Genomic DNA, 286,860 nt, shown 5'->3' with positions numbered 1-286,860 from the left:
AATCTGACAGAATTATTAACATATAATTGTCGTCATCAATAATTGTTACAATCATAATTCTTTTGTCATCTTTCAACGCTAAATATTTGTCATAATCAACTAAATATTTATCAAAACTATAACTAACATTTATTTATTTAAAAATGCATATAATTGAATTTATTTTTACAAAATGTTACGATATTAATTTCACATCATCTGTTTCTAATATTAGTAATATTTATTGTTTACAGATTCTGCATTGAACCTCAAGTCTTTTTAGTTTGGTGAAAGTGGGCAGATGAAGTAGGCGGTAGGATGGCTGGAAACTGATGAGGAACACATGTTGACTCGGGGCCCAAGAAAAGGAAAACAAACTAAATATAATTAAGCTCTTTATTCATGGAAAGTTTGAAAGAATAATACACAAGGGCATCAACGACTTTCCAGTCTGAAAAGTGCAGCGTTTGCACTGAGAGCTTGTTACGGAATACACCTGAACTTCCCGAGGATTTAGTATAGACATTTTGCAAAATGGTGAACATAATCACACATCCTGTCATTTCAACTTATTTCCTATAAGTGTGACGGTGAATGTCGGTATGTTTTCACCCGAGGGTGATGATGACGGGCTTGTACACTTCTCTGTAGGCGTTCCGGAGCAGAACATACGGGAAACAGCTCTCCAGCATGTCTTGGCTCAAGAACGCAGACTCCTCCACAATCTAAATAATACAGTTGAAGGATCACATGTTAAGATGTCGGCGAGGATCAGCCCAATTTCCAATTTGCTGTATTGTTTGCATCAGGTCGGTTAGCCTTTTTTTTTTTTTTTTGTCATGTGTTGCAAATAGCAAGTTTGTTGAGGAAGTCACGAAGAATTGTACCTAACCGAGAGTCAGTTACACTTGCTAGAATTTAATGGTGATGGCATTTATTATTATTATTTTTTAAAAGCATTTCAAAGCTATTCTTGAACAAAATTACTCTAGTACCCTGCAGAATACAATTTGGAAATTAAATGTACAGTACTTAAAGGGAAGGTATTAATTCAGAAGAGGATATGTTCCCCCCAAAAAATCTGTAAATCCACTAATGCCGAAACTGTGAATGTATTAGGGTTCACTCACTTTACATTTATTTTTGTACGAAATGTCTGAAATTTAATTGAACACTGATGTATTTTATTTCTTCATAAAAATATGCTTTATTAGATTTTGATGTTTTTATATTTTCTTTGTAGTGTAATCAGTATAATTTGCCATAATAATGCAATTGACTTATGCCCAATTTCAAAGCACATACAGCACATATATTTCACATAAAACATTCTATACATGTTAGTTAACTGCTAGTTATCTTACATTTATAGCATTATAAAAATATTTCCCCATTGTGGTCACTAATAAAGGACATCTTTATCTTTATAAAATGAATAATTATTAAAGTTCTTCCCAAATATCAAAAACAAGGCAATTGATTTGAATTTAATCCTCCCAGCTCATTTTATAGAATTTTTTTAAACAGAACATAAGCCTAGCGCTTATTGAAATCTACTTTTTAAGTTTACAAACGGTCAAATTCTGGTCATTTTATTTGTGCTCGTTGGTTTGTGTTTGAGAATTGAAGCCCGATCAGCTAGGGGATTCAAACTTTCATTTCTCCACGTAATGAGCGTTCCAAACCGTACCGCAAAGCATTTAGAGGAAACGGTGTGAGTTTACCATGTGCAGAAGCAGGTAGATGGACTCTCTGTTTTTGCTCTCCACGTTTTGTCCCAGCTGAAGCAGGGCAGAGGACGCCAGCTGGGGATGGAAACAAACACATTCAAGCACGAGAACTTGTTCATTTGCCTCCTGATTTTGAGCAAGGTTTTACAGGTTTTGTTATTTCCCAGCTCTGTGTCAAACACAATTTTTTACAAATTATTTCCACACAAAATCCCCATTGATCTTGATCCAAAGCAGGAACTCGATTAATTTTCGAACAAATAAAAAGCGGTGTGATCAAATGGTTGGCATACTAGTTCGGACCTTTTGGACTGACCAAAATTCTGGTACGTTTAAACTGATCTTTTTAAAAGTACTTGAGTTTATTTTAAACGGTAGGGTGCCAGAGGTCAAAACAGTTTAAAGTCAAATTGGAGCAGCATTTTACTAAAACAAACTTTCCTATTTGTAATGTTGTCGAGGCAAGAATGCTAAATACCGTTTTTGAGTGATCATGCAAAAAAATGACCGGTTTCCAAATGCAGGCATGCCATTGCATTAATTCGAAGCCAATATTCAGAAAAATCTCGGGATTATCTGTGGCCCTAGAATCCCATTTTATTGGAAGTCAAAGTAAGAAGCTCTGTTGATTTTGAATGATCAATTAGTCACAAAACAAGCATGCGTCATAATACTCATGGCGTCGTCAAAGCAAGATTACTCTTGATCTTAAATCAAACTGAGAACTCTTGATTTTGAAAGATCAAGCACAAAATGTCTGACGTTTTTTCCAACTGCCCAGTCTCCTGAAAAGTGCCAGGGATTATTTGTGACTTCATCAAAGTCACACTACTTGTTGATTCACCAACCATCATTATACCGGCTGCAATTTCACAGATTTTCCACCCGGATAATTTGTGATTGGTTCCAAAAGCTAACTTGATTACAGATGGAAATTAAAAGCCCTTGGACAGGTTTTGTGCAGCACTGACCAGGAGAAACTCTTTGAGATGCTGCTCTATGTTCTTGTTCTGCACCGTCAACACGGCGGCAGCCACGTGGTTGATGGCCAGCGCCAAGCAGTGGATGTTGTTGTTGTGACCTGATGGAAACACGAATACAACACACACTAAAGTGACTGTGTGACAGTGTATGTGTGCGAGAGTGAGAGCAAACTTAATACGCACGTGACGTACAGTAAGCGAAACCCAAAAGAGGATGTTTTTGTGGGCCGTCAATTAGCGCTGCTCTGTTAACGATCCGTTAAGTTTAAGAGGAAGCATGCTTGCTCATTTCCTACCAGCTCTATCGCCTTCAGAGCTCGCCAATGGAAAGTGGAGGCAAAGTAGATAACGCGGCGCGCTTTGATAGTGCCATTAGCGCGGGCTCAATGGCAAATAGTTTGGGGTCAAGACGCGCCGGCATAGGCGACTGTATTGTTGCACGCCAGAAAACAAAAAGTCTCAACACTAAACACGTGTTTCGCATTAGGCTCAGACATACTTGAGAGTGGAAAGTATGACATGCTTGCTGTTCTCAGGGTGGGATGTCTTGTTTACGCACACACTCCAGGAACCAATATTATGTACACTCGAGTATTCAAGGCAGTGAGCCAGTAGGGGAAGTCTCAAAATTGCATTAAAAAAAAAAAAAATCAAGTGGTTCAGAAAACAAATGAATGAATAAACAAGTCGAAATATGGAGAGAATGAAGGAATTAAGTCACATTAAGAAGGATAAAAACTATAGTGCTCTCTGAAATTTTGTTGTAATTTATGAAAAAAAAAAAGAAGGCTACTTGTTTAAAGCAAGATTTCTTAAAGCAACACGGGAGCACTGAAAAGTGTTCATGTGACTGGATAGGAGTCTTGGTATTAGAAGGAAAAAAAGACACCACATTAAAAATGTGTTTTCTTATAAAATGTCTTCATCTTGTATTACCACAAAAAGAGATAAAGTATGATTAAAAGGGGAAAACTGTAATGTGAAAAAACAGTAATTTGACAAGATTTGTTTTGCATGTTAATGTATTTTTAAGAAAATAGTCATAAAAAAAACAGTTCATTGAAAAATTACAGTCAAAATATTGTTCTTAAGGTTACATCTTTTCAATAAGTTGAATAAAAATATCAAAAGTATTACAATTACCATATCAAAGTTGTACTTTGAAGAAAATGAAGTGATAATATAATGGGAACAAAAAAATATTGAAGTAAAATTTCAATAAAAATAAAACTTTTTGACATGTTACAATGTTAAGAGCAGTCCTAATTTGCCAAAAACATTTTGTAAGAACAAAATTGTAACGTGATCACTGTATATGTCAAAATATCAGATTAAAATCAAGACAATAAAGTAGCAATATTATAAGTTGGATTCTTTGTAGAATAATGTTGTTTTTATAGGAGAATAATTTTGTATTGATACAAGAATGTAGAAAAATGTAAAAAAACAATTATTACAGAAATATATTTTTAATCTATTTTGACAAAATGTTCATTTTTTCAATGGAGCTAAAAAAATATCTATGACATTTTTTTAAAAAGACAAAATGTACAAATGTATCATTTTTTTTATGTGGGAAAATGTCACAATATGTCCCTTTTTACATATAAAGTAACAAGATTTTTTTTTCGTTTTTATGAAATGTTCTTTTTTTTTATTTTAAAGTGGGAAAAAGTCATAATCTTTCCTTTAATATGAAGCTAAATAATATATCCCTACCCATAAGCCTCATGCTTGGAAATCACTCTCCGACCATGGTGGTTTCTGATATTTTATTGGGACATTAGCGATCAAGCATTTGATTCCTGGCTGACCTCAGATTGCTCATTATGACTGATGAATGTCATGTTGAGGGTTGTGTGAACACTTGATCTTGTCTGGGTGTCGCCATAAAATGTAACAAATGCCCACCTCCGTGCACTCGGCTGTAGCAAGAGTTGGGGTCCAGGGCCAAGCTCGGCAGGGACACGGCAATGAAGACCAGCAGCAAGCACGACAGCTTGTACTCCTCTTCTATGGACGTGTTGTCTACATATAAATATCATTTTGCTTTGTTTTTAGAAAACATTCATCAATTGAACAAAGTTGTGGTATCTTTCTATCAAGTATATTTCTACGGTCACCTGTCTGCATGCTTCTGATCGCGGAGACCAGCGCCGGGTCCACGTCACAGCATATTCCCGCGGCAGAGGCCAACTCGAACACGCTAAGTGTCACCTGGAAACACGTTTCTGCAGTGATTCTCAAAGTGCAGTATGGATGCCACTCGTGGTCAAATAATCAGTCTATGTACAGTTCAGTTGTATTTGACTTTGAAGGTAAATATATTTGCATTTAATCTTTAAGAACTGTTTATTTGCTTGTTTAATGTCTGTAATGATGATGGTAACCAAGAGCTAAATATGTTCTCTATAGGTCATAGGTCGCAGAAGTGAAAACAGGAAGAATACTTAACATAGGGAGTCTTTTCACGATTTGCAAAGTCACCTGTTTTTGTTTTTTTTTTTTATTTCTTTTTTGTCTGTGGAACCGTGACTACACGCTGAAAAAATCACAATCGAGACATTTGTAAATATTAAGTCATAATATTACAAGACAAAAGGTCTAATATAGCATGGTTAAAGTGAGAGGTTTGTTCCAAATAAAAAATAAATAAATCTGAGAAAATGTGGCAATTTTCAAAACAAGTTCCAATGTTACCAATTAGTTGGAATATATAACACACCGCTATGACATTTTAATTGGAAAAGAAAAAAACCTCATGCACCTGATTTATTGCATTATTATTTAGAATTTGTGGGGTTTGTGCACATTTCTCATATTGTTCATCTTGTAATTGGAACCGTACTGAGTCCACTGGATTTCTCTCAATAACCTAAACAAGTCGATCCAAACGAGTTTGACTGAAGCGAACTTAAGGGTGAACGCTGATGTTGCCCTACTTGCACTGACTTGGTGTTTCCACTGATGTGGTCTCTCACGGCGGGAGGAGGGTGGTGGGACGTGGCGGGATGTGGCGGGGTGGGGGGCTGCTGACGTCCTTGGGGTTATCCTGGTCTGAGCTGTGGCACGGCTGTCATGCCGCACTCAGGGGCCAGACGTAAGCAAAAGAGTGGGGGCTGTGGGCCTCGGCGTGTCATGTTCACATAAGAGTGCTCCGCCGGGAGATAAAGAATTTAATTTGGTCGGTAACGGCGGGCACACATTTTGTTGTTCCACTTCCATTAACGTCCTCACTGTCCTTTCTTTTAAAGAAACACAGCCCTTGCTTTATCATACTTTTTTCACGAAATTCACAGCGATAAATGTCATTACATGGTACACATGTTCCACTCTGGACTGTTTCCGTGACTAATGTGAGATCCCATATTGGTGGTACCTTGATGTCCGTGTCAGGTGAGACGCAGTCCTTCAGGCATTCGATGGGCCCCATTAGGAAAGGGCAATGCTTCTGCATCACCTGTAGTGCACATTCAGAGCCAAGTTAACAAATTATAATAAACAAAATACTTTCCTCCATTAACTCATTCACTACAAGACGTAAAAAAAAAATGTATCATTGACGTCTAAAGCCGTCAATGGTAGTAAGTGAGTTAAAGTAAGATCATGTAAAAAAAAAAATAATAATAATACACATTAGTTTCTGCATTTTGCTCAATATAGACATTATTTAACGCTTCTGCTGACTGGTGATGATCTTAACGTCTTTTTAAGAGTCACCTCTTTGAGGCTGTCCTGCGCCATGGATCTGAAGGACAGGATCACCCCAATGATGGTCATCCTCTTCAGCAGGTTTTCTCCACCTGGTGGTATTGAAACACACCTTGGCAAATGTGCTTTGTTTTTGAATGTAGCATGTGTTCAGATAAAAAGGTCTTTAGACTATGTGAAGCAGCATGTGACTCATTTCTCAAGGTTATCCTTGTGCACTCGGTTCCAAGTAAACAATCGTATATTTGTGGCCACGAGGCAGCTCCGTGTTTCAGTGCACTTCGGTGCTTGTAACTTTGTCCTTGTTTGAACCTCACAAACAAAGGGAGTGTGAGCCCACTTTGAGTCGGTGTCATGGCGATGTGTCCATATTCTTTTGTCCCACCAAATTGCTCACCTGTCAGCCTCTTTTTGAGATTGGCCATCTCCTCTGCCTTATCGAAGTTGTTCCTCATCTGCACCAGGACGTCCATGTTCTCCACCACCAGTTTCTAATGACAGGAGTAACAACGTGGATTGACATTGTTATTAATATGTGGCGCTCGGGCTTCTGTGTTTCCTCATATGCATTATGCTGCCCCCCAGTGGCCAAGGCCCACACTACACAAGGAGCAGCTCAGTGGCCATCGAATTATAACTGTTATCATAGTTGGTGTAAGCGCTTTGGAACACGTGTGGCAATTATTTATTTTTTTATTTTTACAAATCTAAAATGTTGGTCTCTTTGATGACGCGGTGTTGGTGGTTTGCCATTTTTGGGATATCCCTTAACAGTGATGATTTTGGAGATATGAGGATTCCGCTCGATGCCAGCTTTGCCAGTGTTACCGTGATTCCAATTGGGTACCTTGAGCTCGCTGACTTGCGAGGTGATGTGCCACATGAGGTTCTCGCTCAGGAACTTGATGCCGTAAGTGCCGAGCAACTCGGCCAGCGCTCGCAGCTCTGTTAACAACATCATCTTGTGTCACATTCACATCACGACACACCAATATAGATATTTGACAAAAGCACTTGTGTGTTTAACATTGGAGGAGGTGGTTCATGGACTGAGTGCCAATGAATCACTTAAGGTAGGCGCATACAGTACTGTAAGCACTGAAATATACACACAGTGAGGAGGAGTCTTGTGCTCGTGCGTGCGTGTGTATGTGGGTGTGTGTGTGTGTGGCTCAGGATGTAGGTGTGTTTGATGGTGGTTAATAGAGAGGTCATCCACTCCTGCAAGGCGGCTTGGAGGCGTTCTACAATAGTTGAGTGGATGGTGGCATATAATCATTGTGGAGTTAGTAGGTGGTCACTTAGTGGGTGAAAGGTTCTCCGTCTTCAAAACGGACTTTTGAATAATCCCCAATGTATCGCTATCCAGCTCAACATTTTCTTCTCTTTCTCACTGTGTTTAAATGAGCTTCAATGGAATTACAATGGAGTTTAAACTATAGCATGTGTTTTTATTTATATATGTATCCTCTATGAGCGGCACGGTGGTTGACTGGTTAGCACGATGGCCTCACAGTGCAAAGGTCGTGGGGTCAATTCGGGATCCGGTCTTCCTGTGTGGAGTTTGCATCTTCTTACCTGTCCCTATGTGGGTTTTCTCCGGGTGCTCCGGTTTCCTCCCACATTCCAAAAACATGCATGGTATATTGATTGGGCACTCTAAATTGGTCGAGACCTTGGACTACTGTGGAGGGAGTCTCAGAGTCTCCCTTGTCTTTACTTGAACCACTGAAAGTTGCAAAATTTGTTGCAAGTCGCTCATTGTTTTAAGTAGATGCCGGCAAAGTTGGAAAAGTTGCTATTTGACGGTCACTAAATTGGCAACACAGAGTGGCCTCTTAATTTGTTGCAACACCCTAGCTGCATCCTCTGTCGCCATGGTCACATAATCTGGACTTTCGGGATTTTCATGCTATAATTTGTTCACCTTTGCATATTTTGGCCGAAGAATGTACTTTGTATGAGACCTTTTATTTCGTTAGATAATTGTGAAAAAAGGCGCAACATGGCTCCTTAAACTTCAAAAATAGGATTGTGACAATTGGTGGTTTTTAACTACCGTTTCCGCTTTCATCGTAACCATGACAACTAAACCACAGTCTTGCCTAAAACATAAAAAGGTGTTGCAAATGTGGTCCACTTCCTATTTCTTCAAGTAATACGCATTCATCGCTCTGCATAATGATCGAGCTGAACATTGTGATTAAATTGCAAGGCTTACCTGATATGTCCGAGAACTCTTCAGCTCGGAAGGCGGGATCGTTGTCAGAAATTTGATTGACAAAACACTGCATGGCCGGACAGTGTACGACGAGGGAGTTGCTGGCCAGGCGTAGCAGACTCTCCAGGTACCTGCGGTGTGTAGTCCAAAATGAAGAACACTTAATTATCAGGGAGAATTATACAATTTCCTTTTTGAAGTCTTTTGTGTGGTAACAAACTTCAGAATTACGGTACCAAAAAAGGCCAAACTACACATACTGCAGTGTATTGACGGGTGATGTTCAACAATGTTAGTCAAATAAATATACAGTCAACTTGAAATGTATGGGAATAAATGTATACTCTTCAATAATTTACAAAATTTGGGGGGGGGGTGGCTTACTTTTACCAGAGTGAGGTCGTAACTCAAAAAAAGAAAGTGAAAATATCATGAGAAAAATTCTTTAGCTGTCAGAAAAAAAGCATAAAGATAGCAAAAGTAAAACTGCATTACTAAAAAAAGTAATAATTTCCCCCCAAAAATAATGAGAATAAAGAATAAAATTCCACTATGTGGGAAAAATAATTTTCAGACAATTAAGCAAAAAAGAATAACAATCCTGATGAAATAGTACAAGAAGGAAATTTAATGTATTAATTTTCATTGAATAAAGTATGACAAGATTAAAAGTAAAGAAAAAAAAATATGATTAAATTGCTAAAGTATAAATATGGCAATTTTATTAAGATTAAATAGTAAAAATACTTTTTTGTTGCTGTCTGTGATTGAGCGACCACGTTTGGACGTACCAGTTGGTGTAGAGGTTGGTGAGCGTGGGCGCCCCTCGGGCGTCGAGAGGCTGCGTCTGCTGCAGCAGCACGTTCTTCAGCAGCCGCGCCACGTCCACGTTGAGGTAGTTGGGAAGGTTCTGCAGGCTGGTGCCGTACGCCATTACCCCCGCTAGTAGCTCCGTGGGCCGGGCGATCTCCTGGGTGCTCTGGTTGTAATTAGCCATTCTCACGATGATCCTGGACAAATACGTTCAACCCACGTTACTGAGCACCTGGTGAGGGTGCGCGCACGGGGGCAGAAAATGTTTTAAATCATCGACCGCGGTGGCATTAGCAGGATGTGATTTGGTTTGACTCTTTGACCTAAGAAAAATCTTTATCTAAAATAATGGTTAGACTGTTCAAGCTCTATTTTTGATTCTCATCTTTTGAGGAAAGAAGTTTATAATCTTACTCGACTCAACTTGTTTTAATGACAAAAAAACTGAAACTATTTGGAGAAAATAAATGGGTATATTTTTTTCCAAGAGGAAAAATGATATTTTTCCTTCCTAAAAAAATATAGAAATAAAAGTTGTAGGTTATCAGAATTTTGTTTTCACCAATAGAAATATCTGCATGTTTTTCTGGTAGAATTCGCCCACAACTAGTTAAGAAACGTCTATATTTTCCTCACTCTGACTTTCTTTCCTTAACTGGCCCAGATTGATCTGTTTATTTTTAGCAAGAGGTGCAAATCACACTGAGCGTTCTGTTACGCGAGGGTGCTAATTTTAGGGTGACGGGGGAGATAATCATCAGCTCAATGGCGGGAGATTAAGCAGAGCGCGCGCACACGCAAAACATTAGGTTGCCCCGGTGCCAGGCGCTAATCTAAATAACATTTAGCACTGGAATGACGCAGAGCAAAGCAGTGTCTTGACTGATTGCCTCCAAGTGGCAACACGGAGATAGTAACAGGACACATAGAATCCCATTCAAATTCACTTAGGGGCACTTCAGCAAACCTTCAGGGCTCACATCCCCACCCCCACTTTCCCACTCGCCCTACTCGGAGAGGCGTGCCTCCAGATGAGCAGAGAGGAACTCGGTGGGAACGACGATGTGCTCGTAGACCAGCATGTTGCTGCACAGGCTGTATGCGGAGCAGATCTCAGTCAGCATCAGATGCATCTTGTCCATGCTGGGGGGGGGGGCAGAAAGAGAGCATGCAAGTGTTTAGGACAAATACTTGGGTGGGTGAACACATGAAGGTGACAAATATACTCGAGCAATATTAAAAGGAGGCAGGCAGGCACGGTCGTGTCTGTATGATGAAAAGAACATGAGTAAAAAAGTGCAAAATAATGTTGAAATGTTCCAAGAAAAATGCCGTGATATCAGATGGAAAGTCATCAATCCATCCATTATTTGAACCACTTTTAATTATTATATATCTATATATATAGTTATATATATCATTATGTTATTATATATGTGCAGAATTATCACTCCTCACGAGGGTCGCGGGGCGTGCTGGAGCCTATCCCAGCTATCTTCGAGCAGTAGGCGGGGGACACCCTGAACTGGTTGCCAGCCAATCGCAGGACACACAGAGACGAACAACCATCCGCGCTCACACTCATACCGAGGGGCAATTTAGAGTGTTCAGTCAATCTGCCATGCATGTTTTTGGAATGTGTGAGGAAACCGGAGTACCCGCAGAAAAACCCACACAGGCACGGGGAGAAAATGATGCAAACGCCACACGGGAAGGCCGGAGCCAGAATCGAACCCATGACCTTTGCACTGTGTGCTAACATGTTGCCGGCCATGGAAAGTCTTGTGAAAATTAAGTAAAGCATTACAATAATATGAATAATAAAATATTGTGAGGGAAAACTCAAGAGAATCAATTTATGATATTGCAAAAAACGGTTCCGTATATAATTGGAAAGTCAAAATATTTTAAGAATGGATCGTCAAAAAATCCAAATAAAATAAGTATGTCGTAGTATGAGAATACGTTGCTTCGAACAACACTCAAGTCAGAGTCCATATATTTGCAAACAGTGAGGGAGGAAAACGTCACAATAAGTCGACATTCAAAGTACTTTGTGCCGTAAAATGAAAATAGCGAAGAGAAAATCTGACTTGGTTGTTATGGTGCGGTCCTTTCTCAGACTTTCGGCTCCTGGTTTTTCCTTCTGGACTTCTCCTTTCTTGGGCATGGCTTTCTTTTGCTTCCTGTAGCGAGCTGCGCTGATCGCTTCAGAACACTGTTTGGGAAGCAACTAGAGGGGATCCGGGAGGAATTATATTTATTATATGTAGAATGTGATATACTACTTTATGTGTATTGGACTTGAACCTGGTCATTGAGTTTGCACTGCTCAGCACATATCTCCAACATGATAGTGCTGGCCTGCTTGGCGATTAGCTCGAGGAAGGTCACACACAAGTGTAGACTCCTTTTCTCTATCACCTTCTCCTGGGCAAAAAAAAAAAAAACAGTACTGGGTCAATATGATGTAGTCAATTATTTTTTACAGTGCGTACCATCTCAACAAATTTGAGCAAGTCAAGTGCGACTTGATGCAGGTGACGAAGTGAACACTGACCTCTTCAGGGCACAGAGGGTGTCCACACCAGTGAAAATTGGAGCAGACAGAAGGGAAGGCCATGAGGTATCTTTTCATGGTCATGTCATCGCTGCTCTGGCTAAACATCTTCTCAAACAGTCGCGGGTAGAAACTATTTAACGGATCAATGCTCACAGTCAGAGTAGAAAAGCAAACGACTGATTAATAAACAAGAAAACTGACCAGAGAATTGACACGTCCGACGTTTCCCGCAGGAGTTCTTCTGTCACGTCCACCATCTTGGTGTGGAACTGGATCATGTTCATCACTTTGGCCAAATCCGGGTAGTCCTTGATGAGCAGAGGGGCCTTGTTCACGCTCGTATAAGCCTACGACACGGAGAACGCAAAGATGTTGTTGTGATTACATTACAAGGTATGCGGTACTCACAAGAAGTTGAGGTTGTTTTGATTTTGCGTGACCATAAAATGCTCTACTATGACAAGCAGCCGAATAGCAAAATTCACATAATTGAGCCTTTTTCTAAGGCTGTCCATTTCTACGCCTTTCCAAGGCTTTCTGTAGCTCTTGCAACCCGCCGTAGCATCGTTACACGTACTCTGATTACATATTATTTTATTTTTTTTATTTGAGCAGAGAAGAAGACAATGCCTGTTTTGCAAGTTGGGCAAAAATATTATTATATTATTATTATTAGTTAGATTGCATTTTAGGTAGTTCTGAAATTTCACTCAAAAGCAGAATACAATGAACATTATGTGTGTAGTGTACAGTACGTGCCCGTGCATACCTGCAGTCGCATCCAATCCAATCTCACAGCCCTGAAATCGAACTCCTCTTTGTTCTCCACTGCAAACACGCAAATGAAAAGCATCAGAGCCATCCCAAGTGCAGCCCGACAACCTCTGCCCAGTGCGATGACTAGAGGAATTGCGTTATTTTTTTTAAAAATACGGTCAAATAAAATGTTCCTATTCTGTTGGCAGATAATCTTGCTACTTTTTTTTTTCTTAAATCTTCCAGTGGGCTCTTTGCAGTGTGTATTAAATACATGCAATTGAATAATTTCCTGCAGCAGACCTAATCTCTCGTAACACAGTTATCGGGGATGACTGACTAAGCGGTCAATACGCCTCAATGTAATAATATAACAAAAATAGATAACCGCTTGCCATTTTTTCCCCATTGCATAAATCATTGTCATGTCAATCATTCGCGTTTGTATGGCGAATTTGCGCCCCCTAGTGGAGTCCACCAGAAATATTTGATGGCCATTCAAACTAAGACTATTAGTGACTAATTACCTTGCTTCACTGACAGCACAGAAAGGCTTGAAACGAAAGAACTCAGCAGAACAGATTCCTCTTCTGGACACACATGCATGTTCTGCGGAGGAAAGTGACGATGAGGACGGTAACAAAAGAAGCAGTGAGTAGATGTGTAATGATGTGCACATTCACGGACCTGTATTGTGTCATTGAGAACTAAAGCATCAAACTGAGCCAGGTACTGGATATGGTAACGTTGCACAACGTAGCGGTATTTTCTTATAAGTCCTTTCAGTTTCTCCATGTGGAAGAGCAGCTCAGCCATTTGACTTGAAACACACCACATGACCTTTCATTTTAAACACCTCACGACAAATCTAGATCTCCGGAAACAATTATTATAATATTATATTAATATATTATTATTATAATATATTATATTAATATTTTTGGTTGAGATTTGTAACTACCTACCTGTCTATATAGTCCTCGGGTGTTTTTATTTTGGGCATGTTCTCGGAGTGTCGTACGAGCCACTGGATCTCGTCACGGGAGAAGGAGAGGGCCATGAAGACAAACAGCGCCTAGGGGGATTTTATTCAACACAAAAGACAATAAAATATTAAGGGATACTGTAGATTTCTGAAATCTCCATCGAAAATAAATACTTTGGACAATTCATGCTTCTAACTTAGTGGTAACAATTAGGCAAAAGCCCTTTTCTGTGCCAGCTTGAATGTTTCCCAACATAATTTCAGTCTCAGAATTTTAACCTCATCAGCCACTTTAAGGTTGAACTACACCTTACAGTAAGTCGTGGGCTAAATACAAATATTGCGTCTTACCTTTGGCCCCAGCAGTCCTGGTTCATCCTCCAGAACTGTTACCAACTCCTTCAAGGCTCCTCTGAGAAAGTGTCTTCTCTCCCGATGCAGAGCCCCACTGTTCATAACACAGTTCGAAGGTAACCATCCATATTTTTGGACATGACTGAATAAATTCAAAGGTCCTACCTGTTGGCTATGGCGTGATCACGGCACTCCTTGATGTCTGCAACTCGCTTGCTATATCTGATCAAGATGGAATTACTCTACTTGAAACAATCATGTAATTGAGGAGTCACGCGTGCTTTGACGTGTTAGTTTCATTTCTCCGTGACCACATGCATAAATCACAACACATGAGCTCAAATTTCACTGTTGAAATGTATGGAAATGAAATCCTTTATAGCCTCCCGACAAAACAAAAATAAAATCTTTTCTAATAAGAAAAATATCACTCTGTAATAACATGTTATAATAATACACAGTCATTATCCACACTGCTTATCCTCTACAGTGTCGCGGGAGGGTTCTGGAGCCTATCCCAGCTGACTACGGGCGAAAGCCGCACCACACCCTGAACAGGTCGCTAGCCAGTCACAGGGCGGACATAGACATTGCTACAGAGTGGAAACCGATCCCACGCTGCCCGCACACAAGTCAGGCGGGTGTACCACTACAACATCAGTGACATAATACACGATAATGAACATATTCAAATAGAATGCTGAGAATGAAATACTTTTTGACCTTTTTTTTTTAACTTAAATTCAATGAGCATTGTGCTGCTCCTTCTGATGTGCATGACTTGGCCACTTCACTGTACTTTCATCGGTGCCCTGCGTGTAAGAAGCCCTTCACATTTAACGATTATATCCATTAAAGCTACCGATTAAAATCACATAAAAGTTTACCAATCAATGTTAGTTTCATATTCTATCAGCGAGTATAAGGGAAGCACGTTTGTATATATTTGCCCAAGGGGAGCTTCCATACCCTTTGATGCTGTCAAAGAGGTCCTCCGAGACTTTGTGTATGCTGAGCAGCTCATCCCTGGTGACGGTGACGTAGAGGCCGCTCCGCAGAGCCATTTTCCACAGCTCCTGGGAGGACGGGTTGCTATTCAGGCTGCTGTGGCACAAGAGGAAGCCGACTGGGGAACAAAGAGTGGCGTGTTTGAACCAATTTCCCTCAAAACTCTTTTATATTTACCAAGAAAATGACACGAGGGATGAGCACTTACTGACGATCCAGCGCTCCATTACCTCCAAAGACAGATATTCACATGCCATCTGTAGGAGGGGAGAGCATCAGGCTTGTTAAATGCCAACTGTGATTGATTGCAATAGGCTTCCCTGCAATGTAATATGCACATGTGTTGTGCCATTTACTTCAATTTGGGGTAGTTCAACCCCAAAAACTTTTGCACACATTCTCTTTGCCAGATATTTTCAGAAGTGTCTTGTTTTTCTTTTTTTTTTTTTAATTAATTTATTTATTTTTTACTCTAAAGATAAAGAGTTGGTTGGAGGTCCATGTCGACAAGTAGTTCCCAACTTTCCAGGAGTGAAACATCACATATCTGATGGTAACAGCAAAACAAGATTTAATGACGTGTAAAGGACGAGCAATGCCCACAGCCACAGCTGGAAGTGGGGTGAACAATTTAGGCAGGATTGACATGAGTGGCGAAAATATGACAGGTTTATCTACCCAAATGAATACACAAAACTTTATAGAGAAATGGTGCATGAAGAAACAAGCTATTACCTCTGATTATATTTCAGTGCATTCTTTTTGGTAATGATTTGAATAGAGTGCATTATTACTATTATTATTATTATTTTACTATCGGATCCCATTGAAACCACCCAATCCCCAGGATTATCCCGGCTCATCTCGTTTGTTTTCCCTCCTTCAATAACTAGGAAGTAGCCTGCTAAATAACAGACAAACAAACAAACCCAAACGCAGGGATGTATTGTTTTGACATTTAGTTAAATTTCATTCATGATGCTTTACGGTATTCTTTTCTCTGCATGCATCAGTTTTTTGTGGCTACAGTGTTGACTTGCCGAATAGCTCCAGTTTTGTTTTCCCATGTGTCCAAAAGACATTCTCCAATGTTGCTGAGTTGTTAGTAGGAACGTTGGCAAATGTTAAATCGAAATAGGTGATAGATTTACAGTGTCACAGCAGGCCGGGTCCAACATGGTGGCTGAAGAATTGAGCAGGCTGAGCAACTGGGCACTCCGCCACTGCTCCACTGGCAGGTTCCTCCGCGGGTAGATCATCCTCAGAGACAGTAGGGCTGCCGTCACTGACTAGAGCCACAGACGAGACAATTATGAGCATCTCAAAAAATATTATACAGTGCACCCGCAGTATTTAATATTTGGTTCAAAAGTGCATTGGCGACTGTGGCTCTCCTTTCCACATGCATTGGCATTACAGTAAGTATACAGTGTCCAAGGACCGAGCAATGTTTATTTTAGTACGTAGACGTAAACGAAAGAAATATATAAAACTAAAATTGAAAAATCTGTTTCATTTACAACATAACATGAAAATACTTTTTCTGTTTTTGTCTTTTTCAATTAATTTAATACATGAGACTTTGGGATTTATTTCAAGTGTGTTTATTATTATAAAGGCATTATTATTCCGGTATCAAAGCATGGCCATAGTTGTGGTCCTTTTACTGTGTGTCTAGAAGCGACGTCATCTAGCGACAGACAATAAAAAAGCGCCACTTTTGGTGACGAGCTTGCATGTGTGTGTTTTTTTTTCTTTGTGGATCGGTATCTTTAAAATCTTTTAAAATAATACATTGCACTATATACTTATCGTGATATTGTTTTAAATCTTGCACTCAACAAATACTTAATAATTTTTAAAATAAAAATTAATACTAAAACTAATAAAAACTCAACTAAAACAAAGAATCTTATAAAAAAAACTAATAAAAATTTAATTATATGTTTGTGCGTAATTGACACCTCATCTTTAAAAGGTTTATAATTGACCTGAGATGTCAAAAGATGACTAAATGAACCTATTTAACTCGCCTTAACATTGTTCCTTAGGAATCGCAATGCCACAAGATGGTGCCAAATCAATACTATCATATCATCCACGACTTTGGCAGGAGCACACAAAGACAGTGACTGAAACCTTGGTATGAGGACCAAACTCCTCAGTGAGCTTCTTCCAGGGGTGCTCGTACTCCACAAACATTTGGCTGAGCCGCGGGTATGCGGGGTCACTGCGGGATGCAATGAGGCGTGTGAGTAGAAGATGAGGTCGGTGATGCTCTGTGATGATGTCTCATTGTAGATATTAAGTTGTCCTACCTGCTGCCTTTGGTCATCTCATGAGCGCAGTTGAACATACCAACAAGAGCCTTTTTCTCATCGATGCGCGCAAGCATGACGATAACCGAGGTGTATGTGATGATCAGGTCCAAGTAGCTCTTGGTCAAGTCAAAGTTTATGGCCTAGAATCCAAAATTGCAACCCATGTCAGTCTAAAGCAGGGGTGTCAAACTCTTTTTTGTGGACGGGCCACATCATAGTTACGGTTTCCACCCAGAGGGCCGTTATGACTGTGCACCTTACGTTATCACATACACACAACAAATTGATGGATAGCCACTTTTGAAATCAGAAGTAAGTCATTAATTGTTTGTTCAAACTATTCTTTAATATATTTTAAAAGGGGAGGATTGGTAACAAATAAATGGCAATATCTCATATCTCGATATTGTTAAAAGTCAAGAATATGTGCTAGAAACAGGAAATTGACACACATTATTTGCCCTCCGCGGGCCACATAAAATGAGGTCGCGGGCCAGATCTGGCCCCCGGGCCTTGAGTTTGACACCTGTGGTCTAAGGTGTAATGAAAAACGGGCCATATTAGATTATTTTCTCTCCCTTCCTTTCAAAATTACCCGAGGGCTGATTACCAGATTTTTGTAGATATTCTGAGTAGTACCCGATAGGCAAGAAGATTGGAATTTATTTGTGAATGATAATGAAACGAAATATTAATCACGAAATAAAAGTCTGTCTGTTTTTGGTTGTCACAATATTTTTTGCTGTAAAGTTTGTGTGTTCTTTTTAAACATTGCCATGAAAATATGTCAGCAAGGCTAAATTTAAAGTGCAGAATTGCCTTTCACAATTCAAATGTTGTGTAATAATAAAGATCATTTAATTTTGTCGTTAATGATGTTTACAATACGTGTGACTGAAACTGTGGGCAGTTAAGAGTGAATTTTCTTCCATGATCTGCTCAGACAAAAGTTGCGGCCACCAATTTTACTTACAATATCGAAGAAGCACTGGCTTGCATCAATGGTGTTCAGTAACTCGTAGACGTGGTCCTGAATCAGACAAATATTGGGGAAGAATTTGATTAAAACCAAACACGGATGCCCACAAAGCAATAACACCCACATCACTTGTCATTGACTTCCTTGCCACGCAGATGATTTCATCACCCAAAAAGAAATTGCAGGAATTCATCACCAGGAGTGAGTTATCATCATAAATGCAGACGATGCCTCGACCTCCATCATGTAAATGCTCGCCCAAGTATGCCGAAGTACACCTAACTAAACCCCAAGCAAATTTGAAAATCAACTATTTTCTATGTCAAACTAAACCACTCTATATGCAAATTTAGTCACCCATAAAGATTAGATGTGAGGAAACCCAGAGTAGGTCATAAAAATATAGTTGTCAAATCATAAATGTAATTTAATGAATTTAATTTGCAATTACCCTGAACTCGATGACATCCAGAAAGGAGTCATAGTAGCTTGTTGTGGCTTCCATCACTTCAGACTTCTGTCGCTGGATGCTGGTCAGACTTTGCTACGATGAGAAAATGATCATTTCTTATGAGCATAGTAATAACAGTGTCATAATGAGAAACGACAACAGCAGAATACTTACAACGGTTCCACGAAAGTCAATGTTCGGGAATTTCTTGTTAATATACTTAATGGCAGGTTCCATGGTCTTGTCTGTAAGGATGGGTGGCCGCTGCTTGACATCTGCACAGATCTGCATCACGTTGAAAAAAGAATATTTTACTTCATTATTAATTATCTAGGAAAATATACCTCATTAGCACAAATCTTTATCGTATGGCATCATGTCGGGATATAACCATCGAACAAATAATTGAACTTATTGTGACGGGCTGCATTATTTACACTAATGAATTTTACCAAACACATGCTGACATAAAGAGCTAAATGTATCGCGACTAATGAATAGCATGAATTTCATCAGTGTGGACTTCATCAGTTTATGCAGAACGTCGTTAGTTTTACGATACAATTTATGCGTAATGCCTGTTTGGCAGTTGCCTGAAAGTATTGTGTCCCCAGGGTTTTATACTTGCGATACCTTAAGCATGGAGCTAACTTTGCATTACTTCTGATTGAGAAACTTGTTTTGCAATGAGAATAATGATATTGACCATCTCGGGCAATGTTGGAAATAAATAAATAATAATAAATAATGATTCCGCCTCTCCCTTCTGGTAGCAACCCACAAGTGACCTTGAGCAAGATAGCGCAGCATCAGCATGTAAAATGACTGACATTCGAACTGACTGACGGAAAATAATCATTTAGCCACCTGCTTTTCAGCTAACAACCTTTCACTGAGCATTCTCTGTCAGGCCAGAACAAGACGACCTTGACTGAAGAGTTTGTTCAACAGAGAAGTACCTCTGTTTCATTCTGTAGTCGCCTCCTATCCTCATCTGCTAAAGAATCTTCCCATATCTATTTTTCTTTACTCTTCTCTCACAGAGCTCTTTCTTGCAGCCCACGAGACTGCTCTGTTACGCTTGTGTCTTGTTTGAATCTTCAATTATGAAAGAAATCCAAAAGCCAATTGTCCCAATTTTCCAGACTGCCTTGCCTAACTGCTAAAAAAAATCCCACAACAGAAGTCAGGCTAAAAATCAATCAAGTGGCAACATTCAGCGAGAAGGTTAATGTAATCTAAACATACATATATTTTTAAAAATGTAAAATTAGAAGCATGAATATGATTAATTTGAATCATTTCCTCAAAATACATACTGTTTCTCTATCGTGGTTAGAACCTCTGCCTCACAATTTTATCTGGTCTCAACTCCAGCACTGCCTGTGTGGAATTTACATGTTCCGACGATTGATTGGGGACCAGTCAAGGGTATACCCCACCTTTCACGCCAAAAGTCAGCTGGCATTAAAGAAGTCCATTGACGTGAATGTGCGTGTAATTTGTTGTTTGTGTACACCACAATTAACAGGCGACCATTCCAGGGTGTATCCCACATCTCTCGCCTAAAGTCAGCTGGGGTAGACTCCAGCTCACCTGCGACCCTAATGAGCGCAAGTCCTCTACAAAATGGACGAATGGATCTCATTTATTGGCTATGTTCGCCTTCTTTGACGGTTTCAGACGAACTGAAACTGGTGATGACTGACAGCTCGAGACCACTTCCTGCTTGCGCTTCCTCTTTGAGTGCAGTGAGGAAAGACAGCAAGTATACTAAAGACAACAAGTGGCAAATACTTTTTTATAGGTTCACTTGCAATGACCTCAAAAGTGTAGGATTCCATAAGTCATAAAATGATCTATTAGGAGGTATGCCCCCAGAAGTAAGAAGAAAAAAAATTAAATTTGACTTCATGTACCTAAGCGTTATTCCTGCATAATCTGTTTTGCATGTTGATTGTGAATGTGATTCAAGTTCCTTATTTCTAGTCTTTGGTTCAGACCCTTTTTAGTTCTGCGCTCACCTTTTTGATGTAATTCATGCGTATCAGTACCCCGTTCCCTCTCTCATTCAGGATGGTGAGCTTTTCCGCCAGTTTCTGATGGTTCTCCATGGTCCTCCTCAGCTTCACCAAGCCTCAGCCTTCGGTACGCAGGCCCTCGGAAACAAGCCAGTGCACCCGAGGTGTCAGCCCTGCCGATGGGTCACATGGGGCATGTGGTTATGGGTGGAGTTTGGACTCGTTGACTTGTTGGGGTGAGTTTTTTGCAATAATTCGTATCATGAAAGGATGTGTCAACAAGCAGATATAAGTAGATATTAATAGAGGAAATACACAAATATGCCTTGTCATGACTTGTACTTGAGCTTTTATCGTCCATACGGTTATATTAATACAATTTGAGTAAAATTGAAAATGTACGTAATCCATTTTATTTGAGTGTCCTTTAATTAGATGATATGTCATAATATTTTAACATAGTTTTCCACTTTATCAGAAATCCCTTGAATCAATAACTATGTTTCTGATCATTTTCTCTGCATCTGAAAAAAAAGACTGGACACATTTTTATTTCCATTTAACCACATTTTAGTCCTCGTCTTTTTTTTATTATTATTATCTCTATGTAATTAATAATACAATGAAAGAGTAAAATAAAATATTGTAGTTTAGATAATAAATAGAAATAAATTACACATAATATAAATAGTAATAAAAATATTATTATTATTTGCATTATTACTTTTTTGGAATGTCATTTACATTATTTCAACACATCCATACAAACAAAACATTTAAAGTCCTTGATCTACCACAAGGTGGCGCAATGTACCAACGTATGATGACTAAATAAATAAAAGAGTACAATTATGGTAGGTCTCAAGTGATTGAGACAACTTAGCTGAGAACGTAAAAGCCACACAAAAGGTTTTAATAAACCAATTTTACAAAATTACATGCAATTAATACAAAATTTGGATGACTAAATATATCCATCTATCTATCTCATTGTCAAGAAACTCTACTAAAGAACATTACTATGATTAAGCAAATTGTCACTATCCTGCGAAAAACACGGGTCTCCATTTTCTATTTTTTTTTATTTTTAATTTTCACGTTAGCGGCACGGTGGGCCGACTGGTTAGCACGATGGCCTCACAGTGAGTGACAGCACCGGTCGTGGGTTCGATGCCGGCTCCGGCCTTCCTGTGTGGAGTTTGCATGTTCTCCCCGTTCCTGCGTGGGTTTCCTCCGGGTACTCCGGTTTCCTCCCACATTCCAAAAACATGCATGGCAGATCGATTGAACACTCTAAATTGCCCCTAGGTATGAGTGTGAGCGTGCATGGCAACCAGCTCAGGGTGTCCCCCACCTACTGCCTGAAGATAGCTGGGATAGGCTCCAGCGCCCCCCGTTACCCTAGTGAGGAGAAGCGGTATAGATAATGGATGGATTTTCAGGTTAATGGTCTGTAATGCAAAAACCCCATTCACGTAAAACGAATTAAATAGCCCAGTATTGTAATTTTATTATTTAAAAATTACATTTTCCAGGTACTTTATATATTAACAATCATGTCATTTTCACATTTTGTGTCAGTGCAGAGTTATAAGCAATCAAATTGAGAGTGTGACATGTGACATGTTGCCACACCATTGGGTAAGTTGTCTCACTATAGGCAGCTAGATCAAGATATTACACTGTTAATTTTCAGCTAGTAAAATAAGGACAAAAGAATTTTTCCTCATTGAAAAAAAAAATCGACAGAGCCACTGAACAAACTTTAACATAGAATATTAAGCAACATGCACTGCATTAAAGTCCTGAGCGTCTGCTGGCATGTAAGGCAAAAGGCTGATTGACGGATGACAAGACTTTACATCTCGAAGACGCTTATTGTAACATTTTTTTTACTTTGGGATAATCGTCACTCATCTTAGCTCACAATCTGCTATTTTCTTCTCAGCCAGCACATGACCCCTTACATCTGAAAAATAATATTCCAGCTTTTAGATGTGCCCTCTGGTGGTGAATATAAGTGCAGTGTGAAGCCCCTGACTCCCTGCTGTGCATAAAGTAATAATATACACTATTGTGCATTGTCATGCCATAACTTCACATACGACGCAAGCCAATCAGTTGTTGGACAATATTGAGTTAGTTAACAGTTACCCAACATGCTTCTATTTCTTCTTCTATTTCCAGGACTCCGGTGGAGCCCTGTGGCACCATGTTGCCACTCACTGGTTCGTCTTGGTACAATTACAGACAGTTGGCAGTTGCTCGTGAGTGACGGTGGGAATATCATTGTATTCATGATTTGCTGTGTTAGTCATCCCAAATACACCACACACTTGTTAAATATGGGTGAGTGTGTCAGCTGCACAATGTAAGAGCTCAATTAAATGTATTGTTGCCCTCCCTACTGCCGGAAATGTAATGCCGTCTGGCACAGATTTCCTTTGAGAACAGGGGTACCATGATCCATTCCTGGTCTGCAACTATTTTTACCACATCGGGTTAATTACTGTGACTTCCGTCTCTTGTCACATAAACAAGAAAATGTCCAAAGCTAACTTGACATCCAAGTGTCACTTTCCACTTTGCACGCCAGCACCTCCGTGAGCTTTGTAACAGATTCAGGGAAGTGCAAATGGAAGAATGGAAAATGTGTTGTCCTTATGACAGTGATACACAAAGAAGGAGAAAAAAAAAGACAAATAATCATGTTTATTATTTCCCGATTGGCAGAAGCTCAGATATGTTGGGAAAACACGGTGGAATGGGCAGAAACAGGTAAATGAATGCCTGGTAAGAAAATTCTCATCATTGTGGAGTCAGTGGGGAAAAGCCTTGCTCACCTAAAAACAATAATAATAATAATGCAGTGTATGTTTCACTGGTCAACGAATGTTTCATAAAAATGTTCATCTCAGATGCAAGTTAACTTTTGTTGATTACTTTGTCCCACTGGTTCCAATACTGCCCTATTTATTTTCTCTAGAACATCAGGTTTACTTAATATTAAAAATGGCACAAAATAAATAATAATAATAATAATAATAATAATAATAATAATAATAATAATAATAATAATAATAATAATAATAATAATAATAATAATAATAATAATAATAATAATAATAATAATAGGCTGCATTGTGGATGACTGGTTAGCATATCTGCCTCAGAGTACAGAGGCATAGGGTTGGATTCCAGGCTCGGGCCTTCCTGTGTGGAGTTTGCATGTTCTCCCCATGCCTGCATGGGTTTTCTCCGGGTACTATGGTGTCCTCCCACATTCCAAAAACATGCATGGTCGGTTGATTGGACGCCTACTGCTCGAAGCCGGCTGGGATAAGCTCCAGCACGGCCACGACCCTCGTGAGGAGAAGCGGCTCAGATAATGGATGGATTTATAGATTTAAAAATAAATTTAAAAAAAATAAAATAAAATAATAATAATAATAATAATAATAATATTAAGGGGTCACTGATGGTGTGGTGGTACACTCGCCTGAGTTGTGTGCGGGCAGCGTGGGTTCAGTTCCCACTCAGTGACGGTGTCTATGTCTGCCCTGTGATTGGCTGGCAACCAGTTCAGGGTGTAGTGCGCCTTTCGCCCGTAGTCAGCTGGGAAAGGCTCCAGCACCCTCCCGCAACCTTGTACAGGATAAGCTGTGTGGATAATGACAATGACATAATATTAAGTAGAAGAAGAAAAAGACAGTGGTACCTCCAACTTACGAACTGAATAGGTTCCGTGACCCCATTTGTAACTGGAAACATTAGTAAATGTGAAAGATGAAATAAAAATGATAAAAAGGCCTCAATTATGTAAAAGAATACAAATAAATTATTTTAAAGAAAAGACAGGGTGTTACATAAAGTCGACGGCAGGGCTGCAGTTGGAGCAGGCGGCGGCCTAATGCTAATAACAGGGGAAGCGTTTGGCAAACGCTTCCAGTCTCGGCTGCCGTCCAGATGTCGGAAGCGTGACGGCAAAGCACAAGGGCAGGCCCAATAAATGCAATATAAGATGCAATATGACCGTAGACCTGTGCAGAGATTTCAGACGTATCTGCATATCCGAGTTGCTCATATGCAGCATGTTTATTTGACCAATTTTGGTTACACGTCATAGTTATCGTTCTATTTTACAAATGTGAAGCGAAGGAAATACTGTGATTACGAGGATAAAAAGTCAAATCACATGTACTTCATTATTTCATTCTTCAAAATGTACGAGCTAAAAGTGAATAACAGACATAAAAGGTATGCATAATCTGCCAGAATTGTTCACCCAGGTAGCATATGTATGAGAAAATATATATATAAAAAAAAAAATAATAATAATTTTGAGTTTAATGATTTCCGGCACTTCTGACAGTTTGTCGGATCCAATGTGTTTTCGAAAGTGTCCGAAAATGTGGCCGACGGGCCATGACTGTCTACACAGTAAACCCATGCCATGATACATTTAAATGGTTAAATAATGGAGCGACTTGAAAGAAATGCCATTCCCCCACGGCAAGTTTGGACACGGTTGACAGAAAGACGACACGATGGAGGGGAAAATTCACAAACAGCGCGAAGAAGAGGCGGAGTTACACGCCATTTGACAGGTCGAAACAACGTATTTAATTCTGAACACTTTTACCAGTGAGTGGAATTTATTTGATGTATTAGGAAAGAGAAGATCAGATGCTTACAAGACAGATGCTTATCATATCACAAGGAGACTGCCAAGTACATGAATTATTGCTTAAGTATGAGTATGCTCGTCAAAAGTGAATTTAACTTTAGCTTTCATTTTTTTTAGTTTATTTATTTTTTTCAATTTTAACCAACCCAATTAGATTATACTCTTTATGAAAATTTGTTAATGATGAATCTTTTACCAAGGTTCTTTTCACTGTTGTATTGTCCCAAACTGACAGCCAGCAGCAGTATTCAAGCTGTCTTTCGCAACGTGTTTACAGTAATTAACATAATTCCACTGTGGTGGTTTTAATGATTTAATGGCGTTAATCCAAAGAGTTTCAAGCTATTTGAAAGCAGAAAATTGAATCAAAACCTTGACACTATAACGTATCTGCAGTACAGCTATTTAGTCACGTCATTACAAGTCATTGCACATACTGTAAATGAAAAACAAACAAAAAAATGCAGGTGCTTTTGCGGTTGCTCCAACTATGTATAATACATTGGGCGCCATCCAAAACGGCGGAATGTCGTATATCTCCGTGTTCGCAGTTCTTTATGGCCAATACATGCATTTGCAAGTACACACGGGTTCCCGCGTAAATGCAGCGACCGCATGTCGTGTGGCGTTCACAGCCTTGTAAATCTCATTACCTGGCATGGCCTCACTCAGCAGACAGACAGAGATCTAAAGGTTAAAATGGAGGTCAGGGGGGCGGGAAGAGTGCGGAGCCATGGTGGGGCCTTTTTGAAGGATTCAGTCAGACAGTAATCCTCCGGCCTGGCGGCAACTTCGGCCGAGCCAACTGCGTGTTACAAACTTTGTCTAGAGGGATAGGTGACCTGTAAAGTCTGGTCAACGGAGGAAGTTCAGGCAGCGATATAATACCAGGTGTCAAGTGAAGCTGATGGCTGGAACATATTGATGAAATAAGCTGTGAAATGTGCGGGTTTGCTCAGTGACTGCTTCCTCACAGATGGCCAAGCCATCAACCCACTCACTCTCTGATTTTTTTTTTCCAAAATACGGAAGAGAAAAAAAAACAGTTATTCGATATAGCGACGTTTGATGATCACGTTGGCATGACGACAGCCTGTTCCTGTCTTATCTAGGAAATCAACAATGGGAAGAACCCACAAACATCCAAATATTCCCTCCGTTTTCCCTCTTTAATGTTTTCCCCCATTCTGAGAGCCTGTCAGGGCTCATTTAAGTGTCGTGTATCATTGCATAGTGCTTTGTTCACTTTAAGCCTCTGCTTTGTCAAAGTCACAAAAAGAACACTTACTTGGTTATTATAGGAGACATTTCATGCATTTTCTTCTAACAATTTGAAACATTTTAGTAAGCGCTCTCTGACATATTAAATAAAAATTGACAGCCCAGCTGAGAATCTATTCTCAATTGCCTCACTTGTATAAATATTGTTTAAATCAATTAAATGCAAAAAACAAAAAAATAGATCACATAACATCCATGTGTGACACTCAAGTTCATCAAATCACTCGGGTATAGTCGTGTTTAGTACAAGTACTGAGTTCGGCCTTCGTTACCATGGTGACCAGGGGTGGAGTCTCAGCATCTACTCGGAATTGACAACTTTTCGCTTTTCCGACACCTTCAAGGTATCAGAAAAGTTCCAGCACGTCTATAAAGAGATCCCGTACTGTTTGCTTCATTCAGTGTGCGAGAAGAGACAACAATTGTGACTGGACAACATGTAGCGGCTACATCGCAAAAGGATCACAGAAGAATCCTTTGAGGAGTGTATAAAGTCATGGTAGACAGGATGGGACAGTGTATATGCAATACATACTTCATGGGGATTATTAATTCAAAGGAGAAAATTTGTAGTTTGAATTTGAATCATATCGTTTGCGACATCAGCACCGAAATCTTTTCATTTTGTATTAAAAAGAAAAAAAAAAAACTTTGACTCCAGACCGCAAATGAATGACGCTTGTGTGAAACATCGTTAGCTAATATGATGAATACTAATCTGGATTAACTCTGCAGCTCTGCTTACCTTTTGAAGTCGGTATAAAAGTGCTTAATTTGACTAGTCCAGCAGTGGATGTAGGCCCTAGCTGCTCATTCATGAGTGGAGAAACTCTATGTGGGTGGCAGTTATTTTGTAAATTTTCTCTCCTGTATCATAACAGTCAGATGGAAGTACAGAGTGGCTTGCTCGCAGAATAATTGCAATCATGTCATACTTGATGAGTGTGCAGATATTCCAAAGATGAAGCTATTTCTGTGCAAACAGTCAGAAAATGTTTTTTTTTCCATAATATGTTCACTTTAAAGCTAAAAACAAGCCAATAGCATTTTAGACCTGCTGGTTGACGTTCCCCTTCACGCTATTCGTCTCTCTTGTTGCGTAGAAATCATCATAGCTTCTGTCAAAAGAATGCAAATTGCTCACAGACGTCCTGGCCCAGAATAATAAACAGCTCAGCTGGCACGACAGATTGATTCATGTATTTCCGTTTGAAGTCTTTTCATTTGTTTGCTTTGACCCCCTTTAAGTTAAAAGTGCACTTTACCTTCCCACAACATTTATCAGTGACCCTTTGATTTACACTGAAAACAACACTGATCCACTATTGCACAATGCTGCCAAGTCTCATCTCCTGGAACGAGCCGTTTCAGTCAATCAGCTGACATCTGGCGGGAGAATCGAGGCATGAGGAGCTCAGGATTGCAGGAATGTCATGATGGCGAGGACGGTGGGAAACGGAGGGAAAACTAGGTGAGGAGGCAGCAGTTAATGTGTGGAGATGTGGGGAGTGGGAAAGACATTCTTTCACCGATGTGAGGTTTCCGTCCTGGTGAAACGTTTTGAAAGCGTGGAATGTCGCAAGTGACTGACACAACACTTTGCCGACAATGCTTTGTCGATATTTATGTTCGCTTGTGTGCTTTTGACTCATATTTAGCAACTCCTGGCATGTGTCCATGTCATTAAAAAAAAAGCTTCCATTTATTCTTAGTGTTCGTTCTCCTGCCTGCCAAGTGCGTCTCGTCACGAGAGGAGAATTATGGAATGCCAGAGGGAAAGAGCTCTCTAGCAGGCATGCGTCCAGCAGCTGCTGCAGTGAGGCTTCCTGCAGGTTTAACGGACGGTAGCTGACAGCTACTGTTCAGGTGATTCAAAAAGATGGCACTTTGATTGTTTCTTCAGATCATTCACAGTCTAGCTAAATGCATTTTATAATTCCTTCAATTTGATTGGCTGTTGGGTGACTGGTTGGCATGTCTGCCTCACAGTCCTGATGTTCAGGGTTTAAATTGGCCCTGCTCTGGGCCAAAAGTTCAAGACAAAGACGTTTTGGATAGCTTTTTATGTGACCTGCAACTGCCGGATGACCAGTCCAGAGTATATCCCGCATCATAGGCTCCTGCTCACCAGAGTAATGTTGTTTGTCTTCCTTTTTAAGGGCATTCTGGGAAATTGACTTCTTGTTATTATCTTGTATTATCCTTCGGGATGCTGGTGTCTCTGCATCCTTTGTATTTCAAAACAGCATTTCCCGTGAAAAAAAATGGAACTTGACCACGATGAATTTTTTTAACTCATTTACTACCAGCCGAGTAAAAAAAAAATGGATCTTTGACGTCTTTAGCCGTCAATGGCAGTAAATGAGTTGACTGCACAATTATTTTTTAGCAGCAACAAACATTTTAGCAATTCAGTGTGTGTGAAAGAATTAAAACATTTTAAGAAAATTAATGAGTTTGAGCTCGTTATTCTGGATCGAAGATAACGTCGTGTGTATCCCCACTACAAGAAAATGTCTGATTCTCTATAATATCATCTTTCAAGGTACCTCATGGCTATAATTGACCCTTTGACTCAAGCAGCAGTGACCAAGACAAGACGCTGTTAGCTTCGACCATATTCCTCATGACTTCCTGAGGCGCCCTGTCGAGTGCCTGCAGGTGGCACACTTTTCCTGGAATTAGCCACAGCTGAGGCTTGCTGGGCCCTTGCCCAAAATCAGCTGTCTATGAGGCATTGTATCGCTGAGGTAAAGATAGCATCACCTCAGCAGGCCACAGAGTGCCTAGTGTTCAAGTCCAACTGAACCTGAAAAGGAGCTGCTCGCCCCCCGCCGCTCTCTTTTTACCCCATTCCACCTCCTCCACCCCTCACATGCAGTTTCAAGCCTAATTACACGAAACTATTCACCTCCACATGCTTTGCCTTACATAAAGCCTTTACAGGACTCTAAAATGATTTCAAACTTACTGATGGCTGCGTCATATTATGTAGGCAATGTGCTTCAGTGGCAATACGCTACAGTTGACAAGCTGGGGAATGAGCTCAAGGTCAGGAAAGTTGTGCATTTGGCTGTCATCGCACAAGTCGAGCGACTGAGGAGGCTGCCGAGGGAGGAAGGTGATGACCGACAAGATAATTTGGTCTGTCAAACCGGCAGAGCTCCTCGTCAGCCTTCGACGGCTTAGTAAATGGCGCACACGAGTCAATTGCGTCTGTTCAGTCATAATGACAAGAGAGTAAATGGTATTTCAAATAAAGTTCCGTGTCAGGCTTCAGTCTGAAGCTTGTTAACGAAACAGATCAGGAATTTGATGGACTACACCAGCAGTCTCGAACTTGGAGCCACGAGCCATTTGGTATCGGGCCATCCAGAGAGATTAAAAAAATAAATATTTTGTCAAACATCAGAATCTGAAATGAGATCTATTGGGAAATACGTATGCTGTAAAAAAAAAAATAAAAAATAAAATAACGGTGACTCACAATGTAGCTGGAGCTCACTGTTCCAGACCTGCTACTGTGAGGCGGTGTGGCTTTGTGGTAGAGTCGTCGTTTCTCAAGGTTGTGGGTTCAATCCTCGGCCATTGTGACTGTATCGAAGCATCCTTGAGCGTGATAATGAACCCTCAGTTCCTCCTGATGTTATGTCATCAGTTGGTAGATGCAACAACGATGTGAAACGCTTTAAATGCGTTAAAGAGTGGAAAGACCAAGTAGCTGCAAAATTCAGTATCTTGAAATTTGTATCATTATTTGTCTTAATAATTCATCTTTGCCTCCATTATTGTCTATAATTATTTTTTTGTTGTGGTCGCTAGGTATATAAGGACAAAATGACTCTCTCTTTTCATGGCTCTTTATTCTCATATCCAATCACAACTTTTAAGTACAAATATCAACACTCAAAGCCTTCAAGTTCCTCCAGCGCTGTCGGTAGCGCCCCAGGACCGACAGACAAGAATATCCTCCCCTCACGGAACAGGATGTCCTGTCTATGACAAGTGCCCTCAGCTGACTCGGAGCCTCAAACAAAATAAAGTGTTTCCAAAACGCGGTGTGAGGCAATCAGCAGCTCACTCACTGGCCACCCAAAATAGTTTACCCATTTTAATCCTCGCTACATCCTGATATCATCTGAGAGGCACAGTCGACTCCAAGCCAAACACATTTTCCCTAAACATATAAAGATGAGGAGGGATAGTGCGCTGATCAAAAGCAGGCAGATGCTAAACAAAGTCCATTTAGCCTGCTTCTCAGGCTTATCAGCCTGATTCTTGCACGTCTTTGTTGCTTTTTTTTTTTTTTTATCATGACGTACCACATCCAGTAAATATGTAAGTATTCAAAGTTTCAAATATTCAAACGTGAGTTTCAGAAAATCAGCAGACCATTCATACCATGGCATCATGAGGTGAAGTCTGGGCAAACACAGGATCCAGAACTGGTCCCCCAGGCCTCCAAGGCCACATGATCTCCCCCACCCATGTAGCAACCTTCTCTGCAGTCCACAGTGCAGATGTTTGGGTTTCTTTCACATCCATGCAGATCTAAATGTGGCTCACAGCAAGCAGATCCTAATACACAGTCGAGGAAACCTCTCCCTGTGTGTTTTGCTTACACATTTGCCCCTCACTTTGTTTTAACGCTGGGGGAAAGACGTTTTCCATTACTGGAGAAGGATTATGAATGGTAGCTTTGTTGCTTGGTCTCCATGTTATTTGCCAGGACCTCAAGTGCCCCCCTAGACCACCAACCACAGTATACCCCTAAAACCATCCTTTTTGCTCTTCTTACTAAAAAAAATAAATAAATAAAAAATAATAATAATAATTTTTCTTCAGAGAATTTCTACGGTATATCCTTTGTTATTTTATTTATTGTCATGAAAGGAAATAGGACTAGTGAGATCTCTGATCAGAAGAAGATCATCTGGGAACACAAATAGGGCGCACGGTCTGAACAAAGGTTGCTCAGTCTTCCAGGCCTGACCATGCTTATTTAGTGAGGAGAAGGAAAGCATCTGTTTTTTCATCTGCCACATACCGGCACATTCTTTTGGCGAGATTCAACACAATTCCTTTACACATACAGAGTAGCGCAAATCATACCAGACTTCAAAAGTCAAAGTAAAATTAATGATACATATTCTATCGTACGATCTCATAACCTTTTCGGTTATCTTTATTGAGATCAATCATGTGTGGGTAAGTCTTTGAAGGACTGAAGAAGAAGTAGATTGTATTTGTATCGATCTCACTTTTCACTGAGAACTGTCTGAAGTTGTGGAACAAGGTCTCTAGGGGTTCATGATGACGAGGTTAGCATCTCCCAAAACAATTAGCAACATGTTTCATCCACCAACCTCCTTTAAAAACGTCCGCTCAACGTCAAACAAATCATTCATTCAACACACCTAAGTCGCCGTGTAACGACATCAATGGCCGGAAAGGTCACTGGGACCTCCCCCTCGTTTGTGGGAAGGTCGCAGTATCCAGGGATATTTCTTGGAGAGGCACGACCGATTTGCTGAGAGGTTCGAGGGAGACAAACAGAGCCCGGGGTCAGTTTGTTTGGGATTCTTGAGAGGCGATAGCGATTCACAAAGCCCTTCTAATGGGAACCAGCTGACCACTAATAAAGCAATAGCCCGGCTGGAGCTATTTGCTTTTGTTGTGCACGTTCAGAGTGCGGGCTACTGTTTATTGTGCTTGATTCTCGCAAGTCCCTCAAAGGGAGGCAAGAGAAATGTGCACTGGGTCGAGTTTTCACAAGACGGAGATATTTGCTGATACTTCATGAAGGGAAATCCTCCTGGTCAGTTATTGTTGCTCAGATATTACCCAACTATACTTCTACTGACTGTTTGACTGATGGAACCCTCGATGAAAACAAATACGACAAGATTTTGTGGACTGACTGATATTTCAGTTCCGTGAGCAGCAATTATGGCAAAATCACAAGTTTGTGATACCCCCGTCTTTCTGAGTTATAGGTCATGTCTGGTGTCCAACTCCTGGATCACAACTCTTCTGTTGCTCGTCCAGAGTCAACACAGAGATCAAGATCAAGTTCAGTTATGATTGAGAAGCAGCTGATCCAGGGGAATTTGTTTCCTCTTTAAAGATTTAAGTCTTTTATTTTGCCTCAAAGAGAAACAACGGTGTTTTGTTTTGTCTGAGCTTCTGATGCCTTTGTCGAAAATGCCAACATTCCTTTTAGAAGCGGCTTGATTAATGATTGGAAATGGTCCAGTAAGCTCAAAGAGTTGACTGAATGACACGTGCTGTAATGTTTACAAGCCTCTTTTGAAGATCATGTGCTAATTTAGAAGAAATAATCAACTTGAAGTATTTGTAAATGTATTTCGACCAATTGGAAGTGACCACTTAGGTGACTTGAAAGCAGTTGGCATGGGCTCAATCCCTGCATGTTGTGCCAATCACAATTGCTCTGCTAGTCCATGCTTGTCCAACTTTTTCTCTTCCTCTCTTGGATTAAAAACAGTGAAGGATGAGCATTACATCAGTAAATACATCTAGTTATTATTATTTTTTTTTTTTTTAATTAATTAATTATCTGGTGGAGGACCATTTCACTGCAAAAGTAGAAGCAAGTGAGCTGTGATGCTTTTATATGCTCTCTGTATTCCTTTACCAAAGGAAATTTTCACATGTACGGCACCTGGTTTCACCGCACTGTACCGGTAATTTATTTGAGGAAAAAGTCAGCGTTTCATACTGACTTGGAAACTGGTAATACAGCTAATTCTAGCGCTTAACACAGTTGGATGAATCAGGACCTTGTCCCAGCCAGCTCGCCAGTATTGACACAGGTCTGTTCGCTGCTGCTTAAAAAGCTCGAACTGTTTGGAGTCGCAGGCAACACCTTTAGCTACCAGGGCGCAACATCAATTCTGCTCCGTGACCAAAGGATTTCTCAAGCGGCATGTATAGAAGGCTCTTTGTGGAGAAAAAATGTACAAGGTTGAACGTCTTTTTCATAGCGAATGATACATCCTATACTGAATGAATAAGCAAACATTAGACGTTCCAGTAGAGACTTCAATTCCTTTTTGGAAATTCTCTCAACAAAACTTTTCTGATGTTCGCAGAAATACAATCGCTTGATCTCAAGGGTAAGGGATTCACACTTACTGCCTGTTCCATAAATCTTTTTTTTTTGTTTCTGACACTCATCAGATTTGAAAAGTTTCTTTTGTAATTGTCTTGAAGGCCACAATTTGATACCAAGTACAAGCTCTACAATCCTAGGATGAAATGCATACCAAGCGTTGTGATCATTTACTGTTCAAATCGTTCATTTTTTCTTTCAAAATGGCAGACAAAATTCAAATCTAATTTCTGCACTGAGCTGATGTTGCTACAAGTGTGAGGTGGTTTCATCATCTATTATCTACTTTCTTCACTCAGATCCAAAGCAAAACACCTGCAGGAAATCTATGTCATCCATCCACTTCGTCCGCTCAAATGCCGGCATGTGAGGACACGCAAGAAAGACCAACAGACACAAAACAAACAGTCATTTCAACTTTAACGCCACTCTTTCAAAGGGAGATTATTGCACATTGAATGAAATGTTTGGAAAATGAAGATTGATAAACCCATTTTCAGCCAACAGCATTCGGATTAATCTACAAAAAAAGTGGTAAAGCCATTCTGATGATGATGGCTGGTCATAGATGTCTAAATTATGAGGGATTAAATCTTCTGCAGCAGTCATTTACACAACAACTGTGTCCAAGAGCCTGAAAACATTTAAAAGGGGTGTCAGAGTGCAAGTTTTTTCCAAACTGCATGATCATCACTCTAAAACAAGACAAAAATATCTAAACTCATACATACCCAACTGTTCAAAATCTATTTCTGATAAGAGTCTGTGAGCTGAGCAGTTTGTGTACAAGCATGCTTTTCGACACAAAAGGAAAAAAGTGACATTGACCACTACTGGCCTGGTGTGTATATTACAGTGTTACAGATTTTTCAGTTATTTTTGCTGGTTGGTGTTTTTTTTTTTTTTTTTTTTTTTTTAACTCTTGACAAAAACCTAAAGTAAAATTCAACAATTTCGATGAGCTGCATTTACAATGCATGGCTCAAGTGACATAATTGCGAGTTTCCGCACTCAATATTTGGAAATGCATCAGAGCAGCATAAAGAAAATATATGGAATAGGCAATCTGAAGATTGAATCAGACCGCTTCTAAGTGTGGATAAAAATCAGATTTGATTCAGAAGCCTGCCATTACGAGGCAAGCATCAATATAGAGATCAGATATAACTCCATCAATGTAAATACATTGGTTCTCCGGATTCCTCCCACATTCCAAAATCATGCATGGCAGGTTGATTGGACACTCTAATTTGCCCCTCGGTATGAGTGTGAGCATGAATGGTTGTTTGTCTATGTGTGCCCTGCGATTGACTGGCAAAAAGTTCAGGATGTACACCGCCTATTCCCTAAAACAGCTGGGATCGGCTCCAGCACCCTCGTGAGGAGAAGCGGTATGGATTATGGGTGGATGCATTTTTTAATGACAGTTCATGGCAAACGTATGTGTAGATCTAGACATTAAATCATTATTACCTGAAAGTCCAGTGTATAAATGTAATACAGTACCTTATCTGGCCAACACAGATGGCAGAGTAAGGTGCTAAATGACATGGCATCTCGCATTTAAGGTTAGCAAACAGACTTGAAAATATTTTCCTAATTAAAAGGCAACTGTACTGGCTGAAAATAAATGACATTTCCTGTTGTGCTCAAATTAGTGCCCACTAATCACTGAGTGCGTTCTGCCTTTTAGGACACTTAGAAAACCGTTTGTTTGAGTCCATTATTCCACAATAAGCCCATTATAAAGAGATGATAATACCAGCTCCGCCGTTCTACACCCTCAGATTTGGTTGGCAAGATTGTTTCATTCCTGATTCATTTTGTTTAATGGTGCACCATAATCAGCTTTGAGGATTGCTGCTCTTTTGCTGACAAAGCCAGTGTGCATTTCTACCACTAGGGGGCTTTTGGATTGCTCGCTTCCAGTGTACTGTACAAGTGAATAGCGGCTCTGTTTACAAATGCACTTTCCCAAGCATCATTCACCAACATGCACATACAGTCGAGTCTCTTTAGGTGACTATGAATTGAGCTCTCTCACTTGCGCACACACAGGGGAAGTCATTCCCTACAGTGAACCAAAATATAATTTTCACTATTTCCAGCCTTCACATACACACAACTCTATCAAAGGTTCATATTGAGAAACACCTACGAACAAATCCAACCACAAGATAAATATATACTATTTGGTTTTCTTTTTATCTATTCAAGAGCAATCTCCGCCATACTGTACAGTATGCGAACTGAACACTGCCCTTTTGTCCAGACATGCAGGTAGTGTTCTAAATTGGCCCAATGACCCGTTTTCTGCTGTTCAAAATCCCCCCAGTGTTGGATTGGATTACTAATCTGGACAAGTATGGTAAAATAACAAATGATGTTTTCTGATGGAAGTGAGTGAATTTATGGATGAACACACACAATTTTTGAACTTCACTGGAATTCTGACAGCTAAAAGCTAAAAAAAAAAAAAAAAAAACACACACCCATACAATAAAGCCACAGTGAACTGGTTAATAAGCAACAGCAAACAAAAAAAATATCAATATGCTCCTATTTACGTATTTTTCCAGACTGTAAATCCGGAGTACAAGTCACAAAAAAAATGCATCATGAAGAAGGAAAAGCACGTAAGTTGCCATGGAGTATGTTGTAAATTGCTGTTTTGGGGGAAATTCAATTTACAAAAACAGAGATCAAGAACAGAAGAGCTCAGGTTCTCCACCAAAATCCTCGTTGCCAAATCGTGTTGACGACAGTGAGTGAGTTCCAGTTGGATTTGAAAAGCTTTTATTTTTAGGTTTACAATGTGTTATTTTAAAGGGGAAGTCAACCCAGAAATGTTCCTTACAATAATATGTTCTCTGCAGGCCAATTAGTTTAAACATGGCATTCTGGTTAAGATTACGTTTAAGGAATATGAGTTAAGCAGTAAAATCCACCTGTTTTTAGTCATGTCATGGGGCGGCCATTTTATGGCTGTTCTTCAGTAAACAGTGAGCCGGCCGAGATTGGTCTTTTCCTGAGTCCAACTATGATGCCATTTTCAGTCGACAGAAATGACGAAATGCCCGTCCCCCTGAGAAGGCTAAAAACGGGGGGAATTTTATAGCTTCACCTAAATTCTAAAAATGCATTATTAATCAGAAATCAATGTTTAGACTAGTGAAGGCGCACAGAACATTTCCTTGGAAATGCTTTTTTGGGGTCGACTTCCCCTTTAACTTGAATCCTGAGTCGCACTGTTGCCAAAGCTGTCGTCAACACGATTAGTAAGCAGGGATTTTTGGTACCTGTCTGAGGTCTATATTTTAATATATACAAGTTGCACCACAGTATAAGTTGCAGCACCAGCCAAACTATGAAAAAAGTTACAATTCGCTGTCAAATGGGCTTCACAGTGCACTAGTGGTCATCAAAGTTTGGCGGTCATGGTCAATTTGTTGTCATTTCACTGTTGAATAATACCCAATGGAAACTGGACAAAATTAAAAAAAAAAAATTCTAAGGCGGTCACAATGTAGAAACTGGAGCTGAGTTTGCAGTCAGTCCGAGTCTCCTTTAAGACCCCAGGAGCCTGCTCATTGTAGGGGAGTCTGTAAACAAATCTGTCATCATCTCTCCCTCCTCCCCGTCTTTACAATCACTGACTTTACTGTCCTCTTTTTTCCTTCCGTCCCCCTTTTTTGCCTCTCAGTCACCTTTTTGGCACCAACTTTTTTAATCTCAGCTGTGATTGCCAAATCTGGCAAAGTGGGAGGGAAAAAATGTGAACAAAGAGTATATGGAGGCCAAAGCGTCAATGAGCATCTCAACAATTAACGTTTGTTTTTCTTTTTTTTTTTTTTGGTGTGTGATGCCACCACTGAAATGTGCCAATGACTAATGACTATTACTTGATAAAATGTCCGTGATACGCATTCATCAAAATAATAATCATGAATAAAAAAAATAAAATAATAGCTGTATTTAGCCATGGAAATTAATTTTAACTTGAGCTGCAATAATGTGACGCTCACGAGGCAGTCAAGGACATTTGCACTTTTATTATCGTAAGCAACAGAATAGGCTTATATTTAGTTATTTTCATTCAATGACGATACGAATGGTAGGCATTTGTCAACACGCCATTGTGGATGACAGTGTCACATCAAAACTAAAATTCTTACACAACAGCAAATTTAAAAGCATACTCACAAATAATGACACAATAAAATAAATATTGAAGAAATATAATTGACGCAAAATATGCATTTTAACTGCTATTTACACTCCTTGCCACAAAGGATGCTGGGAGTGCATTGGACCTTCCTAGAGTCATGATGAGCTCGGAACGGGGTTGCACTGCAGACTGTATTTCTTGAGCTTTATCCCATTGCTCAAATGAAACGCAACTTAATATGCTCATTTTTGGCATTCAATTGCTTCTTCACACGGCCCATCTCCCGCTCGCTCGCTCGCTGGAGCCCACACATGCGAGAAAGAAAGAGAGCGAGAGAGAAAAAAAGAGAGAGAGGGCGAGAGAGAGAAAGAAAGACAGTACTTACATGCATATTTGAATTTTATGCACACGGCACTACTGGAAAAGCCACTTCCGGTCTTGCTTAATCCATCCTTTTTACATCTCTGCTTTATTTCCGTGCTCCCCCCCCCCCTCGCTCTGCTTGAATTACGGTTCATATTCAATTCTGTGTACGTGTCATGGTCTGTGTTTGTTGTTTGTAATTTAATATTCAGTTTCATGTTTTTCCTTGTTTAGTGTGTGTCATGTGCTACCTGATTGTGTTCAGTATGGCCTGGTGAGACGCTCAGCGGACTAAATTCATTCTACTGGGTGTCATTCGTCAGATGCTGGACAAACAATATGCCTATTCTACAAAATGAGATAAGAAAAGCCAAGTGTCATTGAAGAAATTTGATTGCATGGAAGTGTTCGTGTGGAAGGCTGTACTCCGCCTCTGGCCCAAAGTCACCCCGTGATGATAGATGGTACAGAAAATGGATGTATTCTGTGATGGACCATAATATGAATTGCCTTATGCTTAATCGTGTATCATGGATAAAATTAATTTTATGTCATTTATATTTTAAATGTAAATCTATCTTCATAATTATTTGACTTGAAAGGAACTTCGGTTGCAGGTTGTTGACAATGCTGTGTGAGAATCCAGGGGTTGAATATACAGCATATGCAAAGGGTATGAGCAATTAAGAGCCTGTATTGTCCCAGAAGAAAGAAACATCTTGGTGTGCCCATGGGGAAGGCAAAAAGATGTGGGCAACAAAAAGATATTTGTTGATTGGTCTATGTGGTGCATGCAGCAGACATATCACTAAACGCAAATACACTCACTGCCCCACCAATTAAGTATGTCCCGCTTGTTGGAAGCTAACACTGACAGCAAATGTTTGTCTGTGTATCCAACAAAGTCAACGCAGCTCTGCACACCTTTTGGCATTCATGTGATGTTTCAGATAGCGAAGGCAGCATTTCATGTTCTGCACGCCATAGACTTGCCAATCACCGTGCAGATATGTGCATGTGGGGCATGCAGCAGACACATCAGCAAACACAAATAACACAACAGATATTTTTAAACTTAAAGCTATTACAGATATTGGTGTCCAATTCCATCATTCATCATCACAGCGCCAGCTAATTTCTCTCAACTCCGTCATTTTATTTTTGTATTAGACTTAAATTATCCCCCGGGCATTCTTCATGCCAACTTCATGCCTCCATCACTCGGCTGGTCTGAACCCCCTCTTCCCTTCTCCTCCGTGGCCAGCCATCTCTCAGCATTCCTCAGGTTTACCACACAGAGCTTCATTGTATCGTCGGGATGGGGAGGGAGTTCCACCATAGGATACCACACACTCACACTCACACTCACACACACATACACACACTAGATCAACTTACACCATTTCCTGAAGACACAACTCTCACCAAACCTTACCATGGGCCATGAGTGCGATTTTGTACCCCCCTAAAATCACCCACCTGATCCTGACCCGAGACATTTCTACCCACTTTTTTTGTACCTTTGTGTCACTCCATCCTTGTCCACCTCCATCTCTTTTCTCCCACTCTCACTTCCCCTGTTTCTGGACATAAGCCATCATCAACAATCTCCACCCCTTTACTTATTTCTTTTTTTGAAACTGTTTATAACCAAACAGCTCAAATCAAAAAACCCATTTATGAGCTTCTATTTTTTTTTTCAAAGAGGACTAGGTGGTGAATGGAAGGAAGGGAGGGGGCAAGGGCGTGTGGGATAATTCCAGGGGGCCACGTTCTACCCGATAACATACCTGAGATGCCAGAGTGAGAGCACCTCCACCCTGGTGCGGCCACACTGGTGGTTCGTCATCATAGTGCTCCGATTCATGGCATACTTGGCCTGGCTGTTCCAATACTTTTGGAAGAGACTTTATAAGGTGTGCCTTTATGGCATATTTTAGTTTTATCATAATAAAATATAGCGATTTATGAATCATATTTATATAAGGCGCTCTACCTACATATCAAATGCTGCACATGGTTCTGTGCGATTGCTGACCCATTTTATCACCCGCCGGGCTAATGAGTTCAATTGGAACCATTTGAGAGATTACCACTTGTGACTGAGAAACGTAATTCTGTAAGTCTCCGAGATTCCACAAATGGCCTCGAACAGCAAAGTTGTTTTCTTACTGAGAGAAGGCCGGATGCCACCGACTGAAAGGCAAAAGCCGAGAGCGTTCCAGCTGACATCCGCAGGACATTTATGTTATCATTCTGGTGTACATCACGGACTAAAAGCATCCGACACACACACACACACCTGCGAGCAGAAACACAACGCCCGACTGCGCACATAATGCACGCTTCGCACACTCCGGCATTCCTGAGAGGCTTAGGTTGGAGCTGAGAAGAATGAGCAACCACACTGAGGGGATCTCCTCAGCAGATAAAGCAGCATGTGGATGGCTTTGAGGCCCGTCAACGTAACCGCAATGATGGGAGGGCAGCAAGTATCACTTTCCCAAATAGGCTGTTATGGAGTTCTTGTCACATTGAATTCTTCTCTCGAGGCTTGTGTTCTGTTCGAAATTCAGAAGACATCACAGGCCATTGAGACCACTGCTGAGTAATGCTCCGCGCTTTGCAAAAAAAAAAAAGTATTTCAAATATTACATTACCCTATGAAATAAATGGCTGCCAACTAGGGTTTGAACAGTTAATTGTCAAATCGGCATCGCAATGTACAATGCAAATTTCAAATTGAAAAGGCGGCAATTTTGAAAAAAAAAAAAAAACTCTTCATTTGTTTTTCTATTCATTTGTTTGTAGTCAACTTCAGTGCTTAAAAAAATGCAGTCCACGTGTTTACATTTTGTTACACGAAACATGAAAATTATTGTTGCAGTCAGATTTACGTCTTTCTGACTTGAGTTTGGTAGACTTTTTGTTGTCGTGGTGGACGTTTAAAAGATTGCAAGTCAAAGTGGTTAGTAAATTAACAACTCAAGTAGATCAATTAGTTGTCTTTCACATTAATTTCATGCACCTTTATTTTAGAAAAAAAAAAGAATAACCAACATGGTAAAAATATTTAGGTATAATAAATCTGATATTGTTAATTGTAATACAGATTAATTTATTATTTGTATTTGTTAAAAAAAAGGCAATGGTGGCCGTGAAATAAAACAATCTAAATCTTTCAGCCCTTCTTGCTGTTACTTCTTTAATTTTTGATCCAGTGACAGAGTCAGAAATATTTAATCCTTTATATACCAGCTCAACTACCCATTTGACACTTTGGCCCAACAACTATTTTTTGTAAAACCTTGTAGTCAAACGAGACACAGCTGAAAGATTTGAATTTGATTGCCGACAAAGCTAAACAATTCACAAGTCAGTCAAGCTTGCCGCTTTCTAGGACTGAACATCCATCAGCGGCCGTAGACATGATGATGTCATCCCTCCTGTGTGGAAACACGAAGTTTGCACGCTGCTCGACTTAACTCGTCCAAAAGGGCACAGAGCCGAGGAAGAAGCTAGAAATCTCATTTGGGTGTGAGGAATTCTCTATTTGGGGAAGTCTGGTGTCTTGTATGTGTGAGTGTGTCCGCCCGCATGACTAAGCATATGTTGCCTGTTTGCGTGCGTGTGTGTCATGGAGTGAGTGAGTGAGTGAGTGCACATCAGTGAGAGGACAGGATTATATTGATTCAGCTGGGAATGGAGCAATTTGTCATCAGGCTTGAAGATGTAGAGGCACAAATGTCAAATTTTACCAGCATCATTTTTGTTCAGCACAAGTTTTTACACAACAAATTAATTCATCCAGTTAAGTTTTTATGGACCTTGCATTGTTCACAAGCAAAGGGCCATCCTCAAGCTTTTCCCACAAAGTTGAAAGCATATAATTGTTAAAGGGACATTAATTGATGAAGAAATGTGTCCGGATACTACTACCGGTCTTCGTTCAATTGTGTTTTGTGATGATGAACTGCATGCGATCAAGTCGTGCTGCTAAGAATTCTTTGTTGCTCTCAGTTACGTCCATACTAACTTGTTTTTTATTTGATTGTTTTATGTGAAGTGTTTTTCATCCGAATTTTTACTCTAGGTATTTAACTTATGACCAATACTGTAATGCAAAATTTGTCTTATGCACCTTTGCTCTGACATAGTGTGCATTTTTCTCATTTTAAAACAGTTCCTAGGTTGTCTTAATAATGCAGACCTCATCAAAATACCCCAAGTATCAAGAACAACACTGATCAACAGCAAATTTTAATTAGAGATGGCTTCTTATGTCCATACATATATTTCTGATGCATATTTAAAAAAATGTCTTCACTTTTTTTTTATAGCACATTAGGTTTTTGAGATTTTAAATTATTTTTTTCAGTTTAACCTATAAAACTTTGAACAATAAGGGATTTAGCTTGCGCTGTAATTTGTCACTATGATGTTTCAGAAAAACATTCTCTTATTGTTGAACCTAACCCTTCATTCATAAATATTACCAAATGAATATTAGTATAATTTATTATTATTATTATTATTATTATTATTATTATTATTATTATTATTATTATTATTATTATTATTATTATCATTCTGAAAGTCAGATGTGCTAAAGTAAAAACAAATTTGCAAAAAAAAAAAAAAAAAAGAAATTATCGACCAGTGTTGTAATTTCAGGTGTGGTGTTAAGTGTGCCTTAACCTGTATATTCCCGGATCAATTGCAAGTCCATCTTCCATTTCTATAACGACCAAGAACAGACACCTGGCATTATCACTCAAGAGCATTCTAACTTACAGAATCAAAAAGTATAGTCCAGAAATGAGGCGAGCACCCATAAAGACTATAAAGGCATTTACACTCGTGGTTGCAGCACTTTATACCACTGTGTATTTAGAACCACTTCGTATGAGCACTTCAAGAACCAACCTTTGTTTCGAACCAATGAAAAAGTAAATTTTCCACTTTAAGTCTAAACACAAACTCTCTGCCTCACTCTCCTTTTCCCTTTGTTCTTTTTGAAGAGAGTGATTCCAGATGGTTCAGTGAAGAGGAGGTGGATGTGAGGAAGTCCTTCACGGTGGACGGCCGTGACAGCTCACAGCGATGGCGCTATGGTGCCTTTCTGGTCGAGAAACGTAGTGACCAAAATCACGAAATGCTGTCTGTTTTTCATCAGCACTTAAGGTAGCCTCACTTTGTTTGCCAGCTCAATGTCGCTTAAAGCACTGAATCCGATTCCACGCTGTCTAATTTCCTCTCTCTCTTTCCTCATATCTGTTCATATTTTTGTTCACACTTCTCTGCTACACTGCACTGTATCTACATCCTGAGATTGACGCAAAGTTGCATGTTGAACATTCCACTGACAGCAATCTGTTCATCTACTTTCTATCAACTCCTTCCAAATATAAATTGTCACCCGGATAAACATATAGGACGAGTCGTAACAGTGTGTTTGTATCAGTTATGTGACCCAAGTATAATAACAATCAAGCAACAAAGCAATTTCAAAAGGGTCCTTATAACAGTTGAAACTATAAAAGTGTACAGATTTCATCTCCCTGCTTCTGTCTGCTTCTCTGAATGTGTCTGCTTTGTCTATTAGCACGTCCATCGGCCATCCCACCTCTGCAGCAGGTCCAGCTTTTGGACGTGCAAAGTTTCACTCAGGCTGCCTGGCTTCCTGCTTTCAATGGTAATGCATCACCCCTGAATATTGGCTGCTTACAAAGCACCATGATGTCAAATTCTGTCATTACTGGCAAGTTTTGATTTGAATATATGCTAAAGTCTGATTAAAAAAATAATGCATCATTTGTCTATCATAGAATGAATAGAATTTTTTTTTGATTGAATCTGCTATCTTCAGATTGCAATCAGGCCTCTTCTGCAAATGCAAGTTCTGCATAAATGCTCAGATCAGATGTACCGCATCAACGGCCACATCGGAATACACAGAATACACCTCCTGATCAAAGTCAGCAATGGCCGATCATCCCAAGTGCAATAATTAAAAAAATGCTCATTAATTTGCCCAAATGAACCTGCATTACATCTCTGTGGAAATATTTCGGCGCACTCTTCCTTGCAGAATTGCTTTAATTCAGTAACACTGGAGGGATTTGGAGCATCAACGGCTTATGTCACAGCATTTCAATCAGATTGCAGTCTGGACTTCGACCATGCCTCTCCAAAAACTTTTTTAAGCCTTACTGAAGTTTATTTACTGATGTGTTTTCCATTGTTGTTGTTATGCAGAACGCCACATGCGCTTCGCTTTGAGGGCCCCAAACTGATGGCCAAACATGTAAAGAGCAGAATTCATATTTCAATCAATCACAGCAAGTCATCGAGGTCCTGAAGTAGCAAAGCAGCCCCAGACCATCATATGTGACTTTTGGTATGACGTTCTTCTTCTGAAATGCTAGGTTTCGTACATTTATGCCTGATATAATGAGACACATTTCTTTCAAAAAGGTCAACTTTTGTTTCGTCAGTCAGTAGAATATATTCCAAAAAGTCCTGGGAATCATTCAGATGTGCTTCGCAAAAGTAAGACGAGCCTTGATTTACTTTCTGGTCAGCAGTGATTTTCACCTTAGAACTCGTGTCATTTTTTGCTCCGTCTCTTCCACATTGCCAAGGCGCGAACGCTAACCTTAACTGAGACAAGGGAGGCCAGGAGTTCTTTAGATGTTTTTGTCGGTTCCATTTTGACTGGGATGAATTATCGTTGCGCTCTTGGGGTAAATTTTGTTGGCGGGCCGCACTTGGGAAGTTTCACCACTGTTCCATACTGTCTCAATTTGTGGATAATGCCTCTCGCCGTGGTTTGTTGCTGTTTGATGAATTTCAATTACTTTAATTCTCATCTGTTTTGGAATTTCTTGACATTTGGTTGCAGCCTTTTGCGATCTTTTGGCTGATTTCATTTTGTCAGTATGGTTCTATTTCTGTGATTTTCTTGATGGAACGGGTTTGGAGGTATTCAGGCTTGGGAGTGGTTGGTGAAAATGAACTAAAAAATCTGATTAGCCAATAGCCACAAATTCTATGTTTAGTTAGGTTATTTTTGTCAGTTATTTACATTTGATTGATTATCTTAAACATTCAAGTGGGGAAATTGTGCCAAAAAATATTTGAAGGCTACAAATACTTTTTCATGTCACTGTATGTACAAAAATGTCATTTGGAAAAAATAGGCCGCATTACTTGTTCAAAATCTTACAAAATATTCAATTAGTTCAGAAGTCTATTTGATAAAATTAATAAAAATGTAAGTAGGACCGTCCCCAATAATTGGCCTGTCTTCTATCAAAACCTACAAAAGTCTCTCATCATGGATGTGCTCACTGAAAGATGATCTTGGTAGAAGCTGGACTGACACTTTGGCGTCGGTCGCTGCTCGCCAGAATAGTGCGAGCTTTGTTCGAGAATGCCGCTGACTTCTGCAAACACGAGGGGGCTGCCCTATTGACTCTGCATGCTGCGAGCCAGACAGAGGCGTGTGTCTTGACTCTGCAGCAGGTACACAAAGATGGCCTCTCTAACACATCCCCAAATACAAACATGTCGCCACTCAGGCTTGTATCGCGGCTGTTGTAGGAGCTCGTGTTGGAAGCATTTCCATCTGTGACGCGTAAGCCACACGGACAGTACCGCATTCTCCTCACACAAATGCTGTGTCTTCACATCCTGTGTAAAAATAGGAATAACACAAGCAGCAGAATCAATGCAAATGCTGCTATGTAGGTTTAGAAAGCCTCACTCCCATGGAGGTCCTCCACACCAATAAAGTCGCATTTGTTTTGGGGCGATTTTCTGGTTTATTTAGCCAGTCTGGAGGCACATTAGTGTGGCGGTTCCCAGCACCTCATTCTGTACTCTCCGTCAATAAACATTGCAGTTCATAAGACAAGAATGGTGCTATTTGCGGGCGGATGTGATTTTAGGGTTAGTTGAGGTGTAAAAATGTCTTAGATTCCCGAGGGATGGGAGGCTAACAGTGAGGAACTTTTTATTTGATTAGGTTGACCAACAAAAGTGACTTAACACATAATGTATATAATGTGAAATCAGTGATATGGTTACCAATCGTCAATGCTGGTTGGGAGTAGCAGGTGAGACAAGAAGTGTCAGTCGGAAGACAGTTGTCGACGGTGTGGGCGCTGAACGTTTCTGTCCGGAATCTCGTGGCTGGTAATGAACAGAAATGAAACGTAATGAATGTAAATGGCATATATGTAAAATATGTGCTTTGTCTAAAGGGGAAGTCAGCTAAGAAAATGTTCCATTCAATAATGTTCTGAGTGACTCCACTAGTCTAAACATGATATTCGGACTAATATTGTGTTTGTGCAATATGAATTAAGCCACAAAATCAATTTTAATCGATCTACGGGGGAAGCAGTTTTGCCACTTGCCGTCGAAAATGACATCACAGTAGCCTAGAGCTCAAGTAAAAATCATTGTGGATTTTGCTGCTCAATTCATATTCCATAAATGCAAAATTAATCAGCATATCGTGTTTAGACAACTGGGGCTGCATAGAACATCATTGTCAAGATTTGAATTCCCTTTTAAAAATTGCAGCTATGTCTTTACTACTAGCCAATTTACTCAGTAGAAGCACAAATACAGGTGAGACTTTCAGTGAATTATGTTTTACAGAAAAAAAATGGTGGTGTTTATCCTTCTTTTAAATATTCTGAGGTTTTGAAAAAAAAAATAACAAAAGGAGCAAAATACTAGTAAATACGCACCAAAATTGTTATTACATCATTAGTGTATTGGCTATCACTGGATTTTACTTCCTCGTAGTGAGGTTTGTGGTGTACATTTCCACTCCACTTACCAAATATGAATTCTTAGCCTGGTTTGGCTGACAGTAGCAAAACTATAGAAAAAGTGATATGCTTTTGGTCGTAGTTTCTATCCCCATTTGGCCCCCAGATGAAAGCACTGGAAATAAGCAATGTTATTGCTACTATAGGCAGCCTGGCAGGGATCGGCCAGTGATGTCATAGCTTTTTTGTTATCCCGGCCGCAATGTCACATGGCCTCAGTTAGAACGCTAACTCTGCTTTGTGCGCCGGCGGCATCCCACCCACTCTCTTCTCCACTTTCTCCTCCCAATCCTTCCCTCTTGCCATCTATCTCTCCTGCATTCCATCCTTCCCACCTACCTTACCTCTCTCTCTTTTTTAAATTCCTGCAACTTGCACCAAGCCCTTTCGTCTTCTTTTCTCCCATCATCCCTGATTATTTTTCCAGACCTCATTCCCAAACAGCTTCAGACTGAGACGTTTCCCATCATTGCCTCCTTTAAAGTGTGCTTGAATTTTTAGCGCACTCACTTGACCCTATGAAGTTCCTGGAATTACATTGCTAAGTAAATTGAACAGTGCTTAGCAGGCTTCGCTGTAACAATTAACTATGAATTGTGGTAACTCTTAGCTCAACAACAAAAGTGGTGCATACCTGCGAATACTTCGTCTGCATTATTTTTTCCGAACCGTCAATAATGAAATAAAAGTAAAGGCCATCAAGAAAAAAATTGCTGGGAAATGTGAACGTAACCTGTGTAAATCACAATTCATGATACTGAGATAATATTCACTGAGCGGTCGATGAATAAAATTAAGTTCTTTCTTTGAGAGTCTCCTGTTACTCCATTGAAGGGACTCAGCGAAAACTGAACAGAAATCGTCATCACCAAAGCAACATAAGATGGCTGCCCTCTGCCCTCTGAATTCTCAATAGTTCCAAACAACCGACTACACGGGACTATGATGTGACCAGGGATTAGAGTGCAAAAAAATCGCGTTGATCTAATTAGACTTTTTGTTTGTGCTAGAGAAATGTTAACACAGTTCAAGGAACATCATCCAACAAGATCAACTCATTTTCCTGGTATGTAGTCCACATGCTGTACGTGGTTGATGCCCCACCAGTTTAAACACATCAGTAAACCTAAAACGCATTCATGGCGTTTGAACATGCAAAATCCACAGCAAAAGCCCCCCAACCTTAAACCAGATTGTAGAGTAAGACCGCCTCCAAAGCTGATATGAGGTCCGCAGTCTTTGGATGCCTAATTGGTAGTCTAGTGATCCTGTGACTTTGATCGTGAAGCTGCAGGCTTTACGGGATACCACAGTTGAAAAAAATGAAACAATTAGAAGATTGCGTTACATCGTCAAACAGACGGCAGCATGATGTGCTAGTGGTTAGCATGCCTGCCTCACAGATCCCAGGTTGTGGGTTCGAATGTCAGCTCAGGCCTTCTTGTGTGGAGTTTGCATCTCTAGCTGGAAAGCATGCGAGGCATTTTCATTGAAGACTCTGAAGAATTTTTCGGTTTGTGATCTGAGATTGGATACGCACCCAAATGAGGAAAAGCGCTATAGAATACAAATGGCAAAATATGCACAAAATGTGAGTGTGCAAATGAACATGTAGAAATTGCCGCTCTTAATGTAGGATTCAGTCAAAGGTCTCTCTCTTTGGGCCAAGTAATGGTGTAATAGGAAGTAATTTGTTTTGGCATTCGTCATCTCCTCCTGTCCAAGCGTGGAGCCTGTGAGGCTTGCAGGTGTTTATGACAGGATATCCCCATAATCAAGTAGAAACTTAATTAATGACCCTCACAAACAAAAACACACATTCTCTTTTTCCCTTCCAGACAGCCAAGCGGGAAGAGAATAGACTCTGCGGTGCACCAGCTGCCGCCCTGGCCAATAAAGTGGTGGAAGTGTTCAAAGGTCAACGCCCACAGGTCACAACCTGCTTCGAGGTGAGGACCTTACAAAAGATGACGCTAAAACTGTCTTCCTCGTGAGTTATATTTAGCAACAAGTTGAAGCCGCCAACATTTGTTCCTTGACTCCGGAAAATAAATACCATGTAGTTAAATTTAAGTCCTCTTTCAACATTTACAACAATTTAAATAGTGTTGAAGTAGTGCTTGGCATGTTTGCCTCACAATTCTGAGGTTCTGGGTTTGAATCTCAGATCAAGGCTTCCGAGTCCAAAACTTGTATGGAAGGTTCATCGAGGACTCTAAATTGTTTTGAATATGATTGTGAACGTGTGTTTGTCCATATTTGCCCCTTGTATTCCTAATAATGGCAATGGGTGTTTTAAAAAAGAAAAGTACCGACCAAAATCATTTCATTTCAAGAAGACATGCAATACGAGCAGTTTAAAATGTTACCCAGGTGTTTCACTTTTGATCCTATTTTTGCAATATCGCTAAAATTAGCCTCTTTTGAAGGCATGGGCCTGTTTCATGTAAATAAAGCACTGCTCACACCGCTAATGCCAAGTAGGACTTTTCATCACCACGGCAACCGTGGTGGGCCTAGCTTGTAGTTCTCAAAGGCATTTGAAGGGGAAAAGGAGCGCCAAAATGATGGAGTTAAAGCTTAATTGGCGTTTTTTCCCCTGTGGAGGCATCACTTCATCACCAAACACAAACATCCTTGTTCCCTAATGCTGTTAGCTACCATGTGCAAACCCTGCAGCTCTGCTTACCCAAAATGACGGATCTTTGCTGAGCCTAGCTGCCAGCTGTAAACTTGCGAACCAACTCATGTGCGTATAAAATCTGTGTGGTGGTGGTATCGTGTAAATTAGCCCCCTCTGTTGCATCACAATCTCCCTGAATTCATAATGACTCTCTCAATGGTACATTTTTAGAAATGGGCACCTAAAAAAAAAAAAAAAGGACTTTTTTGTGTATTTTTTTTTAACTTATTGCGTGGATAGACACTCCAGAAACCCAAATCATTCTATACGAGTATTCAATTTCCATGATCAAATAAATGTCCCCGTTAATCCAAATTCAATTTCAGTTGGTTCAGTTAGTTTGTGTAACTGAGCCTAATTCTCTAAACATGTCACGTTTTGCAATGACACAAGCCATTTGGTACCACTTGCTCAAGAGAGATATCCATGAATTATTGTGGTCCAACACAAACCACTCCAAAATATGCGCGCTTTTGAACAAACCTGTCGAGGCAAACGCGTCGGTATTTTCAGGTCTGCCTCGGGGTGCGATCTGATTGCTTTTTATGTCATTTTCCACTAGGAGGCATATTTTGTGATATATGAGCTTGCTATGATATACCGTTATGTGTGAAGCGACATTCTGGTAACTTTTGAGTGGAGATTCTTTTGTGCTCCGTTTATTTTTTTGATTTGTATGTTTTTTTTCACATGACACCTGTTGGGAGGGCATTGAGGTCACAACAAAGCAGGGGAAGAAAAATGCATGAAAAGCTTTCTATGAACCTTGCAGGAAGGAAAGGGGGAGGGCAGCAAAGTTGGGAAGAAAGTTTTTTTTGGAAAGGGGGCTTCAGTGGCAGCACGTGGGGAAGGGAGTGTTCAAGGACTGATGGAGGGAGGTGTGTGTGTGTGTGTGTGTGTGAGGGGGGGGGGACCTGGTAGACAGAATGGGAGGGAAAGTGGGCTCAGATTTCAGCCTCACTGGGGGTAAGGGGCCGTGCTGATACTTGGGAATATACGAAGATTCATTGAAGGCAACGGGGACATAAAACTACCACTTGTGGCCCTCAAAGCGGTCGGTGCTGAGCTTGTTCCTGCAGGTCTGAGTCCTGCCTGCCGGATTCTCCCCCCCCCTCCTCCTCCCCTCGTCGGTGCTCGGCAAGGGTGACTGTTGAATGGTGTGGCTTTGAAATCACTGGAGGACACAGGCACTTGAGAGACTCCATTTGCGCAAGAACTTCTTTCTCCCTCCAGGGCCACTGCGTGTCTAATATTTAGACATGGTCAGCTTCCTGGATTCGAGGACTCTACTGCTACTTGCAGCCGCACAAGTGTGCCTATTAGCTGTTGTCAAATGTCAGGACGACAATCGTAAGTATCCTTTACTTTGCTGACTGCTTCTTCCATCCTTTGAGGCCGAGTGACCGTTTTTGCCCTTGGTGCGGCGCTTTTACGCATGAGTTGGGAACAATTTGCAAGATGTGGAGCGCAGGTGTGTGTGCGACAAATAGTTGTGTGGACCTTTTGCTAACTAAGTGGGATAGTTGTCAGTGTCAACTGCTTGGTGTAAAATTAAGTGAGTAAAAGTGAGGAATGATAACTCGCACAAAAGCTGGAGCCAAATCTCAAAAGTTAGTTTTGACTCTTCATGGGTGCCTTCCTTACTCTGCCTCCTCCTCCTCCTGCTGCTGTCTTAAGATGAACACCTGTGGGTGCTTTATGACCACTGGCAGGCTTGCATTTTAACAGTTTAGTCACTTCATCTAGAGCTATGGTTCTTTAATTTTGTACACCCCAAAAATATACCTGAAAAAAGTCCTTTGAAAGTTTGAACATGTGCATCGGTTGCACTTGATATTTATTTATTTATTATTTTTTTTTTAGGAGACAGGGAAATTACGTCAGTTTAACTCACTTAAATCATGTGCATGAGCCTGTATGATAAAAAAGCATGTTTGTCAAAAATACCTTTTTATTCCTGAAAAACAATGTAATATTATTATTAATTATTATTATTATTATTAAGTCATTGCAACATTATTCAGCCTCGTTAATATGAAGCATGAATATTGGGAAGTTTAAAAAATGCTGTAATTTAAAATGTCTCATTTTAAAGTTAAATACAACTGAACTGTACTGAACAAATGTACTGCGCAATCTATCTTGCTATCTGTTATTTCAATGATTCTTTCACATACCACTAGTGAGCTCACATACCATACTTTGAGAATATTGAGGGTGAGGAGGAGGAGGGTCGGCCAAAAAAAAAAAAAAAAATGAAAGGTGGTCAGGCTTAAGGGCCTTTGGTGAAAATTGATCACATTCCATTGCCGTCAGAGGGCATCTAGGCGAATCTGAGCTTGCCTCTCCTTTTCAAGTTCACCACTGTGTAATATTTGAATGAAAATTTGAAATAAACATCACTCCATCAGTCATCACATAAATTGGCCCTTGAGTCCCTCTAAAGTCAAATTGAGTATCGATGAGAGATTTAAGAGTGAAGGAACAGCTCCAGGAATAATGTTCCATAAGCAAGTTTTCCATCTGCTTTAAAGATTGGCCATAAAATGCAACCGTTGGCCTGCATGCAAGCGAGAAATGATTGAGAAAAAAATAGAGGGGCTTTTGTTATTGTCTAGAGAAGGAGCAAATTCAAGGTGTATTTACACCTAGAATGGGCCAAAGTAAAAGCCAGTCAGGTCTCAGGTTACCCTCATCAAAAAGTAGGCCTCTGTGTTATAATGCACCCCTTTTTGTCCCTCACTGTTAACTAGAGTAAGAAATCTCTGGCTGGAGAGTGGTACTAAAGTCATCTGAGGAGGCCTGGGTCACTTTCTGACCCTTTTTAGTCAAGAAAAAAAAAAAAAAACGGGGGCCTGGAGTGCAAAAAACTAACCAGACAGTTTAAGATGGAAAACAGCTCCTCAAGATGCACCTGGGAACACTTTATGCTTTTCATTCCCCCCCCCCCTACACTTCTGGATATCAAAGCTGCCAACATGACAGAGAGTCTTTTTTTGCATCATCACAATGTCTTTCGCGTGAGGCGAACGTGTGCCTTTGACAGCACGTCAAAATGTGTGCGTATAAAAGCTGACTAAACCCTCAAAACCTCCAACCACTGGCACCAAGTTGGGCTCCCAAAAACTCATGCTGTGTTTACACAAGGCAAAAAGTGAATTGGCCGCTCTGTCCACCCCTCCAGAAAGGCCACATTCATTCCTGGTGTACGCAGGGGACCTTTAGGTCACCTCCACCTGAGCACTTTTCCAAAAGGTAAACACGGCTACTGTATTTGAATGTGGGGGGGGGGGTGCTTTTCTTCATCCCCTCCTCTGAGTTGCACATGCAATCAAAGCGTTTGTGAGTGGAAAAATTAACTCCGGTGCTACAAAGGACCAACAAGCTCATTGTTGGGGAGGGAGGCGGACGCTTTAATGTACAGTAGCAACATTGAGAGGCATGCCAAGTTGATTTTCATGAATGCGCCTCTCGTGTCAAATAAATGCAAACCAGCCTTATATTTGACTCTGATTTTTTTTCACATGGGCTCCAGTTTTTGTGAAGGTAATGCCCGCAAGGCATAATCCTACAACGCCACCCAGTGGTTATGTGATGGGTTGACTGTAAAGGGGATTAAAACATCCCAGTTGGGATTTGTTAAAAGCAACGTGATTTGTAACTCAGCCAATTTGTGGTGGATGTGAGTTTGTGTGTGTTTTTTAAAGAAAACAACTGTAAGAAGTTAAGTCAGGAATGTTTTTTTTTTTTTACATTTTTGCTGAAGTTCCTTAATTGTTTAAATCTACTTATACTGATTCTTGAACAAATAGGTACTCCATTTGTTGGTTAAATGCGTTTGGGATTTTTTTCTTCATTCAGCAGTGTTAACCAGGGAATGGTAATTAGTATGGTCCTTTTGTTTGTGTTGAGCAGCCGTTTACGAGAAAACTGCCTCTGATAATGCTTAATTTTGCTGTTAATTAGAACGGATGCTGAGGTGTCTCACTCCACTTCATCATATTCGAGTTGCATGTAATATTTTGCTTCTCTTCTGGAGCAAAAGCAGGCCAGTGTCCTATCTCAGATCAGCTTTATTGAATGAAGTGCTCATATGTGTCTGCGTGTGTTTGTGTGTGTGTGAGAGGAAGACCAATCGGTGAATGTCCTTCTGTTTCCAACATATACGGGTGCGTCTCAATAAATTGTCACAGTTCTGCTCAAACTGCGGTCGGAGGACAGCCGGAGGTCCATGAGCCGTAGCTTGGGGGTCCACAAAATAATGTGCAAAAAATGATCAAGATTGTGTGATTTTAAAAAAGTGCATACCTACATCTAGGCACAATGGAACAAACTTGACAAAATGTCTTTGTTCTTTGTACAAAGTAATTTATTCCCATATCGTTACAACCTTTTTCTCCCTCCCTCAAAAATGTTAATATCGTTTTATTACAAATTTTCTTTAAGACCAATGGGAGTACACATGTTTGTATAATTGCCGTTGATTTTAAGAATGGGGAAAAAAATATCCCCTGACTTTTGAATATATTGCAATACCTTGTTGTTTATTTCAGTGTTTCAATTGAAAAAGTCAAACTATACAGTACATTCACTACACATAGTGAAATATTTATTGATACTCAGTCTTTTGATGAGTACTGAAAACATCAAATCAAGAAATTAGTGTATTGCATAAAAAATAATTATCAACATTATTTTCAGTAGATAAATTATGAATTGGCCTGATGAAAAGCATTATATAATGGATGAATGAACATTTTGAATTCAAAACTAGCTTTTTTTAATTTATTTTTTATTGGGATGCACCTGTACCTGTGAACTCTATCTAATGTTTCCATGTTGTTACTTAATCTCACCGACGGCGCAGAGGACGCTCTTAGCTGCTTGCAGGATGGTCAACGCTATAGCGACAAGGACGTGTGGAAGCCCGAGCCGTGTCGCATCTGCGTGTGCGACACCGGGACTGTCCTGTGCGACGAAATTGTCTGCGAGGAGCTCAGAGACTGCCCCAAGCCCGAAATCCCATTCGGAGAGTGTTGCCCCATCTGCGCCGCTGACCCTTCGCCACCCATCGGTTGTAATTTATTTATCTCAGTCCTCTCATAAATAAATTACCGACCCACTGCAGGATCGTGTTGTTTACTTTGGGGGAATCGGAGAAAATGCTTTATTTTCTGTTTGCCCCCTCAAAGTAAAGACATGACTCAAAAGAAAAAAAAAATAGTTGATTTCACTGAAATGCTTCCTTAAAGGTTTTTTTTTCCAAAAGCTCACCTTGGCTGCACCTTGCTGGAATAGTCTTCTTGGTGCAAAAAAACAAAACATGTGGGAGCCATTAAAGGAAATACCTCAAGTCAAGGAGACGCAGCTTCACATTTCTCCTTCACATCCCTCACTCTTCTCTGTGCTTTTGTGTGTGAGATGTGAGGAGAAAAGTGTGGCAGCTTGCCTGTTAGGGCTTTATGAATGAGATTTATATTTTGGAAAAAAAAAAGTAAAAACCTCCCTGGGGAAGCATGAGTGAAATCAAGTGCCTGTCTGTTGATGGGCTAAGATGCTTTTATAGTTTCAGTTCATATTGCTGTCGTCGGGCAGATTCCTCACACCTCCCAAATCATCACTTTTCAGGAGACAATAAAAATGTCACGTTTATTCAACTACAAACATACAATTGCACCTATTTTCAACACTTAAGTTTGGTCAATAATTAAAAAAAGAAATTGCTCAATAGTACAGATTTTTGAAAAATGTGACATTGGAGGTTTGGGCCTGATGCCAGCAATTTATGCTTGTTAGCTATGCAACAAATAATGGCAGAAATACTTCAAGTGTAGTCATAGTTATCAGCAAAGTTCAATTGCATCGCTTCCTACTAGAATTACAATTTTTTTTTAATGTTTGGCTTCCATATTCGCTGTTTTTTTTTTTTGTTGACTGGCAGTAGAATTTCTTCGGTCACTATGAGGAAATATCATTTTTAGATTGTCACTGTCCAATGAAAAGTACATTTTGTTTTTATTCAGAGTAAAATCATTGAACACATTTTCTATATACCACTTATTAGATGGAGCCTATCCAATTAGCACACACAACCCTTCCCATACACACTTATGGACAATTTAGAGTTTTCAATGAAGGTAACATGAAGGTTTTTGGACTGCGGGCGAAACCCCCCCCCCCCCGTGAGCAGAGGTCAAATAAGTCAACTCCACATAGGAAAGCCAAAGCCCAGATACGAACCCTGAACTGTGAGCTGGAGACGTTAACCACTAAGTCACAGTGCGGAAGCATCTAATTCTTCACAAAACGGAATGTCCATAACTTTAATTACATTTTGTGATTAATTTTTAATGTCCATATACTCCCAAAAAATATTATGATTTTCATTGGACAGTGCAAATATATTTTCTTCAGTTTGAGAAATAGTGTTTCAATGTTGCTTTCAAACAAGCGCAACAAAATTTATATTATTTGCAGAGGTGGGCATTCTGCAGCGCCCTGGTCCATCTGTGAGTTTTTGGCAGTATTTCAGCCCCGTCCTGTCGGTACCATCTCACACAAGACACGCAAACAAGAAAAAAATTAAATAAAAAAATTTTTTTTTTTTTTTTCATTAACACACTTGGGGTGTGTGTCTGTTTTATTTTATTTTTTTCGTGTCTCATTGTGCGGCGTCTGCGTGTGACGTGAAAATTATGTTCCTGACCCTGATTGGCTGTCGCTGACGGGGATGGATTGGCCCCACATGGGTTGGCCTGAAATACTGACGGGAACTTAGTGACGGACTGACGATGCCTACCTCCGATTATTTACAAATATACAAGGTGCCCTAATATTGTGCTCACTCTTTGACTGACCGATATTTTTTTTCCTCAAAAAATAACTTGGCTCACCAAAGTGGCCAAAGTTCAAATATGTCCCAGTGATCATCTGATATCAATTCAACATCAATATGACATCAAATGAAATATTTTGATGTCATATTGATGCTGAATTGACACCAGTTGATAAATGTTAATCAGAAAACGAGGCAGTGGTTTTATTTCTAAAAAGTCCATTTAATATTTCTGTTAGCCACTGTAACAGAAACAGTTTCCTCATCAACACTGGGCCTACATTTCGAAAAATAAAAAAAAATTGTACTGCACATAAGATGAATACAAAAGACATATACAGTACATGCAGTTTGAACATTTAATTCGGTGATTCTTTCACATAACACTAGAGGGAGTCTAGGACCACTTGTTCTCCACTAGTTGCTTTATAGACCGTTTTCTTTAATGCTGCTTAAATATTATATGATTGTTTTCTTTAATAAACCTCGTCAGACTTGTTTATATATCAATAAACACATATGGAATAAAAATATATAGATCATCGCTTGTCAGAGTGAGTAACTTTTTGGGGGTAACCCTGTATTTATTATGCTTTCTACCATCGCCTGCTGCCCGGCGAATGGTATGAAAACATCCGCTTTCTGCTTTAATGCTATTACGTTTAAGATGGAAAGTCAGCAACATCCAAATGGGCAATTAGGGTACCCAAATATCACTTTTTTTTTGGGGGGGGGGGTGAAGGAACTTAAAGTGTGAGAAAAAACAAGTTATCAGCGTGCAGACTACAGAGAGAAGTTTAAGATGTGCTGTTTTTGCAATGCTTGTGAACCCTTGTGCTAACTCTTTTTCTCATTTCTACTGCCACGTCACAGGAACACCTGGAGCTAAGGTGAGCTTTGCGCGTGTGCATGCATGTGTGTGTAATGAAGGTCCTGTGTTCATTTTTTAGCCCTGCGCTTTAAGGCTTTTCATTTTGTCCATGTTCTGCATTTGTGGGTCCAGTGAGACTGTAGGAGACTTTAATTTCAATAATTTACTAGGCTAAGAATGCAAAGGCGAATTTATTGTATGATGACTTCAAGTTAGTAATGTCTCATGTTCTCTGGTTAGAAAAATGTCCTATTATGGTAATTGAAGGATCTTGGCTTTATTTTCATTGTGCCTCATGTCAAAAATGCAAAATCAATATTTCCTCATGCGGTATCTCAACTGCAGAATACCACTTATCTTGGAGAATTGAGAAAGCTTTTTTTTTTTTTTTTAATCACATAAATTTTCATCACTGTCCATGCAGTGTAGTTCAACTTTACAGGTACCACCTGTGCTTGTGGTCGAGTTATATTAGAATTATATATCTATCCATATCTGTCATCAATTACGTCACAGCCGTCAATGTAAAGTTCAGCTTTACAGTTAAGTAGCCGGTATGTATTTGAGGAGCAGAATTTAGTGATTAAATTCGAAGATGCGGTTAAGTGGCTACGATGAGAACTGCCAATCGCAGGGCACATAGACAAACAACAATTCACACTCACATTCACACCTGAGGACAATTTAGAGTCTTCAATGAACCTAATGTGCATGTTTTTGGAATGTGGAAGGGAAAAAAAAATCAACAAATGCTGTAAAACTATAATACCCAATGTAATTTGTGTACATTTGTTATCAATCCTATTGTTGTAATTGATGTTTTTTTTCTCTCCTTGTTTTGGTTTTCCTCACAGGGCCAGAAAGGCGAACCCGGAGATATTACCGATGTCAGTAAACACTCCACAAAATATGAGATAAGAATGTATCTTGATGTGTGTGTAGTTGGAAAGAAAGGCCCAATTGTTATCGCAGCTCGACAAGGTCTTCGTAGGCTGAGGCCACCTGGAAATGCTTTGCCCCTCTGAGCGTGCGCTACTTTGTGGTGCCAAATAAAAAGGGAATTGTTTATCCTATCTTTCGTTGAAATGCTTTTCTCCTTTCGAGGTTAGCCATTAACGAGTCTGCTCTGATGACTGGTGGTGGGGGAGAGATAATGCCTTGTTCTCCCTCTTTGTGCAGTGGAAAGACATCCAAAATGTGGAAAGCTTTTTAAACTCTGCAAAGGATTTTTGATGGGGGTTCATTGTTATCGGAACAATAAGCATACTAACAATGTTATTCTGCACCCAAATTAAATGAGTTAATATTATTCTTGACAGTTTTTCAACACCCTTCTCAATTTCACATTTCTTAGTTTATTTTAACATCCCATCTTCAAGAGAATTCACAAAATTCAAGACATGTTGAGCGTCATTTTTAATAGTTTTCCAAATTCCAACTTTACCCACATTGTGTCGTCTTTCCACATTTTCTTTTGCCGTATTCAAACCCTTCTTCACTTCAAAAATATGAAAAGATTTTGGGAACCATTCCCCAAAAATCATGCATTTTTCAATTTTTCAACATTCCCTAACCATTGTAGTTATTTTACACATTCAGCTCTTCTGTCCACATTTCTCATGGATTCAAACCATTCCAACTTCAACCTGATCAGTTCATGAGAAATATTTTTCCCAGTCCAAAATTTGCCATATTTCTCATTTCCTATGACAAAAACATCCTAACCAATGTTCCCCCTCCAGCAAAATGTCAACCAATTCCACCACAACTGTTAATATCAGAGTATGTTTTTTTTTAGTATTCTACATTTTCCATCACGTAAATTTTAATTTAAAAAATGTACCTCTTATCGTTTAAATGAAGCATTTTTTTTTTTCGCTTTGTCTCACATTCAACATTTTTACATTTCAGTGAATTACACTTCATTAGTTACTGCAGCACACACAACTTTCAGAAACTTCATTGTCTATTTACTAAATGATGTCTTCATTTTTCTTTTACAACACAGGTCGTAGGACCAAGAGGACCCCCTGGCCCAATGGTCTGTTCTCATTCAAACTTTTTTTTTTCTTCATTCATTGACTGCACATAAAACAGAAATCATTAGACCTAACATGACTTGCTCTCTCAGGGCCCACCAGGAGAGCAAGGACATCGCGGACCAAGAGGCGAAAAGGGAGAGAAGGTCAGTCGACTTTATTTATTTATTTATTTATTTTCTAATGGACTCAAAGAGGTACAGTATGTCGCTTTTAAGGTGGTATGGGGCGATGGAGGTGTGCAGAAAGGCAGCCTTTCATTCAGTCGTGTCATTTGCATTAAGTAGTGTCGTCTGCCAAGCTTGTTGAACACAAGCAGGCCTGTCGTAAGCTCTTAATGTAAACCCGAGTCGTCTCTGTGTGGGAACGCGGCAAACGATGCTGCCTTCGATCATCGTGTTGGCAACACTTCTTGTTGATATGCATATCTAACATATGGCCAACCGTCTCTCAGCACATTCTTGTGATTTGTCAGCACATGCATTGGAGCCAAGTCTGGTCCGACCTCGTTAATCATCATCTGCCTCATTGAACACGTCTTTAAAGAGAATATTTACACCTTTCTTCTCACTTGTTGTCAAAGTTGAGGTATGATGGAGAATTTCTCATTAAGTCCAGGGAAGTAACATAGAATGGACTTGATCACCAATAAGATTCATTTAAAAAAAAAAAATTCTACATTAATGAAATTATATACAACAAAAATGTAGATGCACGGTGCATAGTGTAAATAATAAGAGCAGGAACATGCTCTAAACCACGGATGGGCAACTTCAATGATAAAGGGGGCCACGTTTTTTTTTCATCAGTGCATGAAAAATGACATTTTAAATATGGAAACACGGCATAATTGCAACAACTCATTTTGTGCATGTTTTCACAAAAATTTACTCATTCAAAACTGTAACATTGGGATATGCTCTAGCTCGCGAGCAACCCGCGTGAGGAGAAGCAGATCAGATCATGGCTAATTTCCTATTCGCGTCCACTTACTGTATTTTCTACTCCTGAACACATCTGATTAAAAGCAACAATAGCTAAATTTACCTTTAAATACAGACATGTACATACATTTGCCACTTTGAACTAAACACGGGTCTCCGCGTTCTTAAAGTGCGTATTATCTGTAGTAGAAATACCGGGAGTCATTTTTTAACCGCTAAACAACGACAAACGCAACAATAGTTACAGAGCGTACCAGAACCTTCGTCAGACTCTTGTTGTCACGAGGCAAATTTGCAGATGAGCTCGGACCGCTGTGTCTATTGCACTTTTCCCCTTTGCTCAAATTAAACGCAACATAAGATGCTTATTTTGGCTCTCAATTGCTTCTTCAGATAGCTGCACGTATCACGTCAGTTTTTTGCCTACTCTTTAGACTATACTTTTTTTTGTGAAGCCAAGCAATTCTGCAATAAATGAAAAAAAAAAAAAAATCTGTCAATAAGTGAATTTGCAGATGCCCAGCCACGAGGCATGTCCGCGAGGTCAATGTTGGACAAGAAAAGTGCTGCTAATCAGGCCTCCCCACCCAACCTTTCATGCTTCAACACATTGTTTCGCAAACTACAATGTGTACTATGTGGCTCACTTGTGCTAAATCAAAATTTTTACTTGTTTTTACTGTTCTGAATAAGTCATTTGATGAAATGAGTCATTGTGTTTATGTGGACTCTATTATCATTATGGCGTATTTGCCGCTTTTAGATAAACCCTGTGGGGCTTTCAGTGACATTACAAGTATTTTTTTGGTCACATTCAATGTTTTTTATCAATACTGTTACATATGTATTCATTTCATGATTAATATTGACCCTCGATGTTGCTAAAAAAAAGCAAACTAAAACTTTACGTGGTTTATTTGTGCAACAAACAATCAATGAAAAGGAATAAAATAACTTGTTGTACCATGAAATTATTATTAACAATGATATGAGCAATGTTTATTCTTTGAATGCACAATATCGTGAATTTGTTTTCCTATTAATTCCAGGGAACACCTGGTCCCCGTGGCAGAGATGGCGAACCTGGCACCCCCGGAAACCCTGGCCCCCCTGGACCACCAGGACCTAACGGACCCCCTGGCCTTGGCGGAGTAAGTGTTCTGAGATTGCTCCGGGAAAGAAGACAGAAAGAAAGGTCAACATTTTCATTCTTTGGACGAGAAAAGGGTGGTCTTGAGAGGGGATGAGCGGGGACTTTATAAATGTCATTGGAATTGTGCAAAGGAAATAAAATATAAAACATTGTTTTGAATATTGGTATAAAGCAGTGGTGAATGTGTCATTGCACCCACTTTTTAATGGTGGATTCTTGAAATGATCAGCATTTTTGGTTAAGACATACAAACAAATTAGCGTAGGCAAAATATGTTGCAATTTTGCGTCATCAAGGATTTTTGCTTCCGATTGGGGCTCATTTGTGTCAATTCCTGAGTATAAGTTAGTCAAAGTACTTCTTTTTCTCTAGTTGGGATTTTGCATCAGCCTTGTCTAAATATTTAGTTTTTGTTTAAGTCTCGTTTCAAAATAAGTTTTGGCTTAATTTTTATGTGAATTATTATTTTTATTATTTATGAATTACAATTATATGGCCATTTCTGACTCCAACCCTCCCCTGCTATCCAGACTAGGGATTGCCACTAAATTGGGCTAGCTTGCCCCTCACAGAGGCCTCACCAAATGTTTTTCATTGGATTGTTGAGTAGTCGATGTTGAAAATCAGGTTACATCGCCACCATAGGAACAGAACTCCGCTGTAAACCAAGCACCACACGTACACACAATCAGCCATCACCAGGAACAATAAGTCGCATATTGCGTCATGCTTTGAATGGGGGGAAAAGCAGTGCAGTGCCATCTAGTGGACAAAAACAAATACTAACCGATCAAAGCCTAAATTGAAACGTCAACGTAAAGGAATCAAATGAATGAAGGATCACAAATGCCCTCCAGTTGATTAACCTCATGTCATCATTTTGTGCAAGTACACTTAAAGAAATCTGAAATGCCCCAGTTGATGCACTTTTTAGTTATTTATTGGACCCCGTGCAAAAAGTGCATGCAGACATAACACAACATCTCATGCACCTCACGCACTACAATGATTACAGCATTTTCTAATATGGACTTTTTGCTCCCGATTCCGATAGCCAATTAATCCTCCAAACATTCTCCAAATATATAAATGGATAAAATAACTTGTTTTTTTGTCCCTTCGTGCTTACTACAATAACAATATTAATTACAGGCAGAACATTTGACTGTTTTACAGTACTTTGCTCTTTCCTATTTCTTTAATTTCACAACAGAGAGACACGTCTATAATCAGATGATTTTTTTCTCCTGCTGATTTCTTTTTAGGGTATTGTTTGAATGTCATTATGTTTGCCATGTTGTGATGTTTGTAAAAAAAATAACTAAAAAAAGATTTTAAAATAACAAATATTGGTTGGCCAATCAATTGTTGGGGCCCCGTTCACTGTAATGTTCTGAAGTCTAAAAATGCATTTTGTTTTTCTTTTTAGAACTTTGCTGCTCAGATGGCAGGCGGCTTCGATGAGAAGGCTGGCGGCGGTGCTCAGATGGGCGTAATGCAAGGACCCATGGTGAGCCAGCAATTTCGACTTCTTCTTTTTCCTCATCATCTTGCGCTTGTCAAAATATCACAAAGCTGAAAAGAGAAAACAAAAAAACGCGGATGCTAGTTGACCTGCTGGACCAGAAATGCTCCACGAGATGGACTTATCGTCATCCTGAGGGGGATTTAAAGTGATCAAGAAGGAGAAGAAAGATGAAAGTTTTCTACTAAAGAAGCTTATTCTACCTGGAAAAGTTCTGGAAGGTGGAATTAAAAGTTCAGGACTGGACCAGTGTCTTTTCCTTGGCTCCCAGTCACTCTGCAAGAGTAACATTTAATCAAAAAACACACCTGCTGGACCCCGACTTGCACCAGTGTGGAACAACTCTGCTACTGAGATCCTCTTAAACACACACATACTGTAAGTGCAGAAGTTCTGACCCGACAGAGCGCCATTGATGATCCTCAAGCCACATTGGTGAAGGCTTCCCGCTCCCACTCAAAGGTGACTTTCATTCACTTCAGAAGACCACTGTGCCACATTTATTTGATTTTTGAGGATTATTTCATCGCTGAGCCAAGATGCTGAAAGGCGCTTTTATAAGGCAACGTGTTTGACTCTCAAAATATTTGAAGAACGCTTGTCTTTGACATTCCAATGACAACCTTTTTAGAGCATTTAGACTTTTTCAAACCCTCAGGATATTTTGTCCGATGACAACAAATAGACTCCTTCCACCAGGAAAAATAAAAGTTAGATTTGGTCTTTTCCCCCGTTCTTTTATAACCAGCAGTAATATAATTATAATCAGTTTCTCCCAGTGGACTTCCGAACTGGTGATAATGGTGCATCGCTGCCATCTACTGGTGATTGTGCATCGGTGAAGTTGTTACCGAGCTTGAAGTGGAGCAGCATCACAACCATCCGCCCCGTCCCATTTGGAAAACGTCGTTGACTCATCAATGGTGCTGAATGAGTCATAAGGGGTTGCAAGCGAGCTGGAGCCAAATCCACGCAAGCATGGCATGAACATGGAAACTCCACACAAGGAATGCTGGAACCAAGATTCAAACCCAGAACGTCAGGAATTATGAGACAGACATACTTACCTCTTGTCCACAGTACGTCCCATTAAAATAACTTGTTTTCTATGCACCTTTTCCCCAAAGTGAGTGTTTGGCTCATCACCTTCACAGAATGTGATTTCTCTTGTTAAGCGGTCAGGTGCGGGGGGTTGCGTTTGAGGCTGAGCGGAAGAGAAATGAGTAGCTGGAATCTCACCTGCTGCTGAGGGAAACGGATAGACCCGCGTTTGTCTTCTTTTTCCTTCCGTGTCGCCGCCTCAAAGAAGTCATGCAGAGTTCAAACATGCTGCTCAACCATCAACCTTGAGAGCTATGCGACCTCTGTGGGTGACACTGTGGAATTTCAAATTTTTTTTTTTTCCTGTGGAGGTTGTGTCGCTTGAGGCGTGAAAAGAAAAGGTGTTTTATCGCCATAAGGTAGCTTCAAATACTGTCACTACCAGATGGGAGAAATTACGCACACTCTGTTCTGAAGTAGAAGTACAGAAACTTGTGCTAAACTGATTGGTTAAAGAAGAATTACTAATGTATTTAAAGACCCTATAAAGCGAATTCAGATGTTTGAAGATAATTGCTGAAAGACGCCGAACTATGTCATGATGTTATTGTGGCGATTTAGGGCTTTATTTTCCCTGACTGGTGTAAATCCTGCACAGAATAACTCGGTGCGGAATGTTGGTCGTTTCGCAGACTTGTGCAAGCTGGTGGATCTGAGATAGGGAGGTTTGCGTCGCTGTGGGAGTGGAAGGGCTGTAGGGTAGGGGTCATTGTAGGGCTGCAAGAAAAAAAAAAGAGTTTTCATTTCTAAGGTGCAAGTGCACAGAAGCAAACTGAATCGACTCGTTCCACTTTTAAATATATCGGAATATGTATCAAATTGTCTTTTTTGGGAGAGAGATATATTTAAACGAAATGCCGCATTTACAGTTCATTCAGAAATTCATTTTAATATAAAACGACAACAATAAAATGTTGGCTTCTTACGCTATTGAATCGAGTTGTAATCCCCTTGAGTTGTTCTACTTTAAAACTTCGAAACAAAATCACCAAGAAAAGACAGATGAGTGATGAGAAAAAAAAGTTTACTGTGTATTGGTATTTGACAGACAGGTTATAGCTGAGCATTTGGCAGACATGCTGTACCAATTGAGAGCGGAGACAAAGGCTTGATTTTTTTTAACATTCCGAATCCTCATTTTATATACTCGGCAAATTTTTATTCATCGCGGTGCATGAGGAACTTTATGAAGAAAAAAAAAACACGGAAATCTACCAAAGGAAAGTGTTTCTGTTTTTGTTTTTCTTCTTACTGTCAAGTTTAGACTCTAACTCATTTTGATAACTTGGTTAAAGGGGTGGGGGGACTATGCACGCAATAGTTAGCCTTTTTTTACTGACCTATATAGTTCCTTTAACTGAGAAGAAGAAGAAAAAAATGTGATATGGTGTTTTTAAGTGCAAGCTTTTCCCATCGCATTACAAAGGTAGGAAACAGTTGAAAATGAGTTGATGATAAGTAAACAATGACACGCTCCTTTTGTGTTTTTTTTTCAGATTAAATGGACAGTTTTGGAATTGTTTTATGTTTTTTAACCTTGCGTGAGAAACAACACATTCACCTTAAATCGATATTTGAGCTGACAACATGATCCAATTTTTTTAAGCCATGGACGAGAATAGCTTGCTTCTCCAAATCTGTTGCCGTCATGCTCTCTGCTTCTTCCGTTCCCCCTCCTAAGATCTGAATGTAGCCTCACTTCACTCAAGACAAAACTGTTCAATTATGGCATTGCTTTATACAATTTGTGCATTTTTTCCCCAATATGTTTTTCATATTTTTTTGGTTTGTTTTTTGGGGAGCAACAGAATTCAGAAGTTTATTCCTGATTGCATAATTCTCCTCTTTCCAGGGCCCAATGGGTCCCCGAGGACCACCTGGACCCACTGGATCCCCTGTAAGTACCCACTTTCAGTACACGTGCTGCAGCCATTTCCAGTCACATCCACACATAATAATTATACGACTGAAACACAGCCAGGACAAACTATGCGCTTACAAACTGGCAGAGACTTCCAGCAACCAGTTTGTTTTTTGTTTTTTTCTTCACCTGACACTGGCACCCCCCGCCCTCATATTCGTCACCTCCTCCTTCTCCCCTGTAGACCTCACAGGTTCCTCCTAGCATGCAGAAGTAAGAACTCAGTAAGATGCTGTAATATTTGTCGTTTTTTTTCCTACTATAGAGGATAAAGAATAAATGTCGTGTCGCTCCACTGATTGTGATCAAATATCCGTTATTTCTAAAATCGCGACTATTGATGACAGCCATTAGCATGTTAATAGCATTTTCATTTTGTGTTAGCATTAAGCTAGTGGGCTTCTTAAAGTAACATTGTTTGGTGTTTTCATCGTTTGTTGTTCTCATACCCGACCACATTTTTGTAAACTTCAGTTGACGTGTTTCGTGCAGAATAATACTAAATATCGAACAAACAACCTGTTGGTCTATCGAGTCATATTTTACACCATCTTTATTTTCGTTCATTTTTTAAATTTTTGTTTTATTTCGTTACAATGGTAGATGACACATTAGGATTAGTGACATTTACTTCTAACATCTCCATTCCTTTCATTATATTTAATTACAGTATATGGGACACAAAAAGATTTGTCGCTATTAGTGTCTTAATAGTTTTGTTTTGCTTTTTATTAGAATTTTAATTTAGTATTTTTATTTTTTACATTCATTTTGGCATTATTGTACATTTTTATTACTTTTATTTTTTATATTTTTGTTTTGCTCTTTGATCAGTAATATTTAGCTTCTTAATTTAATTTCTTTACTTTTATTTTTACTTTCATTCTTGTTACAATATTATAAAAGACATCACATCACATGGATTGTTGCTTTTTTCATTTTTATTTGTGTATGTATTTGACTTGATTACATGGTTTTATTATTATTTTTAGTTTTTTTACCATTTTTAATTTGTATTTATTTTATTAGCGAATCCTTGTACTTTTTAGCTCATTTGTTTTATTAGTACTTTGACAGTGTTAGAGATTTAAAACATTAGCCCATTAAGGTTTTGCCTCTTAGTTTATATTTTTACTTTATTTACTACTTTTTTAATTGTATTTTATTGGTTGTATTGAATTATTAGAGAACACCTTAATTATTTATTATTATTTTTGCATTTTTATCACATCTTTGTGTGTTTCTGCAGGGCCCTCAAGGATTCCAAGGCAGCCCAGGAGAGGCTGGAGAGCCTGGACAATCTGTGAGTGTCATTTCCGCCTGTGCACACATTCTACTCGATCTCTCAATACATCATCTCTCTGTATATTACAGTTATGAGCATAAAACTGTCTTTTATCTTGTTCAGCCACGTATTTGCTCTTTTCCCGATGGCAACTACTTAAAACAAATTCAACATTTTGCTGGACTTGTGAGCGAAAGCTGAGCTCCACAATTGGCCATGTCCAGATTGCAATAACATCTGTGTTTCTCTTCTATTGATTCATGCTAGTAGACAAAGTCTCCCTGTCGTTTTGCTCCCGCACTTCTTGCTTCCTCCTCGCATTTACTTACCCCAAATGAAGCTTCTAGAAATCACACGACCCCAGCCGCACTTTCCCCAAACCCTCAGCAGGTAGACTGAACCCGGAGGCCGCGCTAATCTGCCCCCGTGGAGTTTGGGATTATCTTGCGTTTCCCCTTTGACGCTCCATCATTATATGTGATTAAAATCACTGCTCGCCAGCTGTGAAAATCTGGACGGCTGCACAATGCCAAAGGTATCCCCCGTCTAATACTTGTGCTTGTTTCCTCGCTGTTTACAGGGTGCCATGGGACCCCGTGGACCCCCGGGACCTTCTGGAAAACCTGGAGATGATGTGAGTGTGTAAAAGTTGCAAATGAACGGCAAAAAAATGTGATTGGCATGGAGATGCTTAAGATACATTTACACTCAATGTTGCTGGAACTTTGAGCTCTTGTGAGCTCTCGGGGGCAGCATGGCTCAGTGGTAGAGTGGTCGTCTACCAACCCAGAGGTTGGAAATGTGACCCCCGGCCATTGTGACCAATGTTGAGGTCGAAAAGCGCGACACAAGTAAAAGCCTGTTTGCCATTTGTCCTCCCTGGAACTCAAATGCAGAGCCAACCCCAAACTACAACGATATCAAGATCATTTTTAGAACCTGATGAAACTAAATTGAGACCCCAGTTCCAGTGGGCCAAAGAAACAACCGTCCTACAAAAGTTCACATTTCCAGGATAGTCCCTCCAATCAAAATGCAATTTTACAGAATTAAAATTTTTAAAATGACAGAACGTCATAGGAAATAAGATAAGTAAAGGTTCAGTTATTTAAGGAACTATTTTACATTATTTTCCTTAACTATTTGCATTTTGTATCTGCTTGTTTGTTTTATTTTCAGTAATGTTTTGTAAAGTTTTTTTTGTCATATTTTCATACATGACTCAATATGCGGCCCATATTGCAAATAATAGTGCATTTAAATGTACAAGCAGACTTAAAGAGATTTAAAAACAAAGTAAAAAAATAACAAGCATGTGGAAATTGCTTAAATTATGAACAGTGCAAGAATAAGATTTTGGAAAACATAATTTTAAAAATACTCTAAAAGACCTTAATCAGATGTATGGTAAAAGCGCATAGTTTATAACCTGGATCTTTCTTCATTCATATTATTCACTCTGATAGTATCTGAAGTATACCAACAAAATTGGGGGACCTTATCATACACACGTGCTTGTTACTCACTGCATTTGTTGGTATATTTTATTTGATAATTTTATTAAATATGAAATATTTTATAATCAATTTGTTGTTATCATTAATGCATATTAAAATTGCCCAACATGTAATGGCAAATTAAAGAAGCCCCTTTTTGTTTGAGTACTTTTCCAATAATTTTAATTTTGTCATTAGTTTTATGTGTTTTTACTCATATTTTATTGATTTAGGAACGAAAGAAGCAGTCATTTATTTTAATCTTATATCCTATTGAACATATATAATTTTGGATGCATTTTTTGGTGACAATTTTCTGAATTTTTAAATTTAAACAAGAGTTCCCATGATCTGAACAGAAAATGTTTTTGTTGAAAGAAGTTTTGAAATGGCCTAGAATTGGGGAAATAAGAACAAAAAAAACCTGATAATAAATTAAGCAGGCTTATTTTAAGTGAGTTGTTATTTATGTTGGGTAATTTTATTTTCTTGAATATTTTTGTAATTGATTTATTTATTTATTTATTTATTACTACACATTTTAAAACATTTTATGCATTTAAAAAAAATATTTATTCATGGTATTTTTTCCCTCTGTAAATCTTGATTTGGGAATTTGATTGACTATCTTATCCAGTAATCACATTCGATTGTGTGAGCATGATGATGAACCGTCTCAAGCCTCCCTATTGTACATGGGGTTTTTTTTGTTTCTTTTATGATGTTCCTGACACCAAGATGAAATTCTCTTTTGGGCCATTGGATGGCAGCAGATATTAGATGTCACTATGTATCCACTTGAAGCACGAATTCCCCAATAATTCAAATAATGTTCAGAAGCAGCACTGTACACAGGATCACAAAATATATAGTGTTGCTAATATATATTTGTTTTATGCTTTTGTTTGTGATTTAGGGTGAGGGTGGCAAACCTGGAAAATCAGGCGAACGCGGACCTTCTGGACCTCAAGTGAGTGTGACATGTTTCCTAACTGGGGTGCCTGTAATATATTATATTTCTAATATTTATTATTCATTAATACATTTTTAAAACTTCTTTGTTCATGTCTCTATGCCAGATGTTTATTGTGACAGCAAGAACAATTAAATTAAATTAAATTAAATTCATTAGATGACAGAAAATACAAATGATGTGTCCACCTGTTGCCTTTCATGAAACAAAATAATAGTGTGCAGCTTTGTGTTACACTAAACTGGCTGTAATTTCACTGTGAGTTAGTCATTGTCTGCGTGTGAGCATCTTGCATTCAATTTGTTTTCTTTTGTAGGGAGCTCGCGGCTTCCCCGGAACGCCCGGCCTGCCTGGCATCAAGGGACATCGAGTCAGTCAAAGCTCTTCCTGGTCTTCTTCATGCATTGCAACATTTTATTTTTTGTATTCTTTATTAATTATGTTTCTTCTGTTTGTTTGTGTAGGGATACTCTGGTCTTGATGGTACTAAGGGAGAGACTGGCGCGCTTGGGTCAAAGGTACAATATGATCTATTATGTTTATTGATCCCATGTGGCAGCATGACTGAGGTGTTGGAGTGGTCATTCCCCGACCTTAAGGTTGTGGGTTTGATCCTCAAACCCTTATGATCATTTTGGAGTGTCCTTGAGCAAGATATTGAATCCCAGTTGCTCCTGCTGCTGCACCATTAATAGGTGAATGAGGAGACACTGCTAAAAGCTCAGAACAAGCGAAAGGCCTATAACTTCATGACTATATATTACAAAAGAGTATTAGTGCCTTTGGGGGGTGACAAGGGGTTGGTTTTATTTCTTTGAATAAAGTTGTATTTTTCAAGAATCTCTAGAAAAAAATGCAAGCCATATGGTAAGACAGATAGTTAGTTTTGTGGTATTGTTAGGGGGAAAAAAGAAAAGCTTTTTACAACCAAAAATCATAATTTTTAGCTTGCAAAAAATATGCATAGCTTTATTCTTGCTGTTAAATTTCTTACTTTACTGAACTTGATATATTGAAGAAATAATGTTTTGTTTGTAGTATTATGACTTTACCATCTGGAAAAAAAATAACTTTATCTGCCCTTATATTGAACATCTGACTTTATCTGAAAAAAAGAAATCTGATTTTATCTTTAAAAAGTACAGTTTTCTTCTAATACTATAACTATGTTTTTTTTGTTTTTTTTTTACCTGTCTAGCTATAGTATACTTATAGAATGAGCTCATTTGAAAACTAATGATGACGATGATGTTAACTTCCTGTGTGCAGGGAGAAGCTGGTGCTCCTGGAGAGAGCGGAGCTCCTGGACCAATGGTATGTACTGTATATTGCGAATATTTTCGCGACAAATTTACCTTATGTGTGCTAGCTATGTTCTGCTATTGCTTGCTGGCAGTGACAAGCAGCAGTTTAGCAGATAAATACTACAGTCTTCTGTTACAAACGTGTATGAGTCCAGTGCAGGGGTATAATAGTTTGAGATCATTATAGTTAGTTCTTATTTTATTTTGAATTTTAAATGTAGGCTTGCATTTTAAATGTAGTTTTTTTTTTGGAGCAAGTCAGTTTTTAGTCATTTTTATCTTATTTTAAAATGTTTCATTTTAATTTATTTTGTATTTGTTTTCGTATTAGTTTTAGTTTATTTTTAATATATGTTGTATTTGTCCAATACATGGTAGGTCACGAAGTATTGATTAATAAAGTAAAGTATACTCCAACAACTGTTTGACCTTCCTTCTTCTGTATGGATGGACAGCCATACTGAAATAAAGACATTTAAAATGAGCTTCAAAAGCTCATCTATGATATGAATTGATAAAGATGAATCTATAACTGTACTTGGTTTTACTTTCTAAACATAAGATTAAGTTTTGTTTGTTTTTTAAACCATTTTCATTTTTTTTAATCTTTAGTTTGATTTATTTTGTTAGTTTTCGTCAGCTATAATAACCTTGGTGCAGTGTTGATGACATTATTGTGCCCTCCATAGGGACCCCGAGGCCTGCCTGGTGAGAGAGGTCGTCCTGGACCCAGTGGTGTTGCTGTGAGTGCCTCAAATAATTCAACTTGAATAAGCAATCAATATTTCATGTGCTAATTTGTTGTTTATTTTGTTTTTTCCAGGGTGCCCGTGGTAATGATGGTTTGCCCGGCCCTGCTGGCCCCCCGGTAGGTATCCAGTAATAAAGATGACCTTGTTCGTCCTAAATTTGCATTGTGGGAGTTTTCAATTTGGACATTTTGCACAGAATTAACAGAGATACTGTCTAATGGAAAACATGCATGAAAGCAAGTTTGAAAGGAATATTGCTTTTTAGTCCAATCTAGAGTCATCATTTTTGTTGTTGGATAAATAGACAAGCACAAAATTAAAGGCATAACAAATATGATCTATTATCAGATTTAAAAATCAAAAGTGATTGGTCAAAATGTGAGACCTGATTTTATGAGAGAGAAATTAACGTCATTATTTCCTTGAACTAAAATATGTTAATTTGTGTATCTTCCACAAAAATACTTTATTGTGGGATAAAGTGAATTAAAAAACTAACAAAATGTCGTGATGCATGGTTGTCATTGGAAAGCGACCTCAGTCAGATGAGAAGAATTCAGGCTATGCAAGTGACTTCTCACCTGAGTTATGTACAATGAACATCTAATAATTTTTGTTCCTTGTATAGGGCCCAGTCGGTCCTTCTGGAGCTCCGGGCTTCCCTGGCTCACCTGGCTCAAAGGTCAGTCTCAAAGTTGCCTGAACAACTTCCTGTTTGTTGGTTTGTCACTTTGGTTATTTGTGGACGGACGTAAAAACATAATTGAACATTAGAATGTCATGTTGAAACAGTGTTGTCCTTTTTTTTTTTTTTTTTTTTTTTAATGCAATGAATATTATTAAGTCAAATGGTTCCTGCTAGTAAAATATCTTAAATACATTTTAATAAATAAATATATTCAATTAATTTGCATGAAATAAAATCACCTCCAAAAATCAGATTAAATTAATATTGAATCAAGCAAGTGTATTAAATAAAGTGTGATTAAAATAACATTAAATAAAATTGGATTAATTACAACCAAAGAATTTTACAATTGTTTTATGTTGATCTAAATTTGATCAAATAAAGTACAAATTAAATAAAACCAGAAAGAATTAAATAAGATTAAACAAAATTAAATCAAACGGAATATAAAGCGATTGGGATAATGCATAGATGCATTAAATAAAATGACATTAAAGCAAGCCATATTAAATAGAATAAAACCATTTAATAATCAAATGAAACTAGATTAAGCCAGTTAAATTCGTTAAATAAAATAAAGCAATATGAAATGAAATACATTGATAATCTCATAAAATAATATTAATAACTAAAAATGAGCACAATTAAAATATGTAAGTAACTAATGTAAGCAAATTAAATAAAATTACAAAAGGTATTAAATACAGAAAAATCATTCAAATAAATTAAACCAATTGAATTTCTTTATAGTAAACCAAACAATTTGGGCTAGAATACAAGCGGCACGGGGGACAACTGATTAGCACGTCCGCCTCACAGTGCAGAGGTTGTGGCTTCAAATCCGGCTCCGGCCTTCCTGTGTGGAGTCTGCATGTTCTCCCAGTGCCTGCATGGGTTTTCTCCGGATACTCCGGTTTCCTCCCACATTCCAAAAACATGCATGGTTGGTTAATGGGGTTAATGCTAAATTGGCCGAGGTGTGATTGTGAGCACGAGTGGTTGTTTGTCTTTGTGTGCCCTGTGAATGGCTGGCGACCAGTCCATGGTGTACCCCGCTACTGCCCGACGACGACTGGGGTTAGGCTTCAGCACGCCTGCGACTCTTGTGAGCAGCAGCGGCTCAGATAATGACGCTAGATGACTCTAATACATGAAATACAATTAAAACAAAGAAAATTAGGGTTTAATTCAATCATATTCATGCAAATCAAATGGAGAAAATAAAATAAAATTACTTAACATTGTATTAAATAGAATTCAATCAAGTTAATTCATTTTATATTAAATCTACTCAAACCCGATTAAATCACAGGCAATAAAAACTAATTAAATTCAATTACATTTGATCTATTTGGATTAAACAATTAAAAGTTGTCTGCAACATTAGTAGCAATTGTGAGATGGAAAGGATCCTGAAGCAGATGACAAACACCTGTCGGAAAACATCAAACTAGCCTCCAGTTTATGGCGAATGGAACCTTCTGTTGCAGCATTAGCGGCACTCAACCTGCTATCTTTGTATATATCAAATACGTTAACACATAAAAACATTTGTAGTCTGTCCTCAGTTTCCTTTGTTTTTGACTTTTCATACGTAGACTAATGGAAACAATTGGTGCCTTTGTGACAAGAAATATCTTTCATGAGTCTAGACGAAAACTTCTAATCGGTGAGAGATTATGTTAAGGACAAGTGGTCAAGCTTTGAAATGAGAGAAAGCTGCAGTGTATTGAAAAGCGCTTTAAAGGCGGCCGTCGGTGTGGAAACTTGGAGGGTTTTATCCTCCCCCCACACTGCTCCCCACTCTGATTTATTCATCCGGAATGTGCAGACAGTCTCAGCGAACCCGAAGCTGCTTCAGGGGCCGCGACATTGATGCTCTGGCATCTTCTCAATCTTTTGGGAATTCACAAATGGAAGATCTCTTAGAAAAATCTGGCAGTCACGTTGGCAGACGTTTTATATCAGCGATATTTTGCGTAGTTTTATTTTGCAATCTGCGTTGAAATCCTTTCACAGGGTGTCTAAAAAAAGGTGTAATTTGAGTTTCCAAAATAAAGACAGCCTTCATTTTTCTTAAATGTGATTTATTCTTGAATTTGCTGCCCAGATGTCTTAAAAATCCCTTTTCTTCAAGTTAATTTTGACATTGGTAGCAAAAAATGCCATTTTGAGTGCTTTTGCATACTCCAAAATTCACAAAATTTGCAGTAGGAATTGATTGGGGGCGTGACTCCCAAAATTTTGTTAAGTGGCCCCTCCTGGATTTTGTGAAAATTCAGCTACCAAAACCATTTTGACTTAAGAACACAAAATTTGGCATGTTGATCCTGAATATACGCACCCTAAAGTCTCAAGAACCCATTCTTGTAAAGTCCACAGTACAGCTGCCATTTTGGTTTCAAGTGCCCAGCTTTAAGGTTATTGGAAATTTCCAGGCGCCCCATCAAAAACTACTCCTAGATTTACTTGTCCATTTCTTACCAAATTTGAAATCCACATCATTAGGCATATATTATACTGTAGTCATTTTTAACTTACTCTTCCAATGTGCTTCGTGAAAATATTTCTTTTTTCTGCTTTACCAAAAGCATTCAAAAACGACTTGGGCAACTATGTTATTCTGTTCATTATTTGCTACACACATGGGCCGCGTTACGTTTGAGTTGTGTTTTTGTCCTTGCTTGTGGGTGGATAATGGCGGCAGATTTTCATGGCTCACCATGAAATATGAAACTCTTTTTAGTCGATCTTCCACATTAAATCCATTCATAGGCAGTCCCAACTGGAAAAAATGGATATTGGTGGATTATTGGAATTTTTTTTAATTAGTTCCCCAACACAATTTTTACCAATTGCCACAAAATTAGTTGTACGCATTTAGCAGAAGGGAACACACAAAATCCTGCAGAAGCACCAGTGAACTGAAAGTTGGCCATTTGATCCGACACAGCCATTTTGGCTGTGTTCCAGGGCTAGTAATTAAAAAATGCTGATGAGGAACAAAGTTAATATCAATGAGTACAGCGGGTCCTCGATTTACGACGGTCTTGACATTCGAGATTTCGAGGCTTCAAACAGCTCACGATAAACTAGCTTTGCTGGGTAGCATAGTAAAATCAACTAAATCTGAAGAAATTTAAAAACATTTCAGTTAAATGAATTATGCAGAACTCTGGTTGGGATTCAATTACAATTTCTAACTTATCTATTTAAATATTACTATTTTTTAACTTTTAACATAAGTTAGTTAGTTAGTTAATTAGATAGTTAGTTAGTTATAAATTTGCACTGTTCTTAATTTTGGCCCGATTTATGGCCTACAATTATTCACGGCAATTCGTCACCATAGTAACTGAGGACTTCCTGTATTTAAAAATGTCCCATTTTCTTAAAATAGAATGCTTTGATATTGAGTCTCTATCGCCAACTCCTTGTGGTAACATTTAATGAACGTGAGGTTTAGAATTTGCCTTCCTAAACCTCCAATCACTGTGCAGCTATATGAGCTCATTTGCTATTTGATGCACCACATTTAAGCACTAAAAGGACCCAAGAGAAACAAAAGTTTTACTTGAATCTTGGCTGAATAAACCAAGGCTAAAAATAAATATCCACCTCAAAGCTCTTCCTTACCTCAAAATGAGTCACAGATTTTGTCTGGAACTTTACGTCTTTGGCAATTATGCTCCCTAACTCATGGTCATGAAGTGAAATAACATCAATAGTCTGCCATGTGGTCAGAGGAATTCTTTCAATCTACTTCACAGACTTTTTTTCTACAGATACACTCTAGTTATGTCAGAATCCTGAGTCCTGAGGAGAGCAATTCCTTTGAATGCCAAGCTGTATATAATACCAGGAAATGCGCTTGGATATCTGGCAAGTGCCCAAACCAGCTAGAGAATGCATCGAAATGTTGCGTCTGGGACACTCAAAACTGGATTTAATGCATTATTCTTGCTCACGTGTGATTCTGTGGGCTTCATATTCCCGTTGGATGATCGTTGTTAAACTCTTAAACAGTACAAAGGCTTCTCTTTGATGTGCACCATCTTTTGTCACCTGAAGATGACAGAAATCTTGCAAAAATCGCCATCCTTGCATATTTTGACTGCAGTAAAGAGGTGTTAAGTGATCAACTGTAGATAAACATGTCAGCATGGAAATCAGAAGCGAGGCACATTACTGTATATAGCTTTTGTTTTTACTGTTGAATGTACAATAATAATCTATACAGTCCTAGTTCACCGAATTCACTTATTCATGTTTTTTTTAAACTAGTCACGGTTTTTCTCTGATAAACTCACATAATTCAAGGTTTTGTGCTCCTTATAAATTACCACAAGAGGGCACCAAAGCCCTGTCAAAATCTGGTGTTCGTTTCAAATGCAAATAACCTGTAACTGGCGATTTATTTTGAAGGGAAATGTAAGATTAGTTTGAAATGATCTTTAACTGTTTAGGTATCATAGTTTGTTCCATAGTTACGTTTTCAACTATGGATATAGGAATACATATATCACACTGGCAAACATGATGACATGACATGACAGTAAACATTATGTGAAACCAAAATTTACGAATATGCATTGTGGTGTGGTGTTGCTAGCTAGCATTAGCATATGCGCTAGTGGCAATATGAGACAAATAAACATTTCTTTAACAAATACAAAAATCACGAATACAAATACACAAATACTACTATAATAATAATTATTATTATAATTATTAATGATAATAATATTATTATTGTTCTTAAATACTGTATTGAGCTAAATGAACATGGCTCAAAATGATGTGCTTTCATGATTTGCAAATCAAAATGAAGATGCCAAATTTACAGTAAGCTTCTTGTTGGTGACTGTGGCATATACTGCTGATAAGCAACATAAAGTGATGTAGATAAGTAGATGGGATGTGGATTAAGTATATGTGTATAATTTAATGTCCATTTCATTAGCTGTTGCTTTGCAATTAAATCAGAACAACCTGATGAACAATAATACCTGATTTCAACAATAATAATATGATTTCAAAGACAGCTGTATGTGGTGTGTGGTTTGTGGTTGATGAAAATTAAGCATATATTTACATAATTTCTAAAATAATTTCATTTTTTATGTGTAGCCACTCTGTGTTTTAATAATCAAACTTCAAATAATTTAAATCAAACAAATCCAAAACAAACTAACCATCTTTAAGGATACTACATGGAGCGGCAAGCTTGAAAAATTGAACATCTAATTTTTGAAGTCTGGTCCCAATTAATTAAATTTTATGTTAATGAGTTCATAGCCTTTTTAATCTCATTTTGTTCATTTAATTGACGGAACTATATTACAGACTGTGTACTTCAGGGGTTCTCAAATGCTTAATACCCAGTTCCACTTAAAAAAAACACCATCGTAACCAACAATAAAATAAAAAATAGTAGGCCTTAGTTGATATTTTATTATTATAAAGTACGTTTAATATTATTGTAAACCGCTGTAACAAGATGCACATTTGAACATATACCGTAAAGGAAAATAATAATTTTAAAAAAGGGTTAAATAATTATTTGATTATCTGTACTTGGGCAGTGATTCTTTTGTATACCACTAGAGGGAGTGCACACTCAACAACAACATTTGCTTGTGTTGTCCATTAGGGTGAAGCTGGTCCCACTGGTGCTCGTGGACCTGAAGGTGCCCAGGGACCCCGTGGAGAGTCCGGCACGCCTGGCTCATCTGGACCATCCGGCGCTTCCGTGAGTGATTTGACATGATCAGGAATTATTATTCATGCAGCGTGCCTTACTCGAGTGTTATATTCTTTCAAGGGAAACCCAGGTACTGATGGTATCCCCGGAGCTAAAGGATCATCTGTAAGTCGAAAAACACTGAATTGGTCTTCCTAAATGAGTATTTTGAGTCACATTCTCATAAAACTGGAAATAAAGGACTAAGACTGAGTATTCTGCTTGGAAGGGTGCTCCCGGTATCGCAGGCGCTCCTGGTTTCCCCGGTCCTCGCGGACCTCCGGGGCCTCAGGGAGCCACCGGACCTCTTGGGCCAAAAGGAACATCTGTGCGTGATCACGACATATTACAGCCAGCCACCAGAGATAGAGGCTTTCATCTGGAAAATACATGAATTTCCACTTGGGAAGTATTTGAGGACGACGATCTGTTTTCTTGCGTTATGTCCTTCAGGGTGATCCAGGTATCACAGGCTTCAAGGGAGAGGCCGGACCGAAAGGAGAGCTTGTAAGTTTGATTTCATTTTTATTGATTGACGTTTACTCTGGAAGACACATTTTCCCCAAGTCCTGAAGACACGACACACATCAATATCAGTCAGAGAAAGCACATTTCCATCCATCTATTTTCTAGTTTATGCCAACAGACTTTTGGCAGACTCGTCGCTGGTCAATTGTAGTGCACATACTCGAAGACATTCACGCCATCCATCCAATTTGTATTGGATGCGCGTACTGTTTTGGATGTCTCAAGATTGACAATTTGTTAAACAAACTGCTGCAAAAAATATCGCAAGTCGTATTGCATAATAAGCATCTGCTCTTATGTCTAAATATGGTCACTTCTGATTTCGAGGAAAATTATTTATTTAAATGTTTCTATTAGAATTGCAAATATTTCATTATTTTTATGGACTAACATTCGTGGTAATAATGGCTGTTCTGTGCAGGGACCAGCTGGTCTTCAGGGAGCCCCCGGCCCACAAGGAGAAGAGGGCAAGAGAGGACCCAGAGGCGAACCTGGTGCTGCTGGACCAATTGGACCACACGGAGAGAGAGTGAGTACTGTGAAATGTTTACGGATACTACAGTACAGCAGTCTGAAGGTTCTCGATTTGTTTGATGCATAACCCCCAAAAAAATAGAAATCCATTCCCGAATCCAGTTTTACTGAGCAAGATTAAATTTGGGGGGCATGTTTACTACAAGCAGAGCCACAAAGAAAGTCTCAAGATGCCATGGTGAAAAAGACTCAGGAAGTCTACCATTTTGGGTTGAAGCATAATTTTACACATTCGTTTTCGGCCATTTCAAGAATTCCTTTGGAGAGGAACTCTTGCTACCACATTTAAACTGCAACATACTAGACAAATGAGTGAAAACATACTTTTCAGGAGATTTTGATGACTTGTTGTTAAGTTCCACATTGATTTATGTGAACCTTTTAACACACATATGTACAAAAAATACAAAATATGTTAATACTTATTTTTATTCTTATTTCCTGAAAATTGTGCCTATTCATTGTGATTGTTTTGATGCCATGTCTCAAAAACTATTGCTTTGGCACCATCTGGTGGCATCTGGGTGCTGAGTATCTTTGTTGAAGTGAAGGAAGCAGCTTCATTTGTTGGGGCCATAACTTTGTCTAATGAACTGTGGTGTAGTTATATAAATATAGTTATAAAAAGTTATTTAAAAGCAATTACAAACCTTTTTGTTAGGAGCCAATTACTCACAGAGTCTTCACTGTGAATCCATGTGTAAATCTACATTCTAATTAGTCCTAATGGCACATAATTATTATTTTGTGAAGAGGCCAAATAAGTACCTGTACATTGTTTTCAAAAGTCTTCTATTCTCGGTTGAAACTTGGAAAATGATTAAGTTAAGTACTGTCTTCACAATATTGACTCTGGTTTGTTTCCAGGGCTCTCCTGGTAACCGCGGTTTCCCAGGTCAAGACGGTCTGGCTGGTCCCAAGGTGAGTCATGTCCTCATTTCCAAAAAGAGAACTTCAATGATTGCGATTGCTGCCGAAAATGGAAATATGCCCTTATTAAAATGCATTTGCGTGAGATAAGAAAATATGAGCGGTGGCTCCCAAAGAGTCTAACCTTGTCAACTTGCAATTTGCAATTGCAATTTTTTTTTTTTTGCGATCATGCTCACCAAACGTCATTTACGAGTCAATGTCATCTCCTCCGTCATGGTTGTAATTCAATTTTAATCCTCTGCATTAACCTTCAAATATCAACCTCCTAAAAAGAACACGTTCCATTTTTGCTGACACATTTACAGTACTGTAGCATTAAGGAAAAAACACTTTAAGCCATGCAGCTTTATTACAGCAAACTCAGAATAGCGCATTGTCACGCAATCTACTGCTGAGGTGATTTCACAAGCATATTTTGCACATCATTAACTCCTTTTGAAAATTTTAAAATAAAATAAAATGAGGAATGTACCGATGTATTTGTTATGATAATAACAATAAGAATAATAATAATAGTAATAATAATAATAGCATAGAGGAAATAACATTGTAAGCCATCCTGTGCAAAGTACGGCCTGGGGGCCACTTTTGGCCTACCCACAGTCTCTGACCGGCCCTCACAATGACCATGAGACCATAAAATAGGTGATGTTTTTTTTTGTTTAGTTTTTTTTTCAGTTGTGCTTTTCACTTTTCTATTTGAGTCACCACTGATTTGTGTACAGAGCTTGTAAATATTAATAGAGGCTATAACCAAGACTTCCACCAAAGCATCTAATTCCTTCCTTTGGCCACGAGATTCACAAATTATTGTTCCCCGGTGGTGCAGGGAAAAAAACAGGGGCAGGTTTCTGGCCTTTACTTTTTTTTTTTTATTTTTTTTTTACGTAGACATGAAATTAAATTTGGGGTTGCATGATTAGACATCATGTCTGGCTTTAAGATCAACGATTGCACCAACTTTATCTGGATGTTGAAAGTGGTTCATAGCTTAAAAAAAAAAAAAAAAAATATATATATATATATATATATATATATATATATATATATATATATATATATATATATATATATATATGTATGTGTGTGTGTCGCAAAGGCTGTTTTATGCTTTTCTGTGCATATGATAACTCGCCTCAGACTTTGCAGTCATTTATTCCCTTCCATCTAGTGGCCACCTGATGGTGGCATAGCTCCGAATCCATCTCTGCACCAGTGACCCAAATGTCTCACATGGCAGCACCAGAATCTCATTAAACGTGATCTCTCCACACACAAATCTCATTTACGCTCAAATGAAGATGACAGAATTTAATCTTCTCATCTCCAGCAGGTCAATGAAAGGCATCACGCCATTAAAAGGAGAGCCCATCTACTCCTGTGGGCTTTTTGGGGTAAAAAAAAAAGATCTGTTTTTAATGCTCACTCACTCTCTCTGTTTGTCTGTATTAGGGTGCCCCCGGTGAGCGTGGACCCTCAGGTGCCAGTGGTCCCAAGGGTGCTAGTGGTGACCCAGGCCGTCCCGGAGAGTCCGGTCTGCCCGGTGCCAGAGTAAGTTCTATTGCAAGAAATTGATAGATGAGTTACTTTTGGCTCCTGCTCATGATCAATAATCCTTTATTATCAGTCAGTGATGATGGTATGAAAGTTTCATTCCACGATGACTGTGAGCAAAGCCATGAATATTGTCTGTGTTTTCGCAATATTGCTAAAAGATATAAGCCAGTCATTGGTTAATGCAAGTCAAAACATTAGGTTCCCTTGCACAGTTCAAAGACTTAAAGTGAAGTGTAAAAAAAAAGTAAATACAAAAGTACAAAAATATTGTAACAAAAATAGAAATATAATCAATGGAAAAGAATTAATAGTGTAACAAAAGAATACGAATATATAACACACTAATAATTATAATATATCATTCTAAGCATTAATATAATCCTTGTAAACACATAAACTTACAGAAATGACATCTTAATGGACTTATGAGAGAAATCACCGAGAAAAATGTTCTGTTAGCCATGGATGCAATAAAGTTGCTGATAGTAAAATGGCCACAAGAGGGCGCCTTGGTATCTGTGACTGGTATCGGCCACCATCGCGACTAATACACTGAAATATGGCCCGTACCGCAATTGCCGCAGTGGATCCATGCATCTCATCTCTATGCAGATGATCTTTGTGTATGTTGATTGTGTGTCCGTGTACTTCTGGCAGGGTCTTACTGGACGTCCCGGTGACGCTGGTCCCCAAGGCAAAGTTGGACCTTCTGTGAGTACATTCCATCCAATTTTGTGATTGCTGTCAATCAAAACTAAAAAAAGACACCATCTCCAGCTTCAGGCGTCGTGATGTGATTCAGCATCTTCCCAAGATACCGAGAGGCTTTTTAGTAATTGAGCAATCCAAGCTTACTGATGAATCCAATCATTACCTAGCAGACCAGCTGTTCCAATGTGTCACTTCGACATTTTCATGTTCCTCACTTCATGGCATGCACATTATTTTTGGGAAATGACTTCCTCTGATCAATAACAACAACTTTACCTTCTTATTATTATTAAGTGCTGCATAGCCACAATTGACTTTTTTGATCGTGCAGGGAGCTCCTGGTGAAGATGGCCGACCTGGACCCCCTGGTCCACAGGGCGCCCGTGGACAGCCTGGTGTCATGGGATTTCCCGGACCCAAAGGAGCATCTGTGAGCGAGCTTGACACACATATACACACGCACACACACAGCATTCATTCATTTAAAATATGGCACTACTCACATAGGCTACGTCCCAGGAAAACTGTGGGAAGATTTGGGGCACAGGATTTTACGGCCCTACACAGCAGAGAAGGGATAGAGAGATATGGTCGGGGCATAGAACACTTTATTCATATAAAAGATCACAACTGAAATCAAATAATAGCTAGGTAGCAGGATCAGCTAAATTGACAGAATTAGGTGTTTGCCATTATTTGCTAGGCAGAATTTCTGAGGCATTAGCAATTTGTGCGCCTAAGCCCAATTTGAGAAATACAATTGTGTGAGTCAGGCACACAGTGATATTTTTCTTTGGCAAATTGGGACAGTGTAGTCCTCATTTCTGTGTCGAACTGGAGTGTTCCAGAGGGTGGACAACAGTATCGTTTTGCTCGTTTGAATCACCAGATCGACTAGTGGTAGATTTGGTCGATAAAACATTTTGTGTAAGCTATGATGAGTCCCGCTCTGTCCCACTCTTGTATGGTGTTCCGCAGGGTTCAATTGTGGTTCCTCTGCTGGTTTCATTGTACCTGCTGCCCTTGGCTTCCTAAACCAGATAAAATAGTGCTCTAATTTGCTCTTCATACTGTACTATTTTCTCAGAAACCTGGTTCAGTGGTTTCTAATGCCCCATATAACAATGAAAATGTATAAATAGACTTGCACCATTGGCACATTTGCTTGTTGCTTGGTGCCACATAGACAAAGAAAAAAGGATGAATCTATTTGTATACATTATCTTTGCAATCAAGGTCAACTAAACTGTGCCCACTCAACTTACTCGCCCTCCTAATTCATATCACACATTTGGTTATTGATTGACGATTACTTTTGTATGACGTGCCTGTGGTTTGTTTTTTAGGGCGAGCCTGGCAAATCTGGTGAGAAGGGATTGGTTGGAGCTCATGGTCTAAGAGTAAGTGTGAAGCAATCATCAAGAAAAGAAACCATGTTGCACACATGTTAACAAATCATTTTTTTCTTCTCCTCAGGGTCTACCTGGTAAAGATGGTGAAACTGGCGCTGCCGGACCCCCCGGCCCTGCTGTACGTATCAATGCCAGTGCATTTGAAATTTTGCAAGTGGCTGGTGAACTAAGGGACTTTTCCAAACTATATTTTATGGCAATAGTTTATTTTGGCTGTTTTGTTGATTTGATGTTGACTTTTATCTTTAGGGCCCCGCTGGCGAGAGAGGAGAGCAAGGGCAGCCCGGCCCCTCTGGTTTCCAGGTAAAAGTCTCACTTATGCAATCATTCAAATACCTAGCTAATGAAAATAATGTATTTCCAATTTGTGTTTTTCAAGATAAAAAAAACAACAGTTCCAAAGAAACAGTTTGCATTTTACAGAGAAACATTTTTTTCTTGTATTTCGGACCAAATCAAATGAAAAATCTCAAAAAATTGGATTGCCTTTTATAGGACACATCAATATTAATATACAAAGAGAACAAATACATAACTATTTGTATTTAATTAAGCCATGTTCAAAAACTGAAATATGAATACTTTCTAAAAAAATATTTTAGAAATTCTCTTATCTCTCTCTAATAGAAATCTATTTTTAAAAAATTTAAAAACTTCCACATTCACTACTAAAACAGTAAAAAAAAAAAAGAAATAAAAAAAAAAAGAACATTACACATAGATTCTAAATCCAATTCAATTCATGCGCGTACATATGGTGATGCCTATGTTGTGTCGACACAGGGTCTGCCCGGACCCCCCGGTCCTCCCGGTGAGGGTGGCAAGCCTGGAGATCAGGTACGTGCACACTGAACAGCCATTCAATCAAGTCAGGCATTCCGGAGCCGCTTGGAAGCTCGAGAACAATCACACTTAGTCCTCAAGGAGCCTGGCAAAGGTTTAGCAAGTGACTTCGCTTTTGCTGCAATCAGCCTTCCATTTGAGGTTTTATTCTGTATTACACTGTATGTGTGTTCTTGTCCTATGGCTAAAAATAAATTTGATTGATTTTGTTATCTGATACAAGATGGCTAAGGTAGCTCCAGACAAATGTCAGATCAATATTTTTATTATTTATATTTTCAATGTGTATTCTATCCATACATATTCTTTAAAGTAAAAACCTTAATGATATCACATTAATTCAATTGATTATTATTATTATTATTATTATTTTAAAATAATACTCTTTAAACTACTGACGTCATCTAAGAAGTTTCTGCCAGTCTGACTCTGACTGCAGTCTACACATGAAAGCTTGTTATAAAATGCATTGCGTCACCCAGGCCCACTTCCTGTTTCATCACGCGTCACTTCTTCTCTCCTGCACCAGGGCGTTCCAGGAGAAGGCGGAGCTGCCGGTGCCACTGGACCCAGAGTATGTTGACAGAACCCATGCATCTTCTCTCACATAACGTCAACTCAGTGATTATCATACTTTGTGAACCCAGTCTCACCTCAAAAAATACTGAGCTCTGAGCTAATAACACCATAATGACCAAAAAAACTCACCTCAACTAACGTAACAACAGACTCCCATTACTGCATCTTACTGAGTCGCTTACAGCATTAGTAGAAGAAGTAGTACTCTTCTTTTTTTCTGTCAGTATGAGTGTATTACACTGCCTCTCATTGGCCATGGCGGGTAACTAAAAGGAGCAGGACAATAAAGGATAACCGATTGATTGACTTGTGTTGATGTTCAGGGAGAGCGAGGTTTCCCCGGAGAGAGAGGAGCAGCCGGTTCTCAGGGTCTGCAGGGACCCCGAGGTCTGCCCGGAACCCCTGGAACAGACGGCCCCAAGGTGAGTCCTTATGAGTCATAAATGCAACACAGCTGACCACTCCATTTATTACATCCAAATTCAATAGCTGCCTGCTGTTTTTCTGTTTGGCTGCTTTTCCCATGAGGGGAAATGTTATTTCGGAATCCCTGTGATAAGGCTTCACAACACTCACCGGCATACAATGATTATTTAAGTACTAATCGACTTTACACAGGTGCAATCCGCTGTGTATTTCCAATTCAGCCAGTGGCACATTTAAGCCGTTTAATTGCAGCAGCATGATGGAAGCAGATGCTATTGTCACACGCTCAGTTATCTGAAACAATGTCATTATCTTCGTAAAATGTCAGCCTGCAGATACTGAAAGACAACCTGGAATTGGTCCCTGAGTGGGTAAATTGGGATTCATCCACTGGTCACAACTGTGACAATAGTACAGCTGCATAATCCATCCGAATCAATTTATACAAGAGCAGAGTGCCCTAGAGGTGTTTGCATGACTGATACTAATTCATTTATTTTATAAGATAAGATGAGATGATATAAGATGAATACAAGTGCAGTACCTCCACTGGTTCTTTAGACCAAACTATCAAAGTCCATACGGTGGTGGCCTGCTGTTCTGCCAGGAGTCTATAGGTGGTCTATATAAGTATATAAAGTTGTCATCGGTTTCTACGGAGTTGGGAGAGGAGAAGAACCGTATACTCCCTTCACATCCCAGTAGTATCGGCATAAAGGAGGTCCACAGTTTTATTCCTTATCATGCACAGTCGACAATTGTGTTAAGTTTATATACAGTATATTTAAATAAAACCATTATAAGAATAACAAAAAATTATTACATTTTTGAAATTAATTAAAATGATTTAAAATATAACAAATAAATGCAATTTAGTTTTAGCTTTTATTTGTATTCATTTTATTGTTGTTATACATTTATTTAATCAGTAATTAATATTTTTCTGTATTTATTAAAAAACTAACTACAGTATGCTTACATTTTGTGTCTTTATATATATATATATATATATACTGTATGTCTATTATGCTCTAACTGTTGCAGAACAGTTGCCTTTATTACTCTGAACATATGAACACAGGAGAACACCAAGAGTCCCAATTGTACTAAATCTTCTTGTGAACGCAAACGTAAAATTGGCAACACGTTTTTGCAAGTTTAACGTTAAATACATTATTAGCTGATGGTGATATCCACCCGTAGATACCCACATGGGTTTGAATAAAGATTGTCTGAGTTGTTTTCGTAATCCACTGCAGCTGCTCCTCTTTGATCGCTTCCGAATGTCTGCCATCTCGTCTCTCTGTTTAGGGAGCGATCGGACCCGCTGGAGGCGGCGGAGCTCAGGGACCGCCCGGTCTGCAGGGTATGCCCGGCGAGAGAGGAGGCTCTGGTATTCCTGGACCCAAAGGAGATAGAGTAAGAATTTGTCCTGACATGTTTGTCTGTTTCATTTAAAGTGATGTTGAAAATTGGTGATAATAAAATATGTCGTTTTTAATCTTCATAGGGTGACCTTGGAGAGAAGGGACCTGAAGGTGCTCCTGGAAAAGATGGCGGCAGGGTGAGATTTGAGTGCGGAGAAAAACCCCAAAACTTCACTAAGGGTTTACTTTTCATAGCTCACGTGTACTCTGGCGCGTGTAAAAACTGCCACTGCTGGTGCGAGACTCATTAAGCGTGTTTTGGAATTTGACAGGCCGTACTGTGCCATGCTGGCAACTCCGGCAGGCCGAGGTCGTTTTCTTTTAGAAACTGAACACCCGACAATTTCCAGGTCTATGACTGGTTGCTACAGATAAGACTGGTCAACAATCGAACAAAAAGGTCATGGCTGTTTCTTTATATTTTGTATGTATTAGGGTGATCAGCAACTCAACATTAGTATTTCTCTACGCGAAAATAGCTACTATGATAAAATAAAATGATAAAAACAAAGAGTTTATTTTTAAAAATACGTGCCTTAAATGAGGGGGCACAATGGTGATGGGTTCTGCTTAATTAAAAGGGAATGAGAGGAGCTACCTCGATTGGCCGGATAGCAAGTCGGCTGTGTTCGTGCCTACAGCAACGGAAATGTCCATTTCTAACTAAATGCTTCTACAAAAATATCAAAATAATGAAAACTCGACTCATGCACACAGTTACACTACGCTTTGAGTCAAACTTGCACTGAACACAAAAATCGTGCAATGTGGGGAAAAGTATCAAGACACAACTCTTAATTAGATAATGAATCACTCTAATAAAACAAGACCTTTGGTAAGCTTGTGGAGTTTTATGACTAGTCATTGAATTTAACTGGCATGCAATGAGACACGTTATTGAACTTCATCATCATGTAATGATGATAACTAAAATTTTGCAATTTCTCATCAGGTGTCTGCCTAATATTCATAGTTCAAATTTCAAAGAACTCAGAGATAATCTTTAGGAAATGCCCAAATTGACCCTAAAAAAAACACTTTAAATGAAAATGGCCAACTTTCTGTGTCTTTTTGGACAGAGCTTCTTGAACATTTTTGCAGGTCTCCCGCATCATAAACACGCCCACCAATCTGCTGCCTTGGTCCATTCACACAATGCCAAAAACTGCAAATGTTGACAATGTTTGCATTGCTCATCTGTCCGGTAAAATACATATGGTTGCAGTTGTAAGCAATCAGAGCAAATCTCAAATTATTCCAATGATGGTGGCTTCAAATAGAAATGTCAAACTTCCACTGGGGCTGAATTTTCAAACAGATTCTACGGGCCGGTACCAAGTTGACTTCAGAGCATACTTTTTGTGCATCTACTCACAATTGGGCATGCCTGCCAAATATTCATAATGCTTAAATTAAGTCATTTCAGGGGCTAAATTAAAAAGAAAAAATCTTGGGTATCCATTTGAGGCATTTTATAGGAGGGTACCAAATACCATTAGTAAAGTTCTACCAGGATAAGCAAATTGTCCATATGTTTATAATATTCAATGTACTTTTGTTCAATTGTTTATAGTATATGACTTCATCAGTAACAATAGAAATGGCCCTTGGTTGAAAATATCCTTGTTTTATTTTCAGGGTCTTACTGGTCCCATTGGCCCTCCTGGTCCTGGCGGTCCTAATGGTGAAAAAGTAAGGTTGATTTTTTTTTTTCTCATACACACAAAGCATTTTGAAATATATACTGGTTGACATAAACCTGTGGTTGTATTTTTCTTTCCAGGGTGAATCCGGTCCTGCTGGTCCTTCTGGAGCTCCCGGTACCCGTGGTGCTCCTGTATGTTTTCCCATGAAGCCTGTCAAATGAATGCAAAATGTTGCATTTGTACATACACACATTTACGGTTGTGTCCTCCGGTAGGGTGACAGAGGTGAGACCGGACCTCCAGGGCCTGCTGGATTTGCTGGACCCCCTGTAAGTAACACTGACACAGCCATGATGTTAGCACGGCTAATTATCAAGTATACGTCAGGATGACGCACGATGTCGTCCTCGCTTCTCAGCTGTTTATAGCCGTTGCGGCACACGTACTCAAAATAGATAGAGATGCAACAAAAACAAGTCTCCTACTGTCGCTTGTACTTGTAAAATGAGTCAGCTTTAATTGGAAGGGTGCACTTTGATAAATGTGTTCAATTCCACATGTAACCTTTGAGAAGTCCTTAAAAAAAATCCGTACTCATTTCTCTTTAATGATGATAAAAATAATAATAATGAATTGCCCAAATCCAATGTGTAACATGATGTACCTTTTTAATTTCAGTACAAAAATAGTCCAAATTGAAATGTTCTCTTTTAAGGATATCTCATATGAATCAAAAATTTTATTTTCAATGTTTTTCAATGGGACACATTTTGTCAAGCTTTATCATATAAAATTTTTCTATTTAATAAAAGGAAATACTGAATGCGAACATCACTAGTCCAGGAGTCATGTGATGTCATGCTATGATGACTCAAAAGCATTCCTGCCTCTCCACCAGGGTTCTGACGGACAACCTGGACTCAAGGGAGAGATGGGCGAGTCAGGCCAGAAGGGTGATGCCGGCGCCCCCGGACCACAAGGACCATCTGGTGCCCCTGGACCCGCCGTGAGTCACCTTACTACTTTAAATCTAACAGGGACATAATAATCGATTCATTGAGTGTTAAGAATGTGACCAATTGTGTGGAATTAATTGATATGAAGCAGCTGAAGACAAATAGAATGCGCATCACAATTTAACTCTAAGGTATTGAGTGTTTCTTTTCTAGGGCCCAACTGGTGTTTCTGGACCTAAAGGCGCCCGCGGTGCTCAGGGACCTCCTGTAAGCGACCGCTACGACACCCAGCACCGTCGCGATCAATTCTTCTTAATTTCTCTTGGATGGGTTTATTTATCCCTTCGCTCTCTTTCAGGGTGCCACTGGTTTCCCGGGAGCCGCTGGAAGAGTCGGACCACCCGGTCCCAATGTAAGTCGTCCAATGAATTTTGACACCAGACAGTATTTGACAGTACTGAACAAGCAAGTTGCGACAAACTATAAATTAGTCATATTAAATGCTACAGATCAGAACTGTTCAGAGGTTGTCAGTAATTTTGCCAGTCTGTTATTCTCCAGTGGTTGATCTGTCATCGTCAGTCTGTCATGCTGTCATCGTTATTTTAATATATATTCCTTTAAAAACAAAAAAGTAGAAAAATAAATTATGAGTCTTTACATCTGGAAAAACTATTCAGAAAAAGAGAAAACTTTTATTTAAATTTTTCAAATGAAAAGAGCACTTCCCTAATTGCTTTTTTTTGTTCAACAATGATACACTTCCTTTTAGACAAAATTTAATGAAAACCACATATAACCAAATAAATATTTTGTTATCATATTACACATGTTAGTAAGTGTTAATTATGTTTGATTCCTTTTTCAGAAGAAATATTTCTCTCCTTTCTCTGTTATATTCCTAGGGCAATCCTGGACCTGCTGGTCCCGCCGGCCCCTCTGGCAAAGACGGCCCCAAAGGTGTGAGGGGAGACGGCGGCCCCCCGGGCAGACAGGGCGACGCTGGACTTCGCGGCCCCGCTGGGGCACCTGGAGAGAAGGGAGACGCTGGAGAGGACGGCCCCCCTGTGAGTGTGCCATCATTTTTTTGGATTGGTGGGGTGCGGGACGATTTTTAGACAGCTCTACTCTACTTCTCTCCAAGTTTAAAGTGGCACTGTCAGCCCGCATAGAGACAATTCCATCCATTAATACAGCCAGCTGTCATTGAGTGTAATAGCAGGACAGTGCACAAGAGAGCGGCGCTGTCATACTGACAGATTGATGGCAGGCATCTTGGCTTTTACCACACACACACGCACATACACGCACGCCCAATCACAGATGACAGGGCCTGTTCAGAAAATACCATCTGACAAATGATTCCTTATCCTTATTCCTTATTCATGAATCCCTGCTATCTGCTACATATATATTACATACATGCCTGTGTTTGATCTGTGAAAACGTAAGGACTAATTCAACGTTTTGACAACTGAAAGATAAAGCAAATGAATGCAAATTATGACAATGGATGCTTGTGATTTCAGTTTTAATGGTAATGGCGTCTTTGTCTCGATTTCCTCCGTCGCAGGGTGCGCTCGGTCCCTCTGGTCCTCAGGGTTTGGCCGGCCAGCGTGGTATCGTGGGTCTGCCTGGACAGCGTGGCGAGAGAGGCTTCCCCGGCCTGCCCGGGCCATCTGTAAGTATGCGAACATTCACTTCCGTCAGGATTCATCTCACCGTGCAAAAAGTTGACATATGACAAATACTGTATAGAAAGAATTGTCCAATTTGTGATGCAAGCATGATGTTTATTACAATTACTCGTCAAATCCCACTTGTTTTCACGCAAAATTACAAGGTAGTGACCCCTGCCCCGAAAATATTTCTTTTCCCTTAATAACTCAGAATGCATTGATTTTTAAGACTCAGAAGTGTGTTCATGTTAAAGATAAAATTGTGCACTGCAGATATTTTGGTCCCAAGTGCATGCCTATATCTATTACGGTTCCTGAGCTATACCATGCATGTTCTATACATGTCAAGGTCTACATTCAATGATGAAAGATGACATTTAACATTTTTGGCTGGATCTCTTGCTTTTGGGGGCTACCATCTTAGAATCCAGCATTCTTTTTGAAAAGAGTTAGGTCTGTATGTACCAAATGTCATGCATTTGAATGGTTTTTTTTTTTCACTTATCGGTTCCCCATCTAATGAGCACTGTACATTGAATATTCACTCTTAACTAGATCAGTGCATCATCTTGACTGCTTCGGCCTTACTTTGATGTTTTGAAAGCAGCACTTCATAGGTTTCACGGGTGTGGACGAAAGCGGTTTATATACATCCGTGCGCATGCATGTACTGTAAATGTAGTTCCACAACCTATGTGGTGACCCTTTGAAAGTACAATTTATCTGACATAGATTGCTGTTTGTCTGACTTCTATTTGAACAACTTCTACTTATAATACAGGATGATGTCGGATTTTTCATGCAAATTAAAAACGACATTTCATCCTTAAATCTGACAATCAAGGGTCTAAAAAATGCTTTATTGTTGCCTGTTTAATATAATTCACAGCATACTAAACATTTTATTCTTATTATTAATCCTGACTAAAACAATTTAAGAAAAGTTATTTTATATATAAAGAAATATACATATTATTACAAAAAGTCTTGTGTGTAAATGTGATATTTATGGTGCACTCCTAGTGGGCACTTTTAGTGAAGTGTATGTCATGTGAAGTGTGTCAAATTGACTGATTTTTAAGTTAATAATATTTTTATAATCTCCTCTTCTGCTTGGTATACTCAACATCAGCAATCAAAATACTAATTGGCTTCAGTTTGTCTTGCTTAACCCTGGTAAAGATAAACTAATTCACGGGAGGAAATATCGGCAATAATGGATTTGTGTTCTTTTCAGGTGGTTATCTTAAAGTGCTTTATAAATATAAATATATAAAATATAAATACAGTTGAGTTGAGTTAGGCCATGTGTATTCTGATTGGTTTTTTTTTAGGACTCTTGAGGTCATGCCCCAAAACAGTTTTGTGTGTGTGAAGCATGTTTATTGAGATTTCTTTCACTTTCTGACACTTTGGGATAGTTTAATGTGTCACGGTCAAATTGATCGATGAGCATTATTGTTGTTCCTGAGACAACAGACATTAAAGGAGGATTCAATAGTTTTTAATTTGGCTTTTATTAAAACTGCAGGGAGCCTGTCATAACTTTCATAATAGAAAAAAGGTAGGACTTCAACGTACTTCAAATTATTTTGTAACATTTTAAATCCATTTCTGGTAGTAATTTCCGTGGCTGCTTTCAATATTTTTGGCAATCAATCAAATTCTTGAATATCTTCAATTCCGGGCTTCTTGTCATATAAAATGAAATACTATCTGCATGAGACTCACATAACTGTTCAATTTTGTCATCTAAATTATGCATGTGGGCTTCCCATTTTACAGCAGATCACATTTATCAAGCTGCAGTAAAAGAAGACATAGATGGATGTAGGTCTTTTGATATTTTCAAATTTAATTATAAATAAATATGTAAGAAGGATGACAAATCCCCACACTGCTGGCAGATGAAAACACTCCTGTAAATGTAGACAGTTTGTAATTAATTCTGTAAAGCACATCTAGCAAAGAACATTTTGAGCCCTTTATGAGCTCCTCATAAAAATAGTGTCAGCTCATTTGTTTCTTCAGTGGCTGAGCTCAAAATCCTAATTATATCCCTTTCCCATCGTGTTTTTACAATAAGTCACGACGGCGACATTTTACAAACGGTTGTGACGCAAAACACTCTCATCGCCATCCACCGTGGCCTTTCTCAACTTGACATACGTGTATGCTGATTGATGACTCACTTCCTTCTCGTTGTCCTTTCACAGGGCGAGCCTGGAAAGCAAGGAGCTTCCGGCGGCAGCGGAGACCGAGGACCCCCTGGACCTGTTGGACCACCCGGACTCACCGGACCTGCAGGAGAGCCAGGCAGAGAGGTCAGTAAAAGGCCAAGAGCACAGCGGGGTGGACAGTGGCCATTAAAAAGCTTCTCAGTACGTGTACACTACACACATTTCCTACTCAAGCAGTGAGTTGGACAAATGCTTGATACATTCATGATACAATCGGAATGTGTTCCTGGTTTACAATTAACAATTTCTATTCCTTTTTTTTATTTATTTTTTTGTTTTATTGCTTCCTATCTATAATGTAATTATTCTTGTCTTTTCGAACCGCTTCTCTAAAAAGCTTGACTTTTTTTTAATGAATAAGACAGTCACAAATTTAATACAAATACATTTTTAAATAAATTGATTAATTTAAAAAAATTATAATAATAATAAATGCTTAGTTTTTTTACTTTGAATTTATTGAAAAAAAATATATATTTTTTTTAAAAAGGGTAATTTGTCAAGCTAATTAATTACAATAAATACAAAACTACAGTCACTTTTTATGTGTAAAATGATTATAGTATAAAACCTTATTATTATTAAAATAAGAATTAATTGAAAATACATTTCACAAAAACATTTGAAATTTTCTGTCTCAAAAATAATATAGGTATTGAAGTCAATTTATTTTTTAGTTTTTTTTAAAAAAGACAGTTTGACTTCATTCAAAACAGTAATTCATTATTTATTCTTATTCTAATTATAAATACAAAACTATACTGACTCTTTTTTTATAAAAATAATTTGGACTTTATAGATGTTTTTTTTTTTATATTTTAAACAAAATAAAAATGAAGCCACATTTTTGTTTGTACTTTTAATATTTTAAAATTAAATCAGTAATTAGCAAAGGATAAAGTCAAAAGTGAACATGCCCTTTTTCTTTAGAAAAATAAGTAATTTATTTATTCTGAGTATAAATACAAGATTTACCTCATATATTTTTTCTTTCACAACAATGAACACAAATTGTATCATAAAAATAAAAAATAAAACATATATTCTTTTTTTTATATATTTTTAGAAGAAAAAAATGAATAAATAAAAAATAAATAAAAAGAGGTCACAATTTTAAGGATATACATGATAAAGTACATTGATCAATTGTTCACGTGACAGGGCAACCCTGGATCTGATGGACCTCCTGGTCGAGATGGTTCACCTGGAATCAAGGTGAAGTTTTCCGTCCTAATTGTGCTCACTGAGTTGTTATTAATATATATTCAAAAGTATCAACTTTTTTTTTTTTTTTTGCCTCAGGGTGACCGCGGTAACACCGGTCCTGCTGGTGCTCCCGGTGCTCCAGGCGCTCCCGGCTCCACAGGCCCGGTCGGGCCCACCGGAAAACAGGGAGACAGAGGAGAGGCTGTGAGTTCGACCGTTGGTGGTCATGCTTGTTCCTGGCTGACTGACGCAACTTACTGCAATTGTGCCTTCTGTCCCTCTTCCTTAGGGTGCACAAGGACCTGCCGGACCTCTAGGTGCTGCTGGAGCCCGAGGAATGCCCGTATGTAAAAATATGTACTTTCTCAAGTATCGCACAGTAGATCCTCAGAATTCAAACAGTTCCAGAAGCTGTTCAATTATATTTCCCAACATGAAATTATGCGGTGGAATTTCCACCAATACTGTTTTGCAATTTTTGCTTACTGAGTCGACAATGTTTTTAGTGCTGTAAGGTCAAGTGCCGTTTTCCCACATTTGGGAGATTTTGTTGTGGTCTGATGAAACCGAGATTGAACTTCAAAGCCCTAATTGTTTGGAGGAAACACAACACTGTTCATCAACAAAAGAACACCGTACCAACAATGAATTGTGGGGGTGTCGTCATTCTTTTGAGCTATTTTTCCTCAACTAGAACTTAGTCTTGAAGAAAAAAAAAATCATGAACCATTCTAAAGAGCAGTCAAGTGTTAATACATGACATTTAGGCTTCTGCAAGAATGCAAAGACAAATGTCAGAAAAAGCCTCCTAGACCTGCTAATACTTCCCAGGGACCCCAAGGACCTCGCGGTGATAAGGGTGACGGCGGAGAGTCTGGCGAAAGAGGACAGAAGGGACACCGAGGCTTCACCGGTCTGCAGGGTCTGCCCGGACCTCCAGTAAGCAGCCATGACGACCCCTTCCTTAAATTAGATTTGATACGATATTATTTGAGTAGGGCATTTCAAAATCACGCGTTCCTTTTTTCTAGGGTCAAGCTGGAGACCAGGGTGCTACTGGACCTATTGGACCTTCTGGACAAAGAGTGAGCAGACAAATATTTCGAAAGTGTCTGTACTTTGCTGCAGTGGTCTTGCATTATGATGGTTTGAAATGTGATTCCAGGGACCACCCGGACCAATTGGGCCAGGTGGAAAAGAGGGTTCAAACGGTATGCCCGGCCCCATCGGCCCTCCTGGACCACGTGGTCGTGGTGGAGATACCGGTCCTTCGGTGAGTGCGAGCTTGAGCCCGTGAACGAACATATAATTGAAGACAAATGACAAAATTGAAAACCCTCCTTCATTCGTCAGGGACCTCCCGGAAACCCCGGTCTCCCTGGTCTTCCCGGCCCCCCTGGCCCGGGCATCGACATGTCTGCCTTCGCTGGCTTGGGTCACACAGAAAAAGGTCCCGATCCTCTCAGGTACATGAGAGCCGACCAGGCTTCTGGAAACCTCCGTCAGCACGACGCTGAGGTGGACGCAACGCTCAAGTCCCTCAACAACCAGATCGAGAACATCCGCAGTCCAGAGGGCTCTAAGAAGAACCCAGCTCGCACTTGCAGGGACCTCAAGCTTTGTCATCCCGATTGGAAGAGCGGTGAGTCAGTATTTATTTTTGAAAGAAGAACAACAGCAACTGGAACTATTTTATCTTGTGCTAGTTTTTGCTAAAGCTTATTGAATATCGCATCCTTTTTAATCCTGCTTGTTACCCCGACAGACAACGACAGCTGATCGTTTTGTAATGTTGTCCTCAATGTGGGCCTGCAGGAGAGTACTGGATCGACCCCAACCAGGGCTGCACCGTGGACGCCATCAAGGTCTTCTGCAACATGGAGACGGGCGAGTCCTGCGTCCGCTCCAAACCATCCAGCATCCCGCGCAAGAACTGGTGGTCCAGCAAGAGCAAAGACCGCAAACACGTGTGGTTCGGAGAGACCATGAATGGAGGATTCCATGTAAGTGTTTCCTCGGTGGCTGTACGCTTTTAGACGCCACAGTCGCCACTTTGCTGCACCACTCTGAAATTTTAGAGCTAAAATTAAGAAAAATAAACACATGCTAACATTAGCTTCTTTTTCAGTGCTGCCGTATTGTTTTCCACAGTCTCCATACACACAGCTAGTAATAACAAAAAGAGCCACACATTTCCTAAGGCTGCGCCAATATCATACTGTATTCCGCAGTCTCTACTTTACTGCACCGCTCCATTTTTGTTTACTAATTGTCATAGTAACAATTATGGATTCACAGCTAAAAATAATGAAAATAGATGAGCTTGCTAACACTAGCGCAATCTGATTGCTACGCCTGAGCTCTTGATGCCGAATCATTGGATTCCACAGTCTCCACTTTGCTGCAGGAGCCTGTTTTCCTGCAGTCATGTCATTGTAACTTTTGAGGCCAACAATATTAATCTCTTGTGCTGTTACTAGCTTTCTTTGTTGCATTATAAAATTCAATGACGAATTATAAACAAACATGCTTAACCTCTTTGCTGCGCCATAAACTATTATACTCCACAATCTCCATTTTGCTGCAATGCTCTGTTTTTCTGCTGCCGCGTGATTGCAAAATCTAAAAACACACATTGAGAAAAGAGGAAACTAAACAGACATGTTTTTGTTAGCTTATCGCGTTGCTGCGCCTCAGTTCTGGGTGCTGCAGTCTTGCACTCCACAGTCTCTACTTTGCTCCAGCTGCCCTCAGTCTCTTCTCAAATACGAAATGTGCCTCCTTGCTGCTGTATTAAAGTAAACAGAGGACACCCCATTCTTTTTCTTGAATTTTATTGACTAATGCAATTTATTCTTCAGGTGAGGTCCAATTCTCACATTTGTTGCTTTCCTTCTTTGCAGTTCAGCTACGGCGACGACAACCTGGCACCCAACACTGCCGCCATCCAGATGACCTTCCTGCGCCTGCTTTCCACCGAGGCGTCGCAGAACGTCACGTACCACTGTAAGAATAGCGTGGCCTACATGGACGCTGCCGCCGGCAACCTGAAGAAGGCCGTGCTGCTGCAGGGCTCCAACGACGTGGAGATCCGCGCTGAGGGCAACAGCCGCTTCACCTACAGCGTCATGGAGGACGGCTGCACGGTAGGAAATTGGAATTAACATCTCCTGTTATTCACTTTCTGCAAGTCTTTCAAAAATATTTGCATGATAGCATCGCACATTTGTCCCTGATCACCCAAATTGCGACCTTCACATAAACTTTTGGAAAATTATGCCTTCGCTTCGGATGCTGCGTAATCAACCGTTCAAACAAGAGTTACGGTTTCAAATTAGGCCTTAAAACTGCAGTTAGGATCAAATTAGGGCTATGATTTCAAAGTATGGTTTCAAATTGGGTTCATCGTTTCTATAGGGTTTCAAAATGCGATTAGTTTTACAAACTCGGCTAGAGTTTCAAAGTTCGGGTTCCAGAGTAGGGTTGAAACTCGGGTTAGAGTGTCAATTTAGGGTTTCAAACTGGGGTTAAGGGGTCAAACCAGCTACAATGCAAGCTTGACGGCTTTGCCTTGTGTACGCCTGTGCAGAGACACACGGGCAAGTGGGGCAAGACAGTCCTGGAGTACCGGTCGCAGAAGACTTCCCGCCTTCCCATCGTGGACATCGCCCCCATGGACATCGGTGGTGCTGACCAGGAGTTCGGAGTGGAAGTGGGCTCTGTGTGCTTCTTGTAAAAGGACCAAAAAAAAAATACAAAATCCAAATAAATGAGAGTGGAGCACGAGGAGAAAAATCAAGACACTTTTTCTTTGTTTTTTCTTTTTAAATAAATGGGACTTCTTCTTTTTCTAAGTAAAAAAAAAAAAAGTGCTTCCCCCCCATTTCCCCCACTAAATTGAACTCACCACGTAGGATATACCTGCACTGAACGGCAGCAATCAACAGCAGCATCTCACCTTCAGAGCTTCATGTGTCCGTGTTATTTATTTATTGTTTGGGCTCTGTGTGTTGCTTTAAGTCAATAAAAAGCCCACTTACACATGTCGCTTGGAAAAAAAGAAGAAAACAAAAAAGTTTTTTCAGCTTGACCATTATTCTGTATGCTAACAATGGTGCTATACTTCTATACTAGTTTATTCCAAAGAAATCTAAATATATATGTGTGTGCATGCATATATATTAGTTTCTTTTGCTCCTAAACTAATTTTATTACACACCCAACTCAAACATTGTCTTATTTTTTTTCCAATTGTAAAGCTACCTCACACAACGTAGAAAAACATTACAAAAATTGACTGTTTGTTTCCAGACCCCCCCAAAAAAACTAAAATAAAAGGTGAGAAGCTCATTCCCCTCAGAAGGTGTGACTTGACGTTTTTTTAAAGCTCACGTGCATGCGTGAGGTTGTGTATATTTTTATTATTATTAAAAATAATAAAATTGATAGCATTCTTATATTAATATTATGATCATGACTTGTTTTTGTTAATGTAAATTGGAAAATAAAAGACAAAAACCAAAGTTGACGGCTAATTTTTTTTTCTGATTGCTCTCAGCCCCCCATGCTTGAAAAATGTCAAATATTTTTTTAGCCAATGAGGAGTGTTTATTTTACAAAACATGCAGATAGATGAAATTGATTCCGGGCTCTTATTCTGTCTTCTTGTACGCCTTTATTTAACATAACACAACAGAAGTATAACAATAATAAAAGCCACAAGCATTTCTATCAACTATGTATTTTCATTCTTTTTTATTCTTTATTTTTCAAGAAAAAAATCAAAACAAACAATTGATCTGAAAAGTCTACACACCCCTGTTCAAATGTCAAGTTTAGGAACGGAAAAAAAAATTGGACCCAGTTCAAAACCTCTTCCTCTGGCCACTTGGCCTGTAAAAAAAATCTGATTGTCATCTTGGTTTTAATGTTTGATGCAATACAAAAAAAGGTCGATCTTTCAAGAAAAAGCGTCAAAATTGTGAGAATAAAGTTCAGCTACAGCCCTCACGTAATGGCCAGGCGTCCCAATGCTTTTGTCATAGTGTGTTTGTGCCTCAAGCATGTTACGCCAACACAACATGAGAGTCCATGACGTACAGATTTATTGTGACGTTCACATGACAATAACAAACACATTTTCCGCATGTAATAATAAAAAGAATCATACAAATATTGTTGTCATCATACAACAGAGTGTGTCACAAAGAGCACGTTACGCGACATTTGGATTTGATTTTGACAATACAAAGTACACACATCATTATGTCACACAAAAAAACTCAAGGCGGAAAAATACATAGAGGCACACTGAAACATATTTATACACACACGCACACCCAAAAACACACAAACTTAAGTGAGTCGATAGAAAGTGTTTGGAAAAAAGGCAAGCAGGCACTTGAGAGAAGTTTGGAATAGGGAACAATGTTGCGTTTGTGTCGCCTCATCAAGAAATGAGACAGACCACTTTGAAACCCTTATTACACTTTTAGAAAAAAGTTGTAATCCTAAAAGAATATATTGGAACGTTATGTGGACAAAATACTTCTGAGAATTTGAAGTGAAGGTCAACATTTCCATGCAGGCCAGAACACATTCTATGACTTTCTAGTGTTTATTTATTTATTTATTTATTTTTTTTAAATCGAATTACAACTTTAACTTTGGATATATCGCATTTCTTGTTTAAATGACTAAATCATATGTATATAGGTACATTTATTACATTTTTATTACATTTGTTCCAAATTTTCTTTCCTTTTTTGTTTTAACAAATGACAACTATAGAGGCCCACTTTGACCCACATTTCCGAAATATTTGTGTATTCCTGAGGATAAATCAACAGTTCTCTTGGTCCAGTGCGTTTTAAGGGGAAAAAAAACATAAATAAGTAATAATAATATAAAGAATAATAAGATAAATGAAGAAAATGTGAAATCATGTTTTCCATCAATAAAGTTAAATATAACAAAAATAGAAGAAAATTAAGTAAACATCCTGCTCAATCAATAAATTAAAACTTGAAAACAGAAACAAATACAAAAAATTTACCTGTTTAATTGTTAAAATACAAAACAACCTGCTATATATATTAAAAAAAACAAAGAATAAAAGTAAATGCCATGCTTAATAAATCAAAATAAAATGGCAGTTAAACAAAAAAAACACTTAAAATTAATCACCTCAATAAAACAATTGTGTAAAAATAAAGCACTTGGTTGATCTATCAACTCCATTAAAAGAATCTTAGAACTTAAATTAGTATTAGCATCAATCAAGTGAGAAACACACTCCAGTTGATGACGACGACGACGATGATTGCAATGATGATGATGACGACGATCTCCTTTCAAAAGAGTCACTCGACCTTAATGAGACATTGAAGAGGACAGTAGAGTGCACAGTGGGATCAAAAACGGGAAAGAGGCCCGCAAAGAAATTCAGCAACGTACTTCCTGTCGGACCGATTCATCCATTTTTATCAGCAATGAACCTCCGCTACATCAAAGTTCATCTTTCACGCCTCAACCATGCTCGGATTACATTTAATTTTTTTTTTTAGGCCGCTGATGGATTTTACATGATTTTAAAATGTCATTTGACTAATTTGGTTGAACTGCTCACACACACATCTGCAATTTGAGCGGATCTCAAGGCAAAAAATTTGGTCAAGTGTACTGCTGTACTGAATAGTCAGTCGTTTATGTAACGTGTTCGGAAGGGTGTGCATGTTGCCACTGATGCTTTGCTGATTATTTTTACTACAGTTAATAAATAAATCCAAATTAAATTGTAGTCTGGGGTTTAAATGCTTTGCCGCCATTTTGCGGTATTTCTCTGGAATTTTATTTGGGGGGACGGGGGGTGGTCAGTTGCACATCTTTCCAATTCGCAGCAGGGCCTAATATTGGGGGTTCACTGGAGATCGAACTATTTGTGTGGCACAGAAAAACTGTTCTGGCTTAAAAAGGCAAACACATCCACCATTTTGCGTGACCAATCAGCCGTGCAGTTTTTTAGTAGCCAGAGGGGGTTAAACATTCTGGTTGATTCCATTCAGAAGCCGGTGCTCAGAGTGTCCGTCTCCGTGGGGGTCTTACGAGGACTCGGGAGGCTCTTCAGGTACTCCAGATGCCGGCGGGCTTCGGCCTGGTTCTGCCTGACGTAGTAGACCACGTACACGATGACCATGAAGAACCACACGAACATGGTGACCAGCATGGCAACATCGGTGGTCTTGCGCTGCAGGTTGCAGAAATTCACACCCGAGTCCAGGAGTCGAACCAGAGGCTGCCCGGCGTGCTCACCCAGCACGCCCGGGTCTTCCCAACGGCTGACCTCTCCGAGTCCTCGCACCGAGCTCTCGCAGACGATTCCGTTGACCGTCTCCGCTTCCAGATTGAGCGTCTCCATGAGTTCCTGGAGCGTACAGTCGCAGTGCCAGGGGTTGTGGTACAAGCGCGTCTTGGCCCGCGTGCCCCCGAACTCGTCCCGGCTGGCCTGCCTCAGCTGATTGTGCGACAGGTCCAGGAGACGCAGCTCGGGGCCCAGGCGGCGCAGGGCGCCCGAGGACAGCGAGTCGATGCGGTTGTGCGCCAGGTAGAGGTCCCGCAGGTGCGCCAGCTCCACGAAAGCGCTTTCGGGGAGGCTCCGGATGTTGTTGCGCTCCAGGTGCAGCGACACCGTGTCCGGCGGGATCCCCTCGGGGACCTCCTGGAGGCCGGCGTCCGAGCACAGCACGGTGGCCGTGTCCCAGGCGCAGTGGCACCCGTCGGGACATTGCGACTGGGCCGGGCTCCAGAGGAAGCAGAAAAAGAAGACGCCGCATAGCCATAGCACCACATCGCCTCCTGAGAGAGACACATAGAGATATTGAGAGATACGGAGACAGTGGATATAACTTTATTATAATATTTAAAAAAAAATATTCTAACCAAATCAAAACTTTTCTATACAGTACACAGTATGTTTGTATGAATACCAGTAGTGGGCCGTGCACTTCACACGTAAGCCTTAAGTGAAGTCCGACTTAGTCCAACTTGAAAAAAACACCCCGATAATATCATCATTTATGACACCACGGCTGGAGAAATAATATACAGACACACACTTATGCCCTGCTGAGTATTGGACCACCTCGGCTCACAAGAGAGCTTCTCTTGAAAAGTCCATCTTGAAAATGGCCTTGCAAGTATAACTGCAATCAAATCCACACTTTTCCCTCCTTCAACCATTGTGATTTAAAAAAGCCAGAATATATTTTAGACATTCGAACGGTCATCAGGTAAGATTGTCTGGTGTCTATTTTGGCAAAGCGCTGCCATCTCACAAGTGATTATCGAATCACAGGACACGTTTGCACCTTCGACGTGAGGCCTGTGAGAAGGCTTACTGGAACCAACTCGTGATCCGATTGGCTATCGCAACAGTCCATCAACTCGAAGAGCCTGTTCACTTACACAGCACAGATGCCCGAACGGTTCATTCTGAAAGCCTTGGACAAATATTACGTGCCACTGGTACTATGAAATCTGCCTGGCAACACAAGCTCTCTGCATTGTTATTGGATAATAACTCTCACCTAAAAATAGAACGCAATTTAATAATAATAATAATAATAATAATAATTTGCCCTTTATTAGTCCCACAATGGGGAAATTCGAGATTCGAACCTAGGCCTCCTGGGGAGACTGGGTCCTGAACGCGGCGCCTTAGACCACTCGGCCATCCTGGCAGCCAATTTAGCACAATATTACATGAATGTGAAGAATTTATTTAAAAATATATATACATACACAACCAATTCAGGGTGTAGCACCATCTACTGCCCGAAGATAGCTGGGATAGGCTCCAGCACCCCCCGCTACGTTAGCCCAGCAGAGAAGGCCTTGATGACCCACCACTGGTGAATACTAAAATATAAAAATACTTTTTTTTGGGGCTAGGGATGCATTTTTTTATTTTTGAGGAAGACAGGAGGGGCAGACATATTACCAGACAAATAAACAGATAGAGAAACAACCTCACCTGGGGGTCTTCTTGTTTTCGAGGTCTGCTCCATGGCCGCTGTGGCGGAACTGGGCACATGGCCTCGGCGTAGCCCCCCGACGCACACCTCCAGTCGGACGTCACCGCCGCCGTCTGACACGTTGAGGAGAAAAGATTTCACTTTGTGACATAAGGCTCAACACGTGCTTCAGAATGACCTTGAGGACACACTATTATTCAGGCGGGCGGCAATAAAAGGGCGCTCACTGTGTCACTGAAGGAGCAGGCCAGCTTCATATCCAGACCAGTACAATCTCATCACTCACATCTGCTGCGTTTTATTTGAACATTTGGGCTCTCTGCTGGCCATTTATGTTTCAACCATTTTAGCTGCAAATGGACTGAAACGTCAACTTTTTGTCATTTGCAACTTCACACTTCTGAACAGATCAATAATCAACGGTTTGTATCAAACTGTTCCTTGTTGCTCTCTCATGACCACTTCTGGACAAATGAAACCCTTGGAAATGTATTTTGTTATTCCTTGCTATTTACTCGACTGGCTCATACTATTTGTCACGCATCAGGCCAGGCACTGCCTTTTTAAAGCCACACACAATCAAAGTCAAAGATACTACAGCGCTGACTGACTATGCACAATGTGAGTATGGTGACACCAAGTGGACAAAAATAATACCTGCACCTCAAATATTTACTTTGTATTAGTATTGTTGTAAAAATAATACAAAATCAAGAGTTAAGAAATGCGCTGTAATGTAAACTAGCGAAACTCTCACATCACAATCTGGCAAGATTTTCAAAAATATTTATTTGGTTATGGATATTTTCCATTATGTGTCCTCGTTAAGAGTAAATAATTATGTTTGAAAAATAACATGATGAAAATGAAATCTTATATAACATCAATTAAAATATAAATCACTGGCAACATCTATAAAGTAAGAAATAAATGAATACAATATGAAATACATAATATCGGTTCAATCACTGACATAAAAAGAAAACATTTTATATAGTACAAATGTCAGTCCCACACTGAATGTTTGTCCTCTTAAAAACTCAAAAATAAATATATTTTAAAAACCTCAATCAAAAAATATATGAAAACAGTCATGGTTCTATTCAAGGTTTTTAAAATAAAAAAATAAGCGTAAATTAAAAAAGTGTTGTGGTCAAGGTCCCTTCTTCCCTACCAGCTTTTATTGGCTCTCTTCAATTTCTTGATGAAATCACTATTTTTGTAAACTGAACCAGACAGATTGGGTAACTGTCGTGCAAACTGCAAATGTTACATTTGTGCATGTAAATCTGCAAACAGGATTAATCCCGTCTCCTCTAGCCGACTAGTTTTTCACGCAGAACAAAAGAAGAATCATATTACACTCTTTCATCGCTCTATTTATCTTGCCATGATGCCCCAGCGCCTTCATCATATTTCATGGCGGTGCCGCTGCCTATTACGCATGCATTGTGAGGATAAAGGTTAGAAAAAAGGGGGTGGGATCGATGTGTAAGTAAGGCCTGGTGCGCTATTAACAGCGAGAACATCAATCCAGCTGGAGTCTCGTAGCATCAATATGAGACACAGCGCCGACAAGGAGGCCAGCTTTGGTCAAGGGGGAGCAGCTGCTCCACTCCCTTACGCACTTAAAACGCCAAAGTTAAACAACACGTGTCGAGACTGGGAATCAAACTAAGATGACGGGACTGTGCAATTAAAGATTGCAATAAAATGACTTCCTTTTTTTGCTCAGTGTGAGGGTAAATGGAAAATAAATGTTTTCTGGGTTTGGTCATGTGACGTTCGCAAGTGAGCCTTAGGTGATGTCATTTTCAGTTGACAGCAAGTGGCAAAATGGCCGCCCCCTGAGATGACTGGAAAAAGATCGATTTTTGTGCTTAATTCATGTTCCACAATGTGAATCAAAATAGTGTTTCTAGACGAATGGGCGCGCATTGAACATGTTACGTCATCGCCATTTTTTTGTGTGCTGCTAGATCAGATTAATGCCATTTTTATTCACTTCAGTGGGGGGGGGGAGGATTTAAAACAGTAGAGGAAGAAATTAAATGCCTAGTTATAATATGCTGGATGTTGTACTTGACTCATTTTGTCTCAGCTACAGTAATCCCATGAAACTTTCAAGCGAAGCAAAATTGACGTTTGCACCAGTACGGAGCGGTAGTGATAAGCAGCGGTTCTGGGTATGAATCTCTGCTCCGGCCTTTGGGTGTGGAGTTCTTAATTCTATGTCATTCATGGATTTTTTTTCAGGTAGTCTATCTTTCAAAAACATGCAAACTTTAAATTTTCCTAAATTGTCCATCTAAAAATTATCCAATGGGAGTGGGAATGCTTGTCTACCATATCAATCTGCTTAATATTCATGATAATTAATTACAGATGGTATGAAACACAAATTAGATATGTTGCATGATATACTACTGACTTCCAATTGAATTGTCTGCAATTTACATATCGGACAAGAAGCATGCAAAGCAACATGATCTGCTGCATGCATGATAATAGAAATGTGACGTGGGACACAAAGCGGAGACTTGACACATTTACACCTTTCCTTTCCCCCTCTCTCCAATTAATTCTTCGACTACACGGCACACACTGGAAAAAAAAACATTCAATCCAAGCACAGGCATTATGTTAGCATTTCAATTCTATAAAGCAGTTGAACCGGATCAGTGAAAGCAAATAATGAGATATTGGACAAACTTACGTGTGAATGGCTTCCTCTGAAGTTTGTCGTTGAATTTAGCTGAATCCTTTTAATGGATTTTCAGGGCAGTTTCAACCAAAAATGATCAGACGTCGTTTTCAGAAGTACACACAAAAAAATATGAAAATAAAAATGAATTTGTACATCTACTTTGTTGTTTCTGCCTGATGCAAGCATCAGTGACTGGAGTGAAAGCGAGAGACAGCTTGTAATAAAGACGAGTGGGCGTGTCCCTGTCTCTCGAACACGCACACACACTCACTCTCTCTGTATCCTCTCCCTTTCTCTTCCGGGGAGCATCTCACGTGTCATGATCCTCGCTTGCCCGCCATGTGAACGACTATTATTTTCTTATTGATTACAGGCGTCATGCGCCCTTAGAACTATGATCGCTCCTGTGGCGTGATGTCAGAAGAATGAAGGCGTGAATACTTAATGAGGACATGTGCGTGTGTGCGCGTGAGTGTGAAAGGGGCTAGGTGATGAAACCTGCCTGAGCCAGATATATGAAATGGCACTGTCACAAAAAGATTAAATGGGATGTCATTATTTTCACATAAAGTGTGGTGCAGCAACTAATAAAGTATTACAGCTAGAAAAGGAAGTCTATTTTACTTTGTATCAGCAGGAATGTATAATCTATTACTGCCTCCTGGTGGCCAAGGTGGGGACACCACAAGGAGCGGCACATTATATAGGATTGTGGCATTAAATCATGATTACATTTTTTTTAACGCTTTGCATTCAATTTAATTATGTTAATTGATTATGTGTACTATCTTTTCCTCATCGAAATATGCATTTCATTTTTTTGTTTAAACAACAAAGACAAAGATGTGAAATGCCGATGGCCTCGCATAACAAAATTGAAGACTTTAGGGACACCCGGTATATATTTCTAAATTGGCTCGCATATGTACCTAAATAAGGTCAATAATCCGTTTTTGTGACAGAGTAGGACCAATTGTTATTTAAATTTAAAAACAATCTAATTGAATTAAACGGAGCAGTACTGTCTCAACTGCAAAATTGTGTTTCACAATCATACCTAGAATGAGAGTGAAGGTGGAAAATTTTCTTCTGTTTCTTGTTACACAAATTGTACTGAAACACTGAACAGTGTGCATTCAAAAGTTTCAAGAAGATTAAAGGTGGCGTTTGCAGAATTGTTTCTTTGGGAAACGCAACCGTCTCCGGCCATATCTCATGGCTCCAATTAAATTTTTAGTGATTATTTCTAAACTTATCACAGCATGAAAATATGAACTAGTCAGTGATTGGAGAGACAAAAGTCATGCCTGAGAGATGCGTCTATCATTTCCTGACGCACATCGCCACTTGATGAGCCACAACGGCTCAAATAAAGGACATTTTAGTTTCTTGGCCAGTTATTTAACTTGGTTTAGTAAGAAAAGTTAAAACAAAAAAATTGGAAAGCTAGAGGCAAGGACAGCCTGCAAACTTGTGCTGACGAAACCGTTCCCATTGGGTCATCAGGTACTGTATTTTTTGGACTATAAGGCATTATAACCCTCATTACTGCACATTAAGGGAAACAAACCAGTACAGCAAATAAGTCAAACTTCATTCCACTACCATTCGACTTCCATTCATAAGACGCGCCCGATTATAAGGCTTGCTGTTGATTTTTGAGCAAATCGGAGGATTTTAAGTGCGCCTTATAGCCCAAAATCCGTTAAAATTGATCATTGATTGTACGTTCCAAAACATGCAACATCAAACCGGTGACATTTCGTTTTGGCAATATTCTCAGACCAATGAGTCATGATAGCAATGTAGCTGACTTCGAGTGGTGCAATGCATGTGCGTTTCTGCCATCTGTTATAATGTTAGACCACCGTTAAGTGTCAGTCTTGGTAGCATTGTCAAATGAATTCACAAAAAAAAATGGGTGCAGGGTGCTTGTGAATATTCTCATTCATCCAGGTCATTTCATTCTCAAGATGTGATCAATTCAATGCCCCGAGTGTGCACAGTGCACAGATGCATGTAGAAACATGTTCGCTTATACTGTTCGGTTATATTTCAGCAGCCTGCTCTCATTGTACCACCTCGTGAGTTGTGCCAAGCTCCCAAAGAACCCTCAAGGGTTTGGTGGTCCTCTCCTCTGCTGTGCTTCCAACTTTGTCAAAAGTGACATTTCCCGACTTGACAAACATAAAACAAAATTGTTGCAAGTAGAAAGTTGCTGATTTTGATGGGAAGAAGAGTTGCTGATTTTTTGGGGAATAAATTTTTCCTGGCAGACAGCTGAACCCTTGGCTGACAAGACAGAGAAACGCAGAGGGACTGGTTTTGCAGAATGAGAAGGCAAAGAAACAAGAAATGCTCTGCAAAGATGAGATACGGGACTACCAAGAGCCTGTCTGCAAACAGGAGGATGAACTTTGTTGACAATGTGGACTCAGCCAAACGAGAGGCATCATCTGTTGTCAGCAAATGAAATGAAGCCGGCGCTCGTTTGTAAACCGACGCTCATAGCGGAAAAGATTCATCAGCGACAAATGCAGCAAGACAAAGACGACGTCAACATGCGCACAATGCAGTGTGGAGTGATAGCAGAAACGCACTGGAGCATTTCTTGTTTTTCTCGTGGGACTAAATGCACTAACAGCAGGTCAGCGGGGGGGCAGGTGTTCTGCTCAGCCAGTCACTCTGTAGTCATTTTTTTTCACTGCTCTGCCTTGTGAGACCTGCGACCCCCGTTGGGGTTGTGTACCAACGCATGGTGGAATCTCCAAATCTGTGATGAAAAATAGAATGAGTTGCCGCTATTGATGAATATGTTGGGATGAAAAGTAAACATTTTTGGTAACGTTAGAAATATTTGCCAGGAAGTCCCAAATTTGAAAAGATTATCTAATGTGGAAGGAGTGGCGCATTGAAAATTACCAACATTCTTTTGTTGTTGTTGTGGTTGGTTTGTGTTCATGACTCCAATGTGGCTGCAAAAAGAAAATTCCTTTATGTGCAAATTTGGAGATATATGAAATTCATTCCTTTTCATTGGACAGCCACAATGTATAAATAAAACATATGTGAAAAAATGGTGATGGCGGGAAGCTTATTAGTGCATATTTTATTAATTAAAATATTCCTTTTATAGGAGTCTGCAGTGAATCAGACCATAAGTCCGCTGCTTCCTCCTAGTCAGTGATTATCGTTCATTACTCCCCAAGAAACAACGTCTCAGTAATTGCTGTGAATTACTATACGACAGCATGATGGATCCATGTAATAACACCCCAAAAAAAAAATACGGGAGATGAAAAATGACCAGACAAAGAAACAGGCAGCACCAGTGAATAACAATGAATGAAAGCAACAAGTAATTAATTTTTTTTTTTTTCCCTGACAGATGGAATGACAAGTGGCACATAATGGGTGTTCACATGGTGAAAATATGAAGGTAGCAAGGACCACTACAAATTATTGACCTTTCACTGATTAAACACCCACAACAGTGTCGGTAAATATACAGTTTGCTATTATGTCTAAATATATTCAACTGCTACATTACAGCTTTGTGTTAAAGGTGATAAGGCAAGAAAGGATTTTTTTGTAGGTGGGGTACAATCCTTTGAAGGCAAGTAATTGCATCGCAAGCAGTACTGAATGCTATTTTTAGTAGACACCTCTAGCTGTAAACGACTGATTGCGGGCTTCAAAAGCCCCCCAGGCCTTAGTTTGGGCACCCCTGGGCTAACGCAATACGATGGGAGGCACAGGTTGACTTACGAGGCAAGGAATTGGTGCGAAAACCCGACAAAAATTGTGCCTGTAGCTCACTGGGCCGCCGTGAGGATGACTTCTTTGCAGCTTTTGAAAATTTAATTTCTCTGAATTAATCAAGACTCGCGTTACAGACACTTTGATGGCGCAGCCTGGCAGAAATAGCCAGCGTGCGCCTCTTTGTAGTGTTCAACCAGAAAGGAGCCGCCGATTGCTCTGTGTGATGGGCGGCATGAATTGGACTTCTTTGAAAGGAGAATTTGTGACTATCGAAGGTGGCTTTGATGGCCCACGTTGGCAGATATGATCAGATTTGAAAACAGCTTCACAGCTGAACGAAGGGAACACACTACAAAGTATTTGTAAGTCAATTTTATTAGAAATGAATGGCATGAGAGTTCATTAGGTTCAGCTACACAGTCAAATAGGAACCAGTACAAGAACTGAATCCAAAAAATAAATCTGCCTTTAGAAATGATTATAGCGGTTTTACCTCCTCCAAGGTGGTTTTTTTTTTTTTATTGTTCTTATTCACTCGATTGAAAAACATTGAGGAGTGCTGGTAAATGGATTAAAATTATTGTTTGGGGTCAGCCCGTTTTTTATGGAAAATGCTTGTTGGTTTCTGCCTGCTTTATTTTCTTGGATTAAAATAATAAAAAAATGAATTTGAATAATGGATGCAGATGTGGATTTATAATAAATTTTGGGAATACTATAATTTCGACCCAATTTGTTTTTATAATTTTTTTCTGAAAATATATGAAGCTAATTCAGAGATCAGCATGATGCGTGTATACAAGCAGGTGCAATTTCGTTCCGATTCAAATGAACACTTTTGGGCATTAGTGGAGGTCTACAACCCACAAAGTGCTATGCTAGTTTCATTAGTCTTGTTGTGTTTGGCGTGGAGACATGTATTACATTACCCCGCCTCCCTTTTTTGGGCAAGACAAATAAGATGCCTCCATCAATCCATTATCTTTAAAAACTAGAAAAACTTCAGACGGTGTCAAACAAAACTGGGTATTATCACATAGGAAGCATATTTGATTGCGTAGGTGTACCTATTATTGTGGTCTGTTGCACGCCATATCTAGATTAACAAGATGAACATTTGTGAAAGTAACATCCTGAACACAAAAAAGAACCTTCTGACTGGTCAGCAGTCGCCATTGGCAGGCGAGTTGGCTGCAGCCTGTAAGGTCCTGCGGGCCATCTCCAAGGCCCCTTCCCGAGTCTTGTTCCCGCCGATAAACCCGGCAGCGTGGACGAAGACGCATCCCTCGATGCCGCTGAGCTTGGACAGCTCATCGTCGCGGATACCGCGCCACTCCTCGAGCAGGGGCAGTCTGAAAAAAAAAAGGCGGGGTCAGTTGGCGTGCAGCAGCAGCTGCTTCGTCTCCTGTTGTCACACTGTACAAAGTGTTGTGTCTATGAGTCTCTTCATCTGTAGCTAAAGGGCGCGAAGCGTAGCGTGGCCTCAATCAGACGCTGCAAATAGGCCACCAGAAGCAATCAGCCCTTATTCTTCTCCTCCAATTATGTGGAAAATCATACAAGAGCGCTCGGGTCCGCCGTCAATCAGGGAAAGACAGACTCAGAGAGGGGTTGACCTCACTACTAGAGTGTTCTCTTCATGGGGTGCATCGGAGGAGGAACATTTAGAAAAATGTAGAATGGTTTTTGTGAAGTGCAACGTATCTCCAATCTCTCAGGCTTTGACATTAAAAAAAAAAAAGTCATAATAAAAACCTGCCGTAGCACCGTGCCACCTCAGAAGTGCCCACCTCAGTATTTCTGAAGATGTGATGTGATGTGATTGTGAGAAATGCGTAGGAAAAATAAATAGCAGCCATAAATGGCCGTGACAGGCACTTGCGGTCGTGAACGACTCGACCCTGGCTTACATGAAACGCAATATTAACAAGTTCTTTACTTTGAAGCGAGTATTAAAAAAAAAAACACACACATTTTACAGTCTATATCAGGATTGGGGAATGTGTTTGTTTTGGGGGACTTTGTGGTCATGGGACACATTTTATTTTATAAACAATTTTAAACTAAATTATATAATTTATGTATCTATATTATATTACTATTTGTGTAGAATAGTTTTTAATCAAATTAATTAGCATTATTTATACATCCTTCACGCAAAGGAAATAATGGAAATGTGATTTCAATTGCTTGTATACAAAAGGTCGGGTCTGTGCCATGAAGCCCCGTATAGATTTGTCATCTGCCTAGGTTAGCAAATGTGCCACGAAAGTAAGCCCCTCAAACTTTGAAGACGGAGGTGAAGCAGAGCTGCAGTGTTGTTGGATGCTCCCTTCTCAGCATTGCCATCTTTGTAAAGACAGGATTCACGATACAGCCCGTTATGACTGATGCCGCGGTGAGTTCCAAAACATCATGAGAGAACATTAACACCCTCTGACAAAATCAATACCCAACAATTGGCCATTACGGTCCACCTGGTATGAATTCTGTCTCCATGGCAAAAACATAAGTGCCACACAATCACGTTGCAGCCCTTGTGCCACGAATCCATGTCGATACATGCTCATCCCCATAAAGACAGTCTGGGGAGGCGAGTGAGGCGCAGCCATAATCCCTGTTAAATGAATCAAGCGGTCGATAGTTCCATTGTATAGCGGCATGCGCGGGAAAGGTCACCAGGCTTGGTAATAAGGGAAGGAGTGGGAAGGTCTGCAGCGGCTGTTATGACAGGTCAGGAAGCCGGGATTCTCCGGATGATCGCTCTAAATATAAAGTCCACAATTAGCAAATGTGCAGCGCAGCGCAGAGACTTGCACCAAAGGCAGAAAAAGCGCGATACAAGCGACAGCCCATTTACTATCCAGTGCCATCAGGACAGACACCACAAAGCTGTGGCGCTTCAGTGCTTTAGAATCGAAAAAAAAAAAAAAAGACACTCGAGAATGACTTTACTGGAGTAAACATTAACTCATGGTTTGTAACATCCAGTATAGATGCACACAGGTGTGAGGGGCCATTGGAAATTTGGGGGGGAATTAGTTGATTTTTCACAAACTGTCGGTCTATTTCCATGCCAGTCGCACCGATTAACGTTCGTAGTGTGACGTCCACTATTCGATCCCCCTCGTCCTGGCGTCTATTACATTTTGGCGAATGACAGGACCAAAACCTAATTCAAGGAGATAAGTAAACAAAATGCATGGTTCATTTGCCTTTATTTTAACGTTAGCCTAAACTATAAGACCAAAACATTTTTGTATTATGTCAAACATTGCTTATTAAAATACAGATGAATTCATTGCTGGTTTTTAAAAATAATCATTCATTGAATTGCAATTGCAATATTGAGAGGGGGGGGCTCAGATTATTTTTCAAAATTAGTCAGCTCTCATTTATCCACCTCAAAATTGTCCATGTGAGTGAATGTTACAATCGTTTCAATGCGCTCTGCAATTTGCTGGCGACCAGTCCACACCTGGGAAAGGTTCCAGCGCAAACAAACATAATATGGATGGATTGTTCCATTACGATACAATTTGATTGATTAGCTTTCATTATCACCCCATTTGAAAAGGAAATTGGGATGTTTTAGTGAACAAACGTGACACAATGGCACACATGTGAATCCTCACCACACTTTCACGACAACATTCTTTTGAAAAGAAAAAAAAAAAAAAAACAAAGCCAAATAAATATCCCAACAACCCATTTGTGCCAATGCAAACAAACTGTAACTTCATGGACCAAAGTGGTAATAACCGAAACAACGGCCGGGACCACCTGGCAGCAAAAACAGCCAAACAATTATTCCTTCCTCCGCTCTAGGATGACGAGCCGATTCCTTGGGCAATAAACTGGAAGAGGAGATTGTGTTGTACAGCCTGTATTTTCTTTCGGTTTCGCCTGTCCCCCACATTACATTTCCGAGGAAGGACCGCTTCTACTGTTCTGCTCCCTATCCTCGCACACATTTGTGATAAAAATAAACCTCTCCCCCTCCCTCCACCACAGGTGCAGTGGCACTGACACAGGTGATAACAACACCCAGATAACACACTCAGCACATGTCTATTGGGAGGATGCGGGACGCTCAAAAGAGAAAGCCATCTGGATTTATGTTTTCTTCTTTTTAACATTCTTCTAATTCACTGTTCTTTCCCAATCATTGACGCTCCTGTGTGCATTATATTAAAGCTTTTGAGAGCTTCAGAGTTGACTTGAACGGACGCCGCCACCTAATGAGATTTGTGGAGTGGACTGGAAAGGAACATGGATGAGGTTACGTGCGAAAGGTGAGGCGACGAGATAGGAAGACGGGGGGAATGGGGGGTGGTGGAGGGAGGGTGAAGGGAAGGAATTAGCTGGAAAATGGCAAAAGATCGACTGTGGAAAAAGCTGATAGAGAGAGCAGAGGCATGCATACCATACCTAAGAGACTTGGGTGGGGGGGTGGATGTAGGCTTTAGACCGAGGTGAAAATAGTAAGAGCAAACACCACTTTCTATTCCTGTATCGTAATAAGACGATAATAGCAGAGAGTCAGGTGACTCACATGTGACCATTATACTTTGCCCGGCACCTCAATTTATCATGAATCTGTTCTGATGCGATTGTCTTGAGTGGCGCTGAAGATGTAGTACTTGTCCATGCCGAGGAAGAATCATCAGAGTGGAGGTTAAAAACATAGAGGAGGACAGAGAGGCCAAGAACGGACTGCATAACCTGGTTATATTCCAATAGTGTGTGAAGCAGCAGGAGACACTCGCTGCATGCATGGACGCAACACCAGCACACCATTAAATGAAACGCAATACAAGAAGTGGATTCAAAAAAGAAAAAAAAAAAAAGACTGCCCTTGCACAAATGAAACAGTGCAAGTTCCGCTATGGCCGAGCGATCCTGCTTCATCTGGTGGCTTAATGCGCCGGTTGGTCCTGGTGCAAGCAGAGCGCAATGGCAAAAAACTGCATCAAACACTGATTAGCAGGCCGGAGGTGAGGAAGAAAGTACGATGAACAAGCCTGAAATTGCTGGGGGGCATTTTGGTGATCTAGGTGAGAACTGAGATGGAAATCGCACGTTCGTCAAGAACCAAACTATTTGTCTTAAGCGCTTCAACACTTTCCTCAATTCATACTGAACATACACCTTCAAAGACACCATCAAAAAATTATTTGGAAGTGGCTCACGGAATTAAATACAGTCAGTCTCTCCCGAAAGATTAGCGACACCTTCATGCATCTATTATGCATGCCCTTTGGTTACAAGACAGATAGAAACAAACTGCATTCAGGTTTGAGAACGAGGGATAAATCTTCATGTCATGGGTAGAAATTAAATTATCCACTGAAAGGAGTGGGTGTGTATGTGTGCATACTGGGAGGCGGGAAAATAGAGGTCACAATAATAATACGACAGAAAAGCAATTGCATGGTGGATGATTTGAGCTGAGCTCGAGGCGGGGCAACTGGGATTGAGGCCAGTAAGTTGGGATGCAATTTAATAAACACTTGCTATTGCCCAACACGTTACATTATTCACATGAGAATGCTCGTTCACTGTCGAGTGATGAATAAGTGGAGTGACAACACAGCGTGATGGGGGAGAGTGAAGATAGACCGAATTAATATACGCGTCAGATGTCTTGTAATGGAGAGATGTGTTCATTCAATCACTTGCACCCTGCCACATACAGTCAATGCCTGACTTCTTGCATTACCTGTAAAATATGAAGAAATCTTTTTTTTATCTTTTGACAATATCATGTTTTTACAGTACATCGTTCCGATGCCAGGGTATGCATGATCTATATAACAGCGAATGATAGAAAATGAACAGAGTGAGGTTCTTCTTCATCAGCAGTTTTCTATCCCTGAAACATTTCACCAACTTTGGACTGAATGGCCAATGAATGCAACGTCTATCAGTACGCCTCTGATGTGCCAAATTGCCAAGCGGCATCTTCAAAGGGCTAGTGTCACATAGCTGTCAAGCCCAAAAAAAAAAAAAAACCTTCTCATGAAGAACAAGTAGGCTAGAGTAGCATTACGGTATTATAACAAAACTAATATATCTATATATAGATATATAGATATAGATGTAGATATATATATATAGATATAGATATATATATATAGATATATATATATATGTGTGTGTGGGGGGGGTGTATATGAAAACACTGTTTTTAATGACTGATATTTTTTTATTATTTTATCTATTTTTCTTAATCGAAATTAAGAAGCCAAGTCATTAAGAGTAGATAACATTATTTGTTCCTGCAACTTGGTCCCTTAGGCACTAGCTGCATTTGTTTGCAAAGAGTAATTGACAAAAAGACAAAAGCCGTTTCCGCCATTTTTAAAGAGACACATTCAGGCCAGCAGGAAAAAAAAAAAGGCGAATGAAGGCGGCCGGCTTTGAAGCGCTCCACTGTGCGCCCATCTGACAGGCACTTATGTTGAAGTAAATGCATGCCAAATGCATGGCCATTCGATGGCACTGTATAATTGGGACAAGCTGGAATCGACCGCCACCACCACGTGCCGCCACAAATGAAAGCACAGTGACCACAGCGCACTGAAAAAAAAAAAAAGACTGGCTGACTGTAAACTGGGAAAACAAAAGTGAGTTTTTTGCAGCTCACACAAAATACAGAATGTGTGTGTGGCATCCTGGAAATCGGCGCAGCGAGTCAATGACAGCGACTACAGTGTTCCTGTGGGTCTGCTGATGACGTTAATCGAGCAGCTTTGTGGACAGGCTCGGCAGGTAAACATTTCCCCTCTGGGGAACAGGAGCCATTCTGGATAGGTGCTAATCATCTAACACGTTCACACTTCATCCCATCATCACTGCCATTAATCAGCAAGACAGAAAAAAGAATTAAAATGAAGTGTGGTCGACAAGGTGGCGGACTGCAGGTTTGTGCCTAGGCGACAGAAGCTAATGAGCAGCAGGTTCCGATCAATTTAGTGGTGTCCATATTAATGAATTAATTGACAACTGATCATCCAGCAGTAATCCTCTGACAGTTTATCTTCTGTGCTTAATCCAAATAAGACATTTGCCAACATCTGACAGACAACGACAGAAACCGGCAACAGTGGCTAATAACCATAATCTGAGGAAAATGGTTTTGTCATTTAATGCAAATTAAAATTGTATCAAATTCTCAGATTATTTGACGGAACAATCAATACATTGTTTATTCTATTCTATTCAATTCTAAAATATTCCAATGTGACAGACCTACCGATCTTATCATGATGTGATTTTTAGTATTACAGTATATAACAAAATCCATTGTGCTGCATAACATATGCTGTTATTTTGATATTAGTGGTCAAGGTTGATGATAACGATACATTTTGCCACAAGTGAAATTAATCATTTAAATGTCTGAACTTAACACAAGCAAGCTCAACAAACATTTAGAAGACATGTATCTCCCTCACAGAAAAACATTTTGCATCCCAACTGCATGTTCCATCCAAGTTGCTCTACGCTGCTCGTGTTTTACACTAAATAATAGTTACGATAATATTGCGCACCTGCTTTTGACCCCTGTGTGTTTTTTCCACCTTCCCCATCTATACAAACGTTGACTGAACATGAGGACAATCGCATCGCATGTATTTTCAATGTCGTCATTAACGGAGCGGACTCTCACAGGTACAGTGATGCAAATTTGGCCTGACCTTGTTCCACTGCATTCCCCTGGGCGGAGGCGAGTCGCCTATGGTGACGGGCTAATTAAAGGAACTGGTTCGGTAGAGGATGTTGCTAGCAAGATTACACTTGTGGAGCACACATTCATTAAAACCCACCTTTACAAAAGGAGTGGAGTTCATGCGGATAATTGTCTGTAAATGAAAGCATCAGTCAAGTAGGCAAGTGGCTACGTAGTGTTTCCCAGAAGTAAGGAAGCCACACATGATGTCTGGGCTCAGGTGGCTCTGTTGAGACGTAGGATGTGTTTACATCCTTTTAACTCTGTCTCTCTACAGAGCAATGACCTCTGCTTCAACTAAACGATCCTTCTCCTTCATCAAACAAGGATTTCTGTACTTCCATGAGTTGTTGTCAAACGCTCCAATGAGCAGTGACTCAACTAAACAACGGGGAGACTGTGGAGCTAAACTAAACACATCGGGGAGTGATGGAGCCCAAGCCTGCCATTGCACGATATCCACTCGGGCTCCTTTGATAATACGCAGCTGGACCTTGTCATGCAGACATTATTTAAAAGAAATCATATCGCCAACTGTTATCACCTGCTCTGGAAGGTGTTGAGGCCCGCGGGGACACACTGGACCCTCCACTGCCCATTCTGGTCACGGTACAGCACATACTTAATGGGCGTGTCTACCTGGAGCTCCTTCTCCAGGGCGAACAGATGCTCCTTCCAGGGACAGCCACCCTGGGAGAACTCCATCACCTGCCCACTGGGATCGACCTGGAAACAAGAGGGGCTAATCATAGTCTGTCGGAACTTTTTCAAACGTCACAACACTCAGCACACATTGCAGATATGTTACTGCAGCCGTATCATTTCACATGTACCTTGTACCGCCCATTAACGGCTTCTTCCACAACCTGGCGGGCTGGCAACCAGGAGGACTTGTAGAAATCCAAACGGTCCAGAAACTCGTCCCCAACTAATGCCAAAGCCTTTTTGAACCCCTCCTGCGGATGGAAAGACGTACGTAGTTGGTGCAGTAAAAAGAGCAAGTTGGGTATATATATTTTTTATGTTTTATCGTCTAACTGTTTGGTGCCAAAGTAAAAGGTAACTAGTTGTATTCATATTTCATTTTTTCCAATACAGAATGATGTGTGTGAGTGTGTGTGTGTATTCAGTAAAGTTATATATAAAATTAAAAAAACATTTTAATTTGTCTAGTGTAGCGTTTTAATGTATCTTAAACATGTCAGGCCAACCTAAGAAAGAGATGACAATTCCAAAAATGAATATCATTGGGCAAACTTGACCTATATTGAGTCAACATAACCAAAACAGCTTAGAAAACAAACAAATCCAATGTAGACTGTGATGATTGTGAGCATCACACACATAGAAGGAATAGATGTGAATATCTTTGCGTCCTAAAAAGTCTTGTCTGTTGAGGATTTTTGGCAAGCAATTTTTCAATTAAATCTGAGTGCCTTTGTGCTCTCTGCATCTCTGCGGGAAATGTGTAAATAGCATTGCAATTGGAAGCAATTGCATAGAATCACTTGAGAACGAAAAATGGGCCAAGCTGGTAAGCTGACGCAGCCACGATGATGGAATAACGCGTTGACAGACGGCGGTTCTACATAGGTAGATTAAAGGTGTCTTATACGAGTCGGCACAATAACATGCGCCATATCCGCTGCAGGCATTCTGCTACTGTACTAATGAGGGAACGGACATACAAACAACTCTTTCAATAAGGGCTTCACATCAATTTTAAGTAGGGCTAATCAGTAGAATGAATAATTCTAAAAATTATTTGATAGCTGCAAAAGTAGTTACCGACGTAGTCACTGTTATTCACTGGGCTGCTTTATACTCATGGTCCTGACATTTATTGCGATTATGACTTCACTATGCATTAGGGTAGCTTTACTGTGCATTGCGTTCAAATTTGGGTTACCTCACCCCTGTAAGAACAGAACTCCGTCGTACACGGAGAACACCCTGTAACTTTGCTTCATCATAGAAAAAGGAATAAAGCTCTGGATATTTTATGCACAGATGTCTGCATGTGTTGTTATTACCGCTACTTGCAGCAAAAAATGGAAAAAATAAACCATTTGTTGATTGTGCTTCGGGTCTGACAGTCAGAATAATGGGATGGGATGCAATACCTTGAGCTGCACCAATAATCGCCGCGTTTGAGGTGCAACTGACTTTCATGCTGTTTCACGTCACGTTTCTGTCACGAGACTCGCCGATTTCCATTTCAAAGTGGGCGCACACATGCTCACCTCGGTGTCCTGACTCTTGCTGTTCCAGCACGGATTCAGATGACCAACACGTGTGCTCAGCGTGGTGGAGATGGCGTAGCGTGCCTCGCCGTCACACTGTGAAATGCCATTGTCTATGGCGTCCACCTCCTCCACAAAGCTCTCATAGAGCTGCCAGAAAATTAACAGAGGATGCGAAAGGAGAGCTTAATGAATGCGTAATGATATGGAAATAGGCAGTCTCATATTAATGCATTTTTTTCCCCAAGACGGGAGGAGGCAGAAACGGGACATTGGGGCCCATTAGGTCCAAATGTATTGCTAGTAACTGAGGGCTAAAGCGCGCTGCACCCTCGTTAAAACAGAGAGGACCGCTGCTATTTTACAGTTACTTGGAAAAGGTTAGACAGGAAACAATAGAAGCGCACCAAAGACAGAGATTTATTTCAGACTAAACGTCCTTTCTTATCGGGACATCCAAGGTAACCCGCTGAACAGTTGACATTAGAAGAGGGACGTATAAGGTGAAACGGAGCCTTGGGGCATATAAAAAGAGCTTCTGTGAGTCCAACGTGGCTGATGAGCACACACAAAACAATATGTTTGAGGAGTCACACAGGCTGGAGATGACGCGAGTTAATAGTGATTACATTCATGGCGAGCAAAGCTAATGTGCCATGCAAAGAGGCGTGTGCACGGGCCTCCTGCTGATGGGTCCAAATTCCAATAAATAGAACTGCGGTATACTCGGCTGGGAGCCTGGCACAGCGCAATTGTCACATTTCCGACTAGCTGCTTTTATTTCTGCTCCTGCTCTGCTGCCAACTTTATGATGGAGGAAAAACGCCATAAACACATTTTTCATTTCTTACGTACTGTGCGTTTTGGGCTTAGAGGAGAAGTACATTTTTCTTCAAAATTTGAAACATTTCTCAGGTGTCTTATGAATATGCAAGCTGATTTAATCAAAATAGCCCATGGACCAAGAATTAAACCGCATTTTTCCCTTTTTTTATGCCCCTGAACCTATCTATTCTGTGCCATGCTTAGTAGCCACTCCACTTTGAGGTTAACGCCGGGTATAGCTTTGGTTAAAATGAGCAGAGCTAAAGGGGGACGCAACGAGGCAAGCAGTTACTACTTGTACAAAAAATGTATTGCATTTTCTCTCACGGAGGCAGCACTTCATCACCAACCCTCCAAATTTGAACTGGCAAATTCATAGTGGATCCCTACAAGTGGGTCATGCAGCGGACACATTACCAAACACAAAGGCACTGCAGCCAACTACATACAAATTTCCAATAATAGGCTTTATTTAAGAGCCTCCATGGAAATATCTTTAATCTTGGCATCATCATAAGAATTGGCATAGCTTCATCATTAGCCGCCTAGGTGGGTCCATTTGTTGTGTATGTGTGATATGATGAGGCGATCAGATTGGTTCCCAGTCAAAACTGCCCTCCGAGGGAAACGCCTACGATGAGGCCAGCGACAAAAATGAGTTTGACTTCCCTGATGTAGATATCATACGCCATCATGATGATATCACTCTCAGGATCAGAGTGGTTTGAATTGATGTAGTTTGAGCGCATGCAGGTCCTTCGACTGCTCATTGACTTGTTTTCCTCTCGCTGCTGCCGGCAGTGGATTATTTGGTCCAGTAGAAAATCGCAGCGGAGAGAACACAATGCAGGCTAATTCCCGGGAAGCGTCAATACGGTCATCGTGTCACTCTCACTTTGTCATAGAGGATCTCCAGCTGCTTGTCGTCGTCCTTCAGCTGCGTCAGCTGGGCCAGCAGCTGACGGCCAAAGTGGAGATAGACCAGGCCGGCAGAGCTGAGCTTGGTCACCCAAGGCTTGTCGGGACGCAGGCTGTGGAAGGTCTCTGCAAAGGTCCTGAATGGAAAGAGTTGTTGACATCAAGTTGAGATGGCCATAGGATGGGACATTTATTTCTTTAAATACTCATGGGCGTCTTTGGTTTGTCCTCCGCCACATTAGTTGGCAAGAACCTTAAGGACATGTCCACGTGAATATATTTAACTTTTGCTTAGTTTCCTTTCGTCCACATGTAATGTGCTTTGTCAGTGTGAGAAAAATCAAGAGAATCTTGTTGCACTTTCGAAGGCCTCAACAATGCCCGAACTATGACAGATACTCACAAGCATCTTTCTAGGTGGAAATGTGTAATATTTTAGGGGTCTTAAACATATCTCCTCAAAATTCACCCTGGCAAGCTTGGGAAAGAATAGCCTACATTCCACCCTAAATTTGGCGGTCATGTCTATCATACCTTGCACAAAAAACTTCCATTATTTTGCACCATTTCAGATTTGAGTCTACACCCATTTATCAATTTTTTGGGAGGATTTGCCATGGAAAATGAGGAGAGAAGGCCCATCCATTTCTGCTCCTTGCATTAATATGTTTGTAGAAAAGCACGCCAGATGGTCAGATGCTCTCACGGGTCATGTACAGTATAGCCCAAGAGCTGTCAGGTCCCCATTAGCATTTGTGATTTCAATAAAATAAATATTTAGTATTGCAAAGTTAGTATCAAGTTTGTTTGTTTTTCTTTATCCTAATATCTGCTGCATGACTGGATGTGTATCAGATGTCAATCGTAAGGACTTGGGATGCCATAAATAGCCCACTAAGATTCATTTCCAGTCCGCATGGAGCAGAGATGGAGAGCTAGCAGGTTGCGTGGCGTGTTTGTGAGCGTGAGCACACATAAATAAGCGGCCACGTGCGCAGATGGAGCAAGTGAGGCTGGGCTCTTATCCGGCGGCATCGAGGCACTGCTGGTCATTTGATTCAGGCCTAATTGGAAGGCACGCGCGAGCTGCAGCTGATAAGTGACTGTCAAGTGAACGAGTGACACGTGAGGGAGGCGGGGGGTAATCAGGGCCATTAAAGATCCTAATTGGCCAACGTGGAGCATCCCCGTGCTCATTAACAAGTGAAGAGGGAAGTGAAAAGTGGAGATGAAGATTGGATTCCTAATAAAGATTGGAATGACAAAGTTTGATCTAGTTACTTAGTTCCTCTTTTAATTCAAATATTAGATTTAATGGTTCTTGACTTGCCTGTCACATTCAGTGCCCTTTTCTTTGTTTTATTACCCAATTACAAATGAATTATGTCATGATCAACAATTTGCTTGGTTGATTAATGACAGTTTCCACAAATTTTGGTAGAGGTGCATATAAAGATGTTCCTTTCCGCTGTTCGACTCTACTTTTTTGTTGTTGTGGTTGAAATTTGTTGAAACAATTTGGAAGTCAACGGTTCCACTTTGGGCGTTTCCACTGGATTCAGGACACTTCTGGCTTTCATGTGCCATTCAGGTTAAGTATTTTTGTCAATAATTGTGTCTCCTTTGCTCTAATTTTGTATTTGTCCGCTAATAGTTTTGCATTTCTCTTAATACTTTTGAATAGTTTTGTATTTTTCTTATATCTGATATTTTCACAATATTTGTGTATTTTTTAGTTGTGTTTTACAGCTAATATTTTGGGATTTCCCATATTTGGCAACTAATATTTTGAAGTATTTATGTTCTGTATTTATATATTATATATAGATCTGTATTTTTTACATTTGAATTTTTCTTGTGATATTCGTGATTATTTTCCTAATTGTGTATTTTTCATATATATATATATATATATATATATATATATATATATATATATATATATATATATATATATATGTAGTTTTCAGCTTGTTTTTTTAACCTTATTAATATTTGTCTACTGCAGTATTGCCTAATATGTCAGTATTTTTTTGTCGAATGTTTTCTAGTATTTCTCTTTACTATTTAGTATTTTTTCTCCAATATTTGTCTAGTTGACAATTAAAATGTTATTTTTTTTATACTTTGTAATCTAATAGGTTGATCTATTTCCGTAATATTTTTTAATTCTTCTTGTAGGGTTTGTGAGTTTTACAACTAATTATTTTGTTTTCTAATGTTTGCTATCCAGTACAAATGATTCTAATGTTTGTTTTCATAAGGGATATTAATAGTGTTGCTGTCATGTCCATCTGTTATACTGCTTGTGAATCTCCCTTCTATCGCCAACTTCACGCACAGAGCAGCCCGCTTAGACCCATTACTCACATCTTGCGCCGCGCATCTGCGCAATATGAGTAACACCCACGTTCTCCAGCGGGCCCCTGGCAGTGCGGTGACAGCCGGTGTGCCTCGTGAATGCCCAGCAGGGAGGGCGATCAATAGAAGAGCATTAATTATCAACAGCTGCCTGCTGGGAAAAGAGACCTGCTATGTCTTAATCATACAGTGTGTGTGTGTGTGTGCGCGTGTGTGTGCATGCGTGCGTGTGGGGGATCTATGGCAGTTAACTGTCAACATCAGGGCACAGAGGTGACCAGTCTCTTTGAGTGAGTGAATGCCATCTGCAGTTAAAGATCGTGCACTCCTCATTGTGTGAACTATTTTTTCCAAGATGACTTGAGGCACAATGAGGACGTTCAATACACAGAGGCCTAACGGAGTTCATGCTCGTAACAAAGGTCCGAGTTATGTGAATGCAGCAGTTCTTATATTTGTTTCGTATACATACAGAGCCAGAGCCCCTAAAGGGGAAAATTTATGGAAAATTGACTCTTTAATAGTTAAAAAAATAATAATTGGGGCTCTGGAGTGCCTACTCAATCATCAGGTGTGAAACTAAACAGCAAATCTTTAGTTATCTGTCCATTTCAGAAAATGTCTGAGAGAAAGACATTTTGAAGTGTTAGAGCGGGTGGTGCTAAGTTATATAACAACCCACCCAACACTGAGTTTCTCCGCCTATGATATTATCAACTAGTGCAGGTGAGAATCCAGAGTCACCTTCAAGCAACGACCGGGGTCCGACCACTGCTGCTCTTATATCCTGTCATGCAGAAACACCCACATCCCCCATGGGTGACATGACCCAATAGTCAAGTCAAAGCCAAAAAGGTAAGCAGAGCTGCATTGAGTTTTGTGAGAAGCAAAAATTGGTAGGTTGATTGGATGCTCCCAATTGTCCCTATAGGTGTGATTGCATGTGAGCGTGGATGGTTGTTCGTCTTTGTGTGCCCTACGATTGGCTGCCAACCAGTTCAGGGTGTACCCCGCCTACTGCTTGAAGACAGCTGGGATAAGGCTCCAGCACGCCTGGATGAGCAGATCAGATAACGGATGGCTGATGCCGTAAGCTTCTGTTACGTGTCACATATTTGATTGCTCAGCTAAGTCTTCAATGCATCTGGTAGATATTTGTGTTTGGTGATGCATGCATGTGCCACATACACACAGTGTAGATTTGTGCCAAACTCTACCTTCATAAGTAAAATGAGCGCTAGCTTTTATATTTTCCCACACTTTGGGCTCTGCACCCACAAACAGAATACACTCCAGTACAGGCCTCCACTCCCAGTCGTCATGGTAACCAAATCTGTACTCTTCATTGACTTGATAAGGGAATATGCATGGATTATTCAAAGTTAAAAATTTAATTTTCTCCATAATATGCCCCCTTTAGTATGACAAGGTTGCTTGTACGTATGTTTTAGTATTTTTATCATATTAACATAAGGCTAAATGACCTCTGCTTCCTTCCACGACCGAGATTCCCACGTTGCCGTCGTGTGGAGGCTTGAGCGGCTCCCTGGAGTGCAGCCAGCACTCTGGGGGCCTGACTAAGAGGAATCTCACCCTGGTGGTCGAACCAAGCGTTAAAACTTGCTCTCGACTACACACCTCAAAAATGGAATTGGCTTTCAGGGATGAGACAGGAGGTGTGAAAACCACACGAAACTACTACTACCTCTGCTTCAATGTGTCATATTTTTAAAATGTAAAGTATACAATAAATAAAAGTTTTATGAAGTGGCACCAATGCCATGTTCCACTTTGAGAGTCTACCCCTCACAACAGCCTCGATATGTGGAATCATGAACAATTTACAAATTATATATCAAGTTCACTGGTGTGGCTTCTCTCGATGGACTAATAACCCTCAACCGGAGCTGCTATCTCATCCTCCGCATAGCCGTAAATCACTGCGGCGTACCTCTGATGATGATCGTAGCGGTGCCTTTGTGGATCAAATTCTCCTCCCACATCGACGACAATGTCACAGCCAGCCAGTAGCGTGGGGTCCCTGGTCCGCACGATCTCCGCATCCTGTGCAAGGAACAGAACGGAGGTGCAATTAGCGGTCAAGTGAGATGGGAAGTCTTCGGGAAATGACAATTCGATTCCTCCAAATGTCTCATTTTAGTGCCCTAAACCAACAGGATGTAACAGAATGGAAAATTAAATGAATCGCGCTTAGCACTCACTGCTGAACGCGTAGGCCTAATTGGACTCGAAGGAGGGACCCAGTTTGACCTTTTAACAAGCCAATCAATCATTAGGTCAACTTGAATGCTCACCATGCACTTCATTAAGAGGCGCTCTTGCAAACATCTAATGAGCACTATTAGACAAGTGAGCTGTTGTATCCAAAAGTCCCCCTTACCAAAGATAAAACTGCTCACCAATTCTGGATTTTTTTTTCGCCGATTCCGAATCTGTCCTTGTTTTTGCTTTAGCATATCATGTTTTCATAATAATACTAATATGATAATACAGTAATATAGTTAGCAATATTTCTGAATTATGGTTTGGGTTCAGCAACAGGTGGATTTTTTTCTGAAACATCATGGCTATAAATTATAAAAGGATTTAAGCTGTACAGATGTATTTATATAAACAATTATGAAAGTAAGTGAGCATACGTTTCCTCCCATACAGTTGCGTTTTCCTCGAGTGCAAGGTCAACAACAGCCAGATCAGGACGCACAACATAGTCGTGGTCAGTTATGACATTGTCGCTTCCGAAGGAAATCCCCCACAAAAACTGAGTGTACTATTCAGGTGGACTCCGCTGAAACATGACATAAAGGCACACAGCAATAGTGAGCATAAGTGGTCATTGTTCGCGGGTACTTGAATTTTATCATTTTTATTTACAAGTATCGTGGCTAACTGAGATGCGCCATCTGTACAATTCTCAAGCTACGGCACGACAGTGATCCGGAAGTAGTTGGGCTACCTAGTTTTTTGGGCCGGAGGTTCCGCCACTTCTGTGGCATGTACCCCATAGCAAAAGATCTGCGAATCATTGAAGCCCTCTGACTAAATTGGGTTTATGATTGCGGGTGGATGCCACCAGGTGGCATCAAAGCACTAAAACTGGAGAGGATGAAAAAGCACATACGGATGCATAGTGATAAAAAAGGCACACACGCGGGCCACATAAAATGAGGTTGCGGGCCAGATCTGACCCCTGGGCCTTGAGTTTGACACCTGTGTTTTAAACAGTACAATATTACGTCATTACCTTGCGTGGGTCATAGGAATTTAGTTAAAAAAAATAACAGGCATTTGTCATAGACAATACTCTTTAGCCTTGCGTTTGTCACTAGCTAGTCTGTAAACAAATACAGTGCAGCTCAACTTTTGGCTAGCAGACAGTAGCAGCTAGTAATACGTTGTGGAAGTATGTCAAACTAATTTAAAACGGCGTTGAAAAATGTAACATAATCTACATGTATTTTCTGAGCCTATTTTTCAACAAAAAAACACTTTAGTGTTCTTAATGTCTATAAAATGGTCAAGACTGTGCAACAATTGTAAATTATGAGTCCCAGGGTGAAAAAAATGGCACACCTTTTTTACTTATATATGCAACAAAATGTAACTTTACCCTTATCAATTATGTTTCGTTGGGGTACTTAGTACGATAATCACTATTAGAGATTATGCAGATGTGCCTAACGTTTCGACCACTCATCAGCCAAGCCCCACTTTTTTTCTTTAAGGTCATAAAGAAAAAAAGTGCTCATTTCTATTCGCGATATTGACACACTGACGTTTCCACCGTATCATAATTCGATATCTCGTTACAACAGCGCCACGATGTGGCATGTTGTAGTGACACAAGGCCAAACACTTAAATCGCCCACCACTACTTTAGAATACATTTACCCCGTAGTAATATAACATATCATTCACAGTTTGCCCACCTTGTATTCGGGTAGCTGCCGTAGGAAAAAGCAGGCCAGAACCTCGTCACAGTGAAAGGTTCCGTTGTGAGTTCCGATCTTTTTGGCGGCCATTATTCTGTCAACACACAACCTCTTGGCTTCACTCGACATGTATCGTCTCCCCGTGGCGTTGACGACAAATGCGGCACGCTGAGCACGGAACAGCCGAGGACTCAACTTTTGCAACGTGACACTGTTTCTTGTGTTGATTGTGTCCGCGAGATATTTTGTTCGAACTAAATTTGTCGCAAGCACACGCGCGCGCCTCATCAATGCAGCAAGCCGGCGGGGGACACATCTAAGGGAAGGACCGATTAACGTGCATCTGTTTTATTGACCCGCGGAAACAGAGACCCAGTGCCGAAGTTTCCATTTGTTGAACTAACGAAATGGACAGAAAATTTAACCTGTTGTGTAAATTATTGTTATAAATTGATCTCTAAATATTCAAAACACCAAATAGCTCTTCAGAACTCCGGAAAAAGGCTGAACTGGTTAAAGAAAACGAAATTTACATCACTTGCCATCTCTGACAGTAATTAGAGTCAAATAAGATTACTATTCAAATGCAATTTTCTTGGTTTACTTGGTATAGTATATTGAGAAATATATTTTTTTCAATACTGTTTTTCAGGTGCCTACAAGTACCTGTAATGGGATTGTGCTAAACACAGCACAAGACAAATACCATTTATCATTAAAAAAAAGTGTATTTTGTTATGGTTGAGAACGACAAATCATTAATTTATGTGTTTTAATTTGTGTTCTAATTTCCTGCTCATTTATATTGCAGTATATGAAAAGCACTGTTGTGAAATGTGCTATATAAATAAAGTTGCATTATATTATAAATGATAATCTATTACCTTTTTGTTATTTTGGTTTATTATTTTTGATTATATATTTAAATATAATGTAAATAAATGGTTTTGCAACTTTCTTTGCTTCTGTTGAATGAAAATTGTCCTACTCCCTCTAGTGTGCACGCTTTGGCCATCTGGGGGCAGTATAATATAAATACATGGAGGTTGCCTCAGCTCCTCAGTCAACCACTTTAATATTAATCGCAGAAAATGAATAATACATGCCCGTGAGTATTTTTATATTACCTGTCTATCTGTGATGCTTCACGATTGGTGTTCAAATATCTGTTGCTTAAAGGGTTATAACACTGTTACACAGATGCTATTTGTTAGCCTATATATGGTATTTCCCATTATGTGTTAGGATTTAGATTGAAAACTTTAAGGCCAAGTAATGCAGTTGTTTTAAATACACCCATTCAACCACAATCCAAACAAGTTTATCCTGTCAAACTAGTTAAATGGGCATTGTGCTGTGCTTTGTGATGTTCGCAACTTGGCCACTAGGTAGCAGTATAATACATACAGACCAAGTCTCACCAACCTTTTAAAAACGCAACGTTACTTTTTGTTGACTAATTAACGCAAAGATCTGCAAGTCTGGTCCATACTTTGTGGCAGAAATTTTTGTTATGACTATAGCTATGACACTGATAACGGTAATGATTTTGTCCAATCACCACATTTTCACAATGAGATCTATCCATTAAAAAAGGATTAGGTTCAGCAACAGGGGGATATTTTTTCCGGAAACGTGCTATTAACTAGAAACAATGGTAAAAGCCATATTGCGAAGGCTTTTATAGTTTTCAAACTTAAAAACAAAAATGAAAATATCTGCCCGTGATGAGTGTGACGAGTGCATCGTAAATGATTGACACCTTGACAGTCACGCCTTCTGTCTCTGGTTGGTTGATTTTTTGTTTTTGTTTTTTTTTGGGGGGGGGGGCATGAAAGTTTCTTGCTCATCAAATTAGAGGCACAAAAGGGGACCAGAGAAGGCAGAAGTTTTTTTCCCCACAGATCTTTGATGAATTTTTACTAATGTACTATACTATAGTTTTAACAAATACGACCCCCAAAAAATTTTTTTATTTTTTCCTGGAATTTTTTTTAAGTAGCAACTTCCCCTCTTATGGCACGCAATGTAAATGTTGGCTTAAAGGTTTAACCAGCACTATTTGCCATCAGGCTTTGGCCCTGAATCAGCACCACGGACAGCACCCCACAACCACTCTCCAAATAAACATTCCTCCTCCTCCTGATGGGATTACACTGCCTAATCGCTTTGGATGCAACAAAACAGCACGTCGCCTTGTGCTGACACTCTTTTTATTTGTCACAACTAAATCCTTTCCAGCCGAATAAATGACCCTTCATGCCGCTAATTTCTCATGCAGTCAAGTGGCTCATTAGCATATCTTTGTATGATTGGCGACAAGAATGCAAATTTCGGGGAGACAATGCGGCTGCCACTGATTTATGATGAAGACATTAGGCTAATTAAAAGGTTTTTCATGTCTTTAGCTGGTTATGTCTACTGACATTTGCTTGGACCTGCGCTGATGTCTGTTTTTGGTTGGCATTGACACAGCGTTAATAAAAACAGATGTTTCACTTCAGTGGATGCACCAAAAGAATGGTATGAGTCATTCTCAAAGATAAACATAAATAAACAAGCCCGGGAAATAATGTTTATCAGCCTGCCTCCTGCCATGCACACTCTCCATTGGTCCTCACCCCCATCCTCTCTCACAACCCCAAAACCTTGAGGTGCGGAAACGTCACATGCTGTCTGAGAATTATTCCCCCTCCTCCTCCTCTTCCTGCTCGCCGTTTCCAGTTTTACTCGAGGCGATGACAGGAAATGACTTGGTCTCCATTTGCCTTAAAAGGAAGAGCGCAGCCTTCGGACGCTCAGTCAAAACGTCAATTATGAGCTTCGGGCAAAGCTTTTTGTCGCATTTCCTCTATGCGATCAAAACACAGTATCAAACACTACCCAGTATCAATATATATATATATATATATATATATATATATATATATATATATATATATATATATATATATATAAATATAAAGAGAGAGAGAGAGAGAGAGAGAGAGGAACTACTCGAACAAACCGGCGTTATGAACTTGAAAATCAATGACACTGATGTTTCAAAATGAAGTGTTATTTTTACCTTAAGGGTGCGGCGCGATGCCAAGAGGGACGCATGTGAACCTAGGGGACTAGTTTTTTTCCCTATTAGATTAAAGTGTAATTGCAGATCCTGTACTGTAGGTGGCAGTACTGTTCTCATTGAGAGAATGTGCGGGGAGTATAAAGAATGGAAAAGGTTTTGTTTCTTTGGTTCTGATTTATATATTAACTTTCTTTTTTCATTCAGTATTTGTAATAGTTTTATGGATAAATGTTGGTATTATAGTCGCAATGAAATATTTTCTTCTTCCTGGGTGGTCGTAACAGAAAATAACTGAGAAGCACTGCTTCAAAAAAAAAGAGGGGAAAATAGTACTAGCATTTGCGTCAATTGCACAATCCCCAGCACAATCCTATTACAAAAGAACATAATACAACGTACAATCGCCATACAACTCATTTGTATTCTCTTATTTTGCATTGTCTTTTTTTTGTTATGCTCCTTGCTTTTGTAACCCTGGTAATATTTTAAATAACATTTTTGTTGTGTTACATTTTACATTATGTCTGCATCTATATATGAGCGACGAGGTAAGAATTTCACAAGATGTCTGACAGTTCATATGATAATAAACACTAAATTCCACCAATTATCTGCTCAGCTTTGGCCATGTTAAGTATGGGATTGCGCTTGACTGTAGCTAAAAAGTAGAAACACTGAAAAAGAACATGGAGCTGATGTGAAGAATGCATCTCAGGGAAGCACACACAATACCAGTTGATATTTTAAATAGCATACATAATTTATAAGGTTGAATGTTTATTCTGGCCAAAGTAATTACATTGCTGCCATCGCAATTTAATCTAAGGTTGTGGTCTGATAAGCAGCTGACAATATTCAGTACAGTCACCTTTATTTATGTCGAGTTAGTGTGGCACTGTCTATCTCACGATCATGCTTGTTTGCTAACTTCATCTTTGTTTGCTTGTTTGTTTGTTTATGACCACGTCTGTTTAGTTACAAACACCCCTTTCAAGTCGAAACAAGATTCTCGTAATAATAATAATGGTCTGCATAATTATTAAGGCTACTCCGCCCCCTCTTTCCAGCTGGTGAGCTGGCCCACTGGAGGGTATTTGGGAAGTGTAGTTAATCCAATGTTAATCTTGAGCGTGATTTATGCATATTACGGCTTTAATTGGAATAGGCGGGCCTATGCAATTATACTGTCACCAATTACTCTACCGCAGTTTACGTGCCTATCCCTTTTAAGAGATTGCCTCCCTGAAAATGTGCACTCACTAATGCATTTACCATTTAATGTTATGAATTCATTATAAGCTTCATTATATGGTTTTGCTGAGGCATTGTACATGAAATGGAAGAGAATTATTAGAGTTTGGTGTTTTATGGCAAGTAGTCAAATATATTGCCCATACGTAAAGACGAACACCAGGTTAAATTTAGCGCCGTCCATCTGTGTAGAATGTGTTGTGTCAGTTAGGCAGTAATCTCACAAAATCTCTAGGACAAGTTTGCCTGTGAAGGTCGTGTAAAATGGCCGCTTGCATCCAAAATGGCTTACTTCCTGTTTGTTTTACGACACGGGTTCTTGGGACTTTTTTATGGGGCTACTCTTGATATCCATCAGCTACCTCTTATGCTGCCAAGAAATGTGACCTTGAAGTTTAATTTATGAGAGTTTGGTGTTTTATGGAAAAGTCATCAGACTTCACTTTCCACTTTGAGCGAGAGAAGTGTGGGATTCATCCTGGAATGGTCGCTAGCCAATCGCAGGGCACATAGTGACAACATCCATTCATGCTCACATTGACACCTATTGACAATTTAGAGTCTTGAATGAATCCACAAAGTAAAAATTAATGTTTTTAGAATGTAGGGGATGCAAACTCCACACAGGAAGGCCTTAGCCGAGATTCAAACGCTGAACCTCAGAACTGTGAGGCAGATGAGCGAACCACTAGGCTACCGTGCTGCAGCAGCTGTTATACAAAGCCCCATAACACTGAACCCACAAAAGATTTTCCCACCCGAGCAATAGATGATGCTGCCAATTATTTGTGTGCATGTGTGCGTGCGTGGCTCCATTAGAATTCCAAGTGCGTCCGCAGTTGTGTGTCACACACACACACCCCATCGCCCACCTCCATCCAACTGCAGTCACCACCTCACATTGCGCCGTTGACTTCACACCGGTCGACTGAGGATTCTGTTTCTACGGCAACATGCTCCCGAAGCCCGCCCCGCCCCTCTCCACCTCCCTCCTTTTCCTGGCACAGACCACGTGACTGTCAGGAAGGCTTCTCCTTGCTCCCCCTCTATGGTGATTAACCCTCTCCTCGCTGCCTTCCAAAGGGAAGCATCTCTAATCTCCCCCGTCAGATCAAAGCGGCACTTGATCTAAATGTTGCATTAGCATATTTTGAAATCACACCAGAGTGAGTCATATACCAAGAGACCTGCTTGTATAGGAAAAATCACAATGGGTTGTGTGCTGCAGTGTTGTTGTCAAGGTCAAATATGGTGATAGCGTCGCAGATCCTCACTGAGGGAAACCTTATAAAGCATGGGTGGGCAAAATATGGCCCCTGGCCGCATACAACCTGCCCATTGCCACTTTTGCACTTGCATCAGGATTGGGCAAATGTTTGAGGTCAGGGATCACATTTGATTTTTTGGAGATGTACAGATAGACAGGCCAGGTCATTTTTAGAGAAGCAAAAAAAAAATAAGATAAAATAAATGTGTATGTTGTTTATTTTGATGATTAAATAATTCTTCAAATTGCATTATGTGTAATTAAGACATAGTTATTTAAAAACCAAAAATGAAAAGCCATATTGCGCAGGCTTTTATAGTTTTCAATAAATAAAATAAATAAATAAAATAAAAAATATATATTTTATATTTTTTATTGTATTTATTTTGGATACTGTATGATTCCTTACTTAATTATACCCAAATGAATTCAAATGATATTAAAGCATAAATTAAACACATTAAATGTATAGAATTATTGATTTTACTAGGTTTTATTAATTATGGTTTAATTTACTTTCATTGGTTAAATTTTATTAAATAATAAGGTAAATATATAAATAAATAAATCTTTCCACATGGTTTGACACTGAAACAATTAACCAATTATTTAATGAATAGCAATTTTAGGTTGGGAAAAAGTCAATTAATGCAACAACTTTTCAAGGACTCATTTATTTCATAAAATGATTGGTGAATTGATTCACTCTAAATAACTAATACATCATAGGTGGCGACCAGTTCAAGGTTTTACCCTGCCTCTTGCCCGAAGACAGCTACGATAGGCTCCAGTGCAGGATAAGCGCTTCAGAAAATGGATGGATAGCTAGTAATACATTTTATACAGTATATACATTAAATTTTATTAAATAACAAATAGAAATAACAACATAGAAAATAAATACATTATAATTATTTTCAATAAAATACCGTTTTTTGTTTGATTTGACACATTTTTAAGATTAGGCCTTCTGTCTATTTTAAAAATCAAACATGCCCATGGAGCACAAAAGTTTGTCCTCCACGTTACACAATCCGGCAGTGATCACACTTGCTTTATTTATTTTTTTATGACTGCATCCTTGACTTCCTGTCGGGAGTGCTCGTACAGTATGCACGTAGCCACATGAGCGCATCAAGTTTATGAATGAAAACTCTTCTTCCTGGGTGGCAGACATGAGATGAGATCATCTTGTTGCAAAGGAGAATCCCCCCCACCTTTCTCCGCGACATACTGTATATCCGCTTCACGTCAAACCGTATTGGTTGGCGCCACTCTTAATGAATCCTCCAGTAGACCATGTACATGATACATTGGGTTACTGATTGATGACAATGTCGCCCCAATGTCAGCTTTCGCTGCCATCAACACATGCATTTAATTATTTATTGTATTCTTTTTATGTTAAAGTTTAAGTCGAATGCATATTTGAGTCACTGCCACGATGGCAGTTTCAGATTGGAGTCAAATCTCAAGTGGTCCAGATTTGTCAACCGTCTATACCACATTTACCAAGCGCTATTCTTATATCAGATATATTATTTTGCCATCATCTCGTGGCTTCTTATGGTGTTTAAAAAAGATCACAAAAACAGCACATAGAAGAAATGCCAGTGAATAACGGATGCTCCAATAATATTAATCGATTAATTTGCGAGTATCAATATCAATAAAAGTTCAAAACTACTTTTCACGCTACCTTACACCTCTTTTTTCATAATGTATCCTTTATTGTACATTTTATATTATTATGACATATGATATCCAAGCCGTGCACGAAATATCATTGCCTATTTTTGTCATGTTCCTATAGGAACAGAGCAGAGTGGATGTGGATGATTGGTTGTCTATTCAACGGCAAAGGAGTGAGGGAAGTGACGATCGCTGACGAACACGTGAGCCCTTGGTGAGGATCCATAAATAGCTCCCACAACTAACCCTCCCCCCTCTCCAGTTCTCACCCAAGACCTTTACAAATCTTTCTCACCGTCACCACCATGAAAGCCAATTTGGGGCAATCGGCATCCAATTGGCACGAGGCCTGACACAGTTACTCTTGTATGCAGTATGCTGGCGCATGTGCAACAGGCGTAACGTTTTGTCTCATCGGGTGGACATGGTAAAGAGTTGGTGCGTGTTCTGAAACCTGATGACGCCGTGGAATGAGATGAGGATCCGGACCAGCCAATAAGGCGGTGCGACGGAGGATGGCAAGGAGGATAAGGAAGGCTGTCATGTGATGAACTTTGCCTTTGTGGACCAAGACAGGGCTACAAATTTAATGGCACAAAGTAGATCACATTCTAAACTTGCACCTTTGTCGCCCTTGATTTTTATGCAAATGAGCAAATGCCACTCGGATTGGCCGGGAAAAGACGACTTCTATCCCACAACTGCGCACAAAGGTGCAAACGTCCCGGTATGCCTAATTATACCTGTGCAAAGTCTAGCAAAATACCAAATGAGGAAAAATACGCACAGTTAAACTGCTCTTTGCGCATGATGAAAATAGGGGCCCTGATGTTAATTTGTTCCTGCAGAATCAAAGGAACCGTGCCAAACAATTGCAGAAATGTTCTATCAGCCACTTGTCGGGGGATGCAAGCAGGCTGCTTCCAATGTGGTTCTGATGATGCAAATGTTTTCCCCCAAAAATGAACAATATAGGGCATGTTTGCTTTGGTCCGTGTGGAATCACCACAAAAGCAGATCTGATCTCCAAGCACTGATAAATAAATCATGAGGAAAGTTCCAGGAGAAAAATAACACAAAAGAGTGCTCAACTCCTTTGCCTTAAGGTACAGTACTGAAGGGATCCTTTAAAGCACAACAAGAATAATTAAAGTGTCGATTTTACTTTCCTTGCTTCAACTTCATGTGAGATTTAAACAACAAACAGGATATTTTGGTGAGGGATGTTAAAATATTCATTGCGGCTGTAAGATGGTGAAAATGAAAGGAAACTCTTTTTGGTTCATTTTGTAGTTAATGACGAGTTAAGCAAGGCAAATATCTTTGTATAGCTCCATTAATTCACATGATAAATTCATAGAGCGTTACAGAGGCAAACAAGTTGAGATCGAAAACAAGATGAAATGAAAAGATCCAAATGAAGGTACAAAGTAAAATCTCGAGAAAAGAATCATACATAAAATGAGAAAATCAAACGATAAAATGAAGAAACAGATTGCGAGTTAAAAAAATTCAGTTAAATATCAAGTTCAATATTTTTCTAACAATAGTGATCGATAAAGTTCTGAAGCTATATTTAAATTTACTAATCAGATTTCAGGTGCTTAGTAAGTTTGTTCGAGAGCCTGCTGACGTACTGTGTCTCCACCTGGTACAGCGGCTGCACTGAGGCGGACAGAGTGAGGCTCCAGAGGACAGTCAAAACAGCGCAAAGGATTATTGGCTGCCCTCTCCCCCCACTGTCGGACATCTACACCGCCCGGTGCCTCAGAAGGGCTCTCAACATCGTCAATGACAATACCCACCCAAACTCACACCTGTTCGACCTGTTGCCCTCTGGCAGGCGCTACAGATGCATCAAATCAAGGACCAATAGACTGAGAAACAGTTTCTTTCCGAGAGCCATCTCCATACTGAACTCTCACACACACACGAGACCACCCTAACCTCGCAAAACAGCATTGTGATGTGTTTCTATATGCCCTATTCAGTACTGAATTCCATTGGACTGTCTTCTTTATTTATCTAATTTATATATTTGTCTGTATTATTGTTGTATTGCACTGGAGAGGGGAGCCCTCTAATCTCGTTGCACACTTGAGTACAATGACAATAAAGGGATTTCTATTTCTATTTCTATTTCTATAAACCGGAGAGATCTGTAAGTCTGTTTAAGGTCTTGAATATAATTTTGGTCGAAGAACATTTGGTGCTCTGTCCAATAACAGTTTTTCAACTCTATCCATAACTCACAAGAAGTCAGCATAGAGGTTTTATGACCCGTTGTCTACGTTCCTGGTATCACTGGAGCAGCAGCATCGTGGCCCAATTGCAGCTGTGGGATTGATTTTTGTTCGAACCGTGTTGCAATTTTCCAGTCTATTTTAATGAACACAATAACCAACTTTTTTGTGCTTTGTATCACTGCGTGTCTCTTAGAAGAACAGAGTTGAGACCAAATATAGATGTGTCAAATAACTGTGCCATCATACAATATCAAAAAAGCATTTTCAATTTTAATAAATTACAGTCCTAACCAGATTAGTTTTTTCGTCAAGTCAATGTTTATTAAAGTTTATAATCACATTGAAATTGTGTGTTTCAGATATGCTGTTGCTGAAAGGGGAACTGTTAAATGAAACCTGCTACTCAAGAGTAGGGGCAACGATTCCTTGGCCACAACGTTCTCCAGATATTACTGCCTTGGACTTCTTTCCATATCTTTATCGATCAAGATACGGAACATTGGTGATTGGAAGCCAAAGATTTATGATGCCATTGCCACCACTGATGAGGCTATCCTACAGCAAACATGGCAAGAAATTGAGTACCATCTCGATGTGCGTGCAACTAATGGTGCAGATACAGAGGAGTAGTAAATTAGAGTAAAAAAAAAAAACTTGGCCAACCACTGATTACAAAAACCAAATATAGTTAAGAAAATCGGATCTGTCGCTGTAATAAATTCCAGAAATTGTAAGGAGATTTTTTTAACAGCATTTAGTAGTATTCTATGGTATGGTATGGGACAGTATAGTAGACTATAGCATTGCAGAGACTTGCACAGCATAAGTTCTAATGGTATTGTTCCATACATCATGGCATAAAGAATCCAGCACAGAACGTGTGTTAGAGTACTATATAGTACACTAGAAAATAACAATCTTGCCACACATTGTATCGAGTATTGTACAGTGTTTAGTATGATGTCGTATGGTTCGCCAGAAATATAACACGGTACAGTGTATTAAAGTACAAAAGAGCATAGGGCGACATGGCACAACTTGATAAAATATTTTACTGTACACACTGTAAGAATGTAGTATTCTACAGTATTGTATATTTTACTGAAACTATATAAACGTTTTTTAGATTTCAAAGCAACAAAGAAAAGATTTTGTTATTATTAATGTTTATTTTCTTAGCACAATGAAAATGAAAGAGGATTAGGTCACTTGGAATGCCTGTTTCTCCTGTATAGTGTGTGTGTGTGGGTGGGGGGGGTGCGTGTGTGCGCGGGTGTGTGTGGGGGGGGGTGCGTGTGTGTGTGCGCGTGCAGACTCTTGTTAGGGTTTCCCCCACTGTCTCCAAGCGGGACGATGAGGTCATCGTTGGGGTTTAAACCCTGCATTATCCGACAGATAAGGGCTGGATTTGGATTTAGCACTCAAAAAGGGTCATGTAGCTCTAACTATCAGAGTCACACACACACACACACACACCGACACACGCACCCCCACAAGCAAAACGACTCAGACTCTTACACAAACAAGTAAACGATAAGTATGTCTCTGTGTCAGTTAGCTTTTTGGTCATAGTAATTACGAGATCTCTTCAAACTGGCTACTATTAACTGTGTGGCGTTCCCAAATATGTCAAAAACAACTGGAATATTTTACAAAATTATTCACTCAATACTAAGATTATTTTTTATTAATATTGCAACTTTTATAGTAAAATTATGACTTTATTCCTGCAAAAGAGATTTAAAGTTGCAACTGATATTATTATATTTTTGGTTTATTCTTGTATAGTTTTCCGAAGATATTTCCTCTCATAGATATGCTATCATACAGTTTTATTCTTTTAAGATGTAACCACCGTCATTAGCACTTCTGTTGTGGCTTTTGCAATAGCGGTGTAGTTCAATGTTGTAGTGTTGTGGAGTTTGCAATTGTTGTGACCTTTCTCGGCCAATGTGCCTAGTTGTTATTATTCAGGTACCATTTCTCACAAGACTCGGGTCACTCATATCTTAAGGCACCGCTGAATAAGTATAGTGTGAACTTTAACAATGAAAAAAACTGTTTTGTTGTTCCCCCCCCCCAAAAGTTGTAATTTGGAGATGAAAGGATTCCATTTTGCTTAAGACAAACACTTATGCCCACTTGGCTACTATATTTTAATAATAGTGGTGATTGTGTTTATTGAAGTATAATGTGGCATAAGCAATGATCTAAATAAATATGTGTGTGTGTGTGTTTGTGTGTGTTTGGGGTGGTCTTCCTATCTTCATTCCTCCCAATGTGGCAGAAGGGGAAGAGGGTGGAGGGGTGTAGTTGGCTCCCAGATTGTGCACCAATTAAACTCCATCCAGAGGGCGTTAATAGGGCTTGAAAAGGATTTACACGACCCTGTCCAGTCAAATGCTGCGTGCTTTGGTGATGACATCATTTGGATCACCTCACATACCAGCTGACCCTCATCCCCTCCCCCGCAACTCCCCCACTTGCCTAAGTGTAGCCTCACACCCGCATCAAACCGTCTACCTGCACCGGCTCCATCTACGTCACCGCGCCTCTCTTCTCTGATTGGACGACAGCATGCCTTAAACCCCGCCCCCCGCTCGCCAGCTCCTTCCAGTCGGTTACGCTCCCTCTCCTCCCTTCCCTGCCCCTGTTTACAGACTACAACGTGAACTACTGTCGACGTATAAAATCCCGAGTGTGGCCGCGTCGCATCCTCAGAGAAGAGCGGAGATGGAAAAGGAGGCGTGAGCATTTCATAAAAAAACAAACAACGGATTAAAGCGAGGAGTTTGAGCGACGTCACCGTAACTGATTCTTGGATGCTGAGGATGAGGATGCAACTAGCTTGATTGGCGGCGGGAGGGGAAGAGCAAAAATAAACATTTCTGTATTTTTCATCGTTTTCCGTTAAGTGGGAGAGGATTTGTCTCAAACGCGATGGACGTCAGCTCACAACACTGAGGTAAGAGACAGTTGACCCTCTTTTAGGAGATTTTCAAGAGGCGGCAGTCATGTTAGCATATAACACAACTAGAGGTTCTTAAAATGAGGGTTGGGGACCCAAAATGGCTCCAGGGCCCATTTTTATTGGGCCTGCTAATGCAGTAAAATGTCATTAGCTCCTTATTCATGTCAATATTATGACGATACTTGATGGATGTTCATATGTTTGCGTCACCACGGGTAGATACTTGTATTCGTCATTTTGATTTTAGGCAACACAGCGGAGTAGTGGTTGGTACACTTCGACTAGAGGGTCTAGGTTCAAACCTCCCACATTCTAATAACACACATTTTATGTTCATCAAATATGTCTGTTGGTGTAAATGTGAGTGCTATTGGTTGTTTGTCAATAAGTACTCTGCGAATGACTGTTGACTGGTCCAAGGCGTACAAAGCTTCTCGCGCTCAGTCAGCTGAGAAAAGATCAAGTTCACCCGTGACCATACCAAAAACAGGCACTCTACAAAATGTATGGATTTTTTTTACCCTTGTATAAAATACTTTACCCTGTATTCAACTATATCCGTCCTTAAAAGTCTGGACACAAAAAATAAATACAATTTTGTTGATGTAAGGTTGATGCGTTTTGCAAGACTCACATGAACTTGAGGCAATAATGGGTTCTCTTTATTTGTTTCCCAATGGAGAAATTTGTCTTGGCACAAGAGGCATTTGCACACACAAATACAATCAATCATATATCAACATCACATACATATTAGTATTATCTCCATCCATCCGTACTTCATCCCTATTGATTTTTCATGTTGATTAACGTAAATGAGGGATGAATTGCTTTTTTTTTTTAATCTGTTATCTTTACCAAGACAGATTTTATTAGTATGGGCCCACAGTTCACTACAAAGGTGGTTTGATAAGATTATTTCCTTCTGTAATAAAATGATACAGCCATTACAAAGCCAAGTGTGTTGGATGTGCAATTAAGCCAGGTTGGAGGCACCAGATGTGTCTCGCCCGCCACCTTAATTGGATAATAAGCCTGATAGTTCACATTGTCACGGAAGACCGTATTCCTTCATTTGCCATATAATGAATTTGTGTGCTGTGAGTATGCATGACGATACTGGTGCCTCGAATGTGGCTGTAAATATAGCCACCCGGATGCCATAGCAACAGCATGAGCTCCTCTCATAACCACGCACCTATATGCTTCCTTTTTTATCAGTAAATGTTTCGCACCTTTACAGGCTGATCGGAGGTCTGATGTGTGTTATGAGTCGGTGGTGGAGAATACCATAAATGCTGTTTTTTTGTCAGAGACATAGATGCATGTGAGTTAGGCCCCACATGCTGATACTTCAACACACCCACCTGCTACTTAATTTTGTACACTGTCATAATGCAATCCGATTAAAAAAAATAACAAAGTCATAGCAAAGTATTAGCACTGAAATGTTGGCTTGATTTATGTTTGTTGCCGTGTCTTCTCTATTTTTTTCATTCATTTATGTACTGATCATATCAATATTCTGGCAGTATTTTAGTAAGTGAGGAACTAAATGTCACATTTCGGTTGTGGAAACCCTGTGTTTGACTGTTTTTAACCTTCAAATGGCGATTCTTCTTTAAAATTCTGTCTTAATTAATAAATAACAATTGCTTCATTCTTATGTGCAGGTCTGCTTAATGTTGTGAATGCGATTTTCTAAAGTTGTAGATTACTAATTTGATAACAGCTTTTTTTTTTCTTTAATTCATTTATTTATTTATTTTTAGCAGACCCGAATATGACTTGATCCAAGGGGACAATGTGGCATTAATTTGGATTAATGTCACATTGCACCATATTACATCTGTTTTTCCAAATAAAAACCTAGGTTGGTGGATGTCATATCTACCATGTTTGCTTTTACAGACACGCTTTTATACAACGAAATTAACATAGAGAGGACTAAATCTGCCAGACTGAGAGGCAATTATATAACGCCGAATTGATTTGTAACACGTCTTCCGCTCTTTCAAGGCTGCCCGTTCTCCAGTTGTTTCCCCATGGCCCTCATTCACGAGCCCCGCGCCCCATCTCCGTCTCTGTCCGGCTTCAACACGCCTCTCTCCGACCCCCCGTCCTTTCGCCGTCTCGATGCTGAAACGCCGTGCACCCCAGAAATGGACCTGACACCGACCCAGTGTGTCCTTCGGAACGTCCTTTCCATAGACATGGGGGGCACGGTAGAACCTGGCGGAGGAGGGAGGGTAGGAGGAGGAGGAGGAGGAGGAGGAGGAGCGGATGGGACGACTACCGGGCCCCACCAGACGCCGGGCGATGAGCAACAGGAGCACTTTGCCAACAGCGTTCTCAAGCTGCACGAGCACGACAGCGGTCCCGCCAGGACGCAGGGAGAGGGAACGGAGGCGGACGGGAACGCTGTGCGGCGCGACGCGGCCAACGCCAGGCTGCAGTGCCAGTCCAGTGGAGGGGGCGGGGGCTTTCTGGAGGGCCTGTTTGGCTGTCTGCGGCCTGTCTGGACTATGATCGGGAAGGCATACTCCACTGAACACAAACACGACCTGGACGGTACGTTTACTCGCTGCCTCGCTTTCCCCTCCAGCACATCTTTAAGTATTCCAATAAAAGCCAGCATGAGATACCTTTTTAATTCCACTATGACAATTTACTCAGTTAATTAAGTGATAATACCACCTAGATTAATTTCATTAAACAGTTGTAAACCAGGGGTAGGGAATATTTTTCTTATCAGTATATTTAATTAAGTATTCAAGGAAAATATCAAATTTATAAAAAATTAAACAAGTGATTTTCCCAAATTGAGGCCTTAATTTAATGTAAAATTGACTTCTTAAAATGATCACAACAGCAACATTGTTATATTCATCTATCTCAGTGCTTCAAAAATATTTTACACCAAGTACCAACTTAAAAAAATAAATATATATATTTATTTATTGATTTATTTTCGCCACAGTACATATCCCTAATAACTATACCTGTATTTATTAAAATGAAAATGGGAGTGAAAGACAAATAATGTCCAAAGTTTGGATTCTTTCACACTTACAAAAGAAAATAATAACTTCAACTGATCCACAGGTTCATGGTTAGCTGGTTAACCGTCAGTTCCTTACCTCTGAGTTCACAACAGCCAGTTCTACTTTTATTCACTGACACCCACGTCACTCACCAAACCTGGCCTGCCTTTTAAAGCCACAGACACACAAAGTCAAAGAATGTGATGATGGTAACCCCAAGTTGTAAAGAATAATACCTATACTGCACATTTTGTTGTTTAATAATGCTAAATAAACTATTTTATGGGTATTCGATGGGTTGGTGGGATAATATTCCTGCAGTTCAGGCTTGGCAATAATTCAATATCCTTGTGTATCGTGATAGGTGACGTATTAATAAACAAGGCCTTCAATAAAATGTTTGATCGGGAAAAAAAAGTGAAAGCAAACCTGACCGTGGCATTGTGCATGTTATAGGCGGCGCGAACCAAATGTGAAGAATAATTTAAACCAAAAAAGAAGAAGCCACAAAACGAACAAAGAGGACCAGTCAAATTGTTGCAATGCGATAATATTTTGCCGATTAACCCAATTAAACACCTCCGAATGGAGATGTGGTGGACAATTAAAGGCGTTCTCTGAATCTGACATGCTAGCACCAGTATTAGCCATGTCTGACCTTTGGCATCGCACTCATCAGGCACAATTGGGCGAGTAAAATATGAATAGACTACGACAATAATGAGTCCACTAAAAAGACAAAGCGGTGGTTGGTCAATGTTAATGCCTGCACCGCAAGAGAGTATTTTTTCACTCCACATACATCGTATGAACATTGAATGGAGGCTAATGTAGGTGTATTAACAATATTGCTTTGGGCGAAGCATCTAATCGAATCTAATTCTACAGCACAGAGGTTGGAACGGACCGCTCTAGCAGGGCCGCAAATATACCGTATGGCCCAGGAGCCGCAGCTTTCTCACCTCTGTTGTAAACAAACATTTTTCCTCCAGTCAGAGCACGAGATGCTCCATCAAAAGCTCCACCGGGCTTATCCCCCCCCGTATTCACCACCCCCCATCCCCACGTCGGCCTGCTCGTGCCCACCCCCCACCTCCATCCATCCGTCCCACTGCAGCCCTCTAATGAAGCCGGCCCCCCTCTGACGCACTGTTGTTTATGTCTGCAGCCACTACAATAGCGCAGCGCCCCCGTGGGACTCCTCTGCCAAATCTGCCTCATGTATTATGCATGGCCACGCTCTGACCCCTCTGCCTCTCATCTCTATTAACCTGACACACGCACCGCACGCATGCGCTCATATACGGACGCACACACGCGTCCCGCCGCAAATAGAAACCGTTTAATAAGCGGCGCCTGGCACAAGCCAATAAAGTGGCAGAATAGGGAGTCAAACTTATAAACACGTTGCACATCACTCACACGGGTGGCAGATTTATATCTGGCCTCGTCTTGATAGCTCGCTGATATTTTATTATCCCCCCCCCTGTTTTATATTTGATTCCCACCACCATCCCTTCCTCCTCCTCCATTGTCTCCATTTTTCTTCTCTTTATCCCGAGCGGTTATCACTCGCAATCCATCTGCACCTCACGGCCCTCACTCGCAAAAGAATATACAAGCAGCGTGACACTAAGCCAAGGTCAAACAAGACAAATTTGGATCACTTTTGTCGGGATTTTTGCCTTCAGGAACCACCCAGGGTTCATTGGGAAATATTTAAGAAATGTGGTATGCAGAGCGGGCGCATAATTGTAATAAATTTAAATATCGTAAAGAAAGTTCAGTTATTTTAGTTGTTCATTTATATACAGGTGTATTCAATTGTTTTGTTCGCTGTTTAATATTCAAATTGTGAGATGGTGAGGTGTGAATTTTCATCGGCTGCAAGCGAGAATCATCAAAATTATTTAAAAAAGCAAAGTCTTAAATTTTTCGCTCTGTGTAGTGAATTTAGATCTAATTAGGATAGCACATTACAAACAATCACGATAGTTTATGCAACAATAAGTAAATGAATTTCCCTGTTTTCTGTATCTGCATTATACTTTGGATGACTTTCACTTTTTGAACTGAACTAGGGAATGAAAAAAAAATTTAAAAAAAGAAATAAACCTTTTCAGCAGTTCCTCATTTTTTGCGATGTACGACTCCAGTTAGAAATTCCTCATTCAACAAAGGTTCAATGTCGAGAGCTCACCGAAATGGAAAGCGTCGGCATGAAAGCACGCCATGCTGCTGGATGCTCCCTTTATGACAGGCCGTCTAATCAACGTGGTTAAGCTCTGCCGATGTATGGAAATCAGTAAAGTGTTTTTTAAGTAATACCCTCTTTGACAGAGGCGTAAAAAAAAAAAAAAAAAAAACAGTCATAAATGGAAGAGTGACAAAGCTCTCCTCTGGAGCAAAATGAAAAAGCAGGAAAATTGCCCTTTATTGATTTTAACGACCGGCCTGGAATTCTTCCATTTAACACACAAAGCAAAACGGTGGAACTCGATCGCACGACTCCAACGTAGACATTATAAAACATCTCATTAGCCACGGAGAGCGTTAATCATTCATACCGTGCTTCTTAATACGACAAATGTGCCTGAATGTTGTTGTATATCTCCTCCGCGTTAACAGCCTGTCATCGGCGGACCCTGAAGGGGAACCCCCTCACTTCTTTTTAACCCGTCTGTACATCCAACATGAGAGCTCTCAAATCCTCTCCCTCCCCCTTCCCGAGTGCTGCACCCTTGTTTCGCGTCAGCCCCACAAAAGGTACTAAGGAGGATTTGGGAGGCTGAGGCAGAATTACACGCAGGAGATTAAGAGCTCCCGCACTGACTACACACTCGTTACGTTTAGTTGGAATCGCAAAGGAACATGATAGCGCCATAAATGCTTTGCTTGCTTACTGAAATGTAGTTTTATGGCCTACAAAATGACTTTTTGGTGGGATTGGTTAGTTTTTCAGTATGTAACATACTGTACACATGATTTTCTATAGCCTTGTAAAATTATAATTATTAACGAGCCGAGGGGGGAAAAAAAATGGATCTTTAACGTCTTTAGCCGTCAATGGTAGTAAATGAGTTATTAAAACTTCTTGTACCACACATGACATTTTTGCTCCATCGCTAACCCCTCAAACTGTCGTGGGTCTGTATTTTTTACTACCTGTCCATGACCCGTCCAAAATGTTTTCACGACCCACTTTTAGGTCTTGTGCCACCAGTTGAGAATCACTGTTAGAGTCTCCAATGCCAGTTGATTTTCGGGAAGAGATTAGGGTCAATCCAGGACTGATTACACACCAATTGCAAGGTGCATACGTAACCAAGCAACCAGTCACACTCATGCCAAGAGACAATTCAGAGTAGGGCTGAATCATTTTGAAAAATTGTTTCGTTTTTTTTTTCATTAAGATTTTTTTTCATGGTCCGCTCCACGAGCAATATTCATTTTGTATCACAATAAACAATATCATAATGATCATATATAAATGTTTTGGCCTGATAGGTTAGGCTCATGCTACAATAAAAGAAAAGAGGCCATGAATGAATATGAAAAACCTTATCGACTTCATTTGAGTTGTTAACTTACTCAATTTGACATTCATTGCTTTTAGTATTGATTGTGACTTCACAAAATTCTACCAAACAAGCGTCACGTAAACATAAGTCATAAATCATCAATCGGATTTCATCAAAATTGCAAACAAACCTGTTTACCCGCGACCCTAATGAGGAAATGAACAATAGAAAAATCAATGGCTGTTGTTATGTTATTTCAGTGAAGCTCACAGGTACATCCTGTTTTCAGAGGCATGGGAAGTCCCCTTCGAGGAGATATCAGACCTGCAGTGGGTGGGAAGTGGCGCCCAGGGTGCCGTCTTCCTGGGCAAGCTGCACGGACAGGAAGTGGCAGTGAAGAAAGTTCGGAACATCAAGGAGACGGATATCAAGCACCTCCGCAAGCTCAAACATCCAAACATCATCACTTTCAAGTAAGTCCACCATCGTTGGTGATAACTTTAGCTACTCCTTCGCTAACATGGTGCTTTCCGAGGAGCAGGAACGCCTGAGTTCACGAAAATATGCAGATAAATGCTTTTTATTTTCAGACAACAATTTTGGTGAGTGACTTTGTGAATGGCGGGGGTTTGCAATACAACTTAGAGGTGTGACATTTCATCGATTAATCGACAAATCATTGTTTTGATCATTTGATAAATAATAGTTTTTGAGACCAAATCCTCCAAATTTCAGCCTCTCGAGACTAAATATTCTGTGATTTTGATAGTCCTCCATGAAGGCAGACTCTTGTGTTCTATACAAATAAGACATTTTCAAACATCTGATTTTTTTTTGGAAATCCAATTGTCCATTTCTTGACTGATCAAAACCGTTAACTGAATCATAATGATTTTATTATTGTGCATGTTTTGCAGTCACTTTGAAATAAGTCTGTTTTTTTTTTGAATGAAGGGATACAAATTAAATCTTTGCCGATTCGTTGACAAATAATCAACAGATTGATCGATTATTAAAATAATCCTTAGCTCCACCCCAGCAAAAATTCTTCATTCTTTGCAAAAATATGACTAATATTACTGCAGGTGTTTAATAGTCAATATTCTATTTCATTTTGTAATGACTATGTTTTTATAAACTGAAAAGAATGTTGTAGAATGTTATATTTCTGTTGAGGTTTTATGGGAAGCTTGAATGATTTGAGGTCATTAATTTTAAAGAGGAATTAGGATTCAAGATAAAATTGTTTTGACACATGAGCGTGTTCACAGAGCAAATTAAACTCATAAATCGAGAAAAATGGATGTGTCCCACTGAAAAGCATGCATCTCTCCAACAGAGGGATCTGCACCCAGGCTCCGTGCTACTGCATCCTCATGGAGTACTGTGCCCAGGGCCAGCTATACGAGGTGCTCAGAGCGGGCAGGAAGATCACGCCGTCACTCCTCATGGACTGGGCCATGGGCGTCGCCGGCGGGATGAACTACCTTCACTTGCACAAGATCATCCACAGAGACCTGAAATCGCCAAAGTGAGCGCAGTGGACCAGTTGGAACGTCACGAGCGGGGACAATGTTGAAAAACTATCCTGATGATGATTTGTCTTTCAGTATTCTTATCACGTATGATGATGCGGTGAAGATTTCTGATTTCGGCACATCTAAGGAGCTGAGCGATAAGAGCACCAAGATGTCCTTTGCCGGTACGGTGGCGTGGATGGCCCCCGAAGTCATACGGAACGAGCCCGTCTCAGAGAAGGTGGATATTTGGTACGTAGCCTCTTTAAATTTTTTGAGGACTTTTCTTGCACAATTTCATCGTCAGTCACTGAACAGAGTCGGATAGGTTAGCTCAGAGGTTTCTCGAAAGTTTTTCGAAAAGTCGTCATTTTATGAGAATAAAGTTGCATATTTAAGTTAAAATGCTATATTGTTAAAGTCAACGTTTTACAATGGTAGAAATATAATCCCTTATGTTCTGAAAGAAAATTCACCGTTATTTTTAAAACAGGACTACAATATACCTTTTTTTTTTAAATAAAGAAAATAGAACTTTATTCCTTTAATAAAAGTTGTTTTGAAAAAAAAAGACCATTGTGAGAATGTGTCATAATCAATCATCATTTTAATTGATAGCAAAAGTACAGAGGATTCATTTGTTTGTTATGTTTTATTGCCACATCTTTCCCTTTTTGTTATTGCAAATTATTTTGCGGACCCCTAAAGCTCAGGCTCACTGACCCCAATTTGAAAACCACTGGACTGGAAGCTACTACTGTACAGAGCGAGGGATCTTGTTTCAAGAAAATCTATCATAAGATCTCATTACAAGAAATTCTATAGGCTCCCTGCCATGTTTGATGGTGTGCCCTGTGCTAAACCCTCAGCTCTCCCACTACTCATCCCTCACTCCCTCCTTCTTCATCCCCGCGTCGTAAAAAGGAGCGCTGGCTAATTTAATAATTGATTTGCCAGATGCTGCAGTGCTCAGGAGAGACTGGAATAACCTTCCAATCTTGCGGCTGCTTTGGCCCGGGGCCAGCAGTGCATTAGCCGAGAGGTGAAAACAGGATTAAAAAGCTTTTCGATGCAAAATGCGAGCACACCGCCTATGCATATCATAGAGTGGCTCTTAATGTATGTAAATCACTTGATCAGCGGTCACTTGATTGCAAGAGCACGCACTTAGCTTACACTTAGTTTAAATACTACAAAAGCTGTTAGAATGCCACATTTCATATATCATCTTCTCAGTGCTACTTGAATTATTCCAGCAGTGAGCATTGTTCATATTCAAGTAGTAGGGTGCTCAACATTTTTAAACTAAAACATCTGCGCACGTTCTTTGTATTAGAGTAGTAGTAAGTAGGTAAGCAATTGATTAGCCTTAATAGCATAATTGCCAAAGTCATTTAGAATGTACTGTCACAAGATCAGTAAAAATGTGTTTGCTAATAATTTTGATTTTTTTTTTTCTTTATGTTTGTTTTAAATTCTCAGCCATCCGGGTCATAGTAATCGGCCAAGTTTGAATCAGAGCAACGTCTTGGGTGTTGAATTTGATCTGCTTTTTCTTGTTTTCCAGAAACATTAAAAAATGACTGTTTGCACATGCTATTAGGCTAACCAATTGTTTGGGATTCAGCTATGCATCAGTTTTCTAGTTGGAGTCTATCCCAGCTGACTCAAAAATATTCTGGACTAAGAATAGCAGGCCTAAGAATAATTACATGAAATAAACTAAATAACTTTATTGTAGCAAAATTTCATGAATTTCTCGAAAACATTTTCTTGCAAAATTCGAACTTAAATTTGAAAACATTTCTTTTTTTTTTAACTATCAGCCCTGTTTTTTTTTTTTTTTTGCTAAAATCCTATTTTCACATGATAATTCCAGATAAAACAGCTAACACAAAGAGTCTTGAGAAACAAAACGAGCAAAACCAAAAAGCATACATGCAAAATGTGAAACAAACTCATCTTATTGAATCGCCATTTGTTAACAGTCAGGTTATGGGGGGAAAAAATACATACTGAAATCATTGGCAGTTAAATGGTTGTAGGGAACATGTTTTGTTTATTTAACACCCCAAAGTGTAACTTTTAAGCCAGTGTGCTGCGTCATTCAAATTTTCATTATAGTCTTTATCATCCCTCCAATCCAAATAAAATGCTGTATGGGTGACATGAACGCAGACTGAACCATCCTGCATGCTAACAGGCTAAATGCTAACAGAACCAGCAGTGTTAAACTATCATGTCATGTATTCATATAAACATTCTCATATATTTGCAGCAAAGCATTGTGTGGACACGCACTGAACATGTTATCTTCAATGCTAAAGCTAACACTCCTCGAGTCGTGTCCTGGCTTGTACAGACCACTAAAGTAGCTGTGGTCACCGTGACAATGCTAGAGACGCGTTCCTATTTATCAATTTGACGGAATCGTCCAATTACAGAGTGATTCTTTAACGCTAACAAGCGACCATGCTGATTGGACAAGACGTTTGATTATTCAAGCAGAGCCGTAGAAGAGCGACGAGATGTCACCGTTACAAATGTAAACACGCCATCTGGATGCTGTAAGTGAGTAATGCTCTTGGCTCCTTAGAAACATTGTCACCATGGCGACAGAAGGAAGGTGCCAACAACAGACTCTCTGTAGATTGCTAACCTTCCCGTGGGGGCTCATCAATGACAACAATGACTTGTTAAATATTTTGGCAATAGCAGAGAAATATTTCATCACTTCTTATCGAAGTGGAAATGGCTAAAAATGTGTCATTTCCATATCCAAAGGCTTGAGCTGCTCAAGGCAGATAAAGTGTCCATCATAGATAACAGTCGCTCGGCAGGCGCGACGCATTTCCATAAAGTTTAAAGAGTGACATTTAGGTAATGCCACCTTTCATCTGTTCCGGTCTCATCTTTTTGGAAATAAATAGGCGTTGTGTGTGTGTTTGTGTGTGTGCAGGTCTTTCGGCGTTGTGCTGTGGGAGATGCTGACGGGCGAGGTGCCCTACAAGGACGTGGACTCGTCCGCTATCATCTGGGGAGTGGGCAATAACAGCCTGCAGCTGCCCGTACCCGACAGCTGTCCCGACAGTTTCAAACTGCTCTTGAGGCAAAGCTGGTGAGCAGGCAGCAAGATAACGCATATAAAGTGTTTTTCAGATTAACAGAGAGGCCATTTTCTGGTGCCGCATTGCTGACTAATTTGGGATTCCAAACAGGAATTGCAAACCAAGAAACAGACCTTCGTTCCGACAGATTCTCCTTCATCTGGACATCGCTTCAGCGGACATCTTGTCAACCCCGCAAGAAACATATTTCCAGTCACAGGTATAATTTTTCTGCACTGGGAAATGCCCACTTTTCAAACTATTTTTGGATGTTCTTGCTGCTGTCAACAAAGGTCAGCTGGGTTCAATTCATTGTGAACAAAAACTAACTAAAATTGAAAAAAAAAAAAATTTCTAACAAAATAAAATCAACACAAGAGCTTTCCAAAAAAAAAAAAACCTAGCTGAAACTCAGTTTTAAGCTTTTAAAGCTAACAAATTCCAGCAAACATGTTTTTTTAGGTTTTGTTTCAAATGTATTTATTTCTGTATTACAGTTTGGATGAACAGCAGAGAAAAGGTCAAAGAGTTCATCGAGAATTAGTTTATCATACTTAATTGCATAATACCAGCATTTTTCAACTTCTACTTCACAAATTCTCCATAAATGCAAACATTTTAAAAACTAAATCTAATGCTAAAACCAATAAAAACTGAATAACATTTCTATTTTGCACCAAATTCGACTGTTACTAAAAATAGCATTTCATTTTTGAGAGCAGGGTATCGTGGTACCTTTTTTGCGTTTGATTTCTCTCATGGGATTAATGAAATATCTGACGAGATGCTGCACACAATCTACGACGACAAAATTTCTTGCCTTCGTCTAAGGCTGCGTAATGCAGTAACTGAAGGGATCGCACATTCCCCTTCTATTGTTTGTTAGCATCCCTCATTCCGACTGATGAGTTTAATGTGGTGTGGAATTCAAAAGTTCCCAATTTTTAAGTGCACATGCACCTCCAAAAATAGCTCTTGAGTTAATTACAGAACATCTCGTTCCATACAAAATCCCAATAACAATACGCGGCTCGATTAAAAGCGACATTCACAAATGTGTATCTACTGGAAAACCCGTGAAGAGCTTCCATTAATAATTGGCTGTCAAAGGCGTGACATTTGTTTCCAGTCTAGTGCGGCTACAGCGGGGGCCCCCTTCTGGCCTCCTGGGAGCCGGCTAATGATTGAGCTTCCTTTGAGCCTTCCAACACATCGCCGCTGTTATTTCTTTGTGTTTGTCACGTCACACTCGCTAATTCCCGGCCAACCTCCGTCATTTTAAGCCAGTCGAGTGTGTCATAGCAAAAGGAGGGGGAGCCAAGATAAAAAACATGCGACACATACTGCCCATTTCCTTTAAAGGTCATGGCGCAAAACCTCCATCAAGCACTCTCCACTTATCCTTTATTTCTCCCTGTACCCCCACCATACCCATCTCCAAGAAGACGAATTTGCAGCTGCTGGAGTGTATTGATTTCTGTAATGGTGTGGAGCAGAGAGCGCACAAAGAAAGGGCCTGGCGATATTGAAGAGTGCACATTCAGTCCATTAGCTTAATAAGAAGAGCATCACTCATGCACAGAAAGAAACACACGCACACATTTTCTGACCTCCACACTATGACAGGTATCAAATAACGGCTGTCACGATTCACCGGCCGTGTGTTTTTGCGTTCACGGCATGTCAGTTCATGTTCACTTTTGCTCCCCGAGTATTGATTGTCATTAATCGCCCGAATGGCTTTTGTCTCCATGATGCAAATGATTCTTAATGCTTCCGAAGAGCCAAATGTTATTTTAATGTGTTTGTACAATCGGTCAATTTAAGCGGTGTCCTTTTTGGTGTGTTCACTTCAGGAAAGGTCCTCGTGACCTCAGTCCAATGTTTTGATTAGGTTTTTTTGTTGTTTCCTTTTAGGCTGAGTGGAGAGATGAAGTCAGGCATCACTTTGAGAAGATCAAGTCCGAGGGAACGTGTCTTCACCGATTGGATGAGGAGCTCATCAAACGGCGCAGGGAGGAACTGAGGTCAGATGTCACGCAATGTGGAGCATGCCGCTAAGGCAACGTAGCAACCGAAAAATGGTAAAACAGGACAAAGATTTTGCTTTTATTGAAGTAATGATTAATTGGGGTGGGAAATTTCCAGGAATTTGCAAACTTTCCATGGAGCCTAATGATTTAAACACATTCATAGTAGGCTGTCAAATTAGCTCGTTAGTATCTAAAAAATTCAAAGTTCCTTGCTGTTGAACAGCTCTCTGTGCTAAAGATGCATTTAAAGAAAAAGCCTTCAAGTAAATTGAAATTGTATTGCAGAAGCATACGCTTATTCTGAATATGGTAGAAATAGTTCACCAGGCACGGAATCAAGCTTCTCCCATGGCCATCTCAGTCCCCAGACCTCAACCCCATTGAAAACATATGTTGTGTGAGCTAAAGAGGAGAGTGCAGAAGAGAGGACACAGGGTGATTTAGAAAAATTCTGCAGAGAGGAAAGGCGGACATTGCCTCTTTTTTAGTCTCCCATCTTGTGAAACAAGCGAAGATTTGGTTGTACAAAGTATTAACATCTGAGGCTCGAATCATTTTGGAACACATGATTTGATGGAATACAATTACTTCTTAATGTGGATTCCCCCCCCCCCCACTGATTAAATGCACTTGAATTAATGGTTGGAGTTTCCTGTTTTTTGGGCGTTTTTTTTTATTTTGGTTCTATACAATTAAAAAAAAAAACTGAATCTAGAAAGAATACGCTAAAGAACAAATATTAACCCAACGGTGTCAATATTTATGGAGGGTAGTCTATATAAAATATCCTGAAATAAATTTGAAAAACTATCAAATGGAACAAAAAAAACCTTCAAATTATTAAATAAAATACCATTTCATCAACAAAAATGTAATGAAAATATAAAAATGAGCCAAGACTATCATTGACTATCATTTTTTTCCCGACATGCTGATAACTATAAATGGCAATATAAATGCAGTAAAAATGCAGTAATTATTTAGTCTCAAATCAGTTTGATGTTTTTTTTTTTTTAAATGTATTTATTTATTTTCCCTCCACACAGACATGCACTAGACATCCGGGAGCACTATGAGAGGAAACTGGAGCGAGCCAACAATCTCTACATGGAGCTCAACGCCATCATGCTGCAGCTGGAGCTCAAGGAGAAAGAGCTGCTCAAGTACGAAAGCTCACCTCACGTCACCTCACCTCCAGACGACACTGACGTCACCGCAGGGACCGACCCGCGCTGTCTGAAATCTCTAATCAAGCGAACATTTTCTGTGTGTAATGTCAGGAGGGAGCAGTCCCTGGACAAGAAGTACCCGGGCTGCTTTAAGCACCACAGCTCCAGACAATCAGCCTCCTCCAACTCTATGGAGAAACTCCTGAAGAAACGTAACGTGCCTCAGAAGCTGCCCGCGCACAGCAAGAGGTCAGTTAGACGTGCTCCACAAAGGATATAATGTGATATTCCCAAGTTTTTTTTTTATGCGCTTTTATGTACTTCCGGGTCTTCCGGGGAGTCAAGAGTCATTGAGGAGGACTTGGAATGCTTTTTGAAGTCAAGAGATGCCTTCTTTTGTTTAGCACTTGCGTTCAGATGTGATTCACTTATTTGGAAACCGTGCTTCATATCAAGAACTGATTTTATGACTTTGTAGTTCAAGCGAAATCCAAAATATTTCAATTAAACTTGCCTGGAAGATGAACCTGAAGTATATAAACACACATAAAAAAATGCATTCCCCTGGGAAAAAAAAAAAAACTGCAAACAATTTTTTGTTTTTTTTAACTTCCAGGTCACCTTAAGAGCGCCATACCTTTATTCTTGAAATATATCCAAGTTAATTCAAAATATACAACTTTTTTCTCTCTTGAATAAGACTCCCTTTTTTTTTTATACATGACAATATGAAACTAAGATAATGACTGAAACATTCCGCCACATAAAAAACATAATTGGTTGGATTTTGATTGTTTTTCCCTTTGTTGTAAAGGTAGTTGCTATTTTATTCGTTATATATTTTTGGGGAATTTATCGTTTGGTTATTGGAATTTTTATTCTGCCATGTATCGTTATCGCATCAGCTTCAAAAAAATCAGTCAGGCCCTGGTCTCTTATGTCAGCTGTAGATTTCTTGAATATAGTGCATCCTTTGTCTCCTTCAGGCCCGACTTACTCAAATCAGAAGTCATCCTTCCCAAACTGGACTCCTCCATGACCCAGGTGACCATACCCACCAAAGGTTCCACATCGCCCGGCCGCTCTCGCCGAGGAAAGCCTCGCTACAGGAAGGCGGGCAAAGGCAGCAGCAGCGAGCTGGCTCAGCTGAAGGCCACGCTGTCTTCGTCGCTGGCTATGATCAGCGCCACCACGTCTGTGCCCAGCAGCAAGCAGCGTCTGGACCCGAGCGCCGCGCTCCGGGGTCTGCAACACGACCTGCTGCTGAAGAAGATGTCGTCCTCCAGCCCCGACCTCATCTCCACCACGCTGGAGGCGGAGGGACGAAGGAAGGGCCAGGCCATCCTCGGCCTGGACCGGGCAGGCAGCCAGAGCGCCTCGGCCGGGCTGGAGGAAGGCGGCCCAAACGCCGGCCCAGACGTGAGCGCCGGGGCAGAAGAACTCGCGGTAACACCACCGCGCAGCGATACACCCAGCGAAGACGCCACCTCCGTCCCGTTCGCCAGTAGCCCTGATTCGCCGTGCGGCAGGGGGGCGGCGGCGAGGCGGCCGTCGTCCACCGGGAGCCCCCGCCTTCCTCAGGATGGCGAGGAAAAGGAGGAGGGCCCGATCATCACGCGCTCACCCAGGAGTCAACGCCTCACGCCATCGGCGCTGCTCTACAGGGCGGCGGTCACACGCAGTCAGGTAAGATGACCTTAGAACAGGAAATGGCGCTCACACCAAAGTGAACAATAAAATATGTCCATCCATTTTCAACAGCATTCGGTTTGCGGTTGAGTAGGAGCCTATCCCAGCTGACTTTGACAAAGAGAAGCAGGATGCACCCTGGTCACCTCAGCCAGTCAATCACAGGGCACCTCTAGACAAACAACCTTTCACACTCGCACCTTGTGACAATTAACACAGGCGTGTCAAATCCATTTTGTTCTGATTTCCGCCTGAGGGCCGTGATGACTGAAAACCAAACTATATACCAGGGGGCATCAACCTTTCGGAAGCTGAGAGCTACTTCTTGACATCCAAAGGGCTACCAGTTAGTTACACACTAGTGGAAAAAATGTGCTTAAATTATGTCTAATAATGTAGTTAAAATCTGAATATGTAGGGTTAGGTTCAGGGGATGTTTGTCAATATTTTTCAACTGTGGGTTTGTCGCCCTTTTAACCTCATCTGTGATTAAAGGCTTATATAAGTGAATTTGACTTGACTTGATATATGGGATATATTATGAATATTTTTTATATTTATTCACGCAAAGACTCGGATCACGTTATTCTTGAAATCATATTTTATTTCTGTAAATCTCTGCCTAGCTTCTAAAAGATTCCTAGAAAATAACAATGTCTCATCACGGTCAAACTACTTTTACGACATGCCCATGGACTACTCATGTGGGGCTGGCGACCTGGTGTTACCACTTTGGTGACCTCTATGCTGGGAGCCTTGTAGGTTTGCCCCTCGGCATTCAGGATTTCCACCTATTTGCGGATTCAGTTTTTGAAGCCCTCCGTATTCGCTAAAAAAAATTCACTTTTTCAAAGTTTTTATGCTTGGAGCAAAGCAACGACAGTGTTGCGCCATCTGGTGGCATCTTGAGGTCAAGAAAACATGTTGACAGGGTTCCCGCAGAGCCTTCAAGACAAAGTGTGAGGTAGACTTAAGAAAAAAAGTGCGAGGTAAACTTGGCCCACCGTATTTTGAGTAATAAATCTATTTTAAGAACACTCGTTAGTTTTATTTTCAACGCAAGCGTAATGTGGCTCAAATGTTACTGTAAACATTTTGTCACAGTTGTATAACTTTTTGTATGAACGAGCGTGTCATTGTTTTGCACAGAGACGCGGCGTTTCGTCCGAGGAAGAGGAGGGAGAGGTGGACAGTGAGGTGGAGCTGCCCAGTAGATGGTGAGTGTTCGCCAGCTCATACTGGTGTGTGTATTTGTTTGGCTCAGTACCTACAGTTGTAATCAAAAATTTACATCCCAGTTATTTCTACAACTCAGATTTTTCTCTGATTATGATTGGAACAGTTGCTTCTTTAATGCGTCCTTGGCATTTGTTCCCAGGAGGCCGGCAAGCATGAGCAAATGCCAGTCGCTGTCCACATTCAGCTCGGAGAACTTGTCGGTGTCGGATGGCGAGGAGGGCAACACCACGGACCACTCGCACAGCGGCACACCCGACGTGGTCAGCACCAACACAGACGAGCGTTTGGACGATAAGAGCGACGACCTCCTCTCGCAGGGCTCTGAGATCCCCGCCGACCCCGCCGCCTCCGACGGCCTGTCTGAGAAGGAGGCCGCCGTCCGTCACGTCAGGACGCAGCTGGCCACTCACGAGCTTAACTACGACGAGGTGAGTTTGCATTCCTTTTGAAGCCTGTCTTACTTCGGTCTTCTAGACTTACTCACAAAAGATTCAAACGTGTGAGAGAATTGCATTAAAATGACAACTTATTTTAAAAATGTGCATTAAGATGTAAAAACCTTATTTTAAAAAAATATATAGTAACCCAAAGCATTGTTGGTGGGAAATCTATGTAAAGCAGATGTAAAAGCCTTAACATCCCATAAAAAAAAAAAAAAAACCACAACTATTTTTTTTTCAAGGTTCTCTACGACGACTCAGACTGCGATAGCGCCGAGCTGGACCACCCGGGCTGCGTGGAGCCCAACCAGAACTGGTGAAAGCCACCAACAGCGCAACCCTTTGAACGCCTCAACATCACACACACACACACACACACACACACGCGCGCGCACACACCAAGGCAGGACATGAAGACTTCATGAGCTGAACTGAACAAAGTGTGTGTGTGGTTTCTCATTGTGTCACATGATGGAATCCTATCAGGTTTTGTTTGGCCTAATTATGCACTCGGTCATCTTTTAATTTATTTATTTATTGTGTTAAAGAACGTTTACATTGTGTCATTGTGGATTATGTTGCCATTTTCTACGTGTACATAAAGAACAGCCGCCCGTGTAAAATGAACAAATTTCTAATGCGTGAGATTGTATCGTTTAAAAAAAAAAAATAAGGTGCTGATGTTTCTACTTGTTGACCACATGAAGCTTTTTTGTTTTTTGTTAGTTGAATGTATCCTTGCTTACACATCCCAACATGGGGGAACAAAAGAGGAAGTTATGTGAACAAAGAAGAAGCAATATGTCCATTAAAGTCGATAGCAGCATTTACTGGACTACTTCTCTGAATGTATATACTTCTTTTGTTAAAAAAAAGCATGCTTCTGATATATAAATATTGGATATTTATGGTGTTGAAAGGAGCTTTGTAAGGAGGGACAGTTGAATGCGATACAATAAAGATGGCAGATTTTTTGCAAAAATGAGGGATATTTTTATGCCTGTTGCTTAAAAAAAATAAAAAATATATATATATACGCACACACACAAAAATACATCCATGTAACTAGAAAATTTTATTACGCAAATTAATTTATTTAAATAAATGCCCAGTGCTCTGCAGGTAAGATAACCATTATTAGTCCAATGATGGGAGAATTTCTAAATGAACAAAATATGAAGTTGACATGGATCTCCCACAAAAAAAGTGAAAAGGCTACACTAGTGCCCTCTTGTGCAGTGTTTCCCAACCAGTGCAAGCGAGATACTCAGATGCACAATTTATTCGGATGAAAACATTTTCTTCTAGAGCGAAATTATTTTTGGAGCAATGTCAACCACGTATGGGAACAACAGAACAATTAAATGATTTTCCACTAAATGACAGCATGTGTATCCAATTTTTGTCAATCGTTTTGCCAAGTAGTGTGCTGTGAAACCTTTACTGACGTGAAATATGTGCCTTGAAATATTACGGTTGGGAAACACTTGTCCACTACATCACTGGGTAGTACTGCAAGATGGGATGACCAGGTTTAGGCCATTTGCTTGCCGTTTTTATTTATTTTTTTAAATAAGGCATTATTGTACTTTCCAACAAAGACACAACCTATCAAAATATAATATTAAGGACAACAAGCCGAGTGCATGTGTGTTTAGAGCATTTCACATTTTTATTTTTCAACAAATTTGTGGCACCCAAGATCTACAGTCTCAGAAAAAGAAAAACGTGCACAAATGTCCTTTTTCCTGCAAATAATAATCATAAAAATCATTAACTGAGCAAAGCAAAGAGCAGGAAACTAGTGTTAGCTCACAACCCCTTCTTTGCCTTCATTTTGTTTTCTTCGTAATAGCCTCATACACGTGTTGAGTGTCCCTTCACTCCCTCCCATCCTTTGGTAGTTAAAAAAAATACTTCTTCCATTTAAAACAAATATTCCAACTTTTTGTCTTTTTTCATAACTATATAGTAGTTTTTACAACAAAAAGCTTTACCCCTCAAAAAGAAAAAAAAAAACCCCTGACAAAAAGACCTCCCAACCCAGCAAAAATAAAACATGATCCCAAGGAGGGGAATGATGACAAAAGGGAACGTGCCTACGACGCATCAAAAGACCGAGTGTGTGCGTGCAGCTATTCTCTGATGTGTAACAAAATATATTTTTAGGGGAATAAAAGAGTGACTCTAGTCTTCTTTTTTATGCTTTATCTTTTTTTTTTTCCAAAGAAACCTACGCTGTACACAACTAAATCTAATTTTTTTTCTCTGCAGCTGCACTGAAACATGGAAGCTGGAAAAAAGGGATCAAGACAAAATATGTATTTAAAAAAAAAAAAAAGGAAAAAAATCTCAACTGATTTAAAACCCCATCTCCAAAAATGGGGTATTAAAATCCTAGTTCAGGGGAGGACTAAAACAAAAAAATAAATAATCACGGAGGCTGTGGATGAAGTGACGCTAACAAAGGAAGAAAGAGGTGTTATATAGGTGTAATATAGCTTTTCCTTGATGTTGTTGTTGTTGGTGGTGGTGAGATGTAGTGCAGACTGGGAGTCTCATCAGTTGGCTGCCAGTCCGGTGGCCTCAGAGGAAAGCCTGGAGCGGGACAAATACACAAACACACTCACAATGCATGGTTGGAGACCAACACTATTTTCATCCCGCCAGGATTTTTTAATTTTTTTACTACAAGTTCCAGTCGTGAACATTTAGGAGTGAGGATTCACCCGCCGGTGGACATAATGTGAAATGAAGTTGTATCGGATAATCGTTATGCATTGGTGTCATGTCGCGAACGGGTGCATCTGACTGTTGGGATGAAGTGGTGCATGTGTGGCGAAAAATGTTTGCGAAAGACGACACGAGTAAAGGCAATAGGATCTAATACTTAAGGAGGGACAATAACTATCAGACCGACAATTATTAACCCAGTTTTAGAGGGGTGGGGGGGTTCACGTCACTTGTACGCGGTATTGGTGAAAGCCGCCTCAAAGACAAATGTTGTATCCGGTTACTGTCACATTAAGTTCAAGCTTCTTCTGTGTGACGTCGGAGGCAGGTAATGTGACGTCAGAAGTAACAGTGACCCATTTATTAACACTCATCTGCGAGCACAACTTTACTGGAGCAAACCAGTGCAACTACGCCGCGTTGTCGTCCTTCTGTATGAGAACACGGGCACGTAAAAGGCTTCTGGGAGGGAAGTACTGGCTCAGCCGCATTTTGAAACATTTCCGCATGTGCCTTGTTTTACTATCAGTTTTCACAGCCAAATCCACATTTTCCCTTCAAATGTGAACTTTTTCTCTCCAAATTTCTAGCATTTCCATTTTTGGAATTTTGGTTCATTTTTGCAATTTTGAGAATTCTAATAAAAATAGTTGGCTGGAAAGCCACCTGGTGATTTGCTTAATTACAGACAATCAAAAACAGTTGACAATTACATAAAGGTGATATGGTATATTAAGAAAAATAAATGAAATAAACCGTCCCTTTTAACTCAATTTTTGAGATGGGGTGCAAAAAACTGACATTTTATTGACTGTGTGTACCTGCCAAGAGTGGGTGTGAAAACTGCGTTTAGTCACCAGCTTTACCCTTTCAACAATCACGAAATCTATGAGAGGTATATCTTTCTGTATACTGCCCTCTTGTGGCCAATGCGCAATCCTGTCCAGTACTGGTAAATACACAGTAACATGATACTGTTCATTCTCTATTATGCAGCAGGCATCTTCAAAAGGTAAGCAGTTTTACTTTATTGTAGTTTCAATAGACAGTGGCTTACTTCCTTTTTACATTTTATTTACAACAATATTTAAAAACATTCATGCTAAATCCTGGAAAACAGATGAATTATTTCTTACGGGAAAACGCATTTGTTTGGAATCTTCGCAGGTGAAGTAGTTTTACTTTTTTAGTTTATTAACGTGGGCTTTTACATTGGTTTAAGAACTTTTGAGCTGCTGAGAACCAGAGCGGGCTAACAACATTTGTCATTTTTCAGTGCAGAAATGAGTAGAGGAAAAGCATATTAGTGCAACACTGAGTCCAAGAGCACAAAAGTATGGAGGACTGAAAGTGCCAAAATTAAATAAACACACCAAGAAATGTTTAATTAAAATTGTCATTGGAATTAAATAAATCATGTAAATAAATGCACCATTAAATAATTGTCATTAATTCAATGTTTTATTTATTAATTATTAATTAAATGATTGTGCCATTAATTACATTTACAATGTTATGTAAAAAGAATATTTATTTTTGTATAAAATTTGTTATTTCTGTGTTTAATTATTTCATGGTCCTGTGTTGCAGTGTTTCATGAATTAATTCTAACCTGTCAAACTCGCCCACCAAAATTTGGTGGGCAGGTCCCAACATCTGATTGGTAGGGCTGCTCATCAGGTCAAGGCAAATCAATTCCAGAATGATGGATTGATGCAGAGTGTCTGGTGAAAATACTCCGATATACTGAGTGACGCTCAGCATTGGTTTGAAACTCCCGCAAAACCACTAAATACAAGCCTCGACCGCTCATCGCTGTAGCCGCCATGTTTGCAACCATTTCAGGCAAAAGCAACAGCTTAGACAAGATTTGAGTTCGTCAGCTTTTAGCCCCGCCCACTAACTTTGATGGGCGGGTTTGACCGATAAAATAATTTCATGAAATACTGCAAGGCGGGACCATGAACTAGTTAATTAAATACAGGAATAATGATCTGAATGCATAATTAATTAAATAGAGAAATTATATAGATTGTAAAAAATCAATAATCAATTACCATTATTTATAAGATTCCATATTTAACAAATTAAATTTAATAAAGTAATGACAATTTTAATTAAACATTTCATAGTGCATTTATTTTATTATATTTTAACACTTTCAGTCCTCCAAACAAAAGCTCAGAAAGTGAGCTCTGGACATCAACAGAAGACTTTGAAAGTAAATACAGTAAACTCCCAAGATGGAAGGTTCCTGGTTCACGGTTCTGCCATTTTGTTGTTCCTTTTTGCTACGGATGACAACTACTTTTGTCTAAGTCTCATTTTACACTGTGTATAACTTTACTATTGGCTGTAAGATGACGACACTTTAGTTCCAGACCTTGGAAATTACCTTTTCAAAGAACAACAAAACAAGAAATATTTCAGTGCAGTCCAGTTTTTTTGGAAATTATTAATGATGAGTACTGTGGGAAAGGTTAAGTGTCCGTTTGACAAAAGCATGATTTATTTCTTGTAAACAGAGGGACACTGTTACACTATTTGTACAATATTTTTGTCTCATCTATTGTTCTGGCTCACACTCGCCCAACGAGCTATTGATGCTTAACTGCGTTTGTAGGTTATAAAAATCAAACCTATTTCAATTGTGTATTCCTAGATAGCGGAGTTCACTCATTGCAGGAATGGTGTCGGAATTAGGTCCGCAATGAAAAGGGGATCCACTGTAGTGCTTAACTTGGGGGGGTGGTGCATCTCAATGTTTGGCTCAGCTAATATTTACCATTCACTGCTTAAATATTGACAGCTGTTTGGAATGAACTTACGTCCTGGGAAAAAAATATTACTCAAGTAGCCAGAAAGCAGTATTCGCCATATAAAACACCACAATATAAAATCCCCCAGCTTTTAATGCAGGAATAAAACTAGAACTAATAAATGACTAAATAATTCTCCAGCAAAATGACAAAAATTGAGTTGGCCCACTCTAGTTCTTGGTGGCTCAATTAAACTCGTCTGATCGTTAAAAAGGTGTCATTTTATGATAACAGCTGGAGCAGGAATCATTTCAATTCACTTATCAATTTCTGATGAGAAATGTTTGACAGGCATCTTCAAAGGGAGAGTATGACGTAGATGTATTCACCTTGGCATCATTTCCGACGGGAAATTAAATTTCAAAATGACAGCAATTTGGAGGTGAATTAGGTTCCACTCAGGAAGTTCCAGACATTACCAAAACATGCTGTCAATCAATCATTTATACACACGCACACACACGCACGCACATATCTATAGTAACTACACAATGTATTAGGTGCATAGAGCCTTAAATAGACAAAGTTGCCAACAGCGGCCAGTGGATTAATGGTGAGGAACACAGACTTTAATTTTAATTAAATCAGGTTCATAAAAACATCCAGTAACCACCCCCCCCCCCCAAAATAAAAACGCATATCGAAGCTCAACTTGAATTCATGGTGTGTTTACCTGAGCGCGGACTAAAGCTCCTTTATGTACACGAACAAAAAGCACTCGATGTCACCGTGGTGATGCCTAAATAAATCAAACTAGCGCAAGCATGACATCATTTTAGGAGAAAGAGCCGCTACCTGAGCACACACAAAAGAGGTGGGGAAAAAAAGCCTTCCGCCAACGCATCCGTTCTGCATGCAAAAGTCACTTTGTTTGAATAATAATCACACTTGACAGGCAATAGAGTAAATATGGCAGCAAACTGTGTGTGGGTGTGCGTGTGTGTGGGGGGGGGGGGTGTATGTGTGTGCTAGCATGCGTGTAGGCTTGCAAAATTCTGGTAACATTTTTTTCAAGTTTCAAACTTTCCATGGGAATTCACAGAAAACCAGGAATTAACTACATTGAAGTTTAGCTCATTAATAGACTACTTAAAGGAGAAGTCAAGTCAAACATTTTCTTTACAATAAAGATATTCTTTGCAGTCACTGGGCTAAACACTGCATTCTGATTAGGGCGCAGGAAACAACCAATCACAGCTCATCTCTTTTCTGGGTAAGTTCACAACAGTGATGTAAAGTGGCAAAATGGCTGTCATTGGAGATGAATAAAAGCGGGTGGATTTTGCTGCTTAGTTAATGTTATAAATTCAATATTAATAACAACGCTGTCTTTAGACTAGTGGGGGTACATAGAACATATTTTTGTAAAGAACATTTTTGACTCGACTTCCCCTTTAAATATAGTTGAGGAAAATATAGACGAGAATAATCCTGAATTAATTTATTTATTTTTATTTTCAATTATTTTTACTGGTCAGAGTTGTTTAATACATTATAACTAATCCATCACAATTTAATTGTATTACTTAATTTCTTAAGAAACTGTACTTTTACTGCATTACTTTGAGCAACATTCCTCTCTCAGCTTTTATTTTCAAATTTTAATGCTTGCACAATTTATTTATGTTGAGTTATGTGAAAGACTTCTGCCTCATGTGCCGTCACATGACACTTGCACACTTCAAACAGAGGCAGGCAGCCAGTCGAAGAAATCACGATTACATTGAAAATCACTGGCATCGGGTTGAAACCTACTATACCACACAATTTGGTAAATGTAATGTTTTCTATCCCACTGGTCAGTCCACTATTTAGCAATTTGAATATGGCTTTCTCTCTTGGTGATGCAATGTTAATGGTTGAACAAACGCACTGTTTTTTGGGGTCTCTTGAAAAAGAAGCACGCAGATTCTGTCCGGTGTCAGCGATACGCTTGAATGATACCTTCATTAAATTACACTCAATTTCCAGTTCATTTCAACTCTATCATATTTTCCCTTGGAAATTTACTGTAAACTTACCAGAAATCTTACAACGTTTGGTGGTGCATGTGTATGTTAATTGTGTTGTGTGTGCATGTGTGTTTAGTACACGTGGTCAAAGCAAGTGTAGATAAGTGGATGTGTTAGTAAGGGGAGAGCCGTCGCCGCTTGGACTTGGAGCCTAGCTCGGGGGCCATTTTGGGCTCGGGGTTTGCGGCCCCGCTGACAACATGGAGGGCCAGCAGAGGCAGGGGCTTGAGTGTGAGGAGACTGGACACACAGGCAGGAGAGGGGTCGGAGGAGGAGGATGTGGAGGAGGAAGAAGGAGGAGGCCCAGGAGGTAACAAGGACAGAGGGATGGAGGCTGAGGGGGGCACCACACAGGAGGAGGAAGCAGAGGAGGTGCTAGTAGTAGTAGCAGTGGTAGTGGTAGTAGTAGTAGTAGTAGTGGAGGTGGAGGAAGGGCACGGGCTGCTCGGTTCGGGGTTCAAGGAGGAGGAAGAAGAGGAGGAGGAGGAGGGAGGAGGAGGAGGTTTAGAGGACTCTACACTGTAGAAAAAGAGACAAGGAAAGAGAAAGAGGGACAACACAGTCGGGATGGGTCACAGGGCAGGCTGGTCGGTGGGCAAATGGCGGAGGAAGAGGTGGCTTTTTTTGTTTCAAAAGGGGGCTATAAAACGTGAGCGTGTCATGTTGATCAAAACCAATGACGCTGGCCAACAAACAGCTCGGCACGCTCTGGTGCATGCTAGTATATTCCGTGTCCAATGAAATGCATGTTCAATGCAAAACTTTATGCATTTTGTAGTAATATAACTATAAAATTCAGTATATATATATATATATATACACACATCTTAAATATATTCACATTTTTTCATTGGACAGCAGAGAAGAGCAAACTGCATACGAGTTAATAATAATAGCATCTCGCGTTTCCACCAAGCGGTACAGGCACTTTGCCAAAGCTTGTGTATCCGCCACCGACCGATCAAATGATGCTACAATACTAGAGTAGGGCAGCATCTAATGATTATCTGTAGATTTGAAGAGTCTCCAGATTACACCGTTGATTGAAGATGTATTTTGCATTATGAAATTGAATGCGAAGTGTGTTATTTTCTTGATTGTAGTATCTTTCGCAATGAATGAGTGCGGCTTTAAAAGGCGGGCCGTGGCCTGATGAGTGACTGAGCGAGTCAGCAAATGAGACTAGCTGGTTGTTAGCTGAGGTGAGCAAGTCTTGCACATGCATGTGTTGCATGGGTATTACGGTTCTATTTCTTTAGCGTTGTCTACCGCTTCTTCACCAGCTTGCGTCATTTATAGGCAATGATAAACCTTTTTAGGCCAAATGTCCATTATTCGCATATTACCTATATTCGCCAGAGAGGTGAATGAAGGCAGAGAGGAGGAAGGAGACGCATGATTGAAGTCACCAGAGATAAGGAACAAGGCATTTGGGTGCTGTGTTTGTCGGCATATTACAGTACTTTTATCATTGCAGTACTTTTATAATTACGGTATTTCCTATCATTGCGGTACTTTTACTATTACAATACTTCATCATTGCAGTATTTTTCCATCGTTGCAGTACTTCTACCATTATAGTACTTTTATCATTGCAGTATATTTTATCATTGCAGTACTTTTACCATTACAGTACTTTTATCATTGCAGTATTTTCTATCATTGCAGTACTTTCCTGTCATTTCAGTACTCTCACCATTACAGTACTTTTATCAGTGTAATATCTTTATCATTGCAGTATTTTCAATCATTCAGTAGTTTTTATCATTACAGTGTTTCCCCCTCTGTATAATGGACAGGCATTAGGAGTGTTTCCTGACACTTAGATACGTTTATACTGTGTATATTTGCATGCTTTTTATGAATGTCTGCTGCTAATGTTACACATTAACGGCTACATTACGCCGCCGACTCTGTGTGATCTATATCTTTGCTGCTGTAACACTTCAAATTTCCCCATTGTGGGACTAATAAAGGACATCTTTATCTTTATCTTTATCTTTATTCGTGGCGCAAAACAGTGAGTAGCTTTCTCCAAAACTGAAATTTGAATCCATATCCAATTGAATTTTACTGCTTGGTGGAAATGTGCCAACACCTCAATTGACTGGCAAGTGGGCATGCGTACTGACCTGGCGTTGATGAGGTACTCGGCCAAGCTGATGCTGGCAGGCGAGCCCGTGATGGTCACCTGTCGGTCGGTGGAGCCATCCACCGGGTTCGCGATCTTGATCTGGGCGCCCGACATTTGTCTGATCTCGTTGATCTTAGCGCCCTGGCGCCCGATGATACAGCCAATGAGCTGAAGAGGAGGAAGCGCTTTAAGCGAGAAGTACTTCAACGCACCCCCTAAAATTTATGGAAGAGAGCTTACCTCGTTTGGAATTTTCATCTCATTAGAACTGGTCTGAGCGGAAGCGTCGATTCCTAACAAAAACACAACCATATTTTAACAACACAAACAACTGACGCATGTCGATATCTGCGTGTCCATTTTACGGCACATACCGGTGAATCCCTGGTTGCTGTGTGCAATGGGAAAGGGGCTCTGCTGCATAGCCAGCTGGTGAAGCTTGGTGAGCTGTGGAGAGATAGCAGCAGAGGAAGACTGTGAGAGGGGAAGAGAGGAGGAGGAGGAAGATTGGAGGGAAAACAAGGAGTGAAAAGGGGAAGGAAACAAAAACGACAAATCCAAGTCAGTCCAAAACGTACAAATAACATCTGAAGGGAAGGATGTAAATTTCAAGAGAGTACAAAAAAAAAACGTGAACTAATCTTTCTAACAGAGCCAATCAAAACCCAGCATGACCATCTAAAGCTGGGACTTTCACTGCAGGGTTCGAGTGACATATGATTTTTAGTCTCACAACTGGGATACTTATCATTGCAGTATAAATAGAAAAAACTACAGCTGCATTTTCACGAGTGTCGTCACTGTCAACACTGTCATACAGCATCACTGAAATCGACAATCACTGCTAGTTTAGCACTTGGAACAGCTGTGTAAATCCTGAAAATTCTATAGTTTTCATAGTTGTATGCGGATGTACCAGCAAACAACATTCTATCATAGTAGCATTTAAAGACAAGTTTCAAAAGATGATTAAAAGGGGAAGGATACTTGAGGCAGGTAGGCAAAAGAAAATGAAGTCAAGGGATTATTTAAAGGAGCAACGGATAGAGCAAGCAGCAGAGCAGCAGATGGTCACTGATGGACCCGTGGAGAGTCTGGACAAACAAACAAACGCTGGACTGGACCATTTTAGACAGACAAAACTACCTCTGTAAATGAACCACGACTACCACATTTAGGAAAGCAAAGGTGTCGCACTCAAATAAGTGATTCTATTGCACATCACTATCTGTCCGGCAAAGGTCTCTGTTTGTAAAATCGGACATTTTTGCAGGCTGCGGTTGTGGTTTATGAATGACACTGCCCCCGGAACATGGCGGGTGAAAACCTGGAACATAATGAGATGACAATTTTTTTTAATGGCTTTAACCACTGCAGGCATCTTTGGTCATATTTGGACTTAACGTATTTGGGCTCAGTGGTACAGTGATTATCTCCCAACAGAGGTTGGGGGTTTGATCCCTAGCCCACCTGATCATGTTGAAGTGGCCTTGAGAAAGATATAGATTCCAAAATCTCTCCTGATGAGGTGACTGTGCTTCGTTTTTGTTGGTGTACATGCGACATTAAGAGGTTGGGGCTGGTGGGGTGGCATGACATGGGCGAGAGTACGTCATCTTAAGATGTTGCCGACAGTTTTACTCTTCTCTTGCCATTCGATTAACGACTGAAAAGCGCATTGGCAACAGAGGCTCACCTTTCTCACATGCAAGGGTATTTAACTAAGTACAAAGCAAAATCCCATTCAAAAAAATATAATGCCAGCACGAACAACAATATAGAGTGAGAGCAATAAATCTGTCAAGCTTCCCTCAAACGACCTTTAGAGTTGATGACATTTTTGGGATCGTGCCACTTTGCGCTAAGAACATGATCTTTAAACATCTCAATGAAAGAGACTGAAGATATAAAGATTCATAGAAAATTGGCAGATGGGCTTATTAGCCTAAAGTATAAGTTTAGTACAAATACTAAAACCATGCTAAGGGCAGATTATTATTTGTGCTCTAACCTTGAGCCAAAAACTTGAAAAAGAGATCCTTAGAATCCAGATGTATATACTGTTTGTCAATTTTTTTTCAGGCACAATTCCTCTGCTTGCCAAGCTGTCACTAAGCTTGACTACAAGAAACCGGGAACCATTAGAGGAACCGAATGAACATGAACAACGTCGACATCGAAAAACTGATATTCCTGTTTCCATCTAACAAGCGCAATAGGGGGCGGTGGCATCACGTTTGGGGAAGGTGATATGAGGAGGGAACGAACGGGTGGTCTCAGCGCAGTTCAGGGTTGGGTGGCGGGGGTCATTCTCGCACAGGTGGAAACTTCACTTACATCTGGCTGTGGAATGGCATGCTGTCCTTGTACGGCATACGCCTGAAACAAATGAGAACACAACTTTCACAGGCCTTGCATCGGACGCTGACAAAGCCAATAAAAAGATCAGCAAGAAAAAGTCTTGTCCAAAGTCTCCACACTTATGGCAAAGGGGACATCTTTAGGGACATGAAAGCGAAATAGAGAAAAGCCAGAGGAAGAAGTAGCACAGTTCTAATAATTGTACAAAAACATCAACACACCACGTCTCAAATCTAGCAAACGAGTGTGACGTACCTGTCCACCTGCAAAGATGACGGGGGATCCTGACGGTTTGGGTCTGTAGGGAATCGTGACGCCTTTCGGGGGAGACTGTACAGGGGACAACCAAGACAGATGCATGAGCACAACCTCAGCTGACAAATAAATGCTACAAAAAAACAAAAATCACGTTGCAATGACACCTCATGCTGCTATTTACATCCTTTCCTCAAATAGCGGCCTGCTGCATGTCAATTCAATAACGGGTGTTTCCACTTGAAACAAACTAACGTCTGACCACAACAGATGTCTCTCTTCGTTCCACTCAGTTCATACAAATATATAATTATTTGAAATAAAAACACACACCCCCACTCTCATCCTTGATGATGAGTGAACGGCTATGTGAGGAAATGGTAATGGCAAGGAAAAAAAGGCATGAATTTTTTTTTTTTGCATACCTTCCGTAATACAAAAAAATAAATAGAAACTATTTACTTTACATGTCTACTAGTTAGGGGCGACTGCAAATAAAGGCCTCTTGTAAAATAAACACCCTACTTTTATAAACTGTTCCCACTAAAGTAAAATACAACGTAAATGTTCATTTGTTTGAACTAGGCCTCGCCCACAATTAGCATTGTTCCTAAATCATTTGTTCAATTACCGGAATTACAAATTAAAGTTACTTAACATGTTTACATAAAATGCTTGTAAAATTAAAGGCCTATTTTATACCCAGTTATAAATTGCAATTTCTGCTGCATTTGTATAAATAAATCTCATATGAGCAAAAAAGAATTGGAAAACAATATTAGATATTAGATAAACCTACAAAGCAAAAAAAAAAAATAAAATAAAAAGCCCACCACTCTAATGAACACCAACCCTTGTCATCTACATGGTTTTTTTTTGTTGTTTTTTGAGCGCAAATAAAATTAAAATCTTCTCTTGTGTGGGTTCTTCCTTACCTCCAGCATGACCACACAGATCTGCTTGACACACTCGATGATAGACTGGGGCGTGCCGGCTATGCTGATGGCCCGCTCCGTGGAGTTGGGCAGCATGTCGCCTGCCACTTGGACCTGAGCACTGGTTGACTGACAGCACAGAAAAGGAAAGCAGAATGAGAGGGAGGACAAAGACGACAACGATGACACCTGCTTTTGTTTGGCTTCTAAAAAAGAATGCACACCTCTCGGATTTCTTTAATCTTGCAGCCACCTTTGCCAATGAGGGAGCCGCACTGGCTGGCAGGCACCACGATGCGGAGAGTCACTGGTGGCTTGCTGGTGGCTGTGCTGTTTGTCATCGAGCTGCTGATGTCCTGGGGTCACAGTTTGGACCATTTACGGCAGTGATTTCCAAACAATTGTCGTAATAGTTCATTGGGGGGACCGCGGAAAACTATTGAAATTCACGTGGTCTAAAAATTTATTTACTACAAAAGGATTTTACCTTGCAATGCATTTTCAATGGGCATCAATTATTTGCAAATATTTGCTGAGTCTACAGCAATTTGGTTAAACTATCTTTGCCAGTGAGACACAATGACAGAACAATTAAATGCCCTCCCGCTAGAAAGCTCCAATCAACCTGTGAATCCACCTGTTGCCATTCATGCCTCAGTATTATTTCTAAGTATTCTCAGCATTCAGCGGTAGCATGACTTGTATCATTCAATGTAATTCCTGCAGTGACTGTAGTATTCGTAAGTTGTATGTGTCTTCGAGGGGCGTGGCCTAGTGAGGAGCTGGTACCATGTTCTCTGGTAGTCTGCGTCGTGAGACCCTGAAGCTCATGAGTGACTTCCTTTTGTATTTGTTTAACTTTTGCTCCTTTAAACTAATAGTTGAAATCTTCAACTATGACTCTCTTTTGCCACTTGCAAAATACAGTCACTTAATTGGTCCGTTTTTTTTGTTTTTACTACTGTCTCAATGGGAAAATTTTAGCACTCAAAAAAAAAAAAAAAAAAAAAAGGGGGAGTCACTAGGTTTATTTCAAAGATTCACTGAGCTGGAGCCACACCTCTTCCAGTTTATCAATGATCATGGAGAAGGCTTTGAAGATGGCGGTGGTCGGCCCTGCTAGAGTGATGATCCTCTCGGGACAGTTGCCCTCGGAGATGTTGATGCGTGCCCCGCTCTGTGTGGAAAAGTCACAAGCCAGGACGTGAAAAACAACAACTTGGCAACTAAAAGCATTGGGTTATGAATATTCGGAGGAGAGGACATGAAAGAAAATCACCTCTTCTCTCATCTTCTTCACAGATTCGCCTTTCTAAAAAGCAGGACATACAAGTAAGGTTAGGTAAGGGAAAAACACATTTCAATTTAATTGTGTTCTGTGAAGGCTTGCCTTTCCAATGATACTGCCAACTTCCTGAAATGACAAAACAATTAACATGTTTAATCACATGGAGAAATTTTAACGTTAATACCGGTAGTTCTGACTCAAATGTCCCCAAATTCAAAATTGCCATGAAAACAACAATACTCAAGATGCATGAATCCTTTTGCGCGACATCCACTTGACCAAGTAAGACCGCATTTCAGCGAACATCACGCGATCAAGCTCCGCACACGCTATTTGCCCTTTCTTTGGTTTCAAAGTTGAGTTGAGTCGTGCCTTTCTTGCAAGTGTGCCTCAAAAAGGAACGTTCAAAGATTGTGACGCTGTTCCAATATTTGTGTGGGCTCTCTGAAGCAGTCAACTTGAAAATGCTTAATGTCACCATTGTCACCAAAGTGAAGTCCAAGTGTTTTAATTTTGACAACTTCATATTAACAGTGGTTAACTTATTCAACATTAAAGGGCACATATTACGGGAAAATTGACTTTTTAACTGTCTTGACTTTTTTGTGCCAGTCCCCATCAAATCTGAAATGGATGCCGCTTTCTTGAATGGGTCTGTGAGCAAACCTTTTGGAAATTTATGAGATTTTGACAAAATTATGTACATTTAAATATTATCTGTCACTGTTCCAAAACTAAGTTACTCCAACACACAATTAAGCAGCTTGGCTATTATGTATTATGTTCACCATTGTTAAGGAACATTCACGACAAGGAAGCAGTTTTATTTCAAAGCCAAAAGCTAAATAGAGCTGCAGTGTTGGCACAAATTGGTGTTATCAAATTCTTGAAAGTTGGGCTAAGTTGTTGACGGAGTGGAGGATATTTGTGGTGGCAAACAATTGACAAGTAAATGGTGGCTTGATGAAGTGAAGAGTGAAAATGCAATTAAATGTGGATGGATGCTTGCTTTATGAAGACTCAAGAGTCTTCAGCGGTCTAAAATAAAATCCTCAAAAAGACTTGCTGCTGGACTAGTCCCTTTTACTATCACTTTTTTTTAAATAGTCACAACAGGGATCAGAAAAGACCACTCAGCATTCGCATGGGACAAAATTAACCTATCAAAACTGAGTGATTTCAACCAGAGTAGAACAAGTGGACGTTAAGTTGACCTTACATATTTTGATGCAAGAAAATGTGGAAACGTGAACCAAAAATAAAGAGCAGGTGACAGTGGTAGCTGGATCTTACTTCAATATAACATGAGAGGAGCATTACTTATTACATGTACTTATCTTTTTGAAACGTAATGAGTTATTAGTTATTCTTATTTCAATTAATCACAAATGATAAGTCTGCTTTAATGCGGGACTACAGAAATCCGAAAATAATGACATGTTGAGAGGCTGAAAAATGGAGATGAGTGTGGCATAGCAAAGGGTCTAACTACTCATTAAAATATGAGCAACACAATTAATTTCCCATCCATTACACACACCATTTGAGGTCTGCAACTTTAGAATCAACTTTTTTGCTGATCAGCTCATTAAGTCTATTCTCGAACACTTAAACACAAAGTGATGCGTGTGTCTACAGTAACATTAGGCCATGTGGAAAAATTATCTCTGGCAAGCTTCAAAGCAGATATTGATTTATTTGCGTTAATCGAGTAATAGTCGCAGCCCTATAAGGACCATTCAGTCAGGCTAGCACAACTACATGTTTCTTGTGTAGCAGGAACTCAGCTGTCGCACATCAATACCATGACACATCACATCAGTCACTGGAAGAGGGGTCATTCAGGTGTAAAAAACGGCATTGCATGCTGACACCTCACCTTGCCGTGCATGAGCAGCCTAATGGTAAGGGTGACATTGAGCCCTCCTTCAATCACACCAGAGTCCATAGCTTCAGCTGCCGTGCGTAGTCCTTCTGTGTCGAACTTGGGGGCAGGGGTGAGAGGGGGGTCTTTGGTCACAGAGATGATCTGGAGGGAGGGAACGCAATATGGTACACATGAAAATGCTAACAGACAGGTGCTTGACATAAAAACACTGTTTTGCAAGAAAAAAGAAGACAAAGTTTTATTGAGCTTGTTTGATTTTTTTTCATAATGAAAGGGAACACAAGGTGCAATTTAAGGCATATTCCCTCCCTTTAAACACGGACAGTGCGCTGCAAAGTAATCTAAGTCTACACCATCGAAATAGAACAAAAAACGTAAACCTAGGAACTGCGGTTGAACTACCAGGGGAGCACTTGTTGCTAATGCTAACAGCTAGCTGCCAGCCACTAAGGTCTGAGACTTCATTCAATGACTTCGTAATTAACTAGCTGATTCTTAGTGTGCTAAATTAGCAGCTGAATATGATTTCGGGATGGTGTTGTGTTGATGGCAACTATGTAATGTTAATTAAAATTGCAAAAATGGAAGTCAAGTTAACTGTTCCGTTACGACACAGGCCAACTTCAAAGGAAAGGTCTACTAAGGCTATGGCATTGGCATCAATGACTCAATTGCATTCTTTATTTATTTTTGAAGTTAGTCTTTGCGGAGGCGGTGTGTTCGTTGAGAAGGTTTGCTACTTCCTTGGCATGTTTGTTTGAATAACAGTGCGAAGACAAGAGGCAGAAAAAAAAATCCTGTATCATAAATTTGAGGACACGTATGAATGAAAGTTGCTAAAATGCTCCCATACATGTGACTTACGTGATGCATGAGGGTTTTCAACTTCCTATGTTGCCATTGTAGTGAATCCAGACTAATCATGTTTTATTTTGTTTTTTTCCAGCACGAACCACCGTGACCGGCCCGAACCGTGGCGCTTGATCCGTTGTGCCACTGGTAAGCACCCGATTAAAGAAGGTTGTACTCATCAAAAAAAAAAAAACATCTTTCTACTACTCCATGCACTAGTATGAGGCAAACCTGTGCACTAGTAATCAACTGCATACGACTAGTAAATAAAACATTAATACAGAGGTGGAAGGCTGTAGTGGAAAAAACACAACTAGTAAGACAGCGGTTCGATTTGCATGCTGAATTGTCTTACAAGTGAGGACAACGAGCACACTACGGCATGAACCTTAAAATTATGGATGTACGATACCACTTTTTTTCCAGCCCAATACTAGTATGAGAATTCACTCAACTACTCACCAGTAATGGGTACCGATAGAACGGGCACTTATGATACATTACATTTCAATTAACACAATGATAGATAATTGTGAGAAAATACCTTTCCTTCTTTCTGACAGCTAGGATTATCGTGAATGTGTCAAATCACAGCAGCGTAGCGCCAACTATTGGCAAGGAGGACTTAAACCATTTCAGATTTTAATACCGAAAGTATCAAAGGTTTGTATTAGGAGCCTTCATGAGTACCTAATACCGGAAAAATAAGACAGGTATCAATATATAGTTAAGGCACTAGCACATCAAAACTTATGATTGGTAAGGGATTCTCAATGGCTTTGAAGTCGAAATTACAACCAGTTACGTCTGGCTAGTCACTAGTAGTACTAAATCCAGTTTTGTTTCGCTAGTATGCCAATGTTGTCCTGTTAGTCTCCAGAAAGGCCATACAGTTGAGAATTCAAGACTAGTAAGACATAGTCATTCTAATAGCGCACAGAGTTGTCCTACTAGTGAGCACATAGAGTACCAGTTCATAGCCCTTAAATTGCACTTCAACGCTATCGAATAAATGCTTTAAAGGCTTTCCAAAGTTAGGACATATGCCAAGATAAAAAGAAACCGCAAAAGGCGCACACGTACACCGAGCAAATACTTTCGATTTTAGTTTAAAGTGACAACATAGACAACACAGCCGAGGTTATGTAAATACAACTTAATATGTTTGGTCAGTATAGACGTGAAAAGATGATTAAAAACGGCCAAGACCGCTTCCCGGCTAACCGTTTCGTCATCATTAGCAACGTGCAAACTCGGCGTTTTCCACCTCAAAAAATACATTAATATACACTTTTTTATTGAACCCGAGTCTTAGGACTGATTACTAATCAACTTAAAATGTCTCCTAATTGGGTTTGGGGCGTTTACTTTGGAATAAAGCTCTTGCATTTATAGAGATTTACGTTTTGAAGCTTTGTCGAGCGGGGTGGTTGGGAGGGAGAAATGAATGGAGCATGCGCACGATAGCGAGCAATGCTAACTCCAAACTTGAGTTTTAGTCAACGTAGTGAAGTTTTGCTTCATAATAGATTGTGTGCACGTCAAATTACACGGTGTTCATAACCATCTGGGTAAATTAGACGGTTATTTGGGGTTTAAACAAGCGCGAAGCTTGCCGTTTCCGGTGGCTTGCTAAGCTAACAAAGCTAATTTTAAACGGCGCACTCACCGTGGCCGCTCAGGCCTACTAGCACAATGCTAAGTTAAGCTAAAGTAAGCGCGATTTCTTTCTGCGTCTTCGGACCACAACAACGCGAGCAACGAAAACATCTGAACTCGGAGATCGAACTTACCCGGTTCGCACACTGGAAGGTGACCGGGGGATGGGTTGGGGTGTTGAGGGTAGAAGGGGAGAGGTTCGGGAGGGTAGAAACCCAGGGGGGGAAGAGTTTAGAGAGGACTCAGGGGAAGAGGGAAGAGCGATGTGAGATCGAGCTCCACTCCTTTACACAAAGACAACAACATGGCAACCTCCGACCTTTCGCCTTTCACCCGAACGGAACCCACATCCTGTTTGCGACCCGCCCTATTGAAAATTAAATTAATAAATACAGTATAATATTAGAAAATTATACGCGCGTTTGGAAATGAAAAACACACAAATAACATAAATACGATGATACTAATTGCGGTAAAATATTTTGTGTTGTTACTGTGAGACGTTCAAAGTACATTCATAAAAGTTAGGCCAAAGCTCCTCTACCATTTTTAATGGTTTCTTGCACTTACGTATGTTGAGATGACCCCTAACAACGACCAAATAGGGGGGAAATACACATGTTTGAGAAGCGCAATGTAGAGAAATTATATTCTGAATATTATATGATAAAAAAAATATAATGAAATAATTTTGAGTTGTTGCTGTGAGACGTTCAGTGTGCATTCCTAGAAATTGGCTACATTGGATGGATGGATGGATGCATTACAACTCAAATCCTCTCTAAACACCAATACACACACACATACACACAGACACGCTCAATATGAACGCTAACAACAATACAGACAAAAATGTTTAAATAGATTAACATTAAAATTAACATTAGACCCACATTTGAGAGACCTAAATATCCATCCATCCATCTTCTGTACAGCTTCTCTTCACTAGGGTCGCGGGGGGGGCCGGAGGCTATCCCAGCTATCTTCGGGCAGTAGGCGGGGGACACCCTGAACTGGTTGCCAGCCAATAGCAGGGTACACAGAGACGAACAACCATCCGCGCTCACACTGATACCTAGGGCAATTTAGAGTGTTCAATCGGCCCGCCAAGCATGTTTTTGGAATGTGGGAGGAAACCGGAGTACCCGGTGGAAACCCACGCATGCACAGGGAGAACATGCAAACTCCACACAGGATGGCCGGAGCCGGGATCGAACCCACGCCCGATGCTGTCTCTCACTGTGAGGCCATCGTGCTAATATTTAATAAATGATTGTGGAAAAATAATCAACCGCCCCATAAAGGAATACAAGATTCGTAATACAAAAACAGACCCCAAGTTGAAAGACGCCAAGTGGAAAAACAGTACTGTATTTAGCAATAATTCTGAAAAATAATTATCCCACCCAATTAGAAAAAAAACTCACGCCATAATATGCATCCGTTCTTTTAACTGCTTGGGATCCGGAAAAGTCGCAAAGTCTGATAGATTTGAAAAATACATTACAGGTACATTTATGAGATGCAAAACACAGACATAACATTAAAAAAAATAATTATACAAGCTCGAGCTTTTGTGAGATGGTCAGAGTACATTTGTAAATACAATTAGTGCTTGTGTAACAATACAATCCGTCTCATAAAGTGGTCAAACAACTATTTTGGTAGACAGCGAATAAGTGATGGAGTGGAAAAACTGGTGTTTCTTGATTTTCGTGCAGGTGAAAGCCTTAGGGCATTTGAAAGAACGCGCTGCGCCATGCAGCCGTTTTCTTTTACACGCCCCTAACAAATTGGTGCCAAAAAGTAGACTAATCTTTAGACCAACTAAAAGCAGGTCTAAGTTGTGGTGCCGGTTATGGAACACAATCATGGGGGAATTGATCAAGGTGAAGGCTGATGGAATCACTCACTTAATTCAAGGCATTATTATCATCCTTTTTAATATGAGGTGCGTCTTCCATTTGCTGGGAAACAAGTTGGCAGTTTTCATTGCCACAATAGCACAGACACCTTTTTAGCTGTATGCATCTATGAAAATAGCAAAAGGAAAATTGCAACTCTGCGCAGTTAGGTCACACAGGGAATGAAAATTAGGCTCACAAATCCTAAACAAAAACAGCTTCCAATTAAAAGAAAAGTACAAATCATGGTAATGCATTCACCGCACGTATCAAAGACGCAAAGTAGAAAATTAGACAAAAAATTACCGTATCAATAATTGAACTGCGGAAATAAATTAATTTTGCCAAAATAATGTTATTTACCGAGATGCACATGCAGCCTTTAACAGCACAGATGAGACACATGTAGCTTTTCATACATTTAATGTTGCAAATCACCACATTATTATTCCTTTCAAAACACAGTGATATGACAATCAATGACATAACATGTTAGCGGTAACAAGACTAGACTTCTCGAAAAATGCATAAAACAGCCTGTAAAATAGTGACCTACCTCACTCCACAAATCTTGAAGTATTCATTAATATGTTTTAGACACTAGCCCCTTTATATTTGCGTGGAGGTGCAATATATACACACAGAAATCCTGTTTCATTTTGTTATTTTTGATATAAAGACTTGTAGCGGTTATCCATGTTACAATGGTGTGGTGGCATATAGTACAGTATATACATTGGATGATTGCCTCAGTCGGAGTCGCTGCTGCTACTGCTGCTGCTGCTGCTGCTACTGGAGGACTGTGGGGACAGATTAATAAACATGTTAATGCAGGGGCAATTTTTTTTTTATCAATACAGACTTAAAGTATATTAATCACAACCTATCCTAATGAGGGGGTCCTATAGGTGGTCGTGATGTCTTTTGGCATCTAGCGCCATTCCCAAACCCCATTGTTGAGGGCAAGGGGCATCAATTATTCGTAGGGTTTCGATATTTGTAGAGCAGTTTACTATGTTTCGAAAATAGCGAAAGTTCACTCTACATGATTTCACGTTTCTCAGTGCTTTCATGGGCTGCCAACAAAAACAGGGTTCATTCATGGCATTTCCCAATCCCCCCCATTTATTTGCATTGGTTTTACCCGATCCCCCACTTATTCATTATATTTCAAGAAGTAAAAAAATTGAAAAATTGTTCTTTTTTAATGGCAACTAGAGTCAATGATTTTCGCGATTGATGGTTGGTCCTGGTGCATCATAAATGATATCCAATGGACCACCGCATTGTTGCGATTCAGCACCTATGGATTTGCCTAATTGCAAATATTTATTACAATATTTTTAAAAACATTTACTATTATTTTGGGGTTAGGGGGAGACAACCCCCATTTTTCCATGGAAAATGCTGATTGGCGTTTATTCAAGAATTTGGGGAGTTGGAAAACTGTCATCAATTATACCTGGTTCCTCACTATTCATGGGCACTCTCTACCGCAAATAGCTGAGGTCCACTGTAACTCAAAGATTTCACCAGATACTTGCATATACATTTTCTTTTGTCCTGAGCCACAAAATGGTAAAAAGGAAACTTTACTAATAGGTTAAAAAAAGAGCACATTTTTCAATGTGGAACCCCAAATACATAATTGTGCCTTCAGTATTATCGGTCAGGATACACCTAGAGAGTTTTTGCAGGTGAAACTTGTTGTAAAACGTTTGAGAATCACTGCTACCCTGTATTTAGTTAAAGACTGGACATATGGTGTAACATTGGTAATAACCTCACCTTTCCACCATGCTTGTGGTGCCCATGCATCTTAGGCCCCTTCTTCAGCTTCTTTCCTTTCTTCAACTTCTTGTGGGCTTTATGTCCCATCATTCCCATGGACATGCCAGCCATGCCTCCACCTATAGCTCCACTTAAGGGGTTGAGGGGGTTGATCCCGCCGTGGTAGTGATGGCCTTTATTGTGGTGGTGGCCCTTTTTTTGATGGTGGTGGCCTTTCGGGGAGCGTGGGTACACACCAGCTTGGACACCTCCGACGGGGGCGACCGGATACCCACCAGGCACCACGGGGTAGGATTGTGGTCCCGGAACACCAGCGTATGGCATTGCACCTGAGGGTGCTTTGGGTATCATGGCTGGATTGACACCCGCTGGATACTGGACGGGTAAGTACTGTTGACGAGGAGGCTGAGAATAGGCTCCTGCTGGGGGGATGGTGGGGTATGCAGGGTTGTAGCCAGGAGGGAAGGCTGGGTTGGATGGACCTGGTGTAGACACACAAGATTTTAAAAATTCATTGTTGCCAATATTTTGTACCCCTAAAAAACATGTATGTATACCTTGATTTGGCCACATGGTCGCACTTCAGGTGTTACTTTATGTTCTGGAAAGAAATGGACAAAAAAATAATGGATAAACATTTCATTGGAAATCAGATTCAGACATACTGTTTCCTCTTTGTAAAAATCAATAAGGAGAAAGAAAAAAAGTTACCCATCAAAGAGTTTACTAATAAATAAATATTGAAAAAAAAGATAAAATAAAATAAGTAATACATTACATGTCAAAGTTTTTAAAAACGACAAACTGAATAATTAAAGAATGACCAGAAATGTTAAAAAGAGCAATAATAAAAGTGACTAAATTACCTTTTTAAAAGTAGAAAAAGAAAAAGGAGAGAAAGAAAACTGACATTTAGTAAAAAAATAAATCACAAAAAATAAAAAAATAAAAAATTCAACGTAAATAATGTAAAAAGTAAAAAATAAAGAGAAAAAACTAAAGAGAAAATATATGTAAAAAAGCGAGAAAAAAAACAAAGAGGATGAACAAAATTTTAAATGTTTGAGGAGGTAATGCAAAAATGAAAAAACAATAGGATTAATTGGTAACAGTTGTTTTATGACAACAAGAAAATATTGCGTGCAAATGATTATTAATAGTAAGAATAACTAGTGAGCGACTCCATTGAAACGTGTTGCAACAACACACGGTGCAAGGTAACTCATGTAATTCGTGTTATGTAATAACTTTGAAAGTAGACATGTTTGAAGCACCCGAAGAATGGAAAATAAGAGAAAAAAAACAATTATGAAAAACTAAAATTTAAACCGCCTATCCTCACAAGGGTCACACTGGCAACTGTTTTTTTTTTACTCAGTGATCAAGTAAACTTTTCTAGAATATTATTTGTACTTATTTCAAACGTTCTCTGTTGTTTCCTCTAACACACCAGGGTTATTAATAATAACAATAATAATCGTAGTAATAATAAAAATATAATAGGTAACAGTCATATACGCATTAGTAATATGTAAGAATTATGAGGTAGGCTCAGCAACTGGTGGCTTTTTTTCTCAAAAGTCTTAGCTAAATTACAAGGCATGGTAAAATCCATATTGTGCAAAATTTAACGGTAAAATAAGCCTGTACAGGTCAAATTTAAAAAAGAAAAGAAAAGAAAATATGTCGAATTTCTAATATAATTGGAAAAAAACTGACATTTTTGAAAGCGGTAAAATACGTTTCGGGACACAAATCAATCTCTTGTTAACATTTGTAACCAGTGTAATCCTACCAGCGATTAATAAAACTAAATTTTTGGTCAGTAAACTCGGTCTGTTGGTTAAACATGAACTAGTGCCGCGTTTTCGTATCAGAATTCGGACTAAGGGCGCGTCAAGAAAACAGTCCAACCATGTTAAGCGTCACCAACGCCAACTACAACGTCGGTCATTATTCTCAACACCTTGACGATTTAATTTTGACGTTTTGGAATAAACGCGTATTTTTCAGTTAGTGAAGAAAGTCAGTCCTGTATTTAACATCGGAGTGAACCCAAATCTCACCTTCGCTTGTTTTGTCGGCGGAGCGCTCCAAGCTGTTTGTCTTCCGCATTGACGAGCAGTCAGCAGGTGGGCAGAAACAAACCAGCAGGAAAAGGAAGCCGCGCCCAGCCTTTAAACTCACAAGCACTTTGCTTCACTTTCACGTAATGGAAAAAGTACAAAAATAACTTTCCACGCGCAATCACAATAACTGTTTGATGCTGTGAAATATGAATGGAGGAGGAATGTGAACGTTGCAATCACTACGCACTGCATGGTACACTTGACCAATAATATTCTACATGGGGTCCTTTACGTCCTGCTATGCACACGTAGAGACCTAATATTACAAAAGTTCGAGAAAAAAAAAATCAATAGAAAACACCTTAACAGCCACGATTGCTAAATTGAGACAAGTGTCAACACGCCATCGTGGATGACAAGCTAAAATTATTACACAATAGCAAACAGAATAGCATACTCACAAATAATGAAACAATAAAATAAGGAATGAAGAAATATAACTAACAGAAAACATTAGCATTTTAAATGGTGTTTAGATTCCTTAATGCCGCAAAGCATGCTGGGAGCGCATTTCTTCGACTCTTGTCACACGAAGCAAATTCACAGAAGAGCTCGAACTGGGGTGGCGCTGTAAAGATGGCAGTATTTATTGAGTTCATCGCGTTGCTCAAATTAAACTCAATTTTATATGCTTATTTGGCTCTGAATTGCTTTTTCACACAGCTACTAGTACTCCAACAATGTGTGAGAGAGAGAGAGAGAGCAAAGAGAGAGAGAGAGAGAGATAGATAGATAGAGAGAGAGAGTATATTACAACATTTAATTCTGCTTCATGTGCAAATATTTGAATTCTATGCACGCGATACTTAAGGGGGCGGACTAAAACCCACTTTTGGCCATGCCATGCTTAATCCATCCTTAAAAAAATAAAAAATAAATAACCTCTTGTCCTGTGTCCCCCACCCCAAAAAATGGGAGTCCATCCGGCCCAGGGACGAAATGCTCATCTCGGAGTTTTACTCATGCTCATTTAGTATTGTGTTGTGACTGGTTGCCTTGCTAGCAATGAGCAACAAACATTTCAGGCTTGATGGAGAAATATTTCTCTAAATCTTAAGTGTTAAAAGAATCACGATAACTTAATAAAGGAGTATATTTGTATGGAAAAACACTTCTAAACCATAACTATAAAATGATCATGTGAGTCAGGCGCTAAACTGAGCCCATCTCGGGACCACTAAGCTAACAAGTAAACTAAAAAGCTCGCTCATTACAAACATTTCCATGCTTAGCGGGGATAAGGTTCTTAAAATACCTTAAAATATCTACCTTTGTGATAATTCAACTCAACTTGTTTTCTCGAGGCATTTGTAACAACATCCAAAATTGTAACAAACTGCTGTAATAAAACAATCGTAAATAACTAAATAAAACATTTTGGAATGAAGCTTTATTCCTTCTTGTTGCAGCTGTTACATGAGAGCGGGGAGTAGGCGTTTCGATCTCCACAGCACAGGCCAGCATGAAGGCGGTGGGCTCAAAGTTCAATCATAAAGCAGAGCAACTTTTTAAACAACCAAAAAGGGTCCTTGGTTTGCAACGGTGTTCTGTTCTGAGGCTGGGTAATGTAACCTCAATGTGTACGTCAACTGAAACGGACGGTAATCTCTATCGCAAAGCAACGATAACACAGCTATAGTTGTAAAGTCATAATTACAGGAAATATTTTTTATAAAAAAAACACTTGTTGGTTAAAAACATAAAACAATCAATTTAAATCCCAAACATAGCGGTAACTGAGCATGCGTGTCTACCGTAGCTTATCATATTGGTAATGTTCTATAGCGTGGACACCATTGTTTATTTTCTATATTTGTCCACCAGATGGGGCTATTTTACCGCATTCAAAGCATGCCGCAAATTTCACACCTTTTCCCTGATTTGACATGGAAAAAGGATATACATATTTTGAAAATGGTGTTTGAAAACAAATGAGGGTGGCTATCAAACGATCTCTTCAGAATTTTTATTATTATTATTAACAGTGTTTATTTTTCCATATATTTCCATATGGACAACACAAGTGACCCTTCTTGCACATATTGTAATAATGCTTCCAGTGAAAATTCTAAATACTGCAACTGCCCGGTTAGTCATCTCAGAACTTAAAAAAATATTTCTTCATCCATGACCTGGAAGCTAGGCTGGATGAAGAGGTGCCACTTTCAACACACGTCCTAGACAAGCACAGCTTCACCAGCAAAACAACCACAACCGTAACAATGCAAAGAGTGAATATAAACACAATAGACAGCCTTTATGGTGCAGAAATTGAGGTTATGATGATTAATGTAGTGGTGTGTAGCACGTGACATTTCTTAATGACTAATATTTGGTAATTGATATTTAAGATACATTGGAATTATCTAAAATTGTAAACAATGCATAATGTCTTTTTTTTTTGAAGACACTTATTGACAATCTGTAAAACAAGTGTCAATGGGACTGAAGGGAGATGAATCTGTCCACGACACACTGAGCAGTCAGCCGGGCGTCCGGGTCCACGTCCCAGCATTCCGTCAGTAGATCCTGCAGTGCCGTTCCCTGATGGGCCCAAGAGTCATTTGGTGTTTTTACTCATTCCAAAACCATCAATCTATGTATGCAAGTGGGAAAGCATACTTGTCTCAGCTGCTGCCAGTGCTCAGGGATGGAGGGCCTTTTTCCCAAGTGAAACACATGGACAATGAGACTCTCCCGAGTCATGTGACCTCCCAGCTCCATCTCATAAGGGAGGAGGTGTTGTGGTACGGCACCATCTGCAGAGGGAGACATTAGCTCATTTCATGGTGGGACTGGAAGTCCCCCAGAAACTCACAATTTCTTTTGATACATGCCTACTGATGTTTTTTTTTTTTTTCTCAAAATTGACTACTCAGACACTAATACTTAAAATGAGATAAAGAGGTGAGGAAATATCCATGTATACCCCAGGGATTTTTTCGGTGGTCACATTTTGTGTGAGTGTCCAAATACTCGGGCAGGTTGTACCTCGCTTCTCCCACTCAAGGTCGGCTTGGACCGACTCCAGCTCACGAGGACGACCGCTATCCACCTTTTTCCTGTGCGCGAATTCGGTGCACGACTTCTGGTATAGCAAACCCGGCTTTTTGTTTACATGGAAACTCTTTGTAAGAGTCCACTTTCTATGACAATTGCAGCCTTTAACAATGTGGGAATGCCAGTTGTTTAGTCGAGTAAACATTTAAATCCCGCTAAAGGAACAGCGACAAGGTAGAGTCACGTGTTAAACTACTTTGTTTGGAATTTTGACTCATCACATATGAGGCAATGAGCAATCTCAAAAGGCCTAAAGTGTGTCAGTTCCTACACAGTCATAAAGTTGGTCGTATTTTGTTAAAAGAGCTGGAACACATTTTTAATTTAAAGCAGACGTAGGATCGAGCCTCTACGTGGAAATCACATAACCGGGTTGCTTCAAGCTTCACGTCGCCCAATGTCATAAGACTGCGATCGATCTACAAAGTTTATGTGAATATCTCGACTTATGATCACTTCAACCAACGCTGCAAATATTAGGACGACCGGCCCTAATATTTGCCAGAAGCATTCATGGATTGTGCACGTGTACCTAATTGTTGTGGCCTGTGAATGCGCATAACGTCTTTCACCTTCAAACAAGTCAGAACAGCGCATGCAGATCTCCCACAGCACCAAACTCAAAGCGTAGACGTCCCCGTGTAGAAAGCAGCTGCTGAAAAGGTACACAGAACCCTCCAGGATCTCGGGGGCCATGTAGCAAAGCGTGCAAGCTGCCTGACTTGGATTCTGTGGATGAACACAAATGTGGGACAATGAGTGTGTGGCACTCTAGCATAGCAGATGAATCGAGTTTTCACCATTAAGGTTCCCCTTTGCCGATGGCTCGAGCATGAGCACACGACGATGGAGCTACCAAAATCACACAGAGCACAGGTGCCATCTGCCCGGACGAGCACGTTGAAGCTGCTGAGGTCTCGGTGGGCCACAGGGGGTTTGTGGCCCTCTGAAAAAAAAGACAAAAGGCATAAAAAAAAACAAAAAAACAGAAAAGGCCATTAAAGCATTCGGAAGTAAAAATTAAAAAAGCTGTGGTGTTTTCGGGATAACACCTTTTGTGTGAAGATAAGAGTGGAGATAGGAGAGTCCCTGTGATAAAGACAGGCACAACTTGAGTGACAAGGGCCAGCTGTTGGTGTTCAGATCCAGAAAGGAGTGCAATGAGCCCTGAAAAATACAACAAACCTTCTGTCAAAGAATATTTAATCTCTCTCTTTCTCTCTCTCTCTCCCATATAAATATGTATACATATATATATGCAGTTAATGAACAGCACGATCACTGCCAACAGCCTCTCAAACATCCAAACTTATATTATAGTACAACTACATATACATGGCAATCAGCTTCATTCTTCATTCAATACAGTACAGTACAGAATGTTGTGTTTCTTGATAAGAACAGCAAGGATCGCTCTCTGTTGCAGGGAATTAGTGTGTGCATGAGGGTCAATCACGAGGTATGCAGGTGTGAGTCGCTGATTATTTGTTTGCAATCACTCAGTGTTCAGAGGGCCTTAAACCCCAATCTGAGGCTCCATACCCACCAAAACCACAGAAAACAAATGTCATTTTCAGACTTAAAACCTATAGAGCATGCGTGCCTGGAATAGGCCCATCTTTATAAAGGCATTATTTATTTTTATTTAATAAAATTTTGACACTCACATGTTCTGCAAATTGCAGGAAAAGGAGCCGGCTGCCGTCTTCCGGCCTTTTCCCGCTACCGAGGAAATGGATGATTCCGGCGTGCCTGATGGACAGGAGCCCGTAGACTTCCTTCTCAGAGGTGAAGGCATGCTGTGCGGTGGCGGGGAAGACTTTCACGGCCACCAGAGATCCTTGGTATGTTCCTCGCCACACCGTGGCAAAATTTCCATGGGCCACAATCCAAGAGAGAAAAAGAAGATGGAAGTATTTTGAGGCAGGATTTGACACACATTAGCTTTTTAAACAATTGAGCTTCTTTAATGTCTTACCTGCTGCAGTTGAACATCAGTAACGTCAATTTGGGACATTTGGCAGGAGCTCACTAGAGGAATATTAAGGGTGGCTTGTGCATCCTCCTCTATCAGTGAAGTCAACATACAAGTGAAACATTGAAACAAAATGAAACTATCATTTAAAGTCCATCTTTCACATTGCATTTTACCTGATAAAGAGGTGACTAAAGGAAGTCACCCTAAAAACAAGATAGGAAAGAAAACAAGTCAAGCAGACAAGCAGACTTAAGACCTTTGGGGCTAATTTACAAAATAAACTCTCCCACCCAGAGTTCCTCAGCCCGTGACACGATCAGCTAAGCTGGGTGAAGATCCACAGCCACTTTCAAGTGGATGGATGGAGGAAGCGATTATGGAGGAAAGGAAAGAAGCAGGGATGTAAGGAAGCATGAAAAGAAGACAGAAAGCTATTGCTATTTGAAGAACTAGAACGAGCTCAGGTGCTTGAAGGGAGCATAACATCTTAGATAAGCACCAAGGCCGGCCCCGCAGAGAAAGTAACAATCGCAAGGCCAAACAAAAGACATGTGTGGTTGTGAAATACCATACAAGGCTGGAAAGAAGCGGTTTGGTATCGCAGTTACCGAGGCATAATTTGCAATTTGCACCTCATCACAACACACAGAAAAGCAAAACGGAGAATCAACCGCCGAGATGGTCCCCAAAAGCTACGGAGAGCTGGGTACATACGCGTCACCTACTGCGTACGAGGTGGAGGTGAGATCAGTATTACCAACACCGCTAAAGTGACAAGTAACAAACGTCGACCGGCTACTAGTGTGAAGAAACGCGTCGCAGTCACTCCCAAGTCAGTAATCATCACCGTGGTGGTGAATAAGATCCACTTTTTACGAGTATGTAACTTCCTCAAAAGTGATGATGAGAAAACAAAATCTGAGAAGTCATGCTAATTGCTAAGCTATCCTAAGATTGAGACGTAATCATTTAATGCAGTATTTAAGTGCTTTGGTGATCGACACACTTCACAAAAGTCTAGCTGGAACCGCGTTTAAGCGGAGAGCATCGAACTTTGAGCAGCAAAATAGCAGTTTCTGGACACTGATAAATATAGCTGCGTATCATCTGTCATAATTACCATCATTTGTGGTCTGAGGAATTTGCTCAATGGTAGCATATACAGGCTTAACAAAAGGGGTCCAAAGAGTGACCCTTGAGGGACCCCACATGTCAGAGCCATTCGATCAGATTCAGAGCTTTCAAATTGGAAGTTAGTAAGGAGTTTTTTTGTGACCAGTGGAACTTCCAGTGGTCACAAAATAACTCCTTTCTACCAAGGTGGACCAGAACCATTTTAGGACTGTTCTGTTACGATGTGTATCAGCCAGGGGGAGTGGCCTATAAGGTTAAAAGTATATTGACGCATTTTCTTGTTTTCACACTAGAGTTCTGAGTTTAAATGTTGGCTTTTGAGGTCTGTATAATAAATGTTGTCGATATTACATTACAGTAGATCTTGTCTTTTTTTTCCGAATAAAGCTGTGCTAAAAGATCACTCAGCCTAAAAATACGAATTACGTTTAAATTGAAATGTTTGTGTTTGAAAAAGCCCCATTGAAAATGTTTCAAGAATAAAAAATACAGTTTTTTGCTATACACAATGTGAATTGAAGGAAAATAAACTGTTAATGATACAAAAAAAGAAAACCAATCGTTCATTTGTTACATTGTCATATTTTATAACAGTTTAATAAAACCCTTGCGTCACAACCCTGGTATTATCCTGCAAAAAAAAATAAAAAAATGCTCCAGAAAATTCTAAAGTTACCTTTACGTCCTGAGCGACGTGTCCAACGAACTGCCGCAATCACCAGGACCATGACCAGCACGGAGGAAAGAATAATGAGCCAAGTTTTGTCTAAAAAGACATAACGCAGGCGTCAGTATCACGCAGAACGTTCAAAGTATTTTCTGGCCTTTATTTGGACAATGGCCTACAATGTTAGCGAGCTACAGTGTTACAATTTATGACATGTGAAAGTTGAGCCACATTACCCAAAGATGGTTAATGCAGGCCAGGGAAGTGTGGTAAGATTCCACACTTGAATTTATCTTGAGGAAGTGTTGCGTCATCTCATTGCTTTGTTTTTCTGGAGTTAAAGGTGATAAAGTTATAAGATCCATACCCACGGGGTCCGAGGTTCCTGGCTCTTCTGGTGGCGCACTCCAGGTGAGGTTGCGATTACAGAGGTGCGAGCTGCACACGCACTTCATCAGACGGTTGAAGCGGTCCTGCGCCTTGCAGGTGACATCCGGGCAAGATTTTTCAGTCACATCGCAAGCTTTAACGGAAGGTGGGATGAATGAGATACAGAATAATACAGTCTGAAGGTGTCACACCATTGTGGAGATAAAAGCCTTAGATGATGATGTACAGTGGCAACATTTTTACTTTTTGAAACATTTCAGGCCCCACTTTTCATTTGTTTTTATTTCTAAAAAAAAATATATGTATAATATCATATGAATTTTGAGACACGTCATGATTGTGTCCCGCTTGGTGTTGATTCTCCACAAAAATAAAAAAATGCAAATTACATAACTCTTTGTTTGAAGAATGAAATGTGACAAAAGGTCAAAAAGTTCATTGTGTGCCTCAATTGACATTTAAAAAAAAATCTGCCATTTTTACCTAAAAAGTCGTGTATTTCAGATAATCAGACTTTTTTTAAAAAGTAATTTAATTATTAAAAATATACTTTTTAGATAGTCATTTACTATTGACATTAACATAATAATAAGTAAATAGTAAGAAGGTATAAAGTCACATTGTTTTAGATTATTTTTATGTCCGAGATCAAGGTCAGTCTTGCAAAAAAAGTCATATATTGTCAAGATAAACGAAAATCCATTATTTTGTAGCTAAAAAGTGAAACATTTGTGAGCTCAAAAGATATTTTAGAGATTTAAATTGTAATTCTTTTTTTTAAACTAGTCATATTTTCAATAAAAAAATAGTATCCTTTTCAGGTAAAGTTCAATACTATCCAGATTAAAGTTGTAACATTAGGAAAATTAAGTTGAATATTATTGAGATTAAAGTTGTAATATTTTTGACAGTGAAGTCGTATTTTCAATATTTTTTTTTATTTTTAATCTCTAACATTTAGAGATTAAATTTGTAATCTTGAGAATAAAGTAATATACAGGTGAGATAAAAAAAAACAACAAATTTGAAGGTAAGAATATTTTTTAGACATAAAGAAAAACTTTCAAGGTTACTGTCGTCATATTACAAAAGTTGTGTATTTTGAGACACTTTCACGTGAAATACATGAGGAAAACTTCATATTTTCAAGATATACAACTTTAGTCTGGAAAAATTACATTTAATCTCAGCGCATTATATTTTTTCTTTTCACTGGGTCACTAATATTCCTCGTACTCAAAACAAATTGACGTTTTCTGGGATTCTGTGACTTGCCCACTAGAATTGAAAAAGGAGCTCAAATGCTTATAGTTAAATGCTTATAGTCTTCTTACCAAGAGTGTCAACCTCCACCTGTCCACGGACAATGAGGAAGTAGCCCACACAGCATTGCGTGCGCTCGCAGAACTGAACCGAGCTGCTCACATTTCCTGCTTTCAGGTATTTACTGTTTTGCGCTTTGACCTGGAAGGCGCACTGCCTCCTCTCATCTGACAAATGGCTGGACACACAAGAACAGATGCATTCTGGGAAGAGAAACCGACACCGATTTTGGTGATAGTTGTAGCATGACTTCGGAGGAACATAAATCATTATTACAAATTTAATTGCTGAAAATGAAAATGTTTTCTATAGAACCGTTGACAGTTCATTTTAAGCACTGTATTCAAGTTCCAGTAGTGCTATGAAAAACTGGCTTCCTACATTGTTTAAATTGAACAACCCTGCTGTGCATTATTTTTATTCTATCTATGACAATGACATAAAATTACAGGCAAAACAATTAATCTACCAGATGGCAGACGATACAATACAATTAACGTAGTATATCCATTTGTTGCCATTCACTCAACAAAATAAAGCACTGGACGAGGTTAGCTTTGTGTAAATTGGGTGTATCTGATAGTGGATTAATTAAAATACTCTTAATAAACTGGACGTCAGCTCTTTGGATTTTGCTATATATTACAGGAATATTTTTAAAAAAGAGAAAGGTGACTCACCGAGCGCCAGCAGCAAAAGGGGCCGGTGTCGCACAAACATGGTTACTCAGAGCCTGGACTGGTCGATAAGCAAGGCTGTGTGAGATTGTCTTAGTTTTTTTTTTTTTTTTTTAATCTCGATCAGTCATGGGAATGTGTGGGGAGTTTCCGACGCTTCCCAGCATCACTCCCACAAGCGCACACCTGCAGTCCAACACACACACGCACACACGCCATCTTGCCCATAACAATAGGAACACCCCAAATGAGGAAGGGTGGTTGAGTGGGAAGAAGAAATGTTCTCAGGAACCGAAAATTAATTAACATTTTTGTGAAACTCAAAAACAGACTTTTTCTTCGACTAGGGTGTATGTGTGCAATTTTTCCCCTGGAACAAAACTTGAATAATTTGTAATTTGCGCTTTTGAAGGGGATCGATTTTCAATAGGGATGGAACGATTCACTCGAGCCCCGATTCGATTTTCAGTTCCCGATATCGATACTCGTGTGGTGCTGCGGCAATCCACAAACGCAATTTGAATTACTGTGTAAAAGTGTAGTGTATTTTAAATGGAACCAAAATCTGTCCACTATAATGAGGTGCATTCATTCTTTGCAAATACCAATAAATACTAAAATAAATACTTTTAAACAAATTTCACTTTACTTGGGCACCAATCTTTTTTTTTTTAATGTAGACAGGACTCAAATCATAATGAGTAAATTTAGGGAAATGTACTGTGCTAAAGAAAACTAAAATAAACACTTGTATTTTTAATTTTGTTTTCAAACGTAATCCAAAATATTTTATTTTGCCTCTTTAAAATGCACCATGCAATCTACACATACAAAATCCTGCATGTACCTGCTTCTGCTTTACTTCACAGATGACCTAGATTACCACTAATACGCATGTGCGTTACAGACGTATGAAGTTGTTTTGCGGCAGAAACATGAGTTTACGTGGGGTTGCAAATCGATACTGTTATTTCTTTTACATTGCTCAGTCTATATATTTTTTGTTGATCAGAAAATTGAAATTATTTATTTTTTATCCATTCATACAGCTATTTTTTTTTTTACATTGATGCATATTTTAAAGGAATTTTCCTGTGATAGCCCAGTTTTCACTAACAAGCACAGTCTATGTATTTTTTTAATCAGAAAATTGAAATGATTTTTCTTTTCTATCCATTCATTTGGGAAAAATTAGGAAACACGTGACGACTTGAAAAATGCCTACTTTTAACAAGGAACAATTCTTCCAATGACAAAGTAAGTCCTAGGTCGTTTGATATTACATTTCAGTCATAAGCGTTAGTGTCATTTCAAAATAAATTAAGCTTGATTGCGTGGGATATCACTCGATTATATCATTCAGTGGGGAGTCCATGACAAGCTTAAGTGACACAGAAATGCAAATTATGCACTTGTTAGCCTCGTTAATAGATTGTAGTGATGGGCAAAAAAAATCATTTGTGAAGCACTGAACCACTTGGACCAATTGTTGTGAAAATGTATCAATTACTCAAAGCATTAGTAACAGTGACCTCTCATGGGCAAGAGCAAGGCTGCAACAGATTTTAAAATACACAGACACGCACAAGGAGTATCCATTGTTATGTTCCATTTAAAATAAAAGATTCATAACTGGTGGCGTGCCCACCTTGGGGTAGCATGACAGTCATACAAACACAAATAGTCACAACTCTGTGACTCAGTGCATGCTGCAAAAATTAATTTGTTCACAGGGGATAAAGAATATATTCCATCGAGTATTGTTGTTTTGTCAGTGATGCTCCACCGTATGAATCCAAACATCTGTCGATTAAACGGTTGTAACACTGCAACTGGTGACACTACTAATGAGCTCATCCGTGGTATTTTCTATTAGGAGTTAGCGTCATGTTAGCAGGGGGGGGCATTGGTAAGGCAAAGTTATTTGTTTTAAATACGCAACATTTGACGGTAAATGTCAACTGAGAGTTTCAGTGTTAGCCGTTGCGCTTTACTGGCGCCGAGGCGCAATCAAAAGATAAATGGATCACCGAGTTGCGCTGCTGTTGTCAAAGATGTGCCTACATTGCGGCCATGTTGGCAGGGGCAACCTACCCTTCAAAGGAAGCATAGTTATCATATCTTTGAATCACTGCAGGCACACAACTAACTAGCATAATGTATCTGCCTGTACTTATCTACTTATATTTGTACAGTTTATTTATTTATTTTGTCGAGCCCTTCTCTGTGGCATTGAACGGTAACGGAGAAGACAAAGGAAAGCAACGAGCTGTTCACCATTATCACCTCTCTTAAGATGGATGAGCTTGGATAAACTTGACAACGCTTCTTTGTACTGTCGTGGGTGTTTTTAGGCCACAAAATAAAAAGGGCTTCAAGTTAACAGACAATTGGCTCGAAAATGTCGCCTCCCCCCTTGTTGATCCATGAACTTGAGGTTCCACCGTACATGCTTAGACATTACAGCCTCTTTTTGAATAATCATTACATAACCGATAGGTACTCAAAGACATTAAATGCCGTTACAGGATGATACCCGATATAAAATGACCAACCTGTAACCAAAGCACTTTGGTTAAAAGTTTAATTCACAAAAATACATTGACCAATATCATGAAAATGTACTAAAATGTACTTTAATAATCCATAAACGCTGGAACATTGTAGACAGAAAAACACAAGAAGCATTATTCGAGTTGGTTTAGTATAATATATTTCAGCTTCAAGAGACATAGAAATCATTCCTTATCCCCCCCTTATTTCTTCTATAAAAGACCCATTTTTGTCCGAAGCATTATTATTATGCAAAAAGAAAAAAATGGCATTAGAATATATTACGGGAGCTATGAAATTCCCAGTGACTAAGTATAAAATTAAGTCACATCAGAGAGAGAGAAAGAGATAGAGAGAGCGAGATATCGGTAGAAGAGAAGTCCATGAACGATAAGAGTTGTGAAAAGGTAAAAAATACAGGTTATAGACCTTGATCTATCATCACTGACATGACAGGCATGGAGAAAATGTTTATGGCCATCCAAAAAAATAAAAATAATGATTCTCACTTTTCCACTTGGTTGTCACACATCTACAATTATGAACTGAAGCAACTTTTTTTTCATGCTCGTTTTTGAAGAACATTTATAATCACACAACTAAATTCATGTCTTTCAAATACGATATATCGAAAAAGATGGAAAAATACTGAATCCCATTTCTAATGTTTCACTTCTTATTTTTTTTTTTTTTGTGTGTGTTAAAAGTGTCAAAAATAAGAAGGGAGGGTGGGGGCCGGGCGGGAGCTGCTGTTTTAGCCGTGTCTAAGAGGCTCGTGGTCATCTAGTTTCTTTCTTTAAACATATTTGCTGCGCTGTTGTCATCAGTTTGTGGCCTTTTGGTTTTTGGTGCAGAAATGGAGCAAATGTGTCTTCTTTCAGCAGACACACACGGGAAGAAGGTCCTCATGGCCAGAGAGCACAGTCGTCTCTCGCCGACTGTCTTTCTCTTTGATCTTTTTTTTTTTCCTCTCCGCGTCGTACGTCGTCGTCCTCATCTTGTATAGGGTAGAGCGGTGTGGGCGCTCAGCTGATTCACCGTTTGTGGCTGATGGAGTGGAGAGGGGAAAGTGGGTTGGGCTTGGGTAAAGGTGGGTGGGGCTGTTGGAATGCTGGCACGTTCCAATCAGGGCAACAGTTCTTCATTACAGCATTTCTGCAAAGTGACACAGCAGTTAAATCCTGGATCGCTTCCTTTCTTAATTAGGTCATGTGTAGCAACACAGACTAAGTTGTCACCGACCTCTAACGGCCACGGAGTGTTATTACACTGCGTTTGCATTAAAAACCATGAGGTTGTTGAGGAACTTGACTTTTTTTTGTACAAAAATAAAACATCTTGTGTAATCTGCCTTTTCTGAAAATGTGTCAAAGAGTGTCATTCAGAATTTTTCGGAATAGTGATGTCACAATTTGGCTGATTGACATAAATACCACACCCACGTCTCGTTTCTGTGTGGGGAGGACAAACCATAAGGCAAACACGCAAATGCCTCAAAATGAATCTAATGTTTTCTTTGATTTAAAGTCATTATTACCGTTTTACTCTTCATTCACACACTACATCACAATGCTTTACATGACAAGGTGTTTCAAGTGCTTCCTTCTTATCCAATGGACAATTTCATGTTCTTACTGCAATTGCAGACTTATTTCGGGAAGAGGGCAGCAAACAAACTTGTTACTGTGTTGGGAGGGAAATGAAGCAGAGTGCTCCAAGTGAAGCAGAAAAGGCGACAAGAAAGCAATTTTTACATTAGCACTACTGTCAGTACCATCTGAGGAAGATACAGTAGAAATGAAGTGCACATTCACACAAGTGACGCTTTTCATTACGAAAATGTGAGTATTGAAGCGGTCGAAAGGCAAACTATATTCCACCTTGATTAATGTTTTTAACAATTACAGCAAAAAACAAATCCTCAAGTCAATTGTTAGATAATCTAGAAGGATTTTAAGGATTTATTATAGCTAAGGCAATAAGAATTTGCTCACAATCACTTTTTTTGCGTGGTTGACAAATGTGAATGTCAAAACCTGAACAGAACATGATGAGGACCAGGGAATGACAAAATACTATCATCTAGAAATACCCACATCCTCCACAGTATGATGATATTACATTTGAATACACAAACTCTGTCCAAGCCATCCACTGTATTGTGTAAAGAAGTCCTCTTGAGTTGATGGTGGCAGTATGTGCGTGGTGAGCGAGCGGTGGCACAGTTAGGACGTAATCCCGTTAGTGTTGGGTCAGCGGGCTCGCCAGCATGTGAACTCTCGCATGCACAGTCACATAGTGGCTGGGACGGCGAACAGAGTGGGTGGTTATGGCCGCCCTGAGGTCTGAGCCGGGCACAATGGCGCTGTCTGTTGCGCTAATCCACGCTTCATGACAAAAGTTTGGAGGGGAAGGTTTGCTCTCTATGCTGACAGCGTTTACATACTGTACAGATTTCTCATGGATTTGATGTGCAACAAAGTGACTAAATGCAAAAGAACATGATAGCAAATGTGGATTTCCTCACAGAATTGGGCTGTAATCCACAAGTGAATGTATTGGCCTGTTGAGCAGTGACTCATTCAGTCATGCAGGAGCCAAGAAAAAAAAAAAGAATTCACATGAAACGAAACGTTGACACTTTTCAAGGCTGAATCAGGGTATACGAGCTTGTCCAGACTTATTCACAATAACGAGAACTCAAATACTGTCATTTTAAAGGCACAGATTTCCTTTAGACAGTAAAGCATAACATCTTTGCTATTTCTTTTGTCAGCTGAACGAATGTGAACCTGTACCTAAACTAAATATTTTGTTACAGTACTAAAGTACATTGTTCAGGTATTTGCACTTTTTGTACTCAATTTTCCTGACGACTTTTAAGTTCTACTGCCTAAATTTGGAAACAGGTGTGCATACCTTCCATTCATCACTTTGTTAAAATGTGCTTGTTACTTGTTTCAAGCTCTGCAAATGATGATACTATGAAAAAAAAAAAGACGTAAATACCAAAGATAAACTCAATTGTGGTTAAACACTTGAATGACTGAAGTCTTAGGGAATTATGAGGCTGAAAAAATAGTCAGCTGTGATATATGTTCTTTGTTTATTTTTACTGAAGTAAATGAGTTAAATCAGTACTCAGTGTTTTGTACCCCTTGCTGCCTGGAGGTGGGGCCCTTTCTCCCCCCAGAGTCTTTTCCACAAGGAGGAAACAAAACTGATGTTGACACTATGTAATAGTGCAAACAAGCATTGGTTGCTCTTTGTGGTGCAAGTGACATTGACAGGTCACATGTCGTAAATGTACTTTTTTTTTTTTTTTTTTTTTTAAGTCTTACGTATGTATCGTTTAGATACTGGAGCGCCTTTCGCCCCCGTTAGGTGTAAAATGAATAAGCCAATTCAAACGTTTGTGAGATGCAGTCTGAGAATGAGCCAGTGAGAAAGCAGTTCTAAATTTTACGGGATTGCGTCCTCACAACAGTGAGTTTCTGATTAAATTAGCCAGTGATGACTTAGCGCATGCATCATTCATTTGCAGTCTGGACGGACTCTACAGCAGTCTCCAATTTTGCTGTTCATGACTTAATTTTTTTATTTTATTTTTTTACATTGTCCCCAAAGTTTGAACTTGGGTGACAAGCAGACATTAAGTGAACTTTTATTCGTTATCCTTCATGTAGTTTTATTAAGATACTTTGGAATAGTTTTAAATTAAGCATTAAAAAAAAGAAAAAAACATGTCTCCTAACATACCTGGCTCAGAGCTGCTGCAGGGGCTTTAGGATGGGAGGGTCTTTAAAGCAGCACACAGTTGGATTTCTTTTTTGCCTTCTTCTTTTCCACTGGCGTTTTCCTATTTATCTGTCTGACCAGGTCATAGAAGATCTGAGAAAACAAACAAAAAAAGTTGCAGAATTTCCTCAAATGGTAATAAGATAGCCAGAGCAGGTGCTTTCAATATCTGTTGGGAACGCAAAAATAAAGTGAGTGGTTCACTAACATCGAGGACGTTGATCTTTGACTTAGCAGAGGACTCTAAAAAGGCACAGTGGTTCCACTGTCTGGCCAGGTTCTGGCCCTGCTCCTTGCCCACCACACGCTCATCCTCCAAGTCGCACTTGTTGCCCACCAAGATCATCGGCACCTGAGGAAACATTAAAATCAAATCTTACAGTGCACATGGGCCCTGGAAGCATAATAACCCTTATTGTCGCTCCTTCAGCAAAACAAGAAAAAAAAAATAATTCAAAAAACAAATCCAGCCTTTGATTACCTGACATCTAGGACTGACAATCTACACAGGCAAAGGAAGAAAAAACTATTTTGAGCAAGCGCTTTGCTATTTTATTGCTATTGTTTAATTTCAAAGTGACCCGGGGAATTTCGCTATAGGCCTAACATGTTTTGGATTTTCAAAATTCTTGGTGTGGACCTGAGCCGTGTCACAACCAATCCAAATATCCTGTGTGATATGCGTTACAGCACGTTGGCAAAGCGTCAAGGGGACAGCCACAAGGACAATCCAAATAGATCAATCAGCCCCTCTGGGACAGCAAAAGAATCATTTGGGTTGCATAACTTGATCTAATCTATATTAAAAGAGTGCTACTTGTTTTGTTTTTCGCCAATGCAGCCACTGAGAAGACGTGCGACAGTTTAAGGAAATGCCCACCATTTGTTTAGTACCGTTGTTTTTTTCCAGAGGAGAAAAGAGGGGAGAGGGGACCCTAAGAGGAAACGAGTACAACACGAACGTGGTCTGCAACGCTGCCGTAATGTCGGGATGCGTCTCATCCTGCCTGCTGTTTCCTGAGCGGCTATCTGGTACTGCTTGCCGGGCTCGGAGGAAACCACAGCGGCCCCGCCCAACCGGGATAGCATCGCTTTCCTTCCTGAACATTACCAAACATTTCAGCTGGATTCCATGATACGGGCCGCCCTGCGCCATACATGACAGTGTTGGGCTGTGTGTTTTTATCTCCCATGTAAGATAAAGACTCAAGTGAGCACATCTGCCTAAAATTCCTAAAACAAGACATCTGCAGTGGACATTTACTTGCGGTGGGCCTACGGCTACTAAATCATCGAACGGAGATCCCTGCTTTTTCTCTCCCTGCCTGGGAGATGTGGAAAAACTGGATATTAGCAGGACATGTGGAAGCATCCCGACTTGTCCTAGCTTGCGGTCCTACTCTCTGGCCGTTTCATTCCGTAAGAAAATCTAAAGTGGTCCAGGAGAAATATGGTGGGGTCCATTATCCCTGCTCCCGGTGGGCTCGAGGTGGACGACAGGAAGCTGGGATATTTGTATTAACCCTGCAGAGGTCAAGGCTTGCCGTTTGATATCCAAACAAGCCACTTGGGTACTGGACTGCCCAACGACATTTTTACCAAGGGGTCCTGGGAGAGCCGAGGAATGCGCTGCTAACACAAACGTTGAGCCAAACTGCCATAAAAAGGATGGCGAGAGTGGGCTGCAAGGACAAAAAAATGTTCAGTGTCAGCACAAGGAAGTATTCGCCTGCTGGTGGAAGAGTCCACACGGGCCAGCCAGGACTTGCTTAGACGCCGCTAACGTGCTGCAGACAGGTCCTATCCTGCCCTCTGTGGCATTCTTGGGGAGATTGGATTTCAGTTAAAATGAACGCAGCCAACACTTCCAAACAGACAGAGCAGTGAGTCACGGGAACAGAGTCGGGGCACTGCTTGACGCACCGGCAGAGACAGAGATGGTCCAGAGAAGTCACAAGACATGTCTTGCGTAAGAGTTGGAAGGAAGCTCAGGAAGTGAACGCACCGCCGACTGCTCGTTGACTTTATTAGTCGCTCATTACAAACTTTCTTTTTCCTTAGATGAACTTTTGCCCCGCTGTGTTCGAAGTCAGCTCATTAAATGTCTGGGAATTGAGCACTGTAGGAATCTGATGAGGTTCTGGAGCGGGACACTACACTACTAACAACGCACTTCGGTGCAACTTCTAGCAATATTACGGGTGTCTGCGCATTTTGCCAGCGCGGCCCTAAATGGCGCATGGAGAACAAAAACAGTTGCAGCGGCGACCGGGGGAATGTCTGCTGGCAGCTTGGCAAGGCCTTAAAGACAATTTGCAAATTTGTGCTTAGATGAATAGAAAAATATTTTTGGCATCTTCATATACTGTGCGATGATGTCAAGGACATCCTGTGTAAGAGGCTTCAACCAACAGTGAGCTGGCAAAGATGGCACAAAAGTTAAACCACAGCGCAAAATCAGTGAAAGCCCCTCGTTATCACAGGTGAAAAGAACCAGACCCACCGCAATTGGTCAAAAACGGCTTGTTATATTTATAACTGTTTTACTCATAATAAATTGTATGTCGTTTATGGTCATGGAAATAACCTTGAAAAAATAAACTCAATAAACGGCAACCAGAATGAGGGAAAAAAATAATAAAAATCATATAATTATTATTTATGCTTTTTTTTTTGTGTGAGTGTCTCCTTGTGTTTATACTTCTTACTGGCCATGCGGCATTAAACGGCTAAAAACTCCATCAGCAAATGTGGCCAGGCTTTCCCACAGCCAAGGGCATCGCAACGATAAACCATCGTTAAAAGGCGCGTATTACTGCAACAAAATTGGAATTTCAGCTCTTACTCTGGGTTTTAGAAACGCGTTTTTCCAGGCCCTGAGCGAAAAGGCGGTCATTTTCCGCACCTCAACTCATGCAATCCAAGCTAGCCTGAGGCTAACCTTTGCTCCCTAACCACGCCTAATAAAACACACCGCAACCTCACAGCTGAGTACAACTTGAACTGAATTCGGGTTCTCTTGCACATCAGTGCGGCACGGTCCAATCATCCACATGGAGTGCCAGACCACAGTGAGGCCACAAGGCCCCTCTAGCCATACAGGAGGAGGGGGGGTAATGGGGAAAACATAGGAACAGGCACTGAATAGAAGTTGGATTAGGGGGGCAAGAGTAGACAGACTGGAACTTTGATACCACAAAATATGGTTACATGGATGTAGAAGAACGAAAACGAAAAAGAGGGGTAGCATTCATTCCCCGGCACAGAGCTCCAAAAAAGGACAACCTTGATGGTGCTGACGTGATCCCTACTGCAGCATAACTCCAGCAAGGCGATGGAGCTTTACTCTAAAAGGTCCTCACAAAATCACGTCCCAAAAATTGGAGACGTGTGGAAAACAAACAGCTACCAGACAGCACTTTTCCGCTTTTTATTCAGGATGAACCCGGCGCGGCAATCTTTCCACCTTCGGTGGAACTGTCAAAGTTTGACACTCACTTCTCCCGCCTGGTATTGCTCAAAGAAGCTGACACGGTCTGACGTTTATTTTACAGTATATGCACAGTAACACCAGATGCTGAGGTTGATCTTGTCTAATTATCTGACAGCAGGAAGCCGTGTCGCTGTGTGTCCTGTCTTAGCTGGGCTCTGTGCAAAAGAGGCAAGACTGTTTGCGGAAGCTAATACTATTCTTATGTTAGGAATTAATCAGAGCTAAGGATATATTCCACCAACACAGGTTTCTGTACAAAACGGCACAGGTGGGTAAATGGCCGCTTGCCTGTTTAGGCTCTGATGCAGCAATTTATCAGTCTCCGTATGAAAGAGGCAAGACCTTTCACAGCTAATGAGATGCTAATCTAATTCTGACGCTAACAATTAATCATGAGAGCCGGGAGGAAAGACATTCATTGTTTTTACTGGGATCAAACCAATCAGCTACAACGGGGGTTGGGGAGGAGTATCTCCAACCTAGAGACATGCACCACACAATGATATGCACAGTGCAGAAATTGCACTGTGTGCCCTCGCATTGTTTTCAACACACAAGTAGGACTGGGACACCACAGCCACCATTGTTTGGAGCTAATACGAATTTGTAATTGCCCTGCATAAGATGCCTGGTTTTCAGCGTTGAATGGTCTCCATAGAAACTGAACAATGTAGGCGGCTGAGAACACGGAAGCACGAAGGGACTATAATCCATCAACTCGGTGCTCCATTAGGTTTTCGAGCACAAATCAAAACAAAAAAACGAACATGGCACAAGAAGCTGACGGAACATACGCGCACACGCTCACACACTTACGTCTTCTGTGTCCTTTACTCGTAGAATCTGTTCCCTCAGGTCCTGGAGGTCGTTAAAGGTGGACTGCGCTGTGATGGAGTAAACCAGGGCAAAGCCTTGGCCGTTCTTCATGTACAAGTCCCTCATTGCCGTGAACTGCTCCTAAAACCACGAGGAAGAGCAAGTTTGATGAGTCTCGTCATACAAGAAGCCATCACAGGGTATCGCTTGGCATTAACACAAGATCCAAATTGGAGAAGATGTGTCTGTTTTTTCAACATTACGTCTGGCGATGGTGTCTTACAAGCAAGACAGCCTGCCTGAACTCATCCTGTTTGTTGCTCTATCCACATCAAAGTTTAAAAATTGAAGCAAATTGAACTAACAGCAGTCCAGTGGCTAAGATTATGATGAGGTGGACAGCTAGGACTTTTAAGGCAGCGAGAGGTCACTTTAGCGAAGTGGCGTTTTGGGGATAAATGCTAACCAGTTAGCACGGCAACAGCTGAGGATGGCGGGAATTAAAAGGAGGGAGGCCAAAGCCGTGATTATTGCTCATCTGGGATCCAGTGAGAACTGCATGGTTTACTTGTGGCATTTTTACAACGGCAGATGGGATCGCTCAGAGCGCCACAAAATATTTTTTCTCGTAACCGATTCTTAGCCAAGCGGCTAAAATAAATTATACTGGAAGCGCAAGGTTGGCGAAAATCAATATTTGCTGAAACAGTGTGTCAAGTCATAAAGACAACTCTCCTGATTATAAAGGAATTTAGATTTTTTTCCCTTTCTGCGTTAATGCTTTAGATACCGTTCTAGCTCATCTCTTCCAACAACAAAAAATCGTGACATTCTGACCCTGGTTTGACTTACTGTGCCGGCTGTGTCGAGAATTTCAAGCATACATTGCTGCCCGTCTACCTCCACTTGCTGCAAGGAAAAAAGACAGATGGTTTATCAAACATGCATAACAGGCAGCAATTGCAATCAGTGCTTAATAACGGGTCAAACATGACAGGAATGATAACATTCGAGAGAGGAAAGATGAAAAATAATTAAGCTGCTGAAGGACGAAGGGTTTGACCGAACACTTGAGAGCAAAATGATGAGACGCAAGAGAGCAGCTGCTTAACATCAGCTGCCGCCGCTACCGCCCTTCAGGAAACTCACCTTTCTGTACGAGTCTTCTATTGTCGGGTCATATTTTTCCACAAAGATTCCCTGCACGAATTGTACTGTCTGTAACAGAGAAGATAACGTGGGATCAGTTACGGTTACGATTCAAAGACCTCCGCAATCCCCTTTCACATCATCTGCCAAAGATGGGATTTCCCGTTTATATTTTGCCTTTGGAAATAATATCAGTGCCATGACAGAGATGGGACAGGGCCACTGTAGAAGGGAATTTCGTAAAGGTGGGACAGATTAAAAAAAAAAAAAAAAGGAATATCAGAAGTTAATCCAAGAATTACAATTATGAACACCGGTGTTGTGGGATAAACAACACCTGGTTGAAGTTAGCTCGGTGCAGCATTGGGGCCTCCCGATAGCCTTGTGACGACCAGTGAAACTCTTTGCAATCTGTTCTTGATTTGGACCCATTTAAACGACGATTGAATCTGCACAATGGAATGTGTGCATTCTAATTTAAAAACATTTAAAAACATTTAAAAACGAGTGCATCATTTCTAACGTCGAGCTGGAATGGCCCACGCCACTCGCGCCATAAATCAGCCATCAGAAATCTTTTTGGACATAAACATGATTTGGATAGTTACTCTGATCCAGTGCTGTCATAATAACCTAATTCTGATTTGGATATACAAATTAAAACATCAACGCATCCATTATATGTACCGCTTCTCCTCACTAGGGTCACACCCCCCCCCCCAAAAAAAAATGGGCGTCCGCAGGGCTGGACCGTTCCGCCTCCTGGACGGACTGCCCAGCTCTAGTATTTAGAAACAAATGTTTGAATTCACTCTAGAGGGCCTTTAAAAGAGGAAATGTTCTCAAGAGGCGTCACAGATTAATGGGGGGTTGTGGGGAGTGGAGATATATTTAAGAGGGAAAACTTACCAGAGCGGACTTGCCCACACCTCCAGAGCCTAACACCACTAGTTTGTATTCACGCATGGCGGGATCACTTCAGCAGACAGCCAAACAGTCTGGAGAGACGCACACAAATAAAAAAAATCAATATTTCAAAAAAGACAAAAATTCCGAGTAGGAATTTCCCAGTGTTTCCATTCCAGAAAGGAAGGATTCTAGTCATTCCTGGAGGTTATGGCCAAGAGGCACAACACAACAATGGAGGGAACACCCATAAGTGGAGCTCCTTCAGGGAGGAGGAGGTGAAGACTATGTGACCTCTGTTTAACACAAGCCAGCTGTGCAGTTTAGGAGTGCGCTGCGCTGGTGATTCATGGATCTTGCTTGTATTCCTCACAATGACCCAATCGGCTTGCTTTCATGCACCACGGCGCACCCTCCAGACTTTATATGCTCAATTGCCTCTTTTAAGGTACTGCAAAACATCAGTGTTGTCTTTTTCTAGCGAATGATAGAAAGCAGCTGCCAGTAGGGGAAGTGTGGGTCATAATGAGGAAGAAATTGTGCAATCTCTGGAATATGGCTTTGAGGGCTTCCAATCCCTGGCACGCATTATGGCGCTAAGTCAGCTGGGTTAGCCAAGTGGGTCACTGCAAAGAGAGCGCCACAGTGAGGTTGACAGGGAACTGGGTGAAGTCAGACTTTCTTTTGAGCACTTCATATCCTGACCTTGCGTGCCACCCTTTTCAACTGGCTTTCATTGTTGCTGACAACCAAGTTCTTTTCTATTCCATCCTAACCCAATGGAGATGACTGACCGGGTATGTGGTGTAAATCACAAAGCGGATCATGTATTTCGAGCCTCAAGAAAAACAGTAAGGCTATTTGATAATCAACCATATTGAAAATCATCAAACGCAACGAGGAGCAGATGACCCCCTTCCCCCCCCAAACACTCCCCACATGGCAACCTTGATCCAAACGCTCAAAAGCGGTGCACAAAAGACTGGAGACGGCCGACTTCACCGGCAAGCAGCAGCCATGCGGTCAGATGAAGACTCCGGTGTGAATAATTCAGAATCGTTAATCCGCTACAGCCAGGAAAAGTTGTCCTTTTGCAATGCATGCACACACACAGTCACATCTCTGTCACCTACTAAACACAGTGACGCGAGTGTGTAGCATTCCAAGTACACAACACTGATCGTGACAAGCCAAGTGTTACTTAAACACTTCTTGACTGTGTTTATTGTTGTCAAGGTGGCACAGCTACACCAAGGCAGAAATACCAGACGCCAAGACAAATGGCTCGTTGGCAAGAGCCACAACATTAGGCACAAGCGCGAGAATATAAAAGATTCTGCCTTTCGAGACAATAATGATCATTTTAGCATTGGCCATCAAAGCCATTTTCATCCGGCTTTGACACAGCCTTTGTCTTGAAACCAATTGTTGCTTGTGCTTACAATTATCTTATCGGAATGCGGGAAGCCAAAAGGGATGCTTGAACAGACACTTCGGTAAATTCTGCCCAACAGGTAGTGGAAAATAAACGACGACTCAACCATCATGACAATTTACGGCTTATGACTGCTTTCTTTTACACAGACATCGGGCAAAATTGCTGCAGCACATCCAAGATGGCACGTAAGCAAAGATTATTGTCTTTTGCAAACGAAACCCAGAAACATCACCACAACTATGTGACCCTTGGCAGAGCAACATAAAATCCTATAATCATTTTAGATGAGTGATGATGTGGTATAAAATAGGAACACAAAGGGTGGGAGACATGAGTGTCAGGTGTTACACTTTACACCCGGCGCACCCTGAGCTACGGGGGGCCTGATTTACAACGGTACTGATGTCACAAGGTTGTGTACGGCATATAGGGAACTAGTTTAAGTTTACATGCTCATGAAATATAAGGCAAGTTCACCTATTGCCGAACTTCCTGTTCTTCATTTGATTGTTTTATATTTATGGCCCAGAAGAGTTTTTCATACTGAAATCTAATGTGATCAAATTACAGTGTTAGCGAAACTATGACGATGGTTTAGACTTTTAGACATAAACATTCGAGTTACATTGTAAACAGCATCAGATTCCGGCGACAAAGAATATGAAGGAAAGCTACACTGGATATTTAAAGAAAAACAAAAAAAAAAAAACAATCTTCACACATGTGGTCAAATGCCAGGTTTTCGTGGCATACAAAAATAAGACCATTCATTGATATTTTGACCTTAGAAGGGGAATTTCGGAAGAAAAGAACTTATTCCAGAAGAATAATGATTGAAACTGGATATAATCATCTGGACCAAAAGTGTAAGTAGAGACTCAGACATTATTCGGAAAAGGGTTACAGCGCCGACAATATGCAACAGCATTGTACTTTCCAACAAAGCAAACACTTAAAAGGCCATTTAAGGACATCTCCCTTCAACCAAACCTCGCCCTGTTTCCACTCCCTCTTAACAACGCTGTCATTCCTAGCAAAACAAACGCTCTGCTTGTCAGGCCCGGCAAATAAGGAGCGAGGGAAGGCGGCGTGCCAGCGAGCACACGCTTTATAGTGACATCACTCACCCTCCAGGGCCAAAAGGTATGTGTGTCCATGTAGGGCTGCGAGCGGCATGTGCGAGCGACTGCGACGCGCTATGCGAGAGTACATTCAGGATTTCCTGGCGCGGGCTAATCTGACATAAGCGAGGCTGTCACAGCTGCTGACTCAGCAGGGTGGGACTATGATTGACGGCCACCTCTCCTCAAGAAGGCCGCGCATCTGTTAAGCCAAGCGGCACGGAAGAGTGCCATCTTCTTACTTGGCACGTGACGTTCACTTGGGGTTTGAGGGCGGATAAATTGCCGCTCTGGACAAACGCCGATAAGGTCCGCCGCTACGATAACCACACACAAAGTAGCGGAGAATAATACGACGCTAACTGCACAAAGCAAGCTCGGGTCAAGAGCAAACATAATGACGTTTAATAGCAATAAGACTATAATTTGCTTGCAATCATAGCTGGAAAGAGAGCCAATGCAATCATGGTTGTGATTGTTATGCTGCCTTTGAAGTGGGAGAGGAAAATTGCTCACTTTCATTTTCCAAAAGTCGTAAAATCAACATTTCAGTGATTTATTGCATCCCACTGGAATACAGGAGATTTACAATCATTAGACCTTGAATGTGCAGAACGCAAGCCACGTTTTATTTTCAACAGATTCAGATTTGGATCGTTTCTAACAGTACTGGACCTGTAAATTTGGCTTCTAGTTTGCTATCCATCCAATAAGGCAAATAATGACTTCAATTTTTTTGTCCATTAGTATAAAGATATTTTCTTCCCGACAAGGTACAGAACATAAACTCCAAACTGCAGACGCGTCCTCTTTTTCCCCACAAAGTTCTTCCTACAATGACGACGAAAACCAAATTGGTTGAAGTCACCGTTGTCTATCACTCACCGATGTTAACGCAGTGCCAAAGTCAGAGTACACTAAACATTCGCACACCAAATATATTAATAATTACATCACAATAAAACACTTATTGCGCACCGTTTGCAACCTCGACCTATGCCCTAAGACAGTCACAAACCCGAGGACTTTTAAAACATCTTGTGTCTGTGGGATGTTAGAAATGCATTCAGAAATTACAGTTCAGTGTTTAAAAACTTCAGACAATGCAACTGATAATTTTGCCTGACCTCAGTTCAGAGAATCAAAGGTCTAACTCTGCATGCATGTTTTGCTTTTCTTTGGCTTTTTTTTTTGCGACAAGGGCACGTTATGTAGTGCTGAAACAATTATAGGTAGTCAAACAATTCATTAAACAAAAATAATAAACTTGAAGGCGAGGCAAAATCTCAGCCTCGAATCTTTGCAGAGATCCGTTATGCACATCAACTAATGTTACTGCAGTTTCACCACCCCGTGTCAATAAAACTTGACAAGATGGTGGAAAGACTCTGTAAAAGACAAAAATTATCCAATGTTTTGATCATGACACACAAATAGAAAACGCAATGTGTGGAATGCAAAATACAACTCATGGCTATGATCACCAATACAACACGGAAATTTAAGAAAAAAACGTTCACCAATTTATTAATGCTGCAGTAGCAAATTTTGTTTTTTTTAACACTCAATGAGGAACATTGGTAGATTGGGAATAGTGAGGTGCGTGAGGCAGGAAAAAGTAGCAGATGACCGTATAAGACGAAGGAAGATTTTGACTAAGGGTATGAGCACATTAAGCTTTTTATTCGGATATGGACAACAACATCAGCGGAATGCATCCAACCATCCTGTCAGTGGTGCCATGACCTGTAACCACATCCTCTTTCCAGAGACACAAGAAGGCTTCACGCTGACCGCCTAAAATAGCCACTTCCACTCTCTGTTCCTGTACCAGACAGCAGACTAACTGAAGACTGTGTACGCTAGGAGGGAAGCGGTTGTTTCAAGTCAGCATCTCATCGATGTAACCAAGTTAGGCCCCACAGGATGGAGTTGAGGCTGTAATTGCGCAAGTTGTACGTCGTCTTCTCTCCTTAAAGCCTGCAACGTGCCACCAAATAAACCTCTCCAATGTCATCAAATTCGAGTCTTTCACCTCAGAGATTCTCAGCTGGTTAACAGACGGGTAAAAACAATTACAGCGGGTCCTCGGTTTCACACTTTTTGACGTTACGAACTGCGCACACAACCAACTAGTTTACACAATTTATGGCCTTGAAGTGTTCTTCATACAAATACAGGAAAACAAACTCCTAGAGCAGGCGTTGGCGCAAAGCCGCGGAATGTCTATTTGATGGGCTGCACTGGAACCGAGTATCAACAAAATCTGAATTCAGTGGATGCTCCAGAGAGGGATAAAGCTTCACCCACATCTTCAGATTGTTGAGCATTGTAATCTTCATCTTGGAACACTTGTGTACAGTGACTTTACTACTCGGTTACCATATATTGGTGTTAACTACAGCACACGCCGACTTACGCACAAATCCAAACTACGTTGTGTATGCAATTTTATTAAATTTGACAATTCTTTTTGGCGCATTAACCTCAGCTTCTTTATAAGAGAAGCAATGTGACAATCCTTGTGGGACTCTGTAATCATCTAACAAATAAATTCACCCAAAAAAATAAATAAAAAAATCAAAACAGATTACTTACGTACATTCCCTATTCTACTGCCACTGCACAAAGACCTCTTGCACTATTTAATTTCAATTTACTTTTCAGGGGAAGTGACATCATGGGAAACTTGACAGTAATTTTGACACAGCATCTTGAGAACTCTAAGAAATTTGCACTTGTACAATCTTCCTCAATTGATATATTTAAATGAAACGTCAGTCAAGCACAAAATTGGTTACATGAGTAAAGGACAAAACCAAACAGTTGGAGTTATTCTGTTTTACTCTCATTCAAAGGCAATTTTGATCCTGATTTTTTACATCATTCAGACAAAACTCAAGTTTGGCAGACACCATTAGCCAATTTTCAAGATTTTTGGTGTTTTGTACACAGATTTAAGTAGACATTCCAACCAGACACGGCTATGATTGACTTGTCATTTTTAGGAACTCTTGTCACGTTGCTATTATTAGGTGCCCTGAAAAGCACTTCCTTGTGGGCAAGTGCTGTAGTTTTGTTTTCAAAGGCTCATTTTCAACTGTAGATTTTCTTCATCGTTCCATATATGTGGGCTATTACAGCTGTTTTAGCCGCATCGATAATTTCCCCACAATATGGGCATCATATTTATTCACCCACGTCGTATTTAAATCCTAATGCAATGCGAAACTAAGTACTGACTCGAACCAAAGCCAGTCACGAACACTTCCTTCCAATAACATGAATGCAATTTCTCCTGTTCCATGGGTAAAAAAAAAAGCTTTTCAGAGAGATGAAATGAGGTAGCAATTAATCTATAATCCGGGTCAATGAGATAAACATGCCGCTGCGTGGACGGTGTGAGCAACACCGCTAAATCCCGTTACAAAGCTCGTTAGCAATAATGAAGCTAACTAGCTAGCTTTAACGGGCCGCTAGCGGGGGGCTAGTTAGCATGCTAGCCTGTTAGCTCAGCAGCACACACACGTTCCTCGTTTCAAAATGTCCCCAACCACGCAAAACTCGCCCTCTAAATCCCTCCCGCGTCAAGCCCGCTTTGACGCTTGCCGCCAAGAGTCGAGCCGAGTTTAGGTGTATGAGCTCCGGGGAGGGGTGGAACGAGACATCGATGCTTGCGGGGTTAGCGTTACCTGCCCTTCCGCCTGGCCTTGACTAGAATGGGAGTGTTTCGGGAGCTACTCGCGGAGCTTTAATCTCGTTTTACTCCATCAAAACAGGGTACGAGGCGTGCAAAGCAGGGCGCCCGCGGAATGCTTCACGAGCGTCAAGAAGGCGAAAGCTCAAGCGGGGGTAAAATCTTATCTGCCGCTATCTTATTTTTGGTGTCAAGTAAAGTTTGCGCTCACCGTTTGTCGCTTCGCTGTCTCTGTGGGCGCTCCGCAAAGTGTCAGCTCGGTTGCGCGCGCAGTCCATACGTCACTCCTACTCAGCGGAGAACGACACTTCGGGCTTTTTTTTTTTTTGCTTCTTAATTCAACTCGCCTTCTTTAGAAATAAAAAAAAGAAACGAATACATAAATAAAAGTGATGATAATAATAATAATGTACATATACTGTAAGTGTATTCTTCTGTATTTTAAAAATATCTTACCTGTACATATTTTATTTCATTCTCTCTTATTTAATTTTTGTATTAAATGCTATATTTAGTTTATTGTGCATATCTTTAGCTATAGAGCTTTCAAATGTATTATTTTTATTTGTCTCAATTTAATGTATATCTCACTAAAGCTACATTATTCATTTAAATATCATAGAATTTATTGTTTTTGTGATACAATCAGTTTTTAGATTTTTACAATTAGTTTTAATATTGGCCTTAACTTTTTCTAATTTACTGTAATTTACATGCATTTATTTACATTTTTTTTTTAAATGTTCCAATATCATTATTTTATTATCATTACATGTATGGAGTCCATGGAAATCTGTTTCTTTCAGATTGACTAAAATGGGGCACATGGCCATTTTATTATGTTACATTTCTGTGATAGACTGTTTCTATATGCTGTTACAAAAACCACAGCTTTATTTTTGGGAGTCAAATGCTGTGAGGGTAAAATAGTTTCTCAAGAGAAAAATGCAAGCAAGGAGTCTTGATGACACATCCATGAGTTGCTCTCAAGTCACTATGACACATTTAAGTATTTTCCTTATTGTGAAATAAGACAGCAGTTCTCAAATTGGAACAAAAAAAGGAAGTGGGTGAAGGAACATGACCAAGTCCTTCTTTTTAAGTCCACTATACTTTATGAAGAAACTGCAGAAGTGTGAGCTAGCCCACTGACCTGAAGTCCTTAAAGTGTGGTGGTTATATTGAATAATGCATTCCTACTTTTTTTTACAAGTAAAAAAGTGGCGATGCTCTTGGATTACAACAGTCCCTGCTTCGAGGTAACAAAAAGTTTGCGCAGCAGTAATTTCAAAATGTTTTAATACTCAAAACAACAGAATTTATCCAGGGAAAGAAAGTTGAAACACATTAAAGTGGACAAGTCCACATTCCCAGACCCTATAGAACATGTGTTTTACCTGCTCCAGAATAGACTTGAAGTAACTCCTCCAAAACAAAAGAAACACATTACACTGCTTAGTCAGCAACATATCTTAATCAGAAATCGGCTTTATATGTCCCAAGGCATTCTGGTGTTGACTTAAAAATAGCTTTATTTTTAAGCACATTATTTTTTTCTGATATATGATCATTTTTTACGGTTGACCCGTAAAAGCTTGCGAAATACGGCTATTACAGGGGGGAAACCCACCTGTCGCTCACCCTGAATCTTAATTCATGATGTCTAATACAGTATATTAATATATAACATAATATTGTGAAAACCTGATGGGTTAGAGAAAAAAACGGGGGTAGATTAAGAATCAGCACAAAAAAATATCACGAAGATTTTACTAGCATCTGTGATTAAAGAAATGTAAAAAATTGCTGGGCAGTCTTGTGGTCCATTTCCTCATAGTGTGGCCTCCACATACAAGTGTTCCCCAAAACTGTGGGTTTGCGTGTGGCCATCATTAGTGAAAATCTTTTTAAAAAATTGTAATATATGAAATAATTCAAAGGCCTCTAAAACCCTCCATAACAAATTTATTTACACGCAAAAACACAATTGACACGGCTCACAAAAATAGTTTTTTCGTGTCCCTTACACTTCAAGTACAAGACCAACTTCCACGCTTCCCTTCCAACAATTGCATTCCATTTGCGCTATTGAGTTTGTAGGGCAGGTAACGTCGTTTGAAATGTCAGTAATTTTGAAGTTGCCAGGGAAAACCCCTCAACATCTCAGCCATTACATCAAATTAGAACTTGTCAGTAATAGCGGACGTCACACGCACACACAAAAAAAAAAAAATAACCAAAAAGGCTACTCCCGAAGTCGCAACCCATCATGCAATTTTTAATATTAATTGTGTGCAGTAGTCAGGTTGAAGTGGCCATTCCTACCGGACTCAGGATTTGGACAGAACGTCACTTCTGGGAAATCCTATCAGATTGCTAACATGGATTGTGCACTGGTTTCGCATATTTTTCTTTTATTTCCGGTCTACAATTGTTAATTGGATGTGTCCTGTAACTCGCTGTAAAAGCAAGACTTCCATGCAAGTTTCATTTGTGACCGCCGCCCTCTAGTGGTCAATCCACCATCAACCTCACCTTCTATCACACCAGGAAATGGGAACATGATATCCCCTACAACACTAAACAAAAAGACACATTAAAACACATCTCAGTTTATTGTCTTATAGTACAATCTCTCATATAGATTGAATACATGATGTAACAACTCCTTGCATGAGTTCCACTATTCGGTTGCAGTGCCTTTTGCGATTATGCCTCCCCCTGTCTCTTTTGCATTTGGAACGCAGAAAGAACATCTGCATAAAACACCCAGTCGACTCTTTACATTGTAAAAATAAATACATCATCGTGAAACCAACTGGAGTCATTGTATTCCATTCAACAAGAGACCTCGGCCAGCTCGCGCATGTTCCATTTAAGGCAAATGAGCAAATTCAAGGGGGAGCCTTTTTGTAAATGTACATATACACAGTACTGAAGGAGTATAAATTAATCACACTTTGTGTTTTTTTTTTTTTCTCGCATACCACACACACCTGGCCGTCATCTGCAGCGGCTGGGCTACAGATATCCCCCCCCCGCCCACCCCCCAAAAAAAACACTGCAGCGGAACCTTCAAATATGAATGTCAGTTTGACCAATATAATGTGGAAAACGGCTTGAAAAACAAAACAAAAAAACTACAGACAAATAAAAAACGCCACAAATGGTATATTTTCTTTTCTCTCTGATTTGGAAATGGAACTGTCAAGATATGGGGATGCGTCTGTCTGATCACTACATTACATCCACTAATTAAGGTAATTGTTATTCTAATATATATTATCTCATTGCAATTATGTTTTTGGGCTAACAACTAGCAGGAAAAGATTAACAATTTTTTATCATGTGCATATTTTTGGTACTTTCCATTTCACCAACAATAAGCAATAGAATTTACAAACTTTACACCAGACAAATGCTAATGTAAATAACACAGAGGTTAAATGAATTGCAGTGAAGGTGGGCAATTTTAAAAGGAAACGATTGCCGAGACCATTCATAGACGGGTGTTTAAAAATAAAAACGTCAAGTGTTTCTTTTTTTAATAAAACACCATCCAACCATTTATATTTGTCTTTACTAATTTGTATTTGTGTGGTTACCTTTGGAGGTTCCGATGCACGTACGAAAAAAAATGTGTATTTTGAATGAAAATTAAGATGTCCCTGTGCAGTCTCAGTTCATCACGTGGTGGGGACGGCGGGGGTATAGATGTCTCTCTGATTACGGATGAGCATGTATGTCATCTCCATGTCCACTTTGTAACTCCAGCAAGGAATAATATTTAGAAAAAAAAGACTAAAGAGGGGTGAGAGCCAACCAGTCCTTTCACTGATATTGTCGGTAGTCCCCAAAGGGAGCGGCGGGCATAGGGGCGGGGGCTGGCTCCTCTGCAAACTGAGGACCTGAAACACAAACACATGCACAAATGAAGAGGTTTATTTGTTGTCTATAGTGTACTTGCAGGGATTTAAGTCACAAATTAAGCCGATAAAATACACCCTTGGGATGCATGCATGTTAAAGACAAAATGGTGCGCTCATATTTATGTTGTCAGGCCAGCAACAATTTTTTTTTCTCCATAAGCTGGCTCAAATTATTTTTTTTTTTTCAAATAAAAAATACAGATAAACATACATAGACAAATGTAAAGAATGCGTTTAAAAAAAAATAAATAAACAAATATTTAATTATATATTATGGAAAATTTTTTTTCCTCTATTAGGAAAAATAATACAGTCACATGGGCTGCACCATGAACAAATAAAATGCTATCACAATAAATGAACGGAGGTCCAACTTGCCTGTAGGGATTTGAGATGAGGCAAACCTAGACAGCATGATCCCGGCACCCTCTATCAAGGCGAGCAGGATGCCCCCCATAGCTGCAGAGCCCACCATGGCCACAGGTCCATCTGCAGAGAGGGTCAGTTATTGGCTCGTCCACATGTGTTGCGGAATCTTTTCAAAAGCGTTTGAGCACTGACTTCTGGCGGCGAGGATGGCTCCCGTCATGGCGCCGCTCGTGATGGAGTTCCAGGGGTCCTCCTTCCCGCGCACCTTCACCAGGCTGCAGTCGATCATGGAGAAGAGGCCGCCCCATACTGCAAAGCTTCCTTAAAAATGCCAGACAGACACCAGTTGTTGATGGGAAGAGCAGAATCCGAAAAAAGAAATAAATAATAAAACCATACCTCCAAGCTGTGGCGCTCTGGTCTTGATAGCAGTCATGCTGCCTTTCATTCTGTGATTCATTCCCTGCAGAACACAGCAACAACAAATACACTTAAAGAGTCTGAAATGACAAACCTTAAGGGCACATATTATGAATGTATTGACTTGTTAATAGTTTGTGCCTCTGGTAAGGCTCAACCGATATGGGTATTTTTATCCATAATTCAGATATCTAGCAGAATAAAATTCCCACAAACAATTAATTGGCCGATTAACAATGTCAGTTCTTGAAAATAAAACAGAAAAATTAAATAATGAACTGTCTTCCAAATTACAAAAAACAAAATGAAAAAGAAGAGAGAACACCTTGTTTTCTCGATTTTGTGCACACATGGAAAATGAGGAGGAAAAAAAAACAAATAACAGGCGATTTGGACCTTTCATTTTCCATCTGGGTATTTTGCATCAGCTGCAATTTGTGTTAACCGAAAGGAAACTTAAATCAAGAGGGAGCTTTGGTCCCGCTTCTCCAGTTCATTTATTTCTATTGAGACTCAGGCTAAAGCACTTTTTTTTTTAAAAATCATAACTCAAATTTGTTAGCGATTTACATGCACTTTATTTTGTTGCAAATGTCAGAATCATGAATCCTTGACTCCAAAAAAATATTCTCAAAGAACCAGTAAGTTGAAAAATAGTCTAATTAGATGCTTACCATAGTGAGATGTCTGAGAAAAGCAATCAATTTTCACTAAATTGTAAGTAGAAGTCTCTACTCATGCCCACTTCAACTGCTGCGCGCAACGATCGGCACAATATTTTGGATTTTCTGGATGTTAAAGATCTTCCTCACTTAACGCTTATAAAATCCTACATATTAGGGTGAATGTTCTGAGAATTTCAGAGGTTGAAGTCGACATAAGTATATATGTCCACATGAATTTTGGGGACAACTGTTTGCAGTTTTCTGACACGCAACATAAGCGTTGTAAACTGCTGTCTTCCCCCAAGACCACTAGAAGGAGCCTCTGCAACTTTCACTGTTATTGCGTTCACTTGGATAGATGTTGAGTTACTTGGCTCCAATAAATGCGTCATAACTCATTAAATTCTACTCCAATTTTGACATGGTCATTGAGGATGTGTTTTTGTCGGGGGAGCCAGAGCCAATCAAAGAGCGCACAATACGGTATTGAAAACCACGAGCAACGATCAGACACCACAGCAGTGGTAAAGAAGGTCCACCAGCGCCTGCACTTCCTGAGAGTCCTCAGGAAATTCAACCTGGACAGGAAGCTGCTGCTGGCCTTCTACCACTCGTCCATCGAGAGCCTGTTGACGTACTGTGTCTCCACCTGGTACAGCGGCTGCACTGAGGCGGACAGAGTGAGGCTCCAGAGGACGGTCAAAACAGCGCAAAGGATTATTGGCTGCCCTCTCCCCTCACTGTCGGACATCTACACCGCTCTGTGCCTCAGCAGGGCTCTCAACATCGTCAAAGACAATACCCACCCAAACTCCCACCTGTTCGACCTGATGCCCTCTGGCAGGCGCTACAGGTGTATCAAATCAAGGACTAATGGACCCGAGAAACGGTTTCTTTCCAAGAGCCATCTCCATTCTAAACTCTCACACACACACACGACCACCCTTTACCTTGCAGAACAGCAACGTGATGTGTTTTTATAAATCATATTCAGTATTATTTTCCATTGCACTCTTATTTATCTAATTTATATATTTGTCTGTATTATTGTTGTATTGCACTGGAGAGGGGAGCTCGCTAATCTCGTTGCACACTTGAGTACAATGACAATAAAGGGATTTCTGATCCGAGTTTGTTCGCCAGATTACACATTTTGAAACACTATCATGCAGACACCCACAACCCAACAGGTCGAAGACACACGTTAAGCAGAGCTGCAATGAGTTTTGTTTCCAGGCATAGGTATACAGTTGCTCACTTGTATGATATATTACTGGACAGAAGAGTGGTTTTAATTCTTGATCCTTTGGGTATTTTAATGACAGCATGCCAGTCAAGTTCCTAAATAATCTTGGAACTTTTTCAAAACCATGAAAAAAAAAAAGTCTCCTTCAGTTTAACAATAATTAACAAGAATAGACGGCACTATTTGAGAAAAAGAGTATATCCCACTAAAACAATGTCAATGATGCTCATGTGATGATGTCGATTATTCCAATGTAACCACTAAGTGAAAGTCATTTTGAGATTACGTCGTACACAGTGTTGTGAGTGGTTTTACCGAAGGTGCGTTTCTGAAGCCTTTTACTGCTTGGAATATTCCACCGCCAATGGCCCCCATGGTGAACGCACCCCCACAGTCGTCCACGATCCTCCAGGGACTGAAAACATTTAGAGAGAATTTCATTTCCATGTACAGTAAACGGTCGCGGATTCCACAGGGTTGCAACAATTATTTAAACAACTCAAATCATTTGATTACAAAAAGATCTCCGCCTTAAAGCTTCATTAAGATCAGTTTTCCACATGGACTAATGTTACTGGAGGTGCACGTACCACTCCTCACACATTTCACACTCAGAAAAGCACATCTAAATCGCTAACACAGAAAGTAATGCATCAAGGTCTGTTAATTCAATATAGCCCACCACTGCTAGTTAGAGAGCATGGTCGTGCCCTTACATGTGGTCAAGGACAGACACAGCTGTCACTATTTTGACCAAACGGTTGGAAAACAAACATGTAATAAGGACACAGATACAGAACCTGCCAATGTCCACAACTCACTCATCAAGTTCGCCAGTGAACAGCTAACTCTACACATAAGCGCATCACTCACAATGCCTAAAGTCATGAACACTCAAGTAACAGATACTTAAGGGGGGATTGTGATAAAGATGACCACACGTGGACAAAGATAATTCACAAATTCACCTACTTGCAATTTCTTTTGCAGAACATGCTGTAACTAAAAGTATTTGTTAGAAAACACATTTTTTTCGTGCCCATCCGAGTCTTTGCCGCATATTCATGTTCACTTCACTGCTTTTTTTTCCTTCCAAAAATCAAATGTGAATTTTTTGGGGGGATGCAAGAATGAAATGTTAACCATGTGTTATGAGAACTTAATTTTCAGTTCATTTTGGGTTTAAACTCTTAGTGTAGATTATCCTAAATATTTTCAGAATGCAAGGGCTATACTGGAATTTTTTTGCTATTTTATGTTGGTCCTTAATCTCTGTGATTAGCATGGGTTCACTGTACAAATAAAAATATAAAATAATAATAATAAATAAAAAACACATTTTGGCTGGTCAACATGGTTACTACGTGCAATATTACAAATCTCATGTCAGACTTAAGTCACCAATTTTATGATATGGGATGACACGTCTTGCATGCTCGTATTGGAAAATCTGCATTTTCAAGTTAAGTGTTTTGTTTTAGAAACTATTTGTTTTTTAGTAAACGCAAAACTGACCGCCCACTAGCATGCTATAGTATTAAGTACAGGGGACTCATGAAGGAAGTAGCTTTGAGAAGACGACATTTATACTTATGGACTACGGATGCATAGCAAAGTGGCTCATGTGCAATAGATGATGTGCTTGAGCAACATTGTGCGACAAGACTTATTGACTTGCTTGACATTGAGTGCCGACGCGACTTAAATTATTTGGGACGGGGGCGAAACTTTAAAAGTCAAAGACTTGAACCTGCACAGAAGTGACTTGCCTCCACCCCAGTTAAATAAACATTAAAACCTAATGACATTGGTCATGTTGTGCAATGGGGGTACCCAAACGTCGCAGGTAGTTAGCTTCAAATAGCAACTAGCTACAGCTAACACGTTTTCCACGAGACGTCAATATAAGCGCTCAATGTGTCACATTCGTTGTATTTCCGTATGTGACAAAAGAGTGAGCAAAATGAGCGGAAAATGACGCGATGACATATTGGTGCGTACAGGAAGAGAGGCAAGTCGGCAAGGTCACTACAACGTGCTTTTAGCCACGATGTCATGTGGCTAACGCAATCTAACGTCATTTTAGCATCCGTGCTAACGGCGCTAAACGAGCCGGTTTCTGCCGAGTCTTGCGGGGGTCTAAGTTTAGTTGGAATAAATCAAACAAACTCGTTCGAATGACATGCAATTATATTCTGTGCTTAAGGGGAAAAATTCATAATTCTTAATTTATTTATTTTCCAAATGACTCACCACGGCTCTCTGGCATATTCCTCCATTTTGTTCTTCTGCGGTTCCCTCCTGCGCCGGAGCGTGACGACACAGTGACGTAATGACGTTTGGCGTTTAAAGGCGCCTTCAGGTGCTTAAACAATGGTGGGAAAATACATACATCCTTCCATTTTCTGAACCGCTTCTCCTCACAAGGGTCGCGTCGGTGCTGGAGCCTATCCCAGCTGTCATCGAGCTGGTGGGAAAATCAAGGATGGCCAAACCGTCACACTTTGGCAAAATTGATCCAGTGTGGCGCCATAATTCATAAAAATAAATATATTTCCCATTAACACTGATAAGTTCTCTAGTATAAATTTGTTTCTCAATGAAAATGTTTTTTTCTTTGAAAACATTTTTTAATCAAATCAACCAAAAGTGTTGCACATTCATTTGAATTATATCATTATTATATATTATATTGTTGTTTATTAGGTATACAGTAGAGTATTTTTCTTTTCATTAAAAAACAATCAATTTATCTCTCTCATGGTGACCCCCCAATGGTGAGGGTGACGGTTGTGTTCTGGGTTGGGGTGAGTACGGAGATGGCTAATGCATCTGATCGGTCCTTGAATGTCCTTCCACAGTGAGGGCAGGTCGTTCCCTTTGGAAAGTTGACTCGAGGGTGTTGTTCTTTCTCCTTCCTTGTGCTTTTCTTCTCCTGGAGGTCTGCAAAGCAGTTGGCTTAAAAAAGAGATGCACCTTAGGCAATGTTGTCCTTAACTTGGGTCACTTGCATGTTCACTTGGATGTTGCACTTGAGTTGACCATAGAGGATTTTCTTCGGTAGTCAGGAGTCTGGCTTCCTGATGACATGGCCACTCCATCACAACTGGTTCTTTATGACGATGGCTTCAACGCTAGTGGTCTTTGCCTCCTGAAGAACGCAGGGGTTAGTGCGGTACTCCTCCCAGGAGATGTCCAAGATTATCCGCATTATGTCTGTAGTCACGTATACAAGCAAGGATCTTTCCTGCCGTGGCCAGGAGAAAGATGGCCCTGTAATTTCCACAATCTGATCGGACTTGTAGATCTTGACAATGATAAAATAAAACAATGTATACATTTAATTAAAAGGTGTAAAGATACAAGATATAGAATTCTGCATTTCCCTTTCTATTTATTTGAAGAAATGTAACATTTAAAATTGTATTGAAATGTTTGCTGAATTCTGGACTAAAATATTTATTAATATGAATCAAACTTGTTACAAGCATTCCTTTTAGTTATGAGGTAAAACGAAAAAAAAGGGCAAAGAACACTTTGACAAGCATTTTTAAGAAAGGCCCACATGAACCCACATTTTTGTGCGTACATTTTTTCGACTGCATGACAGACTCCCCGTTCAAGTTAAACCTGATGTTTTCATTTCTTCCCTATCTGTCATTGCTGCTGGTCAGAGCAGCAGCACACAGCAGACAGCGAGCAGCGACAAACTGGCCAGCAGCCTGCTATTAGGAACCACAAAGGAATGAATTACAGCCTGAGCCTCCATAGAAGAAATGACCAAATATAGACATTTGGTGAGACGTAAACTGGCCTTCTGCTGCTGTTCTTCTTGTCTCCACTCTAGACAGCTTCCACCCTGTTCCCTTCAGCAAACAAACTATGGAAAAACATTGACGTAATATTATAAGATGTGAATGGAGTCCTTAAGACTAATGAAGTAAAGAAGAACGTATAATAAGAGTATGCATATTTTGCACAACTAGACTTTCTTCAGAAAGTGTGGATAAGGTCAAAGCATTGTAGTCACTGTGTTATAATGCTAATATGATGGGGGTTTTTTTTGCAATGAAAGGACATATCTACATTATATTATTTTTTTATTTTTCAAAAACCTTCTGAAACATTTTAATTTTGGCTTTTTCTAACCAAAGACAAACATTAAAACATTCATATTTTAAAAACTGGAAACATTTCACATTTATATTGTCTTTTTATACAAAAATATCACAGCAATTTGATTGGACACTTAGTAAGTGCGTAATGGGAACTGATTATCATATAATAACTCTAAGCAGTTATATTATGTTAATCTTTACTGGATTTAAAAATTTGTGAAGGCTTAATTTCTTAATTTTCTCAGATATTTATTTTTTTATCGTATTTTTTCTAAAATATTCTGAAGCCTTTTAAAATATTTTGTGAATCATGTTCTTCTTTTATTCAAAGATTTACTGAAATATTTGCTTTTTTAGTTTACATTCAACATATTTTGAAAACAAGTTCCAATGTTTTATTTATACTGTCATTTGAATTTTTATTGAAAAAATAAATCTTGATGATTTTTTATTTTGAATTGTTTGATTTACAACCTAACATATTTTCTTTTTAAAAACAACTACCCCGATTATTTTGGAGATTTTCCTTGCAAACATTGTCTCCAAAAATGGGCCATTTGTTTTTTTAAATAAAAACTTTTTTTTAATTTTACTCTCCAAAATTGCTTTGAACTTAAATAAAATCTTTATAACAGTACAATATGCTATGTCACTTTATGCAATTTAAAAAAAATCTGAAGAATATACATAAATTGATAATGAATTGCTTGTTTGAGTCAACAGCAACATAGCAAAGCGTTTTATTGAAGACATACAGGCTCTGTAAGAAAGGCGTGTCATTGCATAATGAAAAAACAAAAATCTACGTTACACAGAGAGGAAGTGCCATGACGTCATTGAAGAAAAGACGTTCACTCAAAAGCTAGCAATCAACAGGAAGCTTGATATCAGCCTTAAAAACACATACTGTAGCTATATTACATAACAGTTACATACGAGTATCAATTAGCTCGAATGATTCTGTACAACACTTATGGATTCGTACTTCCTGATAACTCATGATTGCCAAGCTAAAACTCCTCGGTGGCACTTTTCCAAATCGACTTAGCCTGAGATTTGTTTACGAGATACGTACAGTCCTTGATGTTCTTTTTCCCGTAGCCACGTTATGTTGTTTTCTTGAAGTCAGGCCATCATGTTGGTTTTATTCCCTGATATTTTCATCCCAGTTTGGACAGAATGACTGAGTGGTTCAAACGACTAAAGTGGGGTACAAACGCGATGATAATCGGGTCATATTTGAGCACTTTTACCCAATTCCGATCAAAGTCAGTAGCGGCCCAATTATCGGATATCTTGAAAGGATTACCTTTGTGGATTACACTGGGGTGCGAGGTGTATAAAGAGGGATTTTTTACTCCCTGATCTGCTCAGAAAAAGTTCAGAGTCGACAATTTAAACGTTGAAAGCGGGGTACACAAATATCGACAATTGGACTAAATTGGAGTATTTTCCTTGGCTGCCGATCAAAGTCAGCAAAGGCTTGATTATCAAATGCCTCCAAAAGATTATCCCGAGCAATCATTTTATGGTGTGAGGCGTGTTAAGAGGGATTTTTATGACCCGATCGACTTCGAAAAAGGTCCCAGAATACAATCGCGAGTGTTCAAATTGGCTACACACCTCAATAATTGATCATTTTTACATGCTTTGCATCAAAGTAAGAAAAGGCCTGAGTATTTTTTTTGTGTGCGTGTGTGTGTGATGTGGTGTACTTTGTTGGTGACTTTGAGTACAACGCACCCAAATTTTGAAGAAAAATATTTTTACCATACATATGTGATTGGTACGTGTATACACCGCTTCCACCATTTTGTCAAGCACTTGCATTTATACGTGAGACAGTATTTTGTATAATGGGCTTCATATAGTACCTCTTAGTGCAAATAACAAATGACCACCAAAGACTACTGGCAGAGACCATCGTGGCCCCCGTTCTTCACAAGGGTCCTTTTGGTCCAGCATTCAGTGGGAAGTACTCAGGATAAAAGAGCGGTCTCATTGTCAAAACTGTCATTCCCGCAAGACGGAGCCTCCGTCCGAGGGAGGGTTTGTCTCCTTGTGGCAAAATGTCCATTTGATTCATAAGTTCCAGATGCCAATGGCAAAACTCACTGCAGCCACTTTGGCACGGGCACCTGTTGGGGGAAGACCAAAACATAAAAGAGGACTCGACATGAGGAAATCAATATAATATTCCAGTGTGTTATTGCACAGACATTTGCAAAATTCGGAGTCTGGAGGAGCTGCTGTTAGCGAGCCGTGTGCACACCTCCCAATGAACATCAGTCATGTCGGAGCGGTACTTGGATTTGATGTTTTTATTAATGGCCCGAAAAATGCTGCTGCACATTCCCGCCTTCCACCGGGCCACAAGTGCGCCGGACTGACTAGCGTGACGCACCAGTCAACCGGACGTCCCTGTCACCACCCCGATTACCACCTCACCAACCTGCAGCCATGACACACGCCGTGGTAATTTAAAAAGTGTATTTTAATTATACTTTAAATATGTTAACCGTATGTGGAAGTAGGAAAACTATGTTTAAAAAAATGATATGCGCTCTTTAAATTGCAGATTTTAACCAATTGCAGGTGAGTATGGAACGTATCTTTGGTATTAACAGGAGTTCAATGACAGATTCATGTTGATTTATGGTTTTTCATTTTGAGATACTCATAAATTTATTTTTCAGAGTGGGTTTGATGTATTTTATTTTATTACTTTAGTGCGAGATGTTTTTATTAGGTAATATGGGGTATTTGTCATATTTGAAAATAAAAAAAAAGCTTGGGTAAAGTTTTCATCATTTCAACCGTTTGTTTGTTAACTTTTTTGTTTCACTGAACTGGACTCACCTTCTTGAGTAGTTGGATGTTGCTCCCCCTAATGGAGGCGAGCAGCTGGTCCCTGGAGTTCTTTGCGCCCCCTCGGCTCTTCCCGTCCATGCTCCTCCTCGAAACAGGCGTCAAAGAGTTCCTCAAGGAGTCCACTTCTAGCATGAGAGGCGGAGGAGGTGGGGGCCCTCCCCCAGGTGGGGGTGGGGGCGGCGGTGGTGGCGGGGCAGCCCCGGTTGCCCTCTTGGGGGTCAGCTTGGGCGAAGGCATGGGCGAGGGCATGGGTGACGGTTTGGGGGATGCCTTTGGAGAGCTCCATGTGGAGGAATTTCTGGAATACAGAAATCATTTCATGAACTCGGTAATTGCAGCAAAATGAAAATGACAACTGGGCAGCGACTCCTGTTCCATTCCAAGTTTCCCAGGACATGATTTACAACGATCATGTTGTCTATGGGTGTGCATTTTCCGCAAGGCCAAACGTTTAACTTAAATGAAATCATCACATTCCGTAATTAAATAGAACTAAAAACAGACATACAGATATACTTTTCTGAAAGCTCAGCTCCTCTCTTAGCTTTTCGGCACAGCAGTAACAGTCATTCTTCACAGAGTATAAAGAATATACAATATAGAAATCAACTGCCACATAGATGCTAATTATTAGCCCGCGTGCCAGTGGAGTTTCCCGTAATAAGGAGAGTAAGTACTGTACATCCTGTAGTGTCGTGTTGAATGTGTGTCTTTCAGGGGTGTGGCCTCGAGAGAGACATCCGAATCTGGGGTCAGGATGGCTCAGTCGGTTGGGTTAGTCAACAGCTCTTTGCGGGTGTTCTCCTTTTGAATTTGCGTATTTGTTTGTCTCGTCCAGAAATTAACCCGTAAAAAAAATAAATAAAAAGAATTTAACAGTTTTTGTCACACTGCGTCAATTAAATGCTGCTCCTTCAGCTGTGCTCGCCTTGGCCACCAGGGGGCAGTATCAGACAGATAGCTGTTCAATTCATTCTGGCGTTCTTATTAATATACTCCTGGCCCCGCCCCCCAGTTCTAGGCAGTCCTTACCAGTATGCAGAAGACAATCATATAACAAAGGGGTGGCTAGAGTTCAGTGGAATTCAGAAGAAAGTTTAGACTTCACTCTGAACTCATCAGTATGGCACTAATATTAGTCATTCTACGCAGAGGATAAAGAGCATATGACTGTGAGTCCTGTTATGTCTGTCTATATATTGTTGCTTAGCCATTTGTGTTTAGTCCGTTGCTTAAAGTGTTGAAGCAATGCAACATAGGTGCGAGCATTAGCATTAAGCTAGCGAGGTATTGTGATCCCATGAAACGTCATCTGTCCCGTTTCAAACAAAGTATGGAATGCACTTGTGTTGAGGGGATGTACACAGCTGTTCCAATTAGCAAGAAACTGGCCTTCTTAGAAAGAATGGTCTCGAGTATGTTTTTTGGGAAGATGCAAAATGCAATTAACAGTACAATCCCCTTTTTTGGGGGGGGGGTGTAACTCACAGCTATTGGCGTCAGAGCTCTGCCCCTATCACTGCATTCGATAACACGATTCGCATTACACACCTCACGGAGCCTCCGCCACCCGGCTTGGGCACCTCCAGAGTATCCTTCTTGTCGGTTCCGTTTCCGGCCTGAGCCTGCTTCTGCTCCTGCAAGCGCCTCTGACGTTGGCGGTCCATGTTGCGACTCAGGATGTTGGTGGTGGTCATCCTGGGTCCGGCCAGTTCGAAGTGGTAGCCCAGTTTGAGCAAGGTGGTGTTCTCCTTCAGCACCTTGATCATCTCCATCTCCGTCTTGCCTCCGCAGATGTGCCGCTGGTTCTGGAAACGCAGCTCGGTGAGGGTGGCGTTGTAGCGCAGCGCCTGGATGAGGGCCAGGATGCCCTTGCCGGTGAGATGGTTGGAGTCCAGGTTGATGCTGGTGACGGTGGCGTTGTGGCGCAGCGTACCGGCGACGGCGTACGCCACGTGGTCGTCGGCGCGGCAGTTGGCCAGCGCCACCTTTCTGACGTGTGTGTTGCGGCGCAGCGCCTCAGCCAGCTCAATGAGTGTCTTTGTTTTGATCACCTCCGAGTTGTTGACGTTGAGCTCCACTAAGGACGGGTCGTCGCTTCGGACCTGCTCCAGGAGCTCGTCGAACATGCTGGCGTCTTCGTCGGCGGCATCTTCCTCCTTCGTTTTGGCCGTCGGGGCCACGCAGTTGGTGAGTTTTTCTCCGTTGTCTACTTTCTCCTCTTCTGCTTTCTTCTCCTTTCCGTGGTCACTGTGGTTGAGCAGTTCTTCCCCTCTTCTCGTTCCATGCTCCTTCTCGGAGGTTTGTCGTTGTACTCTGCGAGGCGCCTTCTTTTCCTTCTCCTCATCCTGAGGCTTCTTCTCCTCGGGAGGCGTGTTCTCCTGGGATTTGCTCTGCTTCTCCAGCATTCTGGAGACCAGTCCCTGCGTTCTGAAGCTGTCGGATCGCCGCACTCTCTCCCTGCCGCCTTCCTTTTCGCTCTTCTCCCGTAGCCTGGAGATGATGTCTTTGGTCTTGGTATCATCCCTCTTCCGGCAGTCGTCCCGACGGGTGTCCTCCTTCTTCTTCTCCTGCAGCTTGGAGATCACATCCCTTGTTTTGCTCTCACGGTTCTCCCTCCTGTCTGTCATCCTGCTGTCCTCACATGACGTTTTCTCCTTGCAATCGTCCTTTAAGTCCTTGGAGAGCTGACTTTGCTCCTCCTTTGAGGATTCTGGAGCTTTGCCATTGCCGCCTTTGGCCCCGTTTTCTCCTCGTCTTTGGACTCCGGTGGCGTCGTTTCCCTCCTGGCTCTGGCCTGTCTTCCTCAGATAATCGTGTTTCCGGACGTCCTTCTTGCGTTCAGCCTGTCAGGAGATACAAAAGTTTCAGCCATAGTTCAACCAGACTGCTGAAATTCATGCAAGCCATGCCTGAAGTGGAGTAGACATGTTCCAATTTAACCGATTCTTTTGACCGAGGCAAATGGTTAACATTGTTTTGTGACAATGGCAGGCCCGGAAAAACTTGATGTTCACCACACCAAGATTTGGTTTAAATTTAGAATTGTCGAGCTTCCATTTTTTTGTCAAACATACCAGAGGAGAAAAATTCCTCCTTAACTAAGTCTCAATATTCGCTCAGAATAATCTTTAAGCGACAACAGATAATTGGGCCTTTGCTAACTTTGATTGGAAGGTGGGAGATGGAGGAGAGTTCAAACGAGACTAATTTGTTGTCATGTGTAACCCGCCTGACAGTAAACATTTGCAATTGGTGACCCCAATCTTTTCAGAGGAATTTGGAGGGGGAAACTCACTCCACTCCAAAAAAAGTAATCACACAGGATAAACCTTCTGACACATTTGACAATTGAGTCTAGGACGGAATAATTTGCAAAATAATCAAATTGTAATTTTTTTCTCTTCAATGTTGCAATTAGAATTTAATATGCAATTATTTTCTTTCCATGTATTTATTTAAACAAACACAGGCAATAATATCATTGGATTACAATGAACACTAATAGAATTATAACAAATAAGTGTTTTGGTTTTAGGCTTATGATAAAATAAGTGCAAATATGAAAGTTTATCTACTTGCAGTCTTTTCAACGTTCACTGTGACAACTTGACCAAATTCTACCAAACATGTGCCATAAATGTAAATTAGGAAATCCTAAATCAGATTACAACAACTTTTCATATTCACGTGAAACAATTTTCCTGGCTTTGATCAGAAGGGTGGAAGATGCTCAAATTTGGCCCGATAGTCGACCCCGGTGGTTTTCCGAGCACATGTGGAAGGGAAATAAATCACTCTGAACACACCCTACACCACAGGATAATCACGGAGGATAATCGTTATAAAACAAAATTAGGCCTTTCTTGACTAAGATTGGCAAGTTGGACAGATGCTGAAATACGTTCTGATGTGTGAGTACACCTCGCTTGGGCAAACTCGACTTCCGCGTCCCTTTCTGACCGCCCGGCTCCTCATCTGTCTGCGACACGGCATGTGTTTATAGTGGCCATCTTCTTGGTCTTTTTTTTTTTTTTTTTAAGGCTCAGGTTCGCCAAGTGTTTGATTTGCAATCCCCGTGGCGAGCCAGGCCAGCGGCTGCATCCTTAAAAGGCAGTGAGCGTAGGCGCGATCAACCGAGGAATTCCACCAAGGCCCGGGATTAAGGAGCCGTACGCCCAGAGTGCAAAGAAACTTCTCGACAGTGGAGCACAGTGCTTCAAATCAAATCAAACCGAATCAAACAAAAGCACATTTAAAAAAAAAACAAAGCTCTCTAAAGGAGGCACTTGCTTGCGAGGAGTTGAATGTCAAATGTAATCAGGCCTCAGAGGGGTAAACAATATTTTTGGCGGCCCGTTGAGGATCTGATGGATCCAGCTGGCCTCTTGCTTCAATCCACTCTCAGAAACAACACATGGACACGCTCATTAGGTTTCAATGTTACATCCATCCTTTCACTTTCTATAATGCTTGTCCTCATTAAGGTCAAGAGGGAGATGGAGCCAATCCCAGCTGATTTTTGGTAAGCGAAGCAGGATCCACCCTGGACTGGCAGCCAGCCAAAATCACAGTACACAAAAAGACAACCAACTACTCATGCATCCTTTCGCTATATTCATGTCTTGCATATCACATCTGACTTTTAGCGAGAGAAGTGGGATCCACCCTGGACTGGTCAATAGCCAACAGCAGGGCATATACAAAAAAATAATAATAATCCTGCAACCCATTTTCTCGAGTGCTTGTTGTCATTAGTGGTGTGGGTGCGCTGGAATCTATCAAAGCTGAATTTTGGGGAGAGAAGTAGAGTATACTTGAACTGGTCGGTAATTATTCACAGCGCACGTACAGATAAACAGGTATTCACGCTCGGGATTCACGCTGTGAGACAATTTAGGTTCTGTAAATCCAATTAAATTTTGGTGAGAGAAGTGGGATCCACCGTGGACTACACAATCTGAGGGAAGATATTGTAAAGGAACCTTTCACATTCACAATGAGAGAAAACTTAGAGTTTCCAATAACACCTGAGGTTTGATGAGAGAAGTGGGGTGTATCTTGGAGAAGTTTTCGGCAAAACGCAGGGCACATACTCACGTTCACATCAGGGTTATAATTGTTTGTTTAGTTTTTATTTTGTCTTGACATTTATTTTTTTTTCTAATTGAATTATTTCTAGTTGGTCTCTAAAGAAGGTTTATTAGTTTTTATTTTTTCAAAAATTCATGCTTCATTTTAATTGAAATTTTATTAATTTTAATATTAGTTTGTGTATTTTCTTTTAGGTAACTGGAGTATTTGTCAAGAAGAAGATAATAGACAAAATGTCACTTCGTACCAGTACTGTGTAATAAAGTAAACTACAATTGTGAAACGATGTCTGACCTTCCTTCTTCTGTAGCTACGATGTATAAGAATTGCAAAATAAATACATTTGATATGAACCCAGAAAGCTCCTGTATGATATTAATCACCAAAGTTTATAAACAGAAGATTTTTATGTCAGTTTTAGCTTTTTCAAAAGCATTTTTGTTTTTAATGAATTTTGTTAACAATAATGTTTCGTTTCATTTGATATATTTTGTTGGTTTTCCTTAACTATAATACATTGCTTCACACCAAAGGACGATTCGGAGTCTTCGATTCCAGTTGACTTTTGGTAAGAGAAGCGGGATCCACCCTGAAATGGCTCGCTGCCAATGGCAGGCAAAACATTGACACTCACACCTCTGGACAAGTTCTTCAGTGAACCTAATAGGAATGCTTTTGAGTTGTGGGGGGGGGGGGGGGGGCGGAAGTAGGAATACTAAAGCTGATCTTCAAACCCAGAACCTGAAAAGTGTGAAGCAGGCATGCCAACCGCTAGGGCACCGTGTTGCCACTTTTGACATGCAATAACTCAAATATTTAAGACACAAAACACCAGGACTGTACCTGGAGTGAGTCAGCTTTGTGGCAGCTTTTGTTGTTGCCAGGAGCGGGCTCGACTTGAAGGCTCACCTCGCCATCCTCTGGATTGATGTCTGGTACCTTCATCATGTCCTTCTCCAGCTCCTCCATCTCCTCCGGGGAAAGCGTGGACAGCAGGGTGTCCAAGTCCGGGTCTTCGCTCACCTGACGCCCCATCCGGGTCAGGCCTCTCACCTTCCGTCTGGACATACTTACAGACAAGATCTTGCTTGAAAATTAAAAAAAATAAATAAAAAATCTGGATATCAAGCAGCTTTGAGGCCAAAATATTCCCATACGTCCCAGAAAGAGCGAGGCGTGGATCCCGGCCGGACTCACATGCTTGCAGAGAGGGCGGTTGGTGACGGAGGGCTGCTGAGAGGCTGGGACATTCCTTGAAATCCTGGGAAAGTGCATGTCCATGTTTAGAGGACGGCACGCTCCTTTAAAGGGAATGGGAAGGGCAGCAGTTTACTTATGTGTACACACAATTCCTCTCATTACACAACTGCTATTTTGGTTCATTCCGAATTTGGCCGAGATATCGCGTAAAACTCCTTTTCACCCTCACCTAGATTTTTGGGGTGAGGGTAAAAATGTGTTTTGTGTTATATGTGTCTCTTCGACGTGCACATATGCACATCGCATGTGACTAGACAGCAACCAAATAGAAGTGTGAGATCAGGGCAAGCCACACTTAAATGAGGCGAGGAGATTTTTATTCTGTTTTCTGATTTCCTGACATGGGTCCAGTTGTGGAAAGTACACAAACACAATAGGGAATTTGCAATATTTCTGCTCGACTTCTCTAGTCTGAAGTTGCATAATGAAGCTTAAGACTATTTTAGGTCAATTTCTTTTTGTAAAATGTGATGGGAATTTTTTTTTTTTTTATTTGATATTTTTTTTAATTTTTAATTTTAGTTATTTTTTTATAGAACATTTCCTGGCAGCTGAACAAATGATTTGTTCCCCAATAATTCCTTTCATATACCATAAAAACTCTCCTGCAAGGCTTAATTTTCACAAGTCACGTTAATTCTCAGCATCCTCGCAAGGCTGTCCTATAGTTCCGAAAAGAGAACAAGATTCAAGATGGCCCATTTTTCACTAACAAGCTCAGTTTCTATATTTTTTGATCATCTATCTATCATTATCTATTCATTTTGGAGAAATTAGAAAATAAGCAATGACTTGAAAAACACCTACTTTTACAGAGGAATATGGCCACACCCCCCTCCTCTCTCCACGTGGTACTACAAGAGTCAGTAAAGGGACCGATTAGAAACTCCCCATTGGGAACCTTTTTTCTTTCATTGCTTACAACGTCCAAAAATGGTGATCAAATGGCACCAAAATTCATGCGGACATCCCCGCCTATGATGGCAGCCTCCTCACACTTCACATAAGATTAGTGTGGCTAAATGTCCAAAATATAACCAGTCGGGGTTCGTGTGCACATTCTTATTCTTGTCCGCTTAAGCCCGTTTAAGTGGAGAAGCGATCGGCACGGTATTTTTAATTTTGCAGAGGAGATCACATAGGTCAAACTTTACAATAACAAAATTCATAAACCTTATGTGCTAGAAAAGACATTTTTAAAATCAGCATGAAAAACACCTTAAGGGACACATACAGCCATCCATGATTGAAATGTGGTGTTGATCAGTGGAACTAATGCGCAAACTAGGGGGAGTGATGTGTTGATCACAGGGTCGCCGTCTCCATGGCAACAGCACATCTTAAAACCGCCATGTTTGATTAAAAACCGATGAGCATTATCAGTGACCTCTTGGCTGATCACCTTCGCTATGCATGAGCCTCAAACACAAGAAAAGGGCAGATGAATGAAACTCCTTTGGCTGGAGTTTATTCATGCCAAAATGTGTGGTCAGTGAAAGCCAAATGAAATGTACATAAAGGGAACATAAGAGGCTGAAAGAAATAGTGTGGCAATCTTTACGACTACGACATAAAGACGTATTACATACATACATGGCTCACATGCCAAACATTGCAGGTAAAAAAACAAAACAAGGACGCCAGTGTTGGGAGTGAAAACAATCCTTCTTGAGGTATAATACCACAGAGGTTTAGAGTTCAAAAACATAATCTTCTTATGCTTTCAAACTGACAGTAAAACATGTAAATGTTTACAACCAATGTTTACAACAAACGAAAACTATGCAATATAAACTTAAAGCCAACGATTGCAGCCTTCTGTAGTTTTTCTTGTGTTTGTTTTAGTGCCTAATCAATGGTGCATTTTATTTTGGATTACAAGAAGGAACCAAATCTAAACCTTTAATCTGGCCTATTATGCTTTTCTGTTACTTTTAATATTCCACAGGGGCCAAAGGCCAGCCATTTAATTCTGTAATCAAGGGTCCGGTGCAAGATTTGGAGTGACACGGGTTTTTGTAAAATTTTTGTTACAAACTGCCCAGTGTTGCAGGTTTGTATCAACGGCACGACCCGGCCATTTTACAGCAATTGTGACACCTGACACCCCCCCCGTTGTTCACAATCTACAATCTGATTGCTAACCACTTGAATACGACCATTTCAAACGGACCTTGCAACTCAACCTTTGAATTATACAGCATGCTTGAGCTTTTTAATAGCCACTCATCACAGTAAAAAAAAACATGCGGTGAAAACTCTCCGTTATCTACCCTAACAAAAGTGACATACAAGAGCTTAGCTCCTCACTCATGATGTATCAATTCAAAATACTTTCTTGACACCGATTATTACTTTACTATGAAAACAGCTGCAATTAAAGTACGTAACTGAAAATGGGTGAAATAGCTAGCCCAGTACGAGGTCCAAAAGGGACCAAGCCAATGCTGGGTTATTCTTAACCAAAGCATTTGATTAAAGATTTGACCCAGCAGATTGGGTCAGGATTTTGATCCAACAAGCATAACGGGATCTGTTCAAGCCACCAAGAACAACAAACAAAGTTATCAGTATAGCTGTGCTTAAAAATAATTCTAATTTAATTTCCAGAACTTCCTCAAAAAAACTATGCCCAGTCTGGGGTCACCACAAGTCGCATTATATTTTTGGCACAGTTTTTACACTAATGCACCTCCCTGACACAAACCATTAATTTGTATTCAGTTTTGGGACCAGCAGTGGTTGGGAATTGAGATAAATAACCCAACCTTGGGTAAAAGTAACCCAATCTGTTGGAAATCCAAAGCTACACAGATATTGGGTTAGGAAAAAAACAAAGCATTTCTCAAGTGTGTATTAGGTTCCACAGACACAACGCGTGAAAAGGAGAATTTATGAAGAGCAAGCCACAAGGTGTGGTTTCACTGTATGAGAATTGATGCCTCCCCGATCTGCAGTTGCCTACCCCCCCCCCAATCCACCTACGTGTAGAAATTCTGTAATTATATCCAATGTCGTTGGGTTCTGCATAAAAGGCAAAAGTGGGTTTTGTACCTAATAAACTGGTTAGTGTAAGTACTATTTGTGTTTCACGTGTACATGCTTCTTACAAAGACTTACATTCTGTGTACTTTTTCCTTCCCAATGGCGCAAATGCACCCGGCTTAAAGCAGCAGTAATGAGGAGCTCAAATGATTTCTTCTAATCTGGGAGGAGGGTGTTTAAAGCTAGCAGGATGGAGGCTGAGGGCCTCGGACGGCTCAAACAGCAGCTCGGCCGTCTGCATGTACTCACTCAGCCGTTTGTGAAAGTCAGCGAGAGTCAAGCCGAGCAACCATGATTTTCCTCATGGACCTGCAGATGATGTTGCTGGACATGATTTATTTCATCCTGCGCAACACCGTGCGGGCTGTGCTGCGTCCGCGCATCAAGCCCATCGACGGCGAACTGGTGCTGATCACCGGCTCGGGAGGAGGCCTGGGTCGCCTCTTCGCCCAGGAGTTTACGAAGCGAGGCGCCGAGGTGGTGTTGTGGGACGTGGACGGCGTGGCCAATGAGCGCACGGCCAAGTTAGTGCGCGACTTAGGCGGCAAGGCGCATGCCTACACGGTTGATGTCACCAAAAGAGAAGATGTGTATCGCCACGCGGATGTGGTGCGGAAGGACCTGGGCCGGGATGTCACCATGTTGGTGAACAACGCCGGAGTGGTGGCGGGTCGACGAGTGCTGGACTGTCCGGATGAGCTCATTGAGAAGACCATTGGGGTCAACTGTCTTGCACTCTTCTGGGTGAGGCAAACCTTTGCTTAGTTAAGATTAAAATCCTATTTTGGACACTGTAAAAAATGGGGAGTGATATTGAAAATAATCTAGTGAAGTTTTTGAATTAATTTCAATAATTTATTGAATTAAAGAAAAGACACGAAAGGGAAGTTAGCTTTTACTTTTTCACATAGCTCATTGCATACACAAGGTTGATAACCTCCAGATTTGGAGATGGCTACTCTACACCTGAGTTATGGCTCTGCAACTAGAGATACGTATATTGCTGGTATCTCCAAAAGGATGCCAAAAACTGACTAGGATTGTGAGGTTTGCACCTGAACCCAATAATAAACTGACAGATCATAACAGTGGCATGGCTCAGGTGAAAAGTGGCCGTCGCTCAACCCTGAGGTAGTAGGTTTGATCCTCAACCACATTGAGCACTGTTGTGCATGAAATGTATGTACAAAAACATAAAGTGGATTCAACCTTGGAGTGGCTTTTTAACTGTAATGAACTTGTAAAATGTACAGAAAACTCTTCTTGTAAAATTTACAGAAGTTTTCTGAGTGAAAAAAACTTTAAACTTTACTAGGATTTTTCCCAAAAAAAATCACTCCCCATTTTTTACAGTGTAAATGTTTGGATGGGGAGCAAATCATGACAATGAGTCCAAAAAGCAACTTCCCTTATAAAAACTATATGATGGCAGCAAATGCAACTGCACAAAAAGTAGCAGTTTGGCAGATATTGAGCAATTCTTCAAAGATGGAGGCTTCAAGTCTTGTTGCACCATTCCCATTTAAAGTTTACGGTCAAACTAGAATTAAAACAAAGGCAATTACATTTTGTGTATTTAAAACAACCATATAAGTTTGGCTTATAAAAGTCAGTTTCTCTTAATGTTAACAAACAATGCAATTGCCGTAGTTATAATCTTTTAGGATATGGCTATATGAAAACAAATGGTGGAGCAACGCATCAACAGACAATATGACTACTCACAGGCTTATAAGTCATATTTTTCTTTTTTTATTTTAGAAAACACAAACTGAAGTGAATACTGATTAGATTATATTGATTAATAATTTAATTTCAGGCGTAAAAATAAATTCCTTTTTTTTAACGAAGCATGTAGACAATTTTATCATACCTGGCCAGCACCTTAGGAGATTTTAAGTCCCAAAAATAATTAGGGTCAAAATTGGACTTGGCCATGATTTTAAGAGGCTGATAATATTCTTTATCTTCTGCTAGGAACAACAAAAAATACTACAGCTTCCCATACAGAGCCCGGTGAAAAAAAAAAAAACTCTTCTGCGTTTCCTCTAAATTTTTTTGTGCTCCCTCACAAAAACGATCAATCTATGGGAGCTAATGCTCAGGCTTTTTCATAACGAATAGAAAAGTTGAATTGCAAAATGTGTTTTCATCATCAACTACTGGCACACAGCAGGTTATTGTCGTTAAAACTAAAGCACCGCGATCCCCTTCACAGCATTGCTTACAATCCTCTTAATGCGAAGCTGCTCACGCAACAGAAGCGTCCTTCACATTGAGCAACCTTCAGTTAAATGACGCTTGAACATTACGTACCTTTACATCATTTTGTGCAATTTGTGTCTAAGTCACTCCGCGTGCATTCGTTTGTGTGTGCCAGACAGTGAAGGCCTTCCTGCCTCAGATGAAGGCCCAAGATCACGGCCACATCGTGACCATCGCCAGCGTGCTGGGCCTCTTCAGCACAGGCTGCGTCGAGGTGAATCCGGATTGGAGAATGACCTGCAACGCAGTTTCAACATTTATTACAAATGAAGCAATCTCAAGTGTTTCTTGACACATGTATCCGAAACGGATGCGTTTATTCCATGTGAGACAGGACTACTGCGCCAGTAAATTCGCTGCGGTTGGTTTCCATGAGTCTCTGGCTCACGAGCTGCTGGCTGAGGAAGTGGAAGGCGTGAAAACCACTCTGGTGTGCCCTTACATCGTGGACACGGGCATGTTTGAGGGCTGCAAGATAAGGTGTGTCAAGGTTATGTCTTTTCAGACTAGTACAAGCGGTGCCGTGAGATTTCCCAGCAATATATAAATTGTGATTTCATATAAATCCTATTTATATAATTTTTTATCACAGCTTTATAGTATATAAATGTTTCTTTGAAGCATTCACTATGACACCTTTACAAAATTCTCCCAAACAAGTGTGGCATTAACAAAAGTCTGTAAATCAGAAATCAAGATTAAAAATAATGAAAATAAATCTGTGGCTTGATTGCTTTAACATTTCATGTTTCATGAAATAATTATATGACAATGTGGACTGCACTTATTAAGCACTGAACTTATCTAGACACTAATAAATGAATAACATAGTCATATAATTAAAAAAAATGCACACAATTTTAAAAAAATTACATTTGAAAGTTGCATTCTACTAAATTGTAACATCAATTGGAATTGATTTAATTGTTAAGCCTGCTACCAGGGCTGGCACGAGGGAATAAATAAATAAATAAATAAATAAAAAATACATTGGCCCAGGCAATTTGGCTTAAACCAGCCCTTAATTGCAACCCCCCTACCCCCGCCCCCAAGAAAAATAAATTAAATAAATAATGAGGACAAATACAACAGAATAAGTGAATTTGTATTCTCATTTTGATTTTGATGATTTACCACTAAAATTCTGGTGACTGCCAACGGAGATGAGATGGAGCTTGTCCTGCCTCCTCTGGATCCGCAGTACTGCGTGGAACAGGCCATGAACGCCATCCTCATAGACCAACCCATAGTGTGCATTCCTCGTCTCACCTACCTGCCAGTCATCTGCAGAGCGTCAGTATCATGTCTCGCCCCACTCACACTGACCGGAACTTGTATATAATTTTTTAAAATTTTTTGGGGGGTCTGTCTTTCAGGTTACTGCCATGGGAATCCAATGTGGTTTCGTATCGTTTCATGGGTTCCGACAAGTGCATGTATCCCTTCATTGAGGCCAAGAAGAAACAAATGTTAAACGGTGTCAACTCGCTTGCATAAGTTTTCAATCGTTGCATCTTATACATATAATATATTTCATACAAAAAGTCATGTCAGATTAAACAACACTGGGCTACCAGCAGGTTTCACATACTGAAGGTCAGAACTGTTGAACAAATGCAGAAGGCGAAATGACGACTCAGACAAGTGGTTATCAGCTCTGCCGTTATGTTCAAACTTAACAAAACAAAAAAAAAACTATGAAATGATGCAAATCTGTAACTTGTATTGTATGTGTTCATACAATTAAAGAAATCCCCTACGTTGTCAAAAGCAGTGTTTCCCTAGTTGACCTTTGAATCAAAGAACATATATTACCTTACACAAATTCCACAACTGGGTCCGGTTTTGTTTAAAGCGGTACTCGTCACCAAACCAACTTTTTTTTTTTTTTTTGCTGATAAACTATAACAGGAGTCTTCTAATGCATTATTTTTGTGCATATTTGTTGAACTCTTGAATTTGGGGCAAAAAACAGCTGTGTGGAGTTTTCAAGTTAAACATTGATCTGCATGGGAATTGTTTGAAATTTCTTTCCTCTGGTTGGACAAACTGGGGATACTGACGTCACTTTCGGAATCTTGACGTTGTCACTCTGGTTACATAAGCAGCTCATCTTGATACACGCCTGTGCAGCGAGTTGTAATAGCGTTTGTGGAACATCTTTATCAATTTCGGGTTAATGATTTATTAGCGTAGAATTTGGATAATGATTTAGCTCGTAGTTTGTCTCTGCTGCTGTCAATCATAGCCACGTCACTCTCCACCCTCGCAGACTGAATGGTCCTCAACATAATGTGGGACTTTATCGAATATTAGTGAGGGATGGAACAAGTGTCAGGGGGTTGAGTTACCCTTTACCTCACGACGGATATATCGGTTAATTGTAACTGCTGCCATCTAGTGGATGATCATATAATTGCTCTGCCGGTCACAAAGCATCTTTGACAATGCATCTATGTTTGACATAGATGACCAAAGACCACCCTCCAGACCCCGCAGTGTGAAGTTACTGCAAGATTTAAGAAAAAAAAAAAAAAAAAAAAGAAGAATCAAGCAAATATTTAAAGAAACACGATGTTGATCATTTTCAAAAGCCACAGACTTGGATTGTGACGTGGAACTTTTGTTGTGTAATGTACAATGTAGTTACTAGATAAGCTAAGAGTTAACCTAGTTTTTTTTTTTTTTGTAACTTCTTTTCTTCCTTTGCATTTTCCGGCATTCTACAAGGCTCTGGTGGCACTGAGCAAGTTGTGTGTGTTAGTCATCTCGACTACACTAAACTGCGTGTAGCAAAAGCAAGCGCACACACGGGGATTTTGCCATCATGTGTGGGGACGCTCACGTATATTTAAAAAGAGAAATGCTTTTTAAAAAAAGTTCAAAATCAGTATGCAAGCACCACATGTAAACCACCCCCGATCCCTCTGCTCGCTGTAATGTCTCCAACATAGGTAATGAAATTTGGATTCCAACAGCCACTGACCTTGAAAGGAAAAAAAAAAAGACAAGAGAACACTGGTGTTTGTTTTGTGCGTACGAACACACAGCTTTAATTCCATCATAAGGAGCAGAAAGAGACGGGAAGCCGACATGAAGGAGGTAAAGGGAGTTAAGACAGCCCCGCCACACACAGTGGAGACAACATCACGTTACATCACACGCTACATTTATAGTAACACACTCTTTCTTCCTGGCCCTGCACGGTAAATGTCAGAAACACGTCACTTGTGATTTTTTTTTGCGAAAGCACTGCAGAAACATTGACAGCTGCACCCTAGACAAGGATGATTTTTTTTTATGAATAACGTAAAGGGAGTAATAAACCATAATACTTAAAAACAAGTGTTAACAAGACATAATTCACAGTTTGTTTCTCCAATTGAAGCCACCAAAATCACTGGCTAGGATGCAGCTACTCCCACTAGTGAGCAACAAAACAATGTACAATTAAACAACATCAAGGAGAGCAAAACCAAAATGTTCAGATCAATCTTGTTTAACTGTGAGCACGTTGCAAAGGTGACCATGATTGACAGCCGCCAAAAACATCCTGCAGCGACTTTGAACACAGTGTCTTCAAGTTTTCTCGAGTGCTTTTACAGTCAAGCCAACCTGATGGGCTAAACGCTGCCGTCCAGGGGCGGGGCCAGTGTGCTTGAGTTAGCCGGTTTGGGACGCAGCTCGCCTTCAACCTCTTGTTTTACACATCTGTTGGAAAATGAGCCCGGTTAATGAAAATGATCTGACTTCATGCCGTACAGGAACGAGGCTTACCCAGAGGCTGTTCCATTTCCGGGCCGCTCGTTTAACAGCTGGTCGTACTCCGATAACAGTTTCAATATATTAAGTGCAGCCTGCAGAGGTGGAGAAGAGTCATTTACATCTTTTCCTAGCAGCTTTGATGATGTGCTGTTGGTTACAGGCCAGATTAAAATAAATAAAAATACCCACGTCTATCGTCACAGGTGACTTAAACGTATTTTAACGACACTTGAGCTCAGTGAAAAGGAGTAACTCAATAAGGGGGTCGTCATTTTTACTTATTTATTTGTGATGCTATAAAAAAAATGTATGCTGATACTCCTAGAACCACAAATTACTTCAGCACTTAAAGGCACTGACGACAACATTACAATACGATTACAGTGAACCCAAGTTTATTTCAAGGGACATTTTCAAGACCCACCGGGAATAACTGAGGGTCTACGATCACACGGAAACTTTTTAGGCAAGTTTTTAAAACACACTGTAAACACTGCATGTATTGTCGTGTCTGTGTCTTTAAGAGGCGGGGTCTGGTGGGGCCGGCTGAGTGTCTGTGGGTGAGCTGTGGCCAACAGCAGCTTCTGCACGCATGTGGCCAATAAGTCTTGACCTTCAAACAGTATTCGGGGAAAGATGAACCTTGTAACAAAGAACGTTTGACGTTAAAAGCATACAAAGGGTGTCATGGAAAATGTTAAGCCAATGCAGAATTTAAAACACCACTTCCCTTGGTAAATATGTACAGTCACTTCTTAAACGTTGTGTGTACAGATAAAGATAGTTTTATGATGGTGAAAATTTGAGTCTGTAATTCAGCTCATATGATTTTCTACGGGAAAGTTTTTTAAATTAGGGCGAAGTCAGCCATCATGACCAAATGGCTTGTGTCCAATTTGTTGCCAGAACAAACCCTTGGAAGAAATAACAATAAAATCTTGTATTGTCTTACCATATCATGACAGGATTCTACATCTTTTCCCATTCCATGGCTGATGAGCGGCGGCTGGGAGGAACAGTTAATAAGCGATACAAACTCGTTCTTATTATTTTTAGGGAAATCTTTGTATTCCACCTGCATGCAAAAAAAAAGAAATAATGTCTTTACTGTTGAGCACACAACGCTAAGATGACGGAGTGTCTGAAGGCATTGAAGTCTACCTGCAGACCCTGCACAGACGCAAGGTAAGCGAGCTGTTCCGAGGGCCTGGTGAGGGGGCCGTGGGGCGTCTGGATGTTTTTGTTCTTTAGGATAGCTTCAGCCGTGTGGGAAGTGCCGGCGTACAGCAGCTCATTGGCAATTACGGCCGTGACGGTGGCTTTGCCTGGGTTTGGTGTTGCTCGGCCGTAGTCTTTGGCCTGTGGTCCTTGACAGGCGCCGACCGCTTGAGCCACCTCGGGCACCATGGGCAGGATGCCCGCCGGAAGCTGCTGGTGGCTCAAGTAAGGCAGGCGGAACTCCTCCTCCTTGGAAGCTGTAAGACATTGGGGGAGGATGTGACGAAAACAGGAAGGCAGTAACAATTTCTACATTCCACGCACGAACACCCACCCAGTGGCACCTCCTCCGCAGAGCCAGGCTCAAAGAATGTCACCTTGCGTCCATCGCCAGGCTTTTTCACAGGGGTCTGAATATTTCCACAAACAACAGACATTTAAGATTAAACATACCAACGGGGTCATGCTTTTGTATTACCTAAAAAGGTCAAACAAATACCCTCTCTTCAGTTTTAAGTGCCGGTTTAGGGGGTTGAGGTTGAGGCACTTTATAGCCCAGCAGCTCCAACATCTTCTCTGCCGCGTTCTTCTTTGCCACTTTTTTGCTCGGCCCCATGCCCTCTGCAGACTGGCCGCACACTCTCACCTGGAACGAAAAAAGGATAAAGGCCTTTTCGCACTGCACTTAGCAGAGCACAGCGCGCCATCACCAAACCCATTGATGAGGTGCTGTGACGGCAGAATGAAAATACATTGCGTCAGCTGCGCATGGCGGGTGTATGCTGTGCCTTGAATTGAAAAACGGTCAATTCTTGGTAGGATGTCGTACAAGCGCGTTCAATAGGAGAGGGGTTGGCAAAGTAGCTTCTGAGTGCTAACAGTCAAAGATTTTGGCAGGCTGCAACATAAATTGCATGGAGAATATGGAAGAAGTAATAATAAATGCAGAGTCCCACCGTGAGCCTTGGGACAGAAGAGAAATGAAACTGGGTCTACTTGATACCCAGCGGGCAAACCCACCAGGCGACCCACCTCCACGGTTAACACCAAGAAAGCCAAGCGCAGTGTGAAAAGGACTCAAGAGGGAGGATTGAAGAGTGATTGGGTTGCCGTGGACTCACTTGCATGACAAACTCCCGACGTCGCGGCAGCCCTCTCTCCGTCACCATGCTGTATTCAGGTTCCTTTTCCTTCTTGGCCTGCTGGATCTGAGCCAGCCGACTGATGGGATTCATTCCCTGGCCGTATTCCGGGCTGGTCTGCAGCTGTGGGCAGAATGTGAAAGACTCTGACTGGGATTCATTTCATTGAAACCCTTAGATGTTTTAAGGATGTCACAGTCTTGAAGCATAGCAATCGTTCAGTGACTCCACTACTTGGCAGAGGATGACGAATCTTTTTCCTGCATTGTCTGGAGGTGAAATGAAACAGGAAAGCTGTGTTTCAGACTTTTTGGAAGTGGCAAACCTGGAGCTTATGAGATCTAACCACAAAACAAATCAGACCATTTTCTCAGTTTGAAGTAGTAAATATCTTCTGTAATATAACTGAAGTGCATTAATTATTTCTTATGACACGTAATGCAAAATAAAGAGATGCAGGGTTATTTTTTTTTAACTTCAGGACTGAATAAAAGCCAAGTTGCCTCAGTTTACCCGTTGTGAGTCATTTTGAACATTTTTTTTCCATAAAATCATAAATATTGCATCATGTCTATACCTACGACAAAAACTGAGTGGGTGCGGCGAGACTTCTTGTCTCTCGGCTGCTTTATTACAAATGTTGCCACCTCATCAAGAATCAGTATGCTCTAGTTGCTTTATTCTCTTACACTTGGCTCGTGCACATCAATTTGAGGACATTTTGCCTCGAGTCGTGCGTGCTGCTCATGCCTTTTCAATGCGTCATTTCTTATTTCTTTTGTTTACAACAATGAAGTTAATAAGATATTTACAGCGGAAAAAAGGTTTTGTGTTTTTGAAAATGAAGAAAGAAAAATATTAAAGTTGACAATGAATTGATCATTAAGTAGCCACAATTAAAAGAGGCATCTGGCGACTAACTTTGAAAAAAAAAAAATCACAAAATATATGGTATAAAAATGTTTCAAACTGTTTCATGTGCAACATTTTAGGAGTACCTTAATGATGGATTTGGTTTTCTTCTTGATGCGTGGCAGCGTCTTCTCCACGCTGGGTATGTGAGGTAGCCTCTTCAAGTCTCCGAGCACAGCGGCGGCTGCCAACTTCTTGGCGATCTTTTTGCTCTTACCCTCGCCTTCTCCGGAAAACTCTCCCACTGCAACGCGCACCACAAAACTCTTGATATGCGGCGGGCCTTCTTCTTTTAACACCTGGATAACACAATGATGTCGACAGTTGGCGGCCACCTAACATGTTAACGAGCCTCCAATTAAAATGAGCGATACCTCAAAATTTACAGGTAGGTTGCGCTTCAGTGCAATCTCAAACACTTGACTGATTTCTGATTTGTTGAGGTTCTCTTCTTCGGGTTCTTCGTTCACCTGAGAGAAAAAAAAAAAGAACAAGGATTAAATTGGTCAACAGGATTTCTGAGCGCACAGCTCTCACCTCTGGCATTTGCTGCAATACGGGCTCCCTCTGCAGCACTTTCAGCGCCTTCATGGCGGCGTCCTGTTTGGCGAGCTGCCGCGTGCGTCCCTTCCCGACAAACTGTTGGCCTCCGATGGATAGTTCCATGTGGTAGATCATTGGTCCCATGGGGGCAAATGGGTAGTAGTAACTGGACACACAGTTAACATAGCATTTTTTTTTTCAACAAAGGAAATAATAGACAATTTCATGAAGCAGAAAAAGTGGATAATAAATGGGCCAAACTTACTGTTGCATAGAGCGCTGATAGGGCCCCGCGACACGGACACCATAACTCATGTGCGCTGGTCTCATCGGGTATTGGTCGATGGGTTTGTAGATGGGCTTTTTACTAAGTTTGGAGCACAATGCGTTCAACTCCATGATTTGAATCATACCATCTGTCAGAAGCAAGCACACACAAACGCAGCCAATCCTGATCACGCATGAGATCAAAAAGCCATTTGTTAGTCATGAGAGCAGTGGGGAGGCACCAACCTGCGTTCTTGCCTATGTTGCGTGGTGTCCTGATGGTGGGCTTCGGAAGGACGGTCTCCGCCAGGGCAGCTGTAGCAGCGGAATGCTGCGCCTTCTTGATGCTCGTCCCCTCTGCATCCCAGTACTGATCTCCCAGTGTTAGCCGCACTGAGAAAATCTGATGGGGACAAGGAAGAGCGTAAGCTCTCCATTTAGTAAATAAAAATGAAGCTCGTTTGTGAAAGAGTCTCCCAACATACTTTGGAGTGCGCCGGTCCTTGCTCGCTCAGTAGCTTATACTCAGGTTGGAGCTTGTTGAAACGGGCTAACTCATTCACCAAACACATGGGGGTCTTCTCTTTAGGGTTTGCCATGTTAGATACTGGAAGAATAAAAAAATGCATGACAAAAAATCCAAAAATAATCAAAAAGTCAAATGTTAAGGCGACAAACCTTGAATTTGTCCATTCAGACATAACGCAAATTTAAATTAATTAATTTATTCTGCCATCACACAAGACATCAGAACTGCACACGAAATCAAGTAAATAAAGCAAAATCACAAGCGTTCATTAGATGACATCTCACAAGATCTTAGCGAAGATCAAAGGCTTCTCGATAGAGGCTGTATTTTACTTTGGATTTTTCATGACTGATATTCCAAAAGGGAGGACCAGCCTCGATAAGTCATGTGGAGCAAAGACTATAGTGCAAGGCCCTCGTTTGTGTTTCAAGGACAACACAGAAGTCGATGCTCTTGAGTTTCTTTATTCCCACAAACGGTAACAGAATGCATTTATTCAGATGCTGCTATCGGCCACAGCTCACGCAGAGTTACCCAACACACAGCCTGCCTGCTTAAGACAACCGTCAAGTTGATATACGACTCATACGCTTTTACATGCGATCTTCCTTTGACCCCTTGATTCGCGGCTCTTTTAAATCTTCTATTTCAAAGACATCACATACACATGAAAAGGCAAATAAGGAGCAACTTTTAACTTTATCTTTATCCAATGGATTCATTGATTTAATTATGGTACCAATTTGAAGAAGAAAAACAACACTTCTAATTTTTGAAAAAGAATGCGATCAATTGTGCTTCATATAAAAGATCAACTTAAACGAGAGAACGGCTTTCTGAGCAAACAGTGCTCAAACAAACAAACCTGTGATGGTAGCGTAGGGAGTGGCTGAGCCGGCAGGGAGAGCGGAGCTCCTGACGGGCTGGCCGGCGCTCTCCGACGCCAACGTGCTGGCGGCACAAGGGATGCTGAAAGATGGCCTAAGCTGAGGCGGCCCCAGTTGTGGTGGGGCGGGGGCGGGGGCAGCGGGCATGGGACTGGCCGGACACTGGAACTGGAGCTGGGACATCTTTGCTGCTCTGAGTTTATCAGGGGGAGCGTTGAAACTTTTCAGTGTAGCAATGAAAGGGGAACTGTTGAGAGAAAAGTAAAAGTAACAGTAAATGTAAGATTAAAAAAAAAAAAAAGATCATGTTAAGAACCTCTTGCATAAAACTAGGCCCCGCCAGAGTATTTAACTTTTAAAACTAATACCTTAAACCTTAGTGGAATTGTAATGAAGAAAAAAAATAATAACACTCCAATAATATAATAAATAAAATGGAAAGACTTTGGACTACCTCTGGTAAGGCTGTTCAAACAAAAGTTTGTCAGGAGCAGTGACTTTAATTGCTGTTCGGAAACAGACAACATGAACAGAAACATTATGACAAGGGTATTGTTGTTTATAGGTTGCAAAAGCTGTGATTAGCGACATTTTAGTAAAACGATGACCCGAGGTACGCGCTTTCTTCCAAGCCACACATATTTTACAGAGGTCACCTTACCTCACCTGTTTGGTGTACTGTCAATAAAAACTACTGTGGTTCCTCACTGACAAAAACAATAAAATGCCACTTTTTTAATAACAGTATGTTGTGCTAAATGTAGGAACAGTGCTATCCCAACGTGTCTGAATCGGGCGGCGCATTTTCACGGCATGTGTGCAAGATGGGGAACAAGAAATGTCAACAAACACTCTCACTTCTAAATTCTAAAAAAAAAAAAAATGCTCAAAGATGAAAGAAGCTACAAAATTACTTAGGAAATCAAATGGAAAATGGATGACATGGGGGTGTAAAATTGAGCTTTCCATAAGCATTACTGAGTAGCCTTTTCGAATCTTGACATTTGAATGACTTTGCACGACTGTATTACAACGTATTAACACACACTACGGGAGAACGAAAAGGAACTTGTGATTTTAAACAATCACGTCATCCATCATTTAGACACACACCCACATGGAAGGGTTTCCCCACCAACAAAGACCTCATTCTTTTCCTCGGCAGAGGTGGACAAACGGGAGGAGTTCTGTTAAATTTGTTTCACATAAATCTCCATGAGCGGAACATTACAAAACCTTCATGTGATAGAAAAGAAAATCGTACAATTTGGCTATTTTTTTAATTGACTAATTAAGTGGGAGGGTAATATGATGTGCAAGGCAGAAAGCCTTCAAATGCGGTTTAGGTTGATTGCATACTCTCGTCATTGCACAGATGCATGGCCATTTTACATGACAATAAATAAACATTGAGTCTGTGTTGAATTGAGGCCACCGGGTGAGTAGTGCTCTCCAAGCAGACCACGTCCGAGATACCTAATGTCCTTTGCTAATGCAGGTAATCACATCAGACGCTTTTGTTTCATTTCCAATTTATCACATTATATCGCGCATCAATTGTTTCAACGCAAAGACAAACAACCAGCCTAAAAGCTAAAACAGCTGACAGCGTTTTTTTTTTTTTTTTTATCTCTGACAAACACACAGGTATGAGAATATTCTCCCTTTTCTCTACACCGGCCGACGAAAGTGCTAGCTTTGCTATGTTAGCCTCGAAAAAGTCTGCACAATACCAAGCCTCACCTTTGCGTTCTCCTGTCAGGTTTGAAGCTGCTCAATAGGACACACGGGTTCGGTGTCGTCTATGTTCCTAAATGGCCACTTTTAAGGGCTCATTTGTGCAATTTTGTAATCAAATTGTGGACAGTGGAGAGGTGGACATGGGGGGAGACAGGGCAAACACTAAAGAGAATGGCCCGATGTTAAGTCGGTTTCAGGAAGTGATGTCACGGTAAGAGGAAATGTTTCCGAAATAAAGCATCCGACTAAGGTGACATGAGTATTTGAACAACTGCAGGGTTCTAAGACTTTATTAGGGGTAAAGTGTTTTTTCCAATACAAGATTATCTTTATTTCATTGATCGAAAATGAAGCAGTTTCCTTCAAGTAATGTTCTGCGCTTTTGTTTTACAAATGCATGTCTGCTGTGGAAAGGACAACCATGACAAGAATCTTTTTTTTTTTTTTTTTTTTTTACAATTCCAAATTATTTTCAGCTCATTGTTGGAAAGTTCGGCAAGTTTTTATTTTGCATGCAGTTGCAAATTCGTTTCAAATTACACTGTCATCTTTACGTCACATCTGCCTTGAAAACAACACACTCGTTTTTTTTCATTCCAAAATATCTTCAGTTTAATGTTGGATTTTTTCACATATTTTTGTTTCGCAATATTCCACAGTCTGAACACAAACACTTTTGGTTTAAAATCCAGTCAAATTTACAGATGCCATGGGTGCTGTGGAAATGATGACGCAAGGGGCTAGCCCCCCCCCCCCCCCCCCCCCCCCCCCCACTGAACACTTCCAACACTTTTGCTTGAAACTTCATTGACAGTTTTACAGGTAGCATATTTGCTGTGGAAAAGACAACAATCATGACAAATGGTGGAAGACATCAAACGAAAAAGGGAATACAGCACCAATGGTGGAACAACCTGTTAATTCCGGTTCTAAAGGGATGTGGTGGGCCTATTTGAGGTGTCATGTTTATTTATTCAAGTGGGGTAAGGCATCTATTTTCGGAAACATGGTACATTGCTGTTCTATTCACCACAATAACAATTGTAGGTACACATCATTAAATAGTATCCATACGTTTACATATTTTAACAGTACCAATACGCCAAAACACTTGTTTTGCAGCAAAATTAATCAGCAGAGTAAAAAAACAATAAAGAAAATGCACAAACTCTTTACCTTCTCATAGTTACTAATAAATATAAAATTGGTTAGCATTGCTATAAAATATTGCTTCTAGCGTCTACAGTTCCAAGTTTGAGCAAAAGGGCCGTGAGAGGTGTGGTTAAAAGTAGTCACGTCACACATTGTACGCCTGACAAATGTTGAGTGAGTCCCTCAGCATCAGGTCACGCAGACGCCACAATGCGTCCGTCATTGTGGAATGAGCTCCTTTGCTCTTCAGCCAGTGAACCGGCAGCCGGCTCTCTTGCTCTTTGGTCATGTGAGTGTCTCGCCTTTGAGCTGTTGTGGAGACAGGTTTTGGATTCAAGTGATTCAGGCAGGATTTTGACGGCATGATGCAAAGTGTCACAATTTGGATATGGTTCAATGCCGTGTAATACGAAAAAAAATGCATGGAATTGATCCTAGATTGTAATTAGGCCTCTTCCAAATGTGGATCAAAATCATATGCGTATCAGATATCTACAAGTGCAGGATAAACACACAAATTGGATCTACCACATCAATGCGAAATCCCAAATTATTACAGGGGATGCATTCCAAATCCACACAAAGTTGGTAATTTTTTTTTGTTTTTATATAGTTTTACCCCTTCCACACACTTCAAACTTGTTAAAATATTCAAAATGATTAAAACAGACAGTAAACACAGCCATATCAGACTTGTGTCGATGGAAATGTACATGCAAATAGTCAAAATCATTTGAAAGAAGCAGTCATGAGGAAAAAGCCGCCTACTTTCGAACCTTTCAGTGTTTGGTCCCACTTGCTAACCGTGCTGGAGTCTGAATTCAAGCCCTCGATATACTTCAGGTAGGCCTCCGAGTGCAGTACCCTCTGAGTCTTCGGCGGTGGAGCTACAAACATGGGTGGGGTCTGGCCCTGTCCTGGGTAGGGTGGGGGAGCATGCTGTCCTGAGCTGAACATCCCTGGCTGAAATGGAAACAACATTTAGGATTTTTCCTCTAGAATATGTCAATCAAAATACTATTGGAAGCAAGCTGATTCTACATCATTAATACTGCGAGTCAACTTCATTTTGCACATGGGATGAAGACCATATCCATCACTAAAGCATCCGTAGTTGTGTAAACGCAAATATGAAGAATAGTTAAAGCTGTGCCTCTTAATTATTTTCTGTTACGCCCCCCAGCAAGAGGAAAACAATTTGCGCCCCGACCCCACCACCACCGCAATTATAAATACTAGCATTTTCGTTGCAAAACAAACCTACACCGCCGCGCACAATGAGCAATGAGAGCGCCACTGCCAACTACTGGAGTGGATGTGCAATTACACTTTATTGTAGTACGGCAGGAAAAATAAGCATGTTCCCCAGGGTCACACGGGCCCCCCAAGGGGGGCGACTTGTCCTCAAATGCCAGGTCTTGTAGGCAGTGTAAAATGAACAATTGTTTGTAGCTCACCTGCTGCATGAAGCCTCCTGGAGCGGGACTTCCTGACATGCCGTTCACACCTGCGCCCATCATGCCTATTAAAGAGGACTCATTACCCAATAGTGATCAACTAAAACGACACCCGTAACTTTTAAATGAAGCCAAAGAATAGAATGTTGTATGTTTAGTGATTTCAGCTCATTGTTAGTAGTAGTAGGTCCCAGTGTTATCACATGCGTCAGTAGTGTGAATGTAGAGCCTGTGTGTGTCCCAACCCGTCACGTGGAGCAGACGAAGACCACAACTGAGCAGGTGTGGCTGTCACAGTAAACCCTTACCATGATGAAGCATGCCCGGGTACCCAGGCATACCACCTTGTTGGAGATGGTGAGGCGGAAGGTGGGGGCCCCCTGCTTGGTAAGGTGACATTGTGGCCACACTCAACAAACCCTCATGGGGACCCTGCATGGGCATGTAAGGTGGCCCGTAAGCTCCCATCATGCCTTGGGGGAAGAGGGCGAGGAGAGGATGACAACATATTCATGCATAAGTGACATGCAGCTGACTAAAATATGACATGCACTACCGATGCACACATTTGGCTCCTTTCACACAAAGGCCTCATGAACGCTTATGCATGGCTCTCGAGTATGGGCTGGTAAACTCTTGAGATCATTGTTTTTAATTACAATTCTTTTAACAAGCAATGCTAAATGTCGCTGGAAATTTGTAAAAAGGCTAAAGGTTAAAGTACTATTTAACGGAGAGGGAACAAGAAGCAGTAACCATTTTTGATCATTTTCATTCACGTTAGCTTTTGCTTGGCAACATTAATTTGCGTATGTTTTTAATTAAATATATCGCTCCCGTTGTTTTTTCTATTTTCTGGGTCGCAGTTTGTTCCATTCATCAGGTCATCAATAGTACGCTGACAGACAGAAAAAAGTTTCATTAATCCTTGAGAAGCGCACTGTGCTGCAGTTTCAAGAGTTTTGTGGAGTTCCTCAGTTTTCATCTTTGAGGCACATTTACGCAGAACTCTTTTATTGAACTCCAAACATTAGCATTTGGGGAGTTTGACTTTGACGGTTACATTGGATCAGTATTTGCCTTTGATAAAATAGCACCAAGCCCGGGTATAGTGCAATCACTACCTTTGCTATCACAGGCTTATTAGCACCTTGATGCATTTTATCAAACAGGAATTCCCGATAACCGGCGATCATGTGATAATGAGAGCTTGGGGTCAAGTAGTAAAAACTAGTGCAAACCTACAAGTGTCCAGCATTATTTTGAAAACATTAAGTTTGTGATTTTAACACAGTTACATAAAATAATAATCCTCAATGGCCTCCTTTTAAATAAACAAAAAAAAAAAAACAGGCTCTGTGCGTGAAAGGGACTGGAGTAACAAATGAGTGTTAGCAGGCAAAACGAGAATGGAAGATTTACAGTTAAAATGGTTATTCATGCAATGTCATGGTCATGCAGTTTCAAAGAAGACGCCAGCCATAATAAAAGGTGACAAGCATAAAACACAAGGCAACAAAATAATAATAATAATAATATATAGGCATGGTTGCATTGTTTCTAACACCTCAAGAGTTTTTAAATAGTCCTGCCTCATTTCCTTGCTGCCATGTCGTCAAACACTCGTGCTGTGTCTGAGAGGGGTTACCTGACATAGATGTCATGGTCTGGTTTATCATGCCCATAGTGCTAGGCGAAGGCACGACCCCCATCAGTGACCCTACGGGGGTACCTGATCTTGGGGACGCTTGCTTCAGGGCTGGCCTATCCCGTTCCTGTTGCTCCACGATTTTGGCTGCCCGTTCTGCAACAAAACGCAAATGGTCACGTCTTGAACCACAATTTGGGATCAGGAGCTTACACCGTCTTCTGTAGGTTCACCTTCATAGTCTGCTTTCTTGACGGCTTCGAGGTTCCTCCACTCGGTGCCCACCAAACGACTCAGTTCACCGAAAGAAAAGTCCGGGTGGCGAGCCTTGATGACTGCCCGCATCTCACTGCTAAACAGGATGTAGCCGCTCATGTTGATCTTCCTCTTGGCGCCTTCCTTCTTTGACAAGCCTTTAATCTTTGGTGTGGACTGTAAGAAAAAAAAGGAAGGGTTTAAGCAGTTTTGTGTGTACATTTTATGAAGAGTGGGAAATATTTGCTGTGAGATGTAGTTGGCGGAGGTCAGTGAATATGTACCTGAGAAGGTGTGTAAGGCGTGCCGTCCATTTCGCTATTGAGAGAGGTTTGCATCTGAGGGACTGAAGGCGTTTCCATGCCCTCGTCGTCATCGTCCATGTCGTCCATGTCATCATCTCCATCGTCTACATCTGCTAGTTTCACCTCAAGCTCATCTATCTTCTTATTCAAAAAAGGAGACGCTTCCTTCTGTGGAACTATTAATTTCCTACGGATGACAACAAAAAGAAACGCGGCCTTGGAGCGGTTGCGCAATGAATCACAAGTGCTTTGCACAAGTGGACTCACCTGAAATAATAGACCTCATCCTCCGCCACTTTAGAAGAGTACGAGAAGCGCTTCAGTCCCTTGAACTTTTTCACCTGTTTCTCAGAATCTATATAGCGGCTCTCGCAAAGAAGATTATCCTCTTCTGCAACTTCGGTTGGTCTGCATGACAGGTAGTCTTTGAACGAGGACACCATGCATTTGCCTGAGAGAACAAACACAATCAAGGTAAATAAATAAGTGGAAATAAGCATGTGACTAATATATTGGCTTTATCAGGAATGAGCACAATACCTGTAACACAAGTCATGGGCAAAGTCTCCTCCAGGTGGCTCAGAAACACTTCTCTCTTGTAGAACATCTTAGTGGGCTCATGCGCAGTCTCCTCAGGGTGAATAAAGATGGGCCCGAAAAAGAAAGTGGTGCCATTCTGCACCCAAAGCTTCTCCAACCTACAACCCAGTCAAAGGTTGTAATGGTCACAAAAAAACACAAACACAAGCAGTTCAATAAAAACAAACAAAAACAATTTGAAACACGGTTTTACCTTGCAACCCGAGGTTTGGAGAGGCCATGCGACTGGATGTAAACGCAGTCCCCAACTTTGAACCAAATGTTGTTGTAGCGCAACTGTTCATAATACTGCCAGCCTGCCTCTGCACCGCTCACCTCCATGGAGACTTCCTCCCGCTCCTAAAATATTCAATAGCAACACTCATGACTTAATAGCTTGACTCTTAACTAGCTCAGGTTAAATACCTCACAGCATGCCAAACACATACAGCCACTTCATTTGGTCCAATTAACATTTGTCTTGAATTATTTACACGGCACCCAAATCGCGTTTACACTCTTATCATTAGGAGATAAATGGAAGCAAATGTGTGAGGCAAAAATTAATGTTCTTAGATAATACGTTGTGTCTCTTTATTTGTTCTTGGAGTAACCTCACGGACAGGTTAAGGGATGGATGATAAGCAGTTATTCTTAAAGACTGCAGCCTAGAGGCGATATCAAGATTCGGAGGATGCTAAATAAAAAAAATAAATAAAGGGGCGGGGGTGTTAATTACCTTTAGATTTAGCAGGGACAGCCTAATCAATAAAACATTTTTCATGACCAAGAAAGTTAAAAGCTCACCTTGTCTACGAAACTGCTGCTGTCTCCAAACGAGATTTTCTCAAGTTTCTCCAAGTCGGGCTTGGCAAACATGGATGCGAAGCGGACGACAGGCAGGGGCACGTCTCGAGGGACAAATCTGACCGGGCTCGGAGGCACGGCCCATATCTTGATCTTCTTGAACAACTTGCACCTGGCAGTGTATCGGGATTCGCAAACATAGACGTCCTCGGCTTTGAAGCCCTCCGGTTGGAGTTTGAAATAATCCTACAATTGTCAGGCAACCCTCATGAGCGACTACAGAAGAAATTAAGAGGCAATTACCTTGGCTTCGTTCAGGCTTACCTTCACAAACATGACCACACATTTGCCCAAGACTTTACTAAAGGACACTCTGTTGTAGTAGTCACTCTTGAAGGCCTCATTTTCCAGAAACTTGCGAGTAGCCATGTGGAAGGTCTCTCTCGGCCTGTAAAACCAGCAGCCGTAGAGCCACTTCTCACCTTCAAAAACACAGACAAAAATCAGATTAGCCAGTGGATGCAAGTCTAAAAAACAATGTTGAAATGTTAATTCATGGTGGTGATAAAAAAAAAAAAAAACATGACCAAAATAATGTGCTCTATAACCCGTGCAACTCAATTGATATTTTGGAATCTTTGAGGGGAAGTAAAAAAAATAAACAGAAATAATGTGGTTGCAAAAGTGTACATACCCTCTTATAACTGTGTGTATAGATGTAGCTTTGTTCAGAATTGACCAATTGCAATCAAATGTTAAATAGGCGTCAGCACACAATTTCCATCATTTAAAGGTTCTCTTACTAGACCCAAGATACATTTCAGTTGTTCTCGTACTTCTCCTTGTCCCAACAGGCTCCAATCCCAGTTGAAAAAAAAAAATCTCCCATTTAACATGAGTTTGAATGGGATTGCTTAATTCAGAATATAGCCACATCCCAATTTTAAGAGGGTGTGCAGACTTGTGCAAGCACATCCTTAATTCCCCTTCTTTTTGGTTAACTATGCTCCCAAAGTGATTGATTAAAAAGTTAGTTAAATAACCTTGGGTATCCTCCCAAAGACGCTCAATCAAGACGATGTGAGGCTTCAGGTTGGCTTCTGATGGCTGCACATAGACATACTCCCCAACCTGGTAGGCGGAGTTCTCGAAGGTGCATTGTTGCTTGTACACGAGATCTGAATGTGACTCGGGCCGCCATACTTCACTTGGCAGGTTCTTCTCCTTTGAACCTTTATTTATTTATTTTTTGGGGGCAGAGAATGAAGGAAGACTTTACGTTCAAGAATCAAATCAACATCTAATTGTTGGCGTTAATGTTGAGTGTCACACATACTTTTGCTCGGCTCGTCCTCCTTGTCCTTATCCTCCTCAATTTCTTTGGGTATTTTCTCCCTTTTCTCTTGCTCCACGTCATTGTGCATGTGTTTCAAAGTGTAGTTGAGCGCGGTGGTCTGCAGAATCTCCCCATTCTTGCAAAGCTCGTCCCGGATCTTGATGAAAAATTGCTGCAGTTCTACTGCGTCATCGAATACCTCAGAGTCGGTCCTGCAAAAAGTAAATAGGTAAGTAAAGTAAGTAAGTCAGCCGAGAGTTATTTCACCTAAATTTAACCTCTGCAGCCTAAACCTATTTGTGCATCTTTCCCGATCTTGTCTATTCTTAGCTTCCCTTTAACTCATCAAAATCACATTTACTGTCCATTTTTCAAGAGTTCCATCATTAAGTGTTAGCTGCTCAAGTTTTTGTTCATCTAATCAGCAGACACTGAAGCCTTTGGATCGGTACATACACCCACTCGACTCAAAAACACTCAACATGTGGATTTAAAATCAGAGTAGCTTGTGTGAGAAAAAGTTTATTTTACGGGTGCTGTTAATACAACACACAAATGTGCTCAATCGACCAAATTTTACAGTAGATATAGCTCGCTAGATTGTTATTTAAATAAGGCACAATTTCTAGCAAACATGTTTTACAAATCTTTTTGGCCTCAACAGAAGTGAGTGAACATTTATGATTTTTTTTTTTAAATAAATCCTAACTTGGCTGAAAGACAATCAAAGAAAAGTCTGTTGGTACCTGTGCAGCCTCCTGGCCTTCTGCAGCACTTCAAACACGTGCTCCTGGAAGACATCCAGTCTCCTGTAGCGGCCACGCTCCACATTCACTCTGATTATGTCGAAATTTAGCGGAGGCTTCTCTGGGGTGTCTGGGTCCATGGCGGGTATTTCGGCCAGCGAGTCACTGTAGCATCGACCCTCTTCGTCCTGGTGGCCAAGCACTGACACCAGCAGGTTCCTAATCATCTCACGCACCAGAGTTCCCACAACAGGAGGTCCAGAATCCTCTCCTCCCTCCTGCTGCTTGCGCGTCTCCAGAAGAACCCGGTGCAGCACAAGAGCATCGCGGTAGATGAGCGATTCGGGCTCATTGTACATGCAAGCATTGTTGAACATGACAGTGAAGTCTTCCGCCAGGGACTCAACGTCCTGGTAGCGTCCCGCCGCCATGTGGCTGCGCAGGCGCTCCATGTCGATGGGTCGTTTGATGGTCGCGTAGTAGTCTGGCAGCTCGGAGCGAGACGGGAGACGCAGGAAGATAGTGCTCAGGCGGCGGCCACGTCGGTCAGTGAAATTCCGCACGGCGTCGTAGAGCTCGTTTAACTTCTGCTGCAGTGGGGTGAGGTATTTGGTCTTCTTTGGAGAGACGCCACTCTTTCCTGGAAAAATAAATAAACATGTAGAATCAATTACAGGAACAGCCTTGGGGGGATGAAGACCCCACTGACCAGGGTTTTGATTATGAAAGAGCAGAATTAATCCTTATCAAGCCAAAACTGGAATATGAATTGTGTTCTTCATACTGAAATTGATCAACAATGTGCAAAAATATTGACATATACACATTAAATTGTTTCCACAAATCAGAAAGCCATTTGTGGAGTCACTTTGTGTCTGCTCGATGAGCATTAAGAGCTTATGGCATTGTATCCTAATCATCAGTATTGTGATAAAAAAAAGAAAAAGAAAATCCAAGGATGGTTAAGTCTGGACTATGCTAATGAAATTTTGTTCTGGGAGTAGATTCTACATTTACATATTAATTTGCAACCTGTGCAACATTTCACACAACCAATGGCTTTTTTTTTTTTTTACATATATAAATCATACTATTGGAATCAATTGGCAAAATTGAATACAAGCAGCGGAATACTTCACCGTTATTAAAAATAATACCTGTTAATGCAATAACTATTTAGTTACACTAAACAGCAACGGTACATAAGCGAAACCATAAAAGTGCCATTTTTAGAATGTGATAGCAATGCATATATAGCCTATCTGATTACATAACTTTTTACACTTTATTGAAAACAGTGAGAACAACAAAAGGATTATCTTACTTGATCTTAAAGAAACCAACAATCCCAAGCGGATGAAAAGATAAGCTCGTTATTATGTCATCCAACTATTATTAATGTCCTTCAATATGTTAACGGACGGATTCAAAACAAAACAACAAATAAACCCTACTCAGTTTTAGTTTGGGAGATCCTACATCCTCTTCTTCAGGTGGCTGCCCCAACTCCTTGCGCTTATCTTTCAGTATCTTCTCAAGGATGTCAGCATCGTTGTACACCTACAGTGATGGACAAAGAAAGAAAATGTGGTGACAGCAAAGATGATATTGATAGCGTCGTTGCAAATCCTTCACGCATCCTACCTGAGATCCTTCCTCGTTATAATGGCGGGCATTGCGGAACATCAACTTCATGTCATCCATCAGCGCGTCCTCTGAGGCATAGCGCTCGTTGCGAACGTTGTGCTCAATGGTCTTCAGGTCCATGGGTTCCAGGATAACCTTATAGTAGTCTGGGTAGTCCTTCTTGGATGGCTTGACCATAAATAGATCGCAAAGGCGGCGACTGGTGCCCACCTCCCTGGCATCCGTCACTGCAGCGTACAGGGCTTTCATTCGGTTCTTTTTAATATTTTTCTTGTGGCTTCAAACCAGAAGGGAATCAAATGAGAAAATAGCAACACACCAAAGGTTAAACGATAGAGCTTGGGAGAAACTGACTTGATGAATGAATACCTTTTTCTCTTGGTGCTGCCTGCGTCAGATGACAGCAGACTGTCACCATCGTCATCATCTCTTCTCTGAAGTTCCCTCTTTTTTGCCTGAAAGAAAAGGGCAACACTGAATCATTCCAATCTTGTGCAAAACAAAATGCAGCACAAGGGAAGATGAAATAAATTATTACCTGCAAAATCTGTTGAAGCCTGAGGGCCCGTTTATAAATGCTTGAGTTGGGCATGTTGTATCGCTTTGCATTCTCAAACATCAAAGTGAGATCACCATCCATTTGTTCCATATTTTCATATTCACCATTCTTCATTTTTGTCCTGCAACAAAGGGAAAGAAATGCCAATAAAAACTGACGAATAACACTGTACAGGTGGTCCTTGGTTTACAATAGAGTTCTGCTTGTACAGCGTTGGCGTAACTACTAACCTATCAAACGCTGTAAAGTCATGAGTCATTCATTCATTTCTGGCCTTGATGCATTTTTTCATACAGTAATCGTGAAGAAGCATTGCTCACGGCAGTAACTGAATGTGTCTTTTGGTGCCATGTGACCACCTGCACTTATGCCGAAGCAAACTATGGCGCTACCTCAATTTCTGAGGGTGCCGAATTGCTGTTCACTAAACACCTGACATCTGCTGACTTGATTTCCCAACTAAACTTCTTTTTGTGCGATGCGTCACGTATTTCAGGTGTTGAAAACTAATCATCAATATTGCACCCAAGAACGTGATACATGAAGTAATTGTGCTTTACGAAACTCTGTCAAGTGCAGCCGGCATCCGCTATGCTCTTGTAAGTTAGGCAAGCACTCCTCAGTCCCCGTTGTGGGAGCCTGTCGTGCATGAGGTGAGACAGAAAGAGCTAGATGAGAGCTACAAGGCACTCTCAAGGTAGGCCACCTCATTTAAAGGCACAACACAAAAACGTACTAAAGTGTGTGTGGGTGTGTGTCTGTGCGTGCAAGAGTGAGTCAAGGTGGCATTATAGTTCCTCGAGCGCCGTTTGTACCATTGAAATGTCTCATGTGGGATACGCCGTAAACCGAAGTCCCCTTGTATGAGCATTTAAATGTATTCATAATCTCTACCTGATTTGCTGCAGACAAATGGTCTGTTTGATCTGCTGGTAATAGTCGGGATATTCCCTGCGAGACGGCAGATTCTGGAAGGGCTCGGAAAACAGCTGGCCTTGGCTATTTCTCGCACCTCGCACGGCTTCATACAGCTGGAAGATGGGGTTGCTCATCTCCATGCTAGAACTCTGACTCTCAGCCTCCGACTCGCCTTCGTCGTAGCACACTGAGCCTGTGGAAATAAGAAATGGTTGGATGCCTTTGTTGAAGGATTTTTTTTAATTTATCTTTTATTTTATTATCTTTTTTAATACAGTTAGTGCTGTCCAACGACGCTTACCGGAGAGCACAGGGTCATCCTCACTCTCCGAGCCGTACTGAAGAGCTACGCTGACGCCAGAAAGTCGATCTCCCTGCCCAGATCTGCGATTTCTTAATAAGGCAAAAGAACGCAACACTGATTCATAAGCTTAAAAAAAAAAGCCAATCAGATTTATACTGATTAAATTTGACTGGCCAATAAGTAAATGTGCCATTCGATATGCTGCACTCAATTATAGTGCATTCTTCCCTTGTAACTTTTATTTTTTATTCTTAATTATTCTGTTGCTATTGTTACAGAACAAATAATAATTACCTGATGCGAAGACTGGATTTAGTGGGTTCAGCATGTTCCAGGTCAGTTTTTTTCTGGATGAACACTTTCTTTATGGTGTTTGCATCCTATAATATGACACGACAAATTGTTACAACAACTGGACTACTATGTGGTCCGCAAGTAAGTAAATTTAATTCATAAAGGACAAACCTTAAAAACCTGAGATCCGGGTTCATTGTAGGTTTTGGCATTTTTGGCCATAAGGTCGATATCCTTGCCCATGGCATTGACACTTTTGTAGTATCCCATCTGAGCAAGTGAGGAAAAAATTGTTTGGTTTTTTTTTTTTAACAGGAGAGAGAAGCAGGCATTTATTTGTGATGTAGATTTATGTCAATTTCTTTCTAAATTATGGGATTCATTTATTAACGATGTGCATTAGAGCAAAGACTAGCAGCTTTTGGGAAAACAGAGTAAATGTACCAACCTGTATTCGTTGAGCGATTGTTCTCAGATCAATGGGATCCTTTATAACAGCATAGTAGTCTGGGTAGTGCTATCAAAAAAAAAATGGCATGAGAGACTGCAGTTATATTTAGTGGGTAACAATGGCATCATTTGCCGAGTCAATCAATACTTACCGATTTGGAAGGCAACTTCTCAAAGAGTTTACTGACCACGTGACCTGAGGGATCAGTGTACAAAACAACTGCGGCGAGCAGTTGCTCTAACACTTCCTTTAAGCTGCTGGAGGATGCCTGAGTGAAATAAATGTCATTGCTACTGGCTGGTCTGTAGCTCCAATTGCTTTCAATTTTGACAGTGAATACATGCATGTGATATGAGGCTGACAAGGTAACAATAATATGTCACCGGACTGACCTCATCTTCCGCTGACACCCCTGGGTTATCCATCATGTCATCCCCATCGTCATCGTCGTCTTCCCCATCTCCGCTCTGCAAAATGTCATTCCTGGTCTGCAAATACATGACCCACAGCTTTGTGGCAGCTTGATACTCCTCGCTGTCCCTCTAGATTGATGACAAGAATCATAGTATAATTTGAGGAAGAACAACAAAATTAATGACAGCCACTAGAATTTAAATAACAAGGGCTACCAAGAGAGAAAAAGAGAGTTTATTTAGTACCTTGTAAAAGGATTTGGTATTATTGAACATGAGCTCGAAGTCTGCTGTGAGCTGCTCCACCTCTTGATAATCTTCTGCCTTCAGCTTATGCTGAATTTTTGTCATGTCTATCGGCTGGGACACCGCCTCATAGTAATCAGGCAGGTTTCTGGAGAATACAATTAGCAAACCATGAGTATAATCCATTGTTGGGTTTTGGTTAGAATCAGTGAGATTCCTGCATAAAAATGGGAAATGGCAAAGGAATGCAAATTATATTGCGCTTTATCTACAGCATATAAAAGCAAAATACAGTATATACAGTGACGGGCTCTCCAGATATCTTGCAGTTTAAATTTTGCAGCCCGGACTATTTGGCAATTTCTAATTAGAACACGTGTATTTCTTTCAGCAAATTCCTCCACTATATAGTGACACCCAAAGCCTACCACGCATTAGGTGCATCATAGATGGTCCTAATAATCAACACTGGTAAGAACGCTGACTTGTGTTTGAGTCTAGAATTGTCTTAAAGAGTGCAGAGGGTTAATTTGGGGTTTAAACTATCGAATAAAACGTTTTGGGGGTGGTGTCTGGTGTTCAGGGACTGTGTTTTTTGCAGTTTTTGGGAAACAATCGCCACGAAAGACAGATTACTGAAAATCAAGCACTCCCATACCAAAAAAATCGTGCCACATGTTCAACTACTGGTAACATAAACATGCATGAGACAAGGATTAATGTCCTGATGACTTCACTTATTACGCATTGCACCACTCACTGCATTCTGGGAAACAAAATAAATAACTTTTTTTTTTTTAAATAGAACATTTACAGTTTACCTGATCTAGTCACGGGGAATAGGAACAAATAGCAAAAATCTTCGGATATTTGAAGCCCATTGAAATATTTTATGCATTATATATTTTTTAAATCAATGGCCAATTAATCTGTACTTTTTTCTGCCAAAAATTGGCATCGGCCAAAATGAATAAATAAATAAATAAATAAATAAAATCTACTTTATTGTCACTGTAATGGAAACACTTAAGTTTTATCGTAGCAAAGCTTTTGGCCAAAACCTGCAATGTGCGACAATTCAGTACAGTTCAGTTCAGTTTTGCGCCCCGCCTGACTTATTTTGTCTTATATTGTCACTTTAAAATTATCTGGCAACACTTGTGAGAAGCAATACAGATAATGGATGGATGGATTATTACCATCTTTGTAAAGGTAGAATGTTTACTACATAAACTTATAATAAGTCTATTTAGACTGTGCAGGTATTTCGAATACCTTGAGGTCATTGATTAGTGTTTGAGATTTTATGGTGGCATGTCCCGAGGTGGAGATTTCATCTCCGATAATGATGCTTACTTTAATAATAAACCCGGGAGAAAGTGTCCTTGAGTAAGACAGCAAACACCTGGTTGCTTCTCATCATGTGTCAATGTGGAAATGCACCATGCAACTGAAAAACTATTTTCAGCCAGTATTTACAATAAAATACCTTCTCTTTGGTACCCTTAGAAAAAGTTCACTGAGGTTTCTCCCTTGATCATCCTTGTAGTCCCTGACGGCGTTGAACAGCTCGTGGCATACAGCAATCTAGACGACAGACATGAATTAGCGTTGTTAGCACTGGGAGATCATCCAAACACCTGATCACAAAACTCGAGCATTTACCGTGTCTACAGGCGGAACACTGGAAGCCCATTTTCTTTTACGACCACTTCCAGGAGTAGAAACGTCGTCGAGGTCTCCTCCTCCGCTCACACTGCTGGAGGGTGAGGTCGCTCTTCTCCTCTTCGCGCTCGACATTGATGCGCTGCTTTATAGCAACGAGCTACAAAAACAGAGAAAGCATGCACACTTTCTTAGACTTGAGAAAAAACGAGGAAAAAAAGGACAAGAATCGTGGTTCGAGTCTAAATTTTGTCGTTTAGCCTGAGCATCACTTGGATGTATGAAACAAAGCAAGGAGCTCGTTAGCATTACTCCCGCTGGTCCAACAAGAGAACAAATCGACAAACTGCATATATTTGTAAAATAAAGCATGTTGAAAGTATGGCATAACTCAGTCATCACAAAACGAATTTACCGCAAAAATGGAGAAGACAGTCGTAATTCCCTGAGCGAAGATAAAGCGGCTAGCTCGCCAGTGTTTGAAAACTCCAGCCCGGAAGTTGAGCTTGTGTTGTTTGTATGGTAGTGGAAAAAAGACCCACAAACGGGCAGTGTCTCCATCTACAGATTCAGAACAGTACTGCAACCACATTAAGCCATACAAAAATCGCGTGACAAAAATAACATGAATAAAAATGAATACAAATAAAGTTTTTGTAACATAAAATAACAACTTAATTGAATGATTCATGCTTTAAAAATCTTTAATCACGTGATTTTATTTACAAACCAAACCTCTTCCCGTTTCTGCATTTGCAATAGCTCATTTTTGATTGACACGGCATTATATCCCCTTTCCCCCCATCCAAAGTGATTTCATGCTGCACTACGTCCACAGACGTGCGTGCCTTTGACGTCAGGAGGAGCAAAAGCTGAGCGGCAGCGCTGCGCACAAGCCCGGCCAGCAGCAGCATCATCTTTCCCGGAGGCAAGGAGCGCACAACCCCGGGTACAGATCGCCATTTAGGTACGTTTTATCCCCCCACTCATTGATTTCCATGCTTTCATTAATTCCGAATATAAAGTGTCCGTGCATGACACCCGTGAGAACGATCCTATAACGATGCGGTCTTGCTTTGCGTGTCACATCTTTGAGTGGTGCAGTACACCCACAGTGCTTTCTGCACGCTCGCAAGCACAATTTAAAATTTTGAGCAAACATGTCTCTCGGTTTAAAACTCATTTTGACAGCATATCTTTATAAATGCATCACCATGTTTAATTAACAAAATGCATTGACCTATTAGGGTTGGTCTTTATCTAAAAGCTTAAAATGCTTTCATCATCCCCTCTACTGACCATGCATGTGTTGTTATTCCAATGTTTTTTTTTGCCTCTTATTCTGTGCTTCGTTTTTGTGACTGGCCTCGTTTGCCCTACTTCCAAGCGGTTAGTCTCTTTGTATGCCTGCCAGCAAAAGATGTTGTACATTGAATTTTTTAAAGTAATTAATTATTATTATTATTATTATTTTAATGTTAATTACAGTGCGATCCAGAAGACTTGAAATATTGTTAAGTGTTCTTGAGTCCCTTGACGCTTCATAATCCAAGTTATTAGTTATTTAGGCCCGCTTGGAATTATTGAATATATTATTGCAAAGAAAGAATTCTGAGGGCTGCAAGAGATCTGGAAAAAAGTCCAAATATTTTACTAGTGTATGTATCTTCACGAAAATGTATACGTAGAGCATTTCCGGGGGCCCCAACACGTTGGAAAATTAAAAAAAAAAATAATGCCTTCACTGACAGAGGTTTCACTGAACAATACAGAATTTGATAGACTGTAAATACTAAGATTCATGAAAAATTAAGACCAAAGTCTGAAACGTCAGCTAATTTGGTGGAGGCATGACCCCCTTTGACCAAATTCCAGGGCTCTTGTTTGTCAAACTCCTATAAGAAAAGAGTCAAAATGCCCCCCAATGCGAAGCATCGATTATAGCATGGCGCCAAAGTTGTATAATCATTTCCAGGATTCACCATGTGGTGCAAGAATTGGTGGTCATCCTGCGCGGCGCAGCAATGCATGTTGCACATCTGCCACAGTTGAGAGGTTCTAAGTTAGAATCTCAGATCAGAAGAGTCCATCCGTCAAGAGTTTCCATTTCCTCCCCATGCTCGTGTAATCAAACCTTTCTCCCCATTCCAAAATATGCATATGATGTGATGTTGATTGAAGACTAGTATGAAGGGGTATGACTGTCACTGTGAATGATTGTTTAGCTCAGCCAAGCAGCTGTAGACCAGTCCAGGGTGTACCCTGCTTTTCACCAAAAGATATTTGGGATAGGCTCAAGCTTACCTGTGACTGTAATGAGGACAAACACTGTATAGAAACTAGATGGATGGTATTGTGTCATTGTCATTCAGTGGAGTCAAACATGAGCTGCACTAAGCATTAATCACATCAGGCTAAGTACCGGTAAAGTAATGGATCTATTTTTACAGACTGCACAGGCAGCATACTCTCTGCAGTCCAAATATAATTATCGTCATTGTATGCCACAGCACTATTCAAGAAAAAAAAAAATCTTACTCCAACTTTTGCCGGAATGCTTTTCATTGTTTGTGACAAAAATTAATCTTTTAGCAAGTGCTTTGTTTTGGTGAATTGTGCATCTGCTTGTTTTGTCTCCTTGCAGCTGTAGTGTGGCGAATCCCATCAGCGCGGCAGGATGCCTCTAGGAGAGGACGGCAATGGGTGGAAGAAGAAGACGTCCGACATTAAAGAGCATTATGATTTCAAAGAAGTGCTGGGGACGTAAGTTGGAGAGTTCTGGTCACAGCAAAGGCTGAAAAGTGCGATCGTGGGGCAAGCGTTGCTTAAAACATGTCTCGCGCCAGGTTTGGTTTTAATATTGACTCTGAATAGGACTCTCAGAAGATGCTGACAAACCATTTGGAGCAAAAGGTCATAATTTGAATATTCAGTGACATGAGTTATACCCTTGAGTCCATCTGTTTGTGATGTTTGACAAGGCAATTTAACAACCTTTTTTTTTTTTTTTTTTAACAAAAAAGTGATACCATTCTTGTTTTTTTGTGGTTTACCTCTCACCTTTGCTAGCCAGTTGCATCAACTGATGAAGCATATTCGGATGAGAGATGAAATATCCAAAAAGAGAACCAGAACAGTCCAGTTGCAATCGAGTCAATGCCCTAACAATGAAATGACTTGGATGAACAAGATTGTTCATGGGCACATAGGAAGGATAATCACTCAGTTAGTTAGCATTGTTAGTCTGTGAGTTAAGTAGTTAACGAGCAGTCAGTTTGGTCAGTCGGTTAGTTTATACATCTCTTAGCCTTGTCAGTTGGGAGTTAGTTTGTCAATCAATTAGGATTGGTAAAATATTCACAAAGTCATTCGCTGAGTTAAGCTAGCAGTCGTTCAATAAGCACAGTTAGTTGGGCAGCTTGTTTGTGTGTTAGCATAATTTCTCAATTAACAAGTAAGTTAGCTAGTCACTCAGTATACAGTCGGGAGGCAAGTTACTTTGTTACTTAGCACAGTTCGTTTATTACCATAGTACGCCAGTTCGATTGTTTGTTAGCTTGTCGATTAGCAAGGGTAGGATAATCATTTAGTTAGTCACTGTGGTCAATCAGTTAACTGGTAAGCTGAGTCGGTGAGCACAGTTAGTTGGTTGGTTAGCATAGTCAGTTAATTGGTTAATTAGCTAATCAATTGGTAGAAAGAAAATCACGCAGTTATTTAGAAGTTTGTAAAGTGAATCAAACAGTCACTAAGCAGTCCATCCATCCATTATCTGAGCTGCTTTTCCTCATGGGCATGCTGGAGCTCATTCCAACCGTCTTCGAGCAGTAGGTGGGGTACACCCTGAATTGGTTGCCCACCTAGGAGTCACCCTGTTAAGAAAAAGAAATTACAGCATAAACCAGCTGGGTTTTAGTACTGGTCTTGCTGGTGTCATGAACAGGACGAGAAGTAAAAGCACAACAAAAGCAGCCGAGATTCGAACAGCCTAACTTTGCGGAGATGTCTGCTTACGGCCGTAATGGCCGTAACGCTGTGTTTGAGAGGTTACTTTTTTTTTTTTTTAGATGTTAGTTTGTCGCTGTGTAGACCAGTCATTTAGCGTTAGCATTTGAATGATTCTTCGATGTTCTGGAAATACACCGGCCGTTCGGGAAATTTGAAATATTTTCCAGACATTCCCGATGGCCACCCCGCCTCTGATCCATCCATTCACAGCATGTTGTTTCTACTGCGTGTCATTGTACTTTTATATAATGACACAATGTGTTGCATTTCCACTTCCATTCCACAAAAACCTATCACTCTGTAATTTACAGTAACATTTTTCTAGGTTATATAATACAGATTGTATTTGTAGTCAGTATTGCCGGACCTGGCATTAACACGTCAATGAAAAGCTCCTTACGGGCTCGGAGAGACGATTACAGTGAAGCTCTTACAGGAATTCAGCGTATGAGGTTAATTGATTTATGTTGAAATATTATATTCAATTCTGGCTAATCCTCACAGTTTGAGGCTCAGTCGGGTGTCAGGACAAAGTGTCCTCATTGAAGCGGATGAGACAGGAAGACGCTTGTGTCGCGTGCTCTCCGCCGCACAAGCACACTGTAGTCAGAAGACAAAATGCATAATCGGACGTGTTGCTGCACTGTTCATGTCTCACTTTGGCTTGGGGTCCTTTGAAGCATCCACACGCAGTGTGCTCAATACATTTGATGTACTGTTGATGAAGAGTCACTCAGTTTGATAGCATAAACAGTTTTGGATCGTCACTTAGTGATCAGAGTTAGCTGCTTAGTTAAACAGTCAACAAGCACGGCCAATCTGTCTGCAGATATTGTTCATTTGTCACCTTGTCAATTTGTACAATTATTTGTATCGTCAATCGGTTACGTTGGCCAATTTTTCTCTTATTTAGCTGGTCAATTACCATTCTTAGCATACTGAGTCAGTTAATTTGGTAGACATTGAGCCAGAACTGGGCACTTGACCCTTTTTTGCCGGTCAGTCCCCCGATCTCCATACGGTTCTGGCCTCGACCTTCCGGCTTTATTAAAAAACAAAAAAAAAAAAAAAAAACTGACTTAACTTGGTGTTTTCATTAAAAGTAAAACGTGTCAATAAAACATATTTAACAGTGTGCTTGGTGAACATTTTAACCAACACGTGCCCTTGAGAATGTAAATCCACAATGTAACAATACACTTCCGTAAATACACATCATTTGGTACTGAATTCTCAGATACAGTAGCCACAAGATGATAAAAAAGATTTTAAAAAAAATGAACATACAATACATACATGGATTCCTATGGCAGTATACAACCTTCCCTGTGATGTTTAGTGCAGGCCAGGATGATATTGATGGAGCAAACACGGGGAGATAATCAACATTATTTATGCTTCTCTTTAGCCATGCATTAAAAAAGCTCCACAGCAAGATCTTGGGTAAATCTCAGCCATGCCTAATAACAGTATGTAGTGTTCAGCAGAAAACCCGCGGGGAGCGACGTCTCCAAGGAGGAATGAGCAAGTGGATGCTTAATTACATGTGTCTCACAGCAACAGTAGCAATGTGTGACTATGCACATGCTCTCTGGGCTCCCATTTGCAAGAGTCACTAACAAATATTAGGTTTTGTGTGCAAGAGATTTAATTCTGGGGTCAATTTACTGGAGGACCCCAAAATATTCAGTTTGTTTCTGTCAGCTGAACATACTCCCAATGGCCACACGGTCTTCTTTCTCATCTCACAATCTCGCGAACAATGTTCATGGCCTCCTGTGCTCCCCCCACGATCCTTTGTAAAGACATGCCATTCTTCCCCTCGCCATAATCCATAATGCAGTCTGGTCTCTTTTGGAAAACATCCACGCTACATTTGCGGTATCTATTATTGAACAGGTTGAAGATAGTATCTATTTTCTTTTTTTTTTTTAGAAACAGCTGCGGTTCCTATAAATGTCTGTGCATGCGTGTTGCTGTGGACTCATATTTTTTCTCTGCAACCTTTTAATACTCAAACAACCATTTTGACCATCTCCCACAGAAAAAAACAAAGCACTGGGAGCCCCAAAAATATTTTGAGATCTAAAGTGAGGCTAACACTGCAGATAAAAAAAAAATTATTAGATATCTATTTAAGTAATTCATTTATTTGTGATATTACATGCAAATTTACATTATTTACTTGCAGCAAAAATCAGTTTTGTCATCATTTTATTAAATGTGGATTATGCAGTCAGCTGTCCAATTGAATTAGGAAATGCAAAATACCGAATTACAAAATAATAGCCAATTTTTTTTTAAACTTAGTTAATGTGATAAAACGTCAAAACATCAAGGCTGCAAGTGGTCACCTTCATCTTAACACGTGTAAGATATCATCTGTGAGACTAACTTTTATTTTCTTGGATTTAAGGTTTACCTTCCGAGGTCAAATGTAGCTTAAATCTTGACATTATGTGTAACACATTAGCGTTTGGGATAAATATTTTCAGCGACAAAAAACATCTCAGTACATTTCATCACCATAATCTTTATTTTTACAATTTCATTTAGAAAACCTGAAATTGATCATTTGAATCGGGTGTGTTCCAGGAGGGAGACAGCTAAATAGGCAGAACAGCGGCCCTTGAGGACCGGAGGTGGATATGTCTTGTGAAGACCTTAATACACGTGCAACACTCTCAAAACAAAGAACCTATGTGGTCAATTAGAAAAGATGCTTTGCTTATTTTTGAGTTTTTGCCTGAGTTTCTCAAGCGAAATACAATTTATGCCATAAAATGTGGGCATGTAGACAGGATAGTTATAGATATGCAAAGCCCACAGCATGACTTTCAATTTGATGTATGACTCGATATGGTTTGCACCGCTGAGTGGCTATCTACAGTTGATGTAAAAAGTCTACACACCCCTATACAAGTGATGGGTTCAAATCGTTTAAAAATGTATTCAACCAAATAAGAAGCATTTAATCTGTACAAATCAATTGGAAAAAAAACTTTCGAGAAAGGAGGTAAAAGTAACAGAAATAATGTGGCTGTGCAAGTATGCACATCGTCTCGTAACTGGGATGTGGTGACTATGTTCATAAAACTGGTCAAGTTTTTACTTTTTTTTTTTAAATCAGAAATAGAAGGAAACTTTTCTGCATTCATTTTTTTGCACTGATTCATATTTATGAACTAAGGGTTTAGTTCAGCAACAAGTTAATTTTTTTTCTGAAATGTCATCAATATAAATTACAATGCATAGTAAAATCATTATTGTGCAAGCTTTTATTGTTCAAACTTAAAAACAACAAATGAAACTATCTCAAAAACCTGATGTGCTCCCCTAACAAAAAAGAAATTTTTTAAATCAGCATCAAAAATATGTTTAAGGGCACATGAAACCATCTCGGATTTTAATTTGCTGTTGTGTGAAATTAACCAAAGACATTGACACAACTGCCACCATGCATCTGATTAACCCCAAAAGTAAATTTTCTTGTAGGCTTTTATTGATATTTTAGTTTTGCTCTCTAGCAGATGCTTTAAGGTTTTGTAGAAACACTCAATGTTATTTTCTAATTATTATTATTGTATTTTTTCCCCATATTCGCTGAGTATGTGTATGATATTGCTATAACCTTGACATTACACGTAGACCTTTACGGTATGACCTGTGAACATTTCTAAAAGCAAAGAACCTTCGTGGTGAATGTCAACTGTTTGTGATATCATGCAATATTATTAAAAAGAACTTCTCTGGAATTGCTTATCACTGAACTTTCTTCATATGTCCACTGCTTGTCTTTGCCCAGGGGCGCTTTCTCCGAGGTGCTTCTGGCCGAGGAGAAGAGGACACAGAGGCTGGTTGCTGTCAAGTGCATCCCTAAGAAAGCGCTGGAAGGAAAAGAGAACAACATAGAGAATGAGATCGCTGTACTGCACAGGTGAGCTGACCACCCGCAAAAGTGCCTCCAGTTGTCCAGTGGAAGAGCTTAACCCCAGGCAGATTATATGCAGGAGGTCAAGTGAACGGGCCACCCAATGCACGGTGTCAGTAGAAACAGTAGGATTGTGCACCGGAAATGTCAGGAGTAAAGAAGATAGACCTATTTTTAGTGTCCCTGTTGCCAGGGCAACAGCACACAGAGGCGGAGATGGTGTGGAGTTCCCTGCAGCAATGTATTGAAGGGAAGGAAAGATAAGAGGTGGAGAAGAAGAGAGGGTGGGTTGTATGGACTGAAATTTGTTTGAAATCACTATTAAGCCCATAAAAGAGCATTACATGGGGAGAAAAAAAAAACAATCTGGAAAAGAGCGCTGTTGCTCTCCCTGCAATATCCTCCATCATCTGCCACAGTGTTAAAGTGACATATTCTCCCATATTGACAAGCGATGCTCTGCTGGATGCTTCACACTGCATATTTCACACTTCCCGTCATTTAAAAATCTGCTCCGAGTAGCACATTCATCAGCCCAAAGCTACTGCGTCCTTGCATTATCTTACACTTGCCAGGCGTTCTAATAGTGACATAACACTACAATAATGCCATCTGGTGACCGCTTTACAGCAAGCACAAGAGGAACGTTGGAGACGGTAATTATGCTTTCATGACTTTTTCAGAATCAAGCACCCTAACATCGTCTCACTGGAGGACATCTTCGAAAGCACGTCTCATCTGTACCTCGTCATGCAGCTGTGAGTTCTCCTTTCAATTCGAGAGCTGCTAATGTGGAATTAGAATTGGGAATTGGGGGAGGGGCTTTTTTTGGACAAAAAGCATATTTTTTTTTGTACTGTTTTATTAAATTCTACTAACCTGAATCTGTAAAATGATGCACTGTTGTTGTGTCATAGTGTACATGGAGCATATTGTTTATAGTATGTTCCAAATTAAATATTTAAACCTTTCAGCTGCAGCAGCAGCATTTTTTTTTAAATGGAAAGAGATCCCGTTCCAGTTGGTGGGCACGCTTGACTAATTGGTGGGAACAAAGTGCCTCATTTTCTGCCCAACCAGAATTTCAGTAGTGAGATACATGTCTCATGGTTTAATATCCAGAAGGAAAGTTTGTTTTTGACAAGCGAAGTACCTCAAGGCTCTGTTCTTCGAGACATTTGTTTCAACACATTTTTAGCACAAGGGGCTTGAGAGCAGAGCTTTGAGGAACTCTGTGTGTCATTATGATCAATATTTTTTCCTACCAACAATGTTTTGGATTCACTTGTTTGAAACAGCTGGAGAAAAGACAATTTCAGATCATTTTAGAAACCAAAGAAAGAAGTAGAAGTCCACAAGGCTCTATTCGCAAGCCACTATTGTTCCATGATAGCTTAAAGTAGAGATCATTAAAGTATTTGTCAGTGTGATGCTTATCTTAAACCTGTGTTTGTAGATGTTTAACCCATCTGCAATTCTATGTTACTGTCGGAGCTGGGCACTTGACCCTTTTTTGCCGGTCAGCCCCCCACCCACCGGCCGTGATCTCAGTATCATTCCGGTCTCGACTTTCCAGCCTTATTCATAAAAATTGCCGGCCCGCAATTTCTGCATTCAACGTTAAAACTAACTATTGTTTGTTGGTGTCTAAACCGTAAATCGGAGTTCCTCAGAGCTCCGCTCTCAAGCCACTTGTATTTAAAGTGGCAATGTGGCTTTCTTGGCATTGTTCACACAAGTTAAACTCAAATGAGAAATGACAAATGGTTTGAGACCTTTTTTTTAATGTCAATGCTCTGAACACAAGTGTCTTGATGGCTTAAACATCCATGTTCCTCTAGGCATAGTTCTCGAGTGTCACGTTTGACAAAAGTTGAACAAAAGTGTGTCAAAAACTGTGCCAAATTGTCATTCAATTCTAATCAGATGTTTATAGATGCTTTACCAATTACATGCTCCAATGAAGTGAATTCCTCAAGGCTATTCAGGAACCATTGACGCTGAACTTGTCAGTTTGTCATTTTTGCCTTCAGCATCAATACAAACCACAGGCTGCCACTCAGTTACAATTAAAATCAGCTTGACTGTTATCGTGCAGTGTGTCAGGTGGCGAGCTGTTTGACAGGATTGTGGAGAAGGGCTTCTACACTGAGAGAGATGCCAGCCAGCTCATCCACCAGATCTTGGATGCGGTCAAATATCTTCACGATATGGGGATTGTGCATCGAGACCTGAAAGTAGGAGTGGAAAAAAAACTGAAGCCAAATTCTGCAGCCTGCTTTCTGCATATTTTCACTAATAATGCCTCTACTTGCAGCCGGAGAATTTGTTATATTACAGCATGGACGAAGACTCGAAGATCATGATCAGTGACTTTGGCCTGTCCAAAATTGAGGGAGCAGGCAGCGTCATGTCCACAGCCTGCGGGACTCCCGGATATGTGGGTGAGGCATTTATTTCCTGGGTGAACCACTCCTCGCTTTTGTATGCTCAGCAAACGCTGGCTCAGCCGACATCCTCTTGTACACATTGCCTCATGAGAGGCTCTCTCATCCACTACTAAGTCAAGTACAAGCCATCCATAAGTACTCTCTACCTTGTTTAACGTGACCTGGCAGCTTGCTAAGATCAAGATGACTTTTCAATGCTACCCTCACCCGTGCTGTGCGTTTGCGTGCGTTTGCACAGCTCCCGAGGTGCTCGCCCAGAAGCCGTACAGCAAAGCAGTCGATTGCTGGTCCATAGGAGTCATTTCTTATATTCTGTGAGTTGGGAATTTTTGCGTTTGTTGCCTTTACAACGAGTAGAAAATGTGCTCATTTGAAAATGATGATTCGAAAAGTATGTTGACACATGTACGATATGATTCTTGGATGTAACAATTTTAAAATCTAATGATTCAATTCATTTTGTCAAATCAAATCAAATTTTCAGATTCAAATAGTTTTTATTCAAGCTCAAATAATTATTTTTCAAAAAATCGGCGCAGAATAACAAAGAGCTCATACATTTCGGAAAGTATTAATAAAACATGAGCATTATCTTTGCAAATAAAGAATGATAAAACCATACATGTCCTTTAATGTACTTAATGTGATTTCTGTTTTTTGAAACCTACCTCTAGACTTTGCGGGTATCCTCCATTTTACGACGAGAACGACGCCAAGTTGTTTGAGCAAATCCTGAAAGCAGAGTATGAATTTGACTCTCCGTACTGGGACGACATCTCCGATTCAGGTTTGCCTCGAGTGAATAACTGCAGCACGCAAAATCTGAAAACACGCCATGATCATAAAAGTAACTTTCTTTCGTAGCCAAAGACTTCATCTGTCACATGATGGAGAAAGATCCTTCCAAAAGATACACATGTGAACAGGCCCTCCAGCACCCATGGTAGGAACTGTTTCTCTTACTGCACATAAAAGTACAAAAAAAAAAACGTAATGAGAAATTATTTTATAATGCACACAATATGGACAAAAGTATCGGGACTCCTGACTTTTACTCCTACTGGAAGTAAAAATGAAAGAACCTATTTTGAGATCATAATTGAGGATCTGAGAGTGCCTCATAATCGACTAGTTAAGTCAGGGGTGGGCAAACTTTTGGATTGGTGGGCCAACAATGAGTTCTAAAATTTGACACAGGAGCAGATGGATGGAGTTTTTTTGGTAATCTCACCTCATCGGAGAAAAAAAATAAATTTGATTTGAAATGAAAATCAACAAAAGCATTTCAACAAAATATCTCTCTTGGACACACCACAGTATTTAGAAAATAAAACATTCACAAGGTTTATTCATTTCATTTTTTTCAAGTTTGGCCGGGCCGGATTAAAACATTTAACGGGCCGCATGTGGCCCCCGGGCCGCAGTTTGACCACGCCTGTGTTAAGTGGTCCCCAACCACGGGGCCGCGGACTGGTACCGCACAAATGAAAGAAAAAAAAAAACTTGCAGTACTTCTGGTTTATTTATTATTTGAAGCTGAAAATTGTTTAATTTTGAAATGTGACAGGCTTCTCTCCGTTACATCGATCTATGATGGACTCGTGCATCTTGGCTCATTTCAGGATTCTTATGAATTTATTTTTAAATACACATTAATGAGTGTTATGTAAAATACAACTGATTAATACGGGTATATGTACAAAAAGACACCGTTTTACCCTGCGTAATTTGTGACGTGTGTGATTTACCCAGGATCTGTGGAGACACCGCTCTGGACAAGAACATCCATGAATCCGTCAGCGCTCAAATCAAGAAGAACTTTGCCAAAAGCAAGTGGAAGGTTGGTGATTTGGTCGAAGGACAAAGTGATCAGATCGCAGTTTGTGTGCTTTTCCTTACCTTCCCCTCTTTCTCTGCCCAACGCAGCAAGCATTCAACGCCACAGCGGTGGTGCGCCACATGCGCAGGTTGCAGCTGGGGACCAGCGTGGAGGGACCCAGTCAGATCACTCCCACCAGCCCCTGCCACGGACTCCTGCTGCCCGAGGAGGAAGAGGAAGATGGATTGGGGAATGGCGAGACTGACAGTTGTGAGTTTGCAAAGCGCTTCACATTTTTGTCTGTTTGCAAATCATCTATCATTGTTTCTGCAACACATTCACCTTTACACACGGTTTAAAACCGGTGAAAATTGGAAGATGAACTTATCTTCGAGTGGCACTAAATAAGAAAGTCGGACTTGCCTCTTTGTAATGACAGATCGCTTCATTAAATGTGGCAGAAAAGCCATTGCTTACCGCAGTGAAACACTAAATTAATGAACGCACAGCGACGAGCTGTCAGCTCACAATATTGTCCCTCTAAACCCGAAACCACTCAATAATTCAAAGCTGATGGGATATGACGGATCAAGGGTCATTAACATGGTAATCTATTTTATAATTATGTACTTTATTCTGTTTACCCTGCTCAATTGTCCTCACTGGATTAATATGTAGAGCGGCACATACACAGTCAAACACAGTTTGTTCTGTGAGGCTGGTTGCCTTCCGAGTTGTTCTAATTTGAAAACAATTTTTTCCCCAAATAATGTTATGTGAATAAATTTATTACACACCACCAAATAACTGTATTGGTAATGTTTTAACATTTTTTTTTAACATTTCTGACATACAATGGTAAACCACTGTCAAATATTTGTCCTATAAAAGCATACCCAATATGTATTTTACCATGCGTTGTAATTTATAGCTCAGGCGTTTCCCAAATATAAACCCACCCAACCTCACCCTTAATATGACTAAATTATATATTTTATTATTATTATTATTATTATGAAAACCTAATGATGCAGAAAATAACAGGTCAAATTCGGAGTCGAACCAAAACAAAAAAATCAAGAAAAGTTAGCTTTCCTTTCTGATTAAAGAAAAATAGTAAAATAAATTGTTGACTAGCGTTATTAAATGTATTAATGTGTTTTATTTGGTACCAATGTGTTTTGCCTGTCAAACTTGGCTTGCTCTGACCAACCACCAAACAAGGATGCAAAATTGCTGACCTTTTTGTGCATTCTAAGGTGACGTTGAAATCTGATTTGTGAAAGAAACATTCCCATTGTTGATAATTTTTGAGTGACATCAGCCAGTTCTATTGGCAGATTCGATTGGCAGCACAACACATAGGTTGAACTCTGATTGGGTAAAGAAATTCAAACATCCACATGCATGTACTGGAAGCAATGCAGCCAAGGGAAGATGATCAAGTAAAAAGAACAGACAGTCTGGAATCAATTCATACCAATCCATGGAGCAAATATTGGAATATAATTTGGAAACGCACGTCACTGCTTCCGGCCTATCACTGCCCTTTGGCGAATAAAGAGGCGACAGGAAGGTGTTTGAAGTGCGATACTGCCACCTACTGTCGTCTTGTAGGAACTGCCGTAATGAACTGAATTGAAATGAAGTGCACGTGTATCTGGCATCTGTCACGTCCAGTGTCCCACTACAGCGATGACCGCCGTGGAAGCGCAGAGGGCAGCACGGACCGAGACAGCCTGAGGAGCTGCACTTACTGCTGTAGGCCGGCCAGTCGCATCTGAGCACAACCTCACTGTCTTTTATTTGCATTATTCTTCTCTAAATGATGATATTGAGACCCTCTGAAGTGATGATGCCCACCCAGTCTGGCCAGGAATGCAGAGTAGCGATCAATAGCCGTCCACTTCGTGGACCCGTGACTGTGACCGTCCCTTAATGATGACATCAACATGCTTGTCCTTAGATTAGTTGTCACATCTATCTACTTTAATTAAAGGCCATCTGCTTGTTTTGCTTCATTCATTCCCATCCCCAAATCCACGATTTTCCTTATGTCTCCACAAGGGGGTGCTAATGACTGAATGCACGCTTGGAGGCCCATCCGGGCACCTTGCCCTATGCAGACTCATATATCGCACATACCAGAAACAACCACGACAGGGAAGTGTTCACTGAGCTTAGATTGTCAGACTGTCTTCAGAAGGTTGCAGCAGAGAAACTGGAAGATTCACAGAAAGTGGAAATACTGGGAAACATAGATCAATTCATTCTGTAATTTCGGCATTCAGCAAGTGGTGCAAAAAAGTACTAAAACATAGAACAGTTGGACTGTTCAAATTGTCAAATTGTCTACTTGGAAAGGTTCTAGTGCATTTTACCTGCACATTGAAAAAAAAAACACAAGGACACCACCAAACAAAAAAAAAGGTCATTAAATGTGTGTTCAGGACTGCATAGTGAAATAATGACGATGTCATGGCAATCTGTGGGTGTAAAATCTGACCCCATTCCGTTGAACCCAATGTTGATATGCTCACAGGAAGCCTCAGGTGGTTACACAGATTAATTGTAACTTCTGCCATCTTGTGGAAGAGCGAGTCACTAGATAAATGATCAAAAATACATTTTCTAGTAGGGCCTGACTGATTATGGCCCTTCAAATAATCGGCCAAGTGGATATTTATAATGAAATTTGTTGAAAAGGTCGAACTATGGACCTGCCTTTCAAAACAAAGCAATCTTAATTTTTACAAACAATGCTGCGGTGAGAAATGCAAATTGTGCTCGAAATTGATGTCGCCTGGATGTCGCTATTTTCCAGTTTGTAAATAAATGAATAAATAATTCATAAATGTATTGAGAAACTTTACTTTACGCAGATTAATGCTTTAATTAATTGGCCGATTAATTGGTAATGTGTATTTTTTTTTTATTCAACAAAATCCAAATTGGTCAGGCCCTAATTTGTATAAAATAAATAAAACTTTTCAGGCCAATCAATTGAAACTGGATAATTTCTTGAAGTGAACAGGATGAGCGTTCAAGACACTTTGAATAGTGCTATTAGGGAGTCGCTGGTCAAAGTTTTGCGTTCACACCTTGGAAGTTAAAGGATTATTTAGAACGCTCTTCTTTGCTCTGGCTCAGACTGGGTTGGTGACCAGCAGTTCTGACCTGAGAGTGTATGCATGTTGGGAAGATTGAGGGCTGTGGGAGGGAGGGGGGTAAGGGTGGTGGCATGGAGGGGTAATATGAAAATTTATGATGATTCTATTTATTATTTTTTGGGATTGTTTTATAACTGTTCTGTTATTAGAGGCTCACACTGAGATCCCCCCCACAGGATTTGTTGTCATGGGATATGCCATTGTGTCTACACAGTGCAGGTGGAAAAGCCTCCAAACGTCAATCCATCCATTTTCTTTATGAAAAGCCAGACAGCACCTTGGACTGGTCCAATCACAGACAACCCAAGTGGTAATTTAAACCACACAAGTCAGGCGAGTGGACCATCATCAGTCACGCCCCCAAATTTTAACTCACAAATTCTCATCATATAGAATAAAAAAAAAATGCTTGTTCGATTGCAACTGTCCAGGATCTCAGTGTGAGCGCTTCGCCTGCTCTGTGCTGTGCAACCTCTAGTGGAAGTCGGTCTACTGTTTGCATGATCCTGGTTAATTCAATATGTTTACATGAATGATGATCAATTAGTATACACACATGACAATGATGATGACTATTATTATTATTATTATTATTATTATTATTATTACTGCTGTTGTATTGACAATGATGTACTTCTGTAATTCTTTTAAGCTATATAATGTGAAGTGAGTGACACCAAAAGTAATGTTGACAAAGTACAAAAACACAGCACAGTGGACGTATTGTTTGACATTTCTCGCAAATTCTTTTTTTTTTTTTGTCTATTCATGTGTAAACTATTAAATGGACAAAAGTATTGGGACACATAACACCTGCAAGTGAAAATGGAAGAAAATATGAAGAGGGTCCCCGTTTGCGGCGTTAATCACCCCCTTTTACTCAGATCCTGCAAAATTTCTGCATCACAGTTGTACAGAAGTCAGAAGTCAGCAAAATTGTATATGGTGGTCTCTTGAGATACAAGTGACAAAATTAGAGCTGTCGTGCTTGTTTGGTGTTTGTGAATTCAACCCACATCACAAAAAGCAGCATTTATTTATTCAAGTCATTACTATGTTTTAAAAAGTACAATAATAGAGTGTCATTTTTCTTATTACATTACAAAGTTTAAAATTGCAAACATTTTTAGAACAGATTAATGGCAGTTCCATTCTTTTCTATGGGCAGACATGATTTGATATGTGTTATTAGTTGCAATTGCAATCATGGAATGAGTTAAACTATTGGAATTGTGATAACAGCACCATGTATAAAACGCTTTCGGAGAGCCACAATTGCTGGCGTTCTCGGACATTCATTCCACCTCTGGTGCGGCTTCGATACCACCTCAAAAAGCAGATAAATGCAGAGCAAGTTTTTTTTTTTTATTTTGTATTAAAAGGGGGTACAGTGTCCAATCTTCTGGGGAAGAGGTTTTTTTTTAAAATCCTGGGTAATCATGAAGTTGGAAGATCAAGATGTAGGACCTGAGAGGGTCTGTCTAACAATCTCATTCAGGTTGAGTTTAATGCTCAAATGCGATAATGAAAGCTGAACAATTACATAACCAGATGAATACCCCTTATTTAAGATGTGTGTCTCTATACTTTTGTTGGTGTCTTATTCATCTCAAAGTCCCCTGATGTGTTGCAGCGATGAAAAATATACATATCCTGGTTGGACAAACGTGCCAACTACAAAACAAATGTTTCAAAAAAAAAGAAAGGGATAAAAGGGAAAAATCACTTGGACTGCGGTCCCAAAGCCATACTCATGACGTAGAAATGCTTGAGTGCACATTCATCTGTTCGTATGTGACTGAGAAAAAGACGAACGGATGTGAGTGTCAGACAGAAATGAGGACGACGACAACTTGGAGATGGGGAAATGAATATTTCCTTGAGTGGCACAACCACCAAATTAGGCTGTATCCAGTTTTTTTTTTCTTGTGTGTGTATATTTACCCAAGCTTCAAACAGGTTCACCATATTGTGCAGTAAAAAAAAAGAAAAGAGAAAGCAATCACTCTGTATTTCTACAACATGTGGAAAATATGCAAACCGTGTGTGAAGGGCTTCATTCAATGTCAAATAGCCATCTTTGGACCACTTTGATATACAATATTAATACATGTGTTGTTTGCACTTGTTTTACCCATCTAAACACGTCCAAATGCATAAAAAGAAGCACTGTAAATATAAATACATATAAATATATCTATAAATAAGTATATATTGTATATCCTTTTTTTTTTTGTAAAGCTGTTTTGAGCTACAAACGTATGGATGCAATGCATCGCGGGTTATTGAACAGGATGGAGGAGAATACAATGATTTGTACCCACAGAGAGCCAGGAAATAGAATAAATCTTCCTTGTCTATGCATCGTGTGTGTGCTGTGACTGTTGCATCAACACAAACACATAAACTTAAACATGTACGCGTAGATTTTCGATACTTTTAGTCATCCAGGGACAGCATTTTTCTTCTTCAGAATTTTTATAACTCTACTACATAACGCTCCGTTTGAAGTGACACTGTCGGTTTAAGTATTTGACAATATGCGTATTGTGGTTGTATCACCAAATATGAAGTTTTAATTTAAAGACTGTTCTCATAGCTTTCTGCGATTCTTGAATATGATCTATTTGGAGTCATCTTTACAGGCGTTGGTATAGTATTTGAATTTGGCATTGCAAAGGTGGCAAATTATTTTTGAAGTAAATAAAACTGAGTTAACTTAGTTAAAATATTTAACTGCGTTCAACATTTGAACATAAATTTCCAGAATTAACACTATATCTAGATAGAGAGAGATAGAGAGGGGGGGGGGGCTAAGGGCTACACAAGATAGTGCGTCTTTAGTGTTGGCTCATTAGCACCCTGACACATTTTTTTCACACCGTTTGCAAGAGGGAATCTGCAGTTCATTGAAGTTCGTCTATTTTTCAAATGAGAACTCACATTTCGTCTCGGGCTGATAGTTCATCCGTAAGTGTGTAAAAAGGCGACAGGGGAAAAATACATTTAAAGGTGTGAGAAAAGTTGATCGTCTTGCACTCGATAAACTGACATTTATTTATTTTTTCAGTTAAAATGTCGTGAGACGCTAAATGTTTTGGTAGACTCAAAGCAAGAGGATGTCGCCTCTGCTTTGAAGTTATCGTGAGAAACTTTTGCACCCATTATTTGGCTAATTTCCAATTCACATATACTTAACATATTTTCCGGACAACAAAACACAGCTGATTAAAAGCCACAATTGTTACATTTTGCCATAAAAGCCGATTTGTACATATTAGCCGCTTCAAACGAATAGCCGCGGGTCTCCACGTTATTAAATGGGATATTTACTTGTGCAAATGTTTGGACACTTTAATAAGACTGAAATGGAGCAGAATAATGAAACGCTGCATGTCTTATTAAAGCGTCCAAACATTTGCACACGTACCAGTACAGTGATAAGTCCTTTAAGATCTGTTCCCTTCATTTTATACAATTTGTTTATCGAGACGGAGGACAAGACATTTTTTTTTTTTTTAAAAGGACAGACTAAGCAAGTACGGAAATGGGTTTTTGTCCGTCCCTAATTGGGTCAAGTATGTCGATAGAATTCAAATATTTGCAGTCTTGAAATGCTGTGGTGCCCTTTTATCTGAGAGTTCAACTGAAGGAGAGCAAGTGAGAGAGAGATAGTGAGACTTAAAAGCATGGAAACGATACATGCGGCTATGTGAAGAAGCAATTGAGAGCCAAGAGAAGCTTTTTACGTTGAGTTGTGACTGAGTGATTCTGATGAGCACCCCAAAAGCACTTTCTAGTCATATTGACCCAGACTTATTATTAAGAAACATGGGATAGGTTTTAAATAAATAAAATAATCATAAATAAATAATAATTTTAAAAATAATAATATATTTAAAAAAAAAGACAGTAATTGGAAAGTACTACAACATTAGACTCTCCCTTTTGTTATAAAATTTATTCAGATTGTCTTGTTTATAACTCATCTTTTAAGAGCGTCTGGGGAAACAGCCGCCCACCTCCACCACTTCGGGCCATCCGTCATAAACGTTGCTTGTGTCGTCATTAGCAGCTCGCTGACAGATGAACAGCCGAGAAGACGTTCAGTTGTCAGAGCTTCGTCTTTCCACGTGCATAAATAGAACGAAACAGGGCCCGGTCACTGACCTTCTCAAAGGAGCTTCTGCTTGCTGTCCCGCCTCGTCCTGCAAACACCCAGTTGTCACGGAAACTTACGGACTCGATCAAAGCGCTGCCCATCCCGACAAAAATCTCCCTCATTTCTTTTGTCATCCTGCCGCCAAGAAGTGAAGGGGGGATGAAAGGTGATTTTTGTGGAGCGGCAAATCGTTTTAGAGGATGAGCGTCTGGGAATTGGACTTACTTTGTTGTCACGTCGTCAAAGGAAGCCACAATGACAATCTCTCCAGGTTTAATCTCTTTCAGGTACGCCAAGATGTCCTTTGGGACTTTGGCAGCCAAGGAAGTCGTATTAAATTCATAAAATGTAAATAAATCATCTTTGCAAGAAAAAAAAAAAGATTTATAAAAAACATCCCTACCTCCATCTTTCATATTCAGATAGCCGCATCTGTTCACAGCTCCGCTCTCACCTGAGATGAAACAAACAAACATGCATCCATGTTCATCATCCTCGGCAGCTTGCATTCATCATCGTATCATCTTCCTCGCATGCAGATATCCGTTGGCCCAATTAAAATGAGCATGTTTGACTTTTCTCATTTTTCCTCCCATATTTGTCAGTCGTTACTTCTCGGCATCAAAAGCAGCTTTGCTGATGAAGAAAAAATGTCTACACAAGTCAGTTAATGACGTGCAAATCACTGCGGAAAATATACGGCAAGTCGAATCAGTAAAGCACAAAAAAAACCAAAAAACATCGATCCATGAGAACATACGTCAGTCGGGTTCTTTTTCTGATTAGATAAAAAAATATATATGAAGACCGTTTGAAAAAAAGAGTTCACTGTAACCCTGATAGAGAGCCCGTGCTATTATATTTGAACCTCTGACTTCAGCTTGATTAAACCTCTGGAGTCAGATGTATTAAAAAAAAAATTTAATTCAGTAAATCTGTACTTTTTTTCAGCCATCCAGGTCATGTTAAGCCACAAAAGTCACAAATGGAGGACACTGGACTCTTTAGTTGTAAAAGACATTTCACCGCCTTTAATCAAGAACAAATTCCTAAACACTCTGTAGATAAAAGAGCTCAACAGATAATATTTTGAACTGAAGAATTTTTTAAATAAAAGATCAAGCATCTTCAGCAACCAAGGCTGCATTTCCACTGCATTGCCGGACGATAATCGGATTTTTGGATCTTGTCTAATTCTGTCTACATTTCGAGTACCACATATGGCATCTGACTTGGTTGTTTACACGGCTATAACACAATAATAAAACAGAGACCCAAACTGGCCATCAATAAATAACGCATCAACACGACAACACCCAGCAGTCACAGCACAAAAGTAATTCATAAATAATACGTATTAAACAAAAAGATTTGTTTGTTGTGGGCTGAAAAAAAATAATGTTACGACACTGCAACCTTGCCTATTTGTGATTAAAATTTAAAAACCTTAGATTCTTTGCTCTGGTGGGTGTCCAAATCCAGCATCATGTGGAGGACATGACGAGCATTTCTTCAAGAGTGATTTAGAATTTTTATCAAGGATAAATTGTGAAATTTAAGAATTAGTCTGCTATTTATTTTTCTACTCACTGTTGACAATAACGATGTTGAGCCCAGATCCCACGTTGTTCAGTATGTGGCTCATGATGCTGAAGTACATAAAGAACATTAGATTTCACAGGGGAGCCATCTGTTTCCTGAAATGGATCTTGAGTACAGGTGACTTACATTTTACCGTTGAAACAAATCTTGGGTCCGACTACATTAGCTGCTCCACTGCGCACGTGGATTGCAAAGTGATCAGGTGGACACCGTCTGGAAAGGTTGCACTCGTAGGATGGCGTTACTGTGAGATTATTTTCTTTATTGTGACAAAAAAACAGAATTGTATGACAACAGTTACATCTTATGAGAAAAATGTCATATTTTTTTATTTTTTTTGCAAGATGTTGGTAATTTGGAGTGAAAAATCCAATTTGGGGAAAAAGTCAGCCTGAGGAGAATGTTTAAACATCACAAGAAAATATTTCAATATTGTTGTTTTTACAAGTGAGAAAATGTTTTATTATTTCTTAAAAAAAGTTTCAAAAATTTTTACAAAAACCTCATGAGAATCAAGTTTTTTAGATGTTCTTTTTTTTAGAATAATTGATTGAAAAAGTACAAATTGTGAGAATAGCGTTAAACTATTACAAGAAAAACTAGATTCATAGTTTTATAAGATAAAAGTAAGCAAATGTACAGAATAAAGATGAAAAACAAATTACAATTGTAATAGTATATAATATATATAACATATAATAAAATTGTAATTCACATTAAACATTAAATAAGTTTTAGGAAATAAGGTGAAAACTATTACATCAATGTATTTCATATTTTTTTTTTATACAGAAAAAAAAAGAAAAATGTGTGACTTCACAAGAGTATATTGTCTGTCAAAAATAACTTCACACTGCTCACTTGGTTGGACTTTTGATTTGAATTCCGCGATGCTTTTCATCCCTACAACAGAAAGAAGACAAAAACAAACGCAAAAAAGTAAGGTGTAATGACTAGTGAAGTGCGTCAATATCACAAGAAAGTGCCTTTGGTGTCAGCAGAATCATTTAGTCGTCGTGAAAATGGAGCACAATAACAACACGCTGAGGTCTTAGGAGAAGTGTGAAGTAATTTAAAAATAATGTGTAAAATAATTTATTTCCTTCATTTTATTAAAAATAATAAATAAATAAAGGATGTTCAGGATTTTGTCACATCCCAGATGCTGCTCTGCAAACTACAGTGTGTAATAAACGTGTGTGGTTCAACGATACTACTTCAATTTTCCCACGGGTATTTTTTTGCACGTGTCTCTGAAATTGCTGACCACGCTGACATTTGGGAACAACTGCCCTTTAAAAAAAAAAGAATTTTTTTTCAGACATGACATTAATTTATCATACTCTGTATTATAGATATTTACATTTGTGTTTTGTAATTTTCATTACATTATCATGTGTATAGTTGAATGTTATCAAGCTTAACACTTACACTCTGTCATAGTGAAACATAAATAAAAAAAATCTTGTATAAATTGAAATATTTGTTAGGCAGTACATAGTGTCACAGTAAATGTTGCGAAGTCAGTGCTTCTCAATTATTTTGTTACGCCCCCCCCAGGAAGAACAAAACAATTTGTGCCCACCCACCACCAACCATTCTCCCCCGCAATTATAAATAGCATTTTTGTTGCAAACCAAACCTACACCGTAGAGTTAATACTCGCGGTGCACAATGGGCAAGTAGAGCGCCACCGCCAACTACTGGAGTGGATGTGCAATTACACTTTATTGTAGTATGGTGGAAAAAAAGCATGTTCCCCAGGTTCACACCGGCCCCCTCAGCATCGCACTGCGGCCCACTATTTGAGAAGCACATTGCTAAGTCAAGATGTATCATGTGCTCATTAAATGTCCACTTTGTCAGTACGTGGCCCTCAGAGAAAGAAATTCAGAAACTCCTGACCTACCTAATATAATGCATATGAATTTCTATCAAATCAAAACTTTTTGGAGGCGAAACTGGGAAGCCCCCGAATGTACACTGACTCTAATGTGACTGAAAACGTGAAGCTCACCCCAAAGGTCTCTTGCTCTCAGCCGTATACGTATGTAGTCGTGCCAAATGGCCCATGTGACCACAAGAACAACAATTACAGCAGCATAGGGAGCAACTGTCAACCACAAAGAGCAAGAGGACTTAAGCAAAGGCAAGCATGCGGGCCGTGAAAAGAACATCACCAAGCAAAACCTCACCTCGATGCTTCATGTCTCCGACAAATGAGTCTGTTCTGCTTCTGATGTATTATTTGCTGTCAGCAACACAGCTGGTTGGTGTCATGTCATCCGTTCAGGCTGGCTTGCCACCAATATGCATAGGACGGACCTTTGGATATGCAACAGCGCTCGTCCTTGTGTTGGGAGAGTAAGCAGGATGTGACATTGTACGAGCACACACCCAAAGTGAACACGACGATCAAGTTTCTCCCGCGCACAATGTCAAATATGGGACAGCATTTATTCACAGGTCACTGATCAAGCTTAAAGCAAACAATAGCCTGAGTCTTGTTTGGAAACTCATAGAAAAGTCACAATCCCCTGTCATAAAACAAAAC

At 40.2% G+C, this 286,860-nt stretch overlaps 16 protein-coding genes and 1 long non-coding RNA gene across 30 annotated transcripts; 4 read left to right on the top strand and 13 right to left on the bottom strand.

The window, feature by feature from the left end:
- Positions 1–361: 361 nt before the first annotated feature.
- On the bottom strand, positions 362–21,050 carry nckap1l (NCK associated protein 1 like). The gene is made up of 31 exons (XM_088309755.1): positions 20,879–21,050; positions 19,029–19,139; positions 18,855–18,947; positions 18,398–18,454; positions 17,422–17,564; positions 17,243–17,333; positions 16,255–16,392; positions 15,312–15,360; positions 15,065–15,221; positions 14,261–14,317; positions 14,093–14,189; positions 13,722–13,831; positions 13,444–13,576; positions 13,284–13,365; positions 12,770–12,828; positions 12,202–12,347; positions 11,998–12,130; positions 11,748–11,867; positions 11,531–11,670; positions 10,449–10,580; positions 9,416–9,634; positions 8,625–8,755; positions 7,251–7,348; positions 6,801–6,894; positions 6,413–6,495; positions 6,072–6,152; positions 4,816–4,909; positions 4,604–4,720; positions 2,681–2,790; positions 1,704–1,784; positions 362–704 (listed from the first exon to the last, which is right to left on the bottom strand). The coding sequence occupies exons 1-31, from the start codon at positions 20,966–20,968 to the stop codon at positions 588–590; spliced, it is 3,363 nt and encodes a 1,120-aa protein (XP_088165881.1). The 5' UTR covers positions 20,969–21,050; the 3' UTR covers positions 362–587.
- A 30,024-nt stretch (positions 21,051–51,074) lies between these two features.
- Positions 51,075–99,868, top strand: col2a1b (collagen, type II, alpha 1b). 3 transcript variants are annotated; one of them, XM_088307974.1, is made up of 54 exons: positions 51,075–51,388; positions 54,906–55,112; positions 57,747–57,763; positions 58,599–58,631; positions 59,753–59,785; positions 59,876–59,929; positions 61,777–61,878; positions 63,310–63,390; positions 66,359–66,403; positions 67,677–67,730; positions 68,293–68,346; positions 70,125–70,178; positions 70,498–70,551; positions 70,646–70,699; positions 71,451–71,495; positions 72,175–72,228; positions 72,309–72,353; positions 72,866–72,919; positions 78,579–78,677; positions 78,750–78,794; positions 78,898–78,996; positions 79,122–79,175; positions 79,618–79,725; positions 80,598–80,651; positions 82,116–82,214; positions 82,878–82,931; positions 83,263–83,361; positions 84,278–84,331; positions 84,408–84,461; positions 84,593–84,646; positions 85,127–85,180; positions 85,716–85,760; positions 86,089–86,187; positions 87,503–87,610; positions 87,702–87,755; positions 89,257–89,310; positions 89,402–89,455; positions 89,540–89,593; positions 90,163–90,270; positions 90,434–90,487; positions 90,579–90,632; positions 91,126–91,287; positions 91,794–91,901; positions 94,116–94,223; positions 95,301–95,354; positions 95,442–95,549; positions 95,635–95,688; positions 96,177–96,284; positions 96,377–96,430; positions 96,511–96,618; positions 96,699–96,987; positions 97,161–97,348; positions 98,249–98,491; positions 98,935–99,868. In XM_088307974.1, the coding sequence occupies exons 1-54, from the start codon at positions 51,298–51,300 to the stop codon at positions 99,079–99,081; spliced, it is 4,473 nt and encodes a 1,490-aa protein (XP_088164100.1). In that variant the 5' UTR covers positions 51,075–51,297; the 3' UTR covers positions 99,082–99,868. The 3 variants fall into 3 exon arrangements, with proteins under 3 accessions (XP_088164100.1, XP_088164101.1, XP_088164102.1); XM_088307975.1 differs by lacking the exon at positions 54,906–55,112; XM_088307976.1 differs by lacking the exons at positions 51,075–51,388; positions 54,906–55,112; positions 57,747–57,763; ... (4 more) ...; positions 63,310–63,390; positions 66,359–66,403 and adding an exon at positions 66,594–66,640.
- Positions 63,262–64,399, bottom strand: LOC148327585 (uncharacterized). Its single transcript, XR_015845732.1, has 3 exons — positions 64,257–64,399; positions 63,609–63,681; positions 63,262–63,455 (listed from the first exon to the last, which is right to left on the bottom strand). It is a non-coding gene; the product is annotated as an uncharacterized LOC148327585 (long non-coding RNA).
- Positions 99,869–100,179: 311 nt separating the features above from the next.
- On the bottom strand, positions 100,180–107,414 carry LOC148327583 (leucine-rich repeat-containing protein 3-like). Its single transcript, XM_088307977.1, has 3 exons — positions 107,094–107,414; positions 104,377–104,490; positions 100,180–103,199 (listed from the first exon to the last, which is right to left on the bottom strand). The coding sequence occupies exons 2-3, from the start codon at positions 104,408–104,410 to the stop codon at positions 102,406–102,408; spliced, it is 828 nt and encodes a 275-aa protein (XP_088164103.1). The 5' UTR covers positions 104,411–104,490; positions 107,094–107,414; the 3' UTR covers positions 100,180–102,405.
- A 3,789-nt stretch (positions 107,415–111,203) lies between these two features.
- Positions 111,204–129,224, bottom strand: myg1 (myg1 exonuclease). Its single transcript, XM_088310036.1, has 7 exons — positions 128,879–129,224; positions 126,880–126,992; positions 122,545–122,704; positions 120,825–120,974; positions 119,415–119,537; positions 119,126–119,307; positions 111,204–112,198 (listed from the first exon to the last, which is right to left on the bottom strand). Exons 1-7 carry the CDS (start codon positions 129,167–129,169, stop codon positions 112,009–112,011), a joined length of 1,209 nt encoding a protein of 402 aa, XP_088166162.1. The 5' UTR covers positions 129,170–129,224; the 3' UTR covers positions 111,204–112,008.
- An 11,814-nt stretch (positions 129,225–141,038) lies between these two features.
- Positions 141,039–160,119, top strand: LOC148327581 (mitogen-activated protein kinase kinase kinase 12-like). The gene is made up of 14 exons (XM_088309881.1): positions 141,039–141,372; positions 143,398–143,949; positions 148,233–148,416; positions 149,283–149,474; positions 149,554–149,712; positions 152,420–152,578; positions 152,679–152,787; positions 154,485–154,594; positions 155,647–155,763; positions 155,881–156,018; positions 156,756–157,455; positions 158,608–158,675; positions 158,837–159,125; positions 159,380–160,119. The coding sequence occupies exons 2-14, from the start codon at positions 143,424–143,426 to the stop codon at positions 159,455–159,457; spliced, it is 2,829 nt and encodes a 942-aa protein (XP_088166007.1). The 5' UTR covers positions 141,039–141,372; positions 143,398–143,423; the 3' UTR covers positions 159,458–160,119.
- A 667-nt stretch (positions 160,120–160,786) lies between these two features.
- On the bottom strand, positions 160,787–178,416 carry LOC148327580 (poly(rC)-binding protein 2). 4 transcript variants are annotated; one of them, XM_088308568.1, is made up of 13 exons: positions 178,208–178,409; positions 175,554–175,703; positions 173,777–173,800; positions 173,666–173,698; positions 173,447–173,563; positions 172,611–172,742; positions 172,387–172,515; positions 171,452–171,526; positions 171,173–171,214; positions 169,210–169,282; positions 169,076–169,128; positions 168,834–169,003; positions 160,787–161,735 (listed from the first exon to the last, which is right to left on the bottom strand). In XM_088308568.1, the coding sequence occupies exons 2-13, from the start codon at positions 175,620–175,622 to the stop codon at positions 161,699–161,701; spliced, it is 954 nt and encodes a 317-aa protein (XP_088164694.1). In that variant the 5' UTR covers positions 175,623–175,703; positions 178,208–178,409; the 3' UTR covers positions 160,787–161,698. The 4 variants fall into 4 exon arrangements, with proteins under 4 accessions (XP_088164694.1, XP_088164693.1, XP_088164695.1 ...); XM_088308567.1 differs by having other exon boundaries at positions 169,210–169,309; positions 178,208–178,408; XM_088308570.1 differs by lacking the exon at positions 160,787–161,735 and adding an exon at positions 161,745–167,220 and having other exon boundaries at positions 169,210–169,309; positions 178,208–178,416.
- Positions 178,417–180,383: 1,967 nt separating this feature from the next.
- On the bottom strand, positions 180,384–184,095 carry prr13 (proline rich 13). Its single transcript, XM_088309607.1, has 4 exons — positions 183,835–184,095; positions 182,326–182,369; positions 181,766–182,250; positions 180,384–180,777 (listed from the first exon to the last, which is right to left on the bottom strand). Exons 2-4 carry the CDS (start codon positions 182,339–182,341, stop codon positions 180,727–180,729), a joined length of 552 nt encoding a protein of 183 aa, XP_088165733.1. The 5' UTR covers positions 182,342–182,369; positions 183,835–184,095; the 3' UTR covers positions 180,384–180,726.
- A 1,753-nt stretch (positions 184,096–185,848) lies between these two features.
- On the bottom strand, positions 185,849–193,182 carry LOC148327578 (anti-Muellerian hormone type-2 receptor-like). The gene is made up of 11 exons (XM_088309606.1): positions 193,130–193,182; positions 192,461–192,652; positions 191,104–191,259; positions 190,746–190,835; positions 188,937–189,024; positions 188,625–188,847; positions 188,010–188,124; positions 187,758–187,903; positions 187,530–187,686; positions 186,520–186,656; positions 185,849–186,441 (listed from the first exon to the last, which is right to left on the bottom strand). The coding sequence occupies exons 1-11, from the start codon at positions 193,167–193,169 to the stop codon at positions 186,334–186,336; spliced, it is 1,452 nt and encodes a 483-aa protein (XP_088165732.1). The 5' UTR covers positions 193,170–193,182; the 3' UTR covers positions 185,849–186,333.
- Positions 193,183–195,696: 2,514 nt separating this feature from the next.
- LOC148327577 (ras-related protein Rap-1A-like) lies at positions 195,697–212,417 on the bottom strand. Of its 3 annotated transcripts, none has more exons than XM_088308274.1 (8): positions 212,309–212,417; positions 205,845–205,933; positions 204,936–205,004; positions 204,639–204,695; positions 203,787–203,927; positions 199,686–199,829; positions 199,439–199,570; positions 195,697–196,834 (listed from the first exon to the last, which is right to left on the bottom strand). In XM_088308274.1, exons 2-7 carry the CDS (start codon positions 205,899–205,901, stop codon positions 199,481–199,483), a joined length of 558 nt encoding a protein of 185 aa, XP_088164400.1. In that variant the 5' UTR covers positions 205,902–205,933; positions 212,309–212,417; the 3' UTR covers positions 195,697–196,834; positions 199,439–199,480. The 3 variants fall into 3 exon arrangements, with proteins under 3 accessions (XP_088164400.1, XP_088164402.1, XP_088164401.1); XM_088308276.1 differs by lacking the exon at positions 212,309–212,417 and adding an exon at positions 212,093–212,254; XM_088308275.1 differs by lacking the exon at positions 212,309–212,417 and adding an exon at positions 208,407–208,457.
- A 2,276-nt stretch (positions 212,418–214,693) lies between these two features.
- timm17a (translocase of inner mitochondrial membrane 17 homolog A (yeast)) lies at positions 214,694–221,142 on the bottom strand. The gene is made up of 6 exons (XM_088309971.1): positions 220,980–221,142; positions 219,042–219,141; positions 216,795–216,858; positions 216,588–216,716; positions 216,405–216,515; positions 214,694–216,005 (listed from the first exon to the last, which is right to left on the bottom strand). The coding sequence occupies exons 1-6, from the start codon at positions 221,003–221,005 to the stop codon at positions 215,929–215,931; spliced, it is 507 nt and encodes a 168-aa protein (XP_088166097.1). The 5' UTR covers positions 221,006–221,142; the 3' UTR covers positions 214,694–215,928.
- A 2,426-nt stretch (positions 221,143–223,568) lies between these two features.
- lmod1b (leiomodin 1b (smooth muscle)) lies at positions 223,569–232,059 on the bottom strand. 4 transcript variants are annotated; one of them, XM_088309217.1, is made up of 5 exons: positions 232,007–232,059; positions 231,653–231,878; positions 227,267–228,561; positions 225,704–226,013; positions 223,569–224,982 (listed from the first exon to the last, which is right to left on the bottom strand). In XM_088309217.1, exons 1-5 carry the CDS (start codon positions 232,057–232,059, stop codon positions 224,956–224,958), a joined length of 1,911 nt encoding a protein of 636 aa, XP_088165343.1. In that variant the 3' UTR covers positions 223,569–224,955. The 4 variants fall into 4 exon arrangements, with proteins under 4 accessions (XP_088165343.1, XP_088165340.1, XP_088165339.1 ...); XM_088309214.1 differs by having other exon boundaries at positions 231,653–232,019; XM_088309213.1 differs by lacking the exon at positions 223,569–224,982 and adding an exon at positions 225,215–225,296 and having other exon boundaries at positions 231,653–232,019.
- Positions 232,060–235,294: 3,235 nt separating this feature from the next.
- rdh20 (retinol dehydrogenase 20) lies at positions 235,295–239,149 on the top strand. Its single transcript, XM_088309085.1, has 5 exons — positions 235,295–235,858; positions 237,495–237,593; positions 237,714–237,859; positions 238,541–238,672; positions 238,756–239,149. The coding sequence occupies exons 1-5, from the start codon at positions 235,406–235,408 to the stop codon at positions 238,874–238,876; spliced, it is 951 nt and encodes a 316-aa protein (XP_088165211.1). The 5' UTR covers positions 235,295–235,405; the 3' UTR covers positions 238,877–239,149.
- A 1,254-nt stretch (positions 239,150–240,403) lies between these two features.
- Positions 240,404–248,580, bottom strand: stau1 (staufen double-stranded RNA binding protein 1). The gene is made up of 15 exons (XM_088309084.1): positions 248,386–248,580; positions 246,621–246,889; positions 245,712–245,833; positions 245,473–245,629; positions 245,225–245,375; positions 244,954–245,125; positions 244,791–244,886; positions 244,503–244,715; positions 243,484–243,627; positions 242,862–243,008; positions 242,697–242,772; positions 242,306–242,619; positions 242,097–242,219; positions 241,157–241,236; positions 240,404–241,090 (listed from the first exon to the last, which is right to left on the bottom strand). Exons 2-15 carry the CDS (start codon positions 246,823–246,825, stop codon positions 241,003–241,005), a joined length of 2,088 nt encoding a protein of 695 aa, XP_088165210.1. The 5' UTR covers positions 246,826–246,889; positions 248,386–248,580; the 3' UTR covers positions 240,404–241,002.
- Positions 248,581–249,147: 567 nt separating this feature from the next.
- On the bottom strand, positions 249,148–263,723 carry LOC148327572 (protein polybromo-1-like). 3 transcript variants are annotated; one of them, XM_088307969.1, is made up of 30 exons: positions 263,580–263,723; positions 263,165–263,324; positions 262,989–263,086; positions 261,500–261,647; positions 261,233–261,382; positions 260,992–261,108; positions 260,838–260,906; positions 260,561–260,659; positions 260,390–260,475; positions 260,093–260,184; positions 259,768–259,984; positions 258,853–258,994; positions 258,684–258,769; positions 258,312–258,591; positions 258,122–258,227; positions 256,668–257,307; positions 255,922–256,133; positions 255,629–255,817; positions 254,910–255,067; positions 254,586–254,831; positions 253,993–254,138; positions 253,740–253,897; positions 253,467–253,650; positions 253,179–253,386; positions 252,873–253,071; positions 252,640–252,795; positions 251,300–251,464; positions 250,992–251,056; positions 250,311–250,497; positions 249,148–249,843 (listed from the first exon to the last, which is right to left on the bottom strand). In XM_088307969.1, the coding sequence occupies exons 2-30, from the start codon at positions 263,297–263,299 to the stop codon at positions 249,680–249,682; spliced, it is 4,902 nt and encodes a 1,633-aa protein (XP_088164095.1). In that variant the 5' UTR covers positions 263,300–263,324; positions 263,580–263,723; the 3' UTR covers positions 249,148–249,679. The 3 variants fall into 3 exon arrangements, with proteins under 3 accessions (XP_088164095.1, XP_088164096.1, XP_088164098.1); XM_088307970.1 differs by having other exon boundaries at positions 252,724–252,795; XM_088307972.1 differs by lacking the exon at positions 251,300–251,464 and having other exon boundaries at positions 252,724–252,795.
- Positions 263,724–263,959: 236 nt separating this feature from the next.
- On the top strand, positions 263,960–280,907 carry camk1a (calcium/calmodulin-dependent protein kinase Ia). Its single transcript, XM_088307973.1, has 12 exons — positions 263,960–264,131; positions 265,809–265,927; positions 270,978–271,109; positions 271,787–271,861; positions 273,202–273,340; positions 273,421–273,547; positions 273,792–273,867; positions 274,228–274,340; positions 274,418–274,496; positions 275,306–275,393; positions 275,480–275,642; positions 277,053–280,907. Exons 2-12 carry the CDS (start codon positions 265,842–265,844, stop codon positions 277,154–277,156), a joined length of 1,182 nt encoding a protein of 393 aa, XP_088164099.1. The 5' UTR covers positions 263,960–264,131; positions 265,809–265,841; the 3' UTR covers positions 277,157–280,907.
- Positions 280,908–282,489: 1,582 nt separating this feature from the next.
- On the bottom strand, positions 282,490–286,605 carry LOC148327570 (protein FAM3C). Of its 2 annotated transcripts, XM_088309620.1 has the most exons (9): positions 286,502–286,605; positions 286,324–286,419; positions 285,168–285,209; positions 284,433–284,565; positions 284,295–284,353; positions 283,108–283,158; positions 282,930–283,014; positions 282,713–282,839; positions 282,490–282,621 (listed from the first exon to the last, which is right to left on the bottom strand). In XM_088309620.1, the coding sequence occupies exons 1-9, from the start codon at positions 286,512–286,514 to the stop codon at positions 282,535–282,537; spliced, it is 693 nt and encodes a 230-aa protein (XP_088165746.1). In that variant the 5' UTR covers positions 286,515–286,605; the 3' UTR covers positions 282,490–282,534. The 2 variants fall into 2 exon arrangements, with proteins under 2 accessions (XP_088165746.1, XP_088165747.1); XM_088309621.1 differs by lacking the exon at positions 286,324–286,419.
- Positions 286,606–286,860: the final 255 nt, after the last annotated feature.

Source organism: Idiotropiscis lumnitzeri, chromosome 11, assembly GCF_059441095.1.
Source record: "Idiotropiscis lumnitzeri isolate Australia: NSW breed Sydney's pygmy pipehorse chromosome 11, RoL_Ilum_1.0, whole genome shotgun sequence".
Taxonomy (NCBI): domain Eukaryota; kingdom Metazoa; phylum Chordata; class Actinopteri; order Syngnathiformes; family Syngnathidae; genus Idiotropiscis; species Idiotropiscis lumnitzeri.
Note: the sequence above shows the minus strand (reverse complement) of the source record. Positions and strands in the feature narration are given on the sequence as shown.

Coding starts and splice junctions, on each gene's coding strand:
- LOC148327583 (XM_088307977.1), bottom strand. CDS start 104,410: ATGGAGCAGACCTCGAAAACAAGAAGACCCCCAG. Junction 103,200..104,376: donor GAAAACAAGAAGACCCCCAG/GTGAGGTTGTTT, acceptor TGTCTCTCTCAG/GAGGCGATGTGGTGCTATGG.
- LOC148327581 (XM_088309881.1), top strand. CDS start 143,424: ATGGCCCTCATTCACGAGCCCCGCGCCCCATCTCCGTCTCTGTCCGGC. Junction 152,788..154,484: donor AAACATATTTCCAGTCACAG/GTATAATTTTTC, acceptor GTTTCCTTTTAG/GCTGAGTGGAGAGATGAAGT. Junction 159,126..159,379: donor ACGAGCTTAACTACGACGAG/GTGAGTTTGCAT, acceptor TTTTTTTTCAAG/GTTCTCTACGACGACTCAGA.
- LOC148327580 (XM_088308570.1), bottom strand. CDS start 175,622: ATGGACTCTGGTGTGATTGAAGGAGGGCTCAATGTCACCCTTACCATT. Junction 171,215..171,451: donor TCATCTTTGCAGGTGGACAG/GTACGTCACACT, acceptor CATTTGTTTCAG/GCGTATGCCGTACAAGGACA. Junction 169,310..171,172: donor ATGCCATTCCACAGCCAGAT/GTAAGTGAAGTT, acceptor CCCCTCTCACAG/TCTTCCTCTGCTGCTATCTC.
- myg1 (XM_088310036.1), bottom strand. CDS start 129,169: ATGAGGCGCGCGCGTGTGCTTGCGACAAATTTAGTTCGAACAAAATAT. Junction 120,975..122,544: donor TGGAGATCCTCTATGACAAA/GTGAGAGTGACA, acceptor ATTTTCTGGCAG/CTCTATGAGAGCTTTGTGGA. Junction 119,308..119,414: donor CCGTTAATGGGCGGTACAAG/GTACATGTGAAA, acceptor TCTTGTTTCCAG/GTCGATCCCAGTGGGCAGGT.
- LOC148327572 (XM_088307969.1), bottom strand. CDS start 263,299: ATGTCGAGCGCGAAGAGGAGAAGAGCGACCTCACCCTCCAGCAGTGTG. Junction 261,109..261,232: donor GGGTGTCAGCGGAAGATGAG/GTCAGTCCGGTG, acceptor TATTTCACTCAG/GCATCCTCCAGCAGCTTAAA. Junction 259,985..260,092: donor GGATGACCCTGTGCTCTCCG/GTAAGCGTCGTT, acceptor TTATTTCCACAG/GCTCAGTGTGCTACGACGAA.
- camk1a (XM_088307973.1), top strand. CDS start 265,842: ATGCCTCTAGGAGAGGACGGCAATGGGTGGAAGAAGAAGACGTCCGAC. Junction 265,928..270,977: donor TTCAAAGAAGTGCTGGGGAC/GTAAGTTGGAGA, acceptor GTCTTTGCCCAG/GGGCGCTTTCTCCGAGGTGC. Junction 271,110..271,786: donor GAGATCGCTGTACTGCACAG/GTGAGCTGACCA, acceptor TGACTTTTTCAG/AATCAAGCACCCTAACATCG.
- LOC148327577 (XM_088308274.1), bottom strand. CDS start 205,901: ATGCGTGAATACAAACTAGTGGTGTTAGGCTCTGGAGGTGTGGGCAAG. Junction 203,928..204,638: donor TTCTCGACACAGCCGGCACA/GTAAGTCAAACC, acceptor TCGTGGTTTTAG/GAGCAGTTCACGGCAATGAG. Junction 199,571..199,685: donor CAAAGATCAACGTCCTCGAT/GTTAGTGAACCA, acceptor TTGTTTTCTCAG/ATCTTCTATGACCTGGTCAG.
- prr13 (XM_088309607.1), bottom strand. Junction 180,778..181,765: donor ACCACAAGCATGGTGGAAAG/GTGAGGTTATTA, acceptor CTGTCCCCACAG/TCCTCCAGTAGCAGCAGCAG.
- lmod1b (XM_088309217.1), bottom strand. CDS start 232,059: ATGTCCCAGCCTCTCAGCAGCCCTCCGTCACCAACCGCCCTCTCTGCA. Junction 228,562..231,652: donor ACAAAGCTGACTCACTCCAG/GTACAGTCCTGG, acceptor ATCTCCTGACAG/GCTGAACGCAAGAAGGACGT. Junction 224,983..225,703: donor ACATCCAACTACTCAAGAAG/GTGAGTCCAGTT, acceptor TTCCCCCAACAG/GTGCCCGTGCCAAAGTGGCT.
- nckap1l (XM_088309755.1), bottom strand. CDS start 20,968: ATGGAGAACCATCAGAAACTGGCGGAAAAGCTCACCATCCTGAATGAG. Junction 12,829..13,283: donor TGTGCTGTCAGTGAAGCAAG/GTAATTAGTCAC, acceptor GCGTGTTTGCAG/TGGAGAACAAAGAGGAGTTC. Junction 4,910..6,071: donor CACCTGACACGGACATCAAG/GTACCACCAATA, acceptor ACGTGTTTCCAG/GTGACACTTAGCGTGTTCGA.
- LOC148327570 (XM_088309620.1), bottom strand. Junction 284,566..285,167: donor CAAATCAAAAGTCCAACCAA/GTGAGCAGTGTG, acceptor GTCACAATAAAG/AAAATAATCTCACAGTAACG. Junction 283,159..284,294: donor CAACATCGTTATTGTCAACA/GTGAGTAGAAAA, acceptor GTTTCATCTCAG/GTGAGAGCGGAGCTGTGAAC.
- LOC148327578 (XM_088309606.1), bottom strand. CDS start 193,169: ATGTTTGTGCGACACCGGCCCCTTTTGCTGCTGGCGCTCG. Junction 187,904..188,009: donor CTCTTATCTTCACACAAAAG/GTGTTATCCCGA, acceptor CTTTTTTTTCAG/AGGGCCACAAACCCCCTGTG. Junction 187,687..187,757: donor GGCAAAGGGGAACCTTAATG/GTGAAAACTCGA, acceptor GTTCATCCACAG/AATCCAAGTCAGGCAGCTTG.
- stau1 (XM_088309084.1), bottom strand. CDS start 246,825: ATGTCCCAGCTCCAGTTCCAGTGTCCGGCCAGTCCCATGCCCGCTGCC. Junction 245,376..245,472: donor CAACATAGGCAAGAACGCAG/GTTGGTGCCTCC, acceptor TGCTTCTGACAG/ATGGTATGATTCAAATCATG. Junction 245,126..245,224: donor TATCAGCGCTCTATGCAACA/GTAAGTTTGGCC, acceptor CTGTGTGTCCAG/TTACTACTACCCATTTGCCC.
- col2a1b (XM_088307974.1), top strand. CDS start 51,298: ATGGTCAGCTTCCTGGATTCGAGGACTCTACTGCTACTTGCAGCCGCA. Junction 70,552..70,645: donor CTGGCATCAAGGGACATCGA/GTCAGTCAAAGC, acceptor TTGTTTGTGTAG/GGATACTCTGGTCTTGATGG. Junction 78,795..78,897: donor CCGGAGCTAAAGGATCATCT/GTAAGTCGAAAA, acceptor TCTGCTTGGAAG/GGTGCTCCCGGTATCGCAGG.
- rdh20 (XM_088309085.1), top strand. CDS start 235,406: ATGATTTTCCTCATGGACCTGCAGATGATGTTGCTGGACATGATTTAT. Junction 237,594..237,713: donor TCAGCACAGGCTGCGTCGAG/GTGAATCCGGAT, acceptor CATGTGAGACAG/GACTACTGCGCCAGTAAATT. Junction 238,673..238,755: donor CTGCCAGTCATCTGCAGAGC/GTCAGTATCATG, acceptor TCTGTCTTTCAG/GTTACTGCCATGGGAATCCA.
- timm17a (XM_088309971.1), bottom strand. CDS start 221,005: ATGGAGGAATATGCCAGAGAGCCGTG. Junction 219,142..220,979: donor GAATATGCCAGAGAGCCGTG/GTGAGTCATTTG, acceptor AAATGTTTTCAG/TCCCTGGAGGATCGTGGACG. Junction 216,006..216,404: donor CTCATCTCAAATCCCTACAG/GCAAGTTGGACC, acceptor TTTGTGTTTCAG/GTCCTCAGTTTGCAGAGGAG.